This window comes from Anastrepha obliqua, chromosome 4 (genome assembly GCF_027943255.1).
Source record: "Anastrepha obliqua isolate idAnaObli1 chromosome 4, idAnaObli1_1.0, whole genome shotgun sequence".
NCBI lineage: Eukaryota > Metazoa > Arthropoda > Insecta > Diptera > Tephritidae > Anastrepha > Anastrepha obliqua.
In genome coordinates, this window is record NC_072895.1 from 61,854,672 (window position 1) to 62,126,430 (window position 271,759).

The 271,759-nt window shown below is 36.6% G+C and overlaps 10 protein-coding genes and 1 pseudogene across 25 annotated transcripts; 3 read left to right on the forward strand and 8 right to left on the reverse strand.

Moving 5' to 3' along the window:
- Positions 1-3,098: 3,098 nt before the first annotated feature.
- On the reverse strand, positions 3,099-3,622 carry LOC129243721 (phormicin-like). Its single transcript, XM_054880966.1, has one exon. It carries the CDS (start codon positions 3,514-3,516, stop codon positions 3,232-3,234), a length of 285 nt encoding a protein of 94 aa, XP_054736941.1. The 5' UTR covers positions 3,517-3,622; the 3' UTR covers positions 3,099-3,231.
- A 2,766-nt stretch (positions 3,623-6,388) lies between these two features.
- Positions 6,389-6,849, reverse strand: LOC129243720 (defensin-like; annotated as a pseudogene).
- Positions 6,850-9,076: 2,227 nt separating this feature from the next.
- LOC129246109 (sapecin-like) lies at positions 9,077-9,573 on the reverse strand. Its single transcript, XM_054884657.1, has one exon. The coding sequence runs from the start codon at positions 9,452-9,454 to the stop codon at positions 9,173-9,175; it is 282 nt and encodes a 93-aa protein (XP_054740632.1). The 5' UTR covers positions 9,455-9,573; the 3' UTR covers positions 9,077-9,172.
- Positions 9,574-14,455: 4,882 nt separating this feature from the next.
- LOC129244909 (sapecin-like) lies at positions 14,456-14,969 on the reverse strand. Its single transcript, XM_054882816.1, has one exon. The coding sequence runs from the start codon at positions 14,855-14,857 to the stop codon at positions 14,576-14,578; it is 282 nt and encodes a 93-aa protein (XP_054738791.1). The 5' UTR covers positions 14,858-14,969; the 3' UTR covers positions 14,456-14,575.
- Positions 14,970-22,066: 7,097 nt separating this feature from the next.
- LOC129243602 (sorbin and SH3 domain-containing protein 1) lies at positions 22,067-161,841 on the reverse strand. Of its 10 annotated transcripts, XM_054880734.1 has the most exons (20): positions 120,032-128,594; positions 108,380-108,829; positions 94,874-94,936; positions 73,476-73,952; positions 72,946-73,041; positions 72,205-72,344; positions 71,974-72,046; positions 68,017-68,049; positions 66,056-66,221; positions 63,113-63,233; positions 62,543-62,575; positions 61,375-61,434; positions 58,323-58,375; positions 58,076-58,254; positions 52,815-57,494; positions 26,099-26,438; positions 25,914-26,028; positions 23,271-23,477; positions 22,925-23,157; positions 22,067-22,840 (listed from the first exon to the last, which is right to left on the reverse strand). In XM_054880734.1, the coding sequence occupies exons 1-20, from the start codon at positions 127,287-127,289 to the stop codon at positions 22,669-22,671; spliced, it is 14,949 nt and encodes a 4,982-aa protein (XP_054736709.1). In that variant the 5' UTR covers positions 127,290-128,594; the 3' UTR covers positions 22,067-22,668. The 10 variants fall into 10 exon arrangements, with proteins under 10 accessions (XP_054736709.1, XP_054736710.1, XP_054736712.1 ...); XM_054880735.1 differs by lacking the exons at positions 52,815-57,494; positions 61,375-61,434; positions 73,476-73,952; positions 94,874-94,936 and adding exons at positions 52,115-52,165; positions 160,792-161,128 and having other exon boundaries at positions 120,032-127,271; XM_054880737.1 differs by lacking the exons at positions 52,815-57,494; positions 61,375-61,434; positions 108,380-108,829; positions 120,032-128,594 and adding exons at positions 52,115-52,165; positions 95,275-95,394.
- A 4,390-nt stretch (positions 161,842-166,231) lies between these two features.
- LOC129243603 (uncharacterized) lies at positions 166,232-168,764 on the forward strand. 2 transcript variants are annotated; one of them, XM_054880745.1, is made up of 3 exons: positions 166,232-166,711; positions 166,802-167,065; positions 168,105-168,764. In XM_054880745.1, the coding sequence occupies exons 1-3, from the start codon at positions 166,573-166,575 to the stop codon at positions 168,362-168,364; spliced, it is 663 nt and encodes a 220-aa protein (XP_054736720.1). In that variant the 5' UTR covers positions 166,232-166,572; the 3' UTR covers positions 168,365-168,764. The 2 variants fall into 2 exon arrangements, with proteins under 2 accessions (XP_054736720.1, XP_054736721.1); XM_054880746.1 differs by having other exon boundaries at positions 168,165-168,764.
- Positions 168,765-195,829: 27,065 nt separating this feature from the next.
- LOC129244911 (uncharacterized) lies at positions 195,830-209,379 on the reverse strand. The gene is made up of 6 exons (XM_054882818.1): positions 209,300-209,379; positions 204,972-205,548; positions 199,229-199,388; positions 197,112-197,211; positions 196,818-197,024; positions 195,830-196,758 (listed from the first exon to the last, which is right to left on the reverse strand). The coding sequence occupies exons 2-6, from the start codon at positions 205,077-205,079 to the stop codon at positions 195,927-195,929; spliced, it is 1,407 nt and encodes a 468-aa protein (XP_054738793.1). The 5' UTR covers positions 205,080-205,548; positions 209,300-209,379; the 3' UTR covers positions 195,830-195,926.
- An 8,319-nt stretch (positions 209,380-217,698) lies between these two features.
- Positions 217,699-233,173, reverse strand: LOC129245801 (uncharacterized transmembrane protein DDB_G0289901). 2 transcript variants are annotated; one of them, XM_054884194.1, is made up of 8 exons: positions 232,877-233,173; positions 224,371-224,579; positions 224,238-224,303; positions 224,016-224,165; positions 223,167-223,276; positions 222,995-223,106; positions 222,053-222,499; positions 217,699-218,058 (listed from the first exon to the last, which is right to left on the reverse strand). In XM_054884194.1, the coding sequence occupies exons 1-8, from the start codon at positions 232,892-232,894 to the stop codon at positions 217,779-217,781; spliced, it is 1,392 nt and encodes a 463-aa protein (XP_054740169.1). In that variant the 5' UTR covers positions 232,895-233,173; the 3' UTR covers positions 217,699-217,778. The 2 variants fall into 2 exon arrangements, with proteins under 2 accessions (XP_054740169.1, XP_054740168.1); XM_054884193.1 differs by having other exon boundaries at positions 217,934-218,084.
- Positions 233,174-247,257: 14,084 nt separating this feature from the next.
- On the forward strand, positions 247,258-248,876 carry LOC129245800 (ataxin-10). Its single transcript, XM_054884192.1, has 3 exons — positions 247,258-247,340; positions 247,437-248,533; positions 248,614-248,876. The coding sequence occupies exons 1-3, from the start codon at positions 247,324-247,326 to the stop codon at positions 248,778-248,780; spliced, it is 1,281 nt and encodes a 426-aa protein (XP_054740167.1). The 5' UTR covers positions 247,258-247,323; the 3' UTR covers positions 248,781-248,876.
- Positions 248,877-250,198: 1,322 nt separating this feature from the next.
- On the forward strand, positions 250,199-256,159 carry LOC129245061 (synaptobrevin). Of its 5 annotated transcripts, XR_008582396.1 has the most exons (5): positions 250,199-250,382; positions 250,591-250,674; positions 252,650-252,957; positions 255,194-255,396; positions 255,501-256,159. XR_008582396.1 is itself a non-coding variant. In XM_054883026.1 (4 exons), the coding sequence occupies exons 2-4, from the start codon at positions 250,631-250,633 to the stop codon at positions 255,572-255,574; spliced, it is 426 nt and encodes a 141-aa protein (XP_054739001.1). In that variant the 5' UTR covers positions 250,202-250,382; positions 250,591-250,630; the 3' UTR covers positions 255,575-256,159. The 5 variants fall into 5 exon arrangements, 4 of the variants coding, with proteins under 4 accessions (XP_054739001.1, XP_054739003.1, XP_054739002.1 ...); XM_054883026.1 differs by lacking the exon at positions 255,194-255,396 and having other exon boundaries at positions 250,202-250,382; XM_054883028.1 differs by lacking the exon at positions 255,194-255,396 and having other exon boundaries at positions 250,204-250,382; positions 252,692-252,957.
- Positions 256,160-256,264: 105 nt separating this feature from the next.
- Positions 256,265-262,445, reverse strand: LOC129245385 (uncharacterized). Its single transcript, XM_054883504.1, has 6 exons — positions 262,238-262,445; positions 261,670-262,107; positions 261,402-261,555; positions 259,554-259,679; positions 259,130-259,279; positions 256,265-256,549 (listed from the first exon to the last, which is right to left on the reverse strand). The coding sequence occupies exons 2-6, from the start codon at positions 261,990-261,992 to the stop codon at positions 256,385-256,387; spliced, it is 918 nt and encodes a 305-aa protein (XP_054739479.1). The 5' UTR covers positions 261,993-262,107; positions 262,238-262,445; the 3' UTR covers positions 256,265-256,384.
- Positions 262,446-271,759: the final 9,314 nt, after the last annotated feature.

The following is a 271,759-nucleotide window of genomic DNA, read 5'->3' on the forward strand; positions in this document are numbered from 1 at the left end:
CATTTACATATGTTCTGACTAAATAAATTTCTTAAGAGAAAAAATAGATATTATTGTAAATAAATAATAAATATTATTATAAATAAATAAAAATAAAGAAAAAACATAGTCATTTAGCTGATTTTTTCATGTAAAGGCCAAAAATGGTGATATTTGAAATGATTGTATGGGGAACCCCTCAGGGGAGTTCCAGGGGGTGTGCCTGCGTGTGCATGGGTGGATCGGCCGTCCAAAGTTAGTGGGGGTCGGTCATACATTTGGACTCGATTGGAGCACTCTAAATGGGCCAAAGTGGGATTTTTCGTTCGACCCAAATTGGAGGACACCAGAATTCGTTTTAAAGGTATGGTTTCTTCGGCAAAGTTTCTTATTTTGATCGCTAGAATACGATTTTCACAGAGCAATGAGCGATTTTTAAATCGACCCGCCCTAATATACATATATCGGCTATCTATCTTTTCAGCACAGTTTAATGGCACTACTTTTGGCCGTTCCTCCGACTTCATACCACAAACTATTTTAAAATCATTTTCTTCTTCCATCTAGGCATCATCAAAACCTCCTTCTAAGTCATCCGTATAAAAAGTTTTTAAATTTAGTATAGCATTATCGTCAATACTCGAGGTATTATCAGGAAAAACCGTTTGAGAGCCAAAGGTTAGAGTATTTTTCAGATATAGGGTTTTCGGTGGCGAAAGGAGTAAATACTAAATTAAAAAATAATTATTAATGAAACGAGTTTCCAAAAAATATGGTTCAATAATTCCATTGTTTGACAATGTGAATCAAACCGTCACTTTGGGGTTTATCAGTGGCTATTGATGTTATAACAGTGAGTGCTGTCCTTAGGTGCCATAATTCTATAATATACAAAGGATAGTGTTTATTGTGCGAAATCGTTCTAAATTTGTATTCGTTAGGCTTAAGCACTTGCACGATTTGAATTTTGAAGGAGGGAAGTCGAAGTTCCCCTTTCTCAATATTTCATGCACAATATTTTTCGGTAATCCCAGGGTAGCAACTCTCTTGCCGGACTTGTTACGACGAATTCAATATTCACATTTTTTCTCGATGACCGGCTAGGCTCCGGCCTCCGAACTTGTTGCCCGGAACCTTCGCACCTAATATTCACTTGGGGCATCACCTAAACGTCGAATATTGAAACAGGAACAAGATCTACAACAAGAAGTTGCTCACTAACCACTGACTTTGAAATACTTGTACACAAAGGCAAATACTTGTGCAAAGGCAACTTTTCCACTCGTCCATTACCACATAATGACTAAATAATCTGAACGAATAACGAAGCTACCGCGGTTCCCTTCCCCTCATATGCTCAGCAGTTAAGGATAAACTTTAAATTGGAAACATAATTTTGCCACCGGACACCCAGTGTATCATCGTCTAATGGACGAGCTTCGGTGCTTATAAGTATGAGGAGCTTTTCTTAAAATCCCGCTTATCTTGCGGGAGGAGGTTAGCAGAGACTGAGCAACCAAAAATGTGCTCAGCCTTTGTGAATAGTTTTAGTAATAAGAATATTAATCTTTTTTTTGTTTTTAAAGTTTTATGGCCGTTTTGCGGCCGCCGTAGCAGAATGGGTTGGTGCGTGACTACCATTCGGAATTCACAAAAAGAACGTAGGTTCGAATCTCGGTGAAACACCAAAATTAAGAAACTCTTTTTTCTAATAGCAGTCGCCCCTCGGCCGGCAATGGCAAACCTCCGAGTGTATTTCTCACATGAAAAAGCTCCTCATAAAAATATCTGCCGTTCGGAGTCGGCTAGAAGCTGTAAGTCCCTCCATTTGTGGAGTAACATCAAGACGCACATCCCAAATAGAAGGAGGAGCTCGGCCAAACACCCAAAAAGGGTGTACGCGCCAATTATATATACATATATATGTATTAAGTTTTATTTATTTTATTATTTGGTTTTGAAAATGTGCAATAATAAAAAAAGGGGAAAATTCTAGTTTTGTTCATTTTTATTAAAGATGGTTAAGATTCTAGAAAATTGTGTTACCACTTCACAGTTGATTAAATTTAATATTTTTAATGCTACTTATTATTCTTTGGTGTTTGGGTAAGGTCAAAATAATTACTTCTGGACTATCGCGAAATAGGGTGACAAACCCTGTTACTACTTCTTCGCTTAGAATTACGAATGTTATTCGAATTAATTCAAATGCTATACTTGTATAACGAGCAGCACACATTTCTATTTTCTTCTGCTTTACATACATTAGCCACTTAGGTCATAAATGTGTTTAAAAAATCTCAGTCATTTGAGGCATTAGAGAGTGGATTGGATCAAAGAAATGTCCCCACTATTTCCGATACCCGGTTAAATTTCACCTTCAGCAAGAAAGCACAAAGCGTCACTAAGGGGCCGGACTCTCTCTACCTCTTCAAAACAAAAATATCGATGTTGTGGTCACGCGCCAATTAATAAAAGTTTCTACCGTTGTTCGTCGCTTAAGTTAAATCGCATTATAATTAGTTGTGCCCTACGATTTGTTTCAGACTCCTCAAACATTAATAGGCAAATCCTCTTAATAGAAAAAGGTATGTCCTCGTATGTTGAAATTACTCCGCTTTGCAGTGTCCCTGACGGCCAGCTCGGTTCAATGCCTACTGCTTGGTAGCAAACGAACGAGCAAAATACCATCGTCGGCCATCTCTCATCACCTTTATAAAAATAAGAAATAGCTGCTCCTCGCGGTGTGAGAATAGCTCCAATTATGTGGTGCTCTTTGGTATGTTTGTAGTTTTCGCTGCTATCAATATTCAGCAGGATGGAAATTCGTCCTCCTTATTGTCTAAGAAGTCTGTGGATTATGGACTGCAAACAACGAAAGTTTTGATAGAATTTTCTGAATTATTATTCATATCATTGTCATTATATTTTTTATATCCCGACATGTAAAGTTTGTCACACTTTGGCTTTGAATAGGTTTTTCTCTAAAAATACCTTTTCCCCTTCTCAATTTCGCTGCAGCGCTTTAATACACCTACCTCGTTTTTTTTCTTATGCATTCGGTCATAGTATACATATGTATGTATGTGTATCCCACCCTCGGAATAAAAACTGCATGATTTATTTAAAACATTATTTTGTTTATTAAAATTATTTTTAGACAATAAATATTTAATCATAGAATATAACTAAGCGTACGAGTAATGCTACTTCTGAGGCATTTGCCTTCTTCTTCCTCTTAGCAGCACGATCTCAGTTGCGGCAGACACAGACACCACGCCCATTACAGTAACCGCCACGATTGCCGCGAAGTAGGCAATGAGCAGCACACGCGCTGTGATTAACACCAAAACCGCTCAGTAAATCGCAGGTGGCGCGCTTTGGACGAGTTACCTCCTCAACTAATGGATCCTCCTTCAGTAATACCAACTCAACTTGGTTTGGTTCGAAGGCAGCTAAATCAGCAGGCGCCGCTTGGGTGGCACGGAACAAGCAGAAAGCGCAAATAAGACCAGCGAAAAGCACGATTGTCTTCATATTGAATTTATTTATTGCGATAGTGGTTGCGATTTGGGAGTTGAGTTGCGATGTGTCGCGTTGTAATTACTGCTGCAAAGGCTGTTTTACTCTGATGCTCTATTCCATCGCTCATCTCTCTTTTATACTTTTGTCATGAATAGTACTGATAATGAGCTACTGATGTTTTCTTGGATTTCCCTGTAATGCTAACTCATAGGGGACTCACAGATGTGCTTGCTCAAAACCCATTTATGCAACTGATTTGTTGTGTGATTCAAGACGGTGTCAGCGGCGATTGATAAGGGCTAGCAAATTCTTATTTGGGAATCTCCGTTACCTGAATATATTTATAGCTGGCATATAAATATTATTTTTAATACGAGTGTACGTTATTACGGGACGATAACGCACTGTGACCTGCAATGTACTCTATTTATATATATAGTATGTAAATATGTATGTACTTATGTATATATGTATGCTCTGAAGTAGTTTTAAATGTTTTGAGTACTTTTTTGTCCCAGAAGCAAGTGCTTTTTTTTAAATCTATTTTATTAAGTTTTATTATTTCAAAATCCCGGTATACGAGTATGTATTGAGAAGTAAAAAATATCCATCTGATATAAATACATATGCATGTATGTATGTATGTTCTTTTCCCAATGATTGCACCGGTGTTGCTGAACGTTCGTTCAGATTCCTTGATGCTGCCGAGTTACAAAGGATTTTTTCTCACCCTTTTTGGAATCAATCAACAAATCCATATTCAGAACCATCTATTCCATTGAAAGTTGAACTAAAAGGAGTTCCTCTTTGAAATTTGATTGCCTTTCAATTTTATGCATTTTGTTTATTCAAATTTCTGTTCTCGAGTCAAGTGTTTTGCGCCAGCATCGAGCAAGTGAAGTGTATGTACTAAAAAAAACTCTCTACAATCGGTTGTGGATAAAAACCGTTGGTAGAAACTCAAAAAAGGCGATAGTTTGCTGGTTCTACTTAAGAAATAGTGGCGTATAATCATAGACCTGAATTAGAAAACACTTTAGTTACTAAATATTGGGTTGGAGAATAAGTTCATAGCGTTTTTATATTTTCTTTTATTTTACAGCGATTTGTGTGCTGTTTGGCAAAGGGTAATCATTCATTCGATAGAACTCTTTCTGCTTTACACTACAATGTTAATTGTATTATTGAGTTATTTAATTTTTGATTAGCTTTGAGGGTTAGAAAAGGAATACCCAGGAGGAAAAAATAAACATTTTTAACACCTGCTCTTCTTTGCATTTCATCGAGGTCAAAAAGCTAGTGAAGCTGCCCGGGACATTTGCGTCGTGTATGGAGTACAGCACGAAAATGGTTTGCAAATTCAAAAATGGTGACTTTGATGTCGATGACACGTCCCGCAGCGGAAGGCCATCTGAATTCGTTGAAAAAGCTTACAAATCACATTTGAAGGAGAACGGTCGCCAAACCAGCTGTGAATGATCTGCCGGAAAAAATGATCTGCGATCATAAAACGATTCTCAATCATCCTCATTCAATGGGATTTATCGAAAAATTGGGAGCCTGGTTGCACCACGAGCTCAACGAAAAAAACAAATAAAGTCGCCTTCAAATTGCTTCTCAGCATCTCGCCCGTGATCATAAACAGCGCTTTTTGTACCGAATCGGAGATACGAAATGGGGCTTATATATCATCACGAAGCAAAGAAAGGATGGGGTTGCTCCAGGAGATGCCGAGAGTCAAGCCGGATCGTCATCCAAAGAAGATCATGATATATGTGTGGTGGGACAGGGAAGGCATAGTGCACTGGAAATGCTCGAAAAGAATGCCAACGGCTACATTGCCCAGCTATACCGCGTGGATGAGGCTATTCGACTGAAAAGTCCTGATCGACATGGTCAAACCATACTCCTTTACGACAATGCCAGGCCCCATGTTACACAGGTCCTCAAAGCCGCGCTCCAAGAGCTCGAATGGGAGGTCCTTCAGCATCCGCCGTATTCTCCGGACCCTGCACCGACCGATTTCCATCTTTTCCACTCCCTGTCAAATCATATGAAGGGCGTTGCCTCCGATAATAAAGAGGTGCTTAAAAACTGTCGCAACAATTTCCATGCCACCAAAACACGCGATTTTGGGCGGAACAGCATCAACAAACTGTTCAAGAGGTGGGAAGAGGTTGTAAACAGCAACAGCGAAAATATATGTAATATATGAACTTATTTATATAATTATTGTTTTCTTGGTTTAAATAAAAATCTTCGGTAAAAACGCTACGAACTTATTCCCAAAACCAATTCATAAAGTTGGCTTTGTTTTTAAGTATATCATAGTCTGTTTAGTGTCATGCTCAATCAATAGTCTACTTTGCGCAAACTTAATGCTGGTATTTACGCAGCTCATTATTTTCTTGAAATTATTTCCTTCTTGCGTTTGGTGGCTAGTCAATATAAAGGTGGAGTCATTCGCAAACCGCTATTTTGATTTTGGCTAATTCGACAGAAGTGTCGTCAGTGCAGAAAATAAACAAACCTTTGTGTGCATAATTATTTGTTTGTGGGTACTTATATTTTGATTTGTAAATTAAACTAAATATTTGAAATGAAGATCCGCTTTTTAAAGTAAATATATTTCGAGTTTACCTGGAGAACACACTATTTTTGACTTTTTTGAATTTACCCTTTTGCTTTTAATTTTCAATAGATAACAACTATTATATTGTATATATACATATTATATATAATTGGCGCTTACACCCTTTTTGGGTATTTGGCCGAGCTATCGGTCTACCGTCACAGAAATCAGAGCTCGCTCTCATTTGGATAGCTTCAGTCACAGGCACTTAATTATATTTCCTTCCAATTTTTTGAAGCATTAATTTTCACATTATAGTTAAATAACTTACAATTTTATTATTACAACCTTTACAACCCAAAATGTTGAAATAAATTCGTTTGCTATGATTTTAAAATTGTATTTCTTTCTTTCCCTCCCGGTATCTGGGTTTCAATTGCGACAGACGCAGACGCCTTTACCATTGCAGTAACCGCCACTATTGCCCCGAAGTGCACAGTGAGCCGCACAAGCACTGTGACCAAAGCCGAAGCCGCTCAACAGATCGCAGGTGAAACGCTTCTGACGACGCAACCCCAAAGTAGATTCACTTATTAAAGTGTTAGGTTGGATAGTGGTTTCTTCTTCTTTATCGCAATCCCTCTCTGTTGATTCTGCATAGGTGCCAGCAAATAAATAAAACATCTAGATTAAGCCAAGAATAAGTACGGTAATCTTCATTTTGGAGCAAATAGTTATAAGAAGACTTGAAGTTCTAATTCACAGAATGATTACTTCCCGTTCACTCGCTATTGTAACTGTGTTCAGATTCCAAGTGCAAGTTCTCTTTATAGTCCACCTTGGGCTCAATTTTGTCGCTTCAGTGATAACAGTGATGATAGTAAATTTCCGGCATGATAATTCAATCTGGGTTTAAATTACTTTAAGGTACTAAAATGTCAAGTCGATGAGTTTCGAGACAGTTGTGTCTACTGATAGGTACAAAATCGTTAAATTGTTACTGCGTTAAAAATGTTCATTTTAAGCACAGTGAGAGGAGTAATAAATTTTCGATTTTATTTTCAAATATGTGCATTAGGGCGGGTCGATTTAAAAATCGCTCATGAAAATCGTATTCTAGGGATCAAAATAAGAAACTTTTCCGAAGGAACCATACCTCTAAAACGAACTGATGCCCCCCAATTTGGGTCGAACGAAAAATCCCACTATTTAGAGTGCTCCAATCGAGTCCAAATGTATGACCGACCCCCACTAACTTTGGACGGCCGATCCACCCATGACAGTGGCACACCCCCTGGAACTCCCCTGGGGGGTTCCCCATACAATCATTTCAAAATATCACCATTTTTGGCCTTTACATGAGAAAAGAAACTAAAAAGTTCGACCCAAATTGTGGGACATCAGAATTCGTTTTAGAGGTAGGTTCCTTCGGCAAAGTTTCTTATTTTGATCCCTAGAATATGATTTTCACGGAGCAATGGGTCATTTTTTTGCCTCCCCACAAAAGACACTAAAAGTTCGACCCTAATTGGGGGACATCAGAATTCGTTTTAGAGGTATGGTTCCTTCGGCAAAATTTCTTATTTTGATCCGTAGAATATGATTTTCACAGAGCAATGGGCGATTTTTTTGCCTCCCCACAAATTGACCCGGCCTAATGTACATATTTTGGTGCTTTAAAAATTGGCAAAAAGGTCAAATTACCGGAATATCTTTATCTAAGTTTGTAAATGGCTAAATGTCGGCACTTAAACAAAAAGTTTTTTAAAATTTTAATAAAAATTAATTTGTTTGTTTCTTATTTCCAGTTTTAGATGGGTATACAATTAATTTTCAATACCTTTCGTCGCCGTAGATGTAATAATCAAAATATAGGATGACCAGATACGAATGAGAGCATGATAGGTTAAAAAAATATACAGATATAGAATTTATTTTGGCTTTGCTGCTCTGAAGCTGCATTCATTCAAATGATCGTTTCGGCTTCGCTGGTAATGCTTTTGGCGGCCGGTCCAATTTTTGATGACTCGGTCGAACAGATGCGGAATTATTCTTGTTTTGGTTTGTTAGCACAGCTTTTGAATATTTTGAAATAAATAAATTGTTCTCAGAATTTCAATAGGGAATCAGACAAAAGCATAGTTGCGAAACGCTCACAAATTGGGCGATATATTGGGATCTAGGAACACTGGACAGAAGAATGCTAAACTGCAGCAATACGCAATATCTATCACTGAACTTCACTGGTTGCCAAGCAGCTGTCAACGAACTAAGGTGCTGCTATACCGGTGAGTCTTGGTGTAGCTATATTAGATACTTTGCTATTTATAATAAGTATTAATGATACGGAAAATAATGATCTTTTATCAAGAAATCAGTAAAAGTAAAAGAAATTACTGATAAGAACATTAATATTATATTCAGTAGATATACCATTTTTTTAATAACTCCAGCAATCCTCTGCTGACTACCAAATTTAAAGTCTAAAATATTTTAAGTATACCTGTAAAAATACAACTTACGCACCAAGTATGGCATAGCTTTTCCCATAATAAAATTTATTGTTGTAATCAGAAGTTAAACACATTAGGGATACATTTGCAAAAAGCGGTGTTCACTTTGGTAGCCACAATTGAAATTACTTGCATTTCAGGGGAGTGCTTAATACTTTTGGCCAAGGCTGTATATCGCAGAAAATTCCGGGGATGGTTGTATAGATAAGCACAATAAGGATATTTTAAAAGTAGAAAGTTATTTCTAAATTTTTAATTTTTTTGTATGACCTTCACATACTTGCTGTTACCAGTAGTAATTCGTACCCATAGAATTTCTTCCCAAATACAAAATTATAAACACCACCGCTTTTTTATAAAAATATTTTGTAGTTCATGTCACAACAAAAGTCACAGAACGCAAAAATTTAAAATGTGTACAAAACGTCTCAAAATTTCATCAGAACTTTCAAACAAATCACTACTTTTTTTTCTTAAAATTTCATAAGTAACTTGTGTAAATTTATTAGTAAATAATTGGAACTCGATCATATAAGTACAATGAAAAAGGGTATACATAATTGATTTATGTCACCCCCGATTCTCAGTTACGGCAGACGCACACAGCGCGATCGTTACAGTAACCCCCACGATTGCCACGAAGTACACAGTGGGCGGCACAAGCGCTATGATTGACGCCAGTTCCACTCAGTAGATCGCATGTGGCACGCTTTTGACGACTCAATTCTGCCACAGGTTCATCCTTCAGCACGGCCAACTGGTCCCCTTCTAGTTCCAGAGTAGTTGCATCAGCAGGTGCGGCCTTGGTGCCATGAAACAAGCAGAAAGCGCAGATAAGACCGGCGAAAAGTATGATTGTCTTCATATTGAAATGATTTATTGGGATAATGATTGGTAGTTAGAAGAAGATTTCACAGCGTTTATTCGCTTTTGCTGTTGCTACTACAATGGCTTTCGTAGTCTGATGTTTAATCCAACTACTCAAATAGGTTTTATAGTTTGCTGACTGCTGATAGTACAGCCATATGCATCTGGGATCTCCCATTGCCCAATCGAAGGGGACTCACAGGCTATTTATTGCAGGGAATTTTATAAGGTTTCGAATTCTCAGCACGATGTTCACTGTGGGTACTGATAATAGGGGAATTGGTTGTAAGTGGAAATATGAGCTCTGTGCGACGTAAAAAATCACGATACATACATACATATTTAAATACTTATTTAGCCATAATAAATATTATCATCGAATGCACATACATATAAATATGCAATGCGATACATGTGGATGACGTACTGTTGAAGGAGCGGAGGATAAGGGAGTTCTTCAGAATGCAATCCAGGTAGGACAATGCTTGAAGTATGAATGGAATTTGCTTTCATATCATTTGGCGCCAAGTGACGACAATTATGCTTCTTCCAAACGAAACATCAAATAACTAATACTGGCTGCTAAAAGTAAAACCAATTTGGTTATAAAATAAACATTGTCGTATATAATCAATACCTATTTAACCAACTAGTTTCGACGTGAATTACAAACATTACTTGAGGTCCAAGCTTCGTTAATATTTTTGTCAGAGATTTCCATGATTAATAATAAATATACGCTGGTCATGCTTGGAAGCACGTATATCTGGCACAAATATAACAAAATGCCCCAGCTAAGCAAACAGAGAGCGTACCGAAATAAGGTTGCGAAAAAAGTCTTAGATTTTAGCTTTCTGCAGTGCTCGTAACTTAAAAAAATTTACCGTTTTTTAAAGAGTTTTGTAGTTTTTAGCGTCAATGCTCATTTATGAGACTATTTGATAGCATTTTTTGAGCATTAGCCTAAAAAGATTTGGTTGCAGTGTCTTGCTGAGTGAACTTTATATGAATGGTTTAAAGCCAATCCGTAATTTCGAACATGGAGTTTGAAATTATTTTTCTTAAACAAATTTTTGATACTTTGCTATACAAATGGTTGTATTTTATTTTGTGAGTTTTTTCAAACATTTGTATATAGTAGGTAAATATGTATATATTTATATAATTATTACTTTTCAATTATAATTCATTTAGTGTAATGTATCAATATAAAGAATATATTTTAGTTCCATTGAAGAAGAAACATCAAAAAGTACCAAAAACTGCTCGAATGTGACCCCTAAAAAGATCCGATATTCACTGAAAATGAGTGACAAAACTCCTACATTCATTATATTCCGAGACTTTTCGAACCATTTTTTAACATCTTTTAGGGTGCCTGCATTGAACGATTATTAGGAAATCGATATTTAGGACTCCAAAAAGAGCTCATTTATGAAAATAAAAAGCTACGATATAAGAAAGTTTATAACTCATAAAATAGTACTTTACTTCCTTGTTGCGGTAATAGACTTATTCCTGCCTCTCGGCACGCAATGACAAACCTCCAAGTGTATTTCTGCCATGAGAAGGCTCTTCATAAAAATCATCTGCCCCTATTTGTGGAAAAACATAAATTTGCTCACCCTGAATAGAAGGAGAAGAAGCTGGACCAAATACACAACAAAAGGTCTAAGCGTCATTTTAATAATAAAATCATTCCTATTGTGTCGACTTTAACCTTTTTGAAAAGCAACTAAACAGTCCTCTATAAAAATTGAGGTGATTTTTATCCCCAAGGCTGGAAGAGGCGGTCATGACACAGTATAACCTCTTTTATCCTCAAAACTCTTGAACGATTGCTCGATGCATATCTTAGAGACAAATGCTACAATTTACCATCCCAACATGCCTATCTCATAGGAAAATCTACAGATACAGCTCTTCATGAGGTTGTAAGTACGATAGAGAGAAGCATAGAGCACAAACAATACTCAATTGTCGCCTTTCTCGGAATAGAGGGTGCCTTTAACAACGTTAACACAAGCTCCATTATTGAGTATCTTAACACGTTAGTGATGGGCATAGGCTTCAGGAATTTTATCCCCCTGCTTTGGTGATTAGTTGTCAACAAAATACTTACCAAGTTCGACCGAAAGGGAATTTTAGCTAGTGGCTCATGGAAGGAGCTTTTGGGATTACTCAGCACATGGGCCACAGATTATGCTTTAAGGGTAAACCCGAGCAAAACAGAATTGATGCTATTCACTAAGAAAATCAAGATACCAGACATTGACCTGCCAAAATTAAACGGAGTTAGTCTAACGCTAATCCAGCAAGCGAAATACTTAGGAGTTATCCTTGATCCCAAACTCAGCTGGAGACCCAATGTAGAATACAGGGTGAAGAAAACTTATATAGCAAAATGGGGTCTTCAACCAAAGTTCTCCAACTGGTTCTACACAGCTATTGTAAAACCGATAGTAACATAAGCGGCACTAGTCTGGTGGCCCGCGATGGAAAATAAATACAACCAAACCAAGCTAAGGAAGATACAAAGATCAGCATGTATCTTAACCACAGGAGCACTCAGCACCAGCCCTACCGAAGCGCTTAATATGTTAACACATCTGTTACCACTATACTTATGTATATATAAAAACAATCGTCACATGCAGCGCGGTGAGACTCAGAGATATAGGAAGCTGGACAACAAGATTATATGCTCACAGCAAGATCCTTCTACAGGGACCCTCACTGCTCAAAAACAAATCAGACTTCACAATCCCCGCCCTCAACTTTAAGAAAGACTTTACAGTATGTTTTCCACTGAGAGCCGAATGGGGGAAAGGGAAAGTGATTGGTAGATTTGATGTCGAAATCTACACTGACGGTTCTATTCGGAACCGCTCAACTTATCCAAATCAATTCGACTTCCTGACTATGCCAGCGTGTTCCAGGCAGAACTACTAGCAATCAGGGAAGCTCTAAAATCACAGAAACACTACAAAGAAATTGGTGTAAGAGTGAACCTTTCCTACAGTAAATTAATGAAATCGCAGACAAAGAGATAAAAATTCTGCTGTTATATCTGTATCTCACGTAATGGACCTGATCTAAAAAAAAGAACATCACACGAGAATAGTGTGATACAAATACTCAACCACTTCAACAACCAACAGAGTAAAATAATTTCTGTTTAGTAATGCATTCAAAAATTTTCCGGACTGTAGTCGATTTCGATAACGGTCTATAACCAGCTACATAATTTTTATCGCCACTTTTATAAATCTAAGTTATGTAAACTTTTTTCCTGTTATCAATAAATTTACCTGATGAAAAAGATATGTTAGAGATCAGAGTTAAATTTCAGTTAGTGAAGCACACGTTTTAAATGTATAGTCGAAAGGTCATCGGAATCCATTTGTTTAGAGGATTTAAATGCATTGATACCTCTAGGAACATCCTCTTCAGGCAATAAAAGCGACCGGAACGCAAGGGCGTAATAGCGAATAAAGACGCAAGCTGGAATACTATTTGAGTCCGCAAAAATATTAACAGATTCTTCAGAACAACGCGCAGATTGGTTATTATAAAAATTTGAAAAGAGAATGTTAGACGTTGAGTTTTTTGATTTAAGGCCGAGAAGATGTGAACGACGAAAAGCGTGCCGGACGCCCGAGCACTTCAACTACAGACGAAAAAATTGATGAAGTGAAGAAAATTGTATTGGCCAATCGTTGAATCACCGTTAGAGAAGTTGCTGAGGACCTAGACATATCGGTTGGCTCGTGCCATTCGATTTTTTCAATGATTTGAGCATAAGACGGGGCGCCGCATAATTCGTATCCAAACTGCTCAATTTCGACCAAAAGCAGCATTGCATGACGACCCAAATTTGCTCCAGAGGGTCATAACTGGTGACGAATTGTGGGTTTATAGTTATGACGTGGAAATCAAAGCTCAATCATCTTAATGGAAGCTTGCGCATGAACCAAGACCGGAAAAAGCGCGCCAAGTTTGGTCGAATGTAAAAGTTTTGCTTACCGTTTTCTTCGGTCGCAGGGGCGTTGTGCATCATGAGTTCTTGCCACAGAGTAAAACGATCAATAAGGGATATTACCGGCAAGTTATCCCGGATTTGTGGAAGGACAAAAATTGGCTCTTGCATCACGATAACGCCTCTGCTCACACATCGTTGCTTGTGCGCGACTTTTTGGCCAAACTCAACACACTAATAATGCCACAGCCACCGTATTCCCCAGGTCTGGCCCCCTGTGACTTTTTCTTGTTCCCGAAACTGAAGAGGCCCATGAAAGGACGACGCTACGCCACGATTGACCAGATAAAGACATCATCGAAGGAGGAACTGAACAAGATAAAAAAAAAGATTTTTTTGAAGCGCTTCGAAGATTGGAAAAAAACGTTAGCTCCTACTTTACAATTGACTGAAAATAATATTGCTTACATAAAGTTAATCATCCGATTTTGTTTTTGCATAAGCTTTTTACTGAAAAAAACTTGATATTGAGTTTTGGAAATCTTTATTTTCACATTCACGCGCTCCATTGCTTGTCTGTTTGAACTTATGCAGCTGTCTAGTTCACGCCAATTGCAAAAAGTATAAATCTTCCAAAGGATACTGGCTTGACTTACAATTTTATTTTTTGTAATGGTTAATTTTTTGAGTGCATTGGTTTTAAGAAACTTTCTGTTTTTTGGTAGTTAAAATATTCTGTGGGCCGGCGACTGCAGATTAGTTCCATCAATATACTCAACAAGAAATTTAAAAGTTTCATTGCCTCACTCTCATGCAATATTTTAAACATTCAGCATGAACCGAATTTACGCACAAATATGCGACAAACTATGTTAAGATGAATGCATCATTTCACTAAGCTCACACAGGAGTAATTCCAGCAATAATGCTTAATAATTGAGTTTTAAAATTGGTTTTCTCATTGTCACATAATAAAATTCCTAAATCCCCAAAAAGGATTTTTTGCCCCAAACCAATCTAATAAACAACTTTTTTTCTTGAAATCTCATTAGTATTTTGGGAAAATTTATTAGTAAATAATCGAAATTTTATCATACAAAGAAAAAAGGGTATACATTATTGATTTATGAAACCCAGTTCTCAGTTACGGCAGACGCACACAGCGCGATCGTTACAGTAGCCCCCACGATTGCCGCGAAGTACGCAATGGGCGGCACAAGCGCTATGATTAACACCAGTTCCACTCAGTAGATCGCATGTGGCACGCTTTTGACGACTCAATTCTGCCACAGGTTCATCCTTCAGCACGGCCAACTGGTCCCCTTCTAGTTCCAGAGTAGTTGTATCAGCAGGTGCGGCCTTGGTGCCATGAAACAAGCAGAAAGCGCAGATAAGACCGGCGAAAAGTATGATTGTCTTCATATTGAACTGATTTATTGGGATAATGATTGCTAGTTAGAAGAAGATTTTACAGCGTTTATTCGCTTTTGCTGTTGCTACTACAATGGCTTTCGTAGTCTGATGCTAAACCCAACTGCTCAAATGGGTTTTATAGTATGTTGACTGCTGATAGTACAGCCATATGCATCTGGGATCTCCCATTGCCCAATCGAAGGGGACTCACAGGCTATTTGTTGTATGGAATATTCCACGATGTTTGTAAAGATAGTTGTGGGTGCTGATAAGAGAGGAACAGGTTGTAGGTGGAAATATGAACTTTGTGCGACATAATTAATCACGACACATATGTAAATGTTATTGAACAATAATATAATATTACAATACTTATACAATCAAAGACACATACACATACATAAATATTCGTAAGAATACAATTGCGGAAGAATTGTGCCAGGCTTTTGTTTTGTGGTTCCCAAATGCATCACAAATGTGAGACACGCGTAACCAGGGGATGCACAGAAGATATAGTTCGGTTGAAGTGTGACAATTTTCGATACTACTCGATCGGCAGCAGGTGTTTCTTTTTTTTTTTTAATGAGTAAAAATGTGGTTTTTGTTTTGTGTGCAAATTTCATGGACGGCAGCAGCGTGTGGGTATTTATGGATGTGGAGTTAGCGCAAAATGAACATATTTCCGCACTATTGGAGACAGCTAATCCGTATCCTTTTATAGATCTATAGATAGAGCAGGCGTGACTTTTATGCTGAAAGAATTTGAGAAATATTTTCAATACGCTCAAAGTCGTGCTTAGCTAAAATTAGAGCAAGGCAAAATTTGGAATATAAATGAAATTTATATGCTTTTTAAAGCTTAAAGAAGTACTTTTATTATGCTGTAAAAATACAAATAAAACATTTATTTTCATAAAATATAATTAATAAATTTGAAAAAAAATATATTGTACAATAAAGAAAAAGTAATAAAAAAACTTAAATAAACTTCATCAATTTAATCTTTCAGTTTCATTTATTACTAGCTTTAACCCGCGGCCCCGCTGGCGTAAGAGTAGTTTTGAGGGATTTAGGATATGTATATGAAAGAATTACAAACAATAATTTCATAGAAAATAATTTTTTATTAATAACCATAATATTACAATACCCGGCATCCGTTGCTATGCCTCGTTGAATAAAATCAAAACAACCAATCAGAAAAATATCAAGCAAAATTATTTTTATTAATTTGCTATCTCAAACCGTTTTTGAACTTTGCACTTGGCTCATAGTTGAACAGCTTATGCGGATTATGAAGTCTAGAATGTGCTATAAATAGTGGGAAATAGGAAAAACTAAGATTTTTTAGATTAAATTTAAGCAAATATTCGATTACTAGTGACGAATGAGAGTGGCGGCGCGGCCTGGGGGCTGTGGGAAGGGAGTTCCATCACAAAAACATGCCTATAACCTTCATTGCGTGAAAATATGAATATATAAACATTTTTACGTCACCTTTATAGTATAGATTGCAGTAAATAAAATGTAAAAGAAAAATGTATCATAGAAAATGTGCGTTCGGTTTTCACAGATGTAATGCCTTCGTACTTCAAAGATCAAAGCCCTGAAGCAGGAGAGCTGCTGTCATGTTTTTTTGCATCTCTACAGGAATTTGTTATCAGTCCAATCACAAATATTCTCTGGAAGTTGTATGCACGTGGATTTATATTTCTTTCGAAGAAAAAATCCTCTAATTCAAAATTCCTGCAGAGAAGATTTTTCTCGAAAGTTTCGGGAGAACGGAACTCGAATGTCGAGACAGCTGAATTTTGCATTTTTTTCTGTTCCAAAATTTTGTTTAAGTTATTTCAAATAAAGTTGATAAAAAGTGAGGAAAAGGATATAAAATTATCAAACAACGCATAGTATAGGCTTCTGCATAGTACCTGAGGAAGAAACTGTCGAGCTGAAGCGTCAGACACAGACACAAAAAGCTTTAAGAAGGCATATTTGCGATAACGCAAGTCCACTTGGATTGTCGGAAACCTAGTGCGTACTAAAATTTATTTATAAAAGTTTCCATTAATTTTCCATCTTTACAGATTTGCTAAGTACTATAGACCACGAGACATGCCTTCAGCCCAATGAACTCTCAATAAAGTCCCATATCAGGTGGTTGAGATTTATTAAACACATTTATGCCCAAAGTGAGTAAATGTTTATAAAGCAGAAGAAAAGAGAAATAGGTGGGGTACGCTTTATAGCAAATGCATTAATTTTAAAATATTCGCAATCCTGTGGCCTCACCCAATACTTGCAGCCACTCAAAGATTGATAAGTTAGGTAAGGTTGAAATGATTGAAATGGTTGCCCAAAGGGAGGGCACAGGACTAGGAAGAAAGGATGGAGAAAAGGGTGGATGGATATATATTTATTGCTGACGACCGAACGATGACTGAGTTAATGTGGGGTTAGCCACTTCGTACTGCTGATGAAGGCCTGCTATATCAGCAGGCGTAGTAAAGAGATGAGAGTCAAGATATTTATATAATATCTTAAATCAGCTGTAAAAAAAATTACTCGAAGTAATGCCGAGTCTCGCAGCATGCAAACCTCGCGAACAGTGTCCTGTAAGGACACCCACGAAATTTGAGAGCTGAGATTTTGTTAACGCCTCCGATCCACTCGTGGCCAGAAAGATTTTGCCACCTTACAAGTTTGTGTACTTCGCAGGATGAGTTGACGCGGAGCCCACCTCTTCAGGAGGTATGCTGTCTGGCCAGCTCTTCAGTTCCTAGTACCCAGATGAGCCTTACATTGGAAATTTCGCATGCGATCGAAAGTGAAGTCAGGCATTCCTCAACCATTTTCGAGAGCACCTTCATCGCCCCAGATCCCTAATTGCCGCTTGTCTGTTGAGGTAGCTATTAACCTCCGTGACAGTTATTACCTAAGTAAGCATAATTAGCCGCAAAGTGGGAACCCAGTTTTTTTAGAATTTTAACAATTTATTTATTGTATTGTATATGGCATAAATGTTAACGGTTTAAATTGCGTTCAATATAATAATAAAATATGAAATGAATCAAACTGCAGGCCATTTAATTGCTTCGCTATTTTTTACATTCAAGGTGCAGAGAACGGTAAGTTAAATTCATTTGACATGTGTTAATTCGCCTTACTACGGACATTTTGGCAGCCAGTGGATTCGGGAATATGTGAGCTGATACAGGGCAGCTCGAATGAAATAAAATTAACAAGCCACAGTGTGCTTTTGCGAGTAATTTGAGGACAAATAACTAAATTTTGGAAATTTATATACATATATGTGTATGCACCTTCTTAAATAACTTTAGCACAGGTACTTATTGCCAAGCTTTGGTTTTTTATTTATTTCAATTCATTCGTTTAATTAAATTCGTTTAATTCACTTCAACAATTCATTTGTTTTTTATTTAATTTAGATAATTTGTTTAATTGCTATAGAGTTCATTCACCTACAAAAAATAAATCAAAGTTGCAAATATTGTGCATCTTTAAACATAAAAAAAAATATTGTCACAAAACTTTACACTTTTCAATCAGAAGTTTTAGGAAAATTTTGAGTTGCAGGTTTATTGCCACTGCATTTTCATATAGTAAAGTGCAAGTTTCAAGTGGTTGGCGTTTTCTCCATATAGCAAATTCTGGAAGTTTTATATATGGAAGAAAAGACTCAACACCGCCACCGGTGCCTCACTCCGCCGGGGTGAATAGGGGCACTGCGCAAGGCGGCTTTCTCTCATCATTTGCTGCAGGGTGATTACCTTCGCGGATGACGTGGCACTTACTGTTAGAGGACAGTATTTGGACATTCACTATGAACTGATAAAGGGTTACCTAAAATATCAAAATCCTCTCAAGAGGGAGGAGCATCGATGCCAAAGGAGTATTACAGGCAAAACTACCGTCGCACCAGCCGCAATCTGACTGAAGTGCTCGGGTAAGAAGTTAGACTTAAGCTACGGGCACTCTTGTATCCTTCGAAATTTTTAGCTCACCTTTATAGTGACTGAACAATGTACACCCTCGCTGAGTCTGAGCGAGTCAAGGGAAGAATGGACGGGTTGCAGTATTTGGAGACAGATGTTGGTAAACCTCTTTGCGGATGGCTCGATGTTGGGCGGAAAAGTCGATGGAGGAGAATTTTGCGAAGGGCTCTTCCTCGAACCCAAATTCAGGCAATCGAACTATTGCATTCCTTTCCAAGCAGCAATCAAAGCAGTTGATTGGATGCTTACTTGTAAACCTACTGTCAGGGAGGTAAATGTTTACTCCGACAGCCAAGCGGCAATTAGGACCCTGGGCTCGTATTCGAGCGTCCGAAAATGGACGGGGAGTTCAAGGTAGTTTCTCCGCGAAAGGATTGAGGTTCCCTTAAAAACCTGTGGTCTGTTTCTGAAAAAGTGGGCTTTCACTTCAACTCAACGAGCGCTGAGTAAACTAAAAATTCCATTTAAATAACGCATAGGAAATCTTTAAGGCAATTTCTTGTTTTAATATTTTTAAGTAATAGATTTCTTTTTCCTCTAACCTTTGTTTAAACTTTTATAGAAAATAATGATCAAAGAAACTCTGATTTAACAAAAAGTAAATGTGTTTTCCATCAGTTTGGCTAGAAATTTTGACAGCTACAAAATAATGGTAACTTTGAGCGATGTGGACTATACCTAAAATTAATTTTTCCGAGCCTACCATTTTAAATTTAGACAAAATAAGAAGATAATATTATTATAATCAAGCACTTTTAGTACCTTTAAAAAATTACATTTAAAACCATGGTAGTCGTACTGACTAACATTGGGTATAACGTATAAAAAATAAATACACTGAGTTAAAAGACTGGTCCCTTCCACGTTGATAAAGAGTAAGCTGTATGAGCTATGGTACAATAACAACAACATCTATGATCGACATGGACATAGTTAAGCGTGTAAAAATACTGCGGCTACGCTGACTTAGCCATTACCCATATGAACGAAGACGCTACAGCAAGGCGAACCTGTGAAACGGTACCCCCAAAACGATATTTCTAACTGGCACCGGCGAGCGCAGGACCGAAACAGCTGGCGGGCTATTTTTGATTCGGCCAAAACCGCCATACGGTTGTAGCGCCACCTAAGTTAGCAATTAAGTCAAAAGACGTTCAATTAAGACCAATTAGGAAAATGTAACGAAGTTTCTGGCTTGACATTTATAAAACGACAACCATTAATTGTGGGCTAAAAGTTCGAATTGTCTCGTGAGTCATGACACACTAAAATTTTGTGCTATATGTGGAGAAACCTCCCACGATTTTAATCACCTCATTTCTGCATGGAGTGTGCCACTTTGCTAGGTGCTTCGGGGTAGCATTAGAAAGTATGAAAACAAATTATGACGCCTGCTCACTTAAAAGCTCACTTTAGCACCGCTTCCACCTTCTCCAGTCAGCAGGTATTATATTTCAAAAGTAATCTGTACAAAAGAAATTGTTTTGGAAGGTAGAAAGAAGATTAAGTGCACATTAGGCGCATTTGCCAATAAAGAGGAAGCTATTAAAAAAGCTCCTGTGGAGGCCCATGCCAAGTTCCCACTGCAACTGGCAGTGAAACGAGTTCTGGTGTGATTTGTCAAGCGGTGTCTAATGGACGCCCTCTGTCCTGTAAAAATCTGATCAAAGAGAGGTGAATTTGGTGCCAGGGCCGCCGAGACAGAGATGATACTCTACTTTACACCATCTTTTTAAAGAGGTCAGAACTTTTGTGTTCAATCAAGGTCAATCCAGATATCTGGATTGGAATCGAAATAACGAAGATACCACAAAGTTAAGGTAGGCAAAGGTTCGAAAGTAGTCATCCAGTATTGGACAGTTTTGAAAGAACTGCCTGCAGCACACGCGCAGAATAGTTCCCGAACCACAAAAACATGCTAGTAAGCTTCGCCTTGTTTGAATTATTTCGATGTAAATAAAAGCCAAATTGATTTTAACCACAAAACGGTACGTATCTGTCGAAGAACAAGGCAGAACGAGTCTAACGAGTCTCCCTTATACAACTTAGTTTTTACTCGATGAACTTCGTTCGTCATAATAATAACAGAAAAAAAGAAGTTAGAGTAAGAGTAAGAGAATGATATTTGTTTCTTCAGTTGAGACAGGAGGCGGTGATAAAAGGTGGTACACCACCTTTGCCAATGCCCAGGTCTAACCAATATGTCACATCAATACTTTCATATGCGTTCCCACCACAGTCGATTCCATGTTACCGGCACGAGCCGAATTTATATCCGGCAAGATACTGACACATCAGTAGCATTCTTTAAACATTCATGGTGAATATTTAAGCTGTTACAGCAATAACAACATACTACCTTCGTACACGATGTACGGAATACGAAAGGTGGCGCCCATCGCTTTTCGCTCTCAGTGAAGTTGACGGAATTCCAATGTGTGTGATTTCACACTTGTGCAGTTTATTAGAGGAATTTATTCTTCTTCTTGCATTCTTGTACGCTTCTTTCACTTTTCGCTCACTCAACTGCAACATGTCTCTAATGGCAGAGATTTTCATAAGTACTCTCTCAAACACTTAGTATATTTAGATTAGGCTAAACTGCCGAACTTAGCCACCTAACCTAAACTATCTAACCCACTGGGCAGGTGGTCGAGTGATTTATGCATTTATGATTTATGACGAAAAAGTTGCAGTTTCCAGAAGATACTCTATCGCTACTTTTCCTCTCCGAGTTTGGATTAAAAATCTCATTTATTTTGTGTTTTTTTTTTTTGTTTTATGCATTTTATTATTTTTTAGTTTTTATTCTAATAACAACAAATACATTAATATGTATGCAAGTTACAACTAAATTGTGTCAACTACAAACCAGCAGGCAAAATTATTTCATTTATTTTTTACATTCATATGCAACGAGTTTAAGGATATTTCCGGATAATATGAACATTCATATTTATAATTAAATTTGTATTTAAGGCAACATTGATGGGATTCACGACGAAAGGCACATTTCAGCAGATTGTATGTATGTACTTACATACACAGATATGTATGTATGTGGCAAACGAAACTAAAAATTTGTATGTAGAGAAACTAAATGTGTATTTATGTGTGTAAGTATGTGTTACACATTAATATCGATCGAATATCTATATAATTTTCAATTTGAATTTAAATTGCCATTAGTCTTGAAATTTTAAAAAATTTTTATTTATTGCCATTTGTGTACAAATATCGCATCTTCTTTTGCTTGTGAAAATGTTAAATTAATAATTTAATTTTTTTTGGAAATAGCTTTGACTAGTTTTATTAGTAAATTATGTGAAGGCTCGCGCGCAGCCGCATTTGCTTTCGCTCATCCTTTGATGTTTTCTTGTTGTTGCTTTTGCTTGCGCACAAGCACTCCACTTGATGCTTCTTGCAAACAAAGATATTTTTTAAACTTTGGGGTTAATTATATATATGTAGGTAATATATATTGAGTTATATTTTCAACATGAATATAAATAAATATATATTTACTTTTTTTGTTTAATTCTTTAATTATTACACAAGTCTGTAAATAAAATATAACAACAAAAATTAAATTTAATTAATTGTAAGCGGCTTTTAATATTGCAGCTGCTGGTGATTTTTTGTTCTTTTTTTTGCTGTTTTTTGTAATTTTATTATTATTTTTTCTTTGATTGCTTTTCAATTTGTTCATTCAACTAAAGTGTTGTTGTTGTTTTTGTTGTGATTGTGTTGTGTGAGTGTATGCTTATAGAACGCATTGCCAACGCATATCGGCTTTCGGGCACTCTTTCAGAGCAGGCGCTCCACGTAGTTGCCGGGGAAGGTACCAAAGCAGCCGGTGCGTTGAGAAGTGCCCACAAACCAGCCATCGTCGCATATCTCCAGCACGTGCACGATATCCCCCTCGAGTAGTTCCATTTCATCGGAATTCTGTGGACGGTATTTGTAGAGTGCGCGATATCTGTAAAAGTTACGATTAATTTATTGGAGATACAAAATATAAAAATATTCTAAATTGCGATCTTGTTTTCTTCACTCAACTTACACTAAAGGCTCTGAATGCGTATCAACGTGCAGGGCATCAATTTTATTGTTGTGATGTTTAGTTTCCTTGAGTATGCCATTTGGTGGTTGATGACCATTTTTGGTTATTAAATTGAATTCGTTATTAATATTTGTGCGTAAAGTGTCGAGTGAGGGACGTAAATTCGTGACGCTCGCATGTTCGCTGATAACCGTGCGGGCAGCAATGTCTTCAGCACCGATATCGGTGAGAACCTGAAATGCGTATTAATTCTTATTGTGTGTCTGATTGTATGGAGTGGGTAGCAATAGAAACAAATTAAAATATGTAATGTACAATAATTTGTAACGTTTTTCTAGGAACTCACCTCCACATATGACACTGGGAAGATACCCTTTCTGTTGGCAATTTTACCCTCGAACCAATTCTCATCCACGCGTCGGGTCAGCGTGACCAACTCGCCTTTGTTAAGTGACAATTCGATGCCCGATTGCGCCTGGAAATTATATTTTGCACGTGCTTGGCCCTCTGAGGGTTTCTTTGGTTGCTGACGGGTGGTTTCCTTGCTTACAATCTGCAAAGGTAGGCAAATTAATTTGTGTTTATTAAAATTTCTTTAGTTTTTAATAAAACATTTTTATGCCTCTATAAATATTTCTCCTCAGGCCCGACGAGAGGGGGGGGGGGATCGGGTACTTTTTCCCCCGGGCCCGGAGTTCTCAGAGGGGCCCGGACTCGAGATTATACGTATTTATATGAATTAGACATTATTGGAAAGGGCCCGCATTTGCAATTTTCCCCCGGGGCCCGGAATTTTCCCCCGGGGTCCGGATATGCTCTCTACGGCCCTGTTTCTCCTTATTAATATTTGCAAGATTTCAAGTGAAATGATAAAAATCTTGAAATTTTGCAAGAAGTTGTAGGTTTATGTTTAAATTGCTAAAAGGGAAAGTCTCAAAATATTTATACAAGATGGCATAAAATTAATCATCCATTTTGTTTTTGAAAAACTTTTTTACTAAATAAAAAAAGGTTTTTGTGTGATGGAAATCTTTATTTTGACATTTGTTGACATTTGTAAACGTTACACCATCTTAAATAAATCTACCTCTGGATATGAATTTGAATTTGTAATAAATTTTGCATTAAAAATGGATTGAATGGTGCGAAAACCTTATAAATGTTGGGGAATTGTTTCGGTAACGATACGTTAAAGGAAACAAACGCTTACTAGTGGCATGAACGCTTCAGATCGTGAGAGATCGTGAGCCCAACGAGATAATGAACGTAATGCCAGGCCATCGACATCGAAAACTGATGAAAACATCAATAAAGTGAAAGAAAATTTGATCAATAACCGAAAATTAACCATCAGAGAGCTGACAGAGGACTTGAACTTTGCTTATAGATCCGTTCGGGACATTAAAGTTGGTCCTAAAGGACCTGAATTTCACGGAAAGAAGGGACAACGTTGGTATCGGCAAAAATGTGATTTCCAAGGCTGACTACGACCAGCATTCAGATCAAAAAACCACGTCGTTTTCAGTCAAAAAAGAAATGCGCGGATGCATTCCGAATGTTGACTGTGCCATACGGAGAAGCTACTTTGGACCAAAGCAACGTTTATCGGTGGTACAGTATGTTCTCAGAAGGCCGAGAAGATGTGAACGACGAAAAGCGTGCCGGACGCCCGAGCACTTCAACAACAGACGAAAAAATTAATGAAGTGAAGAAAATAGTATTGGCCAATTGTCGAAGCACCGTTAGAGAAGTTACTGAGGACCCAGACATATCGATTGGCTCGTGCCATTCAATTTTTTCCAATGATTTGGGCATGAGAAACTGCTCAATTTTGACCAAAAGCAGTCACGCATGAACATTGCTAATGAGCTATTGGACTCTGTCCGCGACGACCCAAATTTGCTCCAGAGGGTCTTAACTGGTGACGAATCGTAGGTTTATGGTTATGACGTGGAAATCAAAGCTCAATCATTTCAATGGAAGCTGCCGCACGAACCAAGACCGAATAAAGTGCGCCAAGTTTGGTCGAATGTAAAAGTTTTGCTTACCGTTTTCATCGATTGCAGGGGCGTTGTGCATCATGAGTTCTTGCCACAGAGTAAAACGGCAAATAAGGAATATTACCTGCAAGTTATGCGCAATTTGCGTGAAACAATACGCCAGAAACGCCTGGATTTGTGGAAGAACAAAAATTGGCTCTTGCATCACGATAACGACCCTGCTCACACATCGTTGCTTGTGCGCGACTTTCTGGCCAAAAACAATACACTAATGATACCACAGCCACCGTATTCCCCAGACTAGCCCCCTGTGAATTTTTCTTGTTCCCGAAAGGACGACGCCGTTCATGAATTTTGATTGGGAAAAGTCGTACTAGAAAAATCATCAATAAAATTTTAATCAACCCCGACAGTTGAAAATTGCTTCTTGATATAGTTTTGAATTTACGATGTTTCCGTAAGTGTTGCCTTCTTGACATCATTAAAATTTATATAGTATAGAAACTATTCTGGAAACTGTCCGAAATAATTAAATTAGAGAAGTTCCCCGTAGACTGCGGGCTCAACTAGTGGAGGGTAATATTTCATAAAAAAATAAAATTCTAAGAATATGTGACTAAAATCAAAAACTTAAATACTTAAATTTTTTTACTAATTACATGTAATTCGTTATGGACATTACCGCCCCTATTTCTGATACAAATTCTCATTCTTTTTCGTAAATTACTTTTCACGATGCTGTCTCATTTCGTCAGTCGCATCAAGTATCTTTTGTTTTAGGACATTAAAATATTAGGATTTGAGTTGCCTTCGCCTTTCGCAGTCCAATATTGTTAGAATGCATAAAAATTCAAATATACAGGATAAACAATCGCAGATTCTGAAGTATGAATGCATGAAGTTAAAATTTATTTTCTTATTATTATTCTTTATGATACCTGTTTACAGGCCATTCTGTTAATTAAATATAAATATTAAATATAACTCACCTCAACGTAACTCACGGGTAGTAGACCAATCATGGCATTGTGTTCGCCTTCGTACCAGTTACGATCAATCTGGCGGCGAATATAGATCACGTCGCCTTTTTTGAATGATAGCTCTCTGCGGGGAATATGAAACATACATTGCTGTGAACGGATTGTATATAATTACATATACGAGTATCTCTTACCTTGCATTTTGTCCTTGGAAGTTATAAAGCGCACGCGCTGCCGTTCGCGTCGTTATCGTATTCGGCGATTTGGGTGCCAAATCCGATTGGAAGTCATCATACCGATTTAATGGTATTGGCGATTTTTGTGAAGGTGTAAAATTGTCTGTGTGACGGCGCGCATTCATATCTTGTAACTCCTGTAAGTACTTGCGACGACGCTCCTCCTGATAAAGCTTTTGCATTTGTTCGGCTTGCCGTTGTGCTAATTCCTCGTCCGACATGGCCTGTTTGTATTCATGACGTATTGGTGTCTTGAAATGGATATTCACATCCGATTCAAGATAACGATTTGGAGATTCTGCGGATAAAGTTAATGGCGAAAAAAAGTTAGAATTTTTAATCCTCTATCATGAAAGTTGTGTATTTCAATGAGTTAAAAAGGATTAAGTTGTATGGGGGGGACCCCATTCGTCAATAACTGCAATCGTTTGACACTTTGAAACTTTTGCACTGTTTCATAATCGTCTCAAAACATGGTTTCATATGAGGTATCAGAGACAGTCGAGATAGTGGACTCCTTGTCAAGATGAATCTGTCGACCAATAAGGCATAGAAGGCGTAGAACGAGCGCGATGTCATTCACACCGATTACCTTGAAAGAGGTAAAACAATTACGGCCTCATATTATACAGAGGGTTGAATCAATTCGGCATCAATTTGAAGTAAAAAACGATCGCATTCGGCGACGAAAAAATCCTCCTCTATCAGGATAACACTCCGGCGCAAAAGTTCGCAGTTGTATTGGTGAAACTGCACGAATTAAATAAAGAATCTCTACGTTTAGCCTTCTGGGACTAATTTTAAATTTATATTTTCTATTTATTAGTTATTATTTTTGTAGCAATAATAAAATTTCGGAGCAGATTTGTGTCGAATTAAGAGGACATCGATAAACAAAGGTATATTTTGAGAAGCTCAGGAAATCGGGTCTCCTAAATAGGCTTAAAAAATAATGGGAAACCCTTGGACGGAGCGTATCGAGTACGATAATTTTTTAGTTACTCTAAGTTCTAATTTCTTACTAAAATTTACGCTACTATTTGCATTGCCAGACATGTGGCAGACTAGAGGAAAATAGGATTCGCCTTTGTCTGTATATGACTATTAGATAGCAATGATAGTAGCAAGTTTTGCACCGGTACATACATAAATTTAACAAAAAAACATAAATAAGTACTCCAGTCATTTATTTTCTATCTCATTTTTTTAAGTTTTTTACAGAAATATGGTTCATACGACAACAAAAACCTAATATATAAAGTTTTAACAAATTTTGATCAAAATTTCAAACTTTATAGTCAGAATTTTTTAAGAAATTCCAGTGGCGCCAGCAAGAGGAAGCGGGCAATCGCGATAATAGCACAGACACACCAAATTTAGCGAAGTCCTCAACTGGTCTTTCTGCCAGAAAAATGTGACACACAGATGGCGCTTCAAGCTATAAGAAGGCGTAGTTCCTAAATAATGACAGGTGGACATTCCCACTACTTAGGACTGGTAGTGGTAGCGGCAGGCTAATCACCTATCCTGTCAGAAAGCAAAATATGTAGATTAACGAAACCAACGCAAGACTGAGTCTTGTCGAGGCCCTATGGTCCCGAGTGGAGTGAACAAGGGGAACAAATTATTTCTATATTAGTTCAAGTTTACGACGCCTCAAAATTTGTGTTTTGATTTTTGTTAATTTTTTTTGTTTTGTGTTGTGTTTGCATTTTCTTCCCTATACGAATGCTTGACATTTTTTTTATGGACGCAATTTTTAGATGGAAAATGATTTAGTGATTTCAAATTTGCACTTCATTATAGGGCGACAAAACTGCATACATAGAATATTTCTAAAGAGTCTGATTAAACAATTTGAAATTTTGATGAAATGTTTTTGATTTTTTTAAAACTTTGTACAAAGTATGAAACTTTAAGTTACATGGTTTTTGTTGCAGTGTAAATTATATTCTTAAAAAAAAAAAATAAAAAAATTAAATAGAGAGTAAATACATAGTAAAAATTTAGAAATACATCGGACTGCTATTTTTGTGAACACAGGTGTATATAAATATGTGCATATGTATAAGCACATTTGAATGCAATTACTTATGTAAATGATTCATTCAAATGCCTGTGTAAATTGCATTTTTTATAAATATTTGCAACGTCAAATTCACATCAAATACTACATATAAATTTATGGGAGCAGCTCGAAAGTTAGAAAGCTCACACCTGAATACTTGCAAACACACCCTACAAGACATTTCTGATCATTTTAGACATTGAGGTATTTGTGATGACAACAATGAACGCCTTTGTGCAAAACTTATGCAACTGGAAAAGAAACAAATATTTTCTAAACATATCTGAAAAAAAAACTTTTATTCATTCTGTTCTTAATTCATTTCATTGAGAAAATGTTTTTAAGCATAAAAAGAACACTAATTTTAATTATATTTATACAAAAGATTATTTGGTAATAAGGAAACGGTAATATTTGAGGACAGTTTGGGGGAAAAGAAATGCATTATTTTCTCGGTAGATGGCTGTAGTGATCGATATATCGTAAAAAATCGATCAAACAATTTAAAGTTTAGGCTCGTTGTCAAGCAGGCATTTCACACTAAAAAAATACGTTTGTTGTTTGTTCCATTCAACTGTGAGTTACAGGGTGTTAACAATGGAAGCCAACAAAAAGAAAATTCGGTAAATTTTACAGTTTTTCTTTGATAAAGGCGAAATGCAGGCCAATCCACTGAAATTGTTAATGGTGTTTATGGTGCCGATACTGTAATAGCTATTTAAGTGCAATTTTGGTTTCGTTGATACCGTTTAGGCATTTTTAATGTTAAAGAAAATAGCATCGCCCAGGAGCTCAAGTTCGACCATAAAACAGTTTTAAACGATTTACCCAAAAATAATTTCTTTTCCCCCAAACTAATATTATTCCACCAAAATCTTTTCTAGTACGGGTGGGCCATATAGCGTTTGCTTTTTGAACCACCTATTTTTTTGAGAATGGTAACACAAATGAATGTCAAATGTGTTCAAGGTGTTAAAGGTTTGACATTTACGAAATGGGACGCTATACGCTTGAACAAAATTGGGAAATATTGAAAACCTATTTCCAAATTGGTGAGTCTTCTTCTTCTTCCACGGTTACAGTAAATGGCGAGCGTTACCGTGACATGCTCAACGAGTTTTTGTTTCCAAAAATTGAAGAGGATGACCTGGACGACCTTTGGTTTCAACAGGATGGTGCAACTTGTCACACTGCCAAAGTTACACTCGAACTTTTGGCTACCGTTTTTGAAAACCAAATAATCAGCCGAAATTCCGATATCAATTGGCCGCCTCGGAGCTGTGATTTAAGCCCGTTGCTATGCGAACCATCCAGAGACGATTGCCATTCATGAAATTGGAGCCCAAACAATCGAAAATGTGCTTAAAAATTGGGTTGATCGAATGGCCTACTGTAAAGCCAGTCGTGGCAGTCATTTGAACGATATTATTTTTCATTCATAAAAGAAAATGTTCAATCTTCAAAATAAAAAAAAAAGTTTGAAAACATATTGATTAGTTTTTTTTTTATAGCCGATTCAAAAATCAAATTTTACATGGCCCACCCTGTATTTTGGCGACCGCCGATCAGTCTTTTCGTCAGCTTACATTGCAAACTTTGACTTTTTAGGGCAATGTAGATATATTATATTTTATACGAGAAGAGGAAATCAGCAAGTTTCTTCCCGAGACTAGAATAAAAAAAAATTACTTTGCTAAGCACTTTTGTAATGAATGACAATGATAATACAAGCACTTATTTGATACCCAGCTGTCTTGCAGGGTATGCACATTCGCATGTACTTATGTGCTTTTGTCTACTCCAACATTTCTAAATAAGTACTCCAGAATAAGAAAAACACACACACATACATATGTCACACGTTTAATTAGATTTGTGTTTAATTGCACTAAAAACACAATTAAAAAATGTAACAACTGTCACGCGTTGAATACCAACCATCCAACGAACAATGCAGCTTGGAATGCCTGAATGAATGACGCTCTCTCCGCTACACGTACTAATATTTTTGATTCGTTTTTTTTTTGTTTTTCGCTTTGTGAAATTCGAAACCACATCCACTGGAGCAATTTGTTACGCTTAGAAGTAAAAACTATTTAAGCACACACATATATACATACATATGTATGTACATACAACCAAACATTAAGTGAAATAAGCAACTATAAAATTTCAAGTCTTTACAATGCGAACTGAGAAATTCGTCTGCCGTTCATTACTGGCATTCAAATCCATTGATTGTTCACTTGCAACTCGATCGTCAATAGCCGATTGGCCATCGCTTCAATGCTTTTCAATTGTCCATGGATACACTTTTGCCTTGGCATAAAGAACTTAACGATAGATGACAATCGAGTGTGAGAATCTGCTATGGCAGTTGTTTTCACAAATATTTGTTGTGGAGGCAAATATATTGAATAAAGTAATTGTCGAATAACAACAAATAATAATTGACAAATAACAATTAGTAGGTCGTCGCATCCAACGTTGTCGAGTTACGCCAACAATGGTGGACAATAATGAAGGTGGTTCGAGGGGACGAATAGGTTTAGACCTTCAATGGGTGGTTTGAGTAATGAATCGAAAGATTGAGCCATGATTACAAGTTAACGTTAGTGTGGTAAAATGAGAACGCATTGGGTGGCTGGAGGCGAGGCTATCCGCCTCGACTTGTATTACATCAGTGAGGTAAACAAACTGGTAAATAAATAAAAATTAAAAACAAAAAAAACGTGTTCATGCGTAAGTATGTCTATATGTATGTGTGTATGTGTACACATGTGGTATACAAATGAAATACAGCTTGTCTTTATCTAACATCCTAACACTATCAGCAGATAAGCTTGATTAAGAAATTTAATTACAGCCTATGGCATGGCGTTTTCCGCATGAGCACATAACAAAATTTTCAATTATTTTAATTGCGATATGAATACGAAAAGTGATTGACTATAAAACTCAATAATTGTCTGCACATACATACATATATGTGTATAAATATATGTATATAATATTAACATGTATTATACATACATACATACATACATATGTGCTTCGACATGAAGAAACTAAGGAAATATTTGTATATTAATTACCAGTGGGGGAAATCGTAAACAACGTAATTAAAGTGGATGCAGTTGAAAATTTCGATCAGCAAAATTTGTTCAAGTGAAAATTGTTCAAAGATAAGAAATAACGGTTTTTTCAATAAGTATATAACAGTTTTATTTATATTAGAAACAGCCCCAGTTACATTAAACAGGTAGCAGCACAGGGCTGCAATTTTCATATTTTTCCTATTGGTCACTAAATTTTAATTTTTTTCTTAAATTACTTTAAACCGACAACATTTGTTTATAGATTTTTACTATTCAGGTACCAAAAACAAAAGCAAAATAACTCTTGTTGTTCTTGCTCTGCTACAACTAGTTCAATATGCCATGAAACACCCCCATGTTTTTTTACATCTGATCATCAAAACTTTATTCAAATTATACATTTTTGTGAGTTCGCAGTCCTCACTTGAAGAGTGCTGGCTCCAATTTTCGAACGTAATAATCGTTCACTATTGAATGTTCCTCTGCCAGAGCCGCAACGCAAAAATATCTCAGCGGAGAATAATTATTCTAAAATATAAGTAAATTCAATAAAGAAGGATATTCAATAATTATCAATATTCGAATGATTTTCTTATTGCCATAATAACTTAATTGAACTGGTTGTGATGCCAATAAAGACTTTTTTAGAGGGAAGTACTTTAAATATGAGTCACTTTTCTTTTTCGAAATTATCTACGTACAAAGTTCTGTAGCCCGCCAATGCAAGTCTTAGTCTATTATATATCCGGTTATAAGGCTATTGTGAAAATCAAACACTTTACGCGTATTCAAGTCGGACCGAGGACTGTCACTTCGGCAGCGCTTCGCAAAAATTTATAGGGAATACTTTGTGCTGTTACAACAAGAACAACCACTGCTGGAGGGGAAACGCTACGGTTTATAATAATGTATTGGTTCTACGCGAGGCGAATTTATTCAAGAGGAAGGCACTGGAGCAGCTGGTTTAGCGACTTTGTGTCTTGATTATCAAAGTGCCCTGCTTTTTTGTTGTTGTTTTGTTTGCTTGTTAAACTTTGTTTACATACGAATGAAAATTTTAGCAAATGAAAATTACATAAGCAAAATAAATGTAAATGTTGTTTTTGTTCTAGTGCCACCACCTTTATAGTTTCTATATACATACATTTTCTCTTGTTTGAGAATATGAGAACGATTTATAGAGTATTCTTACTTTGTTATGCGCCCTGATCGAGTATTCTGAGCCCCTGAGTCATACCGATCAAAGCGAATTACAATGAATTCTTATCTATTTAGCGTTGATAATTTGTTTGTAATGACTCATTAGAATAAATGGTGTAAAGTCTGATATCATGTAACACTGGACGTTAGTGAGAAGCTAGTCTTTGCTTAATGTAGTTAAAATTTTTGCTTTTCTTTTGTACTCTCCAGCCACCGTAGTCAGTCAGCGACTAAAGTAGTTGCCACCCATCGCTTTCTACCCGTGAAGTTACAAATAGCAACTTTAGGACCTCTTACAGCACACTTAAGATGGTAACTAACGGAACTGATCACTGCTAAGATCATTACACGGATCATAACTGACCGATGAAATTTAAGGGGTTAGGTGGGTTTGAAAATTTCAAAATATCGAATTTTGTTTTTTTGTCTCATTAAATAGTACAGTATATTTAAAATACTCTCCTAAAATTTTAAGTCAATCCGAGTAAAATTCTAAGAGATAGACCCTTCAGAAGTTCCGCCCATTAGGCCACGTCAGTTGAGCGCTTCGCTCGTATACGTGTTTATCTCAAAACTCCATTTTTTAAGTCGGTGGACACGATATCTCGAAAAGTTATGAAGCGATTTAGTTCAAATTTTGTACAAATCTTTGAAATAACATTATCTAGTTATTGAACGAAGGATTGTTTTTTTGTTAATTACAACAATTTTTTTTTTAGCCAATGTATGTCGAAAATTTCACTAAAAAATGTGTTTTTTGGTTCAAAGCCTGTCATAAATTCAAATTTTGATTTTTTTTCCTTCGTACAACAACGAGATTTATCCATGTACATACAAACGAAATCCGTTTGGTTTTCTGATTTTAGATGAACCAATAATGAGCTATGCTGTCCACGGCAAGAGAATTTTTTTTTTGAGACGTCAAGGAAGATGAGGTACCAACGGCTGAGTTTTCGAAATTTTTAAATAAAAATTTCACAAAATACTGTTTATATATGTATCTTAGATACAGTGAATTGCTTAAATAAAATATATGATTTTATATACAATACTAAAAAAAAATAGTCAAAATCTTCTTTTTTTCAACCTCTGAAATCCACCTAACCCCTTAAATATTATTGCAATTTTTATTATGTCCTGCATTCCTGCATTCTACAGAATGAGTAGAAAGATATTAAAATATTTAGGTTAGATGCCCTAAGCTGTACACAGAGCAAATTTAATGTTTCTGTTTTTAGAGATCGTACACGATTTGCGTTTAGAAAAATATATACAGTGACGTATGAATGTAGAAATAATAATAAGAAAAAAAAAAACAAAAAAATAGATACCAGATACAGAAGATTGAGGAAATTTATCACGCCACAAAACGCTGAAGTAATACCTTAAAATCACAGATGGCGCCGATAAAAAAATAAGAAGTAAAGTAGTCTAAATTCAAGTGAAAAAGCACTTATTATACCCAATGCATATATTCAGTGGGGGGAAAAGGCTCAATTGGTGATATTGATGCTGAAAAGCACCTGATGAAATCTCCATACAAAAAAGGGAGGTATGAGCTTTCTTTTTGTCTCGAGCTATATACATATAGTATAAATGGTTCGAAAACCAACAGAAAAATATGTTGTAATAGTTTTAGTTTCAGAAGTAATAACTTGTAGTTGAGCGTATGGTTGACTACCTTTCAGAGGAGGCATAAAATTAGGAAAACCTTCATTTGTAGTAAAATATCAAAATGCACACCTCAAATTGTAGAAGCTGTGCCCAAATCACATATACTCAGTCTTCATAACTATTCCGTAAGCCACCTTCGAATTCTACAATTTCTGTTATACAAACATGAGAAGAATATGCAAGGAAAGGTGCGCTTGACATGCAGAAATTAAATACTCCAATCGACCATGTTTTCATTCTATCATGCATTTATGCAATGGGTATAAAAATTCACTTTGAACATAAAAAGGTTACAAAGAAAAATTGAGAGAAATTATTGGAAGAAGAAGATTGGCTCCAAAGTAGAGAAAAAAATTAATTTGAGTGACCCAAAAAACCGATTTTATAGCATAGAATGGCATGAAAATTGTTGCAGAAAGCAACAAGCGGGGATAACAGGTAAAAACCGAAAAAAGAAATAACTTTCATAGATAGATAGATTGAAAAAAACTTGAATAAAAAGACAAAATTATAGGTACATATATTAGATAGGCAGAAAAAACTTCCATGTATGAAACAAAAAAAAATTAATAATTTGACATAATAGAAAAAATACGCAAACTGCACTTTGAAGCGGCAAATTGTCTATGTGCTGCGTCGCAGCTGGACCAGCACTGCATCTAGCGTCTGTTTATGGTTTGGGTATTGCGCCAGCCGCTGTCGGACGTGCTTTGCCGGTTATTTGCTGCGCGTTTAATTTACACTTTCACTACTGCGCAAGTGGCCAACAACTTTTTCCACAACACTTTTCCCATAATTTTTTTTGTACTTTTTTAATTTAATTTTATTTTTTTGCTTTGGCTGTAATGCAACGCTTAGCTTAGCGGGTTAACTACCGAAGTATGTATGAAATTGCACTGAAATACCATGCAAAGCGTTGCACTGTCTCGTCTTGCTGGTGCGGCGGTGTGACGGTATGGCGGCTAATGACGTCTTATCTGACTCTATGAAAACACTACACCAAACTGAACTGAGTTGAACTTTAAGAGGGAATGTAAAATTAAATTTTTTCCACTTTTTCGCTTTTATTTAACCATTATCACAATGAACGCGAAGCTTTGGAATTGTTGTAGCGCATACAGGAGCGCGCATTACGCGCGTATCAATTGTTTGCTAATTAGCACAATCTCCAAACAACAACAACAACACACATACACAAATAAAAGCTTAGAACGTACACAGTTCAATTCCACAATCCCTACGTTATTTTCTGCGCTACTACAGGCTGCCACTGTTCCAACACTTACTCAAATTTAATTCTATTATTCACTGTACGTGCTTATACTAGATTTAATTCATGTATTTGTGGCTATTTATTTATCTTCATTACACGTTCGCGAAAGTCTATCTACTTGAAACCACTTGAAATTTAAAATCCGCTACAATTCAACCGCCGCTCATAAGCGTATATACTTCACTGGCGGGTGTGCATCGTTAAACTGTTTGTGGCGCCGCTTGATTGTGGCACTCAGTCGGCGCTGTTGCTCCAATGCAGCACATCTCCCCAGTTGCTATTGCTGTTAATATTGTTGTTGCTGCATATTACTAGTGCAGATTTTGCGCCGAGTCACAGTCGCTAACTACTCGTGTGTACTCACGTACTTTCATTCAGATTTGCAAAGGCCTCTTATCAGCTTTGCTGGTATACTCGCTTAGCACTGTGGACCAATTTAGTTGGTTGAGTGGACACAAAGTATGAAAAAAGTGAAAATGAGTTCACTGGAAAAAACCCGATATGGGCACTGATTAAATACATACATACATACTTATGTATGTAAGTCCCTATATATGTGCGGATTATAAGCCTTAATCTATAAATATAAAAGCGAGCTTATTAGACAGTCGCCTCAATTATGGCTGTGCATTATAAATAACAGCCTTTTAATGCTTAAAAAAGATGAGGTTAAAGCAGCGGCATATTCGGATGATGTGATAGTTATAAAATCCGTGTTATGCTTTGACGCGTTCAGCGGAAAGATAAAAGAAATGTGGAGTTGACGTATGTATGTACACTAGCAGAAAATATCCTAATTTCCATCTATTTGCCTTCTGTAAGTAGTATGTGTTTCTCTCGTCCAGTGCTAAATACTTGGAATGATACTGGCAGTTAATTAAACTGGAATACGTGTAAGGAGCTTATGGTGCTCTCTATTCTTAAAAGAAAATACTTAGCGTTAACCGGTCTTAAGGTTTCAAACGCTTTGTCGGCTTTGCTGAAGGATTGCACTTAAGACGAAGTAGGTATAGTATCTTTCTATAATGATAAACAGGCTGCAATTGCACGAATGCGTAGCATTCACCGGGGTTCGAAAGTGATTCGTCAGTTGTCAACGATAGGCTTATTTTCAAAAAAACTTCTCCCTGAATGCTTATTCTACACTGCTTTATAAATATTTTTGTGTAAAAACTTTAACTCTATGTTTCGTATAAAAGAGGATCACAATGATGATTTTGGAATCATTTAGCTTCATGAAAAAAATTAAATAAAATTAACTGCGTAGTAGGTGCGGGAATCTGTTCAACGGACCTTCATATTGAGTAGTATATGTTTTCGACTACCTGTCTACCTTTCAGTCGGAAGTCTTTTTTATCTGGTGGGCTTACATGTGTACCCTGTTTACGTACTAGTCCCGGAGTGACGTTGCAATATTATTGATAATTTTTCGGACAGTCAGACAGCAAAAAGTGTTCCTTGGTCTTACTTATTTGCATAAACAAAGTATATGTTTTCTACTTGTAATGGCATGTATTATTTTAGTGTAGGTTTGTTTAAAAAAGGTTATAGAAAAAAAAAATTGCCATGTAGAAATCACGAATGACATAAATTATATCTGAAGGGAGGCTGTACTAATAGGGACGCTTATTGAGTTTGATTTTTTTTTTTGAAACCATACTTGTCAATCTGAAATCACAGAGATCACATTTATCGATTATTCACTTCATTAGGAGGCAAGAAGCCCGAAAATTGCTTCAAGTATATATATATATGTGGTTTAACTGATAGATCTAATTTTTAAAATGTATATGTGAAAAAATTTTAGAATTTTTGCTTTGAAAAAATAAAAAAGTTTTGAAACCATCTCCGCAAAACTTTTACCATTTAAGTTAATTCTATGCATTGCATAGTTTACTTCCAAGTGAAATTTTCTGACAATTACATGGAAGATCACTTGAAAGTGAATTAAAGAACCTGCCCGTATGTTTAAAACTCAATGCTCACATGACCGCAATCAAATAACAACGTTTTAGTACCGGGTAAAACAAACAAAAAGACATTAAATTTAAAATAAGCTGCTTTAATGAAAAACTTAATATATATTTTGCTGAAGTCACCGCAAAATTAATTAATAGTATTCTAATATAGCTTTTAAATCAATTATGTTTTCCATTTTTGATATGTAACTATTTAATTTTTTGCCACTGTGGTACTATTTGACTTACTGACTTATAGAGCGCGCACGAAAGTTTTTCATTACTCTCATTTCGGTTGTAACGACTGCCTCTCAACTCAGCTGTTCCCATACTAGTTCATATGTATGTAAGTAATTTATAGTTAATTCACTCGTATTTGTAGTTAGTGCTCGTATCTCTAATAACAAAGATAGAGAAGTCTCTCCGGCACTCAGAGATTTATTCATATTTGGAAAAACTGAGTACGAATTTGTTTTGTTGATTTACCACAAATTTACCCAATTATAATTTTGTGTGTGTTAATTTTGTTATTGTCTTGGTCTTTATCTCACCTCTTTGTTTATATTTTTGTTGTTTGTTTGTTTCTCCCGGCGTGATAACTACTAAATATATTTCATTAGTTTCACTTTTAAATTGTAATACTGACTCTTTACTCTAAGTACTCGGTTAAGTACGTTTTTATTAAATGCTTATGAGCATAGTTTACCTCTATGTAGTCTGTGCGGTAATTAGGAGAATAAATAAAAGCATAGTGTGGGGTTATGAGAGAAATTTCCACTAATTGACGCTTTTATTTTACTGTAAATTGAGTCGAATTAGGGCACACGTACAATTAAAAGGTTAACTAAAAGGTGATTTTGTGAGAGCGCGAGAAAGAGATAAATCTTGTCAGTACGTACCGATTACTCGTTATTCATTTTATTTGGAAAATTAGCTAAATATTCGTAATACTTGACCACGTGGAGAAGGACTTAGTTTCACTTGGTATTGTAGCCGTTTAGTATGAGAAAGAAACGACCGGCTTATTTTACACACAATAACACTTTTTATTACAAAAGTCCAGAGATACTAGAACGGGGGCTACATAGATGATTCAGGAGAGTTGTTTGGAATAATGAATAGTAGTTAAGGACCGGCAGTCAGCATCACCCGATTACTACAAAAAGTAGTTCAAACGCGGCCGCCGTAGCCGAATGGGTTGGTGCGTGATTACCATTCGGAATTCACAGAGAGAGAACGTTGGTTCAAATCTCGGTGAAACAAAAATTAAACATTTTTCTAATAGCGGTCGCCCCTCGGCACGCAATGGCAAACCTCCGAGTGTATTTCTGCCATGAAAAAGCTCCTCATAAAAATATCTGTCGTTCGGAATCGGCTTGAAACTGAAGGTCCCTCCATTTGTGGAACAACATCAAGACGCACACCACAAATAGGAGGAGGAGCTCGGCCAAACACCCAAAAAGGGTGTACGCGCCAATTATATATATATATGTATATACATATAAAGTTCAAACGTTTTCCCTCGATTAGTTTTCCCTACAGGTTAGTTGATTATTTTATATTTCAGCAAGAAGCTACTGGAACAGAATTAGGTTGTCCGGTGACAGAATTAGGTTTTAAATTTAAGGTTTCCCCCTGACCGTTGACCGCATGAGCGGAGACTTCCAAAAACTAGTGAGTATGAAATATTGAGAAAGGATCTTAAAGGATCTCTTCAAAATTCAAATCATGGAAGCTCTTAATGTTGGAGACAATGTTGGAATGATGAAACCCATTTTCATTTAAATAGAAGTGTAAATAAGCAAAATTGCCGTTATTAGTCACCCGAAGGACCGAACCCACTGTTAACACATCAGCAACCACTTTACATACCCAAATCGACTGTTTGGTGTGTCTTGTCAAGCACTGAAGTAATTGGACCATATTTTTTGAAATTCGTGAAGGGCAAACAATTTCTGTGGACAGTATCTCGCATCAATACGTGCTGAACGATTATTTTCCACCAGTAATGAGAGAACATCTTTCTTTCGGTACACACACCTGGTTTCAGCAAGATGACACCGCGTTGCATACGGCCAGAGGGACCATGATTCTTTAACAAACTTGCAAGCCGTTTTGCTGACATATTCGGGCTACGCAGGTGGCACGGTCTTACCCCAATGGACTTTTTTCTGTGGAGCTAGCTCAAAAGTTAAGTCTATGAATAATCGCATCCCGACATCATTTCTCCAGCGATCGGCATAGAGTACGGAAGTCAGATTCCAAGAGTATATCCGACGTAAGGGTCAATATTTAGAGAAAATAATTTTTTAGAAAATAAAATCCGCTCTTGTCTTCTTTGTAATTGTTTTTGGAATAAATTTTGTCGTAAGTAATTCTTTTTTAATTAAGCTTTTGATTCCTAATTCTGACACCGGAATCCCTGTACATGTACATATATGTATCCGAGCAAGGCTTTGAGGGCAAATTAGGCGACTAAGTGAAATTAAAAGCAAAGTTTTCAATTTGTATAGCTACAGTTGAATTTCTCAAAACGCAACGAGATCCAGATAAAAGTTAGACAACCGCTTTAGCCAACCATGAATAGACAGGCTGCAAACGATATTCACAAAGAGGGACAATCACCTTCATGCACTATCGTTCCCCAAGTCAGTCGTGTTGCCCTCACACAATTGTGTTCTTTGTATTGTATCAGATAAGCCCTACTTATCCAGAATTGATGTAGGCATACTCAACATATGTACGGCATGTGAAGGCACGCCCCATGACACCCACTACCTTTTTACATGCACACATAAACTCACTCATCTAATACCCTATGCTTTGGTCGCATCCAGTCGAAATAGCTTGTTTCTTGGGCTCATCGTTAGATGAGATTGACTACGATAACTGATGGCGACTTTTATTTAATTTTTATAGTCTATTATAATTAAATATTATTTTATCTTATTTAATTTTACATTTTTTTATTGCATACACATAAAATATGTACATAGGTGCATACATCGCCTTCAATTGCCTCATGTTGATATTGATCCGCTTCAGTTATTCGTAATTATAATTTTATACATATATATGTACATATTTTACTTATAGATGTGTACATACATATGCACTTTGTACTTGAAAACGTCATTCCACACTTCAGTTCACATCTTTTTTCATTTACTAGTTCTTGCATTCTATGCATTGCGACTCGTGACATTTCTTAGTGCATTTTTTCTAAGAAAATAAAAATAAAAAAAACCTTGTGTTCCGTTTTTTGGCGGTTACAATTTAGCCTTGCATAAGTAAAGGAGTTTTCAGTTGGTACATGTAAATATATTTATATCAAGGCTTTGCAGTGTAAAATTACATCAAATTGCCTTTAATAGCTGTAATCATTATTTGATTTAGGTGCCAAATATTTAAGGAAGTATTCATATGACTTTTATAGAGTAAAATGCAATTATATGTAAATTTAAGTAAATTACCCTGTTTTTTTTAAAATGCTGCCATTACTGACTTTCAACCTATAAGTGGCTTTGTATAGCTGGTAAAGGTTGTTATGTAGGTAAATAGGTGTGCCATTTTCTTTGGTTTTAGTAACAAATTTGAAAGCTACTTCTTAAGTGAAGAAGACCATAAATGTATAAGTAGTGCTGAGGGAACATCATGCGTAGACCACTTTTGTAGAACAAAGTTATAGTGTAACACATCTCTTAAAATTTTTGTCATAGAAATCCTTACACGAGGATTACCTTTTATATAAGGTTGTCAAAAAAGTCTTGCGGTATTTTCGCAAGCTTGTCTTTGCAAGCGCGTAGTTCGAGTTGTATTCGTCGCACAGGTTCACGATAGAGCTTTTTGGAAAGCTCTTTTCACGTGCTAACACGTGTTTGATTAATTGTTGTTTGCTTTTAGTCGTTCGTGAGTTATAGCGTCGCAAACATGGAGCAAAATAAAGAGAAAATACGGCATATTTTACAGTACTACTACGATAAAGGCAAAAATGCATCTCATGCTGCCAATAAAATTTGTGCAGTTTATGGACCCGATACAGTTTCCATTTCCACCGCACAACGATGGTTTCAACTTTTTCGTTCTGGTGCAGAGGTGATCGAAGATGCGCCACGGTCCGGAAGGCCTGTCGTCAAAAATTGCGATAAAATCGCTGAATTGATCAAAAGAGACCGGCATAGTAGCAACCGTAGCATCGGCCAAGAGCTGGGCATGAGTCATCAAACCGTTATAAACCATTTAAAGGAGCTTGGATTCAAAAAGAAGTACGATGTATGGGTGCCACACGACTTGACGCAAGAAAACATTTTTGCCCGTATGGATGGATGCGAATCGCTTCTGAATCGCAACAAAATCGACCCGTTTTTGAAACGGATGGTGACTGGCGATGAAAAGTCGTGGGAGCTCGGATGGGAGGTTCTTTTGCATCCACCGTATAGTCCGGATCTCGCACCAAGTGATTACCACCTATTTCTGTCCATGGCGAACGAGCTTGGTAGTCGGAAGTTGTCCTCAAGAGAGTCCTGTGAAAATTGGCTCTCCGAGTTTTTTGACAATAGGGAAGCGAGTATCTATAAGAGGGGCATTATGAAGTTGGCATCTCGTTGGGAACTCGTCATCGAACAAAACGGTGCATATTTGACTTAAATCGCATTATTATAACTAATTTTATGAACAATTGAAAATTCAATAAAAATACCGCAAGACTTTTTTGACAACCTTATATTTTGCGCCTTTGGAAAACTACTTGTGATGTTATTCGATATTTTTATAGAAATTTTGGTATCTTTTAGCAACAATTGACATATGACGAGCTTACGAGCTTTATTTGTTCTTTTTTCAATGAGTTGAAAATTCATTTTGCCCAAAAAATGTATTTAACTCGTGACAAGTTTCGTGCGCTGATTTATTACGATTTTCGACGTGAGTTATCGATACGGGAGCACATTGATCTACTTACTTCGACTTTTGGTGTTGAAACACCCTACTGAGCCACTGTGAGACGCTTGTAAAACGAGTTCCTGCGTGGCCGTGGAGTCTTGCAGGATGAATTTTGTGAAGGCAGTCCAAAAACCATTGATGTGCCAGCAACAATCGAAGCTGCACGTCAATTGAAAACGCAACATCTTCATGTGACATCGTGAGATAGAGGCACCGTTGGGCATTATCGATACCAGCATACATTCAATATTGCATGAACATTTGGTCGTCAAGAAAACTTATTCTCGTTGGATTGGGCATAATTTGACAATTGCGCAATTAGCTGAAAGAAATGTTGAAGAAATTCAACCGCGTTGGTTAAAAGCACGAATCTTGGATCCGTCCATATGAGACGAACATTCTAAACAAAATAAGAGTGAAGAAGCTGTTGAAGACTTGTGGAAAGTTTGTAAAGACTCGGGGAAAGTTTGTAAAGACTTGGTGGTATCGACTTCTGAGTTGCAAAACGGTTTTGAAAATTTACCCAAGCGAATACAAAAGTGTTTCGATTACCAAGGAAAATATTTTGACAAAAAATAACGCCATTTTCATGGGCGCAAAATATAAAAGGCAACCTTCATATTACATTTCAAAAGTGTTATGGGCCGATTTATCATAGAAATATTTTTATTCAATATCACAGACCAAAAGAAAAGTGATCACAATTTCGAAAAATGAAGGAAGCAGGCACAAAATATTTATGCAAACAAAAATTTTTGAGGTCTCCGGAACCACCTCCATAAGAATCCTGCGAGCTTTTTATTTTTTTAATTTTTGGATAATATGTTAAAAGTTAACTTTTATTTTATATAATTTTATAATAATTATTAAAACATTACTTTATTGCCATCCCGGCAATCAAATCATCGCCATTTTTTTCCTCGCTTGTTGAATCGAAAAGACTTATTTTTGAAACCCACAAGTCAAAACAAATCGATTAGTACTAAGGATGTTTTGTTATTTAGTCAAGGCTTTTATTTTTGTGGACAAAAATGAAAGTCACATTTTAAGCGCTATTATTTTAGTGAAAAAATAAAAGCTAAGTTGTAACAGCAATTTTTTCAAATAAAATGAAACTTAGCTTGTAACGGCCATTTTTTAAATCACTTAAAATAAAAGTCGAAAAATAACTTTTTATTTAGATACAAAGAATTGAATAATGAAATGAAAATACAAGAAATGTCAAACAGTGCCACAGTTTGATATTTCAATGGTGTTGTCACAGGTGCATATTAAAATAAAATGACCTGAAAAGTAGGTATTTTTTTGTTCGAATAAATACAGGAGTCAAGGCAAATCCATCAAGTAAGACATTTTGTTAGTTAGTCAAGCATTTCTATTTTTGTCCATAAAAAAGTCACATTTTAATTTTTGTCCATAAAAAAGTCACATTTTAATTTTTGTCCATAAAAAAAGTCACATTTTAACCATTATAAATTTAATGAAAAAAAAAATAGAAGCAAACAGAGTATCAAGAGTGACAAAGTGGCAGTTTGATTTTTTAATAGTGTTGCCACAGGTGCATACCAAAATAAGGTGTCCAGCTTCACAGAGACTATGCTGAAAAATTGGGGTTTATGTTTCCGAATAGAGTGTTTCTTAAAATTTTAGCTTTTGGGCACTTATTGACCCACCCTCGTAGAGCACATTGATAGAACAGATGTAACCCCAATATCGTACTACTTAGCAGAGTTCTTACTTAGTTGCTTTTTTTTCTTCTTCTTGAGTTGAGTATTGGTGCGCTAAAGGGATTCAAAGGGATATTTTTGGAAATAACGTGTCGCGTATTAGATAGATGCCTCTGGGTACATCCATTGTATTATTCGCCATGTCTATTTGTTCGTTTACAGGTACCTACAGTTTGCAGGCACATGAGCAGTGGTAGTCTTCCTTGGATCGATCTTCCAGTCTTAGGATGAGACCTTGCAATGAGCGACCTGTGATCGACCAAACGGTACTGCTCTGGAATATAGCTTGCCTTATACTTATTATATACCCTAATTTAACCTTGAACTCAACTATAACAACAGAAGCATATCTATCCTTACTGATAGCCAGACAGTAATCAAGGCTTTCAACTCTTTCCATGTTACATCAAAACTGGTGTTGGAATGTCTTGATGGGCTGAATATCTTATCTAGCGGAACCAAGTAGGTAAAGGCTCCACGGCACATAGGAATTACTGGGAATGAAATGACAAATAGGCCTAGAACCATTTTGGGCATAAGAAAGAGTAACTTTATCTCTCTTCTTCAGGAATTTACCGGGCTTATCGCAATCATAATTAATGATAGATAGCTTTACCCTAACTAAGTAGGTAGCTTTAGCCTGGACTAAGTAGGCAATTGAGTAGTAAAGTCCTCTCTCGACGAACGAAACTACCACTCTACAGTCATGCTCGTCCTAACGTATGGCGCAGAAGCTTGGACGATGACAACATCCGATGAAGCGACGCTTGGAGTGTTTGAGAGAAAGATTCTGCGCAAGATTTTTGGAGCTTTGCACATTGGCAACGGCGAATATCGCAGGCGATGGAACGATGAGCTGTATGACCTTTACGACGACATAGACATAGCGCAGCGAATAAAGATCCAGCGGCTACGTTGGCTGGGTCATGTCGCTCCGGCTCTGAAAGTATTCGATGCGGTACGAGCTGGTGGTAGTACAGGAAGAGGAAGGCCTCCTCTGCATTGGAAAGATCAGGGGGAGAAGTACTTCACTTGGTGTGTCCAATTGGCACCGGTTAGCACGAGAAAGAAACGACTGGCGCGCTTTTTTAAACTCGGCCAAAATCGCGTAAGCGGTTATCGCGCCAATTAAGAAGAAGAAGCTTTATCCTAAATCGATTTAAAGATTGTTTGGAAAAATATATGAATAATTTTAGAATCGTAACAGGAATTCTAACAGAGAGTTGGGGATTGAGTTAACATCTTACTAACCTAGGAATATACGTCAATGGAACTAGTAGGTTTAGTAGAAAGAAGGATGACACCAGCAAACCTGTGCTGGCATCGTGTCCAGAACTGATGCGTAAGCGGCATAAACACCTGGATAACATGATACTTTGAACATAGAGGAGGAAATGAAGCTCAATAAAATAGGGTAAATACTACAATTTATTTTGGAAGTTGGATAATAATACGATTTTTTTTTTTGTCAAAATATTCTATGTTTTTAAACGAGGTTTTTTCAACACCGATGGTATGTGTCCAATGCGGCCCTAATATTGAACTATTAACTTGGTCTGTACAACGGTAGACCGTTATTGGAGCAAGGAAGATTGGCAAATTTTAGAAATAAAATAATACAGACACTTTAACAACTGACCTCTCAGGAATAAGTCACACGCCGTTCAGCTGCTTATTGCGTGGCCTCTGCCTTATATGTACAAGTATGTTGAGGGTTGTGGAAAGAAGGCACTTCAAGCTTTGCTATGAATGTTGGTGGATATCTATTAGAAGAACATTTTGGAATAAAGCACACATGTCGCATAGAAAGGAAGAAAAAGAGGAGCTACATAGAATCTATTTCATTTTGCCATGGCTTTCATTAACCTACACCGCGCGATGGATATTAGATAATACGTAAATATGTATATTCCGTTTATGAATGAATGCTTATTTAATCAAAACCTTGTGAACTAGTTTAGCTAATGCGGTCAAGAAAAGGTTCCACTTACTTCAACTGCATTGGCACACTTTCCCCATTCCACTTACTACAAAACCACTAGCAAAACTTAATATCCCCCTTAAAGTTTAAAACGGAAATTGGTACTAACTCGATTGACGCCGCCTGTTGAACACTAACGGTACCACGGCCTCAATAGCACGCTGGTTGGCTAGGAAATCTTGCTTGCGCTCCGGCAGCGGCGTGTAGGGCAAACCTTTGGCATTGGTACGTATACGCACATTCTGCTCACGATCATAGTAATATCCTTTACTAGGGGCAAAAGTGCGTGCTGCCTCGTAGTCATTGTTCACCGGCACGCCCACCGTTTCGCGACTCACCCATAATATTTTACCACAATTGGCAATATTGCAGGAGTCGCTCGCGCGCTGACGCGACCAGCGATGAGGTGCGAGCGTTGTGCTGCCGCTGATAGCCGTAGTGTTGCCGGTGGCGGCGATAGGTGCCTCAAGGCGTTGAAAAGCAGCTTCGTCAGTCAATACATGCGGCACCGCAGTGGGTGGCTCTAATGCACGTAAATCATGACAACTCTGATGCAGCCGACTCGGCGTTGTTGAGGTTGTAGTTGTAGTGGTGATGGTATTGGTAGCGCGACGATAGTGTTGTTGTTCTTGGTCATCATTCAAATGATATCTGCGGTTTGTTGCCGCCATTCTTGGCGGTAAGGCGAAACCATTTTGCGCTGGTTGATATGAAAATTTACCGATACGTGCGTACTGCGTTAGCGGTCGCGGCGCGTCGTTATGACACTGCATGTGGACCGGCGTTGGAACGGGACTCACTCATTCACAGTTCACTTTCATTTTCGAATACCACTTTTAGTTTGCTATTTTAATATCTATCACATAAAAATCGATTTATTTATTGGTCGATTAGTTACAGTTTGGTGTACGGAGAATGCGCGTGTTATTTGTAATCGAGTTGCGGAAAAGGCAGCGGTTCAACGCCGACTGACCAACTGGGCTGTTTTAGTGCGACTTGAGTGTCCAAAGCGTCAGCTGGGCTGCTAGGCTGTAACATAGTCTTCTGGTCTGCAACTACTTGCCTTACGGAAGGGCGCACGAAACTAAGTTGCTCTGTTTATTTGTGTTGTTGTTGTGGTTCTTGTTTACTTGTTTGTCTACTCTATGGTGCGCTAGCCAAGTGGCCATGGCAACGCTTTTGCCGTTTGCTCGTGTGCAACCCTCTATAATCACCACCACTGCCACTTTAATTACCATCGCCACCACAACGGCTTTGACGTTGGGAGGTTTTCTTCAACTAAACACTAACTTGGCTAACTAACAGACTGCGTGCTGCGCCGCATACTGGCCATGCTAAGGAGGTCACAAAGCGCTGCGCTGCGCTACCGCTATTGGTATAATATTGATTTTGAGTTTTGAACTGTGGCAGGCAGCAGCGCTTAAGCAGCGGACAGGTGTAACGGTGCGCAAAAAAAGTCGAGGAAAAATAAACGAAGCAAAGGAGACGATACTAGCAATTCGACTGCACCCAACAATTCACTAACCTTCTTGGCCGCATGGCTGCCCCAAAAGGCTGCCGGCATGTAAGGGGGTATGCATGCATATACCCGTATGCATGTATGTATGTGCTACTTCTAGTTAAGAAGTGCGCAAAAGACTGGCGGAAACGGCTTTTAGCGCTAAGAGTCTTCGATTTGTTGTTTTTCCACCTTCTAGAGCTTCGCATTTGCCTTCGCCTTCGTGTGTGCGAATTATCTTTTTACGGTCAAAAGGAAATATTTATTTGTTTGTTTCTTCTATTATTATTTTTGGTTTGTTTTTCTTTTGTTTCTAATAATCTTGATGACGAAACAGTATTTCTTAAAGGTTACGAGAATCCATTGGGTGTGTCAACGGCCTATTGAGATATTGTGTGCTGACTGGATGAAGCGTACACTCGTACTTCGAATGGTTCGACCAAGTAGAAGAAGAAAAGTAAACAAATTACTTGGATGAATTGATTTGTTGTTATTGTTTTTTCCGCACTATGGTGTAGAAGAAAAGTGGAAAAACAAATTAATAAGCGATAGTAATATAGTTTTAGTTTACGGCAGTGAAATAATTCTTGGCCTTATCATTTCTAGTAGGAGCACTTTACGACAAATGTGTGTGGTTCAAAAACTAATGTAACATGTAATTAATCGTAAAGGAATTCCTTTGCTCTCTTGAGGATTTATTTACGTAATATGAGCTGGCAGTCGTACATTGCACTTTAACTGTGACCTGATTGCCGTAAATGCTCCTGCTTATTATTAATAGTTAGTTATTAATAGTTAAGTTATTAATCATAGATGGAGTTGGGATCCGATACTCTCTTGTGACCACACTTTTGGCACTCTCAATGTACCAAGAGCATGTTGCAAGTACTCTTCTGTATTCTGGAATTCTGAATTCCGCCACTTAATTAAGTGGTACTGGATAGCAGCTAGCACTACCTATTGATAAATATCTATTCAAGAGAATTGTATTTAACTGTGGTGCATTTGTATATACATAGGTATATTAAAACAGTAGTCAGAGGCCTTGATGATAACACCACCAGGAACGAATTTTCCGTATATGTTCAGACGAATTCATTCAAGTTAGTGGCACTAGAGCAGCTGATTATGCGGTTTTGTATATTGATTGTCAAAGTAGTTTACTTTTTTGTTGCTGCTGTGTTTGGTTGTTTATTTTGTTTTGACAGTAAGAATCACTTTTACAAAAACAAAATACTTATACCTTTTGTAGCTGCTCTAGTGATATTACCTTTAATAGATCAGGTTTAGTAAATCCCATGCATACCGACTTTTGCTCACCAAGCAAATATGCCTCTCTCTTTAAAGCTCATGACTCTCTTATACTCCAAGTAAAAGTGAAAACTGATTGCGGTAAATAAAAACCACTTCGTACCCATCTTTAACTATTGGCATTTTACTTAAAACGGGAAGCGGCGGAAGAAGCACTTAAGCCCGCATTTCTACCTAAAGTCTCAGATTGTCCACTGGCTGTAAGAGATTGACCGCAATGAGGAAAACATTTTTTTTTTTAATTTTGGATTAAACTGGGTAATACCAGACTTTTTTGTTTGGTTATTGGCATATAAATTGAGAGTGAGCTCTTAAATTACGTTAACTTTTTTGGGGTGCTAACAGAAAATTTGTTTTGAGAAGACCCTTTTAGCCAAGCTGCAATCCAGGCACTGGATTAGCTACAACAACCTATAAACTGGTGGAACAAAGTAGTAATTGCCTTTCCACCTTAAGTAAAAACGATAAAGTTACCTTAATCTGGGTTCTGGGACATTGGAGCATTTAAGATAACGAAAAAACAGTTGAACTGGCAATAACAGGGTCTACCATGAATAAGAGCCTGGCAGAATCGGTATTCACACCATTAGGTGCAGTCAAAAATACACTTTCCCTAAAATAGATCCGAACCGCGGATTGCAGATAGAGAGACCAGACCATGCCGTCTGGTTAGTAGTAGAGTAGAATGGGGTAAGATAGGTATGGGGGCACAATAGGTAGGTGGGGTTTTCGTCGCACTGTTTTTGCAGAGGTCACTCGCCTTATGTGAATTAAATACGTGGTGGGGAACAACGTTCGCGACTGTCATTTCGGCCGTCACCATTGATTAGTTATCCTAGTTCTGGCGTCGTTTAGTTTTTTGTGAGCTTTTTTCCGACGTAGCATTTTTTTTATTCTACGGTGCAGTGCATTTAATGTATGTAAATATTTGTCAGGTGAGTTTTATTTTACGTAGGAAATAATGCTAAACACGAATAATGTGTTAGTTTTTTGATATTTTTGTTTTAAAAAAAAATATCGACACTAACATAAAACATGTGCTTGGGAGCACTATAGGTCAGCCGTCTGGGGGCATTATAGGTCGCTACTTTTAATTGAATAAAATAAATTTTAATTGTTTTTGCAGCAAAATGGTGCGTAATTATGTGCGAAAAACGCCGAAACGAAGTGAAGAGGACGTAAAAAACGCAATCGCGGCAGTCCGAGATGGCGCTAGTGTTCGATCAGCCTCTAAGCAATTTAAAATTCCGTTTGAAACATTACGTGCTCGCGTGATGAATTATAGAAAAATTCCTAACTTTTATAACATGTGCAGTGTTCATACTCTATAAATAAAAGTTAAAACGTTAATTTCCAAGCCATGTACATTGTTCTTTTCCCCTCACATATAGTGACCTATCGTGCCCCTCGATTTTGAAAATATCGAAAAAAGAACCTTTGTCTTATTGAATGCAGCTTCCAAAATATTTAGCCAAACATAAGTCAGTATAACCAAAATGTTAGCAGATAAATAACCTTTCAAAATCTTGCTTATTTTTCAAAATCAATGCAAAAACACCGTAGCAAGAGCTCTCCACAAAAAAAAAGACCTATCTTACCCCATTCTACTCTACGTTATGGCACACCTACAACCTCAAGCAATCATCAGCATTGATAAACATGAAACGACGGGACGCCTGGAGACTAACGACAGTCATAAATGACTTTTGGTCTGTCGAAAACAAGCAGCCAAGATGGGTATCCCTCACAACACATATTGTCACAGTTGCAAACAACCGGAGAAAAAGGAAACAATCTTCTATTTCCTCTGTGAATGCCCTGCCCTATAGACGGACAGAATGTTAACCCTGGGCAAACCGCTGTTCGTGAGTCTCGAGCAACTGTCTGGCTTAGATGTCAACAACCTAATAAGGTTTCTGAACCGCACAGACTGGATATAGTCATACTATAAATAACCGTTAAACAAGTTGGTAACGAGGTTGTGGCAACAAAATGGTGCGGAATTGCTATTTGGATTCTGGACGAATTACCACTTAAATCAACCAACCAACCAGACCCTTTTAAGTTTATCGTGAGAGTTTCTTATCGTAAGAAGAAATCATAAGAATTTTGACTGTTTTTTCTCATCGTAATTAAAGTTTTGCAACTCTTCTGGCTCCAGCTAGAGCTGGATAAGCTATTGGTGAATTATACTCGTATACTAAAACAGCCATCGGCCGGTTTCATTTTAAATCACATCTTATTTTGACTTTGAATTTATGGTATCTTATCGTCGCGGACATCGTAGCCGAATTTGTTGATACTTGACTATCATTCGGAAGTGCACAAGTTCGAAAACTCGGACACGAAACACCAATTGATAGAAAAGTTGTTTCTAATAGTGTTCGCTCCTTAACAGGCAATGTGAAACCTCCGAGTGTATTTGTGCTATGAAAAAGCTTCTCATAAAAAATCATTTGCCATTTGGAGGCGACATAAAACTCAGGTCCCTCTATTTATGAAAACGTTAAGAAGCGCACTATAAATAGGAGAAGGAGTTCGGTTAAACATACAAAAAGGGCGTAAGCGCCATTTGATTATCCTTTACACTTGGAAAATGTTTCGAGTTATAATATAGAAAGCTGTGTATTTGAGTAAGTTCGGGAAATTGGAAAGCTAATTGACAGCACAAATTTGATACATTTTATTCACTACAACTGCATTCAAATTGGCGGTAATCACAAATAAACGGTCAAATGTTTTTTTCCGAGAAGTAGCCCCTAACATGAACCTTAAATAGATGCTTAACAGTTTGTTTAAGTTAACAATACACCAGGAGCGACGAATGCAACGTCCAAAAGAGAAATTCATCCGTGAATATTACGTTGGCCCAATTCCCTTCTGGCTTTGGCTTACTCCGGGATTCGAGACCTTCTGCACGTTAACTTCCTCGAATTGTGTCTTTGGATACATTAACACTACTTTTCTATAAAACTGCTTCAGCTAAAGGCAACAATAAGTTCGGCTTTGTCACAAACAAATCAATAAACTTCTGGTTTTGCTTTGGAGAGGCACTTTTTTTGACCTCGTCCGGAGAGGTTGTCAATGTTTTTAACTTCGGTTCGAAGTTCTAGTATTTTGTAGTTGATAAACTATTCCGGATTCTCATGTAATCGGCCAGTTTATACTCTGTTGACAGTCTGACTGCTCACCCCTTACGTTGAGTTGAACATCCTCATACTATGTAGAACACTTATGAAACTCACCTGTGCGATATTCTCTGGGTTTAGGTGGAACTGGTGGATCGTTACCATCATCTGTGATAACGGGTTTACAATGTAGAACACGGACATGAAAAAGGACATTTAAAAGATGCATAATTAAATAGAGTTAATAACAAAGTACAAAGTGAAAGCGCGTAATCTATAGGAACCAAAGCAGAAGGCGAAGTTGGAGTAACCCAGCGAACCAGTTAAACATTAGTGACTTCTCAAATGTCAAAGCGTAATGGAACGACACTTTTCTATATATAATATAGATAATAAGCAGTTAGATATACTTACTACCGAGAGGGGTAAGTGGATAAAAATGGCATTAATTCTAAAAATAAAATTTTTATGTAAAACTTATTTTTATAAGCATGCAAGTTTCATGGGAAATATTGTGGGAAAACACATGGAGACAGTCGAAAATAATTCAAATGGGCATTTAAGCAGTCTGCGCGCTGTTAACTGAGATTTCAAACAACTCGTTTCTTATCCGAACTCTATTCTCCACATTCAGTTCAAATAAACGAGGGTATATTAAAAATTGTGAGTTGTGTAACATCTTTTACACTTACTTACATATGTATGTATATGCATAGCTTTAAATATAAATATAGTAATTAAGATTTTATAACCTCTATTGGGTGCCATTTTATAAAAATCAATGTGTGTAGATTGTAAAATTATCATTTTTAAAAACCTTGAAATGACACCGCCATTGCACTTTTGAGTATTTCACAACTGCCTCCACAGCGCGGATGCGAAGAGGCTCGTTTTCGTTCACTCGCTTCGGCTCCATCTGGCACATAGCGCGCCTTCGGCTGATGCTTCTTCGGATCGAATTGTTGATTCGCGAAGAAGTCGCCACGATGAGTTTTCCACAGCGTAGTTTTACGACCATGTAGAACCGTCTTATGTGGCCTGGGCGGCGAAGCGGAACTCGAACGTTGCGGTAATTTTCGAAGTATTTTTGCGATGCGTGTTGATGTTTTCTCTTTGCTATCAGTTTTTCCAATGCCATTTCCTTTATAGGCATTCTGTGTGGGACTGGGATATTTGTGTGCGATCCAGTCTGCAGAGAGATGTGGTGAAATTGCGGCCGCTTGTGTTAAATTGGGGCTTGAGCTTGATATAAAGATGCTCGTAGTGTTGCGTGTCTTATTTGGCGGCGATATGCTTCGCTCATATTGGCTCCGTATGCGCTCAACAACAAAATTGCGCTCGGGCATAATTTTTATTGGTTGCTGACCAGTTTTCTTGGTGTCCTGTAGTGCTGCTGTTTTACTTATTACATCGATGTGTGGCATTAGACGATCTTTTACACTGATCGGCGAAATAACACGACGACGTGTACGTCCACGTCCCGCACTCGCACCCACACGCATGCTCTGACTACGTTGTTCGAATTTGTGTGCCAGTGAGAAGACATCACCATATTCCTCAGCCGCTAACTCCGTTTTTAAGGCGTCTTTTGAACCTGTTTCGAATTGCTTCAATTCAGGATCGCTGCGCACCTTTCTCAGCGTACTAACCCCAAAAAAATGACACCGACTATCATCATGTGCACCGAAATTTTCGAAATGTTCTTTCATTTTTCGCACATCGCCAGTATGTACGCGACAGAGATAAGAAGAGGAGGCCTGCGAATCGGGTGATAGGCTGCGCGAACGATAGTGGGCATCTAACATTTCAATGCTGCTATTTGGCGTCAAATCGCCCAAATCGTACCAGGCATCTGATACTTCCATGCAATCACGTGGCGGACTTATAGGTGATGCGCTGCCGACGTCGGGTGGGCGCTCGGGTGGCGAATGCATGTGAAAATTTACGCGTGCGGTATGTCGTTCACCAAAAATATCTTTCAGATCGGTTAACGAGGTGCTGAGCTCTTTGTGCTGGTGTGTGAGCGTTGATTTTCGAGTGCGTGCTTTCATATTTTCCTCAATGGCTCGCATAACTTCGGCTTCATCAGGCGATGAGTCTTCGCGTGCATGATAAATTGTCTTTGGTGGCTCATCATATTGCTTTTCTTCGAAATATTGTATCTTCTGTGTTATTTGCTCTTTCGGTTCTTTGGCAGTGGGAGAATGTGCCACTTCTTTAGGCTCCTTAATCTTTATATTTCCATTACAATGCTCGTAGCGTACATGGCACGTGGGCTCGGGTTCAGTGTATGGTGTGTTGATTTTTCGGCTTTCAACTACTTTCGCGATAGCACCGCCTTCGTGCTCTAAATTGTGTTTAGCCTCAGGCTGTTTTGGTATTGGTGGCGGCTTGGGCAATAATACTTCAGCATTCTTTGCGGCAACTGCACCACGGGTTTCGCGTGCCAGATATACTGGCGAGCTACTGCGTGTAACTTTAGATTTATCTTCCACGGTAGTAAATTCTTTTCCTATTTTACATTTACTTTGACTCTTTGAAGGCGCCGTCTCCTTTGCCTGTTTTTTGCTTAGCGTCGGTTGCAAAAGATCCTCCTTTGACATCGTCGAATTGCATCTGACTTTGAGGGCACTCGGTGGCGCCCTTCGCTTGGAATCTGCATCTACAGTGATCACATAATCTTCAGTGGATACATGTGCATTGTTCGCATAGATTTCATTTAACTGCTGCGTAATCCTCAATATCTGATCTTTGGAGAGCGTGCTTACAAGATGACTGCTCAACTGACATTTGGCAAGCTCTTCTATTGCTGTTGATTCAACACTTTCTGGCTGGATTTTGCCTTCCAAGCTGGAAGCCAAATCTGCTACAGTGTTGCGACGCCAGTATGGGCGCACATATTCACGCGTACCATCACATTCTTGTCGCAATTGTTGTCCATAGTCTGCGAAAATATTTTTCTGTTCGAAAGCGTAACGTAAGTCCTCCACCGACTTGTCCTTAGAATGTAAGCCAAAGTCGGTCTCTTTACGCCACTTTACATCTTCCACATCCTTTGGACGAAAAACAAAATCCTTTGTCCGTTGATCCTGTTTTAACTTACCTACTAGATAATTCAATTCCTTTTCGGCGCGCTCATGGCAACGTATCCTACGCCATTCATCAAAGTCCAACGGCTCACCATCCTTGCGTATCGGCTTGAAAGAAGACAGTGAGGTTGCACGCTCCAATTGGCCCACACGCTCAAGCGTGCTATAGAATTTATTCAGATCCGTAAAGCGATCGGAGTTATTACGGTAACGACAGGTTGGACTATGGCGTTCACAGTCTTCAAGCGAGGTTGCACTATGCGCAAGTTCGCCACAAAGGTAGAGCCCCCGCCTGGAGCGATCGTCGGCGCTGCTCAAACTGCTAGCTCTTATTACCTTTCCAGTCTCAAACTTATCTCCCTTGACAATGCTGGCACGATAGGTGTCTATTCGACGTCTAGAAGGTGAGCGCACACTGCGAGAGGTCTGCTGTGGTATACGCACTTCACGCGTAGGAGAAAATTTCCTAGAGGAAGGTTGCATCCGTCCAGCATCCCTTGTCGTTTGAGCTGATGCGGATTTTTGCAACATAGGTGGTAAACTATGTGGCACTTGTGGTACACGTATCTCGCGTGTAGGCGAGAATTTCCTTAAACTTTCAGTAATAGCTGGCGACTCAGGGCGCGCGATATCGCGCACAGTTTTTGGAGACTTTGAGCGCTGTAGTGTGGGTTGCAGGCTGGGTGGCAGTTTGTGAACACGCACTTCACGTGTAGGTGAGAATTTTCTGGAGCGCTCACTACTAGAGGAGCAAACCCCATTTGTTCGCACCCTCGTTGGCTCCGTTTTGCTGTGAGCGACTTGCAAACTTCTCGGTTCTTGTGGCACGCGTATTTCACGTGTGGGGGAAAACTTTCTATTTTTCAAACTCGCTGTAGGAGATTCGGGGCGCGCTATGTCCCTTACAGTTCTCTCAGTCGGAACACCTTTAGATGTGCCGGCTCTAGATATGCCATGTTCATATTGCCATAGCAAATCATCTACATAGTTGCGATCAACTTCATCGTAATCGTCTAACCTTGCGTTGTACTCTTCTAACTGATAGTATCGTTTTGGACTGAGACTGCGTGATTTGTGCAGCGAGACTGATTGGTAACCAGTGCGTGGAATTGTATGCACTTCCCCACGTGATTGGTGAGTAGTCTGCGATGGTTGTGATTTTAAGGCAGTGCGCGTTTTCTGCGTTTTGTGACTTGTATTCCCTTTTGGAGATGTTTCAATGCGTTTGGTAGTGGGTTGAGCTGCCAATTTCGATTTAGCTGCCTCATTCTCCTGCTTAGACTTTGACTCTGTTACTTTTTTGCTGGCTACTATCTTAGTTTTACTGACATTTTTAGACGGTGTGGAGTCTACTGAGAAAGTTGAATCGGTACGTGTCAAACTAACAGTTGAGACAGTTTTCGGGCGCGGACTCTTTGAGCGTGCTAATGTCTTGCGCATCGCTTTGGCACAGTCGAATATTTTGGTCTGTGGAAAGCACGTAGAATGTCGGAAAGTGCTACTCACAGTAGAACTCTCGGCCTGCTTGGCTTCCTCCCTAAAACGGGGCAGAGATTTGCTACGCAGATGCGCTACACATGTGGCGTACGAGCGCACAGCCTGCTTCACTTCTTGAGGCGATTTGAGCGATGGATCGCGTAAAATATTAGTACTGGCTTCAAAATTTGTAAAACCTGAAGGCAGACTATTCTCCAAACGCTTCTTTTCTTCAGCAAATGTTCGCTCTTTTGAGATTGAGCGCCCAAACGCAACCGGACTACGACTTGATTGACGCAGCGCTGTAATACGGCTTTGCGAACGCGTTGGACTGATAGAGCGAAAACGTGTATGCTGTTGCATACGCCGAATCTTCACACTATCTGCGACACTTGAGTTCCCACGACAAACGGTGAGCGCTCTTTGTGGGGCTTCAACGGATGGGACCTTGGTGGCTGTCAGCAGTGAGGAAACGGCGCCAGCCGATTTAGAACGACAAATCGTGCCATTGGTGCGTCCATTCTTGCGAATCGTTATAGTTGCATACTTATTGACGCCCAACACAGGTTCAACAGGGCTTTGAAAGCATTGTTCGTGACGTTTCGATATAACGGGCACTGGTTTTGGCGGCCGCGCAGGTGTGCCAGCCTTCGCAGATACTTTCTGGCAAGATGATTTACGATTCGGCGGCTGTGGTGGGGAAGGAGCTGATCTGGCGCTCCGCTTGCCATCAATCGGAATGAATGATGGCGTGAACATTTTTGCTTGGTGGTGAACTTTGGTATACGTAAAATGAGGTGGCGTTTGTTGGGTCGTCGTGACTTGGTTTGTTTCGCGTTTAGCGTTAAAATTGTCGCTGGTGCCGTTAGCTGGCGCTGAGATCAGACGAATTCTGGTCAGTGTTGGCGAGATTTGAGTGTAATCGAAATATTCTTTTGTTTGAGATGAAAAAATGAAAGAATTCAATTGTATTAAATACAGTTCGGTAGACGATGTGTGACAACAATTTGTGGGCCTATCCAGGCGGTGCCGTGCCGTGCGGTGCGGTTCCGTGGTGAAGAACATTTTTTTTGTGCGCGAATCTTTCTATACGCTTATAAACGTTTGATGGTGTAGTTTCGAAATTATTTGAGTGTTTTTAGTTTGAAAAATATTTCAAGTAGAATTTAGATATCAGCGATAGTTAGGGAATACTACCCACACCAGAATAACCCAACATCTTACATATAAGGAATATTAAACTAACTACTTTTTGAAGTGTTGTCGATGTTTTTCAATTGTGTGTATATGTGTTTTCGTGTACCATATTTTGTGTGGGTTGTCTATGTGCTACTTAATTATTCATTTGTGTAACAGAGTTAAAATTTGTTGTATTTCTTGGAACCAGTGTTAGCATTAACAATAGAAAAGTGTTAATTTCTGCACAACTTCGTTTTTTACAGAATTTGCGCTCAGCATTTAATAAATTATGTGCGTTTTAAGTTTAAGTATTCCAACTTTTTTTCGAGCTCACCTTTAGGTCTTTCCGGTGCTGGCTTTCTGAAGCCGAATAACGGTGGTTCGCCGCCCGCTTGTACGCTCTTATAGGCTTGCTTTTGTTCGACTGGGCTAAGTGGGCTGGCTTGTGGTACTTCACGCTTGCGGAACACCAAGTTTGAATCACTCGTGTAACCAGACTCTTTGGCTAAGGCTCTGCAAAGGAAAAGAGAATAACTCGAAATTAGTTGAAGTTAGTAATTGGTGTAGGTTTAAAGGTTTACCTGGAAAGATTTCCTTCAGTGTAGTGGGGCGAGAGCTTTGCTTGATCCAAGTGCTATTAGTCAAAGTGTGTTAAAAAGTGAGAAAAATATTTGAGTTAACATTTTGTTGTAGAGAAAGCTTAAGTAAATATGAAAGAGGTTTTTTTGCAATTTGATAAACTGCAGTACAATAATTTAAATAAAAAAAATAAATAAAATACGAGAGAAAATTTTTAAAGTCGCGGAATTGAGTGGCATTAAGAGATTGTATGAGTATTAAGTAATAAAGAGTTCAGTAAGTCACATCAACTACAGAATTTTTTTAAATTACCATTTTTTAAATTTAAATAAACAAGATAAGTCTTCTGTTAATAAACAAAAATGGTTGTGGAAAGTTGAATAAATCCCAGAATTAGAGTAAACACACCAGAAATTGAGGAAAAACTCCAGACTCTGCTGGTATATTCTATTGATCTCGAATGTGAGGTTACAGGGTCCGGCACTCGAAGTGTAACCAACTTCAGACAGTAATGGATTTCAAACGTAATGCTGTGATTGCATTATATTTGGCTGGAAAATCACAACTAGCGATTGTTCGTGAGCTCGAGCATCTTAAAGTATGATCAATAAAGTTTTTGTTTATCGCACCATTACCCGTTATAATGAGTCAAAAGACTGCAAATGTTTAAAAGAAAGTGCGTGTGGCTTGGGTGTTTTTAAACAGCTTGAGAACTTCAAATGATAATACAAAACAGAAATACTGTTGTTTTTATTATTTACAATCTGGTAGATAAGTTCATGGCATTTATCTTTAGAATATGATATTTGGCATACATCCGACGTGGCTATGAGTTACATGGCCGCTTTGATCAGACAAAGTTTTGAAACCTTTTTCCAATAAATCTAAATGAGCCCAATCATTTGGCTTCACTTCTTGCATGAGCTGCATTTTATAGATTCTTATGTGAACATTTCCACATAGTCGAAGGACAAAAGCCAACAAGTTGATAGCGATGACGAACCGATATTTCGGCGTTTTCTTTAACACACCTCTTTAACAGATTTTTCGTGTTTGTTTTAAAGTAAAATTCCACGATTTGAAAGCATTGTTTCGTAAACGATTTTTGATAACTTGCCAGATCTTACTGCACAGAAATATCAACAAAGTTTGCCATTCTTAGCTATCAAGACTATTGGACTTTATTTGAAAAAAAGTATACACAATATAAATAACTTTTAATAGTGTGTCAGGTAGGCATTTTTTTAAAACAATTTTGTTGTATTATTTGGTTCTGTTTTCTCGATTTCGCAAACTAAAAAACCATCTCTCGTATCATAGAATAAAAATATTGATTAAAATTAAGAAATAAATTAAAATAAATAAAACAAAATATAAGAAAATACAAATAAATTAAACTTTAAAAATTAAAAAAAAAATAATAATAAAAGAAAACCATGTAGTGCTGTTGTAATAGTAGCTACTTTCAATGCACCAATTACCTACGGAGTAGTGAACAAAACAAAAAATTTCGCTTGAATCCTACATTGCATATGATTTGGCAGCACTGTATTATTTTAGTTTCGACAGTTCGCCAATAATACATTTTTCAAAGCAAAGCTAAGTAAATGAGTCAAAATATATCTAAATATCTAATACACAAAATGACAATGAACGATTAAATTGGTTAAGAATGAGCATAGCTCGATAAGACAATTAAGGGGACCCGTTGGTCCAGAAATTTCATAAAATCGATTTTTTGCTTTTCCGATATTTCAAAAGTATAGTATCTTAAGAATATACTGTGAAATTTTCATGCGGAAATGTCCAATATTATAGCTTTTACAGCCCATTAACTGGGTAGAGTGGGCTCCGCGCTCTCCTGTACGTCAAACTTTAAACTCATTTATCTCGAAACGACTTTTTTCGCCCTGGTGTTGTCAAAAAAAAAAAAACCTATTCAACCGAATCGTCTGAAATTTTATTATGCCATTCAAACATTATTATTTCGATTATTTCGTATTTTTTAATTAAAAAAACTGAAAAATCCCGATATTTAGAGAGATAAATTCAAAATCGCGCCATTTTGTGATTTTTTTTATTCTAGTACGCGACATAGCCTACAGTCATACTGATTAATAAGTTTTTTGGTTTTTGTGTTTCAGATAAATAGAAGAGCCAAAATGGACAACACCGACCAGGTCCATTTTTTTGTGAGAATCAACTGCAGCGCCATGTTTAAAATTATTGAAATTAAAAAAAAAATAATTTTTGTATGTAAAAGAAATTAAATAAAAGCCTAAAAAATTTGAATATTTTTAACTAATTTTTAGTTTTAGTTTTTAATTTTTTTAATGTAAAAAATATTACTGAAAATACACTAACTTTGCAAATTCTCTACTACCGGGTCTCCTTAAGGTCACTGGATGCTCTTTTTTTTACCAGGCTGGGGCAGTGCTCCAACCTTAATCGCATCAATCTTCTCCATTACAGCAACAGCTCTATCTGTTGGAGGTCTCATGATGGTATCAAAACGGCGATTTTGTGCTACTTGGGGAGTGTCAGACTGGTACTTAAACCATTTCACCTACGTATCTAAGCATAAGTCTGCTTACACTTGGAAGCACTGACCTAAGCATGTCGCTTGTGAGCTGAGAGGCTAAGAATACAGTTGCTCAAATATCGCTCAACTGTTGTTGCTTTCGCATACACATTTTTCGCTTGGCGCGCAACGGAACTTTCTAGTGAGCAGAGAAGTGATGAATCGAAAGCAGCTAATATTATTTCAAGAACGCAGCTATCAAATTTTCATAAAACCCTTTATGCTTCGCTGAGTGTGGATTAAAAAAAATCACTTTTGGATAACCACTATACGATACAACTTTTTACGTTAACCAAAAAAACAAAAAAAAAAGTTTAAGAAAGGTGCTACAAAAATTTTATGTTCCTTTGGTGCAGTGCCTTTGCTTTTATGTCATCAAACGTGTATGAGGGTGATCCTTATATACATACATACGTAATTAAGAAGTGCTCTGCATATTAATTTAAGTGCATTGAAGTGAGTCATAAACTAACGGTTACATCATCGGCGAATTCGATGAAAATACGAGGTATTACGCGATATTCCCTTAACACCTAACCACGACAGTGAAAGAGCGAAAGCAGTTGTATTGTTAAAAATGCATTTTCAATAGGAACAGCAGAGAGGAAAATATATATAAGAATTAATATACTTATTCTTTACTTTGGGGCCCTTTAAAATAATGTGTATTAAATACCCTACCTCGAATAATCTGTTTAGAAACATTGGAGTCTCGCTCTAGTCTTAGGCAATAATTAATTTACCTTTAGGCCTTTTAAAATACTTTATAGACAATCTCGAATACTCTATATTAAACGAATCTTGAGCATCAATACGGAGTTTACGAGTTTCTTTATTTAGTTTTTAAAAGAGGCTTGCCTATTTAATCTCTCTCTCTCTCTCTCTTGGCCGCCGTAGCCGAATGGGTTGATGCGTGACTACCATTCGGAAGACGTATGTTCGAAACTCCGAATGAAGAAGAATGGCAAAAACGGCAGGCAATGGTAAATGAATGAAATGAAAATGAAAAAGCTCCTCATAAAAAATATTTGCCGTTCGGAGTCGGCTTAAAACTATAATATCATAAATAGAAGGAGGAGCTCGGCCAAACACCCAAAACGAGTGTACGCCCCAATTATATATATAAATAAGTAGCAGACCCCAACCACTGGAACGTTAAGCAGGGAATGTACTTCTATAGCATAGATGTCGGAAAGCGTAAGACTGCAGAAAAATCCAATTTGATAAAAAAGGGCACTTAGCTGAGACTAGGACGTTGATTAGTTTGCCATCATTGTAAGCAAATTTGCACCTTTAAATTAATTAGGTCCTAATTTTTGGTGGCAACATACTTATAGATACAAAAATATTGGACATGCAGAAAAAATCCTCCTTTTGGAGCAGTAGGCACCCTAATGTACCTTATGCTACACACAAAGAAAGAAACTTTGACTATTCATATAAATATTTTCTTAAATATTAAATTTCCCCACACCAAGTACGATGTACATTTAGAATATTCCAAATATGGAAATATTTTCAATTGTTTTAGAGTCTTAATAAACTTTGTTTACTCATTTATCGCTGTACTGTATCATATCTATTATATGTATGTATGTATGTATGTATGTAAGTATAATTTAATCAAAAGGTGATGCATACCCCATTAAAGATGTCCATCACTTCGTCCCACCACTAGAAAACGTGGAATAAAATAGATTCAGTTATAAAAAATTATAACGAAAACAAATAAAAACAAAACAAATAAAATACAAACTACAAAATATTCTACTTATAGTTATGTTTGTAAGCTTGTGCCACGGTATGGTGATCATAAATGCAAAACCTTGACGATATTCAGCTGGAGACGTGATAAGAACTGAATTATGAGTACAGTAAACGTAATCGGAATCGATGGACAAGATGCACACAATTAAATATAGTTATAAATGTTATGTATGTATGTATTGTATATACATTTAACTCCTTTACGTGCGTTTAGGTGTTGATGCAATCGTGAGATCAATGTATGTATTTATTTATTACCTTTTACGGCAGGTGAAAGTGAAGACAAAATAATGCGAATATAAAACCGTATGTATGTAAATATATATATCACTTTTTTATAATGAGCTGTGTAATTGCAATCACACTCGATTATTCTGTGATAACCTTAATCGTTTTCGTTTTTGTTTCAAAGTCGTTCTTTTCAATCGGATTTAATTGTTTTACCTCTTTGCGTTCCTTCTCAGAGACGGACGAGCGTCCTGTTACGTAGTCTTCTATGCGACCAGGTTGGTTTTTGTACGTACTTGGTGCCGATTTGATCGGATTTGGCATAGTACCATATACTCTGAAAGTAGGAATGATGTTAGTTGTTTAATTTTTGCAACTATGGAATAAATTTGTATTATGTTAAATGCAAGTGAAAGTTTTATTTTTCGCTGTGCCTCTTCATAGTGGTGCAATTTATAATGAATGATTGTTGTGAAAGGCCATGTATATGAAATATTTGCTAATGTTCCTAAATTTCTATAATAAACCGTCTAGGGTGGACAGTATTGATGACTTGGAGACCAACACTCGCAGCACATTAGCTTGATATTTCGGTTGTTTTAAAAGAAATTCTACAAAATTTGAACAATCGCATGTTGAAATGCATGGGTATGCCACTTTGTTCTACTAAATTCTACTTTCTCACACAGGCGGAATTCAGATCGTTCCTCGAACTTTATTCTACCCACTTTTTTAATCGGTTTTTTTTCATCGAATTACTAATTGGTTGAAATTTATAAAAAAGAGTACTTCACGGCATTCCGTTGCCTATTATCTATCTTCTATTATCTATTATCTATTATCTATTATCTATTATCTATTATCTATTATCTATTATCTATTATCTATTATCTATTATCTATTATCTATTATCTATTATCTATTATCTATTATCTATTATCTATTATCTATTATCTATTATCTATTATCTATTATCTATTATCTATTATCTATTATCTATTATCTATTATCTATTATCTATTATCTATTATCTATTATCTATTATCTATTATCTATTATCTATTATCTATTATCTATTATCTATTATCTATTATCTATTATCTATTATCTATTATCTATTATCTATTATCTATTATCTATTATCTATTATCTATTATCTAGTATCTATTATCTATTACCTATTATCTATTATCTATTATCCATTACCTATTATCTGTTGTTTACAGAGTGGGCCATGTAGCGTTTGCTTTTTGAACCACCTATTTTTTGAGAATAGTAACACAAATGACATGTCAAATGTGTTCATAATTTACTTAAAGGTTTGCCATTTACGAAATGGGATGCTATACGCTGGAACAAAATTGGGAAATATTGAAAAGCTATTTCCAAAGTGGTGAGTCTTCTTCTTCTTCCGCGGTTACAGTAAATTGCGAGCGTTACCGTGACATGCTCAACGAGTTTTTGTTTCCAAAAATTGAAGAGGATGACATGGACGACATTTGGTTTTTGAAAACCGAATAATCAGCCGAAATTCCGATATCAATTGGCCTCCTCGGAGCTGTGATTTAAGCCCGTTGGACTATTTTTTGTGGGGAACCGTTAAGGACAAATGCTATGCGAACCATCCAGAGACGATTGATGCTTTAAAACACGAAATCGAAGTTGCCATTTATGAAATTGGAGCCCAAACAATCGAAAATGTGCTTAAAAATTGGGTTGATCGAATGGGCTACTGTAAAGCCAGTCATGGCAGTTATTTGAACGATATTATTTTTCATTCATAAATGGCAATGTTCAGTCTTCAAAAAAAAGTTTGAAAAAATATTAATTAGTTTTTGTTTTTATAGCCGATTCAAAAAGCAAATTTTACATGGCCCACCCTATATTATCTGTTTTCTTTTTTGTGATGCATTCTGTAAAAAAGTTCTTTTGGCCATTTTCCATTTCAAAACTTACATTTCCAAAGTTTAAACTAAACTTTGAATCATCCGTTTCCAGTCAATATAATACATAAACCAGAATTCGCAGAGAACTGGAATCGATTTCAAAAAAAAATAGTTTGAAAAAAGTTTCGATGATTGAAATATTCATTATTATTTCAGAAGGAGTCTACTTTGAAATCAATACAATCAATTTGAAGTAATCAATATGAGGGTCATTTGGGTCATTTGGAAAGTCCGCGCAACGTCAGAGCGATGACACTACTGGCACATGTCAAGGTTATGTTTAGTTAGTAGCATCTCTTTGAATAATACACACCAAGCTTCAGCCAGATCGGTATATTTCTTCATGTTTGGCATTCTTTAGAATCGAGGAAGTCGAGTGATTTTCAAAAAATGTACGAACCAGAATTTCGTGTATGGAATCACACGCCTCAGCAGTTGTGGTGGCAAAATTAACGGTTATATCTAGGGATCCAACTCGTTTCACATTCCTCCTATCATCCATACTTGGCTCTCTCGGATCCCTCGGACTACTATTTGTTCCCCAAGTTGAAGCAATGGCTGGTGTAAAAAAGATTTTATTCAAACGAGGATTGCAGAAGCGAATGGTTGTTTTCTCAGACTTGGCCAAATCCTATTATTCGAAAGGAATCAACAAACTAGAACAGCGTTGGACGAAGAGTATAAGCCAAAGGAGACTACAGTACAATCGTGATAGTCCGACATTTCTTAATCCGACACGTTCGGTAATCCGACAACCTCATAACGTCTATGGAAGCAATTGGCATTATTTTATTTTGATCAGTCGTAGCAGAGCGTGTAATTATTTTCTTTAAGTTTAGCAGTTACGTTTTTGTTCCCCCACTAAAAGAGATATTAATAAAAAGATTATTTTTGCATTATGCATTTTGATCATAATTTTCGAGTTAACATTGATTAAATGGAACCTTCGGTGGTCCGGAATATTTGATAATCCGACAACGAGTCGGTCCCGTATGTGTCGGACTATCACGATTGGACTGTATGTCGAAAAATAAAAAAGATTTGCCCCAAATAATTAAGTTGTTGTGTTTATTTTTGTTTGTTTTTTTTGCGGACTTTTTAAACGAGTAATTTCTGTCTTAATGACCAACGCCCGGCATTGACTATTCTATTAACATTCCTTGTATTACTCTAATTGTCAATTGCATTAAAAGTAAAGCCGTATGATACTCACTTATCGTCCTGATACGAATTCGTAGTGCGATTCGCAACGTTCGTGGCCGATGAGACCGACTGCAAACGTCGTCGATCTAATGTTCGATATTTTACTGTGGAGTAGTCGGAATCGTGATTGGGCTCGGGCTCTGATTGATATCCAGTCGATTTCAATTGTGGACGAGCTGTTGCAAAAGAGCAAATCATGATTTAATAAAATATGCAGTAGAAAAAGCGTTACTATCACCTGTTAGTTAGTAGCGAAGTTTTGTTTTTTTTAGTACATTTGCATTTTTTAGTAAAAATTTTAGAAATTATGTGCATTAGGCAACGTTAATAAAAGTCTGTAAAAACCAGTATCCGGTATCCCATATGTATCATTTGTGTCTTTTAGTGGGGTGAGTTCCGTTTACATAAAAGTGCATTTTTGGAAATGTTATTTGTTTTGTTAGAAAATGTTATTTGTATTGCAGAGGTGAATTTTATAAGTGGTTATCCGATGTTTTCCCTTGTATTTTTAATCCTCACGTTTTTATACCCGCGCACATTTGTAAAAAGGGTATTCTAATTTTGTTCACATAACGGTTTTATATGAAAACATAAAGGAATCGAGATAGATGTAGACATATAATACCAAAATGCTCATAATGATGAGAGCAGGCGATTTAGCCATATTTATTCGTTCGTTCGCCCGCGCGCACGATAAGTCGAGGAAAAATTAATATATTTCAATGAAACCTGCCACGCGTATTACTCTTTGCCCAAGGCACGTTGTTACTGAAAATGGGCAGAATTGGTAAATAATTACGCCTACCTGTCATATAACGGTAATATCCAAAAAATATATATCTGTTATAAATAAAGCAAAATTTCTGATATTTGCTACAAATGATGAGCCGAAGAAAATTAATAAGACGCAAGTAAAATTTTGAAAAGCGAACGGTGCCACGCCCAATTTTGGGTAAATGCGTTTATCGTGATTACGACTTAGTAAGACCGGCCCAAAACTGGGCCGTATCTGTATTGCAGAGATGAATATTATTGACAACGGATAGAATCCACGCCCATATTTTTTATGTTAATAACCTAAATTTCCGTTCGTCTGTCTGATGTTTCGAGCTATAGAGCTCGAGAACTAGTTGAGATATTTTTATGAAACTCCACAGGGACATTTCCTTTGATACAAGTTAAATTTTGTTCAAAATTGGCCGAAATCGGCCGATACTCACGCCCTATTTCTATAATATATAACGTTAAATTTCGAAAAAAATGTGGTATATTTATTATAAATGAAGCAAAACTCCTGAAATTTAGTAAAATTGATGAGCGCAGAAAAATAAACACGAGACAAAGTGTTTTGAAAAACGGGTGGTGCCCACGCACACTTTTAAGTAAGTGCATTTAAGTTCATAAAACTTGCCCAAGCGTGGTACACACATTGCTACCCGTTCCATTTATGTACATATTATATAATTGAGTTCGAATAAAACCACGCCCCTATTTTGTATGTTAATTCGAAATTTCCGTACGTCCGTTGCAAATTAAATTTTACTAAAATGTGCGCGGGTATAGAAAGTTCGGTCCATACCGAATCTAGCACCTCCTTACTTGCGGCTACTTACATACTCGTATATTTAATTCATGCACACAACCTTATGAGAATTTTCATATTTTTTGTTCAGGAGATCATTTGACTTAGTTAAGATAAGCTAATGTTAAACGTGAACGCTGCCACAGCCTTCAACTTGCCTTCCATGTGAGTGTCATTGTAATGTAAGTATATTTTATAAAGCATAACAAAAGATCTAAAATTCTACTAAAGCACTGTAAGCATTCCGAGGCACGCGCTTTATGTCTTATGCAAATCTATTGAGGCATATGCAAGTAAGTATAATCAAGGCATTTGCAATTTCTACAACTACTGCTATTTATCTATTTATCTTTCCCCATTTTTTGTTATAAAATAAACGTAAAAATCACCTCTTTGGCATTTGTAGCGAATCACGTAATCATCTGTGAACGTTGAAGAGGCATGGCGCATTGCAGATGCGTGATGCGATGCGATGCGATGCGGAGCAGAATTGCAGGACCGATAGTGGCGCGAGCGTTAAACGCGGAATGGTATAAACGAGTAAAAGCGTTTTGTAAAGCCATAAAGCGTATCGCATTAAGAACGAGTACAAAGTTGATAGAAAAAATTGCAAATACAAAAAATACACAAATAATCACATATTTATTAGAAATTCACGACTGAATTATAATTACGTATTTACACATATGCATGTACTAAATATTAAATGGGTCAAAAGAAATCTTCAAATCCTATTAAAAATTCGTATTTAGTGCTGCTGAAATCGCGTTTAGTGTTTTGAGTGATCTCAGCGATCGAGTGTGTTGATGTAATACGGCAGCAGATTATTTGTTGTTTTTTTTTTTTTGCTTTTGACTGAGCTATTTCTAGTTTATGTGCAAATTATTTTAAATATATTTTTCGCTATCTTCGATTTTAATTAGCGTTGCTCATCTATTGCTATTGAATAATTTAATTATTTGAGCGATTTCGCTGTTACCATTTGCTTTACGACACATTTCTACTATACCATATATGTAGGCATAATACATACATAGGTATCTATAAGAGGTTTTATTTCCTTAAGCGAGCGGAAATGCCACTAAAAATGGCATGCAAATATATTTGCTGGGAATTTTTCTTTTCATATAAATTAGCGTCGCTCGATTGAGCAGCAAAATTGTTTTGCTCAAAAGCTTAAAAGAATTAGCTAATTTATGGAAAGAAAAGAAATTTGAGGGTACGTTTTTTTCGAGATTCCCGTGTCAATATAATAACACTGTTAAAGCTGCAAGAAAACACATGGCTGAAGGGGGCCGGTTACACCCTATTTCGGGTATGGGGAATCGAACTGCATATCTAGGCTGGGAATTTAAGCTATCGTTTTTGTACTTTTACAGCTAAGATTGAATGATTGAACAAATTTGATAAATGTTGAAAATATTAGAACAAACGGACTTGTGAGCTGCCGTAAAGGACAATTGTTTTCAAAGAAACGATTAAAGAATTGAAACTCGCGAAAAAGTACACCAATATTAGATCGACAGAGTGGCTATAAGCCAGCCGTGGATGTCTTTTGAATAAAATTGTGTACCAGTTTAATGAAAAGGCTTACTTTTTGAAATGAAATATTTTTTTTTAAATGCTCATGCGCCTTTTATTTATAGCCGAATCATACTAAATTCCCAACGCTGGATGGACCACCCATACCTATTATTGGTATGTTTTACTTACTGGTATGTTCCAGAGCAATCGAAGCATTGTACACAGATCTTTATTTATTAGACCAATAAATTGTTGCACCATATACGAGTATTTAATTACTGTTTTCCTGATTTTAAAATTTTGTTTTCATAGACATTTTTGTATAATAATAATTTGATAAAACAAATCAATACCGCTAAATCTGTATAGCTGAAAATTATATGTACTAAGTGCGTAGATAACTTTGTGTGAACTTGGCTGATTTATTTATTGGTTGAAAATCACTGAAGACGCATTCGATTTTGAAAAAAATCCACTCCACATTTTCACATGCTCTCCAAGAACTGAATTGAATAGGAGTGAAAATTTACCCAGTTGGGGTTATATGTATGTACTTGATTTCGAATTACGAATAGCAAATTTATTGGGATTTCCTCCCACATATAACGCACACCCTCTTCAAATCTAAATTTGTCATTTTTTCAGAAAATACAAAAACAAAAAAAATGGTTTTGGGCATATTAAGTACTTTAGAAAAGTAAAGAATTTTTTTACTGGGAAGGAAAAGTTTAAAAAAAATCATACGAGTAAAAATAATGAAAATTGTTTTTAAAACTTGTTGCAAAACCAAATTTTTTGAATATTGAATCTTCTGATACAATTTTTAAGTATTTCTTAACGAATTATTTTTAGTTCTGACTCTTAATTTTGAGTTTGACTCTTTTGAAAAGGGTGTGTGATATTAATTATAGAATTTTTCACATCTATCTAAAAATCACGATTGACTGAAATATTTCTGAAAATTAAAGGATTTTTCATTACAGATGGTCGTGGATATCGAGACCAATCAAAATAAGTCAGCCACCCTTAGGGTTCATTCGAATCTTGTATTTTACATGTTATTTTGAAACGCATCAGTGATCTTTTGTGAAATTTGTATATTCCTAGCAGAGGCTTTACTCAATCCAGTGACGCAACTTTAAAATTTTGTAGTTACTTCAGATTGCGCAATACTGAAAATGATGGTTGAAAGAACTAAAGTGGCTGCTAATGTAGGGAAATCAATCGCATTCGATTAGTCGATTAAAAAATCGATAACACAATTAATTAGGCGATAGTAAAAATAATAAATCGATACAAGTGGATAATCAATTAAAATCGATTTGTGCTGTAAGGTTTAATATATTTAAAAAAGGGTTTTGTTAAAACAAAAATTCTCGAAAAACTTAATGGTTCAGTAGCCGTATATTACCACTTTCCGGTTCGGTAGCCGTCTATTATCACTAAAGCTCTCTTTTATGTATGACAAATGACTTCCATTCAAAAAAATCTGATGTGTGATTTATTGGGCTTGCCTGCGAGCTTATAATTGAAGTTTTCTAATGAATTTGAGCGCTTCCTTTCATGTGACCAACGGATACAGAGCCACATCACTTAGATGAGTGTCTCTTCGTCTTGCGAATGCAGCAAATTCACATACATATGATGTACTATGGTGTTTCTAGGCGCACTAAACTACGAATATTCGGCTCATGCGTAAAGGCAGTATTGTTGTACGGAAGCGACAGAGGCTACAATCCTTCATCAACAAATGTCTCCGCATTATCTGCAGAATATTCTGACCAAATATCCTCAGTAACGACGCACTGTGGAGATTAACGAACGAGGTACCCATCCTTAGGCAATTCAATCGCAGAAAGTGGTCACACACAGACAGGCCACACATTGAGAAAACCACCAGATAGCATCACGAGAATGGCACTGGACTGGAACCGGTCGCGATCGACCAAAAAACATTTGGAGAAGGTCGATGCTGCGTAAACTAGCAGATGCCGACATCTCATGGGACGGTGCAAAAACAACAGCACAGAACCGTGTACGATGAAAGAGTCTCGTCGAGGCCTTATGCTCCCGAGAGGAGTGAACAAGGGGAAAATACTATGGTGTTTCATCGCCTAACTCGCACAAACGGCAGACGCTTGATTCTACTTATCCTAGTTTCCTGAAATGATAACGAAGACTGCAATAACTGAAGGGACTTTCTGAATTCATCAAATGATACGAATTTTTTTGGAAAGTTTGTTTTCACAAGAGTCTGAAGCTAAAAGATGTTCTAGTAAAACCCAGACTCAAATTATGGTGTGCACTGTCCAACATATAATATGAAGTGGACTACTGGTTTATGCTACCCCCAAAGAGCAGCTGTTTTTTTGTGTAAAGCCCTTTCATGACAAAAATTCACTCGATGACTTGCCATGGCCTGCTAATGAGTGGCCAGAAATCATTTGATGTGGCACAGTGAGGGTCGAATAACGAACTATACAGTAGTCGTGCACGAACACACTCGACTATGGCGATCAACTAAGTGATACGCGCATGCAAATATTAATGGAAAAGTTGCACTGCGCTTCTATTTACTATTTTTGAGGTATAGCGATCCAGATTTAGTGATATTGAGTTCCTATTATTCAATCTATGTGTCTAATTGCTACCGCTATGGCAAGACCTATTAATGCTTTTTTACAGAAGTTGCACGCCACATATGTACGGCTGAATTGTTCATATTTGAATATATTACATACACTCATCTCTGTAACTTTGTATTAACTTCTTGAATAAAATAAAAATAAATAGTATTTTAAGCAATAATTGATTTGTATTACCACCGCTCTTCTGCTTGTGTATCGTCTGGTACAGCCGTTTATACCATTCATGCTGATGTGGTTCCTTCACCTCCTGTGACGTGTGACGAATATCACAACATCATTAACGCCATTAGCAACATCAAAGCGCGCGACCGTTTCATTTAAAAGTGAAGTGTTGAAATATGTTATTTTGGAATTTGATTAATAGTTGATTGAATGAAGTTTTATATGATTGTTTTGCGCTTTTACCGATCTCAATATTATGGGCATTCCATCGTTGGTAACCGGTCCGATGCCGTCGACTTGGCGTCGACCCAATTGTGCCATTTTTCTGGGACGATCGTGCTCCGTTTCCGGTTCACTCATGTACTCATGTTTAACTTTAAAAACTGCAAATCAGTATTATATAGTGAGGTTGTTTGTTTTTGTAATATTGTTACTAATTTTTTGTATTTTTTTGTTGTATAAGAAATGTAAGGTATCAAGAAATCACTAAGGAATCCTTAAGGCTACGACTACTATGCAACACTGATATTTTAAATAAATAAAACACATTAAATTACAATAAAAACAAATATACATGCAAACACAACATACACGCTCTTTCTTCTTCTTCTTCCATTTTCTGTTCTTGCAAGTAACAAATAAAATATTATTCAATTAAATTTCTTCGTACACTTCTTCTATTCTCTTAATTAATCTGAACTACTTGCGTGTATGTATAAGTAATTTCAAATCGTGGCATGCGAAAAAATAAACTATGTATTTGCTCCGATATAAGAGGGACAAATTAATTACGAAAAAGTGCTCGATATGCACCAAAACCCATATGATCCCGTAAAACCTTAAAAACCTTTGGTATGCCCACAGAGTTTATTCGCCACGAAAAAGTGCTCAAGTGTCATCGTGAGAGTAAACGTTAGTATTTAATACGAAGGCGGGCGAACAATAGTCGTTACCGAGTTCACCCGCCTTATTTGTTATACTTACTGACTTCGTTAGGCTTATAAAATGGTTGACCAGTATCGTGTCGGCGTCGCGCTGCTGGCGAGTATAATGCCGATGTGGAAGCAGATCTTTCGAATGCTGTAGAGGGTGTGAGAAAATGTGGTTAGAGATGGAAAATTTTGTTAAAACGCGCCTGATTGCATTCTCAAAGCAAATATGTTCAAATATGTATATGTATGAATGTATGTACGATACTCTTTTAGGCGAGACGATTACAATTTACAGCCCAGATGAGTTGAGTAAAAACAGTTAAATCGTTTTTTATACAAAAGTCGTTGATTCACACTTTCGCACATGCAACCGAATACATATAAAGTATATGACCAATGCGCTGTCATGTGTATGAATTGCTTTTCGTGAGTGGCGTGCTCGAAGACACGATTCACGGTTTATGATAACAAAAAAAAAAAACATCACGAAAAAAAAAAAAAACAATTGTTGACACAAACATAACATCGACAATGACATTTATATGTATGCAACTGATTTCGAAAATTGTTAACCACCCATACTTTTGATTTTATCCGCAACACTCTGACTTGGTCCTGTGCCCACGTGATTGAGCAATGACGACTCGGACGGTATGGAGTCACAGTAGTTGGTGCTGCCTGTCGAGCCGATTGTGGTCGTTGGTGTACTTAAATTCGTATAGCTGTAGGCAGAGCGTGGAGAGGGTGCTGCGTAGGAGCTGTCCGCATCGGTGGTCGTTCCACCGGTACTCTGGCACCAGGGAGGTGCCACTTGTGGTGCTCCTTCGTTGGTCTGTGGCAGGACGTAACGGCGTGGCAGTGTTGGCGATTCGAAACGCACTGGCCGAAATTCTTTGCGACCGCTGCTCGGTGATGGCTGAGGCGTCCAAACGGGTGGCTGTGCAGATTGTTGTGGTGCTGGCGGTGGGGGTGGTGTGGGCGTGCTGACCTTCGGATGTATGTCGTTCAGGTTGTTGAACGATGTGTTGTTGGGTGTTTGGGTACCGGGTGTCCAGGTGCCTAAATGTGCGCATAGCCAAAAGTAATTATGTATGAAGGGTGTGAAGAGAAATAGATTGATTGAAATTACAAAGAAGTTGTAATTTTACGAAATGTATGAATGATGATGATGGTATGAAGGAGTGCGACGAAATGGATAAAAACGATCAGGATGACGACAGAGAAGATGCAACAATCGGATTTTAAATGTGGATATTAAAGTTATAGTAACATGACAAATCTGTTTTAGAACCACAAATATTGAATATATCAACTACTCTCCATACGGATATGCGTTTAAGGCAAAGAGGAGGTGAGTCTTATGTGAAAATACTAGAGAGGCAAGAAAACTTTAATTAATAGACACAAGAAAAAAAAATTAATAGATTTCATATCGAACCAAGTCCCAGTGGAAGTAGTGTCATTAATGTTGTTTGACTATGGAAACGGACAATAAATTCAAAATTCAGGAAAAATAATGTTTAATAGATCCATCCCGCATTTTTATCCGCACAAGACTACCTAGCATCGAGAGGTATGGTTAGACGAGAGATATGCAGTGCTGAGTTTTGCCGTAAAAATTTGTACAGAAGGTAAATAGTAGAGCTCGGCCAAACACAGCCAACAAATGATATACACGGCAATTATAAATATGTACTTATATTCAATACTATTCATTACTCTCTCAGCTTCTGAAAATCTGCACAAGTTAAGTCGGAGTTGTGTTTTACAATACCTAAGCTCCCTCTCGACACTTTCTAAGGACAGTCTATTTCTTTCCTTCCGCCAAAAGTTAAACATTAAAAATAGAAGCTGGAAAAAGTAGTACAAAGCACATAATCAAAAAAAAGGTGGGGACTTTAATAAAGAGAAATCCGTGCACTCTCAAAGGTCTGGCAACCTTAACGATTGCGCATACTGGTGGTCTATCAGCTCTAATATTCACGTCGATAAGGTAAGATCCTATGTATTGATTTTGGGACTAGTTCTCTAAGTCTCACCTATGTAACTGCATTTTGCTTGCATAGAAATATTTCTTATAGTTAAAAAAGGATATCATTCAAGTTAGGCTTAGCACAAGCAGGCCGAACAAAAAGTGCTAAGGGGAGGCAGCTACAGTTTAATGCAGCTTCCGAAGGGCCGATGGTTCTCATGAGAGGCTTTTTGGTGGCAGAAATACTCTCGAAGGCTTGCAATTGACTGCCATTTGCTCTGCTGTTTTTATAATCCGATTAGTAGCCACTTAGCTACGGTGGCCTCAATAAAATGACTTTCAAATTAAATGCCGCACTAACCTAAGCTGATGCCTTTCCAACCAAGTCATTGCGAATCTAATTTTAACACAAAGTGCTAACGATATGTATATTTTTAGGAGAAAATATTCGTAAATGATAAAATTTTCAATGGTCTTATGACGTGGATGTGTAAATAACGCTTGTTGGCTGGAATTTTTTAAAATGATATAATATGCATGTGCGTATGTACCTATATATGTATGTATGTATATATACGCTAAAAATCTTTTCGAGGAGCTCCGTCAAAAAGAAACCACCCGCAGATGAGAAAAAATCTCATAAACTGAAATTCGCTAAGATTATTTATGCATAGACGTGGAATCAATTCGGCGAACCCATGAATGGATTCTTTAGTAAATAAGAAAAAAAGAAAAACTCAATGGGGTTTTAATGCCACAATATACTGATGTCTGTATGTACATAAATACAATAATTAAATTATATAAAAACTGAATTCGTATAAAACTCGCCAAAACCACTTTTTTGTTTTTTTTTGTTTTTTTCTTTAATCTTTGCATTCGCCGCGCTTTTGTTTGTAGGGTAAATGATTATTTGCGTGCAACACTGAACTATCTAACGGCACAACAACAATATGCATATATACATATATGCAACCAAAAACAGCCACTCTTGGCAAGTAGTCAAGAAATGGATGGCCAATAGTAATGGCCAACGACGAAGTATGAATCATCCACTTTGGCAAACATAGCTACAATCCGCTACAAAAGAACTGGCCGACAAAAAATAATCAAAAAATAGGCAGAACAACAAGCTGTAGTATAGACATTAAATACATACAGGTATTTATGTTTGTATGCACATATGAACACATACATATGTATGTAATCGTAAGCAGCATCATTTATATGCATAGTCTCAAAGCCATCAGTGAACACCGCCGAATAATTTCTAGCATTTTTTATTTCATTCTCCTTTTTTCCTTGCCTGTATTTCTACGCAACAGATACTAAAATCGCAAGTGTTCACGTTGATGTGTACATTTAGCACTGTACGAGTTTGTTTGGCTAGATGTCCATTTGGTGGCAGTAAATGTGTGTGTATGCATGTAATTAAGACGCCTTCATAAGTGATGTTTTTAAATTTATCAGCCACCTGTAAATGAACGAACGCTATGAAGGTGTATGCCAGAGGCATCATTGACTCCTTGGCTGGGTATATCTCGAGGGAATTGACAACACTTTACCCTCACAGCGAGGCTGACTCAACACCGACTATTGCTTTTGATGTCTGTGGACTATTTATAGCCAGCCATAATCTGTTTTTGATCAATCAAAGTGTATGACAAAGGTGATATTTGCCATTTAATTTTAGTAGTTGCTCTGCGAGATTGTCATTATCTTGACTTTTGGGTTATGTAAAATCCATGTGGTTGATAAACTTGAATAACTATGCAGAACACACAAAGTATTTTGATAATCAAATTTTATATTTAAAATGAATTTCTCAAAAATTATTTGGAGACTCGGAAAACAAAAAAGCGTGCGTCGTTTTTCTGCGCCTGATGAAAAAGATACTTGAAGAGATGACAAACTTGATAAACTTGTAGTCAATGAAATTTTTCTATTTTAACTTTAAAGTAAAATTATGTGTGTCTATGTCGGCCGTAGACATGTGCGACGGCCGTAATCGATGGGTTGGTGCGTGACTACCATTCGGTGGTTGAAACTTCGGGCATGAAACACTAATTGTTGGAAAAGGTTTTTTCTAATAGCGGCCGCTCCTTGGCAGGCAATGGCAAACCTATGAGAGTATTTCCAAAAAATACTCTTCATAAAAAAGCATAAAACTGTATTCCTTGCCGTTGTGGAAAAAATAATGTAAGCGCCAATTTTTACATTTTTTATGCCCCACGCGAAAACTCGGAGTATTTGAGATACATCTTTATTTTTGGGCTCCGAATATTTACGTTTTTATTTATCAAGTAACAATGCACTTGCAAAAAATGGCTTATGAATTTCAACTCTTAGCTTCATTTTAAGGTGAAGAATTTATAACGAAATTAATCGAATAGACCGAAGCATGAAAATACGCTCGTAGGATTAGGCGATTGAGAGTATCATAACAGTTGTGTTTTTTTACCTTGTTCACTACTCTCGGGAGCATTGGGCCGCGACAACACTCAGTCTTGCGTTGGTTTCGTTAATCTCTTTTTGATTTCTGTAGCCTGCCGCCGCATCATAACATATCTCGCAGTTATTTTAATCGTTTGTGGATTTCTGTCTATGTTTTCTTAAAATTCATAATTTAAGCGTAAATGTGTAAGTGATATCTAATTGTCTTGGTGTTTTCAATGCATGTAAGTTACAGTGTACGTCACCCGTTTTGACTTATTTCTTGCTTTTAAGTTGAATTTTAAGCTCCAGTGTATTTAGAGACTTAATCGAATTTCATGACAAATATTTCTGTGGTTCATTTTTGCCCGCTATAACCCTCTGTTATGAGTTTATTTGGCCCTTTATCGCAAAAGAGACAAAAAATACCCGTCTATTGAGGAGTTAGATGATGAAAATATTCTACAAAAAGGTTATCCGTAGTTTTTTAAATAGAACTGTTGAAGATATCATGTATCCAAAATGCAAGAATCACGTGTCTTCCTATGCCGACTGTCCAAGAAGTGGAATTTTGTTTGCCTTCGCTACTGGAATCCATTGCCAGAACCTTGTTATTTTGGAAAATATTAGATTTTATCGTCCAATGTAATTGAACTGAGATTAGGGAAAAAGATTTTTTTCTAAAAAAATTTTTCAAATTTTAATAAAATATATAGAAAAAGTTGTTTCTAATTGAACATACAAATATAGAGGAAAATGAAATTGAAAATTGCTGATGAGCTTGATAGGAAGGGGTCGACTGAATTGATCTCCTACCCAGTTATTGGCATCCCCTTGACTGTTGTTAAAGGAGAATTGCACAACTTATTTCTCTGGAAAGCACAGGACACATGGAGCTCCGTTTTTTCGTGTGCCACTTCAAAAGCCCTTTGGTCTCAGAATCATGTAATAGATGCAGGATGCAGATTAGGGCGGGTCGATTTAAAAATCGCCCATTGCTCTGTTAAAATCATATTCTAGGGATCAAAATAAGAAATTTTGCCGAACCCCAAATTGGGTCGAACGAAAAATGCCACTTTGACCCATTTAGAGTGCTCCAATCGAGTCCAAAAGTATGACCGACCCCCACTAACTTTGGACGGCCGATCCACCTCCTGGAACTCCCCTGGGGGGTTCCCCATACAATCATTTCAAAATATCACCACTTTTGGCCTTTACATGAGAAAAGAAACCAAAAAGTTCGACCGAAATTGGGGGACATCAGAATTCGTTTTAGAGGTATGGTTCCTTCGGCAAAGTTTCTTATTTTGATCCCTAGAATATGATTTTCACAGAGCAATAGACGATTTTTTTGCCTCCGCACAAATCGACCCGGACTAATGCAGATTGTGCTGTGGACTGCTCGCCCTCCAATTTCCAAACCCAGAGCTGTATTTACCAGTCATTGGACGCTCGGCACACATACAGGAAGTCCAGATTTGCCATTTAATCCCTATTGCAGTAGCTGTAGAGACCTTTAAGAGAAAGAGACTGTTTCGCATTTTCTCCATAAATGTCCGCGTTTATCAGCTAGACGATTAAGGTCACTGGGTGCTCCTTTCTTCAATAGCCTGAGGCAGTGCTCCAACCTGGATTCCATCAATCTTCTCTATTACATGAACAGCCCTGGTTGGATATCTGACCATTGGAGCTCTCAAACTGGTATCAAAACGACAAGTTAGTGTTACTTGGGGAGTGCCAGACTGGTACTTCAACCATTTCACCCAACTATCTACCTACCATTAGAATGCATCTTTGCATTAAAAAACTTCGCATAGTGATCATTCGTCGTTTGCCAATTGTAACACCTTTTTACCATTTTAGGAGAACACCAAGAAAAGAAGCTCTTTGAAGTTAACAGGTCGATGTAGTTACCCCTTTGGGATGTTTGGCATGTTTCAAAGCGTGGAATGCTTTCATCTCAGAAATATTCGGAGCTCAGAACTGTTTCGAAATACTTTTATATTAGACTAACAAAGCAACTACGGATTAATTGGTGCTACAATAATTTAGTACAAGCAAGGAACTTCTAAAATAGAGAAGCTCTTCACTTTAACGTTCCAAATTTTGATAACTACAGGTATGTACATTCAGCATGCTTATAACCATTTGGTTCAAATAGGAATGAAATCGGAACCAATTATTAAAGACAATTTAAAAATATTCGCCACCAGTGATAGTATAGGTCTATATGACGATTTAAGGAAGGCAAAGATGTGGCCAACATCAAATCGCTAATCGGCTCTCAGCGAATTTGAAAGAATCAGCTGATTCACTGGCAGAGCTTGTGATTTGTTTATAACAGAGTTCGGTAAAAACTGAGATTGAGACAGTGCCCATGTTACCGTCTGAGCAACGACTGATTGGAAGAGCGTGAGAATACATGTAACGGACGAAAGTAATTGTGCTGTCAAGTCTCCTAAGACGTACCTATACTTTGCGCTACAATAACCATAATGCAAGTTTCAAAAACAAAAGTAATTTTTAATACAATGAAGTTAACCTACACTTTAATTTAGTGCATGCAAAGTCAGCCTTGAAATCCAACGAAGAATCTCTCTTGCCAACAAGTGCTATTTTGGACTAAGTAGGCAATTGAGTAGTAAAAACCTCTCTCGACGAACAAAACTGAAAGCTTTTTAGGGTGTTAGCTTTCATCTTGCCCGTCCTAACGTATGGCGCAGAAGCTTGGCCGATGACGATATCCGATGAGGCATCACTTGGAGTGTTTGAGAGAAAGATTTTGCTGTAGATTTTTGGACGACGAATATCGCAGGCGTTGGAACGATGAGCAGAATGAGCATTATGACGACATAGACATAGTGCAGCGAATAAAGATCCAGCAGCTTCGTTGGCTAGGTCATGTCGTCTGGATGGATACAAACGCTCCGGCTGTGAAAGCATTCGATGCGGTACCAGCTGGTGGTAGCAGAGGAAAAGGAAGGTCTCCTCTGCGTTGGAATGATCAGATGGAGAATGCCTTGGCTGCACATGGTGTGACCAACTGGTGCCGGTTAGCACGAGAAAGAAATGCCTGGCGCGCTTTGTTAAACTCGGCCAAAATCGCGTAAGCGGTTATGACGCCAATTAAGAAGAAGAAGAAAGTCGTAAGTATGTCAGCTACTTTTTATGAAAAGTAGTAGAAAAACATCCAAAAACATATTTTTGCTGTCTTTCTCGCCACCTTTCTCTTCTCGCACAGGAAGGCGCTGATAGCCAGTTTAGGACTTTAGGTAAAATCTTTGAATTTCTATCTGTTACCTCGGATCAGCCATTTTGAATTTTGAAAAACGGTCATAGGATTTGTAACCAGTGAGCCCAAAAACCTCCGAGTTTTAATTTTCATAACTTTAACTTAAACTAATTTAATAACTTGCAATTCGATTGTAACTACTGGGCCTCAAAGGGTTAAACGCAATTTATGCCAAACTTAAATTTTTTCTTGTTTTCTTAAACTTGAATTCTCTTTTTCTAGAATGTCTGGTCTTTGAAAAAACTTTAGGTTTTTACCACACACTTTTCTAAAAATCATAAAGTGAAGGACGCTTTTGGACCCCAGAAGGACTTTTAAATAAGCAACAATTTATCGTCTCGGACATTAAAACGTATTTTCGTGGTAAGATGAGAAAACAGCCCTAAAAATGTACTCTCAACGAGATGCTTTTCCGCCAAATTTTGTTTAGGTTTTTGTTTTTGTTCATTGCTCTCAGCGGGCAATGATAAGCCTCCGAGTGTATTTCTGCCATGAAAAATCGCCTCATAAAAAAGTATTTGCTGTTTGGAGAAGGCATGAAACTGTAAGTAAACATCATTTGTGGTAAATATCACACATTAAATAGGAGGGAAGGTCGCGCAAATAACCTAAAAGGATGTAAGTGTTACTTCCTTCGGTGATAAGAGGAAATGCATTAACTAAATATTTTCAATAGAATTTCGTAACGCATCATGATGAGGTTTTTGTTTCAATTTCGTTTTATTTTATTTTTATAAAAATTTTATTTTTTATAAAATAAGTTTAAAGAGTCAAAATATTGAGAAATTGAGTTTTTCTCATACCTTTTTGTCTTTTCAATTTAATTTTTTTTACATATCACAAATCTCCACTAATGCCGTTTTATATGATACCTGTATATCACTTGATCGTGTGAAGTTTTTTTATAAGTGTCTTCAAAAGCTTTAAAGCGAATGTGTCACATAAATCCTCTCTATCAGGCCATTCATACATGCATAAGTAAACCACACACAATTTCAAAACACTGCTTTATTTAAACACAAAAAAAGAACATCAATCCTTTCGAGCAAATTACTATTTCGAGTCACTTTTATTGCCAACACCGTCTCTTGCAATCTCACATCACTTAATTAAGTTCCACCCGCTTTCAAACATACTTGGAAGCACACTTTTAACGCACCAATGTCCTTTTATTGTCCAAATACAGGATATTTTTTCTATACACAAAATAAAGAAGGAAACTTTTATCCGCTTGGGCTTTTTATATTCGCTTTTTTCAAATCAGAGAATACTCGGCGTTACGCGTTTGCTGGCTGACTCCGCGCGCGTTTGGAGTCGACTGAATGTTGCGTGACATCGCGTAAGTAAACACTCCACAAAGCTGCTTGGAAGCGAAGGCAGAAATGCTGTCACTATTATTGTTGTTGTCGCGCTGTTGTTGCTACTGCTGCTGTTGTGGCAGCTAAATGGTCACCACAGGCGGAATAAATGCACTGCAAAATCACTACCTTGTTGAAAAAGCGAACGGACGGACGGATGGATGGATTGATGGGCGGACGGACGGTCGTAGGTCAGGCTAGGTATTCGGTAGATCCCAATGAGACGCAGGCACACACCCAGCTCGAGTGGCGTTCAATGAGTGCAACAACAACGACAACAACAATAACACCACTAACAGCTACCACTAGTTTGCATGTAGTTACGGAACAAGGCGATCAATTACACAAAAGCGAAATGGCAATGCGACAACCGGTGACTTAGCGAGTGAGCGAATGAGTGCGTCAGGGGCGAACAATGCAAATCAAGCGGACTTTTTATTCTTACTTTTTGTTAATTTCAATCCATTTATTTTTGTTTGTTTGTTTTGTTTTTACCTTTTACAAACTTGATCACTCAAGCATCATTCAATCGTGCGCGTCCATGTCCGCGCTGTTTGTGTACGCATACAATTTGAACATTGACAACATTTTGTGACTCCCTGCCGCACCCTACAGTTAATTTTATTGAATTGTCTGTGAACAATTAAACCAATAGCAACAACAAATCTCATTACGGTCGATTTGTAGTCCATATTCGCATATTGTCTAATTATTGGTTCTTTGGAATGTTTGATTCGCTGCTATTCGGTGCGCCTCGCTCAGCCGTGGTTTTTCGAACGCTGCGCACTGCAAAATTAAAATATTCCACAAGGGGCGCACAGCCGCGGGCCATGAAGCAATCGAACGCGCTTCCGGTATATGCGGGCGCGTACACAGTACAGTAAGTGACGGTGGTGCACACAAGCTCACATATGAGCAAGTCGTTCACAATGAAAGCGACCGCTCCAAGGCGTTCCACCGCGCCGCTAGTCATGCCACTGCGCGCACTGGCAGAGGTAGAGCGCAGAGCAGCGGTTGCTAGTGGGTAAGAGGCCGCCGTCGGCAGTCGACGGTCGGTAGCTGCAGTCAGTCAATCAAATCAAATTAAATCAATCGGAAATACGATTTTGTTTAATTTTTTGCATTATTCGCCTTTTTTTACAATAAAATACAAAAAATAAAATTATAAATTAAGAACACTAAAATAAGAACAAATGAAAAGTTACAGAAAAAATGTATGCTCGTAAAAATTTCAGAGCGCGACTGCAAAACAAGGCGCGTACAAGGAGCGCCGTTACAACAGTGCATTGAAGTTAACGAGCACCAACCTGCCCTGAATACAACTCCAGCCGCCTCAATAGTGATCCGTTAAATTTTTATATTTACATGCACATACGAGTGAGTAGGCATTGTGTGACTGTTGACGCGTTCAATGCCCGCGAGCCTACCGCTTTCGCATTGAATCAGTGCTGTCAAATGATGCGCTTTGTTGGATAGCCTCGTAAAAATCGCTAAAAATGTTATTGATTTTCTGCAAACACAGCCGGACACTATTTAGCGTAAAGTAAATGAGATATAATGGGACGCAACGCGTAGACAAATTACAAAATAAAACAAAAATAAAATAAGAGAAAGAAAAAAAACAGTTAATAGGAATAGATAGAAAAAAATTCCAAAAAAAAAAACGTAAATTAGGATTAGCTGCTTTCATCCGCTTTAGCGCCACGCTAGTGCGTTAGCTGCCTGCCTGAGTGGCAGGTTGTTTATACGTTTTGTGGCATTTTTCGCAGATTTAATGTTGTTTATGCACACACATACATATGTTTTCTATGCTTTTGCGTTTAGGCCCTTAATAAGGTGCGGCAAATTGAATTGATTTTTTGTAGCATAGATTCAGTAGATAGAATTTTTCTAATGTAAATAGTGACCTAATTCGGGTAAGAATAAAATAGATGCTAAGTGGGTGTGATCAAGGTTCAGTAGTTGAGGTACGCATTTGGTGCATTTATTGTTTAAAAGCAGTAATAAATTAAATTAAATTTTAATTAAAATTTGCTGTGTATTATAAACTGAAATCTAACTGTTCTTTATTCTGCAGCCTGAGCCCGCTTAATTAATGCGATTCAAATCTGTTAGACCCAATCCTTTTAGCTGTTTGAGTTGAATTGGCCACCAAAATAATGCAATTGCACGCCGCTATATGTTTTCTAGCTGGGCCTTCTGAAGCCTCGGGCTTATGACAATTAATAATTCATAGTCGACTAAATACCTGGAAATGTACATAAACCAGGCCAGCACTCAAATAGAGCTCGCTTATGCAGCAGAGCCATTGAATATTGGAACACTCGGATTCGTCTAACCGCCGTATTATGGCTTAAAAAAAAACAAACCATGTATTATACCAATTCGATAAATCCTTATTTAAAAATTATATCAGACCTGCTCTGTCTTTCGACTAGTTTTCCTGGTGGTATTCTCAATTCTGAGTGAGAACGGAAATTTCGTATAATTTAACATAGATTCGATAAAAATGGGCAAGCTCAAAATTAGCGCTAAGATTTTTATATTTATTCGTACTTAACCAAGGCTCTCTAATTTGAATGGCGTTTACCGTTTTGTCAGGCGGGATCCAGTTTTCGAGATAAGGGTGTTTGAAAATTTCCTTCAGAGCCGATGAGAGTTCATTTAGAAACCAGCTTACATTTTGAAATCGAACACGATATAAATTTTAATGGATATATAAAATACGATGCAAAAAAAAAGAATAAAAAAAATTGCAATACATTTTTTTTTGTTTTCTTTTAACACATTTGCTTAAATTTTAATATTTTTGCACATAACTCGCTCAACTTTAAAGCTATACTGCTAAAATTTCGCACTCAACTAATTTTTATTACGGGGTCCGGCACTCGAAGTGTAACCAACTTCAGACTGCTCGCGACAGTAAACGCGAAAAAAGAAAATCAGTAATAGATTCCAAACGTAATAGTTTGATTGCACTATATTTGGCTGGAAAATCACAACCAGCGATTGTTCGTGAGCTCGAGCATCTTAAAGTAAATAAAGTTTTTGTTTATCGCACCATTACTCGTTACAACAATACTGGTAGCATCGCGAAACGTCATGGAGGTGGTCAACAAAAGACTGCAACGTCACGTGAAATGGTTCAAAAAGTGAAGAAGTGCCAACGAAATGGCGAAAGAATTGAAAATATCTGACCGAAGCATCGGCCACATACTGAAAAATTATCCAATAGGCGCATGATCTCACACCAAAGCAGCAACAAGTTAGACTTGAGAGCGCGAAGGAGTTGCTTCGCCTGGCCGAAAGCGGTAAATTTCCGAACATTGTGTTTTCTTACGAGAAATTTTTTCAAATTGAGCAATTCGTAAACTCCCAAAACGGTAGGCTTTATTTTACAGATCGTTCATACGAGAATTTGAGTCATCGATTGGCCACCAGGAGGCAGTACTCGCCACAGGTAATGGTTTGGGCTGCTTTAACCGCTGATGGGCGCTCTCCAATCGTTTTCATCGAGCCTGGCGTCAAGGTAAATTCGAAATATTATCGGGGAAGTATTTTGGAGGTCGCTTTGAAGCTGTGGGCAGACAAAAATTTAGGTGCCAGACCATGGACGTTTCAAGAGGACTCGGCATCGTCTCACAAAGCTCGAGTGAACGAAGAATGGCTAAAAAACAACACTCCGAACTTCATAACGTTCACACAATGGTTCTCAAATACACCAGACGCGAATCCGATGGATTATTATCTTTGTCCCATTTTGGAGAGTAAGGTCCGAACTAAAAGATTCACCAGTCTCGAGGCGCTGAAAAAAGCCATTGTCCGTGAGTGGGCCAAAATACCTGCAAGTCATATTCGGGCAGCTTGCGATTCGTTTCTGGACCGTCTCCAGGCCATAGTCAAGGTAAAGAGTGCTCATCTCGAGCAAAAGTAAATTGATTCTTAATTTTTTATTATTTTCACACATTTATTACTTTGAACTGAATGAAAGTAATTTTCCAAACTAAATTTATGACCCTTTTAATTGGTTGGACTTCGTGTTCCGGACCATGTATAACCGTAGTTATTTCTGAAATTTATCAATCTGATGACTTCCATTTTCAAGCCAATCGAACACAATGGAGGACGCCAGTTAAAGATCACCTATCAAAACTTTTGTCCAAAAAAAGTTGAAAAATCCCAGTACAGTGTAAACAGCTGGTTCCAGTAATACTTTCGTTTGGGGTTGGCCATTAGGCGCGGATTATTTGTACAAATTCGAAAAAAAGTAAAATATTTTGACATACATATTTTCACAGAAAACATTAGTTCCACAACTCCAATGCATTTTTATAAATTTCGATAAATATTGAAATTCAAATCTAACTGCGAATGAAGGAACGAACCCACAAATATGTATATGCTCGAATAATATTTGAAATATATTGCAGCAAGGATAGTTCATAGAAGGTAGAGCAACGACAACATTTACATGTACTTTGTTTTTGTTTAGGTGGTGGCATTTTTTTAATAAAATTGTAACTGGCATATAAATAATAATACTAACAAGCAATTTGAATTTTTTTTTGTTTTTTTTAACAAAATATTTTATATTTAATTTAAATATTTGTACGAAAGACATACAAGTAAAAATAAAATGTATGTTACTCGCTTTGCATGAGGTCTGCAACTGTTATGCGCTTTAGCCGTTTTTGTGTAGTATTCAGCTGAAGTAAGCTGGATGCAGCCACGTTGACATGGGTTTTTAGTCGCTCTTTGTGAGCTGTGGCAAATTGTTTCGTCACCTCAGTGACAGTTAGCATGCCGAGCTCGTCACGTTTCTTTTTACGTGGGCTTTCCAGCGCAGTTTTGCACCAAGTATTTGGCTTCATTGACATATGGGATTGTCGATTCATCATAAAGATTGGTTTGAATTCTGTATTTTTCAGAGAAAAAAACTATGTGATTTGCTTTTTTTTAGTTCAATCCTTCATATTTTGGCTCTTGAGGCAATCTGGTTGACAGCATCTTGGATATTCATCGTAAAATCTGTCATCGAAATATGACGAAAGCACCTCGCAGAATTGTGCCGGCAGCATCGAATTCCGCTTTCAGAGTAGCCTTAAGTGCCATAATCTGCAGTGGCTTAATTTCCCAAATTTCAATGAGAATTTAAGTAAACAAACAAGGCGGCAACAAAGAAGCAGGGTACTTTGACATTCAAATCGCCAAATCGCAAGATAAGAAACGAATAAACTGCTATACCAAATCAACTTGTAGGGACTCGCCTTGCATGTAAATATCAATCTTTTCGATGAGTACTCCGTATGCGCTGAAGCCTAATGTAGCTTATCCGAAAAAATGATTGAATAAAATTTCCGTGGAAAAGATTGATTAAAGTAATTCAATACAGACTAGAGCAGTAGAGGCTGAAATATCTTTTCAACATTATGAAGATTAATACAGAAAATGTTGGCGAGCAACACCAGGTTTAATTTGCCAACTACATACATTTAATTTCCACTACTAATAAGCAAAACTTTTCAAACCGAGAAAATATTGTCGGAATCGAAATGCAGAACAGGATTGTATGGTATAAAGGGTGGTTAAATTTCAAGGGCCGATGTTGAATGTGAACCACACCTAAACGTCAACGACACCGTTGAACTTCTTTCTTTGGAGTTATTTGAAAGAAAAGGTGTACGCCGATAAGCCAGCAGCAATTCAAAAGGTAAAAGATGAGATAATTCCGCACATTAACGGCATAGAATCTCAATTATGCCTCAGCGTCATCGAAAATTTGGACCATCGGATGGAGGTGTGCCGCCGAGGCCGCGGTGGCCTTTAGGCCGATATTTTGTTCCATACGTAATTGAGCCATACCAATAATTATCATAATAAAGAGAAATGACAATAATTTCCGAAAAAAATTCTATTTTATTAAAAATCAACACCTGCCCTTGAAACTTAACCACCCTTTATATGCCACCAGTAGTGACACTGCGGTCATTGCGGGGATCATCTATGTCCATAGTAGAATAATTCATAGACAAAGTAATATATCTAAGCAAAAACAAATGCAGTGCAAAAGGTAAGGTAAATTCTAACTCAATAAATATCACAAAGAAATCATTAAAGTCGCATTCACCTTTTTTAAACGACCTGATACGGAATGAAAATAAATTTCGCTCCACCTCTTCTATCTGCTAGGAGCGTTCAAAAGCGGTGTTTCTAAAAACATTTTGATTTTTTTAAATTAGGTCTATTATCTTTTTCCATCCTTTTTTTAATTTCGGAGAATCGAAAAGTCAGTTTTACATTCCTGAAATACAAGATTTAAATGTTATGAGCTACCAAAAATTTTAAAGTCCTTACTAAATTATTGCTGATGTGGTAGTGAAGTCGATTGTGAATACCGTTTTTGACGGTTTGACTAAGAAGAACAAAACGTCATTCAAAACTATTAAAATTACTGCGCGGGATTTGCGTTGTACAGCAGTAAGCAAAATAAAAAATAAAAAAAATAATTTCCTATTCTCATGTAATATTTAAATATACACCTGTTTAAAATAATAATACAGTGTCAAGTGATTTTTGCCAAAATCTTTCACTGAGGTGTTGAGCATTTCCTTCCATATAGAATACTTCCGACTAGGCGCTTTATTTGGCAGAAAATTCTCAATACCACAACCAAACCAATTGTTAAAAGAAACAACGCGATTATTTTGCGCGCAGGTGTAAATATACAGGGTTTCTGGAAAAGTCGTGTTAGATACTTAAGTACAGAGTGCGCCATCTTTTATGTCGGTATGAAAGCATTGAATAACTTTGAAAAAAAACAACTGATTTGTATAAGTGAGGTATTTTTATTTGGTTTGGCTATTTAAGTTTATTAAAACTATTTTTTGAATACAATATCAATCAAGTGGCCACCTTTATTACCAATCACAAACTGCGATCTTTTTTCTGCGTTTGTCATCACCTTGTCAGGCATTTCGGGTTTTATAGCGTCGATTTCGGCACGAATGTTTGCCTTAAGCTGGTCAATAGTCTGCGGCTTGTTGGCGTAAGCCTTAATTTTCAGATAACCCCACAAAAAGAAGTCCGGGGGGCTTAAGTCAGGTGATCTGGGGGGCCAGTCGATGTCGCCTCTTTTTGACACTAGACGTTCCCGGGAATTTTCGTTGCAGAAATTCAATTGTTGCATTCGCAGAGCGACTGTTGGGCCGTATTCCAAGCGACGTCAATGGTCTGTCGGCAATATTCTTTGTGTCAATTGCACTTTATACGGAAACAATTTTTGATCATCCTTTAAAAAGCGGCGCATTGTGGTTTCACTGACGCCAAAATGCTGAGCGCGACGACGATACGACACTGTTGGCACTTGGGCAACGCTCTTCCTCACTGCTTCAACAAGTTCATTGGAACGTATTGGTCGTTGATGAACGGCATGTGGACGATCTCCTACTGTCCTGTGCTTAAAAAAATTCGACACCAAACGACGAATAGTATTGTCAGACGGTGCCTGTTTGCAGCGATACTTTTTGCGATATGCGCGTTGAGTTAGAACAATAGAACGACAATTTTCGATGTATAGCGTCACTAGCTCAGCGCGTTGTTTCGGTGTAAAGCGCTCCATGGTTGAAATTATACTCAATTGAGGTATCAAAAATATACTCGTATATGTTGAAGTCGATGACAAAGTTATTCAGCGTTTACATACCGACATAAAAGATGGCGCACCCTGTATATTATTCTTTAGGTAATTTTTAATTATTTAGTTATATGACATTTTGCGCAACACTTAACCGGTTTTGAGATATGCGATTTTAAAGATTATTAAAAAATATATAGAGGTACATTTTTCTTTCTCTAGTGCTTCCAGTTATTTTTGAATGTTAGTTCAAAGGTAAAATTTGTTCCTATTTATAGTTAAAGAGATGCCATTTAATTTAAATCATAAATACAATTGGAACCAATCCCTGACAGTTAAATTGGCTGCTTGATAAAGTTTTGAATATACGATTTTTCACTAAGTCTTTCCTACTTCATATCATTAAAAAAATTGTTTTATATAGTAACTAGTCTGCCAATTATTTAAAAAATGACATACATATGTAATTGGCGCTTACACCCTGTTTGAGCGTTTGACCGAGCTCCTCCTCCTATCTGTGGTGTGCGTCTTGATGTTGTTTCACAAATGGAGGTACATACAATTTTAGGCCGAATCTGAACGGCAGATAATTTTTTATGTGGAGCTTTTTCAGGCAGAAATACACTCGGACGTTGCCATTGCCTGCCGAGGGCGCTATTAGAAAAAACTTTTTCTTCATTTTAGTGTTTCCAGCTACCATTCGGCTACGGCCCGGAAAAATTAGTAAGTCTTTTTTTATCCAAAAAGGTATAACACTTAAAATAAGGGAGTATTCTGTAGGCAGACTGCGGCTCAACTAGTAGAGGGTAAACTTTCAAAATAAGGAAACAAATTAAGAAATAGGTGACTGATAATAATTTAAAGTTTTTCATTCATTATAAATCGTTCTGGACATGGAAAATTAAATTTAATTCTATATCGATTTATTTGTTTTTTGTTTTCTTTGTATTTTTATATTTAGTTATGTTTCAGTTTTTTTCGATAATATTAGGTTCTTAATCCAGGGTTTTCAAACGGTTTAAAACCTGAACAAAAAGCTGCGATTAATCGAAAACTGATTTTTTGGAAACGGTCCCTTCTATCTGCTGGACTCTTATAAACCTCAAATATGCACACATGCGTGAACTTGAGTATTTAGTTCACTACAAATACATATGTTACAATTCCACCCACACATGCACACCTGGCAATGGCCCTGGACCAGAATTTGATAAAATACAACGTTGAAAACGTCGAAAGGGGGTTTCGAGTAATATTTTTATAAAATTTTGCACTTATGAATTTATACTTCGTAGCATTATAGCTGAAGAACTTAAGACACATTGGTGTGATATCATCTAATAAGTAATCATTTACATATGTATGTTAATAAATTAGTGACTATATAGTGATGTGCTATTGTTGTTCGCACATTTGGTAGATGAATATGCGGAGGACATCCCACTCCCTCCGTTCTCCATTCAAATGCTGCCAATAAAAATACGATTACCGACAACAGCATACATATACATACATATATATTCATAAGCTTAACGGTGGCAGCTGTAAATGTACCAGTAAGTCTTTATTATGTTTGTTGACGCCAATACAAAAAATAGAAAAAAAACATGATAAATGTAGTTCGATACCAAAAATATGCGCTGATGGATTGGATCAAAGATTTAGAAGGGACACAAAAAGAGGAGGAAAACTATAAGTTGCTGACAGTTTATTTCCAGTGGCTGTTAGTTAAAAAACCATTGAATAGGCAAAAAATAAATTGAATAAAAAAGTAGTGGAAAGAAAAACGGAACGTGTGCACTGAAAACAGAGGTGCTGTCTTGCCAACACCATTAAGAACGCAAACGCTGGACAACATGTGTATGTATGCTGGTACATATGTATGTGTATAATGGTGACAGAGTGACGCACAGTGGGTATTAATTGTGAAAATATAGCACAGGTGACGTAAACAATGAAAGAAGAGGAGTGAATGAAAGAACTTAAAGTTAAAACAAATATTGTCGCGCCAACCTTGGCAAGTTTAGCTTAACGAATAAATCTATAAGCAAATGTTCACTGCGTCTCGAGCGACGAGTGCTATTAGAAATAGTAGGTATTACTGGAGTAATATCTCTGAAAATTAAGTTTTCACAAAAAATCTGTCATATTTAATTTATCGATTATCAGATGCAGCAAAAAATTGATTTTCACAGTATCCGGTAAGTACAATAAATTTAATTTCTTCGGATACTTAAAGGTAAAATTCGGATACTCTGTTAAGAGTATTGCTCTACCTGTATGTATAAAATTTTCGAAAAATACGAGAAGAGGCCTCACACGTATTCAAACCTAGATGCTCTGTTGGTGGAAGCGGTATTTTTTTTTTCATCAGTATTTTTATTTTCAACATATTTTGCTTATGATTTCATGTTAGTGTCAGTACCCAGTTTGGAGCCCAAGAACATTACATGTGTTGTCCCGTTTTGAAAGGTATGGTAGGCAGCTAGGTAGGTCTGGTGGCTACCAAAAATTACACACTTAAACCTGCCGTAGGTCCATTGTGATTTTGGAAGGTATACACTACCTTAAATAATTATAGCACTGGGGCTTATTGAGAAGTTTTGACAATTTAATTTGAACAATTTTTGATGAAAACATAGTTCATTCTACTAAATACAAAGGCCATATAAATCTTAAAAAAACAAAAAAAAAATTACAAAATTTCTATCAAAATTACACTCTTTTTAATTATAATTGTGAGAAAGATTTCGCTCAAAAATCGTGTTGATAACATCAAAACACACACCATAAATTAGAGGGCAAGTTCGGATCTTTAACCATTCACTGCGTTTTGTGTCTTCTCATTCTGAATTTTTTTTTCTTTCGTGATTTTTTTTGTTTTTTTAATTTCTGCTTGTGGTGGAAAAATAAGAGATATGCAAATAATTTCAATTTATAATTTAATTTTTCACTTATAAATGAATTAAAATACATTTTTTTATAATCTAATTATAAATTCCAAATTTGTGTTCCCTTAGTTCACTGAAGAAGTGCATTTCTCGCATTTGCTGGAAAAGTTTCATATTCCAAGATACCAAAATGTCCAGAAAAACGGTTTCATTTACTAGAGCAAAAACATATTTTCATATAATGAGCTACCGTTAATAAATATCGCCATAGATTTTTTCAACAGCACAAAAAAGCTTGGTAGTAATTTCTGCACATTTATTAAAAAAAAATCGTTTGCAGCAAATGAGTGATATGTTCCAAATGAATGTAGTACTCATGTAGGAAAATTTATTTTACAAGTTTCTATAAGCCATGCAAAAAATTACAAAAAACAAAAATTGCAATAATCAAAAAATCCAAAATTGCTTATTCGCGAGCGGCAGATGAATTTTTATGAAGAGCTTTTTCCTCGCAGAAATACACTCGGAGATTCGCCATTACTTGCCGAGGTGCGAGAGCTATTGGAAAAAAACCTTTTCTATGATGCTCGAGTTTTCGAACCCGAGCTTTACCGAATGGTAGTCACGCACTTACTATCGCCACGGCGGCTGTCTTAGTCTGCTACATGTCCTTATTAATTGACGAAAACTAATTAGTAAAATTAAAGTATTTTATAAAAGTTTTCACAAAACCTCACTTTTCTCAATATTAAACTCACTTCTCTGTAAAATTAAAGTGTAATACAACTTTTGCAATTCTTCACCCCAACAAGTTTAAATTTATAACAAATAACTCAACTCAATCAACTGATTTTCAGAAACAACTAGATGACCATTAGAATGACCAAAAAACTCTGAATAAGGGTATTGTAATGATCGTAAAGAGAAATAAATTAAGAGAAATAAACGCGCACTCATAATGGTCACACTTTCTGACGTTACATGCAATTGAGTATATAACAAATTCAACCGACATGTTGCAATAACCATTATTGCTTCAGGGTCTGAAATGGCTATGGTAACAGCTCCTCCTAGGCCTGCCGATTTCTTCTAGTTAATAAGTTACCGTTTTGCTGCTTTCTTAGGTTCCACTTTGCACTAACTCCTACAATAATACGTTCTTGCTTATCCAACAACCTGCGAAGCATAGTCCAGAAGAACTGCATTGCAATAAAATTGTTAAATTGGGTTATCTTGGATACAAAGAGGACTGAAATATTAGAAACGATAGTAGCCTTGCAAACCAATATTGTTAACACAGTAAAGTTCTTATCAGTGCACCGCCTCTATTGCCATTCCAAAAAAAGTTTTCTATAATTTTCTTCCATTCTCTTTGAAAACTAACACACTGTAGTGTCAAACACTATACGCCCACGAAAAAAACAACAGCGCGTCATACAATAAATTTAGAATTTGTTTATATTTAATAAACACAGCGTACGGCAGCCGTAGAAGCTGCTGCCGCTACAAAGGATGCAGCGATCACCGATCACCGAGACTTCTTACTATATAACCAAATGTGGGAATTTCAAATAATACTTTGCGCACATTTCTGTAATAAAATATTTGTTAATAGTACATCATCTTCCATTTACATACCAAACTGATGGCAAACACAATATATAAATGACTACTTAAAATTTTATGGAAACTGTGATGGAAACCACAAAAACAGAACCACATTTGAAATCTCGAAGCGCACAAAACGCTTCCAAATGAAATGCATTGGAAAAACGCTAAAAATAAATGGCAATAAATTTAAACAAATAACAGTTCGACTGAAGTGGTCAATGAGCTCAAAAACAAAAATTAAAATTATAACAAAAGGGAGTACTTTACAGTACAGAAAAGGCGTTCCATAATAGTGCGGAGCAGGTGGAGGAAGGCCCAAATCAGCAGCGTGTGAATACGTTGACTGTCTAAAACTGCTGATACTTAGACAGAAGTATAGCAAAAAATAAATAAAAACAACAACAATAAGAACAACTAGCGTAAAATAACTAACATGACTCAACACTAGCTTGCCGTTTATCTGTGAAGTCAGAAGCAGCATTGACAGCATCGGCGACTTGAGTAGAGGAATGCGCGTGAAAGCGCGAAAGATCGTTACTTGGAGATATGCGACGGTTAATTGGTGACAAAAGGCGGCGGAACTGGGGCATACGAACTCATAAACCCAGTGCAAACTATAAATTTTTGTGGTTGAAACGATTCTATAGCAGATTTTGAGCCGACATTGCGCGTGATGAGATGCTGGAAAAGTGATGGCGGTGATGTTGAGAAATTGGATGAGTCGATAGTGAATCGCTTTGCGTGCTCACTTTACTGTGTTTTTTTTTTTTTTAATTTTGCTTTTCGTTACCTGAGCCAGTTGGCGCGGTCGCTTTGAATTTCGGTGTGAACATGCTGCTCGATGGTGTCTGCTCTGTAAATTTACGAGAAAGAAGAGGAGTGGGGGTTGAAGTGGATATATATACTATATTTTTGATTTTTCACTTGACAGTTATTTAGCTAGCGTGATATATGTGACACTTTAATTGGAGTGTAATTTTGGAGATTTTGATATTTTTTGTATCCATCTTCACTTGACACAAACGCGCGTTACATCACTAGCAGCACAGCACTAGAAATTAATTACTTTATTTTTTGCCACAAAATTTTTTTTTACACAAATGCATAGTTTCAATTATTTTTTTAAATTTTGTGACAGTAAAAAACACGATAAATTCTGTTTAGTTTTCTATTTCTATATATGCGACTAACCCTGTCCCATTTTGTTGACCCGCCTCTACAAAATTTTATATTTCACAAATAATTTCAAAAACGTAAAAACACAAATAGAGACCGAGAACGCGTTTTTTGTGGGTTGCGTACGCCTTTACGTCCGCCGCTCAACTTGTACCAAATTTTCAATTTATTTTGATTTTATTTTTGCTTTCGGAAAAGCTATTCGAATCGTGTAGACCGCGCAGATGGACGAATATTCTGAAGCACGAACAGGCGGACTACATATTGGCTGCTGGTTGTTCGGTCGGTCGGTCGGTCGTCTCAGTTGGCTGGTGGCAGAGAGCGTGCCTATACTGTATTCGTTTGTTGTTGTTTATTTTTAAGATAATTTCGAAAAAAAGCCGCCGAAATGTCGGACGTGGCATACAAAATTTTTTTTTTCTTTTGTTTTTATGAAAATCATGAGAGTAGAAAATAGTATATAAAATCGTTCGTAAACAATATGCGGCCTGTACTCTACAATGCGCATTGGACAGTTTTGCCAACAGACAGTCATTTGTACGGGCCGACAAGACTAATGTGTAGTATAGCGGTAGCAGATGAATTTCAGGGGTATTTTGGAAACGCTTTTTTGAAAGTTTTTAAGTTTTCTCTTTAAGAATTCGCACACTCATACGAGCGTTGCCCACTGTGCTGCCATCAGCTTAAACTCCTCAAAACAGCTGAAAGCTTTTTAATACCGTTTTCACAGCCGATAGCTCTCCGTTTGTTTTACCCGCCATTTTCAATTGATTTAAGGTAGGAATAAGTGGCCGATTACCTGATTGTTCCTTAAACATACTAGAGTAAATTTATGAAACAGTTACTGAGTAGGCGATCCCATCAAGCTATTCAATTTTAGAAGTCTTCAGTTGCATAGGTGTTTGCATGATCGAGTCGAAATATCGGAAATTTAAAGAGCATTTAACTTGTTTGGCTCCACTTTTGCAGTTTTTAAGAGCATTTAATGTTTTCGGTTTCGGAATCATTGTCATCGTAGACTTTGCATAATTTACAGCACGTCGCACCTAAAGACACCGAAATTAACTTTGAGAAGATGTATCATTTTGCCGAGCTCGGGTTAGCTGCTTGAAGGCCTTGCCATCAAAATCCTATAGTTCAGACGTAGGAAACCATTCATGCTGTAGTTGCTGGCATACAGGTCCCTCTAGATATTTCAACAATGAGCACCAGCGAACGGTTGCTGCCGATAAATGTACACGAAGATTCGAGAGAGAGAATTAAATAAATCTCGAGAGATGAGAAATAAATAAATCTCGCAGACATGCCGAATTGATTGGAATATGAATAAGATGAAGTTTTGTTCAAGTAACTTTTTATATCGGATGAAACCCATTTGGACTAAATGCAAATAGGAAAACTGTATAATATGGTAAGAAATTCTCCATGAGACGGCGTGTATGTTCAGTTCGAGCAGCAGTGTAGTGTGCAGTCTCATTAAAATGCATTTTGGGTCCTACTTTTCTTAAAGAAAATGCGACAGTTTTTGAGGTATAGACCACTGTAAATATTAAGATTTTTAAAACAATTTTTTTTTCAGAACTGCGCCGAAAGAGAATTCATTACAACTCTGTGCCATTTAATAGTAATGAAAGAGCCGTGAAAATTCCGGGGATAAAGTTATTTCAAGAAATTCTGCATTTCATTAGCCTCCCGGTCTCAGAAATGAATCATACGTGCGCTGTTCGACTAACATAAGAAAAAGTTGTAACCATTCATAAAATGTACATAAATTTTAGAAAATTGTAGTAATACTAATATGATATAGTGTAATCTTTTAGATATGCTTTTTCATGGTACATAACACACAAATCTTATTTTCGAATACTCATGCGAAAGTAGAAAAATATATGCCATAGTTTTAAAATATTATTCACATATCCATATACATATATTTAAATATAAAAGCTTTTCATACAGATATATGAATACATATATATATACAATACTTGTACCATACATATGTACATATTCAAGAAAACTTTCACTCAAAGCAAAAGCGTAAAGATTCTGAAAGCTCCGAGCTTATTCAATCTACTTGGATGCTTTTCTATTCCAAAGAATCAATATACCAAAAGTTAATTCAAAAACTATTTTTCACACTATATAAATACAAATCTACAAATATATACTCGTATATATTTTTTGTACGCTGCGCAGCTCATTAATATTTATGAGCATGCAAATACGAGTACCTTCGGCTTTCACTCAGATATTGAGTGTTAACAAGAAAATCATCAGGTGTGATTGCATGATTGTATATTTAGCGCTATACTGCGGTGGATTATGCGCATAGTGGGAGGAGAGAACAATTTTAGAGCAGCATACAACAAAAACACCAAACACTTAAGCCGACTACCCAATCGAAACTGCAGCGTCAATCTTTTGACGTGCTTAACTGACAGCTTGTGCGTTGAAGGAGAGGGCTGCCCAACTGACTCATTGTCAACGTAAATACATGCATACATTTATATATTTAAGTTACTTATTTATGTATATACTTATGTTACATAGAACAAATACGTGAAAGTACGATGCTGCAGCATCATAGTTATTAAGTAAATTAAAACGTTAGGGGCGTCAATTTTAATATTTAAGAATCATAGATTGCACAGTGTAACCAAAATCTAACTTTTTTTGTTATTGAGGAAAAATTGCAAGTGAATCTACGAATTTTATGTAGTAATGCGGCATACTCACTTTTTGATTTTCTCATTAATATAATTTTTTAAAGGACTTTAAAGTTTGAAAGGACTAATTTTTCAAAAAAATGGTTTAAATAGATAATTATACTAACTTTATGATATTAGTATGAATTGTAAATGAAGGAGGATATATAAGCTATTAAAATAAAAAAATATGCTTACTTTTCCCCAGGATACATATATATTTTTTATAGTACCCATTGCCTGTACTTTATTTCGTAGGAGGAAATTTTAACTATTTCTTTAACGTTTCTATGAAACATTGTAAAGAACGACATTGTTAAGTAAACAACATATTTTTAACAACTGGATATGCATCCGTATTCAAAAACAAAAAGGTAGCGTCGCGAATTACCAACTTTTAACCTCTTCCGCTGGAAAGACGTGCAATGCACGTCGACTTGTTATCTTGGCAATGACGTGCAATGTACGCCAACGAAGATGTCAGGTATGCGTGAAACCGAATAAACGCAGTGAAACTGTATGATAATGTAAGAAATGTTTTGTTGCACTGCACATTACTTGAAATATATCACACTGTACAAAATCATTATTGGGTATGGGAATATGTAAGTTTCCGCCCTCGGTATCGCCGCTGATACTACATATTTTTGTGCTCGCTCTAGTAATACCTATACTGGTGATTTGAAGGTGTATATGTGAGGCCTCGATCGTAGTAGTTGACATTCGTTTGAAGAGTAAAGATCCTTTTTATCTGCCGTCAAAAATGTCTACGTTCGTTCCGAAGAAACAGCATTTGCAGAAAGTCATGCTTCATTATTACCTTTTAAATAGGTATTTACGGTAATCAAGCTCCATCTAATAAAACTTGTAAAGAGTGGTTTCGACGCTTCCAAAGTGGCAATTTCGACGTGAGTGATAAAGATGGCGAAGGGGGACCGAAAAAATTCGAAGATACTCAGCTACAACAATTATAATTGTGTATTATTAATTAATATTATTAATTATTGGATGACGACGCATGTCGCACCTTTGATGATATGATAGAAGGTTGGATGTTAACAGATCAACCGTCGGTAAACGTTAGCACGCGATGGGAATGGTCCAGAAACCAGGAAACTGGGTGCCACATAAATTTAAGGAGAGATATCAAGAGACGTTTGGTGACGTGTAAGATGCTTCTTGAACCATCTCCATCGACAGCGAAAAAAAATATTTATGCTTAAAGGCTATGTTGTGCATCTGGTGGTATCAGAAGGGTGCCATCTATTATGAGCTCATTAAACCATCTGAAGCCATCACTGGCGATCGTCAATGCGTTTGAATCGAGCTCTCAAAGAAAAGCGGCCGGAATGGGACATGACAAACTGATTTTGCTGCATGACAACGCCAGGCCACACGTTGCTAAATTGGTCCAGAAATATGTGTAGGAAGTGGGAAATCTTGCCCCACCGGCCGTATTCCCTAGACATTGCACCTTCGGATTACCATCTGCTCCGATCAATGCAGTCAGCCCTTATTAGCGAGTGGATCACTTCTTACAAACTGGTTCAATGAATGAACCAAGCCAAAAGAACTCGAATTTTTCGTCAGAGGAATCCGTATGCTGCCTTAAAAATGGAGTAAAGTTGTAGCTTCCAATGGCACATACTTCACATAATATTATGTATTATTTAATTGTTTAAATAATTCGTAACTTTGGCTAAGAAAGGGCGGAAACTTATTCCCATACCCAATAATAAAATTCTTTAAAATATTATTAATTTTATTTATATTCATTTCAATATAGTGACTATATGCATTTGTGAAACACACTCTGCTAAAAGCTTTAATAGAAATTGTTCCAAACAAGAGTTAGCTTTAAATTGGTTTCCACGCCACAGTCACCGGCTTTTGGAAATTAATTTTCAGGGCAAAAGGTTAATTATTTTTCTTTGTAATTAATTATTTTATGTTTTTATTAAAGACTATTTTACAGCAAAGACCATCTAACTCAAATCTTCCAACTTCGAGGAATACTCAGAAAAATTCAATAAATTTCAAAAAATTCAATGTCGTATGCAGACAATGTTGACAATTTCCTTTCATATAACAGAAGAAAATTGCTTCTTGGTATAAAAAAAATTGAGAAACAACGCGATTTTTGAACAACTCCAAACTTTCACTTTATTATACTAAAAGTGAATGAGCTATACCTGTAGAGCGCATACTGAGAAGTTTTCTAAATACTCTCATTAAAAAGTGGAAAAGTGACAATTTTTAAAATTGTTAAGTTTTTGTAAATTTCCTAAAGTTTGGGACTTTAACTTTTAAGGTTTTTACTATACAATAAACTGTATTTTTTTGGAACATTTACGAAAAAAATTTACCATGAAAAAATTTACGATTTGTAAAAAGATGAAATCATTCAATTATGCAAGCACACGTGCATATTAAAAAATTTCAGCTTTGAATTAATTATATAATAAATTAATAACGGTGTTTCCTTAAACGCGTAAAATGGAAATCCTGACAACGTCGAAATATTTCGAAGCAATTTTTCGAAACTCAACCTCGTTGCCAATTGCAAAATTTAGCAATTTCACATAAAAACACGTAAAACGCAAGGAAAAAGAGACTAAGAGACAACTTAATAATTTTTTTTTTTTTTGCAAGAATAGTATTCACACGTTCGTGTATGAAAGATAGAAAATGTTTTTTCGAATAGCGGTCATCCCTCCGCAGGCAATGGCAAGCATCCGAGTGTATTTCTGCCATGAAAGAAAGCTCATAAAAATCATTTGGCTTTCAGAGGCGACATTAAACTTTAGTTCGCTCCATTTCTGGAAAACATCAAGACGCATACTACAAATTGGAAAATGAGCTCAGCCAAACTCCCAAAAAAGGTGTAAGTGCCAATTATATAGTATATAATGTACCCGTACATAAGTTATAAAAATAGCACTAAACCGGGCAATACGCTTTTCAACCAATTGGCTCCAAAGTTTTTGAGGCTCATAAAAAGTATCTTTCGTACTAGTTTTGACTTTTCCTAGTTCACACCTCAGAGCGTTTTCAGACTTAATATTTATAGAATGTAAGTCATCACATATATAATCCGGTATCAAGTGAAACATGGGTATTCTCGCACTTTTCTTTTGTCAATTATAGATTTCTTTCTTGCTCCAAGTGAGCGAAAGTATTGCTTATTTAACAGTCCCACCTAGCTAGCTGATTGCCGTGGGAAGATGTTGCAATAAGGAGAAACAAAAAAAAATATGGCACAATGAATAAAATAATTAGGATATGAAAGAAAATCAGTTGGCCTCAATTGTGAGCAAAGTTCGGCAAGCGTTTTATGCTTAACAAACTTCTAGACTTGCAAAATTAATAATTCACATTCGTTGGGCTGTGAGCCCTATAAAGAGAAAAAGTTGAAAATTTTGACCTTTTTAAGCTTTGCTCTTTCGCGCATGATATTCATTTCATGTTGCTAATCATCGAAAAAATTGCATGAAGTACAAATTGGAACTGACTGGTGCCAATCAGATGAGCGTCGACGTCAACGTCCCAGCCATTTAGATACGTTGCCGTCGCATTAGGTGCCTGCGTCAGCAGCTATTAAAAGTCTAATGAATGATTACTAAGGTGCCGCCAAACTTTCGGAATCTACTTTTTTCTTGTCCACACTACGATAATCATCAGTTTCTCGCTGTACTTTTTAAAATTAAATTGTTGCTGTTTGGGTTTAAAATAGTCCACCATAATGGAATTTATCTACTTAAATAGGTGTCAGCAGATAGTTACTGTAAAAAATTCTGCAGAAAGATTTTAATCTGTTTCCCAATGGATTCAAATAAAAATACTCAGATTTGCTCTCTGTAGGCCATTTCGACCTAAGCGGAATTGAAAATTAGAAAAATTGTCGACTACGTGAAAACTATTTATAACCCTAAAATTCTCCATGAGACAGAATTGCACTCAACTCTAGTCAGAGTGTGGTGCGCAGTTTTAGCCACGATCAAATTATTTAAACAAATTCCACATTTTTGGAAGAAGGCCCCCCGATTTTTTAGATCTGACTGCACATGAGAATTTATTGCAAACACATAAAATGCACTACCAAAATTGAATAATTTAATGGTGCATGAATAATTTTCCGTAGCGTGACTTAGAACACTAGCACTATGGCATCCTTGATTAGAGATTTTCGAGCCGAAAACAACACATTTTTTCGAAATTTGTGTGTAAGTTACTCAGGTGCAATTTATTTTTGTTTTCGTAGGAAGTTGCTTATTTAAAAGCGAAAAACTTTAGTGGATATGACAGCCATTAAAATCGTAGAAGAAAAAATTTAACTGAGCTTGTTTTTTCTAAAGCATAAATGAATCCCGTATAAAACACTCACTATGACAACAACATAACTTAATGACAAATGCCATGCATTAAGTCAGTATTATTATCAGGTAACTTACAAGAATGATAGAATGCAAGGTTGCTCAGATTTAGCGAAAATCGCAGCGTAACTGCAAAATCGCAACAACAATACCAAGTTAAGTTAGGTTAATGGAAACAATGCAAAAAAGCAAAAATGTATAATGGAAATAATTTAATTAAAGATCATTAATATTAATAGTATTTAGTAATGGTGGAGTGTTTTTTAAATTATGTGTTTTGCCATCGACGTAAAGTGTTTTGCCTTCAATATAAATGACGCCAGTCTTCGCTTGAACTGCTTATGGCCTCCGGCACAACTCGATCCACTTCTACTTATATTCCACATTCGTTGGGAAAGCAAAGAAAGTGCACTAAGTAGATTTACTTTTATTTTCATTGCCATAATTTAACACCGCCCACCTTATTTTTATAGGTTTTTTAGCAAAAATGGTGGAGATCACAAATTATTTAGCAAAATGTTCAGTTCAAATATGGGTATTTACACATATAAATGCATATAACAGGGTTGTTTGTAAAAAAACGAAAATAAAACTTTTAAGGCACCTTTCTGGTTTAGAGACGTGAAAATTAAAGGCGTTGAAAATTTAGGAAAAGCAATCGGTATCAATTAAAAATCATTTTTATTCATTAGATCAATTCTTTATTTACAAAAACAAAAAAATATATATTTTTTTATTATAAAAAAAAATTGCTTCCCCTGACGTAACACATGCCACTGACATAACTGATTGGGCTGCTCAGGTACGTCTGCAAAAAAAAATTCGGTCGATTATTCATCAGGAGATATGTCGCTTTGGTGGGTAGCAGATTTACAAAATAAAATTTGTTCTAGATATTTTATCTGTTTATTGGGAAAACAAAAAATAAGGATTTTTTCATGTTCTCGCTCTTAAAAAAAATAGAAAAATTTTATTAAATTATAATTCTGCTACCCACGAGAGCCACAAGTCTGCTGAATAACATATTAAAAATTCAAATCAATCGGTTCAGTGTGTTTTGTGAAAATACCAACGCCAACTCGGAAAAAATAGTTTCGAGAAAAAGAAGGTTACCGCCTTATACCTGGGCGTCGGTCGTACTCCAAATCGGTCTCGTTTTAAAGGACTATAACGTCTAAGCTACAACGAAATTTAATATAAAAATTTGCAAGTATATTTTTGAAAGTATAAACTATCGTAACGTGAAAAAAAATCGATTTTTTCGAAATTCTAGACCAGAAAGGTGCTTAATTTACGTCAAATTCGCTGAGAGCGGTGCTGTATTCTCCCAATATCTACTATTCAAATTTTGACTCGTATACAAAAAGTATGGAATAACAGTAATTCAACATTTGGCTGCAGAAGAATAATTCTATTATTAATATTTTTGAATTGAGTCATCATTAAATTAATAAACGAGTACCACACCAATTTGCCAACCATGCCTTGCGACAAAGCTCGAAAAGTTTTACAGCACTTTCCAGAATAAGGGATACTCGTTATTTAGTGCAATGCAGACAATTTGAAATTAATGTGAGAAAATTGAAAGAACTATCTCAAACTACATTTCGGGCCGTCATGCGAGAAAGTAAATATTTTTGACATCGTCATGTCTGACAGCACCTTTAGGTAAGGTCAGACGATTGTTTCCCTAACCCAGAGACACAGTTTATCGTAAGTGGTACACACTTGCTTATTGCATGCTACAATTTTTCTTTCACTCTACATCACTACCCACCGTCTGTTTCCTATCGATCATTTTCAGCGACGCATTCAACAAGCATCCCCGATTTCATATGCTTTGTCGCATCATGTCTGATATGTATGATCCTATGCATACATACATCTGTGTTCGCAATAATAGCAGCGCGATATAAGTTTCAATTGTGTTTTTTAATTTTTTGGTTTTTTATTTTTCCTTTTTAATAATAATATAGCTTATATTATGACAAAAATGTTATATTCAGGGTTTCTAACTTTGTTCAAAATTTGAAAAAAAAAAAATTAAAAAAATGCTGATTAAAAATTTCAGATTTTTTAGTCAGAGTTCTTATACAAGTTCCGGGTAAACAGTTGCATAGTTTTTTCTTATATCTTTCGCCCCTCAGCAGGCAATTGCAAACCTCCGAGTTTATATCTGCCATGAAATATATCCACATAAAAAACCATCTGCCAGTCGGAGGCAGCGTAAAACTGTAGGCCCCTCGATATTTATATACATATATATTCTTAAATTTTGACTAAAAAATTTGAAATTTTGCGAAAATTTTGTTGATAATTTAATTTTTTCAAAAGTCTTACAAAGTTTTAAGCTTTGAGTTGCATGAATTTTGTTGTAATATGAACTATATTTTAATACAAACAAATTTTAACTAAAAATAAATAAATAGTCAAATCTTCGCAATATGTCACGCTGCAATTTTACTTCACATATGTATGTATGTGTGTACATACTCCTATGCACAATCATACGTTGACTTTTGTACATTTAGATTGCCTCTATTTGACATTTGCTTGTTTAGACAGAAAATACCAACAGCTTCTCACTTCGCTTGCTGGCTAAAATTGGATTTAATGACACACATTAAGATAGCGATGTTTCGTTTAAAATTTTGTAAAAATATTTTGGTGGTTCAAAATACGCATAATAAAAAAATATATTACGTGTGAAGCATGTTCGGATTCATTAAACACGTGGAAGTTACATGTGCACATAAAGCTACCGCATAGCATAGCTTTGAACATAAAAAAATGCAGGATGCATTGAAAAGTTGGATGATTTCAGAGGTCCTCTAAGGTGATTATGGGAATATTTAATGTAAGTGAATTTATGTTTCAGTGCAGCGAAGGGCAGAAAAGCGCAATTAAGTTATACGAATCGTTGTGATTTTACATTTTACTACTCAATGCGATGAAAGCACTGAGGTTTCTTAATTAGTCATTGAAAATACCAAATGCTTGTTAAGACGAAGTTCGCTAGATATTAAAAAAAGCAAAACAAAAAACAAAACAAGCGTTTTCTAAGTTAATAATTTAGCGGTTTTTCTGGAATAGGTGTGACAGCGACAATTTTCAACGCTATTAACTTCCTTCCCATCTCTATAGCTGCGACCAAAGTAACTTGTCGTGCGTTCTAATTACGTAATGCCCTATAATGAGGCCTCCCATACAACAAAGTGGGATTGCCGAAATTTTTAGTTCCATCTTCATTGATCTTTCACCTGACCAGCCTAGTTATCCAACATGGCAGCCTCATATCCTATTCGCTAATTCATTGAAAGCCAGCTTAGCTGTCAGAGTATACCAAGAAATATGTAGAGATGGATTCACTACTGAAACAAAGAGTCGCCCCTCTTTTTACTGTTAATAAACCTGAAATACACTAACAGTAGTCAAAAGCCCGCAAACGGAGATTCAGGGAGAGTTATTTCATGTAAACTCCACTGCCAACTTTGTGGTTTAGCTTTGAACCATTGGTGAAGATAGGGTGTTATATATTCAGGTTCTTAAAGTTGTCCCATTCATTTCTCTCGGTGATTTTTGTAAGAAACTTTTAAGAAGGCAGCGTAGTCCAGCTAACCGAAGTTTGCAAGAAAAATAATAGGTCTATGGATAAGTTCGTGCGGTTTTACAACAGATGGCGTAACTTGATTATTATTCCATCGATCCACATTTCCAAACATTCATTGGAGAGCTACTGTCGTAAGGCACAAACGTCAGTATAAGTTTTTTATTTGAAGCGTAAACAACAATATTTTTACCACACTTGAAAATGTCGAATTTCGTGCCAAATAATGTGTTTTTGCGGGGAATTCTTCTTCATTATTTTAATATGAAGAAAAAAGCAGCCGAAAGTCATCGTATCTTGGTGGAAGTTTATGGTGAGCATGCTCTAGCTGAGCGAACGTGCCAGAAGTGGTTTGCACGCTTTAAAAGTGGTGATTTTGGCCGCGCCGCCAAAGTTCATGGATACCGAATTGGAGGAATTGCTCGATCAAGATCCGGCTCAAACGCAAGAAGAGGTTGCAAAAACTTTGGGAGTTGATCAATCAACCATTTCCAAACGTTTAAAAGCCATGGGAATGATCCGAAATTCAAATTTCGAAAAAAAACCGCACGAACTTATTCATAGACCTATTATGTAGAATTTTAAAGTAATCAAGCTTAAGGTTCCTCCTGATTCGAATTACATTCGACCTGGCTCCATTGCAGCTGTTCTAAAGTTTGCCTTATACTCGTATGTGGAGGGAATATTTTTAATTATTTCTTTTATATAAAAATTTAGCAGTTTTTTCGCGCATCTTTGTAGCCGGTAAACCAAGAGTCAACCAATTGAGTTCAAACTAACGGAATAAGTTTGTCTTCAAACCAGATTAAACAAAATCTTAGGTCTTTGCGATAGGTGGAATTTATCGTCAAATTTGGCTCAAACTCAAAGCACATAAGTATGTAATATTTCGATCCAAAATTTACTCGATAGGTGGCGTTTTGGTCGAAAAACCTCCAAAAATCGCATTTAGGGCTCGATTCGGCTGAGATTCGGAATATATACAAACTACATACAATATTTTATCGTAAAATTAACTATATCGTAGTAAATATTCGCCGCCACGACAGTCAAATGATATCTTTCCATAACGAAGTTATTTACTACATGGAGTTCTTTTTTTATTTACTTTTCCATTAATTTCACATCAGATTGAGCCACAGCGTAGCAAAGCCAGGTCGCGCTTGTACTTTAATATAAGAGAAAATGGCATTCAGTTTGGGCTGATATGTCGCTCTATAGTTATTAATTTATGCTGTGGTAAGAAAAGAGCTTCAATGAAGAAATTTTTGTAAATGATGATAGAGTCGTCTGTTCCGATTTATTTTGAAAGTTTAGGCAATACATTTTTTAAAAAAGTTGTATGAAATATATTGAAAGGAAAAGTAATTTCATATTTGATTTCATATATCTTCCTATACATTCTTTTGACCATAGAAATTAAAATTTCTTTTAAACAAGTCTTTCATATTCCAAAATCCAAATTAAAATTCCCAATACAAATTTTAGCAGAATAAGTTTTTGTCATCCTAAACTGCTACTATGTCCTTCTAAACAAGTCTCACGAATTCGAGGCTCCAAAATTTCATTAAGAGTATTAAAATAGAGAACCAGGGAGCTAGTTTCCACCTAAATTTCAATATTATAGAGGCGTCACTTATGGACAAGTTTTGACTATTTTTTTATTTCTTAATTTCAATTATTTTGTTTTTGTGAAAATATAGTTCGTTCATTAGAAAATATTAGAATAATCCAAGTTTCAAATTTAGTAAAAAATTTATAGAAATTTTAAAAATTTTCATCGCAATTTAACAATTTTTAATTGGAATTAAAAAAGGGGGAAAAACATAAACCAGATCCATATCTAAAAACTCATTGAAAAACATCATGCTAACAATTAACGAAATTTAATTTTTCACATTTTTCCAAAATTAGGGTTTGTAATTTTAAAGTAACTTGACGTTATACATTTTTATAAAGGAATGCATACAAACGATCCAGAATCATTAACAAACATCGAAAAAACTAAAGTAAATGTATTCACACTAAAATGTATTCACACTCGTCAACATATTAATTGTGCATTCAAAAATTTCATCAAGCGAATTGGGCCACAAATATCGATAAATTTCGGTAATAAATTTGGAAAAAATGTTACGAATTGTACGCTCCAAATTATTTGAAAAATTTGGAATTTAGGATGGTAGCTTCCAATTTTGTATTTCACAATAGTATTTCATTGAAGTACATCCATGTGGATGCGCATGCATTGACAACAACTTCATGTCAGCATCAATTAGCTCGAGCATGTTAAAACGCGTATGCAATAACGAGTACGTACATGTGTATGTAATATTGTATAATATCACATTTGCAATTCACATATTTATGTACTTAGCCTCAACAAGACAACAAACACATACACACACACACTGACCAAAAGACTCACCCACCATTTGCATAGAGGAAGCCTTTCGCCAACTTCAATTCGCTGTCGATTTCCTTGAGCAGATCACTCTCGGACCAACTGCGCCGATTCGGCTCCAGCAGGAAGCGTGTTTTCTTGCAGGTGCGCATATGCGGCGCTGGTGGCCGGCTGTTGCTGTAACTATTGCTCGCTTGGTGGGTGTGCGCGTGGCTGTAGGGGTGGTGGTGGTGATGATGATGGTGGTTATGTTGATTGTGATGGTGTGGGGAGTGTGAGTGTTGGTGATGATCAGCATTTCTTTTGGCTGTCGATGCTGCACACTGCTGACCATCGACACTTCTACCGTATCCACCTACGCCAACAACACCATCATCACCGGTGGTGCTTCTGTGCTGCAGTTTGGCGCGCGTCTCGTAACTACTGCGATTAGTTGACGTTGAAGTGGAAATACTCGTATGACTGCGCCGTGTGATTGCTAAAGTGAGTTTGGCATAAGAAAATGAATAGAAGAAAAAAATAAAGAGAGAAAAGGTAAAGTTCACAAGAAACTTGACCATTGGCAAGGCTAAATAACAACCATGACACGTACAGAAACGCATGTATGCAGGTATGTATGTGTGTATGCTTTTGGAATTTAGGTTTTTGCTTCTGCAGAATGTACGAAATTTCGTGCCAATATACGGTGGGAGGTTTGTAATTTTGAATTTTTGAATTTTGGTTTTTTTCCAGATTTCTTGAAAGTGTACGTCAGCTTAGAAGACTTACGTAAGTACATATTTTATGGAACAATAGGCATGCAACATGGAATGTTTAGCTTTGCGGGGCAAAAATTTTGATTTTCTTGTTATTCTATAGCCAAGTCCGTAAATAATTTCTGCATGTCTCCCAGGCACAAGAAATCGATTTGCAAGCTTGCGGTTTTTAAAATTTTATAACATTAAAATCTTTTCTTTGCCGCCACTTATACAAATATAGGTATGAATGTGTAATTGCATACAATTTTATGTTCATTTATTATATTTTTCTTCAGCTGTTCATAATTATTGAATTTGTGGTTCAATGATCTAACCGCCTGCCTGCCCATCAAACCAATTAGCGTGCCTCAAGTGCCACAAAAGCCGCTGATCTCTTGAACGACCAAATTGAAACTTCCTTTTCATGCGCGTTTTTATCTGTTTTTGTTTAGTTTTTTTCTTTATTTTTTACTTTTCGCGTTTCTTACGCGATCTTCAATTTAGGTCTCTCTTTCACGTAGTATTTGTTGAGACGATCGCGTGCTTGAGCGTCGGGTCGCGCTTTAGCCGTAATTGACTGCCACTGCAGCGCGCGTCTCCACAGATGTCACGATTTAATTTTTGTGTTTCATATTTTGCAGACGCTTCGGAGAATACACACAGATGTATGCCTTTGACTTTCGAGACTTTTCATTTTCTTTTTTCTCTTGTATGTTAAATTGCAGATCCGCTAATTGTTTGCTTCATTTCTTTACAATTTCCGTTTCTTATTGCCGTTTTTTGTTAGCGCACATGCATTGGTCACGTGCATATGATGGTGCGTACAATAGGAGGAGCCCCTTGTTGTTCGAGAATGTTTTTATCAATGAACGCCGTAATAATTGTGCCACCAGACAGGCTGTGGGTACTATTCCGGATAAATTCGAAGGAACATTCTTCTGCAATAAACCATATTTTAGTAAGACAACCCATCGACCGAAGTACTGATATTGCAACCCTTTGTGTTCCAGTTTGATTCCATGCAGCTCACAGGAATTAGAATCTTTCAGTCCACATTAGGTCAACCTTACAAAATCAATGCCTGTACAGGAAAAGCCGTCCTAGATACTTAAGGGCGTTATTACTTATGTAATTTCTGATTAATTTGGTTAAGTGACTTGATGCCCCAGATTTAACCGTTTTTTATTTTTTTATTATTTTATATCAAAAAAATCTTTCTTTTTGCGTATGTCGACTTTAGTTCAGGTGTTCAATTTTTTTCTAGTTTTAGTTAAAGAGTGTGTCAATTAATAAAAATCATCAATAAAATTTGAATTAATAAAAAAATTCTGATTTTTCACTAAATGTTTACTACTTCACATCAATAAAAAAAATTTGGCATGGAAACTATTCTGAATACTATTTTGAAAACCAATACGTCTTATTAGCTCTCCTAAAATGTGTAATATTCTAAGAATAATAGAATGGAATAGACCGAGTCCAACATAATGAAACATCGATTCCAAACACTAGCTGGCCGAGTGAAATTTTTTTTGCGTTGAGAGACTGTTTTTTAATCGTTTTTTTTTTGTTTCTTCTTCGATGTGCCTTCTGACTGTGTGACTTGGTTCGTGAACTGGATTTTGCTGTCCGCTTGTCCAATACGTCTTATTAATATAGCTCTCCTAAAATGTGTAATATTCTAAGAATAATAGAATGGAATAGACCCAGTCCAACATAATGAAACATCGATTCCAAACTAGCTGGTCGAGTGAAATTTTTTTTGCGTCGAGAGACTGTTTTTTAATCGTTTTTTTTTTTTTTCTTCGATGTGCCTTCTGACTGTGTGACTTGGTTCGTGAACTGGATTTTGCTGTCCGCTTGTGAACATGGCGACGTATACCAATGACTTCATCTAGGACGACTTTCCCAGTAACCCTCTTTCATACCTATAAATAATTTCGATGATATTTAAGAAAAAAGAGGTTGTCTGTAAAGTCGGTTTACTGACGATAGCTTAACGTGATAACGTCATAAGAAAATACTGATTGAATGGTTGCATTTTCAAAAGAAAATTTTAATTTTATTTGTTTGATAGATATTTTGTATGGATATAGAGAATGAGTTAACATTAACATAACATAATATACTTTAACATAACATAACATAACATAACATAACATAACATAACATAACATAACATAACATAACATAACATAACATAACATAACATAACATAACATAACATAACATAACATAACATAACATAACATAACATAACATAACATAACATAACAAAACATAACATAACATAACATAACATAACATAACATAACATAACATAACATAACATAACATAACATAACATAACATAACATAGCATAACATAACATAACATAACATAACATAACATAACATAACATAACATAACATAACATAACATAACATAACATAACATAACATAACATAACATAACATAACATAACATAACATAACATAACATAACATAACATAACATAACATAACATAACATAACATAACATAACATAACATAACATAACATAACATAACATAACATAACATTACATTACATTACATTACATTACATAACATAACAAATTACCCCGTATTAAAGCACTTATCAACAGCTTTCATTTGATACCCATATTGTACATACACAACCAAAGGTTACCCGGGTCCACGTTTTGACCTATATCTCGAGACCCTATCTACCAATAGGTATTCAAACTATACGGAAATCATATTCAATACCTACTTAACAATGTGTGTAAGTTTGGTTTAATTCGGTTCAAAGACACGGCGGGTCCACGTTTTGGCATATATTTCGAGACCCTAGTCATCAATAGTTATGAAAATTACCCCGTATTAAAGCACTTATCAACAGCTTTCATTTGATATCCATATTGTACAAACACATTCTAGGGTCCACGTTTTGGTCTCTATCTCGAGACCCTAGTCACGGAGCGGATGGAAATACTCTGAACTAAAGCATTCACCAACAGCTTCCATTTGATACCCATATTGTACATACACATCCGAAGGTTACCCGGGTCAACGTTTTGACCTATATCTCGAGACCCTATCTACCAATAGGTATTCAAACTATACGGAAATCATCTTCAATACCTACTTAACAATGTGTGTAAGTTTGGTTTAATTCGGTGCAAAGACACGGCGGGTCCACGTTTTGGCATATATTTCCAGACCCTAGTCATCAATAGGTATGAAAATTACCCCGTATTAAAGCACTTATCAACAGCTTTCATTTGATACCCATATTGTACATACACATCCGAAGGTTACCCGGGTCCACGTTTTGACCTATATCTCGAGCCCTATTTCCAAAATAAAATATAATCCATGTTACTCGTGATGTAGCTTTCGAATGGTGAAAGAATTTTTAAAATCGGTCCAGTAGTTTTTGAGCCTTTTCATTACAACCAAACAAACAAAGTTTTCCTCTTTATAATATTAGTATAGATATGGTAAATATTACCATACATTTTTTCCTTCAGATATAATAAAAAAATAATAATAATAACATTAAAACAACAGGTATTATTAACAAACTTGGTTTTATTTTAAATTCTTCAAGTAAATCAAATTAATAATAATCAATAAGAAGGCATATGCAAATACAAATACGTGAATTTATATATGTACATATGCGCATATACATACATATATACGCTCACTTAAGTAGGGGAGAGCAAGATGTCGAACGTTGCCGTTCGTTTGCTTTGTTTGCTTTGTCGTTCCTTCCGCGCTTTCGCTTGCAGTTCATTCAATGCAATGAGCAAGGTAACTACATATGAGCAAGGTAACACTAATATGAGCAAGGTAACACTAATGAGCAAGGTAACTACATATGAGCAAGGTAACTACATATGAGCAAGGTAACACTAATGAGCAAGGTAACACTAATATGAGCAAGGTAACGGCAATGAGCAAGGTAACACTAATATGAGCAAGGTAACTACATATGAACAGTAATGAGCAAGGTAACACTAATATGAGCAAGGTAACGGCAATGAGCAAGGTAACTACATATGAACAGTAATGAGCAAGGTAACTACATATGAACAGTAATGAGCAAGGTAACGACACATTTTTTCGTGCGTGCAGCCTGTTAAATCGAATTATAAGACGTTATCACGTCAAAACTTAGGATTTTTGTATAACTCCGATTTATTTGAATTTACTATGCGTATTTCATAATTTTGATAATAAATATTTGGTATTTTAGTTTGATGTAACCAAAAATATTTAGCAAATCGTACGATTTTCAGCTCGTGCCTGATAAGTGAGACGCGCAACCTTTCTGATTGAGCGCGCAAAATCGTCATTACGCCCCTATTGAAAAATGTCTCAGTGCTTTTTTCTGCTTGGCAAGAAAACTGTGGAAATATTTATTGTTTTGAAAAAAGTTTAAATTTTGAAAATAAAACTCCCTGCTTTCCAATTTACTCCAAAGTTTATCGTTTGATTTTTCTTCAGTCAATCTTGAAATTAAAAGATGAAATGGAACTAGATTGGACATATTTCCTATAGAGAATAAGAGTATACTGCCAAAATGGCTTTTCAATGGAAGCCACAAGGAAGCCAACACAGAGGACGCCCACGACAAACTTGGATGCTCACAACTCTAAACGAGAGCTCTTCCACGGCCACTTGGCATGAAGTTAGACATATAGCAGCTGACAGACATCGTTGGAGAGCCTTTGCTACCGCCCTATGCTCCGACTAGGAGCGATAATATGTGCAGAGAGCTGTTTTTTATAGCAGCTCTTTATTTCTTCTTAAAAATGTTATCTAGAAGTTTATATTTATTATCAAAGAATATATAAAAAATGCATGCATTAGTGATTTAACGGTACTATATGATATAAATATTTATTGTTTAAGTCTAGTCTTGAATAAACAAACTAAGAAATAAAAAGCACCTAAGTAAAATGGATTCGGAAGAGTATAGGAAATATTCGATTTAGTAAACTAGTGTCTTTGTGTTCTGTACTCTATACTTTGTACTCTCTTATTGCTTATATTTCTTGTAAATTCAGTAAAAAGAAATTATCACGGAAGTTAATTAATCACTCTAAGCATTTCTCCACTTTTGTGTAGAAAGAGAACAATGAAAAACTAATTAAACAACAAACACCTATGTACGAATAGTAAGAGGTTAGATTAATCCGATTCTGGGATTTCGAAATATTGTGTACCCATTCAGGATCATATCAGGATTCTCTTTTGTTAATCACATTAATTTCATTATTCTTAAGGCCTATTTCAACTTGGGCTTTCTGCGATTTTAAGCTAGAGATTTTAAGAATCTTTCTAGTAGAAAAGCCTGTTTACTCGTATCTTGACCGATTTGCTCTGCAATCTCTTCATTTCAACGAGCCACGTCCATCTTATGGCGCCCGTTGTAAGTTAATAAATTTAAGTTCACTTTTCTCAAGGCGTATAATACACTCACTGATGATTATGAATGTGATTGTCTGTGGTATCATTTATTGTTCAGATCTACTAGATCAGATAAGCTTCAAAAATCCGCAAAGGATTTTGCGTTTTCACTTTCCGTGTGCTAAAATTTTTAAATCAAATTATTTAAGTTATGCAACTATTACTAGATTTTTTAATGAAATTAATTGCATTTTTAAAGTCCCCATTTCAATTTCGCCCTTCCTAGATCTCTATTTTTAACTAGGCTGGAATCGCATTTGCTTTAAGTTATTTTGTACTTTTAAAAATAATTTTATTTTAAATAGAAACAAGCTTCTGTTGATGTTCCACACTTGCGGTTATATATCCTTATATACCCGTGTGGTTATAAATTTGCATGTAATTGACTAAGTGCGATCTCACATGTGCTCCGGAGGAGTTTATGGCTCGCACTTCTTGGGTCTCTAGCACATCTCCAGAGAAATTTGCCATCTCAGTAGTTTACGGAAATTTCTAAACAAATTCTAATTCAACGAAAACTTTGCAGTCCCATTCAGCTATCATTCATAGTGAATTTATCACCATTCTGCAAATTTTGAAATGTTTAAACTAGTCTTACTATATTACGTATCTCTATAAATGGAGACTAAATGAAGCTATTGTGGTATACGCTTACGACTGCGCTTACTTGCATAATTCAAAACTATACACCGTCAAGCTCGAATACAAAATGTATTCTGACTTTTCACTCTCTCTAAGACGCCCATACACCTGACTTCTGCAGAAGCTGTCTAGATAAAGTGAAGGAAGAGACGATTCTGCATTTTCTGTGTTTCGGTTATGCTCTATCCACACGACAATTTACAAGCTTAGATGTACAATCCTTTGATGAGTTGGAAGATCTCAGAGATCTTCCATGATTTTTGATTAGTTCACACTCCTCTTCTGGCAGCCAACTTTATCTACTATATTTGCCTGTAGATTTTTTTTGCAGACCTCTCGACTTTGATAGTTATTTCAATTAAAGAAGGATTTTCTAAGTGTTGCTAAACGCTGATTAGGTATGAATAAAAGAAAATCTTCAAAACTTACTCATCGACTTAAAAATGCAAAAATACATTTAAAAAGGAATCCGTTGAATATTATCGTTACTTTCAAAGTAACGAAAAAAATGGAAATAGAAGCACACAAGCAATTATTATGTTTGCCTTTACTACAATAGCTCATAGCGTTGCGTTGCTATTGCAAAATAATTCAAAACAAACATACTTATATACTTACTTATATAAGTAAATACATATAAGAGGGAATCGATTCTGGCGGTGCTTCACTTAGCTGTAAGAGGCCCTGTGAATGACTCAAATGTTTCAAGTATTTTTCAGCTTATGCATTAAATTTTTCATCCAAATGGACTTTTGAAACCTGGATTTGCATTATTTTTTTAAATAAAGTAGGCACGTGAGAAACGAACTCGAGCTGTGATATAAATTTTAGCCAGAATATTTCGCCGCCGTTTTTATGCAAGTAACTCGTTTTATAGCACAAAACAGACTAATATTAACTGGCAGCATTCATGAGCTAATACGCTAACAATTACGACATCAACTATTAGAGCGAGGCAGTTTATATTGGAAATTCCGATTTTCAAAAATTAAATAACGGATATTACCCAGATATTTAAACATCTATACATGGTGATAGTTTTGTGCTGTATGAGTATAGCATTGAAGGAGATAATACGCCCTGCTCCATTGGCGATTTAGAAACGGGGCTAGGACCACATATACTTAGATATTTAATAGATCATGGCTAAGAGAAGCATATCAGCTTTGAGTTCGCTGAGTATCGATGCATACATTTATTATCTTGACTGGAGAATACTTCGTATCTTAATTTTATTCAATACTGTTGGGCTTGTCGTAAAAGATTGACGGAACCTGCAATAGTGAATAGTTGAAAAGCAAACATCACAGATATGCAGACTAATGACGCTTAACTAAAAGAAAATGGAATACATTGCATCAAAAGCATTTAGCGCTATGACCTGAAATATCTATTGTGTTCCCTTTATGGATTCAGGGAATTTCTTTGAGCACAGCTTTCTCAATCAGTTTTAGTATTTGGCCTATTTAATTGAGTTTACTTTTTACTCTGGCGAAATAGGTTATAGGCACGATGCCAGCACATATTTGGTGATTCCATTCTTCTCGCTACATAACCTGCAAGTTCCATTGGAGTACGTATATTTCCGGGGTAGTAAGATGATAATTCAATCTACAATCTACAATGCGCTATTCGAATTGCTATGATGATTCTAAAATTATTATTATTTCATTCCATGCAATTTTAAATCGTTTTAGGTTAAATCGGTCTGTCATTTGTTTTCATTCAGGTAACCCGGTAGATTGTCCCAGTGTGATCGCTTTCATCTTTTCTCTACTTATTGATTAAGTAGTATGACTCTGAGCCTATAAATAAAGAGTGCGCCCCATAATGCACTGGCATGATGGCATAATAATGGATTAATTTCCCATTCGATGTTGATGCATTTTATATGATTATAAAATATTTGAAAAAATTGTTCACTTGAGCGATTTCAAGTGAAGTGGTAAAAGTATTTTGGTCATTGTCGTAAATTTTTCTGAAAAATTGGTTATTTGTAGGTTTGTGCATGATAAGAAGTAAACTGAAAAAATTAAAAACAAATTATAATTTCACTTTTGAGAATTTTCGTATAGAGTTTTTTAAAAAGAAATATCTTCAGTTATTTTTAATACTTTTATGAATTTTATTCTTTTTAATTTTCCAGGATGAAATATACTTAAAAAAAAATAAATATTTTTAACTTTAAAATATTTTCGAATAATTTCTGCCGATTTTTAATTTTCCAGTATGAAATGTACTTAAATAAATATATTTTTTTGTTCACAACTTTTGCGAGAAATTTCTTTTGCTATTTTTAAAGAACAACTCCCTCAAAATTTTTTCTTACTTCTTTCATTAACAGCTGAGACTACCATGAACACTAATTCCACAAAATTCCGCAGCAGAATTCGCATAATATTATGCACATTTTTTTGGCATTTTTGAAAAACACCCCCCTGAGAGTTGCTTCTCACTTTTTTCATTAACAGCTTTTCGAGTTACGCAGCGTAGCAGTGCAAAATACTCGTACCGTGCAGCTGCTTACGCTTCGTCCGATTTGCAAACGGAATTAAAATGCGTGTAGCTCTTCGCTATAGAAATGTTTTGCTCTTGTTTTTGATCCCTAAAATGTCAAAATCTATAAACAAAGATTGACAGTAAGAGTAATTCAAACACAATTTAACAGTTTAGAGAGCAAATATTTACAAAAAACCAAAGTTGATACTATCTATTGGATGTGGCAACGAAATGGTGCGCGAGCGCTAGTTGGATTCTGGAAGAATCAGCACTTTAACCAACCAACGAACCAATTTACTCTCTGTTCAATGTGCCTTGATTGAATGCATATTTACAAAGAAAAATACAGAAAAAAAACGAAAAAAATTATCTTAAATATTCGCATTTTCACGAAAATAATTTATTGCAAACAAATATCAATAAGTAAAAATATCATTTGCAATTCATGTTTGCCCGCCCATCTGTGAGGCAGTAAAACGAAAATGATAAAATCAAGACATTTCTCGCTTGGTAAACATGCAAAAGCTTAGCGGAGCAGCTAGCGAAAATAAAATTCAAATAAATATATAAATATATATTATATAATACATACGTACAATGGTAAACAAATCACTCAAAAGTCAAAAAACAAAAACAGCATTAATTGTTTTTTTTTTGTATTTGGTTGGTTAAAACAATAAATATTTTTTATTCAACAAAGAACTGCATTAATATTATTACATACATATTATTAAATTAAGAGCATACATATGTAGATTGGTTTTCTAAATAATATGTATTACAAGCAGGTTGGTTTTATAATTTTTATAGTCGTTTTTTATTTTATAAATATTTTTTCTTTCATTAGTATAATCGAATTTTTTACATTTACGATACATATACAAATTTTGTTTCAGAAAAAGGTTTCGTTAATATCGTTTTCGAGAATATCGTCTACATAGTATTAATTTAAAAAATAATAAAAAGTTTTTAGTAATTTTTCATTAAAATAATATTTTTTGATTGTATATGGTAGTAGTAGTAGTAGTAGTAGTATTAGCGGTAATAGGTCTAAAACGATACGGGGCGCATTCACGGGGTTCATGTCAATCAAACGCAAGTCTCGTGATGCAAGTTGCAAGTGGCGCTCAAGTTGCTACAGTTCGCTATATTCTTGTTGCTTGTGGCATTTGCGTGTATTTGTAGGTATGCGCATTTACAAATGAGTACATAGTAGTAGGTCTATGTAGTGTGGTCAAAGCTTCGCCAGAATCTTTCGAATTCATCGTAAATTCGGCTCCTGAACGGGGACGTGGCAAACATCTCGTCAAAGGAGGGCGATACTGGTAGCTTGCTAAAGTATGTTGCATGGGGTGGTGCTGTTGAAAAGGGCGCTGTTTCATCAGCGAATACTAAAGCGAGCAATTGAAGAGAATATATTAACGGTTTTAAGTTTAAAATAACTGATTTCACTGTTAGAAAAAATACTAAATGACATTTGTACCCAGATACTGGAGTTGAAGTTGAGAAGTATTTACAAAAAGCCACATATGTATGTAGTTACGTATGTTTGGATGAATTACATTGCCGATGAGGTACCGATGAGAAGAGTAGTTACAGAGTTTGGAGGTAGGAGGGTATCCGGATATTTGGAGAGTTACATAAAGCATATTTTACACCAATGTATGTATGTATGTTGACAGTTTTTGTTCGAATTTATGCGGATGAGAAATTTAAGTACTTTAATATATTATATTGTTATTATTTTTCTTCCTAATTAAACATACATATATTGCAGAATACATTTGAATTAGCCTCTTTAAATGAACAATTTTTTGGCATGTCTAGATGATTTGATTGAGAGAAATGAGGTTTATGCGGCTGCGAGTCGTGAGTGGGCTTGGTGCGAGATTTTTTTTTTTTATTTTCCTTTAGAAGAGAAACAAGTCATAAATATTTTTTTAATTCTCAAAACAAGAAAAGCTTATTAACGTTTTTTGAAAGTCTTTTGAAAATTTAGTTTTCTACTCTAATTTCTGCTCTAATTTTAATCTAATGAAAAGCACTCCAGATAGACAAGCCGACTACGATCGCAGTACCCAAAAAGCTACCAGCACCAATTATAGCAGGCAGGGTTGCGGTGGATTCGATAGATTCAGTATTACCCGTTTCAACGACATTGTCGCTTGGAGCAGTAGTTATTGGTGTAGCTGTAGTGTCAGTATCGGTAGCAGTAGTGATAGTGGTAGTCGAGGAATTGGAGTTGGATTTGGAGTTGGTAGTAGTAGTACTAGAAGCTGAAGCAAATAATTTACGAGAAACTGGTATGGTAGGAGCGTTCACACATTGCATGCACTCACCCTGTTCGCCGCCGCTAGTCGTACGGCTGTGCCCTTGTTGTTGTTGTTGCTGTTGTTGTTGCTGTTGCTGTTGCACACTAGCTGGCAACCTTTGACTAGGCTGGCCCATGATTTCCGGTTGTCTTGCTATCTTCACAGTTTTCACCACAGATGATTTCTTCAATGCACTACTCATCGAATTCGCATTCGCCTCTTGCCTACGCTCCTCCTCCTGATGCACCACCCTATGGCCACCGTCGATTTTCTCTTCATTGTGATTAGAAAAGCGCGCGAATTCGCGTAGATGACGCGGTAACTGCCGCAAATCTGTCTCGGACTTGCCCTCAATCACTTTTACTGGCGGCACTTCTGCATCACTTTCGCTCGCATGTCCTGGCGCAACTGGCTGCGACTCGGCTCCGCTCTCCCAATCGCTATCGGGCGGCATAGCCAACTTGTTGCGTCGTTCTTTCACACGCTTGAGAAACTCATCGCTGATGTCGGTCTTGGGATGTGGCGGTTCGTGCGGTTGGTGTCCCTGTTGTGTCTCGTTCACCTTAGAAATCTTGATTATCTTCTGCAAACGCCGCTCCTCGCGCTCAGCCACCTTACTCAGCCACTCTTCGGCCATCTGTTGACGGAACACTTCATCCTCAGTGAGTGTGGGCAACTTTGGCGCTGGCCGGTATATGTCACGCATAGGATGCTGTGGCATTTGCAGTGTAGCTGGCGGATTATTCAACTCTTCCATGAGTCGGCGTCGTTCATTCTGTAGGCGATCAAATTCCATGCGCAACTCTTCTTCTTTGCTACTGATATATTTGAGCTGTTGTTCCTGTATTTCGCGTGGCAAGGACGCACGTCGCTGTCGCTCTGGCGCATGCGGACTGTAGAGCGGCTCTTGCGTAGTTGATTGCACGGCAGGCGATACTGGTGCTGGTGAGACGCCACGTCGCGTTGTGGTGCTTATGTATGTAGGATTAGGATCGCGCTCGAGCACTGAGTAGCAACTAGCGTGGTGTGGACGTTGCTGTTGTGCCACAGGTTGCAACAACGGCGCATGCGAGCGGCGCACATTGTAAGCGTTGTAGTTGTCGAAGTACTGCGAGTTGGACGAGAGATCGTTGGTGGAAGCGGAAAGCCGTGGCGCGCGTATAGTACGTGGCCGTTGACGCTGATAGCAAATCTCCACCTCACGCGCGAAAGGACGCGTGATATTTTCGGATGAGCCAAAGTCGCTGGCATAGCGTGCCCAATCATCTGCAGCAGCAGATTGCGGGCGATCGTAGTTGTTAAGCGGTTGTTGTGCTTGCGGCTGTGTACGTTGTGTGTTCTCTGAGAGATTGAACATAGATTCAGCACGTCGGAAGCGAGATGCATCATCTACTGTGTCATATTGTGCTGGCGATGGTGGCACCTTAGGTGCAGCGCCATTCTCCATTACAATGGGTATGTGGTATGAACGTTGTTGTGTTTGTTCCCTGGGCATTGAGCTTCTATCGGAGGTAGCTTGCGCATAACCATTGGAGTGCACGCTATTATTGCCATTGCGCTGTTCAATATGTATGGGTATATCATATGTGCGTCCGGTAGCAGGCGGATTATTTGCGTCTTTGTTGCCACCATTTGCCCAGCCCTTCAATTGACGAGAGCGCGCAGAACGCTCAATTTCGCGTTCCAACTCTTGCATATGCTCGTGACGTTGCTTCTTCAGCTGATCGAAATGATCCTTGAAATTCCACTGTGTACGACTGAGATCGTAAAGTGATGCAGACTTTTCGCGCTGCTGGCGGTGCGCCTTACCCTCTTCGAGCTCCATATTTAATTGTTGCGACAGAGCATCAAAGTCCTTGAACAGTTTGTCATGTTGGAAATTGAAAGCGGAATGCTTATTGCTTTCGCCGAGCGGTGGTGCGGTGGCTGGCGTCTCACTAAAAGCACCAAATGCGCCCGCTGTTGCTTTGGCACGTTGCCTAAATTCTTCATAAGCGTTGCCGCTGCCGTCACCACCACTTGAGGATGGACCCACACTGCCACCATTCGCTTGGCTATTTTTAATATGATCTTCTCTTTTTGTGGCATCCGCTGCTCCGCCAAACGAATGATCGGCGAAGTGGGATGAGCTCGCAAAAGAAGTGTTGGTTGTGGATGTGGTGGCGCCAGGGTAGGCGAAATTTGTCATGTTTATTTCGTTTGCTTTTTCGTTTGTTTCTTCGGTGGTTGTTTTTGCATTCTCTGTTGTATTTAATTTTATTGCTGACATAATTTCACTATTTCCGCTTCTGCTTGACGTGCCATCGCCAGCAAAGGGATATTGTAAAGTTTCTTTGGATGGTTCCTTTACGGGGAAATGCAGCAAAGAGGGTGTGGATGCGCTATCCAAGGACTTATCGCCATCCGACTGCCGCTCGTGCTGGGAATTGCTGTAGTCATAGACGACTTGTCCATTCTCTATGCGTTTCTTAGCTTCATATGAGCGCGTCTCGATATTGGAGTACCGCTTAGGCAGCGTACTCTGCAGTTGGACGCAGTAGGTGTCACCAGGCGATGCTGTAGATGATTCTATATTAGAGAAGCGCTTACGATTGCTATCGAAAATATTGCTTGAACCCATGGATGGAAACATTTTCGCCAATTCACTCTCGACACTTTGCATTTTGCCTGAGGCTGATGGAAAGCTGCTATTTGCGTAATTATTACCACCGTGCGAATCGAACGCTCTAATATTGGTTGGTTCGGACGCGTTTGCGTTTGAATACTGGCGAGAATCGACGCTGGTGGCTGGCTGCTTTCTTTCAGCTGCTGGTGCGCCACCCTGTGCAGCAGCAGCGGCACTCGATTGCCTTGAGTTATTTTCAAGCGATGATGCCTGTTGTTGTGATGATGAGCCAGCGACGGAAACAACAGCAGCATCAGCATCAGCTGCCTCGCCATTGTTCTGTCTTAGCAATAGCAAGCGCTGTGGTTGTGACTGGTTCGTTTGATTCTGCTGATGTTGCTCTTCTCCATTTGCGAAAGTGGCTGTTGTTTGCTCATTAGCATTTCTATAATTTGTTGCGTCATAAACGCGCTGGCTGCTAGTTATACTCGACCCGATCGACGAGGTAGTCGATGTTGTTCTTACTTGACTTTGTGCTTTCGCCGCCGTTTCGGAGCTCTTCGATGGCACTGGCGGTGGTGGCACTGGTGGCGGTGGTGGCGTGAGGCTTTTACGTAATTTCTTCATGTACGCTGCCGTTTTCAATATCTGCTGCTCCTCTTGCTGCAGTTCAGTATTGATTTTTTTCACCTGTTCTTCGGTGAATTCATGATAGCCACGTCGTTCCAGAAATTTCCGATGCGCATCCAAAAGTTGATCGGTCTGCTTCTGGGCACCAACTGGTGGCTGCTGTGAGGAAGGAGATGTTAACTGCTGTTGTTGCGCGGGCGATAGACAAACCAGCACATTTGGATCGGCTGACGTTGGCATGCCTAGCCATGGCGCATCGATGTAGTGCGAGGGAGGTGCCGGCACTGGTGGAGGTGATGGTGAATGCCTTACTTTCGCAGTGGTGAGATCACGCTCTTTGTCTTCCGGACCGCCGAGCTGTTTAATGACCACTGTGTGGGTAGTAGTTGTGGAGGTGGCACTGCTCGGCGTTGTGCGCTGCAATGTCGATGATGGCGCACTTGTATGCGGTTGCTCGTCCGTGATCGACAATTGCAGTTCGCTTATGTGCGGCAACTGGGGCAGCGGGTATGGCATAGTGCCGTCTGTCTTTTGTTGCGCTACCAAATTCTGCTCTTGTGTTTGCGTTGGCGGTTTTCCTTGTAACTCACCTATATTCTGCGCTACTGTGGCCAGCTCTACAAGCACTTCTTCGCCAAACGGCATGGATGCCAATGTTTCGGTGCATAGTAGACGTAGTTTTTTAATGGATGCATCCTTTTTGTCACTCGACTGCTTCAAATCGCTATTAGTGGGAAGCTGAGATGCATTGTCTTCTCCATCTGTGTTCTTCCAGTAATTGTACTGACGTTGCTGCTGTTCATCTGAAATGGGGGAGGTTGCTGTCAGTGGTGGCGTCATCTCATTATCTGTATGTGGGCGTGAGCCAACATTGATGGCCGTGCATTGACTGTGTTGGGTACTGTCGGAGCAATGGGACTCGGCGGATTCCTGGCGAGCGAGCAAGGACAATGAGGTCAAAGCGGGATTAGTGGAGCAAAGTGAGTTTGTTGTTTGTGGGCTCTTTTGTTCTGTTGTGTGTGTTTGAACATAGGTGGATTCATGTATGGCGCGTGTGGGTATGGGTGGTGGAGCTGTCGACAGTGGTTGTTGCTGTATTTGAGAACCTGTAAAATCACTATGAAAATCACTAGCACTAGCACTGGTGGGTGGTGGTGGTATGGGCGGAGGCGAGGGCGAAGCTTTCTGTGCACTATTAATATGATCAAAATTTAATTCACTCGAACGCGTATCGACGGCATTCCCGCACGACGTTGTTATTGTATTCGGTTCTACCGTATGTGAGTTTAGAATATCGCGCACGCTATTCATTTCCAATTCAATATTTTTAAGCAGCACTGCTGGGTCAACGTTTAAACTATCACTAGTCGCAGTTGTGGCTGGCGGATATTTCACTTCGATGCTGCTATTCAGGCTGCTGCTGCTACCGCCAGTATCCGAGCTGCGCAAATATTCACACCTCTCCGTTATTGTCTCTGAGCTCATCTCGGTCTCCGTCTCCGACTCGCTAGTAGTGGTTGCCGCGCGGTTATATGCTATTGTTGTTGCGCCACCACCGGAGGAGAGTGTGTGCTCACCACTTGGCTCTGCTAACAATTGCAAGCTTTTCAAATTCTCAAATATTCTACTTTCGATGGGATTAATGATCGCGATGTTCGCTGTGTTAGTGTCAATATTTGTGCCAATAGTGGCTGCCGTTATTTGCTCAACACTTCTATTGTTAATTGCAATACTTTTTTGCGTTTCATTATTTTCTGACAGCTTTGTTGATGCCTGATTAACAGGTGTACTCTCGCGGCTATCACTTAGTATGTTTGTGATGGCTACTTGCTCCTCGCTGACCGGTTTTGTTATGATTTCTCGCACGTCCGTGTCGAGGTCGATCATTGAACGACAGCTGTCTTCCCGCTCATCATCGCCCTCTGCCTCCGCATCGAGCTCGACTAGATCGGATAGGCTGCTAGATGCCGAGCTACTCAAATATATTACTTCAGCTGCTTCCGATTCGGGTGTGTGCTCACTGGACAAACGTATACAACTTTCTTGTGCTGGTGTTGTAGCGTCGATTATCTTAGCCGCCACTACCATGGCTACTGGCTCCTCGCGTATCGGTGAGGGTTTTTTTGGCAACGCGCCAAGCTGCTTTTTTGCATGACGCCGGGAAAAGTCCAGATTGCTGCGCGGAAATATCTCGTTGGCTTTACGCACTTTTGCCACTGATGGGTCATGCAAATCGTCACCGGAGAGTGTTGTCATCAGCGGATTTTCAGAACAATCACTACGTGTGTCACTCATATCGCTATTCTCCTCAATAATACTGTCCAAATAGCGCGGACTTAGCAGCTGGGGCAGAAAATGTGTTTCTAGTGCGACACGTTTTTGTGCGCGACGCTGCTTTAAGTCCTGCTGTTCCTGACTTGGGGTGGCGGGCAGCTTACATGCAACCTCGTAGTTATCATCGGAATCGGGTGATAATGTGCGTATGCTCTGCGCATAGTCCAGTGCGCATGCGCCAGCTGCTGATTCCGTCTCCGACTCGGCTTCGCTAATTAATGGAGGGTTGTCATTGTACTCGCTGGAGCTTTCATCGCTGAGCTCTTGTATTTGTACGACATGTTTATTGAGTATCGATTGTTTGGACCTACCCAGTTGTGATGTGGGGCTATCAGCATCAGGCAGTTCGACTTGATAGTTGAGAGGCGATGTTGATTCGGTGTATTGTTGGATGTGGTGTATAATGACTTTACCTTCATCGTTTAGCTGATTACACATACCTGTCGTGCTGGTACTTTCTGCGATGGCTTCGGTTATAGTTGGTTTTTGATCAGGAATAGCTTGTTGTACGACGACACTGGCGGTCGCTTCCCGATTCCCCATCTCCCGCTCTATCTTATGCACGATGACTTTAGCACCTTCACTGGACTGTGATTTCTTAGCATCCACTTTGCTCGTTCGCTCATTCTGTACGATGAATTTCGGCTGTGCTTTCAATTGCTTTTCCGCCAACTCTTCCCCCTCTTCCTTTTCGATCTTATGTATGATCACTTTTGATTGCTGTGATTTGCGTGCTAAATCGGCACCGTCCGCTGGTTGTTGTGCAAGTTGTCTGCCATTCACAGCCGTCTGTATGTTTGTTGATTGCTTTTGTTGTTCATGTATCACATCTACGTTATACCCGTCCGGCACCTCAGTGACCCTTCTGTGCAACTTGTCGCCAGTGTTCGCCACTTGTTCGACCTTGTCAATGTCTCCATTTTTCTTGTGCTTGTCTTCCTCTTCACTTGCCTCTCGTGCTATTCGGTGCACAATCACTTTAGCCATTTGCGTTTTGGACATTGGTTGCAACGTGTCCAACTCTCTGGCACCGAGTATGCTGCGATCTGGTCTGGTCATGCCGCGCAAATCAGACGATGCTGCTACCGTTTCTGCCGTTGTTGCCATCTTTGTACCTTTGATGGATGTTTTTGACTCTTTATTACCCATCGCAGAGTCTATCACACCGCTCACTCCACCCGCACTTGTCACTGTTTCGCTGTGTGCCGCTTCCGTATTATCTAATTTCGAAAAATATACATCTGCATCTGCATCTTCCACTCGGTTGCACTCTTCGCGGTCAACTGCGGTTCTGATCGCTTGGTGGCTGGTAGTGGGTGCAGTAGCAGCATCGGAATCGTTCGAATTGAAATTGTCACACTGGACGAACGCAACAGTAGGAGCGGTTGAGTCTACTTTCCGCACATCTTGTGAGCTCGCGTGCAGTTGTGTAGAGTTTGCTTCGCCTTCTGTGACAAGCGGAGGTGAAAGGTTGGCAGTAGGTGTTGGGGATTTTAGTGGTTTCGGTGGTTGCGGCTGATTAGATTGCTCTCGTTGACTTCGACTCTGACTTTGATTGTCTTTTTTGCCGGTTTCCTGACGGCTTTGACTGGTTTGTTGATTTTCTTGTTGATTTTGGTTTTTACTTTTATCTTGTTGTTGGGTTTGGTTTTGTTGTTGGTTCTTCTGACGATTTTTATTCTTGTGTTTCTTGTTTTTCTGGCGATAATTTGGCATTATATCACAAATAAATATTTATTGCACTTGTTTCTTACTCAACGCGATCGATTGCCGATCACTATTGATTGACTAATTCTTTGGCCCGTGCTCAAAATGTGCGCCTTGTGTACAAATGTCTCAGTACTACTACCACTATGACAATTGGGTCAACCGCGCACGTTCTCGTTCTGGTTGCGTTGCGGTGATTTTTCAGCGTAATTTTGTGGTGACTAAGGTCGGGTGCCCAGGAAAAAAATAATTATTTTAATGAAATTTGCTGCGTATGAAAAAGTTTGCTCAATCAATTGAAATTCGTATTGCGTATTTCAAAATTTCCGCTAATTCGTTTGCAGTTGCTGCTATTTACGCTGCTGCTTCTTGTTCGTTTCGGTTGTCGAAAATCGTTGACGCATTCTGTTCGACTGTAGGTCTGTGAAAATACTGAGCGATAGCCTCTAAGCGTTCAACAAAGTACCACCGACCGGCGAGCGGTGAGCATACAACGGATAATCATGCTGCTGGCGGACGGACCGCCAGACATTATTGGGCACGCGCACTTCCCTAAATGTCGCACATATAGTACATATGTATGTTATGTATGCATACAATATTGTTGCCTTTTAGGCTTCGGGAAACCAAATTTTGGATATGCTTTTAGAAAACTGTTGCCGTTGGTTTTTTGTTTCTAGGTATTTGGCACTCATACACACGCACTCAGTCGATTTCATAACAGCAATAGCAACATCGGTCGTAGCTGACTTTTTCGAAATTCACATATGCACATATGTAAGTGCTTGCATACGCGTAATAAGAAAAATGTTTCACTCGATTTGTTTTCGAAAACCACAGAGAAAATTTTGAGTAGTTAAAGGGAAAAGTTCTGAAAAATTTCGCGCTTCGTTTGCTCTTGTGCGCGGACGGCGCGCGATCGTTAGCTCACCCGCTCGCTCGCACGTCACGGAGAGTCGCTGTATTGAACTGAATTGTACAATGCGGGCAATGTTTTGGTCGCGCTCTCGACATTAATAACATTTATTGCTATTTTTTTCTTTCGTTTTCTTTTTTGTTGACTTTTTGTTTGTAGCTACAACAGTTGTTGGTTACCTAGTTGGTTTGCTTGGTGCGCCAAATGAGCGGCAGATTTTGTGAGTACGCTGCCGCTGCGAGTGGTCTGGCCACGGAAATAGAAGTGCGAGTGAAATTTGAATGTTTTTTGAGCGCTAGTTTCCCACACATATTTTCAGTTCAGGACTGGGCGGAGGGAGGTGGGAAAAGCTAAATAGCAAAATTAATGATTCTAGTTTGTGTATGTGTTGTTTGTATGTGTTGTGTATTATAAAAATATACTAAACAGGCATTTTCGGTTTGGCAACAACGAATACAGGGTATGACTGAGAGCGCGCTGCGAAGCTAATAAAGAAGTGAAAGTATAATTATTGCGAGATTGTTTGGATAGAACATGTTTTTCAATAGCTATTAATTTTATAAATGACGGGTAAGAGATCAGATCGCAAAATGTATGATACAGTAGACTCTGTTTTTATGCGGTTTTGAAATAGTGCGGTTTTTTTTAAATTAAAAATTAATTAAACCTATCGGGAATTGTACATATAAACAAGATTCTAAACCAGCTAAGCAAAAACTCATCACACACTACATCAAAAATGCTAACCTTACAGGTATGGAACCGCCTGCATCACCATCCAGATCAGACGTGTACATTTCCTCAAGTGACGGAAGTGATTTTACGCCAAATCCTAAACGAATGCGCAACATGCTGGTATTGTCTGATTCTATTTCTGACGATGTAAATTTATTTTTCGATTCTGACGTTTCTTAAATAAAGATATAATTTTCAAAAACACAATTTTTTGTTATAATATGGGACTAGTACCCTTTTTTTATGCGATTTTATTACATTATTTTAGATTTATGCGGTTCTTAGCACTTTTGAAACGTATCTATAGTTTTACTATAGAACTGGTAGCTTTTTTTATGCTGGGTTTTTTTATGCTGTTTCTTGCGGAACGTATATACCGCATAAAAACAGAATCTACTGTATTTATTTTCTAATTTATGAAAATGAGACTACAGAAAATGTTTCAGCGAAAGCCAACTGAACTGTATTAAAACAAAACTGTAAATTATTACAATCACAATCGGTGTACAACTTAGATACCGGACATGCCTATAAAAGTAATAGTGGTATTCACATCGAGCTCATTATTGCCGTTATTCGTTATTCGGTAACTTTAGTCATGTACAACGTTGCCCGATTCATAGTTTTAACTGCAAACTACAGTTTTTAGACAAACTTGCGGTTTTTTTCCAAATTTCGTCATGGTACAGATTACAGTATTTCCGAAGTTTCAGATTATTAGATATTAAAATTATATAAATAAACATGTATACGAGTATAATGGCGCTTACACTGTATTTACTGGTTATGTAAGTATATAGTTCGTTACAACTAACTCCCTTGATTGTCCCCTTTAGATGGATATAAGCCTAAACAGACGTCGGTGTTAATCGAGATTACGGGTACAGTTAATTCTGATTAAAATTGTAGATCACAGACGGTTGTTACGAGGATTAGTGAATAGCTAATTAGCTAATTGGATAGTTTTGTCAGTAAAATATGGACCGCATCCAACAAATACGGCTATTAGCTGCACAGGTACTAGGAAATAATTATTTATTAAAAAAATTGTAAATTGCAATTTTTCAAACTGCTCCGAAATATAATGCTATTTCAATCGCGTTAGTGCGAACTAGTATTGCATCCAGTCTTTCTTGTTCTTCTTTGAAAAAAGTTTCATTATTTTTCATTCACAATAGATTGATACTAATTGCCATTTTTCGGCAATGTTGCCATCGAAAAATCCCCCAATCCACTTAAATTATGAAAATTAAGTCAAGTTGTCAATTCGCATTAGTTGCACTTAATTTCTAGGATAATTCCAAATTAAGTCGTTAAACTCGATTAACGCCACCTTCTGTCTGGGCTGTAAGATACTCTCTGAGAATTCCGAAAACCTCAAAACAGTAGTGGCTGCCAGCTTGAATTGCAACTCGGAGCTTTTGAGTTTGTAAACGAGCACAAGGTGTTTCAAATACCTATTTCATAAGCTTATGAAGAACTGCAGTTCACGTATCGTAGGCGAATTGAATTTTCGAGTATAATGTGAACGTGGCATTAGTACTAATAGTTAACAAACCGAGTGGCATAAGCAAAATTAAAAAAAAAATGGTTTTTCTTAATGATGCTAAGTAAGTCTCAGTAATCAATTAAGCTCGCTAATTGCTTTGCCTCTTTATAATCATCAATCACAATCTGTCTTCCTTTTCTGTTACCGATTGGAGAATATTACAAAAAATGGTATAGAAAGTATTTGTAAAAAAACCTTTCATGTGAACTGAATGCCGCCTACAGTTTAAAATTAGTTTATTTTTGTAGGAAGAGTTGAATATTTTTCGCTAGAATATATACTAATACAGCTGTTAAGTTTTTCTACCACAATTGGTGGTAAGTTTTTTCTTAGAAAAATGGGAGATTAGAATGAATTTTGGTAAGTATTGCAAGACTGAAGACTTAAAGTGGAACTCTGAGAGTAATTTTGAGTCATGACGTAGTTGTAAATGCGCTTTAATGGAGAATTGCGTGGAAGGTGTATAAATAGCGAAACTTTGTAAATCAAAAATGAAACGTTAAGTTTAACTGTAAGGAGAATAAAAAATAATTTGTTTACAAAAAATGTAAACAAAAATCAAACATTACGTCAACTTAACAACTGACGCTCCCGCGATATGCGCGAACTTTTGTATTCTCTCTGCCGTTGATTTTGGCAATACCGAGAAACACAAATATATAAATATTTACCCATCTATGTAAATAAAATTAATGTGGAAAATATTTTTCTCACCAATTCAAACTCGAACCTGCCAAGTTGGTTATCATTTATTAAACGAAAATGAAAAATTTTAGGGAATTTAATTCAGTTTAAAAAAAAAAAAATCAAATAGACTTCATATCGAGTTATATTTCAACTAGTAAATTAGTTTGAAGTAAATTCAGTGAAGATGATGATAGTAAAATGAAACGCTCCCGTTTTTTCTAATAGCAGTTGCCTCTCGGCAGACAATGGCAAATCTCCAAATATATTTCTCCCTTGAAAAAGGTCCGCATAAAAACCCAGCTGCCGCTCGGGGGCGGTATAAAACTGTAGGTCCCTCCATTTGAGTTTTTCTACAAAGTAAGCCATGTTGAGTACAATCAGGTCACACACACTTTCAAGTATGTCGAAATTTCTTTTGCGTGTTTTTTAGCTTCATGACAACCATCGATATCGATAACTATGGTTTGACAGCTGAGGATGGCAAACTGTATTGACATTCATATTCGGTAAGGTTTGGCAAGTCATCGTGAATCGTTTAACGCCAGAACAACGCTTCCAATTTGTGGAAATTTACTTCGAAAAAAAAAATGAAATCTGTTCGCGAAGTTCATAGAAGTTCACTGGCGGCTTCAACAGTTCTTATTTCTTTCGCAATTAGGAAGGAACTGCCGTTACAATGAATGCATCAATTTGATCTTGCGAATAATCTGAGATTTTTGTTACAAATTTCCATCAGGTTGATGTCTTGGATGTTGAGTTGCTTAGATCGATGGCGAATCGACATACTCGCGAACGATAATTAATTTCATATTAATTCAGTTATGTTTTTATAAAGACACAGTTTATGCAACACTTCACTTAGTTTGGAAACTAGTGGATAGTTAGGGCACTCCCTTTCAAAAAAATTGAGAAACTCGAAGCACTATTTGGAAGCATATCTTTTTGAAACACCACAAATAATTCCAAAAATTCAAGAAATAACAATAAATGTGATTTATTTCATCGAAATAAAAAAAATTTATGTTGCCCACGAACGTTTTCATTTTCGAGCGAGTATTAATTGCTTTTGTTCTTTTTCTTCATATTTTTTTTTAATGTAGAGCATATGGGGTAGCACTGAACCTAAAAACCGTCTTTGCAAAAGTTTTGATTTTTCAGAGCTTTAAGAGTTTTCAATTCGTTTTGAAATTGAAATGAATACTAAAGCCAGATGGTGGGACATTTTAATGAAAAAATTATCTAAAGTGAAAAATGAGACATTTTTACATTTAAAAATATAATCCAATTATCAATGCACAATTGATCAGAATTCAACTATGAATAACTGTCCTTCTTATATAATTAATCGTTCAACCGCTAGCGCGTTCTGTCCATCAATCAAAGTGCATATGTATCAGGCTACATATCAATAAAAAATGCATTCAAGAAGCTCCTTAAAGTCCGATGTTTTTAGAATTCCGTGGAAAACCCATACAAATGTTTAAATAAATGTCCAGATGGGTATTTATATCAGGCTAATGTTATAAATGGTGGTTATGAATGTGAAGAAATCTTTTAAAATTTATGGTTGGAGGATAATTGTGTTGAAAACAATTTTTTTTTTGTTTCTATAAAGCTTCTGTTTTTCATCTAGCTTTGTGTTTAGTTTTTGATCACTTTTTCAAAGAATTATAATTTTTAGATTCAAATACCCTATGATCAGAAAGTACCGGGAACTTTTAATTTAAACGAACCGCGCACATGAGAACCGATTCATATTTTTTTCTTATGTTCGTAGGGCTGTAAGACACACATCTGTCACTTTTTAGCGCCATCGGATCATTAGTGTCTGCCTGGCCGGCCGAAAATGTGGGCAAAAAATTATTGGATTTTGCATGATGATAGCGCTCCATCGCACCGAGCCCGAACTGTAAATAGTAAATACTATCGTGCAAGCACCGTATTCACCTAATATGGCCCCGTGCGACTTGTTTTGTTTCCGAAGTTAAAGTTACCAGTTCGTGGAAGGAGTTGAAGGCCATTCCTTCGTCGACCTAGGGATGCATGGAGGACTGGGTTAAACGTTGGCACATGTGTGTTGCTTCAGACGGGTCATATTTTGAAGGAGATAAAATAAATTTGACTGAAATTGAACTCTGTTTTGTTTTATTTAAACATTCCCGGTACTCTCAGATCATAAGGTACGTCTTCCGATTTCTTTTCAAATAATAGCGTAAGATTTTTGCAATAAAAAAATAAATATATCTATGTAAAGGGTCTTTCAAAAGACGCGCTTAGATGGCGCTACTATTTTGATTCAAAATACCGCGCTTAATAATTATATTTATGTGATTTAAGTGTCCACCATGACCACTTCTAAAGGTAAAATCGTCGAGATATTGATATTCAGCATCACTTCGCGCTACAGCAGCAATAATCTCAACAGAACGCCCTGTTTTTGGTCTGCCAGTCTATATGCCTTTTCTATCATCGACAGAGCCAGTTTCTTGATTTCACCAGCGGATGAATTGTCGATTTATTCGGATGATTATTCCCACCGAAGAAATTAGGAATTTTCCGATTTGTTCTTCTTAAAGATCGACTCTTTAGTTTCGGCCATAATAAGTTTCAATAATTTTAACGCGTTGCTCCATCGTTCAAATTTGGTGATTTAACTCCTAAAAAATGTCAAAGATGACATAAAAAGAGGAGCCGCTTAGTTATTATATACTACTTGAAAGACCTTTGATATATCAATTTTACTTCCACGACTGAAAAATGTGTTTTGAACTCTTTGGGAATTTGTGGAATTTTTTGGGTAATTGAGGGATTTTCCAGATTTTTGTGGAAAATCTGGCCGAAGATGTGTAGCATCATTATGCTCCCTAATAATTATCAACACTGCTCAAGTGAAAAGTGATCCAGAAAGTGTATTTTTTTGTTATATTAAACAACCTGTTATGCAAACAGAAACTTGGATTTGATCCACCCTGTACAAGAACATGTACAAATAAAAACTACTTTCGTGTATGTATCATTTTAAATAATTAATTAAATTTAAGCTTAAGCAAATAAATACTCTTAAAACTGGCTGATTAGTTTGAGTCATTTGTGCTTCAATGCTAGCGCTAGCCAACTTTATTGTTCGCCATTCTCACTTTTTTCTTCGCACTTGAGTGTAGAGATTAGTTTTTAAATTGATTAGCACAAAAATTCGCGAAAACTAGCGCTAGCCGTCAACTTTGTTTATATGTTGATTTTTTATGTATTTTTTTAATTTTAATTTTTATTTTTTTGTTGAATAATCTGAGCTAAGCTTCAATTTCTGCTCTACTTTTGTAGCACTAATTAATAAGAACGCGCTGGAAATAATTGGTTTTTATTCAAAGCATTCACAAAAAATGTATACATATGTACGTATGTACGTATGTACATATGTAAACATGCAAATGCATGCGTTTGAGCGACTATCAGCTTGTGATCTCCCACCCCCAAAAGCCACCGCAATTTGCTCTATGCACATACAGAAATAGTTTTTGTGCTTCTCTTCATCGCCTAACTTTGTTAGTTTGCATAGCCCTCGACAATTCACTGAATGTGACCGCTTTGTTTATTGTGATTTGCGTTTCGTGGCTTTGCTTCTGCTGCTTTATGTTTACTATTGGTGATGATGTCACCTGTAGCATTACCGGCTCGCGGCTGACTGTCCGACCAGCTGCTCCACAACGATCGCTCAGGCGATAAACAAGTTGGCATACAAAAGCACAGGCTTATAGAGATAGAGCTGTATGGATGTGTGTACGTGCGTATATGTGTGCGCTGTGTAGAATCGCTTGTGATTGTGCTCATTCAATAATTAACAAATATAAGCGGGTTTCGGCATATGTGCCCTAATGTGTATGTGCATACGTTTGTGTGCATTTGAAAAAACAAAAAAAAACACAAAATTGCACATTGTAAATTTTTTATACAGTAATAATTTACATGAGGCTATTTTTATACCTATCAGTTGTTTTTTGTTTTTATTTCTTATTCAATTTTGAACGAGTATTTATTGCGATTTTATGCCATTCAAAATCTTTTATTTATTGCAAATTATTTATTTACTCCATACACACACACACACACATATTTATTTTTACACTTTTAGGTTGGGATCTCCCGCCGATTCTGTGTTCGTTTGGCAATTTCTGCGCCCCTTTTTGCTAGTTGCCCTATTGCCGGCGCGACGGTCAAGCAAGTACTGTCAGTTGCCACCAACGGACACTTGACAGACTGTGACTGCGGCAAGTGAACGTCCACCAGCAGCGCTCACATGAATACATCAAACAAGTATGTAAATGCATTGCATTGGCTGTTGCATGCAGCATTTCGCGACTGCTACTCAATTTTGTGGTTAGAGGTTTTTCGCGAATTAGCGAATCTGCAAGCGGCAAGTGCCACAAATAGTATGCGGCAGCGTAGCTAAACACAACGTGAGTAGAGCGCGCTAGCTAGCGGAAGTCATCACAAGTCTTTTCTTTGCTAAGCGACAGCAGGTGAGACGCGCGCTTTGACACCTGAGCGCCAAAATGTTGCGATGGTTATTTTTACATTTTGCTTCCGGAGTTGATGTGTGTGAGATTGGTTTTGCAGGTTTTTTGTTTTTGTTTTTCGAAAAACTATGTATGCATGTACATTCAAAATATTAAAACGAAATTGTGTACAAAAATGTGTTAGAAAATTTTCAAATGAAATATAATCGCAGTATTTGGCGTAATACTGATATATCAACTAAATTTATTCTCTCTCTCTTACAAATTTTCTTCTCTTATACCTACTTCCTACCGCATTGGTGGTTCTAGATAGTCCAATCTAAGTGAAATTATTGATACTGGTGTGTTATTTGACGCTCGATGCTTATTTTAAAGTAATTTAAATTGCACCTTTTTAAAATCATATCCAGTACCGGCATACACTCGACATATTTGCTCACAATTTTTTTATCTACATACTCTAAAGTTGTTATATATCCCTTTTGCGCATTCGAGGCTAGAAGACGAGTAGGCTGACTTTATTTGGAGATCAAGTCATATTAGTATGCTTTGCGCTCTTTGCATTTCACTGATCCAATTCCATCCTATAAAGATCGGTGCTCACTCGTTAATCTAAAATCACTACGTAGTAGAAAGAAAGTAGATTATTCTCTTCCTCACATTCGTTTCCGAGTTGATAAATGGAGCGACTGACTCCTCATCAGAGAAAATTAATTTGAAAATTCCTCACCGAACTTTACGTAATTACAACATTTTCTGTTGGGGATGGCTAGAACTAATCCAGTTTCGAATACTCCGATTTCTAGAACTTTGAGAGATTTGAATTCACTTTCAAATCCTATTGGCCTTGATGTTTATTACACACAATCTTATTTCAAAACCTTACTAAATGAATTTTTAACAAGTTTCTAAGTAATCTCTAATATTCTTTCATTGTAATCTGTCAGAAATGTTAAATTTTCTGCATTAAAACGAAATAAGTAAAGTATAAGTTTAAATTATTTTTAATCGAATTCCTAAAGTAAAACATAATTGTATAGCATTAATCTGTTTTTATAGCTTGTAAAAAGTACTGTATTTCTATATTATTATTAAAAAAAAAAAACAACAAAAAAACATTTCCTAAAATTTGGTATAGCTACTAATGGAGTCTTATTTTCATTCTGGAAGTATTTCGTATCTGAAAGTAGGCGGCTATCTCAACCAGTCTATCGTCTTGAAAACCCAGAGCGCCGAAGACCAGTGAAGACCCAGACCAAGATTATACTTATTCAATAAACTTAAGCCAGCCAAATTTTGCCAGCTTTGTGGCTTGTAGCCCTAATGCCTTAAAAGGTAAGTTTAAGAATTAAAGTTTGAAGCGCCTAGAATGAAATGCTAAAAGTTGAAGTGCCAACATCTCTACAGGTAATGGAGGGAGTACACGTTTTGCATACGTATCGTCATGTAGATCAGTCGTTTTACGTTATTTCCACCGCAGCTCAAAGTGCAATTAAGTTAAAGGAGGTCTCTCAAGTAACATGGTAGCTCTTTTGGTCAGTTAACACGGTATTTCTTCGAAATTCGAACATAGCTCTCTATCCGCAAATCTATCTAGAGTATGAGGGACGTGCTAGGGCAATCTTTCCAAATTGGCAGGGTTAGATCGAGGGCAAAATCTACACCAAAGATTGCACCTCTGTCTTCAATGACGGCTCCAAGATGGAATCGGGAGTCGGAGCAGGGGTTTTCTTTAAATCCGCCAATTTATCTATCTCCCTTAAAATGCCGCATACTGCTAGTGTTTTTCAAGCAGAATTCTTTGCGATTTTGCAGGCAAGCAAAATGCTTAGGAAACGCGGGAGCGAGGGAGATATTAACATCGCACGCGATCAAGGCTCTGGCGACGCCATGGTGCAGAACGAAACTAGTAAACTCCTGCAAGGAAGAGATCAAATCTCTTGGGTGTGCAGGTAACATTTCTCTGATCTGGGTTTCAGGACATAGGAACATAGAGGGAAACGAAATTGCTCATGATCTTGCCAGGAAGGAGACCTCCTACCCGGTTATCGGCATCCCGCTGACAGTTATTAAAGGGGAAATGCACAACGTATTTCTCAGAAAAGCGAAAGGTGTCTGTGGATCGGGGAAAAGATACTCGGAGGCGCTAGGCAAGAATGTATTTGCTTAATTTTGTGTAAAGTGGCAATTGGTCGAACTCAAAAATTGTATTTAAATTAAAATGCAGCAAAAATTGTAAGCAATTCTTTGCTTTAATAGAGGAATGCGTAAATAACGGAAATACCCTAAACACAAATATAAGAAAAAATGTGGTTTTCAACGCGCGAGTTACCTATTTATTTTCGTTTCGCCAATCATCCTGGCTTCGCTCTAGTGAGCGTTTTCACACACACTGCCCGACACGATATTTGTATTGAGGTCAAAAAGTTTGCAAGTAATGTGTGTGGCATTTATCATTTATTTATTGATTGAATTCATGGGTGCAGGTAAACCTATGAATGCAATAAATAAATCAGTTATACGTGCAAAAGATTTTAGTTTAGCATATATACAAACATAATGTGTGTGTGTCCGCTTCATTATGAACGTCCAATACCAATATCGAGCGCTCGATTTCGCACACGGCGCACGAGACTCTGGACGGGGAATCCCCGTGTTGTTTATTTATCTATATTTCATTTGTCGTGTTGTGAGAGTAATTTTCTTCATACGGCAACTTGCAGACTCGCAAGTGCAAAGTTTCTTTTTATTGTAGTGTATACCTAATGTTAAGGTAACTCAACGTCAACTTTTTAACGACATCCTGATCCACATCTGATCCGGGGAAGTGGGTATTGCCACTAAATGATGCGCAGCGCCATCTCTTAATTCAAAACGTTCCCGATCAAGACCTATAGTGAACTGATGAAAATTACCCAAAAGACCAAAGTAAAAGACATTTTTCTAAATTTCATTATACTAGAAAATTGAGTAACGGCGAAACGCCATATCGCAGATGGTTACCTTACTCCATGCCTCAAGATAAAGTTTATTGCTTTCCATGTAGACTTTTTTCACATTTGCAGACACAGATAGTAAAAGAAGGATGTTGTGATTGGAAGGATCTGAGTCGGATACTGCAAAGACATGAATAAAGTCAAGGACACATGGAGTGCATGATGAAATGGACGGAACTCTTTAAAGGAATCAAACACGGTAAAACAATAGATAAGGATAACGAGAGATTAATTAGGGAATCCCAAAAGTATTGGTATAATTTGTTTGAAAGATTGATAGATATAATAAACTACTTGGCCTCACATAATTTGGCATTTAGAGCTCATCGAGAATCCTTGAAATTGAACAATAGTAAAAATTCTGGCAATTTTCTAGACTTAGTTAAGTTGTTATCTAAATATCATCCGACATTACGGGATCATATGCAACGTATTAATGAAAAACAACTTAATCAACTTTATCCGAGCCACGACATCCAAAACGAATTAATTACTTTAATGTCTAAATTATTTATTAACGAAATTATACACAGGGTTAAACAAGCAAAATACTATGCCATCTTGCTCGATTGTACCAGGGACGTAAGCCGTGTTGAACAAATGTCAATAATATTAAGATTTTGCAATTTGTCAACTGGAGCTGTAGAAGAACATTTCATTGGGTTTATTGACGTCGCAGAAACAACAGCAGAGTATTTAACAAAATCAATATTAAAAGAACTGGAAAGAAATGATCTAGATATCCAAAACTGTCGAGGACAGGGATATGATAATGGTGCTAATATGGTCGGAGTTAGAAAAGGTATCAGAACAAGAATACTCAATATAAATCCAAGATCATTCTTTACACCATGCGGATGTCACAGTTGTAATTTACTTTTGATAGATGCAGTTAACTCTTCAACGACAGCCAAAACATTTTTCGGCCTTATCAATAAAATCTATGTGCTGTTTTCAAAGTCAAGGATGCGTTGGGAGATAGTAAAAAGTAAATTAAAATTGACTTTACAAATTCTGTCTGAAACGAGGTGGGAGAGTAGAATCGGAGCAGTAAAAGCAATATTTTTACAATTTGATGATGTCATCGAATGTGTGAATGAACTGAAAAATCGGTTCAAGACAACTTGCAAGTTGCTATTGATACTTTACGTTCATTTTGTAGCTAGATTCAAGAATTCCGAAAAAAGGGATTTGAAAAAAGCGTAACAGAAGCTAGATTATTTGTGGACAAAAATAATGAAATTCAGTCTCAATTTACGGAAAAAAGAATAGCCAGGAAAAAACGAATGCTTAGTTACGAATATACTGATAAACCAGTTGAATCTCCTGAAATGCAGTTCAGAGTTATTTATTTTAACACAGTGGTATAATATGCTATAATAGTCGATACCGAATGTCGATTTACAGCGCTCAATGAATATTTTGAGCAAGTTGGTTTTATTTATGATATCAATTATTTGAAATCTATGCCAAAAGAGGATCTTCTCAAACATTTTACTGATTTAGGTACAAAACTTCGGAAAGGCGAAAACAGTATTAACAGTATAATAAAATACAGCCTTTCGAACTATATGAAGAACTTCAGCTTTTTAAAACTAATTCACTAGACTCTATCAATGACGCGAAACAACTCATCCAATACATTTTAGAAAATAATTTAGAAGAAATATATCCAAATGTTGATATTATAATTAGAATCAAGCTCACAGTTACGGTCAGCACAGCTTCCGCTGAGAGAAGCTTCTCAAAGTTGAAATTGCTAAAAACCTATTTGAGAAGCACAATGAGCCAAGACAGACTATCCGCGTTATCAGGTCTGTCAATCGAAGCTGAAATAGCTGATAAAAGCCGAAAAGTTCAACTATTTTAATTTTTGTGTGTAATTATTTTTTGTCATCATTTTATTAACAATAAAACTCGTTAAACTCATAAATTATTTTATAATTTGGCTCACTTAATTTTACGGTTTTTTTTCACTGCGAAGTAAAGAGGCCTCGCGAAGTTGATGTCGCCGACGTACACATTTGGTCTAGCGCCGCCACTGAGAAAAGGTATTCGCATTAGAGCTTTGGGCCCCAAGTAACTGTTTAGAATGCATGCATCTGTGTTTCAAGCGGAGGTGTATGCAGTTCAAGAAGCGATGAACTTTGTTGTGGAAAAACGATGGAGAGGCAGATCCATATATCCTCAAACCACATCAGGGGTAGTGAAGTCCTGTAAATCCAGGCTGAACTATGTCGGCAGACATAATAGCCTGATGCTAACATGGGTCCCGGGACACGTGGGTATCGCGGGTAACGAGACCTCTGACTCCTTAGCTATGATGGGCTCTGAGGCCAACTTCTTTGGCCCAGAGCCCGCTTTGCCACTCCCCTCTGCGGCCATCACGGCCACGGTTAGCAAATGGGTAACTACTACCCACAAGCGAGCTTGGCAGGCTGAGAGAGGCTGCAGATGGACAAAACTGATGTTACCTGTCATGTCCGATCGACTGTCGCAAACCCTTCTGTCATTAAGCAGAGGGGAGTGCAGACGGCTGGTTGGACTGATGACGGGCCACTTTCTGTGGGCAAAGCACATGGAAAGGTTGGGCATCTCAGACACTTCCTGTGTGTCTGCCCCGCCTTCGCTCGAATCAGGTTTGAGGTCTTTGGCACTGATGTGTTAAGAAGCGACCATCTTGGCTCCTTGGCACCACAAGATTTACTCAGATTTCTTCGGAGATCGGGTAGATTTAAAGAAAATTAAAAGGGAATCCAAGTGTAGTACAATGGACTCAATTAATGTCTGAGTGCTGCACTTTCTAGTTGTCCCGACAAAAAAAAAGTAAAAAAAAAAAAAACTGTTTAGCTATGTTGAACTGACAACCACTGTTACTGTTAAACGCTGCTTTGGGCAGAGCACGAATGCCCTCACTCGAGTGCAAACAAAAACCACTTTCTACAAATTCTGCATGCTAGAACACTGCTAACACCATTTGAGGGGCACGAAAAAGCTAGATTTTCGTTAGTCAGTTAATCAAATTGGTGCGGCTCATCGAAGCATGAACGGTTATGGCAGAGCTTGGGGTATGCGTGGTGATGTTGTTGCACACAGATGGTTTTTATGAGAAGCCAAATGTCAGCTAGCACGATAATGAAAAACAACTGACACGCTTGGTGCAATTCGACCAAAATCGCTTACGGGGTTAGGCCACTGTAACGGCGAAAAAATATGCATTTTTTCCAGTTTTTTCAGCTGCACAATGAAATGAATTAAAATTTTGAAAATAATTATTTATGGCGTATGCCCGAACTACTTCATTATTAACTCTTTCAAAGTTAAGTTAGTTGCATAGACAAAATGGAGGACTGACCCTTTTTGTACCCGCGCGTACTAGTGCCCATGGGTATTATAATTTTCTTCACATTACAGTTGTGCGCAACAGCATGAAGGATTCCAGATAGATATATGTAGATAAATATACAAAAACATCCAGGTCTGTCCATCCGCACAATAACGCTAGCAAAAATTAGCATATTTCTACGAAACTTGGGAGAAATATTACATTGAGGCACTTTGGCATTGAAAATGGGCGAAATCGGTAAATACCCATGCCCACCTACCATATAACGGTAATTTTGATTTTACTTTAGATTTGTTAAAAAATTTATTGAGATAGGATAAAACCACGCCCACCTTTTTATATGCTAACTAAATTTAAGTCTGTCTGTTTGATTTGCAAGCTTTAATTGTTCCAAATGCTTATGAGTTTATTTAATTCTGATTCCAAAAATTAACAGTCCATCCAAATAAAATGTTACTAAAATCTGTATCGATGTCGATAACTATAGTTTGATAGCTGATAAAAGTAAACTGTGTTGTCTCGCCCAGATCGAATTCGCTTTGTTTTTGTGGTACACGCGGTCGGCCCAGCTAGTCGGAAGTTGTGTTATGTCGAGTTATTAGTTCGGCCGAAATTAGTAAGTGTGTTACAGTTTCAAGAAAAACGCGTTTACATATAAAATTCAAGGTCGTGAAATATGCGTGAAATTTCACAATAATTTCACGACATAATTGTACTCTGTTCAGCCTCGCAACATGTTGCCAGCGTGATGCTAGCAACATATTTTCACCGCTGTTTAATTTAGACATTTTTCTCGACGTTGCAATTTTTAAGGTGTTGTTCTTTTTTAAACAATTAACAGAAACAAATTTCTTTGTTATAATTTCTACGGTGGCCTAAGTTTTTGAAGAACTTGAACTTTTCGCCTTTAATAATACTACTGCCTTTTTTTCAATTTTTTTTTTTAAGTTGAAATTCGGCTAGCGAAGCAACATATTTTAAGATCTCATTGTTTTAACTTATTTCATCAATTTCGCACCGCGGATATTTGATACTGAGTTTTTGCAATTTTTTGAGCGTGAAATAGCTTTCACTATTAAAACAGTGAGTAAGAAATCAGCAACCCTTTATTTACACTTTTTTGATTGAGCAAACTTTTTCGGTGCGCGCTGTTCCAATTTGAATAATGCATTTCTTTCATGGATTAGGAAAAGTTTTCAAGTTCACAGCCAGACACTAAGTGACCACCGACGTAACGCTGCATAAATCGAGTGTTACGTGGTTTTAATCACGATTTTATTTGAATGTCACGGAAATGTTAAAAGATTTCTTAATTCTTGAGCGGCTACTCCGACTAATGATTTTTTATATTGTAATAATCACTTCACAGTCAATACTTTATCACTTGCATCACTTATTTGCAATACATTGCATTACCGCTAAATACACTGCACGCACGCATACACTTGATTGAGTAAACTTTTTCTTTCCCAAAGAAGTCCTTAACAGCTGATGGCTGGAGATGATCGGCACGATCACTTCAACCGATTCAATTAACCGCGTGCTTCGTTCAAGTGTAAACAAAACTGACTATTCACTAGTTTGTTTGCTTGTTAACAGCTACTGTATTTTGTTTTGTTGTTGTCTGTTGCTATTTTTGGCAACAGCCGCGTGCGCAACTTCCCACGCACGCAACTTCCGAGATTTCCGTAAGTAAATGCAAGTAAATAAATAAATATTCTGTATGTTTGTACGTGATCAGCTCAACACTTTGCCAAGCAATATGAAACTTCAAATTGGTGCGAACAATACTTTAAGAGCACTTCTAACACACTCGAAGAAATAAAAAGAGGTAGAAGAAGACGAAGGCGGAAAACGGAAAAAACGATGTGGTAGCATGCGGCAAGAATAGGCTAAGAAAAAAAGCGAAAATCACTACCGCTACAAACGAAATGAATAATACGCCAGGAACGGAGTTCTGTTACTCACTGACTGACAAAACGAATGCCTTGTCGGCGTGCGCATTCACGTTACCCGGTGCCTGCCGGGAGCACCGACTTGAGTGATCAATTAACGAGCAGCGGCCGTAGTCATCGTCGTACAGCCACTCAACACCAGAAACACAAAGTAAAAAAAAAACCAAAAAAAAAGCACAGACCAAACCAACAATAATAGCTATAAAAACGCTAAACGTACGCGGTATACCACCGCAGTTAGGCACAAGATACCGCAAAGGTGTGGATGCAGTGGGCTGAAGGGTGTGGCGCACTGTAGCGATATTGCGGCCGATTTACAATTAAAGTACTCAAACAACATTTGTTCGTACAGCTCTTTGCTGGATGTGGTGGGCTGTGCGAGCCGAGTTCTCGCGGCTGGCAAAAGCACTGCTACGCGCAGTCAGGTGAGCCGCCGAACCGCCGAGCCGCACCGCTATGACAGTGACAACAATCGGCCGCTCCAAAATGACAATGAAATCACGGCGTCAATGACGGTGGCATTGTATTGTGATGTGCCAAAAATGAAGTACCCGAAGACCTGGCGTTCGAAAGGTAGAATGTTGATACAATAGGTACAATTCGTTGAAAACGTACAAAGAAGATATGGTAATATATATGTATATTTGTATATATTGTATATATGCATTTCACTTCATTTATATAGAAATATAATGTGGCATTCGCTGCTTATCGATACGAGTTTTTGTCATTTGCTTTTTGATAAGCGTAAAAATTGCACTTCCATTACAAACGTACAAAGTACTTTTATTATACATATATACATACATTTGTACATATGTATATACTCAAACAAAAGTTCAAGCATTGAAATTGGTATCAAACCATACGATCTAGCAATACATTTGTCGCAGTGTTCCAATAAAAAAGAAATTCGCTTTCGTCACGGTACAGTTTTACCTCGATGAATGCAACTAAAACTCTTATACATAAATGTCTGGAACCTGCATATTTGAAACATTAGAATTAGATCCCTTAAACATTTGGATACCCAATTTTAAGACATGTTTTTCATGAGTAGTCTGGCATCATAAACATTTTCAAAACGCAATTTGAAACAGTTACACAGGGTTACCGAGAAAATCGTCCTAGTCGTCCTTGCAGTCATTCTTATTTAGGTAATTTCTGATTAATTTGGTTGCATAACATGATGTCCAAAACTTAACCGTTTTCCAGATATTCGGTTTTAAAGATTATGTAAAAACCGTATTTTTTTCACACACGCCTACTTCTTTTTAATGTTATATATATAATTGGCGCGTACGCCCTTTTTAGGTGTTTGGCCGAGCTCCTCCTCCTATTTGTGGTGTGCGTCTTTATGTTGTTCCACAAATGGAGGGACCTACAATTTCAAGCCGACTCCGAACGGCAGATATTTTTATGAGGAGCTTTTTCATGGCAGAAATACACTCGGAGGTTTGCCATTGCCTGTCGAGGGTCGACCGCTAATAGAAAAATGTTTTTCTTAATTTTGGTGTTTCACCGAGATTCGAACCTAAGTTCTCTCTGAATTCTAAATGGTACTCACGCACAAACCCTTTCGACTACGGCGGCCTCCTAGCGATTAAAAATCTAGACAAATAAATAATCCGGCTTACGAAAGCTTTTCCGCTGATGCTGTAGGGGCTATTGTAAATACCAAAAATAACAAAAAAGCAGGTAAGAAATAATTTCCCATTCCCAATCTCGGAGACATTTCTTTTTTTTTGTGGTTAGCCTAAATCAAATGAGAAAGCTGATATAAAGTGTTTGATTAATGGATGGAGAAAGAATTTCGTAACATCAAATAGGCTTCTGCTTCAAAATTAACTGTGCTGCTATTTTGATACCACCCTACGTATTTATATTTGCAATAATACATAAAAAAACACATACAAAATTATTAACATACGTATGTATGTACACACTTACATATCGCCATTTATGTGGCGTGAAATTAAATTTAAGTTAAACTCAAATATAGTCATAGGTAAGTGTGTATGAATAAATAATGGAAAATTAGAGAGGCAAAGGAAAATATAAATGCATTGCGACATATTTTCAAATAATTATTACTTTTTATTTAAGAACTTTAAAAATATTTGTTATTTACCTTAACAGTTAACGGCTTTGAAAATATATAACATAATGTCGGGTACAAAAAGAAAAGTAAAGTAGTAATTAACTATTTACAACATATAGAATTTATTGAATTTTTGCGTAAAAGTTTTTACATTTTAAATATGATTGGCAATGTATAAGACAATTTCTTAAAGTTAATAAGAAAATAAAAACTAATTTGATTCAAATTAATTTAAATACCGTTAATGAAAAACAAAACATTTTAAAAGTATACTCTTTTAAGCATACATATATATGATATGTATTTCTTTTTAATCTGTGCCTTAAAAAAAAAATTATTATTCTTTAACATAATTTAATTTGGATTTTTTTCCAGTTTGCTGGAGTATTTGCAAAATATAAGGTTAATGTTTACAAGGGAATAAATAAACAGCTGTCTTTATGTATGTTTTGGCCAATTATAAGCTCTTAAAGGTACTGCACACATACTCACATATGTACATACATACATGCATAAATATATGTGCGCATGTACGTAATGTTACTCGACTAAGTTCATATAGCCATATACCACAAAAACTTCCACTCTTGTATACACAAATATTTACATTCATACACGTCACTCACATACATATGTACATGTGTGCATACTTAAGCATTTGAGTACAGATAAGTAATTGTTATCTAAAAGCACGAACAATGAGTTCAAATTTATGCGTTTCATTGATGGAAAACAGATGCAACAGCAAATGAGACGCATCTACATACACACATAAGTAGCATACGAACATATGAACCCAGCAGAGAAAATATCGAGTTAAATCTAGTTCTGAATTGGTGCTTTTTCGCGTTAATCCGAACCAGTCTTAGCATGCATTCGTTGTTAATTGCTTGGCCGAGGTTCCAATATAATTACTGGCGTGCGTTTCGTTGTTCTACGCCTTCAAAAAACAAGCGTTTTTTTCTAAGAAAAGTTTTTTTCATCGCAGAAATGTATTTCAAGATTTGCTTTTGTCTACTGAAGAGCAACCGCTATTAAAACAAAACACGTATTCTATCATATAATGATTCATGCTAAAGGAGTCATGTCGAGTATTCGTTATGTCGAGAAAAAATGCAATTTTTTTATTTGCGGTTTGTGCGATTTCTCCATATAAAGAATACTCTTTTCATATGGACCAAAACACCCAATACCTTGAGAAAAAAATGCGTCAGAAATAACCGGGGCTTTTGAACCACTGCAAGCTTGAGCTTTCTTGTACCAAACTCAGTTCGATATAAAATTGCATACTCGAAATTTTTCTAAAAATGCTGATTAAAAGGTTTAAAATTTTGACACAAATTTTTGAGTTTTTTTTTTAATTTGCACAAATGTTAAGAGTTGGAGAAGTGGCTATATTTTTATAGAAAAACTATTAAAATTGAATTGGAATAAATAAATGGTCAAAACTTGTCGATAAGCCCCTGTGCTATAGCTTTTAACGCAGTGCTTATAGTATATTTATTAGGACCACGGCTTAAACACCTTCTTTTTTCACGGGTGTATATTACGTCACTATATAATTTTTAAGAAAAGCGCCTATCAACATCATCGACTGTCTGCTTAATGCTGACTTGGATCCAACTGACAGATTTAAAACTGATGATTGTAGTATGAGAGACCAGGAACATCCTGAGTAACCGAAGATGGTTGAAGAGGTAAAATCGGCAGCATTACAGCATGGAGTGTCATGCTAACAGCAAGAAGAATTGGCAGATTATTATTGGTTGTATAGCAAACAATATCGAAACTATTGAATTTATTAGGAATGATTCAAATATGTACACTGAGAAAGGAAGTAGTTTTTGAAAGGGCTCACGAAAGGTATTAAAAAGTGTAAAGGTAGTGAAAAGTGGATACCCTCCAATTATACCGAGAGAAAAAAGTGCTGTGCACTACAAAAACTTGATCATTTGGTGTCATCGCCGTCTACATAACAAACAATTTCCCTGGCCACCCTTTTCTTATATTCGAGCGAATTGAAAATTGGCTCAGTTTATATACATATTGCTTCAAAAACTTGCCAAGTTTTTTGGCAAGGAAGCCAAAAATTGTCTGAGAGATTAGAATAAAATAGAGTAATTGGAGGTTTGCATTTCGAGCTCAAAGTCTTTTGTGCCCAACATTAATAGATGAACAAAAGTAGCTGGATATGGCAAATATTTTGAATAGATTAATTGTATACTGTTTTGTAAAATAAATGCTAAATATTAAAAAAAACAGATGTTTTAACTTGAGCCTGAATATACTCGTACAGACATATGGTAATTTTGTATGTTATTCTCCTTGTTCGAATTCTCTAGTCTGGTTCTTGTTCTGAACCCGTCTAGTGACCTACTGGGAATATGTCGAATCCCATAGCTTGTACTTGTATACCCGTCTATCTACTCAAACGAGACGCCCTGTATTTTTTACAAGCTCGCAAACTAAAATAAAAGTAATAAATATAGAACTCAAAAAAATTATACATTTGTAAGAAAATAAAAAATAAGCACTTTTTCAAGTGTTGTATTTTTTATTTCCTAGGCATTGAAATATGTGATGCATTACACCGTGCGACAGTAAAAGTTGTTCTGGAAAAATTTGATATGCACGTGAAGCTACAGGTTTAATATGGTAATGCGGCATACTCAGTTTTTCATTTCCTCATCAATACAATTTTTAAAGGACTCGCAAATTTTAAAGCACTTAATTTTAAAAACAAAAAAAAAAACATGGTTTAAATATAGTATCTACCTACGCTCGCTCTATGATAATAATATGAATATCGGACGAAAGAGAATATGTTCAGCTGCTTAAAAAATTTCAACTTCGTTATTATTGCTGTATTTTAAAAACGTACAAAATAGTCGAACTTTCGTCCAATGAAATAAAGTATACGCAATGGATATTATAAAATATCTATATTTGTCCTGGCGAAAATGAGATTTTTTTGTTAATATATTCTGCATGTATTCTTATTCGTTTGATATCCATATTAATATCATGGCGTAAGTATAAGTATTCAAAGCATTTTTGTCAAAATTTAGTATTTTAACATTAAAGCCGTTTAAAAAATTTAATTGATGAAAGAGTGAGGTAATGAGTATGCATTATTACAAATGAAATTCTACTATTTCAGGTGCACATGCAATTGTCCTTGGATAACCAAACAAATTGATTTTTGTCGCACAGTGTTATATGTATGTATATGGCATACGATTATTTTCTTAACGTAACTTAATTGGACATCCTTCACGGGAAGTGCACTGCATATTTACCAAATGTTTATGGTCGTGTAGTCACAATACTCGTATGTTATATTCATATTTTATATTCTATTTTAGAATTACAAGTACAAAATTACACTTACGTGGTTACACTACGTTTCTATTGATTGCCGCTATCGGATATTGAATATACGAGGAGACTAACAAAAGTTCGGTAAATTGATGATATTTTACATGCTTTTGAAAAATCTGGGAAATGATATTCGCGGTGTAATAATCTTATGATTATTATTATTATTTATAGGGTATATATATAATATAGCCCTAATTTAATTACACATTGGCTAAACCTTATGAAAAAAAAGTAAAATCGGTAAAACCGAGGCGAGAAAACGTTAAATTAGTGATAAAAGATCGGCCGAAATTCTACTATCAACGCAGCAAGAAATTCCCTATGTGATTCTTTATGGCTTTTGACATCAATTTATAACAGGTCCGCGGAATAGGTTCAATGAATTCCAAATTGCATGTGAAACTAACGCAGCATCTCTTAACCCTTTGCCTTAAAAGAACGTGTGGAAGAGTGATCCTACTTCCGTGCCTAAAATGAGAACCACGTATCAAACACGTGATGACTTTTACTGGCCAAAAGTTAAAAGCTCGTATCAGACCCGTGATGTCTTGGTCCGGCCAAAAGTGAGAAGCTCGTACGAAGATTGTTTTTACTTTCATAGAAAGTGACACACACAATCGTCACTCGGCTAATAAGTCAAGGGGTTAGGATCATTTGTAAGTGGTATCAAAAATTACAGAACGAAATGTTTTTCATTTGTCGATTTGTCGCTATCTAAATATAGGTTCAAATTATCACTGTATGAATTTTTTAAATAGTAACGAGTTATACGTATACTTCTTAAAAACACTGTTAGTTCTATGTTTTCTGTAAGAAACCTTGAATTTCTGGATTTCCTAAATGAAAAAAAAAAAAAATATATATTAGTACGGTGCATCAGCAACTATGCCCCGGCAGCCGACAGACTGCCGGCTGAGCTGTTCAAACATGGCGGCGAAGAGCTGGTAAGGTGGTCGGATGAAAACATGCCTGCCGATTGAAATTTAAGAGTGCTCTACCCAATCCATAAAAAGGGTGATTGTCTGAATATAGCGTTCAAGGATCTATCGAGCGTATTGTCTGAAAAGCTGAAACAAACCACAACCAACTGCTGGATCTTATCAATGGGACTTTAGACCTGGAAATATACAATGGGCCAGATATTCACAATGCGTCAAGTGTTCTCAGAAGTTTGCACGACGAAAATATCCGACGAGGCGTCCCTTGAAGTGTTTGACAGAGAGATTCTGCGGAAGATGTTTGGGTCTTTGCACGTACGCGACGGCGGGTATTGTAGGCGATGGAACAATGAGCTGTATGAGCTTTACGACGACATAGTGCAGCGAATAAAGATCCAGCGGCTTCATTGTCCGGGCCATGTCGTCCGAATGGATACAAAAGCTCCTGCTCTGATATCAGATAAGCCAAGGAAGAGAAACACCTCCTCTGCGGTGAAAAGATCAGCTGGAGAAGGACTTGGCTTCCAATTGGCACCGGTTAGCAAAAGCAAGGAAACGACTGAGACGCTTTGTTAGACTCGGTCAAAATCGCTTAAGTAGTTATCGCGCCAATCAAAAAGAAGAATACGGCACATTCAACCTCCATTTGAACTTGACAACTTAAATTTTTTTGCTCAAATCCCAACTAAATTGATTATAATTCCATCATAATTTCATTTTGCTGTTCTCTCCTCGCTTTCCATTTTATTGCGGGTAATAGGAAAAACGAAAGAACCATTATGTATATATGTATGTATGTATATCTACTTATCTTGAGAAATCATTATTTTGTGTTTTGTTTTCTTTATCCTCTCCACAATTTCCGTTGACGTTAACATATAAATACATAAATACATAAATGTATATGTACGTAAAACAACCCCACTATTTGTAGTTCAAATGTAGGGCAAACACTGACAGTCATCGACTAATTTTCAATAATTCATAAATTTCCAAAAATTTTCTATGCGCATTAATTTTCTTAAAAATGTTTGTTAACTTGCTAGGATGCACGCCACACATGACAGCAACTATGCGGTGTTGACTAAATGTGTTTATTTATTTATATTCGGTTTTTTTGCTTTTGCCGGTAGTATCTAAGCGTGTATGCCTTGGAGTGGACATTTTATTGTTAGTAATAAGCGGAAAGCGATTTTATTTTGCTTTCCTCTTATCAGTAAGCTGGGGCCATTGAAAATTTCTGGCTGGCTACAGGCCAAATGTGATTTGGTGAATTTGGCAACTACTAAAAATAATAAAAAAAAAACAAAAAAGAGAATAATAAAGACTAAATATTAGGGTGGCCCTTAAAAATCAAATTAACGATTTTTTTCAGTATCATCCTCTCAAGCGGTAATACCACGACCAAATATGTGATATACATATTCATTTTGAGGGGCCCTAATTCAGACACCTCAGTCTTCATATATGAAGAGAATACCCAAAATCGATACTACTATAGTAGAGGATACCACGCATAAATTTTGGACCCTATCTGTTTAATACTTATATTTTGTAATTAATAGGTATTTTATTTATTTAATATTATTATTTTTTATTTGCTTTTCATTTCATCTAATTTGATGTTTTGGATCTCCATATAGTTGTCTGAGCCTTGCTCCTGTGCGTTACGCCTTAACCGCCTTCGATCGAAATCAAAATTTATGTGCTATGCTTTCAAAGTAAAAATTTTCTTCCTGCGTAAGGACCATCCTAATGCACATACATACGAGTATCACATAACCGTATTGCAATGTATTTGATTTGAATTTAAGAATATGGCATCTTATTTCCAATTTTGCGACCCTTTAAATTTTTGGTAATGTTTTTGGTTCACTAAAAATGAATATATATGAAAACTTTCTTACGAAAATCATCAATTAGATGGTTTTACTTTTTTTCTTGCTTGATCAAGTTTTGAATTAACGATTTTTCGCTAAGAGTTTCCTAATTAATATTATTAAAATATAATTATTTATATGGAAACTATTTTAAAATACTTAAATTAAAGAAGTAGCCCGTTTGCATATTGGGAGCTCGAGCTCAACTATTGGAAAGTAACTAATTGGAAAGGACAAATTTAAAAAATACGTGACGAAAACAAAAAGCCTAACAACTTAAACTTTTTAGTGCTTTAGAATTCGTTCTTGACATGACCGCGCCTTTTCTCTATACAATTCTCATTACTTTCCTTAAATTTGTTCAATTGTTTAAATTACTCAACAAAAGAAATTTGTGTTTAAAATAATATATAGCATGTCAGAACTCCATAATTTAAATTTTTCAAAAAAAAATATTGGATGTGCAACTAAGTTCTCGCTGTTTTTTTGATGATGTCAACTTTATTCTGAAAAAATGGTTACAAGTGAATCATTGAAAGTATTGCCCATCGCTGGCTACCTCTGCGTATTGCGGCCGCTTTTCGCGCAGTACTCGGCTCAATCGCATCAATTGAAGTCGATACAGATCCCCAGTGATGGTTTCGCTTGGTTTTAACAGTTCATAATAAATAACACCAACTTGGTTCCACCAAATACATAGCATAACCTTCGCAGCGTGAATATTCGGCCGAGGCGACAACGTAGAAGCATGCCCGGGCAGTCCCCATGACTTTCTTTTCTTTGGATTGCTGTAATGAATCCATTTTTCATCACCCGTCACGATGCGGCAAAAAAAATCCTTCCTTTTTTGCCGCTGGAGCAGTTGTTCACAGGCGAAAAACATCCCTTGGTTTTAACTCATAAGGAACCCAAGTCCCCTGTTTCTGAATCATTCGCAAAGCATGCAATCGCTTGGAAATGGATTGGCGGGTAACTTCTAATACTGAATCAAGCTTTTCTTGCGTTTGACATGGATTCTCATTGAGCGATGCCTGCAATTTAGCGTCTTCGAAAATTGTTGGCCTTCCTTCTCGCGGACGGTCGTCAAGATTAAAATCACCGTCTTTGAAACTACGGAACCAATCTCGGCATGTTGTTTCACTTAAAGCAGCATCTTCATAAACTTTTTGTAGCTCTCGATGCGCTTCAGCCGCCGTTTTTTTTTCGAATGAAAGAGGAAAATCAACACTTCCCGCAAATGACGATTACTCGGCACAAAATCAGACATTTTCACAAAACCAAAAGTATATGATACCAAAACAAAATCAATAATGTGTCGAAACAGTTTATTTACCGAATGTCTAAGCTTGGTTTATGACGTTTAGGTTATGTTAGAATCGACTAGCACACACTGTTGGCGGCATCTATTGACAAACAGCGAGAACTTAGTTGCACACCAATAATTTTTTCAGTTGTTTTAGGAAATTATAAATGGAAAAAATGAAAATGTAACTTAATATCTCATTAGTTGTATTTTTGACAGTTCTGACAGTTTCTGTATAAGGCCTGGTAATGTGACACTGGCTAAAATATTTGGTTTGAAATGTGTCAACTTCAAAAGCGTTAACAAAATTTTCGATTTTTACCCGCTCTCAAAGCATTGTGGATCGTGTGCATAAATGAGATAAAATGAACAGTTTCTTTTAAAACCGTTATCTTGGTATTGAATATAAATTCAAATCTATGTCAGATAGGGCTAGTATGTTTTAAGTAGAATGTGTCAGTAGATCCAGCGTTCGATCAATGTAAAGATAGAACATAAAAATTTAAATAAGTTTTTCTTCTGGCACATATAAATTGGCGAACCCGTGTGCACCTCAGTTATTGTTATTATGCTCATGTCAGTAAAGTTTTTCCACACAGAAATCATAAGTAGCCTCAAAATTCCGTATTACTTGGACAGCGCTAGGCCCAGTGCTTCCATTTGACCGTCGTACATATGTTTTAATTTGGAAATAAACTAAATTACGCATTTAAAAACACAAACGCTGTCCTACATTTGCGCAGCTAGCTTTTACGATTTTATGTATAAATTCGCATGTCTTTTTTCTACAACACAACAATTTGCATTCGCATACACATATAAATGCCGCAAATTTGTTTTTAAGTGAAAAATTAGCATACATTTGAAAATCTGAAATAGTTCGCATGCCCACAGAAGTCTTTGCTGCCGTGAGTCGCTTGTCTAACTCTTGAAATGTGTATTAATTTATGGCTACTCACAAGTAGAAACAATTCTGCTACTGTGCGATTGTTGTCTCACTGCACCACTAATCATAAACGAAGGATGCTATCAAACTTTTTGCAAATACATATATAATATGTGTATGAATGTACAGTGACGTGCGATAAAATGTAACCGCATACACAATACTTTTTTTGCTTAATTTTTGTACTTTCATTGTATTTTAAATTCCAATAACTAACTATACTTTATCGGCAGCTATTTAAGAAATAATTTCCGCTTTGAATAGATTTGTTTTGAAAGAGTCCCAATTAAAAAACTTTTTTGTTTGCCTTACTTATCTGAAAATGGTATTTCAAACGTAAAATGAGTTCATCCTCTTATTAATACGTGTATATCTGGGAAATATATGAGCGCACTAGTATATTTAAGAATGGAAAGCAATTATGTCTTAAAACGGAAAGATTATTGCAGTGCAGTATGCAGGGGAATAATAAAAAAAATTGTTGAAATAGTTGACTGTTCAAGGAAACTGGTTCAAGATGTCAACAAGTATTAGAAGCGACCTGAAAATAGAGGACTGAAATAATTCCTGATTAACGAGGGCGAATTAAGGGGCAAACGAACAACTCTCAGCATTCAAAATGTAGAATTATTTTGGTAACCGGAATTTTCTAAACGCCACTCGAGTTTACATTTAAAGATGTCGATTTACCTGGCGAAGCTTTCGATAAGATTTAGGCATAAAGGCACGCTGTCTTGGCAATTTTGTTCAACGAATGTCATCTTCTAAGACTTAAGTTACTTCTGGTTTCCAAATAAGCTACACATATTTTCTGAAAATGCGTTAAATTGGACGATATAGGGACCGATAATGCCGTTAAAATATTGTTGTCAAAAATTAAGTTCGTCTGCAATAAGTTGATTATTTCGTTGATTATTGGTTAATGATTATTTCGTCAGTATTCAAGAATACTACCATCAAGAATACCACCCAAAATTCACCACGTGGTAGTTGAATTGACACATTCTGATGTGCCTCAATACTCTCCCGTAAAACAGCGATATTTTCAATCGCGTGTTTTTATGACTTGTGCTAAGTAAATAGACTAAATTTTTATACCCACACACTCAAAGTCATTCAACAATCGCATTTAATTCATGCCATTCAACAGAATAAAGGAATCCAGACAGATACAGACATACACCCATGATCAAAATAATAAATACACGACATTTTGGCTACTTCCTACTACTTTGTTTTTTAGGTTTTTAATTTTCATTAGTTTATTATAAAAATATAATTCATTCTACCCTAAATATCATAAAAGTTGGCGCAAAATTAATCATTTGGTTTTTGAATAATTTTTTTTAACAAAAAATGATTTCGAGTAATCGAATCGATCTTTGTGCGCTCCACTGCTTGTCTGTTTGTGTACTGCAGTGTCAAATATGATTGACGTACAACGAAATTTACAAAAATCATGCAGCTTATATCTTTTGTAAAATATTTAAAAAAATTCGACAAATTTTCATCGAAATTTCAAACTTTTTAATCAGACTTAAAAAAATGAGAACGCAGTTTTATAGCCCAATAAATTTTATTATAATAAAATGCAAGTTTAAAGTAACCCAAAATTTTCGTTGATTTTTGATAAATTTTTCCGCCGAAAAGCCCTTTTTTCCATATATCGAGTGCGCGACATTTTTTATATGGTAAATTGTAGATGTTTTTTTAAGATCTGCCAAAAGAAGCAAAATTGAGCTGCCAATATGAAACATTGCTATAAAGGAAACGGTGTCTTGAAAGGCCCTGCACTTTATGAGGCACTATAATATTTTCCCTGGACTGCCACTTCTATTGGGGTTCCAACAATCTAACCACTCAAAATACACATTGCGGCGGACACTGAAATGGCTCCAATGTCGGGGTTTTAAGTTGGTATTCTCAGTGGCCTGACTTAAATCTTGTCGGGAACTTGTGAAGAGAAGTGAAAGCAGTTCTAAGTTATGAAAATTCAATCAATGATAACTCTCTTTAGCTTTATTTGATTTCACATATAAAAAAACTCAGCTTTATTTTCCAAAAAATTATGTTGTTTTGCATAAAAATGAAAATGTGACATCCATAAAACTTAAAAGTTCTATAAAACCTGTTGCTTTCAAGACTTGGCTTAGCGACGGCTCTATTTATAAGCACATCAGTGTATGTACATATATATTTACCTTTGTAGGTATGTGCCCGAATGCTTATAAATAGTCACATCTATGCACATACATACATACATACCTAACTATTATCTCATTTGTATATTGAAATTTCCATTTAATAAATGAAATTAAATTCTTAATTAATGTTTGATGCTAGCATAGCAGAATGGAATTGGAATAAGTCGGAATAAATGTGATGAAATTCCAAAACTAGTTGGGACTGAAATAAAGGAAATTCTAATGTTATTATTTACATTCTATATTTGCTGTTTTTTTTAATTCGTTTACGTCATTTTAAGCTACCACTTTTGCCTTATTTAATATTGAATATTTTTTGTTTATGAAATTGAGAATTATTTGTTTGTCCACCACTTACATATTACACATTGTTGCTAGTTTCTACAGTTGTTGTTGCTTTGATTACGCTCCAATATTCATGCACGCTCGTTCAATCACTTTGGTATGCATATTAAGCAGCGAGCGTACAGATCATGCGAGTATTGTAGCGGTCCGGGCTGTTGGCCTATACGGGTGTATAGCAGACCAAGCAGTGAACCGATCACCCAGCGCCAAGGTAATCACCATTAAAATTAGCTCACGCAAACTTACACATACAGCTATTCAATTACGTTCATGTGTCATATGCAGATTACATGCCTTTGGTAGTATTGTTATTGTTGCTGTTGCTTTTTTTTGTGTTATTGTACTCAATAAAAATTCGGAATAATTGCAATCAGTCAAGCGCTTCAAACTATTTCCAGTTCGCTGTCTATCACCCACACATATGTATGTATGCATGTGTGTATCTAGTATACCGGTATGTACCTAAGCAACTGCATATTCGGTTGGGCGCATGGCTAGGCGAACTGGGCGTGGTGACAATTTGAGAGCCAAATTATTTTTAAATACATACCAACATACTTTTATGCATATATGTATAAAAAAGCATTAAATTTTGAAGGTGTGCCAATTTCTTCGAGTTGAGAAAATACGTTTTCGAAAACATTAAAAAGCAGTATAAATATGTTACTTCGTGCCAAATATTGATAGCACAAGTTCCATATAATTCATGCGTTGCAATATAAATATAAAGTAATGACTTTCTTCTTTAAAGTTTATACGACGCCCACAGACCGGAACACGAAAGAAAATTTGCACGGTTTTGGAAAAATTCCATGGGTCGTTGAACTTTTTGATATTTAGAAGGCAGGAGGAGAACCCTTTGATAAAAAATTAACCATACATAAATTTAAAATCCATCGTCGATTTATAATGGATAATTGGGTAATGGATTTGAAAATCATCGTCAAAACGACGAAGGATGAGGGTAGTGTACCAGAATTAAGGATGGTGCAGCAGGGGAGAGATGCAGTTCCTTTTCTCCAATAAACCTTTTAATACATATTAGATGTACAAGTTTGCTTTCCTCGGAATAGCCGTATGAATAATGTATTGTAGATTGCCTTGGTGGATTTGAGTTTCTATATAAATATTCTCGCTGGAAAAGGTTAGCTTTTGTGCCAAATGCTCGTCATTTTCGGGAAGTTTTGATTTTGCAGTTGAGGCTCATCGAATGTCTCAGACAAAAGCCGAAAATGTTTCCACATCGCATTGTAACTAACGACGAAAATTCGGTTTACTAGGATAATTAAAAATCATAAGGAAGCATAAAATCATGCAGAACGCCTTGTATCTGGTGGAACCAACTCGATGTATATATGTAAATCTAATAATATATATATATTGGCATTTGCATCCTCTTGATATTTTTCCACAAATGGAGGCAGATGTTTTTTTTATATGGAACTTTTTCGGGGCAGAAATACCCTCGGAGGTTTGCCATGGCTTGCCGATGGGCGAACGCTATCAGATAATACTTTTTCTATTATTCTGTCATTTCGAACCCGATAACTATCGAATGGTAGTTAGCATGAACTATATTACTAAACTATTAAAGTCGAGTGAAACAACACAAAGGCTCGGTATACAACGCAATGAAGGAAAGACACCTTCAGTATTAAGAGAGACCAAACAAACTTATTCTCCAACATAATAACCTTCGGTCTCATGTCGCAAAAAGGTAAAAGGCAGACATGGAACACTGAGATGGGAAACTTTACCTCACTCACAGTACTCCTACTACGTTGTTCCCTCCGCTTATTATTTGTTTCGATCGATCACGCTTGCTCTGGCTGATCAGCATCTTAATTCTTCTAAAGAAGTTGAAAAATGGAATTATGGATCACCCTCAAAAGGCAAGGAGTTAATCCGAAGCGGAATTCGTGCACCCTTCGAAATGGTGTCCGAGAAAAAACAGAATCATTACGAGCCGAATCAGAGGCATAAGACGGATGACCCATTTATTCGATATTTTGAGCACTCAGAAATTCTCTTGTGTGAGGCGATAGTGGTTTGTTCTTAATATAATATTTGTCAGCCTAGAAACGAACTCGGATATTTACTCTTGCCTGTTCAAGTTTTATACTTCTTTTACCATTAGGAAATTACTTAATCGTTTAGTGATTAATAAATCTTAATGTAATAAATGACTGCGAGTTACTGCGTCAGATTAAGTAGTAGTGGGGTTGTGGTGGCCGATAAAATGTTGCCTAATTGCTGTTTATTGCATGTTTAATTTTTACTTTGCTGCCGCTTAAAAAGCTTCAGCTTTACTCAAAAACGTGGTATAATATTTCGGTCCGTTTCAGCAGCGTTTCGCACATTAAAATTTCGCATATCACATTTTAACTGTAAACTTAGGAATTTTATGCATTACTTGATTAACTTCATCAGTAACTGGCCAATACGAATGAGATATTTTTCATCACCACTCGCTTTAAAAATGATACTATTTTGGTCCGTTTCAGTAGCGTTTCGCATCTATTCCTTCTATTACAACTTTCACTGTCATTTGAATAGCTTTATCTACAAGTATTATTATTCTATTGAATCTTTCATTACTTTCATTTTCTTTTTAACTTAATTTACTCTCAAGTACAATAAGATAAGCTGAATTAAGAGAAAATAGTTACTTTTTGGTAGGATTTGAATATCAGAGGAATATTTTTTATTTTATTTAAACATAAAAACAAAAAGTTGAATGATTCCATGTTAAGTGACTTCAGTATTTTAGATATTGTCTTTCATTTTTCTAAAAATTGGTTTATTTCTAGACTCAAGAATATTTGAAAAAAAAAAATATTTTTTTTATTCAAAACATGTACCGAACCCATGAAAAAAGGCGGGTATCTGTTACTAATATAAGTAGAGACGCTTTGATCGATTTCGCGAGAGCTGTAATTTGGACTGATGGCCGAAACTCAACAGTGGTCGTTCAAAATGCCTGCTAAAACTCAATAAGCGAATACAAGAACATTGTTAGGTGTAATAACTGGTCATTGTCTAATAGGTAACCATGCAAGAAGTCCCATACTATGATTATTGTAGAAGCTGCTACAATGCAGAAGAATAGGAAACTATCAAACACCTCCTTTGTGAGTAAGGATTATGTAGAAGAAGACTTGAAGGATTAGCTAGAAGCAGACTTCACACGCTTGGAAACTAACGAAGTTAAGCTCTTTTATAAAAGCCACAGGATGGTTTGAAAGGGATCTCATAGTGTAAGGAAAAAGTTCTCGTGGTGTCACAATGGCCGGTACGACAGGTCTAAGTGTGTAATTTTGGCAGCCTCCAAACCTACCTAGCTACCTTGGACTTATTTTTCACTCATTTCCACGTTATTTTACTTATTTACTCGCAAATCAATGGAACTATGAAACTTTCTGAGATTACTGAGTATAGTCTCAGCTATTAATGAAGAAAGTAGAAAAAAAATCTCATTTCTCAAAAAAGAGAAACAAAACTTTTTCACCAAAAAATTTGTAACAAAAAAATCCTATTGTTTTACAAAAAGGTTCTTTTTACATTAAGTAAATCCCAAAATTATTATTTTTTTTTTAGTTTTTTTACAAGTAAACCAATTTTCAAAAAAATGTCCGCAATGTCCAAAGTTCGTGTATCACTTGACATGGATTCGTTCATATATGACACAAGTCATCTCTAAAACATGTTATTTTACCTGAGACTTTCTGTCATTTGTTAACGAACTTTTTAAAGAACCCACTATTTGCATATTTATTATGTAAAATGTTCAAATTTTTGTTAGAACGCTTCTATCACACTGTCCGTATACTGCACAAAGTAAATATTTTTTAAATGTACTTCCAGCCCTCAGCACTCATACACTATTTACTATCTCCGGGCACGTTGCGCTTTTTATGGGTGTTAATCCACTTGATTAGCGTTTACTATATTATCTATTTGTTAATGCCAATGCGTATGTTGTTGTTATTGTTGACTCGTCTTTGGTTGCACCATCACTTGGTATTTGAATTGCGTGAAAAAAGATGACGAAAGGCAATTGAACGCGACCTGAGTACGAGTAGGCTTGCGCTGATGGGCGGTATAAATTTCACTTTTTTTATTTTCCTTTTGTTTTGCTTCAACAAAGTACATACGCATGTATGTATGTAAGTATTTATGTACCTGTTGCGCTTATCAGCGCTGGACTTGACACTTTGTAGCCGATTGAAAAAAGCTACACAAGCCAACTTGAGCATTCAAACTGAAATGCTAATCAATTCGCATGCAAACACATATAGAAAGAGACACACTTTCACACAAACACTCACGCGCCCATTCACAAACGAAAATAAAAACATTTGTATTGCTAGCTCTTTTGAGGTTTTTCTCACTTTTCTAATAATTATAGATTTTTTTAATTTTTCCAATAACTATACTTATTAACACATACGTACATATTTTGTTAAATAACTACGGAAAAGGTACATAAAATTACATACAAGCGGAAATAAAATAAAACAGAAAACAAAATCATTCACTCACGACTAGAATTTTTGCAGTGGAAATACGGTTAAATAATAGTATTTAGCTGTCGGTCACCGTTGTTTTTTTTTATTGCTTTTGTTCATTTGTTTTGCATTTGCAATTTTCACGTTTCAAATCGTACGTCTATGTTGACTTGCGATCATCGGCGACAGCGACGCACAGCACAGCCCTCTCGTAATTAACGCGACTTGACTTGGCGAAACTTATAATATAACTGAAAAAGCATTCGCTGCGGTCGCTGAAGTTCAGAGGGGCTCAAAACAGCCAAACAGAGTCAACCATCCAACCAAAGAGCCAACCAAACAGCCACTCAGTCGGCCAACCGGGCGGATAGTGACGTTCGCTTAGTCACATTAACGTAAAATCCCTCACATTCACACACTCCACTACCACCAAAACCAACAACAGTATTGTACTTAGCATTGTTATAGCTGACGTTGCTGCCGTTGTCAGTAAAGCAAATGAGACGAGACGTTGGAATGGTATCATATCAGCATTCACGAAGTTAGGCACGCTGGGCTAACGCGAATCTAGAACCACCACCATCGAGCCGCACCGAATTTCCAACTTGTTGATTGATCCGAAGTGCGGATTTCAACTTAGAACAAGCAGTGGGCGGAAATGGCGTTTTAAGTGAACAAAAACTAAGGGCATATTTCAATTGCATATGTCGCATATTCAATTAAAACAACTATACTGAGTAAAAGTTAAGCTTTGTTTGATTAAAACGCTTGAAGGAATTTGTTTGCTTTGCAAAATCCCCTGAGTGTGAGGTTCGATTCCATGTGAAGCGATCCAAGTATTTTGGGCATTGTTGTAAATTGTTCTGAAAATTGTTTTATTTGCAAGCGTGAGTGTGATACAAAAAGTTACTATGGCATCTTCATCGAAATATACCATATTTATCACATTGATAAATGTAATTAATATTTTTTTCACTGTTCAAATTTTATTATTTTATAAAACAGTTCAATTCAAACCCAGTTTTATAAAATAATAAAAGAATACAAATATATTCGTACCAGTGCAAGGAAACCAGTATACAGTTTTTTAAATTTCGAAATACCATAATTTATTTTCAAATATTAGTAATGTGGCAGCCCTGCTACTAATATGAAAATATAAACAAATTACGAAGCTTGAAAACTCCCTGTATCCGTAAAAACTTTTGAAGTGAGACTAACTTCTTTTTGTATGATGGGCTTTTGTATAATAAGAAGTTAACTGAAAAAATGGGAAAAGAAATTTATAATTTTGAGATTTATTTATTGTTGAAAATTTTGGCAAAGAGTTTTTTAAAACGGACTATATTTAAAAAATTATTTTTAATTTTTTGCGATAAACTATAATTTATAAAAAGTTTTGTGTTGTAATTTTTTAAAATAAAATATATAAAAAAAAAATTTTTTTTTAGATATTTTTATTATTTTGTTCAAAATTTTTGTGAAGTTTTCATTAATTTTTTCTCAAAATGATTGTAGTGTGAAATTTTTGGAGTGTAATATATTTGTTCGGTTCTTTTTTACATATAAAAAAATTATTTTTAATTTTTTACATTAAACTATAATTTATAAAAAGTTTTGTTTTGTAATTTTTTAAAATAAAATATATAACATTAAAAAAACAGCTTTTGTTTGGAACTTTTTATTACTTTGTTCAACATTTTTGTGAAGAGTTTATTAATTTTTTTTTTTAAACTGTTGTAGTGTGAAATTTTTGTAGTGCCATATATTTGTTCGGTTCTTTTTAACATTTAAAAAAAATCTTTTAAATTTTTTACTATGAAATATACTTTAAAAACTTTTTGGTTTTGTAATTTTTTAAAATAAAATATATGTATATAATAAAAAAAAACTTTTGACCGGTTAATCAAAATAAAATCAATAAAAATAAAATATATGTAATAATAATATTTGGATTTTTGTTATTATATATATTTTATTTTTTTGGTTGTTTTCTTGATTTGTGAAATCTTCATAATTTTTTTTCAAAATTTTTGTAAAAAAATTTGTTTGTTGTCATTTTCGAAAATCATTCCGCCCCTCAGTTTTTTTTCTTTTTCTTTCATTAATAACTGAGACTATGCTCAGTAGTCCCTGAATGTTTCATTGTGGTATTCTCATAACTTTTCCAGTTATATTCAAATATGTACAGTGAACCAGTCCAAAAATATTGTCACCCAAAAACTGAACACGACTCCGGAAAAAACTATTGGGTACGTAAGTACAGTGTACGCTCAGATGCTTAAGTTAGTTCTTGAGCTAATGCAGGCCTCCGAATTCTTAAGTTTTTTTGACGGTTTTCAAAATTAATTTTTTCTGAAGAAAAATACCCCTATATTATTAATTTTTCTTCAACTATTGATCATTTCAATAAAATTCTTGGATGAAGTATTCCGGAAATAATATTTTTCATATATGCATTTCATTTCTTGCATATGTTCAAAGAAAATTGTTCATATAAGTACGGAAAACTTAAAACCTTTCTTTTACTTTTATAAAGAAACTTCCGGGCTTTGTTTATTTTGGTGTTTTCACTCTTTGCTTCTTCCAAAACTAAATAAAGGCATTGAACGTGCTTGGCTTCACCTAAGACGATATGCCTCCTAGTAAAGACTTTGCCGAGTTTATCCAACATCACTTTTACTGCATTACCGAAGACTTATGAGTATAACAATACTAGACGCTGTGAGAATATAATTAAAAATGAGTAAAGTTCGGGGGCTTAACCTGCAGCCTATGTTATTATTATCGAAGTATACATATTTGTATATTTCTATGTCTCTTTGAATAGATTACAAAAATCAGATCGCTTTAGACCTTATAATTGTTTTATTTACTTGGGCGAGAAGTGATGTATTCAGCGTTCTTTACCCGATATAATTCTGAGGAATTGATGCATTACAAGTCAATAGCAAAGGCAATCTAAACCAAGAAGAAGGTTAAATACAATAATATGCCAATGGTGATCGTGGAAGAATGTTTGCTAAAGTTCGAGCAAGACTCCTTAGACAGAACTAATGAAATATTAGTTAAAACTCTGCAGCTGAGAAAAGTGGCAATTTCACTATGTATTTAACTATATTTAAAAATAGTTTCTATAAAACCCTCTCGTACTTTGCTAAAATTTTACTCCACTGTGCCAAGTATGTATGGTACATACATACAACAACAACAACAACAGAAAACTCGCATTCTATCGAAGCGAAAATGCTTTTTTACTGATTCACTAACCGGCTGTTGGGTTGTAAGTACGTCTGTCTGTCTGGTTGGATGGATGAATGCCGTGTTCCCTCGGAGGCTGGCGAATTTAGGGTTTCGAATGAGCAGCGACCACAACAAACAGTCTCAACTGAGTGAATGAATGCAAATGCGCTCTCAGTTTTTGTTTTGCTTGCAATTGGGGTGTGGGATAAAAGTGGATAGGGACAGTGTCGATATTTTGTATTTATTTTTCTCCAGTAGTAGATTATAAAACATTTCAAATCCGCTACAGTTGATGCGAATAAATTTAAGAAAATACAAAATAAGAATATATAATGAGAGTAATTGAAAACTTTGTGCTGATTACTTAAAATTTTAACTCTAAAATTCATAGGAGCATAGCTATATTTATATACAAAAGTTAAAATCGGCTCTAAATAAGTTAAACAACATAAAATTTATAATTAAAAGATTTCATTTAAAAACACACTTAACTTCAAAATCTTAATCATAGGCGAGTTAATTGCGTTCTAAAGTGATATTACGAGCAAGTTTGAAGTTACTAAAAAATCGTGCATTTATTTTTATGGAGAAAATGCATGACACTGACAAGGAAAAATATTATAAAAAAACAACCCGATTTTTCAGTAAATTAAAACGTGCATAAAATTTAATAAGCAATAAAGCAGCATACTAAAAATTTTTCTAGAAATTATAATTAAAAACCATGCATTTAAAATGAATAATAGTGGAATTTTGGAAATGGAATGAATAATAGTGGATTTATATAACTTTTGTTACACTATGAGTTATACTTTTGTAAAAAACAAAAATAATGTACATTTCAAAAAAAGAGGAAAAATAGTCAGAACTGGTCAAATGTTTGATGTTTAGACGCGGGGTATATTTTTCTTGTCATATGTCATATGCGTCATTTTCTCATGCCGTCTGGTAATTCGTAATGCTGTCCTTTAATCAGGTGACATTTTTTGGTTCAAGATAAAAGACTACTAATCTCAACACTAAAAACTCGATTACTTTACTCCAACTTGATCTTTAAGGTGATCACTTTCTCAGCAGAGTTTTCAAATTCACATTCACGCTAATTGCAAAATTAAGCTTAAGGCGTAGATAATGGTGAAAGGGAATTTTATTTTTAAAATGTGATTTTAAAGAAATGTTTACCAAAATTGATTTGCATTTGCCGGCAAAAAGTAATCAGGTAAAACAAGATTATTTTTAAGATGAACTGTGTAACCTTTTCTCTACGTTTTGCACTTTATTTCTTGCCTAACTGTACATCAAATTTCAGCTTAGGATACATTAAGCTTCAATACTCTAATGACATATCGGTATATTTATGAATGTGTATGTGTGCCCATATTTCCTATAATATTTTTGCATTACCTTGAATCAAGCATTTAGCCAGTCGTGTTTTTCATGTACTAATTAAATAACCTTTCGTCATTTATTATCGCTTATTTGGAAAATAATTTATCTGTATTTATTAGTGTTTTGTAAACCGTTATTAAAAATTTTGCACTGATTGAAATAAGCAACAAACTTTAAACAAAGCTGTTTTAGTCTAACCTCAAACTACGATAGCCACTTTAGCTGAAGACGAAACCCGATTTTTCGACACTTTCTTTGAAAGCATTGAACTAAAAGCATCTGGAACACACGCTTCCATATCACACAGGAAATTATCAACATAAACGGACGATTTCCACTGCGAATAGTATTTCAACATGTACAAGAAGAGGTACCATAAGAAACACTTCACACATTTGCATGCTGTTCAAAACTACCAGGTGTACAAAGGAAAATATAAACATTTTAAACGTTTCACGGTACGGAAAGAGCGATGGTTCATTCACGATCAAAATTGTAAGTAGCCGAGAAAGAACACTTTTTAGGTATTTATAATATTATTTTTAATTAATTATTTTCCGAATTATTTACTGTTAACATATCCAGTTTTAAACAAAAAATTAACAGAGGAAAATAGTTACCCTCATAGACCAACAACTACAACTGATTTCCAAGAAGCATTTTTAGATGCTTTCTATGAAAGTAATGAATTAAAGAAACCAATTATACGAGATTTGTTCACTCAACAAAACCTCACTACAAGCAAGGAAACCCCCGAAGATATTATGCCGATCACCACAGACGAACGCCTTTTGGAGGGCACACTTGTAGAAGGGTCATTTCCAAAGTGTGTGCGGGAAAGTGTAAATGGTAAGCTGTCGTAAATATAAAAAATAAACTTTTTTCAAGGGTTTTTCAATAAGGGCGGGTAGATGTTGAAATGGAATGGAATGGCGTTTGCATGCGTTTGTGTGGCACGTAGCGGCGTCCTGCTGGAACCACATGTCGTCTAGGTCCATATGGTTCAATATGGGCCATAAGAAATTGGTTATCATCGTTGTGTAGCGTTCGCTGTTGACGGTGACCACCTCACCAACGTCGTTTTCAAAAAAGTACGGACCAATGACGCCGCCGGCCCAAAATCCACACCAAACGGTAACTTTTTGAGGATGCATTATCATCTGGTGCACCTCGTGTGGATTGGTGTTGTCCCATATACGGCAATTTTGTTTGTTAACACAGCCATTCATCCAAAAATGCGCCTCGTCACTAAAGATAATTTTTCGCCCAAAACTGGAGTTCTCTTCCAAACTATTCGAAGCCCAGTCAGCGAACAAACGGCGTTGTCTGTGGTCATCAACTTTGAGCTCCTGGGTCAGTTGGATCTTGTACGGGTGTAGGCCCAAGTCCCGACGCAAAATTCGCCAAGTTGAAGTCTGCGAAAGGCCAAGTTCTTGTGCACGGCGAGGAATAGACTGCCTCGGGTTCTGCTGTACACTTTCACGGACCGCGGCAATGTTCTCGGCTGATCTTGGGTTCCTTGAACCTACGGGAGTTGCCTGGTTGTTTACTGACCAGGTCGTCTCAAATTTGGCCACCAAACGTTGAAGAGTCGACTTTGAAGGGCCACCACGTCAAGCGAAAAATGGGCGCAATGCGCGCAACGTTTGCGTTAATGAACACTCATTTTGATAATAAAGTTTTATCATTTGAACGTGCTGTTCAATCGTGTAACTTGCCATGATGATTTGGCGTAAACAACGAAATAATAAACAAAAGATTTGACAGATGTCACCAAAACAAAATGGCTGCCACAGGGTGCCAAAATCGACCCGCGCCAATTGGAAAACCCTTTATAATTTAATTTTTTTCTTTTGTAACACTATTTATACACATCTTCTGTCAATAGCCAATATATATTTACAACAAACAACATTTGACAATTCTTCAACACCGATTATCAATTCAGCGTTGCCAAAATCCACAATCGAGTTTCCTACTTGGATTCCAAAACAAAGTTCTCGAATTGCGAATAACATCAACAGTGCTGCTATGGAACATCCACTGAAAAATTTCGATAACCATTCAGCTGATCCTTATATAATTATAGATTTAAACGGGTTAGCGATATCCAGTAAGGAGCTCGGGAAAATCATGCCGATTTCATAGCGAAGGGAAATTATAAACATTTAAAGGAGACGATTTGTTGATTGTAAGAGCTACAAACACAGGTTTGGTGTGGAATCAGTTGTGTAAAATTTTCTATCGAATTGTCTCATAGGAAAGCCGTCTAGGAAAGGTACTGATTTTGTGATGAACGTTCAATTTTGTGATTTGAAGAAGAAAATTTTACGAGAATTGACTAGATTTGAAGTTTATTGTTTATGAAGTTTATTAAAAAATAGTTTATTAAATGCCAGCTGATCTCGTTCAGATTGATTATTTAAGGTAGATACTTCTTACTTTTAAATTATAAGAAAATATATTTATGCAAGTAAATTCGTTTGTGAATCTTTTCCGTTGTTAAAAATAAACAAAATGTGCTAGCTTACAAACAAAAACATTAAAATTTTTCAAATTGAATTTTTCTTGAATTTTCAAAAATTTGTGGGATAATGTATGTATAAGCACAAAATTTGGTTGTTTTTAATTCTTTGTGATCTGAAAGGCGGAATTGTCATTAAGAGCCCCATGTATGGGCCCAACTTAATGGTAGTATGTTACAGCATAACGGAATCGAGATAGATATAAACATTTACATATAACTACATACATACCGAAATGTTCAGAATGATGAGAGGAGTCTATTTAGCCATGCCTGTTCGTCCGTCCGTGCGCACTATAACTCGAACAAAAATTAATATACATATACATATATTTCTATGAAACTTGTCCAAAGTAGTTTAGTTCTGAAAATGGGCGAAATTGGTAAATAGCCACGCCCAATTCCGTAAAGCGGTAATTTGAAAAAAGAAAAAAAACCAAATTTCCTTCTTTTAAATGATGCATACAGATGTTTATTTAGAATCAAAAACAAAAAAAAAAAAAAAAAAATTAACACGACGCAAGTAAAATTAAAAAAAAGGGCTGTGCGACCTAATAAAATTATCCCAAATTTGCACACGTATTGCTTCCCACCACATTTAGATCGAGCATAAATATTATTGGAATCGGATTAAAGTAGCACCCACTTTTTATGTGTTAAGACAAAATTTCATCTCTCGGTGCGATGTTGCATGACAGAACTCTCATTCTAACACATGAGCTGAACAGTCTCGGGCCTAACACATAGATGGCACCAGTTTTATTGCATTCACCGTTTTTTCAGTTAGTACTATCCTTAAAAAGACATCTCTTAAAATTGCATGTTCATGAGTTTTGTGCTAAGAGTGGCGCTACTTTTGGTATTCTTGTTAAAACAATCGATCAAAAAGAATTTCGTGTGTTAATTTTACACTGCCTCTTCATGGGGGAAAAATACCGTTTAAACGAAGCAATTGCTTTAAGAGTGTTATGGGGACCCCGCTTCATCAGAAACAATAATAAAACGATGGTTTGCTGACTTCAAAAGTGGTCGTAGAGACACCGATGATGCACAATTCAATGGACGTCCAAATGAGGCGGTAATATCAGAAAACAGCAAAAAAAATCCACCATCAAATACAAAAGTGGTGTTGAAATGTTAGAGCCGAGCTGGAATAATTGGATTATTCTTGATGGAAATTATGTTGAGAAATAAAGCCAATTTTGAACAAAAAAAAAGTGTTTTCTTTGTTAGGTTCGAGACTTTTCAGCCCATGTGTTAAAATTGTTTGATTTCAAAAATTGACAGCTAGCCCCAATTAAGTTTTACTAAAGCGACCGCCGTAGCCGAATGGGTTGGTGCGTGACTACCATTTGGAACTCACAGAGAGAACGTAGGGCCGAATCTCGGTGAAACACTAAAATTAAGAAAAACATTTTTCTAATAGCGGTCGCCCCTTGGTAGGCAATGACAAATCTCCGAGTGTATTTCTGCCATGACCAAGCTCCTCATAAAAATATCTGCCGTTCCGAGTCGGCTTGAAACTGTAGGTCCCTCCAATTTGTGGAACAACATCAAGACGTACACCACAAATAGGAGAAGGAGTTCAGCCAAACACCCAGAAAGGGTGTACGCGCCAATTATATATATGTATAAAGTGTGTGCTACTTGTTCTTATTCCCTTTGATCTATTGCAACTAGTGTAACTTTAATGGTGACACCTATAAGTAATCAATAAAGCTAAAATAATCCGGTTATTAAAATAATTCTTAAGTAATACCATGTCGTCCGAATGGACACAAACGCTTCGGCTCTGAAAGTATTCGATGCGGTACCAGCTGGTGGTAGCAGAGGAAGAAGAAGACCTAGTCTGCGTTGGAAAGATCAGGTGAAGAAGGACTTGGCTTCACTTGGTGTGCCCAACTGGCACCGGTTAGCGTGCGAAAGAAACGAGTGTAGCGCTTTGTTAAACTCGGCCAAAATCACGTAAGCGGTTATCGCACCAATTAAAAAGAAGAAGCAGAATGTCATGGAATTTTATAAATTGACTCATTTAAGCCATTTGCAGATCTACGATACCTTATATAGAAAACATAATTATCTCATTGAAAGACAAGATAACATAACAGTTCTGTATCCCGTTTGTGTAATTATTCTCTAAAAAGTTCTTGATTAAATTGCCAATTTGACGTCAAAACTACGTAAGTCTCAATTTTTGTGTTTTATTTACAAATTATTGAGTCTAATTGATCGACAAGTTGTTTTGCTTTTGCGTTCCCACGACAGTCGGTGCTACGTAACCGGAACGACCCGAATTTGTATCCGGCCAAGGACTGCCATTCAGCAGCATTCCCCGTATATGTTTGGGGAATGTTTATGCTGTTACCACAATAACAACAACACGTTTTTTTTTGGTAATATATTAATTGAGAAATTGGATAGAATCTATGTAATGTCATTATAATGAACAATTTTGTTAATTTATTACAGAAACGAGCCACTGACGATTTAATTACATATTAGTAGCTCATAATATCTTAATAGAAGAAAATACTTGAATCTTTCTCCAGCCTTTAAGATTCTCAGGGCGCAGAATTCTACATCGAAATTGTTCGACGGCATATAGTCATATCAGTACAGTCGGGGGAATTCATCCATTAAATATCTCTGACTCCTTTCTAATCGATCAATTTATATTATGAAGAAGAGATCTTACTAGGCTTAAATAAATGCTTTTTAGAATCACAGGATTTATGAATTGCATACAAGGCGAACCTGTTCAATATAAAGTCACTCGAGCAAAAACAACATTTACGTGTATTTTGTTTTTGCTATTTGGTGGTGGGTATATCAAATTTTCAACGATAATATAAACCAACAGATAAAGTAATAACAACAAGGTATTTCACCATTGCTATTCAAACCACCAGATCGCACTAACAAATCAAACAAAAAAACCAAATTAGTTGCAATAGTAACCACACCAAGTATGAATTCACCATGAGTTGAGTGCAAAACATATATCGAAAATAATAATCCATATCTCTAATATTTATCAGAAACACTAGTATTATAAAAAAATGTCGTGATGCATTCTAACATTAATAACCGGTAAAGCAATATTCCTGAACTGGGGACATTGAAAAGCATGGACCGAAGTTCGGGTTTAACAGAAAAGCAGTTTCCACAGTGAACGAAGTGAAGAGTACAAGGTTCGGAAATCTAAATTGTGAATATGTATATAAGTATGTTCGGCAGAGAGTAAAACACATTTATATGTGTGTATTAGGGATGCCAATATTAGCGGATAACTAGCGGATAATTTTGATCCCGGGGTTTCGGCATACTTTTAAAGTAGTCCCGGGGCTCATGTTGAGGATTAAAAAAGAATTCAGTGACTGATAGCACTTAAAACTTTCTAAATTTTAAAATAAACTGATTTTAAAAATCACATATTTATTAATACAGACAAATCTTAAAAAAATACTTTTTTTAAATTGCTTAAATAATTAAAAAAAAACCGTGTTATTCGGGAATGCGTTCATAACAAATAAGAAAGTAAACAGAGAGCGATGAGAAACCAGAGCACATCGTCTGCGAATGCGCAGCTCTCGCAAGACGAAGAATATGCACGTAAGGACAGGACAGCACAATTTTTCCATGCTTTTGTTACGCAATCGGTTTCGTGAGGAGCCAACCCTGGTTCTTAATTTGGCAATGTTTTTACATAATAAGGCAAAGATGGTAAGATGGCAAGAGTACCCCAGGTACACTACAAGTAGCACTTACGAGCCGTGTTGATAATAACGCAAAAATGGGAAATTTTGTGTTTGAGTAAATGTTAGCTAAAGAACAATGCCATCAAGTCACGATTTGGAGTTGATTCATGACTACCGTGTGCGGGGAGTGCGTAGATCGCCGATCATGAAACAGCAAATCGATACAAAAAGTTGTTTCTAATTTCCCCTCGGCAGCCAATGGCAAAAATAGCTCGGTATAAAAAGCTCCTCATAAAAAACCATTTGCCGTTCGGAGTCGACTTAAGCCTGTAGGTTCCTCCATTTGTAGAATAACATCAAAACCCACAACACAAATAGGAGGAGAAGCTCGACCAAATACCTAACAGAAGCGTACACGCCAATTATTTATTTTTATACCAATGGTTAAAATAATAAATACGATGTTTTGACTCCTCTTACTTTGTTTTCTTAATTTTCATAATTTTTTTATAAATTTACTATATAAATTGATGTTTAAGACTTTGTGCAAGATTTATAAAAATGAGTTAAAAAAATTGTCGTAATTTGTTACACGGAGAAAATGGCAAGACCATCAGAAAAAAAAAATATCAAAAATCAATGAAAATTTTTAGTCAATTCAAACTCGTACTTTATTTAACTAAAATTTGATGGGCTATACAACTGCGTATACGATTTTCGTTTTAGAAATATTAATTAAAAAGTTCGAAATTTTGATGAAAACTTTTGGATTTTCATAAATCCTGTTTTCTGTTATATGATGTATATTGTTGCTGAGTGAAGCATATTTTTATAAAAAGGGTCGATGACCTCTGCAGCTAGTACCCATAGTTTATTTGTAAATAGTTATAATTAAACAAAAATTAAAAGTAAAACAAACAACAGAAAAGTTTTCAAAACTAAAGTATCGTGCATTTATTATTAGTATTCTCAGCTTGATATGTAAAACAATTTAAACAACAAAACTTACTCAATTCGATTGATTGAGATGAATTATTTGCAAATTTTCAATTCAAATAAATGTACCCCAAATTAAACTGCTTCATAGGAAATTAAAAATATTTTATTGTGAATAAATTTTGTAATAAACCAATTTTGATTTCTTTCAATTCGACATTTCCAATTTTTCAGGCTCCCGGTATTTATAAACGCTAGTACCGGAATCCTCGGGACTTAAACAATACCGACATCCCTAGCACGTACATAGGTGCATACCACAGCGTCAATTTGCAATGGGGAGCAATTAGTCGCCTGCTTTGAGGATGTACATACATATGTACATATATACTTATGGACTTTGTTGTTTGCTTGTCAGCCGTTGATGGCATGCCATTTAAACTGTTGCAGTTCACCAGATGTACGAATTATCAAATGTATTGTAGGTGCATATATTGTGTCAAAAAAGTAATGGGAATTGGTCAATGAAATCAGAAGTATTTATTATTCATTCAAATCTATTTTATAACTCTTTACGAAATAATTCAATTCTACCAACGAATTTCCTATAATTAAACCACACTAAATAATTACGGCGGCCGCTGTAGCCGAATGGGTTTGTGCGTGAGTACCATTCGGAATTCAGAGAGAGAACGTTGGTGCGAATCTCGGTGAAACACCAAAATTAAGAAAACCATTTTTCTAATAGGGGTCGCCCCTTGGCAGGCAATGGCAAACCTCCGAGAGTATTTCTGCCATGAAAAAGCTCCTCATAAAAAATATTTGCCGTTCGGAGTCGGCTTGAAATTGTAGGTCCCTCCATTTGTGGAACAACATCAAGACGCACACCACAAATAGGAGGAGGAGCTCGGCCAAACACTCAAAAAGGGTGAACGTGTGTATATATATAAATAATTAAAAAAAAAATCGGAAATCGATTTAAGTTCTCATTGTGAATTGTTTTTTATTTCTTCTATCATTTGAAAACGCGTGCCTCGAAGTGGTCATTTGAGGTTTCGAAAGAGGAAAAAGTCAGCCGAAGACTTTAATAGTCCTACGGTGATTATTTGATGATTTTTGTTGAATTCTTACTCAGTAATTTCACTAGCAATACAATGGCCCTAGGGTTCTAAGTGAGATCTTTGTACAGGTTAGCCAGCACTACCTACAACGTATACATAAATTTGTTTAGCCTTATCAGAGGGTACACGTTTTTTTTCCTTGTTCTATCCTCTCGTGAGCATAGGGCCTCGACAAGACTCTTCCATCGTACACGGTTCTGTGCTGTTGTTTTTGCACCGTCCCATGAGATATCGGTATCTGCTAGTTCGCGCAGCATCGACCTTCTCCAAGTGTTTTTTAGTCGACCGCAACCTCTGCTCCCTTGCGGGTTCCAGTAAAGTACCATCCTCGTGATGCTATCTGGTGGTTTTCTCAGTGTTTAACCTATCCATCGCCACTTTCTGCGTTTAATTTGCCTAAGAATGGGTTCCTCGTTCGTTAATCTCCAGAGGGTGCATTATCGTGGTACAAAATACATTTCAACTTATTTTAGTCTGCTTTATTTAGTATAGAATTTTTTTGCATAAAAGAAGTACGAATTTGTTAAAGAATCCATGAAATCGTCGAACAAATTATAGACAGTTTGCGCGTAGCAAAAACAAGAAGGGTGCACAAGAAATGAATTTACATTAAAATTATATATATTGAGCTAAAAAAAATAATTTCTCATTTAATCTTTCTCAACTGAGTATTCATACCTTTGTCTTCCATAAATCTGACCTTTTCCGACTGACCTTCGACGGAGAGCAAGTTGGATCCGTTTTGTTGGAATCTTTAAATGACCATTTCCGGGTACTTTTTGGCAGAATGCGCATACATTAACATATATGTATATACATACATGCATATAAGCTTAGAACACATACAAAAATACAAGAGTAGCACTCATGACAAATAGAGAACCACAATTGACCTAACAATAGATTAATTCTCAAATGCTTAGTTTTGTTCGTAATCATGAGGCATTTAATTAAAAAAAATGCAATTTAATAGAAGCCATTCGTGAAAGTGCTTGCAAGTGCGTTGAACGAGTGTGTGCAAGTTCACATGTCGAGAGCATTAAAAAATGTATTTAATAAAGAGTGACTGAAAAGTGAAGCAAAAATATAAATAGAATTGCAGCGTACATACGGTAGTTGAGAACTTGCATATACAGGGTGGGCCATATAGCGTTTGCTTCTTGAACCACCTATTTTTTTGAGAATGGTAACACAAATGACATGTCAAATGTGTTCATAATTTACCTAAAGGTTTGACATTTACGAAATGGGGCGCTATAGGCTTGAACAAAATTGGGAAATATTGAAAACCTATTTCCAAAGTGGTGAGTCATCTTCTATTTCCGCGGTTACAGTAAATGGCAATCGTTGCCGTGACATATTCAACGAGTTTTTGTTTCCAAAAATTGAAGAGGATGACATGAACGACATTTGGTTTCAACAGGACGGTGCAACTTGTCACACTGCTAAAGGTACACTCGAACTTTTGGCTACCGTTTTTGAATTCCGATATCAATTGGCTGCCTCGGAGCTGTGATTTAAGCCCGTTGCACTATTTTTTGTGGGGAGCCGTTAAGGACAAATGCTATGCGAACCATCCAGAGACGATTGATTCTTTAAAAGACGAAATCGAAGTTGCCATTCATTAAATTGCCCAAACAATCGAAAATGTGCTTAAAAATTGGGTTAATCGAATGGCCTTCTGTAAAGCCAGTCGTGGCAGTCATTTGAACGATATTATTTGCAATCTTCAAAATAAAAAAAAAGTTTGAAAAAATATTGATTAGTTTTTTTTTATAGCCGATTCAAAAAGCAAATTTTAAATGGCCCACCCTATTATATATGGATATAACTTCCCGAAATCATAATTTTTCTTTTTGCTAAGATATGGAGGACCACAACTTAAATCAAGAAATGAAGATACATACAGTTATCGTCGTTATATGTACAAATCAGACCGATTTAAAAATCTTTAATTTTTTTAACTGCGCCCGTTCATGTGGTTCGCCATGAATTGGAAGCATCAGGCCTCGATGCGGAATCTGTTGGGAAACGCAAAAAACCCAAGGAACAATCTGACACTGTCCGATTTGCAAGGAGACAGTAGTGAGGATGGAAAGTGTACGAGGTGACAATCCATAGATCTTTCAGCCAGACTCTGGTCCTTCACACAAAGCGACGCAAGATTGGACGGCTAAAAATTTCCATGACCAAATAACCCCGAACTTAAGGCGCCCTTACTCTCCAGACCTTAATATTTTGGAGTACAACGTATGGGGCGTAGCTGAGCGTGAAGCTACATAATAAGCATCCATTTCTTCTCTTATTACCGTTATGATCAATATTAATAAGAAGAATTTGATTCCGGCATGCAATCGTTTCCGGACGCAAATCGAGGAGGCCGCTGTAGCCGAATGGGTTCGAATTCAGAGAGAACGTAGGCTCGAATCTCGGTGAAAGACCAAAAACAAGAAAACGTTTTTCTAATAGCGGTCACACCTCGGCAAGCAATGGCAAACCTCCGAAGGTATTTCTGCCATGAAAAAGTTTCTCATAAGAAATATGTGCCGTTCGTAGTCGGCTTGAAACTGTAGGTCCCTCCATCTGTAGAACATTAAGACACACGCCACAAATAGGAGGAGGAGCTCGGCCAAACACATAACAGAAGTGTACAGGCCAATTATAGAAGGTGAGAGAGTTTATTTAAAACATCTAGGAATATGTGAATCGTAGGACCTTTGCAGTGAATTTTATACTGTAAGCTGTTGAATGCCTTCTTGAATGAGTAAACAGATAAGCCTACAGTTCTGTTCTACTTTCGTCGACGTGGAAAGCCTTAAGCCGCTCGATATTTGAAAATTTATCACAAGGAATATTTTCTCAAAGAAGCAGGCTCGAGAGGGAAACATCTGCAATACAACATCTCCAATACAACCACAGCTTATTTGACGATAATTGAACATGAGACGGCACTCCCAGTAGCTCTTTAGTCTACGTAGAAAAGAATTATTCACAGATATGGAACTGCTCTAGGTCAGAAAACAGGTGAAATGGATGAGTGTCGCCCGGAGCGCCTTATGCAGAAGCTGTAGAACCGAAGAAAAGCCTTACAACTTGAGGCAAATGGCAATGTACTTCTATCTTTAGATGGGTCTTTTTTAAGGGTCGAAGTGATAAAGCTAAGTTAAGAATGCTGGATATACTTAGATTCGTCAACTCCACCCACTGGTTCCAATATAGGAGGACGTGGTCTGTAAAATATCTTGTATTTTTCTATGATTAGTACACGATTGCGATTTGAAGTAATCAACAAATAATCTTAATTATTTACCAATAAAAGAAAACATCAGTAGGTTAGGTTAGGTTGGTATGGTTGCCCAGAGGAATGGGCACACTTGGACGAAGAAAGATTCGTGCTTTGTGATACCATTATGAACGGGGTGAGGTGAGAGAGAAAGACCGATGGGATGCAGGGAGAGGGCGGGAGAGGTGGTGCTGGGATGGTTAGGAGCGTGCGGATCGATGACTATGTTTGCGTCGACTGCTTTATGCTGCTGCTGAAATTCATCACATTTTTAATGTCAGCGCCAGCTATATCAGCAGGCGTGGCAAAGAAGTAGGAGCCAAGATGCCTAGATCTTAGCCCCGCCAGAGCAGGACAGCTAAGGAGAAGGTGCTGAGATGATTCCCCCTCATCCTCCATACATCCAGCGCAAAAAGGACTCGAGATGATTCCAAGTCTCACAGCATGCACTCTTCGCGGATTGTGTCCTGTGAAAGAACCCACGAGATTAGAGAGCTGATATTTTGTCAGCCTCAGAAGCTCGCCCGAGCGCCTCCGGTCCACACGTGGCCAGAAGGATTTCGCGGCCTTACACGTTTGTGTACTTGCCCAGCGCTCGGTGAGTTGGTGGGATGCCCATCTTTCCAGGAGCAGACCGCAGGTAGTCAGGGGGATCCCGATTCTCTCCCTTCGCGGGGAAATTACCTCACATGTCCCTTGTCTGGCCAGCTCATCCGCCTCACAGTTTCCAGCAATGTCGCTGTGACCAGGAACCCAGCTGAGGCTGATGTCAAAGAATTCGGACGCAGTCGAAAGCGTGGTCAAGCATTCCTTGACCAATTCCGAATGCACCGTCATAGACCCGAGGGCCCTTATTGCCGCTTGGCTGTCGAAGTAAATATTTACTTTCTTGACCGTTAGTACGCATTTGAGCAGCCAATCAGCTGCCTCCTTGATTGCGGCTACCTCTGCCTGGAAAACACTGCAGTGGTTCGGTAACCTGAATTTGAGTCTAATGGGAAGCTCCTCGCAAAAGACTCCTCCGCTAACCTTTCCTTCCAACTTCGATCCATCCGTGAACAAGTTCACCAGGCCCTGCCCCCAAGTGTAGCCCTCCGTCCACTCTTCCCATGACGGAATATAAGTGGAGAAGGTTCCGGTTGGACTAAACGAGGGTATACACTGATCCGTTGACAGAGGGATGAACTTGAAGTTTCTGAGGATGCTTGAGTGCCCATAAGTGAGGTTGAGCTTATAGCTCCAGCCCCTCAGTTTGATTGCGGTACGCGTAGCGGCAATTCTGCCTGCGATGTCTACGGGTACCACATTTAATTTTGCGTTGAGCGCCAGAGTAGGAGTCGTTCGAAGCGCCCCACTGATTCCAATGAGTGCCGACCTCTGAACTCTCTCCAGCTTCTTCAGCAATGTCGTCTTCTCTAGTGAGTTCCACGAGACTATGACTCCATATGACAAGATAGGTTTTACAATAGTATTATATAGCCAGAAAACAACTCTAGGCGAAAGACCCCATCTTTTACCAATTGCGCCCTTGCATCCATACAAGGCGATTGTTGCCTTCCTCACTCTTTCCTCAATATTGGGCTTCCATGTAAGCTTACTATTAAGGATAATACCTAGGTACTTTACCTTGTCAGAAAGCATCAGAGGAGCGCCCCCTAGTGAGGGAAGTTGAGCTCTGGGTATTCTGGGTATCTTAACGTAGTTGTTAGATGGGCAACGGATTGCGGCCTACCGGTGAATCCTCTTAAGACGGAGCTCGTCCTATTTACGAGGAAACATAAAATAGCCAGAAAACATCAGTAATAATTAAATGTAATTAAAAATTATGGAGAATTTAATTGATTAATTTATTATTATTTTATTGTTTATTTTAATTGAAAATAATTAATTTCAAATAACGACTGTATTGTGAAAAAAAGTACCCTCAGCTACCCCAATTTTTATGTTACATTTTTTACTTGAAAATATTACCGGTTTCTAGTTTTTTTTTCAATTTTGGGTTATATTTGAGTTTTTACCTTGTAGGATTGAGAAAACATTTCCGGACACAATCTACGATACAAGATGTTGTTAAACTAAATAGTGGTTTCGAGTAGTTTGCTGCTCTGAGAGCTTCGGTTTGGTCCACCTAGCTAATTTTCTTGAAAAAACGTCACCTTTTCCGATATCTGTTAAAAAGTGATCCATGGATTTTTAATTTTTCAATACTACAACTTCGTTTTCTAGCAAACTAAAGAATTCAAATCATTTGTTTCTCTGATTGTTGCATAATGTTAGCAACTTAGCTTTACATAAACGTATAAAACAGTTTATATTTTTTTTTAAATACAGTTAACTAAGCCTGCCTAGGACCACCTGCACTTTCAAGAAATCTCATACACGCATACACACATTTCGCTACATTTTTTAAATATAATATTTAATTTAATGTTTAAAGTAAGTAAATCATTTTCGGCTTACCGCTGTTGCTGCGCACTACTCCCGTATTTGTCGCTTTTGTTTTCTTCGTTGTCATCTTTTCATTTACATGACCACAATTGCTGCAACGCTCAGCTGGATGAGAATTGCTAGGAAAATCCATTTAAATATTATGTTATGTACTATATACCATATGGCGCAAATTTAATCACTCTATGGGAAGATTTATAATTTTTTGCAAATGGCACAAAGAAAGTAAGCCCTATCATAAGTGGAAATTAATATGCATTTTTTTATTATCTTTATAGAAGAATTCAGCTCGACCAGTACTAAGTTGTTGGGTAGATGTGAACTACTCTTTAAATACAATACTTTTAATTGAAGAATAAATGGGATCATTGGGCAAAGTAACATATTAGAAAAAATAATATGTTCTTCATTTTTACTAGTTATTCAACTTTGAACTCTTTAAAGTATCGCATTTTGGGCAAAATAATTTCTACAATATTGCTGAGGATCAGTAAAAAAGTATCAATAAGGCAAAGGCGCAACAAAGGGGCGTTATGCTAATTCTATAATAATAACAGGTGGCGCAAAAGTAACCTTGCGATGTTTTTTGGCTGTAATTTAAAAAAAAAATGAAAAATTTTGATTCTTCTTGTGGATTATTTTTATTTGGTCTTTTAATTTTTTTTTACATCAAGTCGAGAATATGATGTCATGTAAATGGCCGCCGCCACAGTTGATTGCCATTTGAGCCTTTTTATGGCATTTTCCATCACTTTGGCCAAAACTTCCGGCGATAGGTCCTCACATTCTTGACAGATATTGTCTTTAAGAGCTGCAAGAGTCTGAAGCTTGTTGACATAAACCCGCGCCTTCAAAAAGCCCCACAAAAAGAAGTCCGGAGCGGTCAAATCAGGCGATCTTGCTGGCCAGTGCAAATCGCCAAAACGGGAGATTAGGCGCCCGGGAAATGCGTCCTTCAGCATATCGGTTGTGGCACGTGCAGTGTGTGCCGTTGCACTGTCCTGTGGGAACCACATGTTTTCCAATCCCAATTCATCAAGTTGCGGCAAAAAGAACTCGTTGATCATTGCTCTGTAGCGCTCACCATTTACAGTAACCGTTTGGCCCACGACGTCTTCGAAAAAAAAAGGTCCGATGACTCCTCCAGCGAAAACAGCACACCATACAGTGATTTTGAGCGGGTGTAATGGCTCTTCGTGGATTACACGCGGATTTTCAGTGCCCCAGAAGCGTAAATTTTGCTTATTTACGTACCCGCTAAGATGGAAATGGGCCTCATCACTCATGATTATTTTTGATGAAAAATCATCTTCCTCTTGGTGGTGATTAAGGACGGCTTGAGCGTATGTTAGACGCGATTGGCAGTCAGCAGCTAACAGCTGATGCACTGTCTGGACCTTGTACGGAAACATCTTCAAATCTTGTACCAAAATTCGCTGTAAAGACCGTCGAGTGATACCTATTTGCGTGGCACGTCGTCTGGTCGATGTCTACGGCGCTTCCATGATATCCTCGGCTACAGCAGCAATATTCTCTGCAGAACGGCTACTCCGGGGTCTGCCACGCCTGGCAGCATCTCGTGTTGTGCCAGTCTCTTCGAGGCGAGCGGCTAAACGTCGCAGTGTTTCACCAGTAGGCGTTTGACGGCGAGAAAATCTGCGACGAAATTCACGTTGTGCCAAAGTCACCGACCGATTACACTGGATCACAAATTTCAGCTTTTTTTCTGCACCAGAGACGCCGTTATGAAATTCCTATGTAAAATCACCGTCTGATTCCGAAAATCAAGGTTATTTTTTATTCTATGGTAACGTTTTTGAGATATTTACGAATTACCGTTATTTCAAAAAAAAAAAAAATTCGGCTCACTTAATCATATATATCTCGAAAACGAATTGAGCGATTCCAAAACCGTTGAAAGCTTTTAAAAGGTAATAAAATTTGCTATAAACTGTGTGTAAAACACTTTTTGCTAGGCCCTGCAGATTTAAAGATAACGAGCTATCATAACGGATTTTTTTAATTTTTTTTGTAAAAATATAAAAAAATTTGTACTTTGAGAGAAAGGATCTCGAAAACTTTTTACTTTTTCGTATATTTTTTGTTTTCACTCTAAGCTCCGTTTTATTACAAAAAAAATAAACTTTGATTAAACAAAATCGATGAACTAATACAAAAGTTACAAGCATTCAAGTAAATATATCCATTTAATACTTAACACGTTCCCTGTCCCAATACAAAAATGCAAAATTGACCGTCAAGTCCAACAAGGTTTTTTCTGTAGTCATAGGATAGCTTTAGTAATAATAATAACTAAAAAAAAAACGGATGTAGGGTATTTCTACCTGAAACACATATGGTCCATTTTTGCTTCTGCATGTTCATGAAACACATGTGGTTCAGGGAATTTTTTCTATGCTGACACACATATGGCTCAGGAACGTATCAGTGCTTATCAGGCGCACGTTTCCTGAACCATATGTGGCTCAGCGGACAGGGAACGTGTTAAGTACCCTACTGGTAATATGTGTTAGTATTCGCAGATCAGTTAGTTTCAGGTAGATTTTGGAAGGGTTATTAGATACAAAAAATTGTTAGTGTCGTTATCTCAAGCACAGACACATTTCAAGCAAGATCATATGTTTAAGGCAGGTAGTGTTTTCTATGTATAACTAGGGAACCTTTTTGTATAGGTAGGTGATCTATGTAAGTATAAATAATAGTACATGTGCCTCGTTCCTTCATAATTTCTGCAAGGATCGCCGGATACTGTTCATTTTTTAATTGCAGTTTATAATCCGTCATTTGCTTAAAAATATAATATGAATAAAAGGGCGCGAGAATTTGAGTGTAAAAATGATCCAGATATGTTCTGTTTCATCTGCGGGGAGTTTATCGTTAAAAGGATGCGACGTGTGTTTTCAAATCCTTTGAAATTTGCATACCATAAGTGTTATGGAATTGAGCCTAGAAACAATGAAAAACCATGGACACCGAATACTGTGTGCACCACATGTCGAGTCGAATTGATATTTTCGGAAACCGGAACCAAAAGGTACATCATAAAAATTAGGAGTTTGCTCTCTTTTAATGCATATCTGACAAGTTTCTTAAACTATCTATTTAGACGACATATGAAATTTATTACACCAATGAAGTGGAGGGAACCAACTTGCCATTCAACGGACTGCTATATTTGTACTACAAAAGTATTTGGGGTTGGAAAGTCAAGAAAAGTAACCTATGCGAGCGTATCTACAGTGTCATTACCAGAACTAAATTCAACGGAAGCTAGATTGCCAGCATCAAATTTAACTTTAGTTCCGGCTCCAGTTTCATTGTCAACAGCAGTATCTGATTACGCGGCATCATGTTGTACTGAATTGCAAACGGAAAACGAAAGAAACCCTTTGTCACAAGCACAACTCAATGATTGGATAAGGGATTTGGAATTGTCAAAAGAAAAGGCCGAACTACACGCCTCTCGTATGCAACAATTTAAATTTGTTTCATCCGATGTTAAGGTAACATATTATAGGACTCGTCACGAACAATTCTCCCAGTACTATACGAAGAAGGACAGTATTTGTTATTGCAAAAACATTGCTGGTCTATTTAAACAGTTTGGTGAACCATATGATTCAAAAGAGTGGCGATTGTTCATAGACGCCAATAAATTAAGTTTAAAGGCCGTATTATTGCATATTGGCAACCAAAAGCCATCTATCCCGATCGCGCATGCAGTAAATACGAAGGAAACATATGAGACAATGCAAAAATTGCTTAAATTAATTAAATACGAAGAACATGATTGGAAAATATGTGCCGATCTAAAAGTCGTTGGAATGCTATGTGGTCTACAATCTGGATACACAAAATACTGTTGCTTTCTATGCAAATGGGATAGCCGGGCACGTCAAGACCACTACATCATAAAGGATTGGCCAGAACGAATCGAGTTTCAAGTTGGGGTGGATAACATAAAATACTCACCACTTATAAAGAAGGAAAAAATAATTCTACCTCCGCTCCACATCAAGCTCGGCCTTATCAAAAACTTTGTCAAGGCTTTGGACAAAGAAGGCGAAGCTTTTCATTATTTGAAAACAATCTTTCCACAGATTTCAGAAGCAAAAATAAAGGAAGGGATTTTTGTGGGGCCGCAAATAAGGAAAATAATGGCCAATACCCATTTCAAAGAATTATTGTCACCAGTGGAGGCAGCGGCGTGGGACTCTTTTGAAAAGGTCGTTACTTCTTTTTTAGGCAAACACAAAAGTCCTAACTTCGAGCTGATAGTAAACGATTTAATCAAAAACTATGCGGAAATGGGTAAATAAAAAACACATATAAGACCATTTTCTCAGTTAACTTTAAAACTAAACAAAAAGTTTGAAAGCAAATTTTTAAATTTACATGAGAACATATAGCCCTTAATCTGAATTTATTGCCCTGCTCCGAACAAACAAGAACCACCAAAATTTGTTCTGAATTGGAAGATTAATCCAGCCTAAGAAAATTATATGCTAATGTGTCACTTATGTATTTATCTAATTCCCTTTTTAATTTTCTTTCAGGAGTAAATATGTCTTTAAAAATTCATTTTCTGCACTCCCATTTAAATTTTTTCCCGCAAAATCTTGGCGACGAAAGTGATGAGCATGGCGAAAGGTTTCACCAGCAAATGCAAATGATTGAAAGTAGGTATCAAGGATTCTGGGATGTCGCTATGATGGGTGATTACTGTTGGTTTCTCATAAGAGAAACCGATCCTTCTATAAATAAGCGTCAAAACAAGACACATAACTTTTTCAATTATAAAATAAGATCATAGAGTTAAGACAGAATCATATGTACATATGGTATTATTTGTAGGGTACTTAAGTATTAAATGGATATATTTACTTGAATGCTTGTAACTTTTGTATTAGTTCATCGATTTTGTTTAATCAAAGTTTATTTTTTTTGTAATAAAACGGAGCTTAGAGTGAAAACAAAAAATATACGAAAAAGTAAAAAGTTTTCGAGATCCTTTCTCTCAAAGTACAAATTTTTTTATATTTTTACAAAAAAAATTAAAAAAATCCGTTATGATAGCTCGTTATCTTTAAATCTGCAGGGCCTAGCAAAAAGTGTTTTACACACAGTTTATAGCAAATTTTATTACCTTTTAAAAGCTTTCAACGGTTTTGGAATCGCTCAATTCGTTTTCGAGATATATATGATTAAGTGAGCCGAATTTTTTTTTTTTTTGAAATAACGGTAATTCGTAAATATCTCAAAAACGTTACCATAGAATAAAAAATAACCTTGATTTTCGGAATCAGACGGTGATTTTACATAGGAATTTCATAACGGCGTCTCTGGTGCATTTTGGCTGTAAACCAGTGTTATTGGTCAAATAAATAATCAGCAATATTCCGCGTTCTGGAGCAGTGTAGCGTAACATTGTTAATTAACGTGTATTTCGCATGTGTTTACTACACAAATGTCAAAACAGAACTGACATTAGGGGAGGATTACTTTAGCGCCACCTGTTGTCATACTTTTATAAGGATAACTTAGAAGAAGAAGGAAGTTCGGGTAGAATTAAATGTTTGGCATTAAAAGTTAAAAACAGTTTTTAAAGCTATTGCTTTGTTCCGAAAAGGTACGTAGAGAATGAAGGAAATATATAAAATAATATTTCCTTAATTCAGGCGATTTCTTAATAAATTTCTTTAAACTATCTTAAATCACTTTATGACTGTTCCAAGACGCATTTTTGAAGTAAATAATTGTTGTACGCATTAGTACATAAAACAACCGAAAAATTTTCTACACTTAACATTTTCTTCTGAGGTCTGAATCAACTGAATGAAAAAATAGATTTAATTTAGCAACTAACGTCAAGAGAAAAGAATTTTAAGACAATTACTTTAGATAATCAGAGCATAATTAAATTATTGGCAAACAGAATTTTTGTTTGTTGATACATTTTTAATTTTACGTTTAAAAGCAATGCTCTTTTATGTAGCGGAGCCGGTGGAACACTGAATTTAATTAATTTATTGGTATCTGTTTGATGCTTGCTTAACCCTCCGATGTTCATATGGGTCTGGCCAGACCCATTCGATCTTTAAATGTATGTAGATCTTTTATTTTTAATATCTGAGGCTTCTTAGTCCATGACTTCCTAAAATGTAATGTGCTAAACACAATGAAGTAGCAAAATTAAGATTTTTGCTATATTTGTTGTAAAAATAATAATTTTAAACTAATTTCGTTAATTAAGCTCACATGGGTCTGTGCAGACCCATATAAGCTTCTCATGTAAATTGGTTAACTGTTAGGTGTAAACAACTAAACTGTTAGCGGAGGCAGCGGCAGAGATAATTTTTTAGTTGACATTTGAAAATTAAAGTGAACACGTGTTTTTTAATTAGTGGGAAGTGTTTTTTTAAATAAAATGGAACAAGTAAATATGGATGAAGTTGATGTGATGACGCGTTTGCTTCGTAAGCTAAGTGCAGCAAATGTGAGTCCGGAAGAACATCAGCGACTTCAGGCACAAATTGAAGAAATTATGGGACAGGAGTCCGATCCATTTGAAATAAGTGGCGACGTAGAAGATGATGAATATTTTCCAAATGAAGATGACTTCGGTGAAGCATCAGATATAGAACAGGAAATTGAGTTAGAAGCTGTTCTGGATGAAAACCATGATGATATTGAGGATTTGTATAGAGAAACCTTCGCCCTTCAGGCTTCAACCACAATGGAATCATGCAGCACATCTATTACCCAGGGCCTTATATACAGGTCAAAAGATGGTAAGATGTGGAATTCAAGTCCTCCACCACCTGGAAGGCCTCGTTGTCACAATGTTACACATTTTACTCGTAAAGGGCCACTACGAGGAGCGTCACCGAGTCATAAAGCTCTTTTCAAGCTATTGCTGTCTCCTGAAATCGTAAGTATCATTGTGCGGGAAACCAACAGAAAAGCTGTTGAAGCGTTTCGTCTATGGAATGAAAAGCATCCCAGTAATAAACAGCGTTCTTGGGTAATGACTAACGAAGACGAAATGTATGCTTCTTTTGGGATCCTACTTATTGCTGGTGTATTCCACTCGAATTCTCAGCCAGCGAAAGAATTGTGGGCCAGTTACAATATGCCAATTTATAAGGCCACTATGTCATTGAATCGGTTCAAGAGCTTAACTACTTTCATCCGTTTCGATAACAGTGGTACTCGTGCTGAGAGGTTGAAGCAAAGCAAATCTGCTGTCCTGGACGATGTATGGCTCATGCTGATGGCCAATTTAGAGAAAGCATACACTCCGGATTGTCATGTAACCGTCGATGAACAGTTATTTCCATATCGTGGGCGCACTCGATTCTCCCAATATATTCCGAGTAAGCCGGCAAAATATGGCATGAAAGTGTGGTGGATTTGTGACTCTGTTTCAAACTACCCTTTGAAAGGTATAATTTATACCGCAGGTGGCCAGCGAGAAACGAATCAAGGTGAACGGGTTGTCATGAAATTGATGGAAAATTATATGGACAGCGGTAGGACTGTTTATGCTGACAATTTTTTTTCAACATACAACTTGGCAGAAATGTTGATGGATCGTATAGTGGCTTTCGTCGATACCGTAAGAAAAAATAAGACCTTCATTCCGCATGAATTGCTTAACCCGAAGCGTGATGTTAAAAGCACTTTATTTTGTTATCACAATAATAATATCGCTCTGTGCTCGTATATGGCAAAGCCGAAAAAGCCAGTAATTATGTTATCCACTGCCCATTACCGTCAAAGCACCGATCCATTGAAAGGATTCAAGCCAGATCAAATTTTGGACTACAATAAATTTAAAGCGGGGGTAGATACAATGGATCAAATGTTGACTGGCTATTCGTGCAAACGCTCGAAAAACCGTTGGCCACTGGCAATGGTTTATAATATGCTTGATATTGCCGGTTTGGCCTCATTCATCATCTATGACGAGCTGAATCCGGCAAAGCAGAGTGATAAGAGGCGCTCATTTATCATTGAATTGGCACGGCAGCTAGTTATCCCACATATGACGAAACGGGCGACTAACCCATTAGTATGGAGGTTTGCTCATGTAAGACAAGCAATGAATCTTTTCAATATCAAGGAGAGTATGAATTATATACACACCTACATATATCTCCGCGTATAAAGATATGTGTATGCACGTATTCATATTTACTAATTTAAAATAAATTATTTCGCTACTTTTAGGTACCGGAATCTTGTCCATCGACATCAGATGCAGCACAGCAACAATCATATGCTCAAGTTGCTTCAACACGGTCATCGTGCTACCATTGTGCTGCTTCTTCTTCGAAAAAGCGTCGTAAAACTCTTTATAACTGCAGCAAATGTAATCGTCCCATATGTCTTAATGTACATTCCATGCAACTATATAGTTGTAAACCCAATTGCTCTTCGTAATTAATACTAATCCGTTCAAATAAATAAATAAAATTATTTTTAAAACCTTATTTCTTACATTATTTATATGGGTCTGTGCAGACCCTTATGATGCACTTACCGCATCATAAGGCACCGAACATCGGAGGGTTAAAAAAGGGATGCAATGACCATTTCGCCGTATGGAGTATTCTTTAAGATGGGGTATTATCTCATCCGTTGGTTATTTCTATTTATTATGAAATCTTAAAAACCAAAATTTCTAGTTACTTCTATATAATATTAAACACACGATGTCGTTTGCATGATACTATGAAATTAAAACAAAAGTGGTTTATAGAATTTAGTTAAACTTTTGGATCTTGCTAGACACTTATATGAGCACCCTTATGGTGAAAACTTGATTTTTTCCTTCTTTACAATCCCTTGAACACTCTCTGCTCTACCAACAGTTTTGTGCAACACTACATTATTGTATATTTTTCATAAGTCTCGGTGGTTCCTAAAGAATGTGAATTCACTAATATAATATTTTCCAACGTTACCAACTCAGCGCCAAAATGAGTGAACTGCGCGCGGGCGTTGCGCGTATCAGCTGCACCAGTTGTTTATCGTCAAGCTGCGTTTTCTCTTTCTGCAAGCATTTGACACAGAATATTACAATTTTCTGCAACTTACACATATCACACTGAGCAAATAAATAATTCACCTTCACATTTTCCATTTTAGTCGATTTGGCGGCGCGAAATTTCAACATTATTATTATTATCACTTTTTTTATTAAAATTTTCTTACTACACACGTTGCGTTTTTGAAAACAACTGATCCCATGCACTGTGCCCGCTCTAAGCTAATTTTTTGTGGGCGTAAACTAATTTTGAGCACAATGCGAGTAGAAGTCAGCTATGCAAATTCTTACAATATTCATTTATCTTACTTATTTACGCACAATTTAGCTGAATTTGATAAGATTTCAAATTAATCGGTCATTGGAAACGAAAAAACTATCGTACATGATAAAGCTATTCGTTATTGACGATCGAAGTGGTTAATGGATGATTTTTGGGCGCCAAATATGTTGAATATATATGTCATGGGTGTTTTTTTATACTTAAGGGGTCCCGGTGGTCTAGAGCTCGAAAATTTAGTGTATTTCAGGAATTTCTTTTACAATAAAAAAATGAAAAACAATATTTAAATTTTTTCGGTTTTTTATTTAACTTCTTTTACATACAAAAAGAAAAAAAAATTTTTTTTTTACATTTTAATAATTTTAAAAATAGCGCTGAAGTTGACCCTCCCGAAAAATTGGACCTGGTCGGTGTTATCCATTTTGGCTCTTCTATTTATCTGAAACACAAAAACCAAAAAAAATATTAATCAAATATTATTTTATTAAAACTGTAGCTATGTCCCGTACTAGAAAAAAAAAATTGGAAAAACGGCGAATTTGAATTGAATTTGACACTCTAAAAATCGTTTTTTTTAGTGTTTTAATAAAAAAATACGAAATAATTGAAATAATAATATGATTCTAGAACGGGCGAAAGCCATTGATGTTGTGCACAACATATTAAAATTTGAGACGATTCGGTTGAATGGTTTTTTTTTTTTTGTTGACACTTTACCTGAAATTTGAAATTTGAAAAGGTCGAGCCAAGGAGCACCAGGAGATTTGGTGGCTCCTAAAACACTCAGGCTAAAAAGCCCATTGTATTTAAAGCTCTGGAAAGGGTGGTAGATAATCAAGGAGGAAAGGAGAAAAGTATCAGAGAAAGAGATAGGAAAGACTAAAGACAGAGATAGAGATAGATAGTCCTGTGAGAATTTTTCAGATTCTTTGGCAAATCTGTAAATATCCTCCAGTTTCAGAGAACGAATATTACTAATTCGCGCGACATCGGAACCCAAAGCACATAGCCTTGCTCTAGCAAAGGCAGGACACTCACAGAGAAAGTGCTCAGTGCTATCCGCCTCCTCCAAGCATGACAGGCACATTGGGTTTTCAATGATTCCAATGGCGGTCATATGCTGACCCCATGGGTTGTGTCCTATAATGATACCGACCATCAACCGAACGTCCTTCCTTCTATGTTTTAGTAGAAAGTTTGTCACAAATCACTTTGCAGTTCTGCAACGTTCTAGACCGGACCATCACTCTTTATGTAGATTGCCTACATAATCGCTGATCCAATTCATGATTCCTGCGAAACTGATACCGATTATTGGCTATGGCCCTTGTGGGTGAACCGCTGATCCACGGTTGGCCAATTCGTCGGCGATTTCGTTTCCTTCAACACCGGAGGGTCCCGGAACCCTTTTATAAGTACAAGCCTGTTTTGTCTTGCGACAGAACTAAGCCTCTTCTTACATTCTTGAACAATCTTTGAGGTTTACTTCGCGTTCTCCAGGGCCTGTGCAGACTGACTGTCACTGAAAACTCCAATCTGTTTCCCGCTTCATCTCCTCTCGATTATCCATTCGGCTACTTTCAGGATGGCACTTTACCTAGTTAATGGGCTGTAGAAGCTATAATATTGGGAATTTTCGCATGAAAATTTCACAGTATGCTCTTAAGATACTATACTTTCAAAATATAGAAAAAAAATCGATTTTTTGAAATTTCTAGACCACCGGACCTTAAGTATTTTCGATAGGAATATTTGTTCCAAAATTTATAATCTTTCTTTTCACATCATATAAACAAAATCATTCATTCATTCACCCGAATTCGATACCTTAGAGAAAAGTATAAGAAGTTTGTATAGCCCGTTTAATTTATACAGGGTGTCCGGTGGCAGAACAAGATTTTAGATTTCAAGTTTCTCCCTAACCGCATAGCTAATGAGCGGGAGGTGACCGCGTTGGCTTTGTTATTCGTGCGGATTATTTAGACAAGATGTCACAGTGGACAGGTGAACGACGTGCATTCGCAATCGAAGCACATTTCAAGGCCAATGATTCATGTGCAACTGCTCGTTGTAGACTTTCTTCACGTTACAAAGTAATGCCCTAAGTGAAAATTTGAATCGATCTAACGATTAAAAATTACCTAAAAATTTTTGCGAGACAATGTTGGAGTAATAAAGCCCATTTGTATTTAAATGAAAGTGTAAATAAGCAAAGTTGGCGTACTGGACACCTAAAGGAAAGAACCATCTATTAACAGATCAACATCTACTTCACAGACCCAAAGTTATAGTTTGGTATGCAGATTCCAAGGATGCAACCGACATAATGGTCAACATTTAGAAGAATTTAGCTTGAATTTAGCTTTTAATTCATAACTTTGTCACCAGACACCCTGTATAAAACTTATTATATGAAATACATGACTCGACGCTGGGGCGAGATACTCAGAAAGGTCAAGCCTTTTCAAACGTCTGTTTTTTTCTATAGGCTTCCAAGGAAACTGCAATAGTTGGAATAAGCGACTTGTAGTATCGCTTGAACCATAAAACAAAAATACCTCATACTTTATCACTAAATTACGTACATATATGGTCGAGGGGGTTGGTGCATGACTACCATTCGTAATTCACAGAGAGAACGTAGGTTCAAATCTCGATGAAACACCAAAATGAAGAAAAAGTGTTTTCTAGAAATGGTCGCCCCTCAGCAGGCAATGGCAAACCTCCGAGTGTATCTTTGCCATGAAAAAGCTCCTCATAAAAAATATCTGCCGTTCAGAGTCGGCTAGAAAATGTAGGTCCCTCCATTTGTGGAACAACGTCAAGACGCACGCCACAAATAGGAGGAGGAGCTCGGCCAAACACCCAAAAAGGGTGTACGCGCCAATTATATATACGGGTGAACGATATGAAGTGGTACCAACTTCACATTGCTTGTATCTGTAAAACATCTCATGACATCAACGTCAAAATTGTTCTAATGACAGTTCAATATATTGTTTACAAGCTATCAAAAAGAATTGCGCTGTCAGTTTTATTGAATTTTTTTTCTGTGATGGAATTCAAACGTAATAGTGTGATTGCCTTATATTTGGCTGGAAAATCACAACCAGCCATTGTTCGCACTATAAAACGTTACAATGATACTGGTAGCATTGCAAAACACTATGGAGGTGGACCAAAAAAACCGCAACAACACCAGAAATGGTTCGGAAAGTGAAGGCTTGAAGGAACGAAATCCACGTCGAAGTGGAAGAAAAATGGCCAAAGAACTGAAAATATCTCAAGACAGCATTCGACGCCTATTGAAAAATGAGCTCAAGATCAAGGCTTACAAGTTCCAAAAAGCACACGATCTTTCACCCCGGCAAAAAAAGTTCGAGAATTTGAGCCTACATATGGCCACTCGAGCCTACATATGGCCACTCAATTTCCCATCGCAAGTAATGGTTTAGGCCGCAGTGACCGCTGATGGACGCTCCCCAATCGTTTTTATCGAGCCTGGTGTCAAAGTGAATGCGACTTATTATCGGGAAAATGTTTTAGAAGCTGATTTAGGCCATGGACCTTCCAACAGGACTCGGCACCGTCTCATAAAGTTCGTGTAAACCAAGAATGGTTATAAAATCATGTTCCACACTTCATTTCGTCCACACAATGGCTTTCGAATTCACCATATATAAGTTGTTTGTTCTTTCTTTATCAAGCAGTTCTCATACGCAGTACAAACACACAAAGTTGACACTACAGTCTACAGAGCGATAGATGCCGAAGATAAAACCTTAATGTCGTGTCTTTCGCTACCTAAGCTCGTTTCGCCAAACAAAAAACAGTTGGCTCCAGTAGGACTCAAATTTGGGGCGGGTTCCAGCTTCTTATCCTTATTAATATACCTATACTAAATACGTGTAAGTGCTTACATAAAATTAAGTATTATATAACTCGAAGCTCTCACAGAGCACAATACATCTTTCAGGACGCAGTGCTAAATTCCCTCATAATTATAAAAACATCTGACGTATTTTTTATACGTTTAGTTTTTTTTTATTGAACGATCAAATTTTATCAATGTGAATGAAAGAATTTGTTTTAAATACTGACGGTAGGCTTATCAAATCCAATCCAATATCCAATAAAAATCGACAGAAGCTTTTTAATCGTAATTTTTTTTATTTGGTAATATTTTTGTACGTAATCTGCGTATCAGCATTTATTCAATCCTCGTTTGGTCAAAAACGGAATACAAAAATTTAATGTAGATTAAAAAAAAAAAATTAATTTGCCCCAATAAAGCTATATTTTACTTTTCGCAAATAGATATAAATTTGCAAGAAATATTAGAAATTAGCGCAAATCGCAAAAATAAGTAAAAGCTCTTTACTCTGTACAAGCTGGAGAAAAAATTACAGAGCGCTCTTCGCACTATATTGAGATTTAGAAAATGCCTCGATCAGCTACATATATTGATAGCCTTCAGCATCCCGCAGACGTTTATGCAGGACCACACACCCTGCCACATAAGCATGCAAGCAAGCATCAATTACTTAAATTCAACTAATTTGGAGGTATTGGCTTGGCCTGGCAATCCTTCGGAACTTAAAAACTATATCCATTTTAAAGGAGGTATTACAGGGATTGAAGAGAATTATATCAACTAGTATCAATAGTATGCCCCATCGAATCAAGACAGTTTTAAAAGTAAGGGGCATGCAAATAAAGTATTATAATAGGTTCACATATAACTAGATTATTCTCTCTTTTTTCGGGCTAACTCCCAATTCATAACCCAGATTACCCACACAAAATTTCTCCTCCGAAGTCCGGCATTAAAAAATATTCTTAGATTATAAATATACTTTTTTCCGTACAACCCTGCGCTTTCCGTGTTATCGACAGTTATTATAACGCATGTAAGAAGAAATGGCAATGTAAAAATTAAATAAAATGGACGCCAGCAAAGAAAAGAAGTTTGTAAACATAATTCTAATAAGATGTTTGTTAGATATTATTAATTAAACATTCATATTTGAGAAAAAAACGTGCGTCCATAGACACTTTCGCCTGTTATTGCTTATTATAAAATGCAATATCGAATTTGGCATGCGTATTGCTGCTATATTAAAGACAACCCTCGTATTTGTTTTCATTTTAGTTCTTAGTTACTATAAGTTTAAGATTGTACATCTATTTTGTAAGGTTTGTAAGTATAAACGGAAATAAATAACAATGTAGATTCGCCTAGATCTAATTAAATTATGAAAAAAATGTTAAGCTGTGCCACTTAATGACGGTGCATTCACGTCTATATTAAGCTTCTGCCCAATAACTAAACTCATTTTATGAAAAATACTTTCTCTTTATTGATGCATAACTTCTTTTGACGTCTTCCTGCCTGCTACTTAGATGCGAGTAACATCTGGTGGGCATACTTGCAATATACCTACGTCTGTTCTTCGTCTGCTTGATTGGCGCAATAACCGCTTAAGTGGTTTTGGCCGAGTTCAACAAAGCGCGCCAGTCGTTTCTTTCTCGTGCTAACCGGCGCCAATTGGAAACACCAAGTGAAAGCAAGTAATTCTTCTCCTGATCTTTCCAACGCAGAGTAGGCTTTCCTCTTCCTCTGCTACCACCAACCGGAACCGCCGCGAGTGCTTTCAGAGCCAGCGCGTTTGGTTCCATTCGGACGAAATTACCGAGTCAACATAGCCGCTGGATCTTTAGTCGCCTCCGATACTCGCCGTCACCAACACGCAAAGGTCCGAAAATCTTCCGCAGAATCTTTCTCCCAAAAACTCCTCATTGGATGTTGTCTGCGCCATACGTTAGGACGGGCATGATGAGAGCCTTATAAAAAGAACGATGGTGCCTGATGTAGAAGTCCACGCAAGTGGGGAAAGTCACTGATTGCCATTCACTTGGGAGTGGCCAGGACTATTCCTCTACATATGGTCCAAGCAGCTCACAACTTCCGGGATTAGCCCAAGTATCCTCTCGGTAGCTTCGGAATACCCGTTCGAGAGCGAGCTAATGTGAGAAGGCGAAGCAATCGAGGATAACTGGTTGTGAGCTGAGTTTGGGATCCACCACAGATGAGAACCTACGCGCATATTAATATATATATGTTAAAATTTGTGGTAAATAAATTCATAATAGAATGGTTACATTTTATTATATAAAAAAAATATTTATTTTTGTAAAATGAGTCAACTTATTGAAGTATATTATATTTAGAAATATTTATCTCATACTTACAAATAAATTAATAAATTATCTTAATTAAAAATTTTGAACAATGCAATTTAGTCTATCTCCCATTTTTAATCACAAGTTCCTCAATTTCCCCCTTAATTCTGCGTCGCCTCGCATATACCTCTTTCTGTAAAAACATTCCCACAAGTTTCATCCACTCGATCCCATATCAACGATCCAAAGCGACGCGCGGTATAGTCCACAATTAGTTGGGCTTTACAATTGATACATTGATTGCGATAGTGGAAAAGTAGACCCACACTTTGTGGCACAATCGCCTCGGTATAGCCAGGTGCATCACGCCACACAAAGTGATTACCCATTTCGATAATGGAGTGTGTGTTCACGATGCACTTACTTCGTTGATGTGCGGGTGAAATTTCCAATGTACGTCGCACCTTCATTTGTGTATATAGAAAGCGATTGCGTGTATGAGCTGGCAGGCTAAAACTGTCATTACTATCGAGCTTAAAGAAGAAGACATTGCGAAAGACATAGGCTGAGGTCCGTCCCTCATCACACTGGCGCAGAAAAGCTAATAAAGAATTGTGTTTGAGCGGAATGAGTATCTCATCCAAATCGACTATGGCGGCATATCGATAGTTATCTACAACCATAGCTCGGTATACGCAGTCGTTAATTTGTGCCATATTGCCTATATAGTGTACCTCAGGCAATAACTCAGGTGGTACATTCCACTGCAGTATATCGACGATGCCTTCACGTTGGTAGTATTTTAATAGACGCATCACATCCTCACTAGCGGAGAGGTGATAGAAGTAAAAGTGACGAGCGCCCAGAATGCGATAAACTTCAATATATTCTGCGACGCGCAAGACATCCGAGTAGTTTTGTTGCAGTGTGCCGACGCAAACCGAGAGTACGGGCTTGGAGAGTGCAAACAATTGGTCTATATCGCGGGGATAGCTGAAAAAAAATGGAATTTACTAATTTGGTAATAAGAATTGGTGATAAGCAAGAGCTACCTGATTGGCACAAATGTTGGACTCAGTTTACTAAGTCTATTCGATGGATATGAAATGGCTATTGCTTGTGGCAGGCGCATCACAGTGTTGTTGCGATTCACATATAGAGGACACATGATCGAATAAGGAGCGAATTTGCAGTCATGATGTTCTTTCAGTGGATGAACTTGACCGATGTGCACAAATTCATCGACAAAGTCCTCGAATCTATGGCGTAAATAAATATTTATGTAAAAAATGTGACGCGTTAATTAACAGCTGTAAATGTCTCAAATACTCAGCTAAAATACGTACCTGATGGTGCAAGTAATGACATCCTCGAACTGCCGAGGTAATATAGCGATTATACGCAATGAACCTATGGGAACTCTGGTTTCATGATCAACAATTGTATCTGAAAGTGGCGATTGTAAGAAATTATGATAATAAATTAATAATGATACTAATTTGTAAATTTATATGTATAATTAAAATAAATATATGCTATTGGCCAAAAGGAAAGGTATTGCACTTGCCCCAACTCTAACTAAATCTCTTCCGCCAACAAAGCATTTGTTTTGTTTTGTAGTTTTGTAGACTTGCGATTTCAATAAACGGACAGTTTCTTTTTAATATTTTTTTATTATCTAAACACTTTTTTGTAGCTGCCGCCGTAGCCGAATGGGCTGGTGCGTGACTACCATTCGGAATTCAGAGAGGTAAAGTAGGTTCGAGTCTCGGTAAAACACCAAAATTAAGAAAAACATTTTTCTAATAGCGGTCGCCCCTCGGCAGGCAATGGCAAACCTCCGAGTGTATGTCTGCCATGAAAAAGCTCCTCATAAAAATATCTGCCGTTCGCAGTCGGCTTGAAACTGTAGGACCCTCCATTTGTGGAGACGCACGCCAGAAATAGGAGGAAGAGCTCGGCCTAACACAAAAAGAAAAGGGTGTACGCGCCAATTATACATATATATATATATATATATACTTTTTTTTATTATTTATTATCTCGAAAATTCTGTTCGGAAGAGAATTATATAGGCTGGAGGATGGTTCCATATGTAGAAGTCCACGCAAATGGTGAAAGTTATTGATCGCCATTCACTTGGAAGTGGCCAGGATTAACCCAAGTATCCTCTGAACAGCTTCCGAGCACGCGTTCGGGAGCGAGCCAACGTGAGAAGCCGAAGGATCCCAAGAGAGCTGGTTGTATGCTGGGTTTTAGACCCGACACGTAAAAATCGCCTTTTCTAGTTAACCAGCCCCACCCGTTTTCCATAATACTCAAATCCAGTGATTATGGTGACCACATCAGTAGTTTGACATTCTGTTCACTGATCCAAGTTTTAACCAATAGGAGCAATATTCTGCTAGTAAGCCCATTGAAGAGGTCCACATAAGTTACGAAATTTCGCAAAACTTCTCTGCAACTTAGTTTTATAAATATTTGCTGTTATTTTGGTGGTTTGAATTTCGAAATTACATAATGCGTTATCACATCCCACCTTCTCGACTGTGATAATGAACTAAAAATCGTTCTTGTTTTCTTAAATGAAGGAAATAATATTGTAATTAATTCCTTCGAAAGTGAACTTTTTTCGCTCGACAATACTACTGGAAGGCAGTCTTATACATCATCTGTTCTTTGCAAAAATGTACCCTTAATCCTTTGCATTGTTGTTTTAATTTAGGTTTTTTCGGACACATTTTCGCTATAAAGTTTTTGCTTTATTTATTATTCGCCTAGCAGAAGATAAACTCGCACTGGTGCCACTTTATGAACTGATTTTCGCACAGTAGACAGTTGAGCTATTGTGACCATTATTTGGTTTCTTTTCATATTTTTTTCATACCATTTTTTGTTCTTCGAATGATTCCAGGCGTACGAGAGTTTCATTTACATATTTCGCTTCAAGGCATATCTTGATCAACTTAAGCCTTATCTTCTAGAACCGATAATTTACACTTTTAACTTGAATTTTACATTTAAAAGATTATCTTTTTTTACTTGAAGAATAATGCCTTAGAATGCTTTCTTGTTCGAACATGTGCAACAACGATTGTTCTAACTACTATTGCCTCAATTCAGTTATTATTAATATTGCTTTCCTTTAACTCCTATTGGAGCATGGGCCACCTCAATTCAAATGATGCGAAAAGTACTTGCATTTTTTCCATCGAATTTGGAAAAAGCACATATGTACATATATACTCGTATTATCTTAGCGTAGATACAGATTAAGATGGAGCAGATTGTGTTGTTTGTGATTTGACCCATGAAACCTCTCTGGTTTACTAGTCAACTTGTTTCGTTCAGTTTAAAATATTTATGAGAACTCATTTGAGGTTAAGTTAATCTTACGGTATAGTTACTTTTCCTGCGATGTTCTTTGAATCACTTTATTTACATATAAACTTACTGTACTTACCAATCACATCTAATCTATTATCGAAATATGCCGAGTATATTAAGTGATTCGATTTGCTGCCAATTTGACGCCAAGAGTTGTTGTATTCCCATGACAGCGTTGGCTTAACATATAAATAGGATTTTTGTAATGAGCCGAGATCTTCGCGTAACTTAGAATTCTGTGGAAAACAATAGCATAATTTAGAAGTGAGTTAACGGTTTGAATAGTATCATATATTGGGTATTTAAAAAATGTCGGTTATAAAATGCCTGCATGCAACCTGAAGCTCAAATAACTTTTAAAATACAGCGCATATTGTAACATATGATTTTCATAGATTAAAATTATGAATAAAAACAAGGGAATTCACCTTAGAGCAGTTAACAATTAAGTGTGATCATCGATAAATTTATTTCTTAACTGTAAACTACCTATTAATTAATGAAAAGTGGTTTGCATTTGAATTTGAGTAGGTGCTTTTTTTTGTTGATTAGTTTTGAGTTTATTTTCGATGTTAATATTTTGTTTTTTACAGCAAAAAATGCGTGCCGTTTTCAGATATAATGCAGTGATTAGAGCAAGAGGCGCGAAATTGTTTGCTAGTTTTCTATGAACTATTTAAACTTCGCTCTGGCCGTTCAGTGTCTGAAAACATCAATGAAAATATTTAAAAAATGTGAGGAAGTTATGAGTTATGACATTTCTGGGGAACTAAACAATCATCACCAATCATTTTTGAACTATTTGAAGAAAACTGGATATAAAACGAAGTTTCATGAATACATTCCATATGAATTAACGAACAAAAATTTACCAAGTCACCGTATGCGAAACCCTTTGGGAATCGAGCCATAGTCAAGTCTGCTTGTGCGTGTCTACCATTCGATAGGGCTCGTTGCAACACATTTTGGGTATGAAGCATTAAATAATGGAAAAAGTTTTAATGTGGTCCATAAATGCAGATATTTATTTAGAAAGCCTTAAACCGACTCCGAACGGCTAATGGTTTTTTGAGAGAAGCTTCATCATAGGAATAACACATCAGGAGGCTTCGCATTGCCATCCGAAGGGAGCCCGCTATTAGGAAACACCTCTGCTATCATTACGTGTGTCATGTACATAATGGGTTTAAGTCTGCGCCCCGCCGAGTGGTCACTATGCTCCACGCTGATGGAATGATAGTTCTGCACGACTAGGGGGAAAAAGTAAAAAAAGGGAACGGTCTTAAATTCTGCATTACGACATTATTTTGGGTAAAAATTCTGGAAAAATGTGAAACAAATTCTACACAGCCTAAATTCTTTTAGGTTATAATTCTATAATCTCATATAATCTTCTGGAAAGACAAAATAATCGAAAATTAATATTCGGGGCGTTACAATTCTGTATGTAAATTTATTTTGAACCATAATTCTGTATTTTTTAAAGTACTGTTGTGTTTCGTTTTATTGCTTACTTTGAGTAGGAGGAATTTTTCCTGCGGAATTTCCCCACTGTTTCGCTTGCAAAAGAAATTGTGTGTTATCTAAAGCAGTCCTGCCGCGTGTTGGGTATTCAGGAGTATTAAAACTCTTTGGAATTTCTTCTGCAATCTCCAGCCGAAATTTCGAAGATGAATATTTCTTAGAATTTCGAATTTGCTTTTACAGTTAATTAAGCAGGCGCAAATTGCACGTCATTGCCAGTCGAAAGCTGATAACATGTCGACGTGCATTGAACGTCTTTCCAACGCAAGAGGTAAATTTACGAAATGAAAACCACATACGATTCAATATCTGTTATTATTAATTGAACAAATTTTTATGACCAAACCCTATGAAACCCAAATTTATTTTATCTCCTTCAAAATGTGCCAACGGTTAACCCAGTCCTCCATACACCCCTGGTAGGCCGACGAAAGGATAGCCTTCAACTCCTTCCACGAAGCGGTAACTTCAACTTAGGAAACAAAAGAATTCGCACGGGCCATATTAGGTGAATACGGTGCTTGCACGATAGTATTTAGTTGGTGTTTGGTCGGTCAGATAATTCTGCACAATTCGGGCTCGGTGCGATAGCGCGCTATCATCATGCAAAATCCAATAATTGTTTGCCCACATTTCGGGCCGGCCAGGCAGACACTAATGATCCGATGCCGCTAAAATGACAGATGTGTGTCTTACAGTCCTACCAAAAATATATGGACCGGTTCCTCCGTGCGCGGTTCGTTTAAATAAAACATTCCCGGTACTTTTTGATCAGAGGGTATGTGTATGTATATTTATATTTATATATATGTATTTATTAGGCCGGGTCGAAGCAAAAAAATCGCCCATTGCTCTGTAAAAATCATATTCTAGGGATCAAAATACGAAACTTTGGCGAAGGAACCATACCTCTAAAACGAATTCTGATGTCCCCCAATTTGGGTCGAACTTTTTAGTTTCTTTTCTATAACTCACTTAAATTAATTTTTTCATTTACATATGTTCTGGCTAAATAAATTTCTTAAGAGAAAAAAAAGATATTATTATAAATAAATAATAAATATTATTATAAATAAATAAAAATAAAGAAAAAACATAGCCATTTAGCTGATTTTTTCATGTAAAGGCCAAAAATGATGATATTTTGAAATGATTGTATGGGGAACCCCCCAGGGGAGTTCCAGGGGGTGTGCCACTGGCATGGGTGGCTCGGCCGTCCAAAGTTAGTGGGGGTCGGTCACACATTTGGACTCGATTGGAGCACTCTAAATGGGTCAAAGTGGGATTTTTCGTTCGACCCAAACTGGGGGACATCAGAATTCGTTTTAGAGGTATGGTTCCTTCGGCAAAGTTTCTTATTATAATCCCTAGAATACGATTTTCACAGAGCAATGAACGATTTTTAAATCGACCCGCCCTAGTATTTATATTAACAATTTTTTGTAGTATTTATTAGTTTTATATTAAAAAAACTAAAAACTTTCAATATTTTTTTCTGGCCTCTCACCTGCACTACTCTGCAAATGAAAACAATAAAATCATTTCGAACTGTTAATATTTTTGTTGACAGGATTTCGACTTTTTAACCACGAAAGCAAATATAATGTGCCAGAGCTGCCAAATTTTTTCCAACTGGTATACTCTGACCAGGCGAGTATGTGTCATTTTCTCACTTCCACAAAATATGAGAGTGAACGTTGTTTAGCTGATTTTTGTTTATCTGTTCAAGTAACTGTACGAAAAATTTAATTGTTACAACAAAAAATGGAAGTATATCATTCTATTCCATTATATTCAACATATTGAATATACAGGGTCCGGTACTCGAAGTGTAACCAACTTTAGAACGCTTGCGCTGCTAATGCACGATACTGTTACTGTTACAGAGTACACTGTCTGAGATGCCTACTTTTCTATGTGCCTTGCCCACAGAAAGTGGACCGTCATCAGTCCAACAAACTGTCTGCAGTTCCTTATGCTTAGTGGAACTGAGAGAGTCAGTCGGACATGGCAAGTAACATCAGTTTTGTCCATCTGCAGCCTCTCTCAACTTGCCAAGCTCGCTTGTAGGTTTATATTGTCTACACATAATGTAATATAATGGGATGAAATTTAGAGAAAAGAAAACACAATAAGATAACTAATATGCCAATTGAAACAAAATTCAAATCAGGTAGGGTGGGGAAGGGAGTACTTTTACCCAATAAGGTTTTTTTGACAGAACGCACGTGGCTATTGTCAAACTAAATACATAATTTTTTTCAAACAATGGATTTACTGCGTCGTCGTTTCGATGAGCAATCTATCTCTCATCTCGAACCAATGGATTAACCACCAAAATTGTGTGATATCGCACTTTTGAACTTTCATTTGTGGAGGCATGTAAATTCTAAATGTTTTGTGGATAAACCTTCAATTGAGGCATTGGAAGCCAACATTACTAAAATAATATAGACCGAAGTCCTCCAGCGAGTCATTCAAAATTGGTGTTTACGGGCAGCCGAAATACGGCGCAGTTGCGGCCAACATTTGAAAGGGACTATCTTTAAAAAATAAATGTTATGAATGGTTCGGTTCTACACAAAAATAATAAAGATTGTCCAATCGATTTGAATTTTCATTCGTTTTATTTCAATTTGAAATCCGATACATCTAAAGTGAAACTTTAAACTTTTAACGATAACTTTTAAGATTTAAAAATATTGAGTAATAAACACACTTTCACTAAACTTAAATTAATTATTAATAAAAGTAAAACCTGTAGAACAAAAAAAGTATAAGACCAGTGTTGTTACGTTGTATTTACGATAAAATTCACGGGGTTAAGTTATAATTTGTATCTTTGATTTTAACTTTTTAAGTCATCGAGGCATCGATTTGACTAATTTTTTTATAACATTTTGATCAATTTTTGACCATTCGACATTAGTCGCACTTCTAAGGCGCTTAGCGCTAACCATCTGTCTACCATTTTTCAAAACCGATTGAAAAAGTATTACCCGTATATTTTCAATTGGGTTAGGGTCAGGGTCAGGGCTGCAGACAGGCCTTCTAAAATTGGTATTTTTTCGCGGCCAAAAACTCTTTTTTTGTTGCTTTGGAAGCATGTCATGCTGGAAAATCCACTCCTTATCAAGATTATCAGTGCTTTGTCTAAAAGTTATATACGAGTATACTTCACAAAGGCCAACAAAACAATTTTTTGTGTGTTTCTAATTTCACTTCCTTTGTTTACTTTGAAAGTAACAATAATTCTCAACGGACTCTTTGTTTAAATGTATTTTTGCATTTTTCGAAATTTTTATTTTATTATACGAGGTGTGTTCAAAAAATGGCACTGCCACCATTTGAAGTGTTTTTGAGCACTTAATTCCATTTTTTACACAAAATTTGATGCAACTTCTTTCATCCATATTATTGGATAGCAGAAAATCGCCGCCTCTCACTAACAAACTAAACATTCTATATCGCTAAAACCGTGAACATTTTTTGGAGACGAGTGTACCCTCATACAAAAAATAATAATAATCGAAAGCCGAATGTGCGTAGCCCGCGAAAATTAAAAATTCATTTTATTTTTTTAACACACCTCGTATACTTTACTCTGTTCATTTTTGTGGACATGAAACACATAGACGTTTCGCCTTTAGCGCTAATAACTGCCCAATACATTTGGGAACCATTTTGTCCATCCAGATTACATTTTTTTCATCGGAAAAAATACTCTTTCTCATTCATCTTCCTAAAATTGATATTTTTCTGCAAATTTCAATGTGCCCGGTTTGTGTCGTGGGGTTTAGGTACTCGTTTCACATATTCTACACTATAATCTGCTTACAAAATTTGTTGCACATGACGGATAAGAGTGTATTATTTTCAGCAGGACTATTTGATTTATTTATAGCTAAACGTTTGATTTCCCGAACATCCCCAGCACTAAGTTATAGTTTTCGATCACTTCTCTTGGTGCATCCGTACTTTCCTTTGAAATGATTTTTTTTAATTTTGAGACAATATTTCGCATTGTAAAATCTCTCTCTCGCTCTCTCTCTTTCTCTCTCTCTCTCTCTCTCGCTCCATGCTAAAATTTGTCTCTGCTCCAATTTAGACAAGTTTTTCCACATAAATCATTTTAACATAAAAAATCGCATTTATCTTACTACAATAAATACACTGCTAATATTGTGTCCGGTCGAGATGAGAATTTGAGTCGATTAGTATTATAAAATATCGCTTTCAGGTAGCATGCATTTGATTAGTAGATAACCGAGTTTGTGTGTCTGGGTTATGCTTACTAGTGTTGTGCGCACTGATAAGTAGGCGAGTATGATAATAACCATTGCCACTGTGCCCGACAATAAAAAGTACACATATTGGGCCTGATTGCCATTGCTTGACAACATTTTCTGCTTTTAAAATTTGTTTAACGCGTAAACATAAATGAGCGCAATTTCAATTCCTTCTAACGCACACAAAATTTTTTACTTTTCTTTTTTTTTTGCAGATAACCTTTATCTATTACACAAACAATTATATCACACTTTATTTCGCACACCCGGGGTTTCTATAAGGTTTTTTTTTTAAAGGTTTTTGATTTTTATTGCACGAACGCCTATGCATATGCTTCGTATCGTGCGCGTTGCAGCTGTTTAACTGGTCGGTGTCGCGCTTGTTTTGCCGTCTTTTGCTGGCGACTTGAGACTCTTGAGCTGCTTGAGGCGCTTACCAAAGCAAAGCTGACATTTTTCTCACGGACATTACTATTTAATTATAGGTGCTTTTCCATGATTTGCGACGACTTGTGTTTGTTATTGTTATTTTTAGGTTTGTTGCTGTTCATTTGTTTTATTATTTTTGCTGCTGCTTCAGGCGCTATGTACATATGCATGTATGTGTGATCGATATTTTGTTTTCTTATTTGTATTTCTTTACAATTTCCGATTAAATTAAAATATTGATTATTATTGCGCTGACATTATTGTATGGAGGAACACAGTTGCTTGTACTACCTTCTTATATGCATACGCGTACACTAGGGTTGTTCGTAACTTTTTGCTTTTGAGTTAAAATTTTAACATATTCACAATTATTCCTTCACATGATCAAATTTCGATCTCAATTAGAAAACGTGTAACCCCTTCGTCCCCACTTGGATCTCAGCAATTTACATCATTATTATTGGAATTTTATAACTCAGTATAATGGCAATAAACTACTAAATATTAATCTTATAAGAGTATTTTCTGTCGAAGTGAAAAAAATCTATCAAATTTCGAAAAAAAACCCAGTGGTAATGGGGTAAATTTGTCAACTAGTTTTTTCTAAGGGGTCCAGGTGGTCCAGAGCTCGAAAATTTTTTTTATTTCCATAAATTTTTTTTATAATAAAAAGAATGAAAAACGATATTTTAATTTTTTAAGCTTTTTATTTAACTTCTTTTACATACAAAAATTTTGTTTTCCTTTTAATAATATTCAAAATGGCGCTGAAGTTCACCCTCCCATAAAATTGTACCTGGACGGTGTGGTTCTTTTTGGCTCTTCTATTTATCTGTATCACAAAAACCAAAAAAATTATTAATCACTATGACTGTAGCTATGTCCCGTACTAGAAAAAAAAAATTGGAAAAATGGCGTGGTTTTGAATTTGACACTCTACAAATCCGTGCTTTCAGTTTTTTAATCAAAAAATAGGAAATAATTGAAATAATAATATGATTCTACAACGGGCGATAGCTATTGATGTTGTGAACAACATATTAAAATTTAAGACGATTCGGTTGAATATTTTTTTTTTTGTGTTGACAACACCAGGCCGAAAAAATAGTTTTCAGATAACTGAGTTTATAGTTTTGATCATTTAAATGCGACCATTGATGCTGTGTGTGGCGAATCTGACTCTAACTGCTAAAACGGCGGTAGAATCGAAACGGCTATACTTTTGAAATATCAAAATATCAGTTTGTAATGTTATTTTTGTTGGCTATGCTAGGTTTTTTCTTTCATACAAAAGAATTGAGCATATACATACATACTTTGCATGGAAGAAATGGCGTGATACCTCAGACAGAATAAATTATCAAAATTCACCGTTATTTTGTAGCCACTCAAAACATGCAGTTTGAATACTACATAAAATTCAATGAGCTATAAAACGTCATGCCCAGAAATTTTTAGAAATTCTGGTCAAAAGTTGACATTGAAATTTAGTGAAATTTTGAAAAATATTCCGAAATTTGTTACAAACTTTGGAACTTTACATAATATGGTATTGTTGTAGAATAACACCTTTTTTATGAAAAAAATAGTTGTATGTTTATAATTTTGAAACAGGGTGTATTTGGTAAGAAATCATAGGTATACGAATTGTTAGTGGTTAGGGCAAGTATTAAAATATTTAGATTTTGATTTTCAATAGCCCTCATAAAATATTCCCCGATTGACTTTAAGTTTTCGAAGAATTTTTCATAGAAAGAAAATGGAAATAATGAGCTTAATTGCAGCAAAACTTTCAAGATAATTGCGCAACATTTTTTTTAATTGCGATAAAATTGTATACTTATTTGCATAGCAGGTACTCTCACGCCTAAGTTTTTTTTGCTGATCAAATGTTAGTTTTTTCATAAGGAAAAAAATTCTTTCCATGTGCAACGTACTATTTATAAAGTCGTTTATAAGTATACAAGTATTTATGGTGAGGTTTTATTAAAAAATTAACTAACTCATAGATTTAATTAAAATATGTTTTGTAAAATAAAAAACTTTTTATTTTTTGACTTAACTGTGATTTTTCAAAAAAAAATCTATTTTTTTTTTGCATTTTCTTAAATTAGATGTATTCAAAAATATGTAAAAAAATGTTAACTTAAAATCTTAAAAATTGACAAAGTTATATCCAATACAATAAGTGCAGGTAGTGAGTTACAGCGGCCATTGAAAACTTTAAGCGCGATTTACTCAAAACGACTTTTGAACCGATTTTAATTTTTTGTTTTTAATTTTTGTACATGTATTGGCTACAGTCGTACATAGCCGTTTTTAAAAATTCCAAAAATTAATATTTTTTCAAGCCTTTCGAAAACAAAAAAAAGGGTAAAAACACAAACTCATTTTTCAAACCTGCACCATTTTCTACAAAAAAAAAATATATATAAAAAAACCGCCACTTACGACTATAGCCATTGATGTATAGATTAAACATTTTTTTGGGTGCATCAGTTTTTTATGACGTCATTACATTAATATTAATAACAGTTGTAATTTTTAATATTTTTTAATAAAAATGTGTGTCAGTATAGTTGAATATATGTTAAATAAATTATAATTTGTCCGATCGTCAAATAATCATCCCTACTTATGAAAAAATTCATGAAAATCACTTAATTCTTACGCATTCACAGTGGTGTTCCCCCTTAAGTGCACATAAGCGATAATTACGTTATTACACTTCTTAAAGCGATGTGTGCAATTAGACTTTTATATGCCGTACCAAAAGTAATAATTTATAAATTTAAAAATGTACTATACAGAAAAGAACACCCCTAATGCACACGTCATCTTATCGCTATTAGCTGTGCAGCCAACTCTATACGAAAATGACAACCTTTGGCAATGAACGGGATTCCGTTTGCTTAAAGCTCTTCTAAATGCTAATGAAGAAAAAGCTGAACTGATTAGCAAAGCAAATGGTACTCATAGGTCTTTTGGGACTGGAAGTGGTTTATAGTAGGGATGTAAAACACAGTTTGTAGTCCCAAATCGAATAAGTTTCGGCACTTAAAGTGAGCAAGAGGCTACACTTCTTTAGTTAATCAAGTTTTGCAAACGATCTTTACGCCAAATTATGTGCAAAAAGAACTGCGTCGAACGATATGGGGACTTGGTTCACTTGGAAATGTAGTTTTTTATGACTATGATATTGCGACCGGCGTACTATATTAACTGACTGTCACATAATAAGGTAGTTAATTTGTTGGCTCGCATTTTTCCATTAAGTATAGTAGGCACAGCCTGCTAGGTGGCACGTTTGTTACGACCGAATTTTGAGTAAAAAAAGCCATTGGCTGCGTATTAATTTTTAAAATTTTTAAACGGCGGAGTATCCTTAACATCTGCACAGGGGAAATCCTGTTGCTATCGCCTGTTTCGAGGTTAACTACAGTTAGCAGTACCAGCACAGATGGCGCCGGATGCAGACGCCTAATCAGCTTCATCTTTAATCATAACCGATTATTAAAACCGACGGCCTTTCGCTTCTAAACGGAACGATGGAATATATTATTATTTTCAAACATTACTTCGTTTGTATTTAAACACAAAATTCTTACGTCCATATTTGAAAACTCACTAAAGAACTATTCGTCCCACTTTTGTATAACAAACACAAATAATTTAATGTAACAAAAATTTCTGCAAAAGGTTCGGTTTGGGAAAAAAATCCAAAAATTATTTTGTTTCCAAAATTATCAAAAATAAACACTTTTAGAAAGCCACTTGTTGATTGATCTATACAAATATCCGAAACGTTAGCACGTTTATTCACACACATACATACATATGTGTTTATATATTGGATTATGATTTAGTTGCAATGTGGCACTTGCAACCTATACCAATTCCTATACCAATTCACTCGCCAGAAAATTTAACCGAAAATCGCAGATGTTCGAAACTTTCACTTCCACGCTACTTCCACCGAAGTACAATTGCGAGCGCTTTCGACTTGTAAATGTGGCACATGTTTAATTTTATTTCGAATTCTGATCAGATGTGGTATAGTATTTTTAGAAGCGCAAAATGTGTTGGAGAAATAACAAAAAAAAAAGAAACACAAACGCCAAAAAAAAAAAACAAATAAATTAAAATAGCAATAATAAAAGCCAAGAGCAACGTACCGCTGTGTGTTTTTATTTCTATATTTTTTAATAGCGCATGGATTATTTGTTTTGTAAATACTTTTACTACATGCATACGTATCCCACTCAAGCATTCCTCTCGCTTATTAGCCTGCGTTAACTTTTATTTTCATTTGCTGTATTTTCGTAAAGCACATTCACATTTCCATCCCGCAGTTGTGGACAAATCGGACGGCGATGCTTTGCTTGGATGCCGCGCGAGAGCATCTCGACTTTGCGAGGCATTTCAGCGGCACAACTGCATATACCAGACGCCCACTTTATGTAGCCATGCAAACATACATACACGTGTTGAAACAGAACTGCGCATACATGAACGTGTTGAAAAAGATACTTACTCCTGCGTGAGATATCATTCAGTTCGCGCATTATTTAAAAGACAACTTTTCACAATATTATTTTGTACTATTAATTTCTCTTTATCTGTTACTGTTTGTCACTGTCCAAGGAAGAAGTTTTAAAAATTACACTGGCACACTTACTTACACGAATGCTGCAGTATAACAAATATAATAGGCAAAATATACTGATAAAGCATACGGTTGTACGCTGTTGATGTCGGCGGAACATCGCACCACACCGCTCTGATTACAAATGGTACTAGCACCAACTATTCAATATCGCGGAAATATACTTATCTAATTTTTATCAGCGCCGTAGCCGAATGGGTTGGTGCGTGACTACCATTCGGAATTCACAGAGAGAACGTAGGTTCGAATCTCGGTGAAACACCAAAATGAAGAAAAACATTTTTCTAATTCCAGTCGCACCTCGGCAGGTAGTGGCAAACCTCCGAGTGCATTTCTGCGATGAAAAAGCTCCTCATGAAAATAGCTGCCGTTCGGAGACGGCTTGAAACTGTTATGGAACAACATCAAGACGCACACCACAAATAGGAGGAGGAGCTAGGCTAAACACCCAAAACGGGGGTTACGCGCCAATTATATATACATATATATATAATTTTTATCAGGTCCTCAATAACGACAGATAACAGATAACGAACTAGATGACTATGTATCTCCACCTGCATGCCCGCTTATACAAGGTGGTACAAATTTAATCAGCCTATCGAAAGATTTGTAATTTTTGCAAATGCCGTCGTTCGTCAATCATATTTGAAACCTGTGAAATAGACAGCTGCACTATGGCAACAGGCAAGCAATGGAGCACGTAAAGATCGCAATAAAGATTTCCATCGCACACCATAAATTTTTTATTAAGCAAAAAAGTATTCAAAACCAAATTTAGATTATTGGATTGATTAGTTTTGCGCCACCTTGTATGTACTTTTATATATTTATATTAGAAAAGAAGAAAAACTTGCAAATCAGCCATCGAGTGCTGCTTGAATCTTTTTAAGTAGGGAAGAAAAGCCGTCTGGTCTTATCATATTAAATTATTACATCACATCCACCTACTTCAGTAGCTCGTAATACAGCCCTAAGAGTATTCGATTGGAGGATTCGAGTGGTTAAAACCAAGCGAAAAGGTAACACAGAAAAGCGATTTACTTAGCTTGGTTACCTCTAATCAGCGCCAATTGAAAGCATGTCGCACCTTTTTGAACTAAGTCAAAATCGATCAGGCGATTATGGAGTTAATCAAAAACAATAATATGTATGCATATTACATATCACACGAGTATATGTTGGTTGGTTGGTTAAAGTGGTGATTCTTCCAGAATCCTACTAGCGCTTCCGCATCATTTTGTTGCCAAATCCTCGTTACCAAATTATTTAACGGTTATTTACAGCATGACTATATCCAGTCTGTGCAGTTTAAGAACCTTATTAGGTTGTTGACGTCTAAGCCAGACAGACAGTTGTTCGAGACTCTCGAATAGCGGTTCGCCTAGGGTTAACATTCTGTCCTTCCATAGGGCAGGGCATTCACAGAGAAGATGGAAGAGTTTTCCCTTTTTCTACGGTTGTTTACAACTGTGACAGTATGTGTTTTGAGGGATATCCATTTTGGCTGCTTTTTTCTCCGATAGGCCAAAGCCAGTTATGACTGCCGTTAGTACATATGTTCAATAGATCAAAATTATAATATATACATTTTTTTTATACTTGGAAAATGGACTACGATATTTGTTCAATTAATTACGAATGGTAAGTTATGTAGTCCAATATTTCTTCTAATGGAATGACCGATAAATTTCCTCGCGTGAAACTTTTTTAATAACAAGTCCATAAACAAGCCATTAAACTCATGAATAGAACTCATAATTTAAAAAAAATTGATATTTATTGAAAATTGATCAATCAAAATTCCTAAACAGGTGCGAGTACAATGAATAGCTGGCACATTCCTTAATATGAACTTTTTTCAAAACAATTTTTTAAAAGTAAAGCTAGCCTTACTCTACTGTCAAAGCAACATACTTGTAGGTGGTACTAACTCATCGAATTATGACCGCTGAGAAAATTTATAAATTAGGACTTCTACTATCGATACCACAGAAGCTAGTAAAGGGAAAATAGTAAATAGAAAGAAAATAATAATAAAATATTATTTCGAAAATTTGCCATACAATTTTCTGAAAAAGAGTTTATATTTTTACTATTTAGTTAGTATTTTTCTGTCCACTTTAGATATCAGAACTGCATCGATGTATGTATATGCTCGTTGAGGCAACGTAATTTGCACTTGTTGTTCTCAATTGGACGTCACTGTTCCAAATATTGACTACATTTACGAGTTACTTATCCGTTTTGACAAGCTGTTATGTACTTCCATTGTTTTTCAAAGCATCCCGCCTGAAAGTATACAAAATATAATAAAAAATATTATTATTTATATTTAGAAGCACTGGCTTAAGTATTGCTTGTGAGCTAAGTAGCTAAAAACAAAGTCGCTTGAATATCACCGAACTATTGTTGTTTTCACATACAAATTTTGCGCTTAGTGAGCAGCGGGATTTTCTGCGCCCGGAGATGTGGTGAATCGAAAACAGCTTTACTTAGAATGTTAGGGATGCTTAGAAAATTCAAAATACAAGCTCAAAAGTGATATTATCGCCTTCAGAGTGGTCATCATCAACTGCAAGGCACTTATGCCAGCATTTGATCCAGCTCTCAAAATATTTCTGGAAGTCTATTTTCGATATAGCAACCAGAGCCGTCTTCGATTTTTCTATTACTTTCTTTCGGCTGTTAAGACGCATTCCCCGGTCTTGGCAATGGTTTTTTGACTCTATCAAGCAGAAACAAATCGCAGGGAGGCATATCAGGTTAACTTGGTGGCTACTGGATGGTATTCGTTACGTTATTGGTCACAACTTCACGAATAATGATGGTACTATGGGACAGTGTTTTATCATGGTGCAAAATCCACGAGTTGTTTTCCCACAAACCCTTTCTGATTTGGCGAATTCCTTCACGTAAACGTCTCATAACACCCAAGTAAAAGTCCTTAATAACTGTCTGACCTTCTGGCAAAAATTCGTGGTATACAATACCGTTGTAATCCATAAAAACCATTAGCACCGCTTTCTTTTTTGATGGAAAATTAATGATTTTTTTTTTGTCTGAAAAAAAACGGTTGTTTTTGGTCCTGATGTCTGGATTGCGTGTCGTACTCATAAACTCACGCCTCGTCTCCAGTAATGATGAGTTGAATGAATGTTGGGTCGGATTCAGCCTTAGAAATCAAATCTTTGGCGATATCAACGCGGTCCCTTTTTTGAAACTCAGGCCCTTTGGAACCAATAACCATCTTTGCAGCAGCGCGGCGCAAGCCCAAACCATTAACTACATACAATTTGTTCGTCATTCGAACTTTTTCTGAAGCTGTTGTTGTAAATTCAAATCCATTTTTAAAACTTAAAAAAATCTAAAGCACTTTCAGAGGTAGATTTCCTCAAGGCGGCGTAACTTTTACAAATGTCAAGCAATGGCGATACAATTTTGGTAGGAATGTTAATCACAGATGTGGCAACCTAACAAAATAGAACTCAAATGAGTTGACTTAGAGCGTCACCTGGGGGTTATTCCGTGAACTTTTTGATCACGGCGGCATTTCCGACACCTTCGATTGAAAGACACCCCCACACCATCACAGAGCCACCTTCATGATTCAAAGAAGCCTTTATATTTTTCGAATCAAATTCAGTATTGGGCTTTCCACAGACGTTTAAATTATATTTGCTTTCAGCTTTATATTTGCTTAAGATCTTGAAATAAAATAAAAATTACTGATTTAGTTATATTTTACCGTGGAGATTTTAATGCCCTAAGTGGCAAATTTCATACGGACCCTTTTGTTTATCAGGCTTCTTTCGGGCAATTCGCCTATGGAGCTATGTTTTTTCAACACATTTCAAACTGTTTCTTCAAAACAAAAAAAACGTTATTATTATTATTTGATTTTTATAACTTCGTTTAAAGACTTGCGTTCTTCGCGATCATTAACTTTCCTCTTTTGGTCTAGGCGGTTTTTTATTTGCAATTGCTCAGTCGTTTTTGTATCTTTTACTTATAATTATGTATTGTGTTATGGGACTGTAGAATGAGTCCTGTTCATTCAGTTGCCAATTTGTCATAAAAAAAGTTTTCCCGTCTTCATGCAATTTAACAATCCCCCAGCATTCCTTTTTGGTAGTCGGTTTGCCTGACGGAGCCATTGTGCAAGAATGCACTTGAAAACTTGTAGCAAACTAAAAACTGTAGCATGTTTTATGAAATCTGATCCGCGCGCTTGAAATACACGGAATCCTGTTAAAAATGTTAGATGTACAATAATATTACTCCTTATGTACGTATATGGTCTCCATTTTGTATCTAAACATCCTTAAAGCTAATGTTAGGCAAAGAGCTCAGTTTGGTACATTGCACAATTTTGCTTTCTGTAAGGACAACGACCCGGAGCACACTTCGATGGTGGCGTGACGAAGATGTGGCTGGTCTGCACTTGCTCTAAACTACTCTAAACACCTGCTCGTCTGATCTCAATATAATCAAGCGTGTTTGGAAGAAATTTTTCAAAAAAAAACAAAAAATTAAGTTTTTCGGACCACAAACAAACTGAAGCAAATTCGAGAACCGAATGGTATAATATTTCAACAGACATATGAAAATATATGTAGATTCCTTTAACGCCTAGCATAGGGCGTCCATATGTAAAAACTCGGTATAACATATGTTAAGACATTTAAACGTCATACTAAAGTTCAAAGAATTAGCCACTAAATACTATCAGGGTATTTTATATAAAATTTTAAGGTGATACAATTTTCTACGATTCTTCAAAGAAACAGCTGATTGGTTATTCACTTGCGTAACTCTTGTCAAGAAAGTAAATACTTACTCCGACAGTCAAGAGGGCTCAATGACGGTGCAATCGCAATTGGTCAGGAAATGCTTGGTTTCACTTTCGATTGTACCCGAATTATTTGACACAAGGTTCATCTTGGTACCTGGTCGTAGCGACACTGCAGGTAACTGCGAGATGGATGAGTTTGCCATACAAGGCACCTGTGGGGTTGTTCCTTCGCTGTATGGAAGATATGGTGGAGCCATCCGAGTACCTTCTCCTTAACTGCCCTGCTCTCGCGGAACTAAAAATCTGATGAATTTCATCAGCAGCATAAAGCAGTTAACACAACCGTAACTCAAATAAATACTCAACTCCTTCCTTCTACCCACCTCTTCCTCTTTCTTCTTCCGTCCTACCACTTTCCTCCATCTTACTTACTTCCGAAGAAATCCGTCCAAGTGTGCTCACCCTTTGGGCAACCATTTCAACCTAACCTTCTTTTGGACATAAATTCGATTTTGTTTATTTTTATTTCCTAGCATAAAAATGTTGATTATAAAAGTAATATAATTTATTGTATTTATGTGAATAAATGTCAAATTAATTAAATTACAATTCCGAAATTCTGTTTTAAAATTGAACAGTGGTATGCGCGATTAAGCATTTGAGCCACTGTATACGAATTAGGAACAATAACAAATAAGAGATATACCTAGGAATCAGAGATTATGAGTAGATATTTGTGCTGGAATTCGGCACGCACAAATTTTAATAGTAATAAGAAATACTTGATAAATTTGATTTATGCAGGCAGATAATAAACATTTCAAGATTGTGTAGCAAAAAACGTACTCCAATCGGTTGAGTCGTTTAAGATTTGTTGCATTGGGAAAATAAATTTTATGGTTTTTTTAGCATTTTGGCTTATGTCAGGCCTCTTTTGTAAGTTTATGCAATCTGTGCAAAAAAACTTCGAGAAGAGATTAGCTTCAATATACAAAAAACAAAACGCTGAGCAAATCGGACATTTGGCCACATATAAATTTTTGGATTTTATTTTGTAAGACTTAGAGATGAAAGTAATAAATGGAGCTCAGGTTGTCAAACTTTGTATTCCTATAGGGTCCGCCATATAACTTTACGGAATTAGAAATGCTATAAAAAAGAAACTACTCAATATTTTTCCAAACTGTTTTTTTTTATTTTGAAGTACAATCCTTCCGGTTAATGATGGAACACAACTTCATTCATATGGCTCTTGGCTTGGACTTTGTACGGCGCCATACCAAGGTCTTTACGCAAAACTCGTCTCAATGATGTCTCCGAAATGTCCAATTGTTGAGAACGACGGTGAACTGATGTTCCTGGTGATTCACGAACACTCTCGGCCACAGCAGCAATATTTTCGGGTGTACGCACGTATTTGGTCGGTCACGCGTTGGTTTGTCAATAAGCAACCCAGTTTATCTTACTTTTTTCGCAAAGTAACGCACATACGCTTCATTCGGTGCTTTTCTTCTTCCCATTGCCGTACTTAATTTTCGTACACATTCTGCAACATTACCATGATTTTCAAAGTAATGTCGCAATATTTCCCAGCGTTTTTAGAGCGTATTCACAACCATTTTCGTTCAGCGGAAGAATAAAACTAATTTTCTGTCAAATCAGATGACAGCTAAGTGTTACCATTCTTCAAATAATACCTAGTTCAAATCCGTAACGATAGATGGCGGGCCCTATACTAAAACAAATTATTTTTAATACAAACTTCAAATATAACTTAAGTTTTAACTTCAAATTTTGATGAAAAATACACCGGTACCATCCTTTTAAGGTAGGATTTTCGCTTGGGTTTAAGTCTTAAAAACTATTTAAACTCATTTTATTTTTTAAAAGCCCAACCTATGCGGCCGCCGTAGCCGAACGAAGCCGAAAAAGCTCCTCATAAAAATATCTGCTGTTCGGAGTCGGCTTAAAACTGTAGGCCCCTCTATTTGTGGAACAACATCAAGGCGCACGCCACAAATAGGAGGAGGAGCTCGGCCAAACATCCAAAAACGGTGTACATGCCAATCTTCTTCTATACTATAAAGGTGAATGTCTATACGTTGTCCGCGCATCCCTACGAAACGACAACACTCTCATTCGTCACTAATAATCGAATATTTGCTTAGATTTAATCTAAAAAATCATAGTTTTTCCTATTTCCCACTATTTATAGCACACTCTGGACTTCATAATCCGCATAAGCTGTTCAACTATGACCCAAATGCAAAATTCAAAAAATAATTTTGCTTGATATTTTTCCGATTGGTTGTTTTAATTTTATTCAACGAGGCATAGCAACGGACGCCATGTATTGTACTATTATGGTAGTTAATATAATAAAAAATTATTTTCTGTGAAATTATTGTTTGTAATTCTTGTATACATATCCTAAATCCCTCAAAACTACTCCTACGCGTGCGGGGCCGCGGGTTAAAGCTAGTTACATATATATATATATAACCTGTACCCATATTGGTCACTTCTATAGAAAATCTCACCATACGCCCAGATGCATATAGGCCATCGTTTATCGACACTATTTTTTTTTTTTCTACTTGGAAAAAAAATGTTTACATTAGGCTTAGAAACTCCTTTCCAATTGACAAACTTCTTCACTTTTTTAGTACAATTTTTTTTTTGCTTTTGTTGAAAATTTATTTAAAATTGTTTAGCACCCAGCTGTCTATAAATTTCCACATATTTCGGAAAACTTACACATATTAAATGTTTTATTTGCGAAAATTGGTTCCTTTTACATACAGACATATGTACATCGCACTTTTCAGTGTACATAAATTAGATTTTGTGATGTTATAAAATAATAAAAAAAAATTATGAAAATTGCTGACTTTCTCAACACTTAATACATTTGATGATCTGTTCATTGCTTGTCCTTGACGTTTGCTTGCATTTGCATTGAATTCGAGCCGCCGCTAATGCCATTGCCATTATCGCCACCACCACCATTACCATTATTCATGTCTCTGTTTTGTCCTGCACTCGTTGACGATGAAATATTGCTGATGCCATCGGCATTGCCACCACTGATACCTTTATCTGCTGCATTGTTTGTCGTCTTGTCATCTCCTACGGCATTCGAGTCCCGGTCGAAGAGGTAGCTGCCGCCTAATGGGCGTGCTGGTCTGCCACTGTAGGAATTGCTGTAAGAGGTGAGAGGAGTAGAAGCCTTCTTTGAATTATTTTACCCATTCACAGGAAGATTTAGGTTGACTATAAAATGAATAAAAGTACTTAGTGTGCGGATAGAAATTGTTGCAAAAACATACACACACACATATATATTTCTTGTGTTTAATTTGTTAAAGAACGTAGCCATATTGCAGTAGAGTATATATTTATAGTCTCATGCTAACATCTGTATTTCTTCAACATGAAGAACGCAAAGAGGTAAGAGCTGCAAATTCAGTCCGTTCTTTTAACAAAATTTGGTTAGAAAGTTTTACTATTCAAAATACTATTTGAAACTAATTATAACTAGTTTAGAATCAGTTAGTTACAGATGGCATTAAAACGATCCAGTTAATATAACCCCAATTTTAATTGATCTGGATCAACGTAAGCTGAGGCACTGATCCTCAAATGTTCAAATAAGGAACACTTTATTCGGCAGCAAACGTTTTACTTCTCAATGCAGTTTACTTTGAGCTCTATATTCTTCATTCAAGGTTTCTCTAAGGGTTTTTGATACCCTTCTATTTGATAGGATGTCGAGAGGCCTTCAAAATAAGCATTTAATTCATCGATGATCTCTTCATTTGAACTAAATATCCTTTAAGCCATATCCTCATATTCGGGAGCAGATAATAATCGCAGAGAGCGCAGTTTGGAAAATTTGCTAGATGACATACTAAGTCATAAGCTAGGTAGGTAGGTAAGTAGGTGGGCTGGCTGCCGCAATGACACACATAGCCTAATTCATACAATTTCGACAAGCCCCTGTTATGGCTTGTGCCTTAATTCGTTGTTCTGCTAGTTCGTTTTTTCTTGGACAAATACGGTAGTTTTGCTCCTAAAACCTGTTGACTGACAAATCCACCCTCAAACTCTTCTGCTTCATTCACTACGAGAAATCCATTGTCTCGACATTTCTCAGTTACTGGTACGAGTATATTGTGATGAAACAACATTTCGACCAAGGTTTCAAAATGGTACAAAAACTTATTTGATTGTCCAAACTTCTCTAAAATTATCAAACCATTGCCATTGGTATCGTATTTAAATATTTGAACAAAACTGTAATCACTAATAAATGTGATAAGCCGTAGGTCGAATGTAATATCGTGTGTTTACTTGACCATTTCTGGTGGGACGACCTTTGTTGAGTGACCACAACATTGGTCGTCACTTGTGCACTTATCGTCACTTATGTTGTCGTTGTTGTTGTAGGAGCAAAAACATTCCCCAAATATGTGCGTGGAATGGTGTTTGAGAGACAAGCCCTTGGCCGGTAGTAGACATGTATCTGTCTGTATTTTGTGTCTGCTTCAAATGGACTAAATCACAAAAGACTATTTCACAGATCAGTCCAAGGTGCATTAAACGGATAGTAACAGTAACTGATTCGTTGTTTTTTTTCTATTTATTTGGTCTCTAAGTTGTCAAATTTTATTTCCAATGATTCTAAACTGTCAAATTAGTTCATAAATTTATATATTATAGAAAGCAAAAGCAAAAAACATTGTTCTTGTTGTTTTTGATTTGCTTCTCCTACCTGCACAATTGTGAAATGTGCCTTGTACCAGTCAAAGAGACTGTCTTCAGCCTTTATCAACTTGGCTGAACTCATGGGCAAAAGTGCCATATATCCCTGTCATAAATAATAATGTCGAGTTTAAAGTCATCATTCAAAATGCAATAAGAGTCCGAAACTACTCCTGTGTTCACAATAATAGCAGTGTGACACATTGCAAAGTTTTGATTATGTATTTATTTACATTTTTGAATTTGTTTTATGAAAATAGTAGTATGGTATATGGTATAGTAATATAAACTATCTATGTACAATTAGAACCACATGACTCAAGATTTAAAACTGTGAAGATAATTTAAAAAAATTCAAAAAATTTAAAAAAAATTCTGAATAATCTTTATTTTATGGCTCTTAGAATTTTGATGTAATGAGGTGCAAGATTGAAGTGGCAATTTGACTATTACTTTTTGCATTTTCTTCATACCTATAAGAAAAATTGCAGCATTCGTTATATAATCGTAGAAGATAATGCATAGTAGCGCCAAACAAAATTATCAAAAATCAACTTGAATCTTCTATCACTTTTAACTGGCGCATCAATACATCACAATTAAATGGGTTACCAGTGCATGCCTAAAATTTTTATAAGATTGCTAACCAAAAAGTTTGCAATTTTGATGAGCATTTTTGAAATTTGAGTGATATGGTTTTTTTAATTATATTTTTGTAAAAAAAATTAATAGTCAAAACTTTAAAATATGTTGCGCTGATATGATTGTAAGCACAAGTGCCCATTCTTGGGCCGACATTGAGCAAAACAACTATTTGACAGATCAATCAGAAAATTAGGGGTCGTACTATTGGAAGAAACCAGCACACAGTCTCGTTCAATGCAATCATCAAACTTCTGGGCATAGCTACTGCCTTCAAAGTCATTGAACAAGTAATCACACGTTTCTGCAAACATTCTATCTTTGACAATTACGAGATGAGTTCAAAAAGTATCGAGAATTTTGAATTTTCGCAGGTTACGTATATTCGAATTTCGATTTTTTTGTGGCGATATGTTGGTACTCATGTCTCTCACTCTTGCCGACGAGTTCGGCCATTTTCAATGTTCAGTTAATTGTTGATAGCTGGTTCGCTTGCACGTGTTCGGCTCGCCTCGATTTTCACCTATTCAAAAAGATGGATCAAAGAACCTGTGTCAAATTTTGTGTGAAAAACGAAATTAAGTGCGCGGATGCATTCCGAATATTGACTGTGCCATATGGAGAAGCCACTTTGGACCAAAGCACCGTTTATCGGTGGTACAAAATTTTCTCAGAAGGCCGAGAAGATGTGAATGACGAAAGCGTGCCGGACGCCCGAGCACTTCAACAACAGACGAAAAATTGATGAAGTGAAGAAAATGGTATTGGCCAATCGTCGAATCACCGTTAGAGAAGTTGCTGAGGACCCAGACATATCGATTGGCTCGTGCCATTCGATGTTATTCAATGATTTGGGCATTCGACGGGTCGCTGCAAAGTCGTACCAAAACTACTCAATTTCGACCAAAAGCAGCATCGCATGAACATTGCTAATGAGATGTGACACTCTGTCCGCGACGACCCAAATTTGCTCCAGAGGGTCATAACTGGTGCCGAATCGTGGGTTTGTGGTTATAACGTGGAAACCAAAGCTCAATCATTTCAATGGAAGCTGCCGCACGAACCAAGACCGAAAAAAGCGCGCCGAGTTCGGTCGAATGTAAAAGTTTTGCTTACCGTTTTCATAGATTGCAGCGGCGTTGTGCATCAGAAGTTCTTACCACAGGGTAAAACAGTCAATAAGGAATATTAAGTGCTAGTTATGCGCAATTTGCCGAAGCAATCCGCCAGAAACGCCCGGATTTGTGGAAGAACAAAAATTGGCACTTGTATCACGATGCCGCCCCTGGAGCTGAACAAGAAAAAAAATTATTTTTTGAAGTGCTTCGAAGATAAGAGAAAACGTTGGCACAAGTGCATAATATCTCATGCGGATTACTTTGAAGGGGACAAAATAGATACTAATAAATAAATATATAATTTTTGAAAAAAAACCAAAATTCGCGATACTTTTTGAACACACCTCGTATATAAAACGTAGCCTTTAAAGAATCTATACCTACACTTTTGAACCAATATTACTGAGCATTGTGATACAATAACTTACAGGACCATACTGTTTCTTAACCCTTAACCTCTTTCAAACAAATAGCCTCACCACCTGTTATTAAGTCCACATTCCTGCTATTGACCCTAATCAATAAAATTCTTAGGTTTCTAAAAAGCTTTAATGATTGCAAAGCCTTTTATAGAAATATCATAATTACGAATGTTAGTTATGAATTTTAGGTATACTTATTATTACAAATATAACAACCAACACTTTGTAGAACTCTAACCATTACAACTTACCTCTGCTGATCCCTGTCTCGCTCCCGTTCACGACCTCTCTCCCCATCCCTACTGTTTCCCCGCATGTTTGACTCTTTATCACGTTCGTCTACATAATTCCAGCCCTGGGTACTGCTGGAATTATTGCTATTATTGGTACTTGTGTTGCGCGTCGCAGCGCCAGCGCCGCTTCCGCTTCTGCTATCACCACTACTTTCCATGCCATATCTATAACCATAATCATATCCATGCTGGCTAGTTATGGGACGTGAGGTAACTTGCGTTGTACCACTGTAGCCACCGCCGCTGCTACCGCCGGCAGCATAGGGGCAGTCGGTGACTTGTACGCCACAGGGCGACGAAAAGCGACGCTGATCGTAGACAGATTTGGACGGATAGCGGCTGCGATCGCTATTTTCGCCTGCGAAATAATAGCCACGCCCGGAATTGTCGAAACCCGACTGCCCTCTAGAGACCATTGGTAGGGAAATGAGGGCATGAGGCATGTGGACGCAAGAGCGTAAGGGATACATTTTGTATGTACAATTGTGTGAGTGCGCGCGTTTAGTAGCGGTGGATTTACACATACATAGTTTAGTTTAGAAGGAAAACAAGTGCAACAGGTGGACAACCAGCGGACAGGCAGAGAGAGTTTTTGGTGTTGATTTTAACGATTTGTTGGTGTTATTGTTTTTGTTTTTAATCATTTTTGTTTTGTATATTTTACAAATTTGTGTTGTTGTTGTTTTGCAGTATTTTACAGTGACGGTAGAGAGACAATATGCAATGAAAACAAGAAGAGAGATATTGCACATTTAAAATATAAGGAAATAAAGAAGGTAAGAATATTCCTATATATATTACATATACAGCTATGTACACAGAAGAGTTAAACACAAATTCTACGATATACTTTTACCATTTAAATTTTAAAAATATTGTAAATGCTCAGCGTTACATTACCTGTAGGTTTCATCCCAAGGTCGATAATTGCGATAATCATAGCGCGATGAAGAGGAACGATCGGGGTAGTCACGATCGTAGCTGCCGCCACGTGGACGCTCATAATAACGATCTGTGAAGAGGTGATTCAGTTTAATAACTTTCTTTATCTTACTTTTCAGACCAAACGTACCACGATAATAATCACCGATACGCTCCTGATCATAACCGCCTCGGCGATCGTAGCGATCGTATCCGCGTCCATCATAGCGATCATAGGTTTTCGACCCTAAACGATCGTCTCTGCGTAAAGAAAAAGAGAAAATTAGCAGGGAGTTAACGTGATCACATTGAAATAACACTGTGCTGTGTTCAAAAACGCTGAAAATGATAAATGTTGAAGAGGATAGTGATATTGATTTTTCTAGATTCACTCAAATGAGAAGGATGCTCGCTTTGGAGACGAAAGGTAGACTTCATCGTATGGTCGCATCATATGATATCATTGTAAATTTGATATTAATTTATTTGATATAGATGTAAAATATCCGAAAATGTATTCTTTTGCAAGAATCGCACTTAATACAAGAAGAGAAGATAGAATAATGAGTATCCCCACTCTTGTACTGTAATTATCGTTCATTTAATACAGGTATTAGTATGTACGTGTATATAAGTATGTACACATATATGCTGAACTATACGTTTATAATATTTTATAAGCTATATGCGAAACTCCATTGTAGACGATCACGCAATTGAACAGTCATAACTCACTATGGGTGACGTCATGCAAGCTTCAATTAAATTTTGCTGACCGTAGGATATTTAAAAAATTTTTTTATGATCGACGTTTTATTTGATGTTTAATGAGCTAGCATGCTGATCGTGAAAACTCTTTAGTTGCTACTACCTTTAAAGCTTTGAATTAAAAAGTTTCGAATACATATCTAATTCTATACTTTACAATTGCGACTTAATTAGTCAAAACCTACAGAACTCATTATAAATACAGTATAGTAAATTTTTATATTTTACAAACCTGTCGCGATAATATGAAGATCCCGCCGAGTAGGAAGAGGAATATCGGTCATAGTCGGGCCGATAGCGATCATCGGAGCGATAACGATCATCGGAGCGATAACGATCTTCTGAACGATAACGATCATCGTAGCGTTCATATGGGTAGTACCTAAAAATTATTTTTGTTTTTTATCATAATTTTTACCACATTTTTTGCTATCCAAATCACATTGTCCCATACCAATTGTCTGCTGAGCGACTAGAATAGCCGCCACTGCCATAGTAACGACTGCGATCATCACCGTTGCTAAAATTTAAAATAATGCCCGTATTGAATTATCTCAATATACTAATTTTCCCCATCTCCAGCTTACCGTTCTTCATAGCACCGAACACATCTCGATTGGCGACTTTTGCGGTATATTGAACCCAATGCGCTTTCTGATGGTGGCGCAGCTGCCTCTCCACGATTCGAATCGTACAATTGTACGATGGATGATTGACTATTTGAGGGGGCCTGTTGCTGCGCTGCTGTGGATAGAGTGATCCACTCTTGCTGAAGCAATAACACCAACCATATTGCCTAAATAAATGAGAAATTTCGATGGGTTATATTAAAGTATAGAAAATAATGATAGAATACAAGATTACGCCCATCAGAGGGGCGTGACGTCACACTGGTGCAGTTGCGTGAAAGAAATTTTGTTTTTTTGAACAACAAGAATCCAAGAAGAAGAAGAAACTATACAAGTTGGCCAAGTGACGTCACATACTCAGCGATTATGACAAATACACTGAGAGCGGAGAGATGGGCATCACCTCTATATTTTGTGCTGATATTCTGGACTTAAATATTTATACGGTCTGAATGGGAGCTTTCATACCATATGTTCATTTGCCTTTCCTGCGCCTACAACACTGATATATTCAGATATCAAGCACAGAATAATGTTGAGTAATCAAAATTCTCCATTTTGAAATAGTAAGTACGGCAAAAGACACTTTCAATAATCCCAACCACTAGTCGGGGACGATAGAATCGCTGGCCACTCATCTTTGACATTTGTCAAATGGACAGAAATACAATTTTAACCAAGGACACTTGCATCATAAAATCATGCGTTAAAATTATTCAAACTTATTATACTAAATGGTCGATCTTTAAGAACAACATATCGTCAAATATAGTAATATAATTTCCCCCCTTAGTAATGAAGCTCATTTCACACTGGATGGATTTGTCAACAAACAAAGTTGCCGTATCTGAGGAGTAGAGAACCACCGAGTAATGCGCCACTAAAATATACTGCTTAGTGTGGTTCTTAGGCTGGTGGTGTCTCGAATCTCCGGGCATGAAACACCAAATGAAAGAAAAAGTTTGGTCTAATGACGGTCGCCTCTCAGCAGGCAATGGCAAATCTCCGAGCGTATTTCTGCCATGAAAAAACTCTTCACAAAAAACCATTTGCCGTTCGGAGTTGGGTTGAAACTGTAGGTACCTCCATTTATGGGACAGCATCAAGACCAACATCACAAATAGGACACAAACACCCAATAAAGGGCGTAAGCGTGAATTAAATTGTTGCTTAATACGAAACGTTAAATATCAAGTTGTATTAAAAATAGAACAAATATTTAAACTTGGTGCTTCCAACTTCCATAACCCGCTTTTTTAAATCTCGTTATGGCCAACTGCGAAAAAATACACTCCGCGACAAAGTGGTTGCACATCAACATTTTGAATATTTTTTATTTCTGATTATTTTGACACTTATTCGCAGTTGGTGTTACCCGTTTTCTCTTTTAAAAAATAATGTCGTGTATTCGTTATGTGGAGAAAATTTTAAGGAAAAAAATTATAAAAGCCAACGTGATTTTTCAGCACCTCCAAACTTGCATTTTATTCTACTAAAATTTATGGACTATAAAACTGCATACCAAATATTTTTCTAGAATTTCTGATGACAAATGTGGTGTTGGGATAGAAAGTTTTTTTTATTTATACATGAAATATATTTATACAGAAATAATGAATATTCGAAAACAAAAGAGAAAATTAGTCAAAATTGATCAAAATGTTAATGGAATGATGATGATTAGGACCGATGCAAAATTTTAATTGAATGTAAGTCAGTGAATTTTAATTACTTTGAATTTGCGCGAAAAGTCGCACCAGTTCTGGGGAAAAATTTTTGATTTTTCACATATGTATTTGAGGTATTGCATCATACGTAAAACTTTATTCAGATAGGAGCAAAAAACTTGCCCTTCATTCCGTTTGGGCGCATAGGTTTAAGAAGCATCGACCTTTTGCCCTAGGTTTAATTAAAGTTGAAGGCCTATTCACACTTTTAGTTATGCCATGAATTAAGTTATGCCTAAAGTAAAACACATTTTTATTCGCTTATGGGGAGTATCCGCTTATGGGAGTTGAAGAACAAAATTGAAAGAAAAAGTTATAAAAACGATGTAAATGATTTATTATTATTTATAGGGGATATATACAATATAACCCTAACTAAATTATCACACTGGCTACTAGGGCCTTCGTAAATGAAATTTTTCACAATCAATAAATTTTCTGACATAAAATTTTCGTACGGAAATTGGGATATTTTTGTACGGATTTTATTTTTGCAAAACGAACTTGGTTAAATAGAGGCAGCGTTCACTTTAGTTATTTTAATTATCTTTTTTCAATGACTGATCTTCATTCCTCGTGGATGAGAGTCCCGCTTTTTCTTAACCTTTTTATCCAGAAATATATTCTATTTGTCCGTTACCGAGAGCTCCGCATACACGAGAGGTGCTAAAAATATAAAAATAAGCAAAAATGCAAATTAAAATATGGTTCTTGGGCTTTTGTCCGATTATGGAAGGTGCCCGCAAGCATTACTATATTGAGTTGTCGGCATCATTCGAAAAATCTTAACCTTACCGCCATCCATCGTTTAAGTTTTTCACATAGATATTATTTTCTATGCATGTAATGATTTATTCTCTCTGGAGCGGGTTAGAATGATTTAAGTCTTTCATGTTTCAATACATACAACATTGAATGAATTTTATAAAATTTCTAATTCTTTAGCTCATCAGTTTTTGTCTTTTAAAAAAACCTTCAAATTGTTACTGAATGAATTAAATATGTACGAGGGTCGCCTAAAAAATCCATGCAAAAATAGAAACTAATTAATTGTTTCGGGTAAACCTTTTCTATTTTTCTACATAGCCTTCTTTTAGGCTTATACACTTCGTCCAATGCTGTGCTAGTTTGTTGATCCCATCCGAATAATAGGATTTGTCCAAATCTGAAAAATAGCCATTCGTTTCTGCAATCACCTACTCGTTTGAATAAAATACTTTTCCCGCCAGCCATTTCTCCAATTGGAGAACAAATAGTAGTCCGAGGGAACCGCGGAAGCCAAGTTTGATGAATATGGGGGAATGTGAAACGAGTTGGAACTCTGTTTCTATTAATTTTGCGACCACAACTGCTAAAGCGTGAGCTGGTACATTGTCGTGATGGAAAAGGAAAAACATTCGACTTCCTCGATTCAAAGTGGTGGAGCAAAGCAGGACTAGCCTTACCACCTTGAGCGAAAACCATAAAGTTACCTTAATCTGGGTCCCGGGACATTGAAGCATCGAAGGTAATGAAAAAGCGGATGAACTGGCAAGAAGAGGATCTGCCATAAATAACGCTCTTGCAGAATTGGTATTCACACCACTAGGTGCAGTCCAGAGTGCAATTTCCCTAAAATACCTCCGAATCGCAGATTGTAGATGGAGAGACCAGACGAAATGCAAAATTAGCAGAACGTTATGGCCCACCTACAAGCTTAGCAATCGTCAACATTGATAAACATGAAACGACGGGACGCCTGGAGACTAACGGCAGTCATAACTGGCTTTTGGTCTATCGGAGAAAAAAGCAGCCAAAATGGGCATCCCTCACAACACATACTGTCACAGTTGTAAACAACCGGAGAAAAAGGAAGCAATCTTCCATTTCCCCTGCGAATACCCTGCCCTATGGAAGGACAGAATGCTAACCCTGGGTAAACCGCTGTCCGAGTGTCTGGAACAGCTGTCTGGCTTAGATGTCAACAACCTGATAAGGTTCCAGAACCGCACAGACTGGATATAGTCATGCTGTAAATAACTGGTAAACAAGTTGGTAACGAGGATGTGGCAACAAAATGGTACGCAAGCGCTAGTTGGATTCTGGAAGAATCACCATTTACACCAACCAACCTCGATTCAAACGATTGCCAAACGCAAAAAAATATTTCGATCTGACTAAAACTTGGAGTGTGTTCTTCAAGATATGCTACTAACTAAGCATAATCTCGACTTTACACGGATTATTCAAACGACTCTCTTATATAAGTATCAACTAATCTCGTTAAGTTTGCCTGTAGGGAATCATATATTTCTAGATTTGCTAATAATAAATAAATAAATAAGCGATTATTTTGAATTAACGTAAGATCCACCCGAATCAGAACTAAATAGCTGAAGTGGGGAGTTAATCTCGACGAATATCATTTAAACCAAGAAGAAGGCTGTAGATGAATTCCTTCGAACTATGCCAGCATTTTTGAGTAAGACTACAATTTTTTCTTCATGCATTAAGATGTAAAATACATTGAAATTTGATTTTTAAATTTTCCAGACTTTTGCATGTGCCATTGTATTGCCATACACTTATTCAACAACCGTTTTCACCGCTTTCAATCAGTTTTTGCATATTAAAATTGTTTAGGCAAAACGGTAATTTATGGAAAATCAATTAAAGCGTACACACATCCACATATGCAGCAGAACACCAAAAATAGTTGCTGAGAAATGGGGGCAATAATCTCGTTATCGATTAATCTTCATGCCGCTGAACTGTGTGCGCCGTCGATCGCAAACGCATTAGCTCAATTTGATTTTACAATTCAGCAGCTATTTGGGACAAACGCGACAGCGATTATTAGAATGTACGATTATTACAATAAAACATAATATGAATATCTATATTTATAGTAAAGAGTAACCAAAACACCTAACAGAAGTGTACGCGCCAATTATTTATTTTATTTTTGGTAGATAGACAGATAGGTATTCGTGTATATACATATATGTAGGTATAGCCAAGCAACTGCAAGCCAGAAATCGGCAGTAATCGGAATTATGTTATTTCATGGGTAGATGAAAAGCATTTCGCTTTAAACCTCACTTACTCGTACACACACTCGCTAACACATCGCAGAATGTCAATCATAATTTTCCCCAGGCGTCCATACACACTCGCATGCCTGACTTGATTGTGTAACAACAATAAAAGTCTGCTGCATAGTCATGTGTACATATGGCATAGTATGTGAATGTGAATTTATTATGTGGAGTGAGTCCGTTTAACACTTTACTGGTGACACCTCTGTCACCAACACGTCCCTAATGATCGGTCATAAAATAGAATATGGTAGCGCCATTACCGCGCACCGGATCTAATTAAAGCAGTATAATAAATAAATTTTCGTTCATACTCCGCAATAATTATTTAGTAAAAAATTGAGCGCAATTTTTGGGATATTTATCTATATTTTATTTTAGTATATTTTGTGCTCTTTTTGTTTTTTGTATAAAGTTATGATGAATTACATTGACATCATTTTATGCCTTCGGCAGCCCTGATGGGCAATACTTTAGCGTCATTAGTTAAAATGCAAAAACAACAAACACAAGCATATACATAGTAGAGCTCTTTAGCAACAGCACTAATATCAGCTTCAACTACCACAACAACGTTACTTACAGCCTAGTTGAGAAGTCAATTGGCCACATGTCGAAACGTGCGCGCTCGCGCTCTCCACGCATTGCTAGTCAAGCATCAGGAACCACTTCCGCTTATGCTGTGGTTTAGAAAAAATTATTCATATATACATACATATATATATCAGGCACACAAGATCGCCAATATACATATGTTTGTTAGTATATACGAATCATAATGTGCCAGGCTGTAAATAGGTATGTTCGTATGTGTGTGGTCATGGTTATTTTGCAGGGACATAGACACATAGCACTTTTATATTTATTATTTTTTTTATTATTATTTTTTTTATATAATTTTAATCGCCGTCCACTAGTGTGAGTAATTGTCCATTGCATAAAAAAATCGATTCTAATACTGAAAGTAAAAGTTTATCTCAAATACCCATGGTAAAGTATGCGCTGCGATCGACACTCGCGGTTCATGTAGCAAATTCCCATGTTAAATCATGGAAGATGCGACTAACATTGTAGATGTCTTTAAACAAATACTAAGAGAAGAATTTTGAGGATGGTTCCATATGTAGAGCTCCCCACGCAAGTTGGTAAAGTCACTGATTACCATTCACTTGGGAGTGGCCAGGACTATTCCTCTACATATGGTCCAAGCAGCTCACAATTTCCGGGTATAACCCAAGTATTCTCTGGGCATCTTCCGAACACCCGTTCGAGAGTAGCTCACACATGTGAGAAGACGAAGTAACCCAGGGCAATTGGCCAGCTGATTGATGTCCTCTTTAGAATAAAGGCTGGCATTACTGGCACTCAGGATATGCGTTGGACGGGGCAAGGCAAGAAAAACATTGGACCTTGAGACGTTTACTACAGGTGTTGGATTTCTTGTGGGAGATAGACTTCGTCCCCAAATACTGTCGTTCACTTCGGTGGACGAGCGTCGTTCAAGACCGGGGTGTTTCCTGTAAAAACAAAGACTAATGACTGATATCCAGAGCGTACTTAAGAAGGAGCATATGTCACAGAGAATGTGAAGATCCCGATATGCCAATCGTTGACAACGGAACTGTCGTTCCGCTACCCGATCATGACGAGGTGAGAATAGCTATTCAAACATGGCGGCGAGGAGCATGCATCAGCTTCTATGTAAAATATGGCCGGATGAAAGCACACCTGCCGATTGGAATTTAAGTGTGCTCTGCCCAATCCATAAGAAGGATGATTCTGCAAATTTGTGCCAATTATCGCGGGATTAGTTTTCTAAATATCGTCTATAAGTTTCTAGCGAACGTATTGTGTGAAAGATTGAAGCCCACCATCAGCCAACTGCTTGGGCCTTATCAGTGTAGCCTTAGACCTGGAAAATCTACAATCGTTCAGATATTCGCAATGCGCCAAGTCTTGGAAAAGACCCATGAAAAGGTAATTGACACCCGCCATCTTTTTGTCGATATCAAAGCTGCATTCGACAGCACGAGAAGGAGTCGGGTAACCTTTGCGGTCTACACTGCTAAGGTCATGCCCGAATAGTTCGCGAATTACTAATCCATTCTACTACTAAAGTAATGTGACAGCTAAAATACACACATTGTTCTGTATCCACAACAAACTGGGTATTGGGAAGCGGCAATCAGTTTATAGCAGACTGCTGAGCCATTCCATGCCAAGTGATTAAACATTGTCGTCGATTTTTCTGAAAATTAGATTAGTTGGTGGTTTGAGTACATGATTCAATGAATCATGGTTTGAGTATATATAGGAGTAAATGGAACAAACTTTGAAAAATATTTAATAATTTTGTGAAATATTCAATGTTGAAGTTTTTGGTACATAGTGTTTACAGTGAAATATCTTCGGTTCTTTTTAAGATTTTTATAATTTTTTTTTAATTTTTTACAAAAAATATGTTTGAAAAATATTAAATTTATTGTTAAAAATTTTTTTGTAATTTTTTTGTTTGTAATTTGGAAAAACAAGCCCCATCAGATTTTTTTTTTATTCTTTTTATTTTTACGTCCGTTTGCAAATCGATCGAAGCATCGCTACGACATTAGCAAGCAGATACACAGTATTTTTTGTTGGCATGGCACCTGTTTGAATATAATTAGAAAAGTATGGGAATTCCACTATGAAACTTTCGGACAAGAATAAAAAAAAATGTGTTTTTTTAAAATTAATAAAAAAAAACTTTTTCTAAAAAATTTTGAGCACAACACTAATTTTTTTACCAAACCCTTTTTTTTAAACGTATATTTTAAATTAAAATATAAAAAAGATTTAAATGTAACAAAACCGAAGATATTTAACTTTAATATACTCCCCACCATAATTTTCAACATTATGTAAATCTCATGCTGAATTTGTTCAGCATATGTATATTTGAAGACCTACATTTGGGTATAGCTATGATTTCTGTCTTGAATACAACCTAGAATACAAGTAGTCAGGAAACGCTATCAACAATACCTGCAAGTCTGAAGTTCTATATGACGTCATGGAGTGAACACTAAAAGGTCTGTGTGATAAAGCAAATTTTATAACCAAGCCGATATTTCAGCTAGCTTGATCACTACCGAGGCTTTCATTTCGTTTGTAACCTGGTGAAAAGTAGTCGCCCCGAAAACTTACAAAGGCAAAAAGCTTTAATCCTGCTGCATTCCTTCAACGAAATTCGGTTAGAAAATGTGACTCTAGGTAGAACTAATTAGTACTAAATTCGTTCTAATTAGTTTAAATGATCTGTTGTGTAGGCAAACTTTCTACCGAAGCTTGATTGCACTTGCTCGTATTTGTACGTTTAAGCGGCCTCCGTAGCCGAATGGGTGATTGCTATTGGCTAGCGTACAGGTTCAAAAACCCGGGCATGAAACACCAAATTATAGAAAAGATTTGTTTAATAGCGATTGCCTCTCGGTAGGCAATAGCAAACCTCGGTATGCTTTTTTGCCTTGAAAAAGATTCTCATAATCAAAAATGTTCTGTCGTTCAGAGGCGGCATAAAACGTTTAAGGAAAAACATCCAAACAAAGAGCGTGGTGCATCATAGGCCCTTTAAAAATTATTAGTCTTTCCAATTTAATATTTACAAAAAAATTATTTACATACCAACTTGAGTTGTTTCATCTTTATTCGTTGTGAGCAACCAACACTTGTACTGCAATCTGATTTTAAAAATGTAATTCACCACACACAAAGACTTTTGTACAAGTTTTAGAATTTTTTATCTTCACTTTAACACCACATCTGTCCCACACTTTGCGAATTCACGTGAATTGTCTGTATGTATCTACATATGTTTAGAATAAAAATTTTTATGCTGGCTGACCACTACTTATTTTAAAGCCACAGGCGGTCGATATCTCTGCCTGCCTGATGAGTTAATTTAGTCTGCGTACCGTTGACTTTCTAGTTTTGTAAACACAATGCGAATGCGCGCATCCCGACTCTTGGGCTGGTATTTATTTAATATTTCACTCTTTGCTACCCATTAGTTAGCCGCTTAATAATATTGTAATAATTTTTGGTAGCTTTTGGCTTAAATCATTGACATAGCATTGGTAATGGTGAAGCGAAGAGAAACCATGCGCAGCTGCCTGAGCGGATTAGAGATCGCATCGGTGGCGAAGGGAGGATGTATTTACGCTCGTTGGCGAGAGCATGCTTTTGTTAGCTCAGAATCAGAAAATTGGCAATGCCGTGGCTATGCGTGGAAAAGTAGTTACTTAGTTAAAATTCATTAAAATCATACAGAATGTGCAGAGTAGAAATAGAGAGATAATAAAAATTAAACACAAACAAAACAAAAAAGCTAAACGGAAAATGTAATGAGAATAGTTGAAATTTCTGCTAAAAAAGCAGTGGCATGTGTGTGTTTTTTACACACATATTTATGTATGTATGGGGATAATTGTAGGCTTATGTATAAGTGTATGGTTTTATAAGCATATGCAAATCTCCATCTAAATTACGTTGAAAGTTTGGCTGGAATTTTATTTATTTCAATGTCAACGACTTCATAATAAGCTATTGGGTGGATAAATTCAAGTTTTCATGAAAATCGGACTCAATGGATATTCTGCGAATATGTTGAGTACCAGAATTTACTAAATACACGTAAGTAATATAAATGTATTTCTTTGAAATATTAAAGAGAAGGTCGCAAAATGGAATAGGGTTAAGGAAAATATTTAGTGAAAAGGAAAATATATATAAATATATATACGAGTACTACTAGCTGTACCCAGCGAGCGTTGCTACGCCAACAACTAAAATAAATTTAAGAAAAATAATTTTAAAGAAAAATCAGTGCACAAATATTCAATTCATTCTAAACCATTTTATTGATTTTGTTTATTTCGAAAAAAATTGTTGAACGCGGCAGAAGTTGCTACTCTGCAGCGCCACCTGGTGGCAAGTGACAGCAATGAGCATATTCTACAAACCTTCTCCGTGAAAAAATACATATATCATATACCAATTTTTATAATAATCGGTCCAGTAGTTTTTGAGTTCATCGAGGACATACAGACAAACATTCATTTTTATATATAAAGATATTTACTCTTTTTCGTATAAATATATATTTTATATATACAAAAGTATACGTATATACATATTTTTTTTTAATTTTTAAATGCAGCGATCGTTGGAGCAACGTTACTCGATCAAATTTTTGCGTAAAGCTAAACAAAACGAGTAACGAAACCATTGGGCTACTCAAGGAGGCTTACGGGGACCAATCTCTGTCCAGTGCCCAGGTAAAACGGTGGCACAAGTCGTTCAAGGAAGGCCGGGAGGACGTCGAAGACGAACAGCTATCTGGAAGGCCTTCGATGACGCAAACAGACAAAGATGTGAACCAGGTTCGAGAATTTTTGAACATTGACCGGCATTTTACAAAGAAGTGCTCCTTCGGCTGAAAAACCGCGTCGCCCGGGTTCGGCCCGACCTCGTTAACAATTGGACCCTTCATCACGACAATGCGCCGGCGCACACCGCCTTCCTCTGCACCTTTGAATTGGCCAAGATGGGGGTTCCCGTGCTTCCCCACCCTCCCTACAGCCCAGACCTGTCCCCTTCGGACTTCTTCTTGTTCCCGCGCCTGAAAAGAAAGCTGAAGGGGAGGCATTTCGACTCCATCGAGGCGATCCAAAAAACTGTGAACGCGATTCCGGCGGATGAGTTTAAAAAATGTTTCCTGCAGTGGAGGGACCGCTACCAGCGGTGTATTGACGCTCAAGGGTCCTATTTTGAAGAATATTAGTTGTATAAGCGAGAAATTATAAATAACAAAAATTAAAAGAAATCTACGGAATTTTTCAGCAACTTCAGACATGTTTTAAAAAGCCATACAACTTTTAATTCTTCTTGATTGGCGCGATAACCGCTTAAGCGATTTTGGCCAAGTTTAACAAAGCGCCCAGTTGTTTCTTTCTCGTGCCAACCGGTGCTAGTTGGAAGCTAATTTTTTCTCCACTTGATCTTCCCAACGCAGAGAAGGCCTTTCTCTTCCTCTGATAGCACCAACTGATACTGCTTCAAATACTTTCAAAGCCGAAGCGTTTGTATCCATTTGGATAACAGGTCCAGTGGAGCCGCTGCATTTTTATACGCTGCCTTACGTCTATATCGCCGTAAAGCTCATACAGCTCCTTGTTCCATCGCCTGCAATACTCGCCGTGCAAAGGCTTATAAACTTTCCGCAAAATCTTTCTCTTAAACACTCCAAAGGATACCTCATCGGATGTTTTCAACTTCCAAGCTCCTGCACCATGCGATTGAACGGGCATGATAAGTCGAGTGTTAATGCTGGTTCCTAAATAAGCGAAGTATCTTACTACTTGAAAATCAAAACTATCAACAGGGATGTGGGTGCCGAAGTACTTTGTCTAGTGCTTGGTCACCACCAGATCCATTCGCTTTGCTTCTTTATCTAACTTAGGAAACGCAGAACTAACAGCGCGGTTGTTAATGTCGGTAATGTCATGACATAGGCAACTCTTAAAGATGGTGTGTGTCGATTATCCTTTAGTGGGTCTTTTCCAAAACTTGGCGTATTGTGAATATCTGCTCAATTATGTATTTTCGAGGCGTAAAGCCACACCGAAAAAAGTCCAATCAGTTGGTTGATGGTGGGCTTCAGTCTTTCGGACAATACACTCGATAGAACCTTGTACGCGATATTTAAAAAAATAATTCCGTGGCAGTCGGAACAAATTGCAGAATCACCCTTTTTATGGATTGGGCAAAGTACATTTAAATTCCAATCGAGGGGCATGCGTTCATCCGGCCATATTTTGCATGGGAGCTGTTGTTATAAAGCTATAAAACTGGATACCAAAATTTGTTCATGAAACTCTAACTTAAAACCGTGGAATTGGGATGGAAAATTTGCAGAATTATTCAAAATTTTTCATAAAATTTGAAATTCGTATTTATATGTTTTTTGTTAGGCAATGAGTTGTACTTCTACACGAGAAATAATGAATATTGAAAAACAAAAAGTCAAAATTGGCACTGTCTTTCGGTATAGAGCGGCATTGAACAATTGCTAACTAGCTACACTCGATATAGGGCAGATGGATATTTTATAGCAATTCCTTCAACAGAAAATGTGTACTTCGACTCCAGTATTAAAAAAAATTACAAAACTAAAACTTTAGAAGAAATTTTAAGCAAGGCCGAACAGAACATTTGTGGTAGACCGAAGTTCTATCTTCATCGAGATATAGGGTAGAATAGAATGCTCATAGTTCTTGTAAACAAATGGTACGGAGAGCTGGAATCGTCCGATTCATTCCTATGGTTCTTTAGTTTGCTGGTCAGCCATTGTGAGTGCATATCTCTAAGTATGATGATGAGCTGAGTGCAATTATTGGCATGCATTGATATCCCTATAAATTTGTTCTATGGCCAAAAAAATTAAACACTTATTCTTTAATTTTTTTTCTTATTTGATATTGAATTGTACCACCAGCACTTTGCAAATTAACAAACATTTAATTGTGATAATGGAATTTCCACTGCACCTATCCAGTATACGAATATTCCCAACGACACTGACTGAGTTGATTTTGCACTATCATAATTAACACCTTTCTGTTCTTTAAAAATTTAGTACACCCGTTTAAACAAAAGCCACAGAAGATGTGATATAATGGTATTCGTATGTATGTATGTACATATGCATTTGTACGCAATATTTGCCTATCAGAATGTGTAGTTATAATTGTGTTTTCATTTATAAAACTTTTCGATAAAAATTCTTCATTCCATTGCAATAGAAATTCTTGGTAGTATGGGAATTTATGTACATAAATATTATTTCTAGCAAATTAAATCTTTCAAATATTGGTGGGTGTTGAACTCCTAACAATTTTCTAATTTTCTGGCCGTGACCATGAATCCGGCTTCGACACGACACGGCGCATCGCAGCTCATTGTAAAGCGTATGCCTGTTTATTTCGCGCTCGAATTATAAGGAATTTATGACATAATGAACTTTACGGTACACTGCCGAAAATTGCTTAACTTGCGCGTAAGTACAAACATACTATGCATACATATGTATATGGGATTTATAATTGTTATGTGCGTATGTATGTATTTGTGCAATTTGTTGAAATTCGCAGAGAATAATTAATTTGTCTACTAGACATACAGATATACACAGTCTCTTACTTAGTTGGCTGACTCAAAATTAATAAAGACTATTATTGCCACGCGTGGGTGTAAGGTGCATATGTGATACATACATATATACAAGTAACATGTATGTGCGCGTGTAAATGTTTACGATACCATCTTATGATCAGCAGACCTTAAAGAAGGTCGCTAGATACGCAATTTCAGGTCAAAAATTAATTTTCTTTCAATTTTTGGTGACATTTGTAAAAAATTACAGTAACTGCATGTAAATCAAGTTCAATTTGTTGCTCAACAAAGCGCATCACAAAATATTAAATGCAAGAAGCAGAAACTTTTGCTGATGGCCAGCGTTATTTTGCGACACATGACATTCGTTGTTGTGCTTCGATTCCTGCTTCGAACAGAGAGTAAAGCTGATTTCGATCGGCACTGATCAAGATAAGGCCTCGTAGAGTGGATGCGAGAATCAGCGCTGAACTTCGCACGTCTTTTTATTTGTGCAATTTAAAGAAATTGATTCGTTAGATGAAGAGTTCTTTACTGAATATTTTTAATGAAGATAAATTTCGGAGAGCATCCAATAATTTCACTTCCAACTGATTTCCAAAAGCTTTACTAAAATTCGCAAGAGATAACATATATGTATACAATATATATAAATTTTTCTTCATTAAAAAATATTCAGTACAGAATGTAAAATATTCTATATATATTGATTTATTTTTCTTTCAAAGCGCAGGGCGAGAAAAGAACACATATCACATATCAGAACATTGGTGCCCCTTATTCTGCTTAACATAATAACCTGATTGAAAAGTGCTTGTATAATAAATGCCGTTTCAGCGCGAGTCAGCGACGAAAAACAGTTCAAAATTGAATTTCTTGCATTGATGAGCATTACCTTCAGCTCCGATCAGCTTCCACCTTGCGATGTATGTTCGATATGCACTTAGTTTGAAAGCTCGCATTCTCTGGTTTTAAGCTCGGCTCTGCTTTCAGCGTCCGCTTCGCGAGTGATCTAAGACGTGTAAAACGAAGTTTGTCATCCTTCAGCAGAAGCAATCTGAGACCATTCCAAGAAATTTAGACAGTTCGCTCTCTGATTTCCGAATGGTAGTCACGCACGAACCCATTCGGCCACGGCGGCCGAATTATTTAATTTTTACTTAAATTTATTTATACATATACGAATATATATACATTAGGGTGGCAGTTATTTTACAAGATTATTTTTTTATTTGTGCTACCCCCCAGATTGGTTCCTTTATATATAAAAATGGTGGAAAAAAAGTTTAAAGTAAATCTGGTAAGTGGTAAGTGTGCCCCCGGGCCTTCAAAGTTTCAAAAAACCCGAAAATTCGTAGTATAAGTACTAGTAGTAAGTAAAGTAGCCGAGCATTTAGTTTATCACATTACAATGATAATTCAAATTATTACGCTTAAAAAAAATATATTCAATGCAGAATCTATCAAGTCGTTCGACCCTTGCGCGTATTTCAGAGGAAATTCCGCAATGCTCAAAACATTTGTCTGTACCAGCAAAACAAAAAAGAGGACGACAAATAATAATAACTCCTAAGCTTGCTGCTGCTTTGGATAAGTGCAAGATCAGTGACAGGAATACAGTTCATATTCTTATAGCTACACTTGAAGCCCTTGGTCAAGATGTGGAGAGTTTTGCGATCAACAGGTGGTCTATTAACAATTCTCGTGAGAGACTCCGCGAAAAGAAAGCTACCGAAATCAAAAATATCTTTAAGGATAAGAAATTGCCTGCCGCTACGATACATTGGGATAGTCAATTACTGCCATCACTAACAGGTAAAGAGACAGTAGACCGACTTTCTGTTATTCTTTCAAATTGCGGTGCTGATCAACTTCTTGGTGTACCTGCATTGCAATCAGGGAGTGGAAAAGAACAGGCAACAGCTGTTTGCGAAAACCTTGCGGAATGGGGCCTTCAGGATTACGTAGAAGCATTGGTTTTTGACACTACTGCCTCTAATACAGGCGCTTTTAATGGTGCGTGAGTTTTGATTGAAAGCTGTTTTCGGGGAGAAGATGGGTAAAGCTACCGGCCCAACCGTACCAATCTTAAAAAAGTTCTAAACTGCTTGGCCTAAAATAAATGTAAATAATTTTAAAACCGGAATCGTGAATAAGAAGATCAGAAAACATTTGGATCCGGTCGATGTTTCCCGAGTTCTTGATTTTATACGAAGCACGTTGCAATAACAACAACCGACAGAGGATTATCGAGAATTTTTGCAATTGGCTGCTATTTTTCTTGGCGAAATACCATCTCGTGGAGTATCCTTCCGTGCTCCAGGAGCTATCCATCACGCAAGGTGGATTGCTAAGGCTATTTATTGCTTTAAGATATTCATGTTTCGCGATGAATTTAAATTATTACCGCGTGAGGAAATGCTATTTGTGATATTTGCATTTTCCTTATCAGTATATATATCGAAGCGTGGTTTTGTGCACCTTCTGCAGCCAAAGCAGCATTTTTGGATTTCAGTGTTCTTTCCAAAATTTATAAATACCGGACAGTTGACGAAGATATCTCTCGTGTGGCTTTACAAAAAATCAAAATTCATTTGTGGTATTTATCACCTGAATCCATCGCCTTGGCCTTCTTTGACCCAAATGTGACGGCAGAATCAAAAATTAAAATGGTAAAGGCGTTGAATCGTGAAACTGATGCTGAATGTGAAAAAAGTATTAAAAGGATAACCGTGGAAACAAGCCAAGTTCCTGAATTATTAAACCAAGGGCTTGAACAATTTGTCTCCAACAAAACAAAACGATTCGTTATAAGATTTAACATAAATGACGAATTCCTATGCACACAATTCCGGTGGCACAAACAAGAAGATTTCTTTAATTTTAATTCATTTTTATTTTATTTTCTTCAATGAGTTATTTCTTTTTTTAGTTTTTTTTATATGTTGTTATTAAACTAAATTGCAATGAAGTAAGCGTCATATGGAACTATAAATGCTAAATACTGTATGGATTATAATTTCCTTCTTCAATTTATATATGTATAATTTAATATACTTTACCAATTAAATTCTTTTACTACTTATTTACGCTGTATATATACTCATGTAAAATAAAAAACACATTTTTACTGAAATTAAAATTTTTTTGTCATTTTGGGGTAAATTTTGCATATTGAAAGGCTCGGGGGCACACCTTTTCCCTATTCGATTGGCACCAAATTTCACAGAGGTCATTTTTATATAGAATGGAACCAAACGCGAAAAAATATTGTATATAAAAAAACAGGTCAAATAACTGCCACGCTAATATACATATATATCGGGTGTTTTTTAGCTGCATGAGAACTATCGATATCACAGCTGAGAATGGCAAACTGTGTTAACATTTATGCTCAGAAGTTTTGGCAAATCTTGATGAATCGTTTAACGTTAGAACAAAGCTTCCAAATTGTTGAAATTTACTTTGAAACTTGTTGGATTTTGTCTGTCGACTACGTGGAAAATTTTACGTAAGGTTCTGGGATATACATATTACAAGGCGAAGTCCAAAATAAACAAGACTGGCGTCATAAAAATGTTTTTGATGGCGCCATCTTTTGGCCATGAAAGAAAAAACGTTTTACGCCCGTAGAGGCCATCCAAAAGGCTTGTACCAACATTCTGGTCAATGACCTGAAACAGTCTTTCGAAAAGCTTTGAGATCGCGCAAAATAGTGTATCGAGGCCAGAGGGGACTATTTTGAATAAATAAACTCGCGGCTTGATGCACAAGAATTGAAGCCATCTTTTTTTGTTGATTGGGCTCATTTAGATTTGTTGGAGAAAGTAGTCAAAAATTGGACTGATTGAATGGACTATGCAACTCGTAGCCGCGGCGGACATAGGCATACCGGATATCATTTAAAAAAATACCATGAAATTATCTACCACATTGTAATAAACAAAATTCATTCCAACAATATGTCTTATTATCATTTTAAGCTCTTAAGCTCTTAAACAACGCCCTATATTTGGCACGTACATCCCTTGTTGGTTGTTTGACCCAGCACCTCTTCCGCTTTGTGGTGCACCTCTTAATGTTTTTCTAAAAATGTATGAACCTACAGTTTTCTACCGCCTCCGAACTGCGGATGGTTTTTCATGAGAAGCTTTTTCATGACAGAAATACACTCGGAACTTTGCTATTGTCTACCGAGGGTCTACAGCTATTGGAAAAAATCATTTCTATTGTTTAGTATTTTATGCCCATGGGTTTCGAACTCACGCTCTACCGAATGGTAGTTACAAGCAACTGGGCTACGGCAGCTGCCACATAATTACGTCTATGTCTTAAATGACTTAACCATCTTCGCTGATCCGAATAAGTGTCGGTGCACTGAACTGTATCGCCGCTACTGGGTTCCCTGACTTGTGACTAATGCGAGGGATTGTATGTATGTATGTATGTACATATATGTACACATGTTTTCTTTAGAACAAAATAACATAGCCATTATTTAATTATTTTAACAATATTATACAAAATTAAAAAAAAAACACGACTACATCTTAATGTTCAAGTTTGATTGTAAGTAGTGAAGAAAAATAATGCTGATTTTCGAGGCACTGAATTATATTAACTAATTTACGAGACGCATCTTGAAAGGATAATTGGCATAAACAATTTATAATACATGACTCAATATACCATGCAAAATATAAGGCATTTTTGACTATCATATACAGTACACACAAAAAAAAAAACTAAATCTCTTTGCAAAGTTTATAGAGCGCAATTTAGAAAAAGGCGCCGAAATGTACTTTGCTCTTCGAATTGTAGAAAATTGTACGTAAGAATCTTGGCTTACTTGACTATAAAATACTATACAGCTTGTGCAAGAATTGAAGCCAAATTACCATGGTTTGCGTCGCGTTTTTTGCTGATTGAGCTCATTTAGATTTATTACTCAGATTTATTGGAAAAAGTAGTAAAAAATTGGACTTATCGAATGGACCCTGAAACTTGTAGCCGCGGTAGCCAAACAAAAGTGCCATGCAATTATCTACCAGATTATGATAAAAAAAATTATTCCAACAATATTTTTTGTCTTCTATTATCATTTTAAGTTCTCAAGCCTTTTTTAGCTATTTTTGTCAGGTCAGAAAGCTATAATTCCGATTCTAGCAAATCTGCCACAGCCAAGGTTCTCACTTTTCGCTTAAAAAGCTGTGAATTTAGTAATTTGGAGTGGATTAATTTAATTTCAGTTCATTGAAAAGACAACGTGTCGTATGCGTAACTTTTCATTTTAGGTGATTTGGTTTTTAAACTCAAACTAATTTTGATGATTATAAAAATGATAGTTATTATAAAAATATTCATAAAAACACATAGCAATAGCAAATTTTTTGTAAATTTATTCCATGTTCCCTTAGGCAAAAATCAAGCTTCTAACGAAGAAAATAATAATAATAAATAAGAAAGTTGTGAATGATTAAATAAAAAAACTCAGCCCGCAAATATTTATCAATATTCGAGTATGCGTAGAGTTTTATAACGGCATCATATACCAAATTTTATGGTGTTGCTTTGATCAAATGTTTACAACACTGAAGGCGTTTTATAGTAGTATTAGAAATACTGGAGCATGCATTCATTTTTTGGAAGAGGTCCTAAAATCTGCATTACAGTATTCTTTTGGGTACAAACTCTGGAAAAAAATGTGAAACAAATGTCTGATGGATTAAACCATTCAGAATCAATGTGACGTATGCGTTACGATAGCCATTTGTGTTTCTTTTGCCACTTTGAAAGAGCAATTTGTGCTTCTCACGAATTCGAAGTCGCTTAGAAAAAAGGGCGGGCGAGTTTATGAAAACTGTCTAATTCAATAGTCAACTGTTTTGAGTAAAAAGAAGAGGAATTGAAATTAACTATAAACTACAACCAATAATTTTAACGTTTTGTTTCGGACAGGAATTGCAAAAATGCAAATCCAATCCTCTATCCAAAGTCGGTCGATATTCACGAAAAAGTAAAATGATATTAATTAAAAATACAAATAAAAGTAAAAGTTTGTTTTTTACTGTGGTAGATATAAGTCACCAAAAGCTTAAAAAATTCCGGGAATCCTTTTTTTTATAATATGTTCACATATAAGTAGATTATCTACTTTTTCGTGCTTAACTCCCAGTCTCTCTCAAATTTTTCTCCCGAAATCTGAGATTATAAAATAATTTTAGATTATTACCATACTTTTTTACATAAAACTCTGAGTTATCGATAATTATTTTTACGAATGTAAAGAGAAACGTCAAAGGAAAAACTTTTGGTGTTTCACTGAGATTCGAACCAACGTTCTCTCTGTGAACTCCGAATGGTAGTCACGTACTAACCATTCGGCTACGGCGGTCGCTGTTTATTACCAGCCCATAATTGCTTTTAAATTAGCTACTCCTTCTCCTTGTCTTCTCTGCATATCGTTAATAATTAAACAAACCAAGAACTTCAAAATATTCCACCAAGGCAATTTCGATGAAGAAAAACCTTTCAAAGCAGTATTGACAGCTATCAATTTTACAGGTAATCTGCCATATATGAACGGGTAGATTAATTTCGTGGATTTATTGCTAATTACTGCAAATGTGAACGTACTTTTGACAAACTAACTGACAAACACCTTCTTGCAGCCCCTTTCTATGCCACCAAAAACCCATTGCCTCTCAACTAATCTGCCGCGATTCTACTTTCGCCGGCCAATTTTCGCTTCGTTCACTTCCACCACAAGCTCTTCGACACCTCCCAACTCATAAGGACTTCTTTCAAAAATGAAGTCCAGTCGTGGTTTTAGTGTAGCCAGTTGAAATGAAAAGTACACCGAAGCGGCAATCTGATCATAACTTAGATGGGCGCCTGAGTAAAGGGTGCCAGTTCGACAACTCTGCTTGAATCTGCAGCATATTATCTTCTTCTTCCAGTTCTTTGTGATCGTTTGTGATCGTCGACATGCTCACGAATTTATATACAGGGTGGCTGATGAAAGCCGCTACCAAAAAAAAATTGAATAACATTTTTTCTTTTTAAGTTATCTGTTCCATTTTTGTTTTAATTTGCAGATTGATCTTTAAAATTTATTAAACTGGATAACTGGGACACGCAAACAAGAATTTTGATAGTCCGCCGCTTTCACGCACTGGAGTCCGTAGTTTTGGTACAGAGAGAGTACAGGCGGATGTTGGCGGCGATGGTGAATAATTTTGCTGAGCAAGGAACAGTCGCAAGAAGGCCTTATCATCGAAACCCATCAGTTCGGACGTAGGAAACGATCGCTGCTGTAGCTGCAGCTATACACAGCAATCCAAGGGTTTCAACAAGAAGCTTATCTGCTCAACTTGGTGTCAGCCGACAGTCTTTGCAAACAATAATGCACAAAGATTTAGACTTATTTCCCTACAAAATTCAAATGGTTAACAAACTGAATGCAGCAGACTTGCCGATTCGCTTGGAATTTTGCCAGAAGATCCTGCAAATGGTGGAAGAAGACCAAAACATGTTAAACTGCCTTTTCATGTCTGATGAGGCCCATTTCGATTTAAACGGCAATGTGAACAAACAAAATTGTCGAATATGGAGTACTTCTAACCCACAGATACTCCACGAGACAGAATTGCATCCTCTTCGCGTGACAGTGTGGTGTGCGGTTTCTTCACGCTGTATTGTCGGGCCTTATTTTTTTGAAGAAAATGGTCACACCGTTACGGTTACTGGAGACCGTTATTTGAAAATGCTGAAAGAATTTTTCTATCCAGAACTACGCCGAAAGAGAATTCCTTTCAACTCTGTGTGGTTTCAACAAGATGGGGCAACGTCTCACATAGCCCAGACTGTTATGACAGAGTTGCGACGAAAATTTCCCAATAAACTGATTTCAAGAAACTCCGAATTTCGTTGGCCCCCCAGGTCGCCTGACCTTACTGCACCTGACTTTTTCTTGTGGGGTTTATGTAAACAAGAAGTTTATAAAACAAAGCCAACAAATTTGGATGAACTAAAACAATCCATTCGGGCAACAATTGCGGCTATTCCTGTCGCAACTCTCAAAGCAGCAATGAACAACTTTTTACTAAGATGCCGCACTTGTGTCAACGAGCATGGGGGCATTTAAATTCAATTATTTTTAAAACTAGTTAAGCTACATTTAATAAAATTTAATGACCTTCAACTTTAAATAAAAAATAAATTAATTCCATACACTAAAAAAAAAGTTATTTGAGTTTCTTAATGTAGCAAAATTCATCAGCCACACTGTATTTATAACAGTTTTTGGGCATCTTTTGGAACCTGCCAGAACTCCAACTAAAAATATCTGTACCTCATCTTTCTCCATATTAATGAAGGAAGTTATGGATAATTTCAATTTGCAGTTTACTAAACCAGTTGCAATGTTACTAAACTAGAAGTTGTCTCGCATTTACTTGGCGCTTTTGGTGTAAAATAATTTACAAGACCTTTAGAATGTCGTTTTTATTTAGTTTACGGAACGTAATCGGAGAAAAGAGCATTTGAATTTATAAATTTAATCTTGGCAATTAAATTTTCTGTAGTCTAAACATGTTATACTCGTTTATGTTAAGTAATAGTAAAAAAGAGTGGCATTACCAAGCATCTTTTAATTCATATTCCGTTCTTCACAAACAATGTATACATTTTTATTGACAATATATTTAAGTTAATATTAATATTTACCGAGTTTTTGTAGGAAATATTGTTTAAATATTATATATTATCTTCTGTAAAGAGAAAGTGAAGCTTGATCCCTCAGTGCATTTAATGATTGAAAAATATAAAGTGATTCATGGAAAAAAAGGCACATTTTTATGATTTTTTGTTTTATGACACAGTTAAAATTTATTCGTCAAATCTTTTACTACATAAAACTATAGCATTTGAAGTATATTTTGTGAAATTTTCATCCAAAAATATTTAAAAATACGGCAATGGCAGAAATTATTCGGACGCATCTCAAAAAAAGTAGTTTTGCGGTACCCCTCATAACTCGGTGTTAAATCATCCTAAATCAAAAAACCAAAGTTATTTCGTTAGATAATCGTTTTCTCCGGGTAACGCCGAGAGGGTTTTTTGAAATTAAAAATTTTTCGATTTTTGGGAACACGTTAAAGTCAAAAACACGATTTTCGCGTAAAAAATCGGTGAATTAGTTACCGTAAAAACAAAAGTATCAACAAATTCTAAAAAACCCTTCGGCGTTACCTTGTAAAACATCTACAGAAAAAGTGTTCAAAATTTCAAAAGGATCGGTGCAGTAGTTTCAAAGTTATGAGGGGCACCGACTTTGAAAACGTAAGTTGTGGGAAAAACGCTTTAACGCTAACGCTAAACGCGGTTGAGTCAGGTAGGTAGTAACACTTACATGGCGGTATCTTTATAAGTTTTGCTCCGATTCATCTAAAATTTTCACAGAATATTCTTGAAAGGTTCTTCATTTAAAAAATCAAATAAAAAAAAAATGCAAAAAAAAATTTAAAAACGTTACCCCGCCCCCCTAAGAACTTTTGAACAGAAATCGTTTTGCTCCTTCAGATCATTAATACTGGGGTCAATACTCATCAATTGGTACCCCCTTGACTCTGTCTGATGAAGTTTTCCATGTGCTCCAAATGTCGCTACACCCCTGACTGAGAAGATTTATTAAAAACCCTGTATTTCGTGTTTGAATTTAAGCATTTTACGTAAATTTTAAGCGTTAAGTCCCCAATGGGAAAAATTACTCTCAAAGCACACTGTGGCTTTTAAATTTTATTTCACTCAGATCGCCCTGTATCAACTCACATGTTCGCTAATCCGTCAGCTGTCAAAATTTATGTAGTGAAAAAGTAAACAAATAACAAAGTAGTAAAATGGACTGCAGTGACCAGTGAGTATTTGGTTAATTTAATATTTTAATATTACATTAATATAAATTTATTCAAAGCGTACTCACCCATTACTAACATCTATGCCATTTTTCCAGCAATGAGCCGCCGGAAAGTCTCAAGCACATTCAGGCTTTCATGCAATTGCCGCCACTGGACGATAGTAACGCATTTAAATATCTTGAACATTTGAAAGCGCTGCGTAATCTTTGTGCTGCTGATCCGACACATCAGAATGTTATCGCCGAGCATGACCAATTCAATGGCCAACTGCATAAATTGCTATTTGATAGCACGAGTTTACCCCAAAATATTCAACTAATGGCGCTGCAATTACTTGCTAATGCTATTGTACAAAATTCCAGTTCGCAGCGCAAAATTTGGTATCATTACGGCGAAGCAATTGTTGAATGCTGTCACAAACCACCGCTGGGTCGTCATACTGATATACTCCTTATGATAGTGTACAATGTCTTGAAAAGTGCTGCCGTGTTGAATATGGAACAACAGTCACTGAGTGTAGCAGTTCGCGTTTGGCAATCCATTGTGCAGGAGCGAAGTGAAGTCAGCTATGAATTCCTGCATTTTCTTTTTGAACATTTTATCGTATATGGTGGGCACAATACAGTGCGTTATTATGCACATTTAACGCCTACGGAACGAATTTCATTCCTAGAGTACTTGGTGAATTACCTACGTCAAGATAGTCCGAACGGGCGTGTACATCCATTTATTTTAAAATATATTACTAAAGAGTTCAACATGAAGTCTGATCGAATCCTGGTTTGCCAGCCTAATAATGCACAAGCGCCCACAACTGATCCGCTGCCTGCGCGAGAAGCTTATGCTATTTTGCGTGTTATTGCCAGCGCGTCCGGAAGCGAATTATATGGAGATAAATATGCTGATGAACACTCGCTTTTTTTGAATGTCAGCAGCCTGTTGCGATGTCTCGCACAAGTGGGCAAGCAATCGCAAAATATTTTCACACCAATGAGCAAATTAGAAGAAGTAGCACTCACTTCAAACATTTCCAGAGATTTCGAGGCGGAGGTCTCATTTGAGTTGAAAACCCTATTAGTACGGTGCATTGCGAATTTACTCTATAAAAATTCGACCAATCAAGGTTATTGCATAGACACTCAACTGTTGCCAACTCTGTTGGAATGTACCAATATGGATGCACGAAATCCACGTTAGTATTATAGAACTAGAATATAATACTTTTGAAAAGTTTGTATGTATGCTACCAACAATTTTTTTTTTTATTTACAGTTCTTAAAGAGTGGAGTATCTTGGCCATACGCAATGCTTGTTTTGGCTGTCCGGAGATACAGGCAATGATTGCCAATATGACCAACCAAGGAACTGCGCAAAATGATATTATTGACGAGTTGAATTTGGATATGGGCGCCTTGCGCATAAAGCCCAGTCGGGGATGAGCAATTATGACGAAAAAGCCAACACACATCAGCTAAAGACCTATGTTGCTATTACGATTTAAATAAATGCATGTCAAAGACAAAATCCTTTGGTTACATTTCTGTTTTTGAATTTATTCCGGCAAATATTTTTAACATACATACATACAGTGAGTAATATTCGCAATGTTTCTCATGTTAATTCTTTTTTTAATTAAAAAAAATATATATAATTCATACTACTACACATTCTAAAGTTTTGAACTTAATGCAACATAAAAAAAAGCATTAAATTTTCAACGAAATTTTGATATTTTCCTGATTTATAATTAATTTAATTTTTTTCTAACAAAGTGCAAGTTGACGTTGCTAAAAACCCACGTGTTTTTTTTAATATTTTATTTTGTTTTTCCAAAAATGTTCACATTTGATTATTTGTAAAATTGTACGTTTATTGAGTAAATGTAAAATTCGAAGCTGGTAAAAAGTCATTGGTTAAGATACAATAATTGCTTTTAAGTTTAGTAACATTTCATGTGGAAAACGGGCACTTAAATTTAATTTTATACCTATATTTTATTTTTATTAAATTTTTGTTACACCAATAACAACTGCGAAATGAATGTAATATACCTATTTACTTTTTACTTTTTTTATTACTGTATAACTAAAGCGTATAAAAACTTGCAAACCACTAATAATAGTATAAAGATTGAATGGAAAATTATTTGATGTCATACAAACCGTAATCCAATTGAAACACATTAGAATCAGCTTATTTCAATTGATTTTTGGCGGGACGGGAACTGTACCTTGTTAATTTTATATGGCATCTAACCCCATTCTTACAACTTTTACGAAATGTGTCTTAACATCAGGTTTAAATATGATTCGTTTTCTCTTTGATATCTTAGCATTTTACTTTCGAAACGGCATCAAGCAAAACAGATCGCTATATTGATTGTCAAATTATGAAATGACAGCTGATGTTAAGACAGTGATGACAAGATATTTGGGGTCTCCACTTGACATTTCTGTTTTAACATAACTGTTTTAGCCCAATCTGTAAAAGGTGTAGTTATGGGGTAACGAAGCATACGCGTATTAAAGCGTTTTCTCAGTGTGTTTGCTAAACTACGAATTCATGCATTGTTCTCAAAGAATTCAACTACGTGTAGCACCTTGTGAAGCGCAGAGTCGTATTCAATGCTGCCACATATTAGATGTCTCAATTTATAGTTGCCTTTATAACTTCTGATTTTCTGAAACATAACTTTTACGTATTCCTTTACAAAAATTTATAAGTAGAACACATTTGTTTACAAAGTATTTCTCCCCTAAATAAATCGACTTAGGCGATACGATTTGTTACATGCTATAAAATTACTGCACAACAGCAACCCTTGTTTCATTCATTTCGTCAAATATTCATCATTGAACGAAGTGGTGAAAAGAATACAACGACGACGAACTATTAATTCATTTTTCACGATCTTTTTGCATTTTGCTTTGATTCCCAGCTAAAACAAATTTGTAAAGTTTTTCCTTAACGCTATACCGCACAATTTACGCTTAAAGGCAATACAGTAATTAGTGTTGTGATTATTTATTATATATTCAAAGGTGAAGTAAATTCTGGTATTTTAAAAGTTTACTAAGAACAACGCAACAAGTCGCTGAGATACAAAAAAAAAAAAACAAGCATTTCATTAAGCTGATTCATCCGGCGCTGTTTGATGTATACTTGCTGGTTGTGCTGTGATATTATAAGAACATTCTTATTTACAATATATTGAACTTAATTGATTGTTTTCTATTATCTTTGTTCCAGCGAGTGACGCACAAAATTCATAACAGCAAAATTGGAAAATATGGAGACCCCAAATGATATAGCCGCACCATCTGGATCAACCGAGTAAGAAGAGGCAAACTTTAGTCTGTCCAAATTTTTTTCTTTTCATTTTGTATTATATATTAATGTTTTATTAGTTCGTTTGTCTTTTTGTTTTTTTTTTTGCTAAGCATTACACGTCTTGCATGTTATCAGTTGGTCATAACGTAGGGCGAGGAACGGCAATTAGCGCATATTCGCCATCTTGGTTAATACGTTGTGCCTACGCTTATGTCTACGTTCCATAAACTTTGGTTATCTACTACATATATATATACTGGTTTATAACAGCAGACAATCTTAGTAGCACGGATGTGTGCACATAGAAGAAATTCAAAAGTATTTGATTAAATTGCCATTAGAGACATGAAAATGCAAAAATAGAATAATACCAGTTGTGGCCATTAATGCATTCGCGCTGACTCCTTTGCCACCACGGGTATGACCTTAATGGCCTTAAAAAGTTTGGTGACATTCGTGTTACCATTGATATGGCTATCTTCGTGAGGGCGTGTGGGGTGTATTTGACAATTGGTTCTTGCAGGCAGTAGTTATGTACTTAAAATAGAATCATATCGTGTTCTTGTTAGGCCATTAATTGTGTACGTCGTTGTATAAAATGTATTCCTACATAGAATATATTTACATACAGTGTTGGCGAACTAATTAAGAACAGATTAACCTAATTGCGGTTACAAAACGTTATTTATTGCATTTAATTTGAAGGGTAATCAAGAATGGTTCTAAAAAATATTCGTTTTATTAGATGGCTGAATATTTGAATATTTTTTTGAGCAACCTCAAGGTACTCACCTCACCTCGGTTTGGTTAAGATCCGGATTATTTGAGAACTTCGCTTCCATTTCGTGTTTATTCCGACTAGTATGGTTTGGATCACTGTCTTAGTTAATTGTAACACAACTTGATTCAGTAACAAAAAAAAAAAAATAATAATAACTAGTAGAAATGATGTGCATTTTATAATTAAGGGAGAACACCACTGTGACCCCCTGTTTTTTATGCCGTTTTTCAAGAATTTTTTTTGTGGGAAAAAAAGAGATATTTCAAATTTTTTTGTTTTGTTTTGTTTGTTGTTTATTAAAGATACATAACAAACTTTTTCAAAATTTTCAACCCCGATGGTGGCGCTGGGGAAGCTCCCGCGTCAGGTGCTGTGGCTTCTGCAGTGATCCGCGGCACGCAGCAGAACTGTCTTCAAAGTCGATCTGAAAAAAAATACCGAGTGTTTTCGTTAATAATATGATATTTTGAAGAGAAGTACATAGGGATTTGAAAAAATATGGATTTTTAAAAAATTGGAACGCTTTTCAAATTTAAGGTCGATTTTCGAGCAAAATTTCTCTTCGAAAAAAGGCTATAATTTTTTTTTTTTTTAGATATCGAAAAAACCCTATGTACTTCTTTAGATAATCTAGTTTTATCGATGCAGTCCAAATTTGAAGTCGATCGGATAAGAATTGCTCGAGTTCTACTGCGTGCCGCACTCAAAAAAGTGGTTTTGAGAAAAACGTGTTCAAAGTTTTAAGTTATGCGATAAATTGCGCTGCACCGCTCCACAAAATATTTAATATCTCCGAAAATAATTATTTTTTCGACCTGGGACAAACGGCATTCTATTCTTAAATGTATTCTAGATTTTTCTAGATGGTTTTCAAAAAATCGATTTTTTGAAGTTGTCACAGTGGTGTTCTCCCTTAAATGAGAGTAAATGTGTCCATGTTGCTAGTTGAAAGAACTAACAAATTTGATTAAATTTTTTAAAGTTTTAATTAACAAATGCCATTAGTTTGCCACCACAGTATTTACATACCTATTAAATGTAGTGGAAAGTAAGCAGTTTGTATTGTATCGATCAATGTACAGGGTGTTTTAGGTGGGTTGGACGTTGCTTAGCACGCTACTCGCCACAAAATTTCTGAATGCGAAATTAAATGGACACCCTGTTTTTTTAGTAATCTAACCATATAATATTGTATAGTTTTCCTGTTTTACCCCCGCCTCCAAACTCTGCAACTCCCAGCAATAATAATCAAGCGCAGAAGCGGTTGCAACAAACCCAAGCCAAGGTCGATGAAGTGGTCGGTATTATGCGAGTGAATGTAGAGAAGGTGCTGGAGCGCGATCAGAAACTGTCGGAATTGGGTGAGAGAGCCGATGCGTTGGAGGCTGGCGCCTCGCAATTCGAGCAACAAGCTGGCAAATTGAAGCGCAAACAATGGTGGGCCAACATGAAAATGATGATTATTATGGGCGTGATCGGAGTGGTTCTCTTAATTATCATAATCGGTGAGTAAAATTTTGCTTAGCTGTTCTATCAATACATTGTTATTGGTTTCGGTTGGTTTTCTCAATACACTAAGTAATTTTAATTGAAAAATAGAAATATGGCTTATGACATTTGGACTGTGGTGCGATTTGCTTAAGTGGTTAAACAGCGTTGATTTTTCATACACTTTTGATAAATTAATTAATTACCTACGCCGTTTGTGTGTTTCTTAACAGCAATGTGAATAACTTAAATAATAAATTGGCTTAAGTATTATCTTTATAAAATTTTCACAATTTGAAAACATTTCTCTACCCTTTAACATTAACATTTTTATTTATTTTACTTTTTAATGAGTTTAATTTATATAACCTTTAATAATAATGAGTTTAATTTATATAATCTCAATAATCTTTTTTTGTAATCGCTTCCAAATTTTTACCCCGTTTTCTTTATATTAATTCTTTTCGATTTGCTTTCTGTTTCAAACTAATGAAATATGTGTTCAAACTAAAATAGAAAGCACAAGTTTTAAGGGAATTATAAATTGTTTAATAGGCAGATAGTTTCATAACATTAACCGTTTGTTGCGCAAGCATCGCGATCGCGCTGTTGAGATTTCATATCGAAAAATCCCAGTACATATCGAGCATTGCGGCCGTTGTGTTACCGATTGTTAAGGCGTCGCGCGCATTATATCTTGTAAGTCTTCAGGCTTAGATTAAAAAAATATTAATTTTTAAATATTTTATTAAATTAAATCAAGCGTGTGATTGATGCGAATTTTAGGACTAAATTTTGATTTTCACATTCGGTTCGGTTTTGCCTTTTTACAATCCTCTTTGTTTTTCTAAAGGCAAAAATCGATAAAGAAGGTTTTGCTTACATTAACAATGATTTATGCTAACTCAAGAAAACTTAAACAAAAGTTAATCGTTGTGTTGTTTTTGTTGAATTCAAGTGCATATCACATTTCACGAAGGCAATAAATGAAATGCATTTGTAACAAGATACATCCGTTAAGTGTTCAATACTGTTCACGAAATAACTAATAAACAAAATTGAACGCAATAAAATAAGTGCTACATTTTCTTGAATGGTTTTAAAGGGTTGTCCAATAAGAGGGGTTATTTTGATATTCAAAGAAAAATGCAATTTTTTTTTAATATAAATGATCGGATGTTTATGTCATTATAAAGAAGAAGGTATGCCATTAATAGTGGAAAATAACATCAGGCAAATGACCACCACGACCACGCTTACAGGACAATATCCTTTTCATGAAAATTTCCATAACCGAATTGCAAAGTGGCTGCCCTACCGCCTCGATAGCTTCATGAATTTCATCTTTGAGGTCTTGAATCGACCCTGGGCTGTTGGCGTAGACCTTCTCTTTCACGTGGTCCCAAAGAAAAAAGTCACAAGGTGTTCAATCACAAGATCTTGGTGGGCAATTGTGATCCCCTCTTCGAGAGATATCACGGTCCGGAAACTTTTCCCGTAAAAGATCAATGGTTTCGTTGCATGTGTGGCACGTAGCGCCGTCTTGTTGAAAATAAACGTTGTCCAGATCAATACCATCCAATTCCGACCATAAAAAATCGTTAATCATCTCTCGATAGCGCAATCCATTCACCTGTAACTCCTCTTATTGGAAAACCCTTTACTTATCTCCTTTTTAGAGGGTAGGTAGAAGTCATTGGTGCATTCATGTTTGGTTTATTTGTGTTATGTTGCTAAACAATGCTTGACAAAAAGTTGCTATGCCTTGTAAAATTGATTAATATAATCTCTGAATTTCTATTTCCTATTGACTGAATAGGTCTTAAAATGTCACACTCTAGGTTGTGCCAAATGAAATTTGCATGTTTGCTAAAGAAAAATTTGTAACAGCATAAACTATTCACAAAATTCATAAATATTTCGTTCTTGTAAAGCTGAACTGACTCACGGGTACGAAATTTTTACAATAAATCATTTCATTCTGTTTCATATCATCATATTTATATTAGTGGGGAAATTTAGCAAACAATAAATAACTTTAAATTTCTTGATCCAAATTTTTTGTTCAAAAAATTAACAACTAGCGTCTCTTACTGGTAATTTTGCTTTTCGAGGCTCAGCTAGTCATAGTAATCACGATATTTAGATTTTCGATTGGTGTCGGTTATATCATGGTACATTAGTACTACTTGAAATCTCCTTTTTGCATACAGAACTTGACTAAATTTCTTTTTGCTACTTTTCTATTTACAGTTATGCTATTTAATTAATTGCCACCAGTTTTCAAAGTCTTATAATCAGCATTTTAAGTAATATGCATAAATATACATATGTTCGTTATAAGTGTGCGTATGTGTGTGTACTGCTGTCAGTTTCTATAATTTTTAATTAAAAAAAGTAGAGAAAGGTTCAGGTTTACCCAGCACAATACGTCCGTAAGCCATTTTCTTCAATGTGTAAGTAGAATGACGCCCACTATTCGGGTAAAAGTAAATAAATTAACGTCTGCATAGTTAAAACATTTTATTTTATATTACAATTCTTTTCTTACTATTTGCAGTTTCCTTCCTGCCATCCAGTGGCAGCAGCTCCAATACAAACAACGAAATCCAAAACACTTCTTCAAAACCTTAAATAAGCTCAGGTGACCGCAGTGGCCTTACGGTTCATAATTGTTTTGGTTGAACGTCGCTGAATTCGTAATTTTCAAGCACAAAATGCCAGCACACTTTCAATATGCATTGAACCGTTTTTGAGATGTCTTAAATCAGTATACACTTAACTATATATACAACTAATTTACAAAATGTATGCCTTACATATTTAACTGATAATTGAATGAAATTGGAATTGGAATTGTAAAAAATGTATTTGTTTGATTTTTGCATTTTTAGTTTTTTTTTTTTTTTTTTTTTAAATGGTAAATGGTCTTTGGTAGATGAAAAGCAGAAAATGTATAGCTTTGACATTTGTGCATGTTAAATGTTGAAAAAGTTTGTAAATCTATATAGCTACTATATATACACATAAATACATATATATACAAATATTTTAGTGCTGATTTCTACGTTTTTGAAGTATTTACATTCTATATACACACATAAAAACCGTGTATGAGAAAATTAAACTATTTACATACATACATATACAATGCAAAATAAAAGTTGTAAACTATACACATCCAAAATAAATTAAGCAACCTTCTTTAAAACAATAAAACTATGTTTATTTCTCCAAAAGTGACAAACAAATATTTGAAATGGTAATACATTATTTTTTATTCTGTATTTTGACAAGATAAATATTTAGAAAATAGATTTTGCTTAACTTTGTGCAATTTTAAACATAATATTTTTCTACAACAATGACAACATGAAGCGATAATTGATAACTGAAAGATGCAGCTCTGAACTTAGTATACAATTTGTTTTTCTGGCGATTGCTTTATTCTAATTTCTTAGCATCATCAAGTGCCTCAAAGAATAACACGACCACCGAGTAGAGCGTCATGTAATTTATATAAAACAACGAGCCATACATACGAGGGCCAAGTCTGTCCAACCAAATGAATTCCGCACTGCTTATAGCTTTTCCGCATATCAGTATATACTACGAATATAAATTAAACCGAGTTATTAAAATAAGAGTGCAACAGTTTGCTTCTTGCTAAAATATCTCTCTATGATATAAATCATATTATTTTTAGTAATTATTCTCAAAAAATTTTGTTTGACTATAAGTTTTAAGCTCAAAGCAGAGGTGCCATACCTTAACGCCATAACCTTAACCGTAGTATTAACCATAACGGTATTTACGTCACCAATTATTGGTGCCATATCCATAAGCAGCTAATATTTACATACACTATCACTTATTTGTGCATTTCGAAGAGCAGAAACTACAGAAAAGACAACAACATGTGTAATGCAGCAAATCACAATGCAACTGCTTATGGTTGCGGCGAAAAACGGAATTATGTTGGTTCGATCAGCAAATTTATGGCGCTATAGCAATGGCAACTCTACTTTGCGCTTTATTCTCGGATTGTTGTTGTTGCAACATTACTGAACCCTGTCTAAATGCTGCTTGTTAGTTGTTGCTATCGAGGTCATCTAACGGTACCTAGAAACGAAGTGTTGCCGAACAATTAACTTTAAGTTCAGAGTATAAAGGGTGTTTTTTTTAGAGGTTAGGTTTTCAAGATGAAATAAAACGTATATAATTTAATGTTATGGCCAAGAATTTAGCTTTATTATAAAGATAAGGGTTTGCCATTATGTTTTAAAAATGATTTCGGGCAAGTGGCCGCCGCGGCTGGCTCGAATAAATTCGAGCCGAGAGGCCCAATTTTCGACCACTTTTTGCAGCAATTGGGGCCGTATGTCAGCAATAACGCGCCGAATATTCTCTTCCAAGACGTCAATCGTCTCGGGCTTATCTGCGTAGACAAGCGACTTCACATAGCCCCACAAGAAATAGTCCAGCGGTGTTATATCGCACGATCTTGGAGGCCACGCCACAGGTCCACGGCGCGAGATAATGCGCTCACCAAAAGTTTCCTTCAATAAATCGATTGTTGCGTTGGCTGTATGGCATGTAGCGCCGTCTTGTTGGAACCAAAGGTCGTCCACATCAACATCGTCCAATTCAGGCACGAAAAAGTCATTAATCATGGCTCTATAGCGCTCTCCATAGACTGTAACATTATGGCCGGCTTCATTTTTAAAGAAATATGGACCAATGATTCCCTCTGCCCATAGAGCACACCAAACAGTGACTTTTTGAGGATGTAACGGCGTCTCAGCAATGGCTTGTGGATTATGTTCATTATATTCATTATGAAATGGCAAACCAAACTGAGCATAAATCAAGTGACAGCTGTCAAAAAGACCATCTACGAAAAAAGTAGTGCCAACTTGAAAACCTAACCTCTAAAAAAAACACCCTTTATTACATATCATACGAGTATAAATGTATTAGATGAAGTTGTTTGAGGGCTAGGTGAAGAAGGTCGTCGTGCAGTCTTTCAATCAGATTCTTTTCTTAATATTCAAGAGTTTAATCTGCAATGTCTAGAACGCACTTGTGATAGGCTCCATCTGCTAAGTTCTTCTTTCCGCTGCGGAAAAGGTGGTTGGATAGTTCCATACTCAGAGCGACAACTGACATGACGAAGAGTTCTGTGTCCCTACTGTGTACGAGTACATTTTAACGATATCGAAAAAAGAGAAAATGAACAGATCCGACTTTCAGAAAAGGTAAAAGACAGAAAAACATGAGTACGAAGAGCTAAGATGTGGGCAGTAGCACAAGGATTTCAATATTAGTAAAGACAGATCAAATTTTGTAACAGAGCTTCAGCGTGCAATGTAGTGAATACTTTGTCCACACTGTACGTTCCTACAATAGTTGATCCCTTATTACTGGAACGACCGGGATTTATATTCGGTCAAAGACTATTACTTCAGCTTTTTGTTATTCCTCCATTTTTTTCTTAAACTCTAAACTCACAGCAGAAGGAAATATTTGGATACTGGAGTACATATTGTACTCAGACGGTATTCGATGTGAACTCACTATGGCGAAAGCTGAGTTAATGGCAATTCTAGCAGTAGAATGATTTGCAACATTTCAATTCACGTTGTATAAGAAAATTGTTTAAAGGTTGGATTGGGTATGAAACTCTCTTAGATTGGTCAAGGAAATTTCCGTGAAAATCAGTGGGTTCATAATTGATTGTCATATAACTCTGGACTTCCGATGTAATTGCTTTGGCGGCAGCCACCTCTGTGTAACTACATAAGTACCTCTTAATTTTACTAAACAGCTGCCAAAATTTTTCCTAATTCGTAAAATATCAAAGGAACAACACGCTAGCCTCAAATACGAAAGGACTAAGTCGTCGTTCCCATGACACTCGGTTCTACGTAACCCGAACGACCCGAATTTATATCCGGCCAAGGACTGTCACTTCAGCAGCATTCCCCGTATACCTATGTATGGGTAATGTTTATATTGCTGCAACAACAACAACAAGAAATAAGTCGAAAATCATGATCTCGATATATTAGTACCTATATTTAAAAAAAATGTCATTACCGAGTCAGTGCGTTTATTCTGAAGTCGACTTATCGTCATTTCGTGCTTTTGGCTAGAGTATTATGTTTTTATAAATTGTGGAGTACTTACAATTGACATAAAAAAGGACATTGTCAGTGACAAAACCATAACGAAATACGGGCTCCCCAGTGACGTTCCAACTGTGATACCCATTGAGGTGAGTATAAAACATCTACAGGTCCAGCCGAATATAAATTCTGGCTTGAATATATTAAAGTCCTGTGCGATTAGTGAGAAACAAAAAGTAATCGAAAAATTATATTTAATTTAATAAATTATTTAATTTACAAATGCGCATATAATTCCGTGAATGAATCCTCAATAACCAAAGGTCTAAAACGAAGTTTAAGTTCTCCAAGATGGCAAAATATATCAATATAAAAGTCATAAAACTAGCCGTTTTGATTTTACGTGTTCGTCAAGTCTTAAACTTCATTCATACCTCTGGCCTAATTGAGCAATAGTTAATGCAGTGATAGGATTACAAACTTACTTGCCTGTTAAAAGCGATCACCATACTAATTATTATCACAATTACTGTAAACGTGGCCGAACACACGAAATGCATAAATTCGGAAAAGCCAATCGGCATTGCAATAGCGACGGTGGCAAGCTGAAGCTATGAAGAAATGATAAAATTACATCTTCTTACACGCAACCAGAGTTGTGGGAAATGCATTAACTTTTTTTTAATTTTTGAAATTTATTGACAATAAAATTTCTAAATTCTAAATCTTCAACAGTGACTGTGGGTTCCATCACGACTATACCCCACAGACCTTGCCCCCAAAGCATGAATCTAAAGTGGACGATGGGAAGTGGATTGATGGACGAAGTTTTTTGCAGGTCGAGGAAAGCGAGTGGCCTCGCCGAAACCAGGTATCACATTCTATACAGGGATACAGTTAAACAACAATTGATGACCGCGACACAGAATTCTTTTCGAGCTGACAGCGATTTTACCGTGCAGTAGCTACACTTTGAGGCTGCACTAAGCAAAACTCCATCACTGACTTGGCTCAGCAAAGTCAACTTTGAAAGTATAGACATGACGCAGGTGGTACTGATACAGCAAACGCATCCCAGTGAATTTCCACAAGAGTTTATATATTTGAAAGGTGGTAGCAAACGGTGCCAAAGACGAGTTCTACATTCCTGGGTTGCGCGTTCTATATTGAACTATGCAAAGAACCTGCCCAATCTGTCAAAATAAAGTTGCAACTCCGCCGAAAACCCAGATGAACCCTCTGCCTAGAACAAGACTCGCTTGTTATGAGGACCTTTAGCTATATGGCCATTGATTACCTTGGACCGACATTCATAGCCGTGAACCAAAGGTGAGAAAAGCACTAGGGCGTTATTTTTATATGCCGCGCAGTGTAGATAGAAATAATTCACAGCCTCGATATAAGCCCGTCATGGTGTACCAAGGAAGATCTATACCGATAGTGGAATCAATTTCAAAGCAGTAGAGAAAACCCCACGCGCTCACTTCCGACAGTCGGTTCTACGTTACCGGTACGACCCGGATTTACTATATATTCGGCCAAGGACTGTCACTCTAGCAGCACTCCCGTACATATATGGGGAATGTTTCGCTGCTACAACAACAACAACTCCAAGCTACCTAGCGGTATATACTAATTTGGTACCCTTCGCTGAAAGTTAAACTCATCAACGGGTCTCATACGGGCGGTGAGTGGGAGTGGCTCATCAGATCGCTTAAGTCCGCTCTATTTCTTTGTTTCCAAAGATGCGGCGGCTAACGAAGCGATCACATCTACTCACTTGCTTTTAATGAGCGGCTACAAGTAGTGGAGATGTGTATCAGCGCAAATATTCGCTGATACATATATTCTGGCAAAGAAGGGTGAAAAGTACAAACTGATACTAATAAAATGAACGGAAAAGGTTCAGACATCATAACGGTAGAATATGGCAGGTAAAAAAGCAATTGGGTATAATGCAGCGGCTTGCCCCAAACTAGTCACTCTGATTGTCGGCAATTGTCTAAGCTAATCGAGCTTACCTATAAGTAGGATAACGTTGCCGCCATTGCTATAGGGGCACATACCACACTAGCTCTCACAGGGTATTTTGTTATTTTTTGTACCTGTTTTTGGTTTTTATTTGCTATATTATGTATTTGGTACCTAATTTGTTTCTATGTTTTTTTTTCACCCAACGGGCGTCTTTTCTCAACGTTCCTCTCTTATCTACAACGCGTTTTGTTGCCCAATTTGCAAAGTGGTGCATTCTGTACACTGCCCACAGTACGTTTTCTTATATGGACGAGTATACTTGTATGTAAGCTTTGAATTGTCAACACTTTTATACCTACCATTATTATTGTATACACGTAATATAGCACTTCATACCGGGCTCGAACAATTGCATCATAGAAGAATAGCAAGCACATCAGCATTACGTAGCTCATCATAAACGGAATCAGCGACAGGTAGTAGTGCGCAGCCACAAAATCGACAATTTGATGTCTGAGAAAAGGAAGAATACAGGATTGAAAACTCTCCCTAAACTGGTACAAATGTATGCATATGTGTGTCTGTATGCATGTAAATAAATTTCGTTTATAACGCACCCAAACCTACATTTCATATATTAGTGTCCATTGTACGAAAGCGACAAGTAAGTAGCCAAGTGCATACGCATGCACCTCAACTACAAAAGCACTGTGTGCCTTCCTCGAGACGCGTACCCCTACTGGCGTATTATCCTCTATTTCGTGAACTTGCAGCCTCAACGGGAGGTTTGAATCTTCTGATGTGGTTGTAAATCGCTGTAGTAAAGCTCTTTCTGGAGTTTCAGGCGCTACTTCAAGAATAGTTAACCTTCTGCGTTGCGATGCTGCTATGGCTTCTGCAGTTGCATCTGCAGCGGTCGGTTTAGGACCAATTAGTTTAACCAAAGGCATGGCACTTCAAAATTCCTCAATCGGTGTTATGTACGTACGTATGCATACAAATGAAATTCTGAAGCAAACTCTTTCATTTTGTTGGCATTCGTTGTCAATGCTGATTTCATTATAACTGAAATTTTTATAGAAATGAGTTTTTGTTTTATTCCAGACATGACCACATTTCTTGGCATATTTATAAAACATACCTATACGAGTATAAATAAGTGTGTACATAGCTAAAGCAACTTCAGAATACTCACATATGTAGGTATGTATGCATCACCCGTTTTTCGATGCTGAATTTTTGAATTAAGTTTTCACTTGCAAGTTAAGGTTTTTAAACTTACTTCAAAGGGTAAGCATAATTGATCTCGGTTGAAAAATTTAGTGACCGTGATGGTTAGGATAGGATATGGTGGCTGGCACTCTACGAGAGCATTTAGATTTTAAAAAGTTTGAAAATTTGATGAAAATTTGTTGAATGTGTTTTTAAATTTGCACAAAGTTTGAAACTTGTATTTATATATATAGTTATTAAAGTAGAATTAACTATATTTTTATATCGATGTAATAGGTTTTGGGGCAGGTACGTAGTGGTTAAAATTATTAACTTCGTAGATACCTAATAATTTACCTGAGAAAAAAATTTACCTACAAAAAAATGTATAAGAGAGAAAACCTATGGGTCTCCTCCATGCAACTCATTTAGTAGTACTACAGAGTGAACGATATGAAATGTTACCTATTCAAAACACCATAACTTTTTTGTGTGAAATTAGTTTTTATGGATTTCAAAGACAAAATTGCTCAAAAATGATTACAAATTTAAAATATATTCACTTTAGCTCGATATGACCACCTTCTGCCGTGACTATAGCCTTCAAACGGTCAAAAAATGAGTTACATGCTGCACGAATGTGATCTTGAGGTATTTTGGCCCATTCTCGTACAATCGCTTTTGTCAGCGAATCCATACTGGCATATTTTTTAGTTCTCACCTTGCTCTCCAAAATGCACCAGATGGAATAGTCCATCGGATTTGCGTCTGGCGAATTCGAAAGCCATTGTATGGACGAAATGAAGTGTGGAACATGATTTTTTAACCATTCTTGGTTCGCACGAGCTTTATGAGAAGGTGTCGTGTCCTGTTGGAACGTCCATTGTCTACGACCGAAATGTTTGCGTGTCCACGACTCTAAAGCAGCTTCTAAAACATTTCCCCGATAATAAGTCGCATTCACTTTGACACCAGGCTCGATAAAAACGATTGGAGAGCGTCCATCAGCGGTCACTGCGGCCTAAACCATTATGGGAAATTGCTTCGAGTGGCCATACATAGGCTCAAGTTCTCGTATGAGCGTTCGGTCAAGTAAACACGATCGTTTTGAGTGTTTATGAACTGCTCAATTGGGAAATTTTTTTCATCAGAAAACACAATGTTAGGAAATTCGCCACGTTCGTGCAAGCGCAACAACTCCTTTGCTCTTTCGCACCGAACTTTTTTTTGCTGGGGTGAAAGGTCGTGTGCGTTTTGGAACTTGTAAACCTTGTCCTTGAGCTCATTTTTCAATATGCGTCGAATGCTGTCTTGCGATATTTTCAGTTCTTTGGCCATTTTTCTTCCACTTCGACATGGATTTCGTTCAAGTCGAGCCTTCACTTTCCGAACCATTTCTGGCGTTGTTGCGGTTTTTTGGTCCACCTCCATAGCGTTTTGCAATGCTACCAGTATCATTGTAACGCTTTATAGTGCGATACACAAACATTTTATTATGGTTGTGATTTTCCAGCCAAATATACGGCAATCACACTATTACGTTTGAATTCCATCACAGAAAAAAAAATTCAACAAAACTGAGACGCAAATGCTTTTGATGACTTATAAACAATATATTGAACTGTCATTAGAACAATTTTGACGTTGATGTCATGAGCCGTTTTACAGATACAAGCAGTGTGAAGTTGGTAACACTTCATATCGTTCACCCTGTGTATTCATGTATGTATGTATGTGCATATGCAAGTGGTAGTGCTTATTATTAAGATGGGAATCCCAATTTCACATCAACATCAGACAATCGCGTATTTTATGAAGATGGAACACGCAATTCTGTAGAAGAACGAATAGAATGTACAGATGCCACAGACAGTCTGTTCGATGTTGGGCAATATATAGGGTGATCAATTAAGAGGAGTTTTTTTCATTTGCGTTTTTTTTACAGATCGCGCGCGAGTTGTGGCAAACTGTCATCGTGGATTTGTTGAACAGCGTTTGGCATTTCATCATGGAAAGACTCACACCGCAACAACGTCTACAAATTGTTCAACTGTATTATGAAAATCAGCGTTCTGTGACAAAGCCACTTGCCATACAGCTCGTGAAACAATGACTTTATTGAGAAGTCATTTCGGAGAGCAGCTGATTTCACGTTTAGGACCTGTGAGTTGGCCACCAAGATCTTGTGATATCACACCTTTGGACTTTTTTCTTTGGGGATTCGTGAAGTCCAAGGTCTATGCTGATAAACCAGCTACGATTGAAGCTCTGGAAGCCAACATTACGCGTGTTATTCACGACATACCAGTCGAAATGCTCGAACGAGTGATTGAAAATTGGACCTTCAGAATGGACCACCTTAAGCGTAGTTGCGGCCAACATTTGAATGAAGTCATATTCAAAAAGTAAATGTCAAAGAATGTCCTTTCAAACTATAAATAAAGGTTTTGAACATAATTTACATTTTTGTTTTTTTTTTAACTATTGAAAAAAGCACCTCATGATTGATCACCCTATACAAAATTACATTTTACTCGACATGAAAATCACTTTCTTTATTGCTATCGTCTACCTTCTGCGCGCAAAAAACATTGCTAATGCTGTTGTATTGGAAGGATCAATGCCCTCAACTGCACGACTGCCTGTGGCTCAGAGACAAAACATAGTGGGTTTGAATCGTCGTTGTGATCTATTTCCGGAAACATAATTACAATGCCTATTGCATACTCCTTGGCCATCAAGAAGGTTACTGTAACAAAGACCGTTTTTGCTTCTGTCGAAATTAACGCTTTAAGATTTTTGTTTAAGAATAATAGAATTAAACCGGCAGATAGAAACGTAAAGTGTACCTATTTATATACACATAACATACACACATATTCTGTCAAAAAAATGTCGGGAACTGTTCATTTAAAAAGCGCGGTCATGTATCTAATTTTTTTTGCTGGAACGTTGGTACAACTGTCTTGTTGTTGTTGGAGCAGCATAAACATTCGCCATATTTACATACAGGGAATGCTGCTGGAGTGACAGTCCTTGGCCGGATATAAATCCGGGTCGTTTTGGTAACCGATTGTCGTGGAAACGTCCTCTACAACTATCCTCTATAGTGCCGCAGAGTTTGAGCGTGGTCTATCAATCATCTTGTTTTTGACATTTAATTATATTAGTCAACCGTGGGTGTGCTCTGCGACTTTCACTATGATAAAAATATCGAACAAAGAATTTGTCTTAAATTTTGTGTTCTGAACGGGATTTCGTGTGCTAAATCGTTGAAAATGTTGCAGCAAACCTATGGCGAGTGTGCTTTATCAAAAACACGGGTCTACGAGTGGTATAAGGCTTTTGCAGAGGGTCGAGAAGTCGTGGAAGATTTTCACCGATCAGGTTGCCCATCAAAGTCTTCAACGGATGAAAATGTCGACAAAGTCAAGGAAATGGTGAAGGAAAACCTTCACTTTAGTTTGAGGAAGGTAGCTCGTGACCTTAGCGTGTCTCACGAATCAATTCGCAACATTTTACACCATCAATTGAACCTGAGACGCGTGGCTGCTCGGCTCATTTCAAGAGAGTCGAATTTCTTTAAAAAATTCATCGGAATGCAGATGCTTGAACAAGTGAATACGGACCCAACGCTTATCCAGTGCATCATAACAGGTGATGAGACGTGGGTATATGAGTAAGACATGCAAACCAGTCAACAGGCGGCTGAATGGCGCTATCCACATCAGCTGATACCCAAAAAACCACGTCAAAGTCGGTCAAAAGTGAAAGTCGTGCTACTCATTTTCTTTGATTATCATGGTGTTGTGCACTCGGAATTCGTTCCAAATGGTTCTGCGGTAAATAAAGAATATTATTTGGCAGTTATGCAACGTTTGAGAGATAACACAGCCCTGCGAAATCTCGCTTTTTTACAGTTTCTAAAACCGCTATGGGTATTTCCTGAAGGTTTTTTTATGTTGAAAACGAATATGACTTCGCATTTTACAGGGGCGTTAGAGAGTTAGAAAGGTTGAATTTGCATATCTAAAAGTCTTCAATTCAAAATAGTATAACTTTGTTTATAATAATCGCAAAAATATTTTTAAAAATGGATTTTAAAGCTGAAGAGTAGTACTTTGCGATGCCGTTGTGGAAAATTAGAAGAAAACTTTACCTTGCTCAAAAACAAATTTTTTAAATGTCCAAAATGTGCATTTTTTGACTATTTAACCTCTAATTGCCAAAAATCCTGGAGCATTTTCAAGGTCATATTCGTTTTCAGCGCAAAAAAACCTTCAAGAAACACCCATAGCCGTTTTAGAAACTGTACCTCGCAGGACTGTGTAATGTGCGTAGGCCTTATGGAAAGAAAACTCATCTTGCACCATGATAACTCACCGTCTCACAAGGCTCATATTGTAAAAACTTTTTTGACCAAAAATCCGACAAATATCATTGAACAAGCACCGTATTCACCAGATTTAGCCCCCTGTGAGCTTTTCATTTTCCCAAAACTTACATTGCCACTCCGCGGATGCCGCTTTGAGTCGATAGAGGCCATTAAGGAGAATTCACTGAAGGAGCTGAAGAAGATCCCTTGCATCCAAACGCATTTAAAACGTGCTTTGATGACTGGACTAATCGTTGGCATATGCACATATATTGCTTCGAATGGAGTCTATTTTGAAGGCGACAAAATAAATGTTGATGATTAAATAATTATTTTGCGTTTTATTGAACAATTCCCGGTACTTTTTTGACAGAATGTATATTCATGAATATCGAAAGAAACAATGGAATTATGGTAACTTATAACTTCATTTCCTGAAGACTTTTTCCCAATGTAACTCAACAATTTTAGTTGATTAATAGCAACTTGAGATGCATTTGATATGGAATAGCTTTGTCAAATCTCCAACGGCTGTTCTCAACAAGCGGATTATAGTGTGCCCAATTTACAAGGTGAATGAAGGGACCGACAGTTTTTAGCCGACTCCGAACGGCAGATATTTTTTAGGAGGAGCTTTTTGATGACAGAAATACACTCGGAGGTTTTGCCATTGCCTGCCGAGGGATGACCGCTATGAGATTCGAATCTACGTACTCAGAATTCCGAATGATAGTCACGCACCAACGCATTCGGCTACGGCGGCGACACAAAACACTGCATTTGGAGGTATTTCTGTAATTCGTACTTTTACAATTTCACATGCGGCATTTCATTTTATTCCATTATTTTATTTTTCAACGAGGCAGAGGAAAACCTAATCTCCGTTGAGGAGATCAAGTAAGGCACAACCTGGCAGCATTCGGTGTCATCAACTGGCGCCAGCAAGCAGCGAACCGAGCTATGTAGATGGCGCAATGTTTTAGATTCGACCGAAACCGACATACGGTATAGAGAACGTTCTCTGTACGGTAGTTAGTTAAGGGATTGCATGGGTTTCGTCGGGTAAAAAAAGGCCTATTTTCAATATTTTTTTTTCTATGTAAAAAATTATTTGTTTAATTCAAACTTTTTTCTGTTTTATAGATACATGTTTAAAGAATAATTTCTGAAATTTTCAAAAAAACAAAAAATTTAAACTCCTTCATTGTGACGTCATATCCGGTGACCCCTCGAAAAAAAGGTGCGTCCGCGTTGTCAGCATAACTCCTGACAGGCTCATCAAAAATGAAAAAACAAAAATTTGTGCTTTAGTTAAGACCATAAACTCGAGCTTGAACGAAGGAAAGAAAAAAAGTAAAAATTGGAATTTTGGCAGACATTTTTGCAAAAAAATGAAAATTTTGGTTAAATTTGTTTGACATTTTGTTTTTTTTTCAATTACAACTATTTAAAAAAAAACAAAATGTCAAACAAATTTAACCAAAATTTTCATTTTTTTGCAAAAATGTCTGCCAAAATTCCAATTTTTACTTTTTTTCTTTCCTTCGTTCAAGCTCGAGTTTATGGTCTTAACTAAAGCACAAATTTTTGTTTTTTCATTTTTGATGAGCCTGTCAGGAGTTATGCTGACAACGCGGACGCACCTTTTTTTCGAGGGGTCACCGGATATGACGTCACAATGAAGGAGTTTAAATTTTTTGTTTTTTTGAAAATTTCAGAAATTATTCTTTAAACATGTATCTATAAAACAGAAAAAAGTTTGAATTAAACAAATAATTTTTTACATAGAAAAAAAAATATTGAAAATAGGCCTTTTTTTACCCGACGAAACCCATGCAATCCCTTAACTAACTACCGTACAGAGAACGTTCTCTATACCGTATGTCGGTTTCGGTCGAATCTAAAACATTGCGCCATCTACATAGCTCGGTTCGCTGCTTGCTGGCGCCAGTTGATGACACCGAATGCTGCCAGGTTGTGCCTTACTTGATCTCCTCAACGGAGATTAGGTTTTCCTCTGCCTCGTTGAAAAATAAAATAATGGAATAAAATGAAATGCCGCATGTGAAATTGTAAAAGTACGAATTACAGAAATACCTCCAAATGCAGTGTTTTGTGTCGCCGCCGTAGCCGAATGCGTTGGTGCGTGACTATCATTCGGAATTCTGAGTACGTAGATTCGAATCTCATAGCGGTCATCCCTCGGCAGGCAATGGCAAAACCTCCGAGTGTATTTCTGTCATCAAAAAGCTCCTCCTAAAAAATATCTGCCGTTCGGAGTCGGCTAAAAACTGTCGGTCCCTTCATTCACCTTGTAAATTGGGCACACTATAATCCGCTTGTTGAGAACAGCCGTTGGAGATTTGACAAAGCTATTCCATATCAAATGCATCTCAAGTTGCTATTAATCAACTAAAATTGTTGAGTTACATTGGGAAAAAGTCTTCAGGAAATGAAGTTATAAGTTACCATAATTCCATTGTTTCTTTCGATATTCATGAATATACATTCTGTCAAAAAAGTACCGGGAATTGTTCAATAAAACGCAAAATAATTATTTAATCATCAACATTTATTTTGTCGCCTTCAAAATAGACTCCATTCGAAGCAATATATGTGCATATGCCAACGATTAGTCCAGTCATCAAAGCACGTTTTAAATGCGTTTGGATGCAAGGGATCTTCTTCAGCTCCTTCAGTGAATTCTCCTTAATGGCCTCTATCGACTCAAAGCGGCATCCGCGGAGTGGCAATGTAAGTTTTGGGAAAATGAAAAGCTCACAGGGGGCTAAATCTGGTGAATACGGTGCTTGTTCAATGATATTTGTCGGATTTTTGGTCAAAAAAGTTTTTACAATATGAGCCTTGTGAGACGGTGAGTTATCATGGTGCAAGATGAGTTTTCTTTCCATAAGGCCTACGCACATTACACAGTCCTGCGAGGTACAGTTTCTAAAACGGCTATGGGTGTTTCTTGAAGGTTTTTTTGCGCTGAAAACGAATATGACCTTGAAAATGCTCCAGGATTTTTGGCAATTAGAGGTTAAATAGTCAAAAAATGCACATTTTGGACATTTAAAAAATTTGTTTTTGAGCAAGGTAAAGTTTTCTTCTAATTTTCCACAACGGCATCGCAAAGTACTACTCTTCAGCTTTAAAATCCATTTTTAAAAATATTTTTGCGATTAATATAAACAAAGTTATACTATTTTGAATTGAAGACTTTTAGATATGCAAATTCAACCTTTCTAACTCTCTAACGCCCCTGTAAAATGCGAAGTCATATTCGTTTTCAACATAAAAAAACCTTCAGGAAATACCCATAGCGGTTTTAGAAACTGTAAAAAAGCGAGATTTCGCAGGGCTGTGTTATCTCTCAAACGTTGCATAACTGCCAAATAATATTCTTTATTTACCGCAGAACCATTTGGAACGAATTCCGAGTGCACAACACCATGATAATCAAAGAAAATGAGTAGCACGACTTTCACTTTTGACCGACTTTGACGTGGTTTTTTGGGTATCAGCTGATGTGGATAGCGCCATTCAGCCGCCTGTTGACTGGTTTGCATGTCTTACTCATATACCCACGTCTCATCACCTGTTATGATGCACTGGATAAGCGTTGGGTCCGTATTCACTTGTTCAAGCATCTGCATTCCGATGAATTTTTTAAAGAAATTCGACTCTCTTGAAATGAGCCGAGCAGCCACGCGTCTCAGGTTCAATTGATGGTGTAAAATGTTGCGAATTGATTCGTGAGACACGCTAAGGTCACGAGCTACCTTCCTCAAACTAAAGTGAAGGTTTTCCTTCACCATTTCCTTGACTTTGTCGACATTTTCATCCGTTGAAGACTTTGATGGGCAACCTGATCGGTGAAAATCTTCCACGACTTCTCGACCCTCTGCAAAAGCCTTATACCACTCGTAGACCCGTGTTTTTGATAAAGCACACTCGCCATAGGTTTGCTGCAACATTTTCAACGATTTAGCACACGAAATCCCGTTCAGAACACAAAATTTAAGACAAATTCTTTGTTCGATATTTTTATCATAGTGAAAGTCGCAGAGCACACCCACGGTTGACTAATATAATTAAATGTCAAAAACAAGATGATTGATAGACCACGCTCAAACTCTGCGGCACTATAGAGGATAGTTGTAGAGGACGTTTCCACGACAATCGGTTACCAAAACGACCCGGATTTATATCCGGCCAAGGACTGTCACTCCAGCAGCATTCCCTGTATGTAAATATGGCGAATGTTTATGCTGCTCCAACAACAACAAGACAGTTGTACCAACGTTCCAGCAAAAAAAATTAGATACATGACCGCGCTTTTTAAATGAACAGTTCCCGACATTTTTTTGACAGAATATGTGTGTATGTTATGTGTATATAAATAGGTACACTTTACGTTTCTATCTGCCGGTTTAATTCTATTATTCTTAAACAAAAATCTTAAAGCGTTAATTTCGACAGAAGCAAAAACGGTCTTTGTTACAGTAACCTTCTTGATGGCCAAGGAGTATGCAATAGGCATTGTAATTATGTTTCCGGAAATAGATCACAACGACGATTCAAACCCACTATGTTTTGTCTCTGAGCCACAGGCAGTCGTGCAGTTGAGGGCATTGATCCTTCCAATACAACAGCATTAGCAATGTTTTTTGCGCGCAGAAGGTAGACGATAGCAATAAAGAAAGTGATTTTCATGTCGAGTAAAATGTAATTTTGTATAGGGTGATCAATCATGAGGTGCTTTTTTCAATAGTTAAAAAAAAAACAAAAATGTAAATTATGTTCAAAACCTTTATTTATAGTTTGAAAGGACATTCTTTGACATTTACTTTTTGAATATGACTTCATTCAAATGTTGGCCGCAACTACGCTTAAGGTGGTCCATTCTGAAGGTCCAATTTTCAATCACTCGTTCGAGCATTTCGACTGGTATGTCGTGAATAACACGCGTAATGTTGGCTTCCAGAGCTTCAATCGTAGCTGGTTTATCAGCATAGACCTTGGACTTCACGAATCCCCAAAGAAAAAAGTCCAAAGGTGTGATATCACAAGATCTTGGTGGCCAACTCACAGGTCCTAAACGTGAAATCAGCTGCTCTCCGAAAT

What these genes read in the sequence shown, in the direction of transcription:
- LOC129245800 (XM_054884192.1), top strand. An exon ending in TATGGATGCACGAAATCCAC is followed by an intron (nt 248,534 to 248,613) that starts GTTAGTATTATA and finishes TTTTATTTACAG; the next exon opens with TTCTTAAAGAGTGGAGTATC.
- LOC129245801 (XM_054884194.1), bottom strand. An exon ending in AGTCGCTCAGCAGACAATTG is followed by an intron (nt 224,166 to 224,237) that starts GTATGGGACAAT and finishes AATAATTTTTAG; the next exon opens with GTACTACCCATATGAACGCT. An exon ending in CGAGACAGGGATCAGCAGAG is followed by an intron (nt 218,059 to 222,052) that starts GTAAGTTGTAAT and finishes CACCTCTTACAG; the next exon opens with CAATTCCTACAGTGGCAGAC.
- LOC129245061 (XM_054883026.1), top strand. Translation starts at nt 250,631, where the DNA reads ATGGAGACCCCAAATGATATAGCCGCACCATCTGGATCAACCGA. An exon ending in GCACCATCTGGATCAACCGA is followed by an intron (nt 250,675 to 252,649) that starts GTAAGAAGAGGC and finishes AATATTGTATAG; the next exon opens with TTTTCCTGTTTTACCCCCGC. An exon ending in TCTCTTAATTATCATAATCG is followed by an intron (nt 252,958 to 255,500) that starts GTGAGTAAAATT and finishes TACTATTTGCAG; the next exon opens with TTTCCTTCCTGCCATCCAGT.
- LOC129243603 (XM_054880745.1), top strand. Translation starts at nt 166,573, where the DNA reads ATGTACAAGAAGAGGTACCATAAGAAACACTTCACACATTTGCATGCT. An exon ending in GTTCATTCACGATCAAAATT is followed by an intron (nt 166,712 to 166,801) that starts GTAAGTAGCCGA and finishes TAACATATCCAG; the next exon opens with TTTTAAACAAAAAATTAACA. An exon ending in TGTGCGGGAAAGTGTAAATG is followed by an intron (nt 167,066 to 168,104) that starts GTAAGCTGTCGT and finishes TTCTGTCAATAG; the next exon opens with CCAATATATATTTACAACAA.
- LOC129244909 (XM_054882816.1), bottom strand. Translation starts at nt 14,857, where the DNA reads ATGAAGACAATCATACTTTTCGCCGGTCTTATCTGCGCTTTCTGCTTG.
- LOC129246109 (XM_054884657.1), bottom strand. Translation starts at nt 9,454, where the DNA reads ATGAAGACAATCATACTTTTCGCCGGTCTTATCTGCGCTTTCTGCTTG.
- LOC129245385 (XM_054883504.1), bottom strand. Translation starts at nt 261,992, where the DNA reads ATGCCTTTGGTTAAACTAATTGGTCCTAAACCGACCGCTGCAGATGCA. An exon ending in TGGACACTAATATATGAAAT is followed by an intron (nt 261,556 to 261,669) that starts GTAGGTTTGGGT and finishes TCCTTTTCTCAG; the next exon opens with ACATCAAATTGTCGATTTTG. An exon ending in TGATCGCTTTTAACAGGCAA is followed by an intron (nt 259,280 to 259,553) that starts GTAAGTTTGTAA and finishes CTAATCGCACAG; the next exon opens with GACTTTAATATATTCAAGCC.
- LOC129243721 (XM_054880966.1), bottom strand. Translation starts at nt 3,516, where the DNA reads ATGAAGACAATCGTGCTTTTCGCTGGTCTTATTTGCGCTTTCTGCTTG.
- LOC129244911 (XM_054882818.1), bottom strand. Translation starts at nt 205,079, where the DNA reads ATGTTGTCAAGCAATGGCAATCAGGCCCAATATGTGTACTTTTTATTG. An exon ending in GTCATTACTTGCACCATCAG is followed by an intron (nt 197,025 to 197,111) that starts GTACGTATTTTA and finishes TTTACGCCATAG; the next exon opens with ATTCGAGGACTTTGTCGATG. An exon ending in CCAACATTTGTGCCAATCAG is followed by an intron (nt 196,759 to 196,817) that starts GTAGCTCTTGCT and finishes ATTTTTTTTCAG; the next exon opens with CTATCCCCGCGATATAGACC.
- LOC129243602 (XM_054880734.1), bottom strand. Translation starts at nt 127,289, where the DNA reads ATGCCAAATTATCGCCAGAAAAACAAGAAACACAAGAATAAAAATCGT. An exon ending in TGATGGACATCTTTAATGGG is followed by an intron (nt 61,435 to 62,542) that starts GTATGCATCACC and finishes TGTCGTGGTTAG; the next exon opens with GTGTTAAGGGAATATCGCGT. An exon ending in TCCCAGTGTCATATGTGGAG is followed by an intron (nt 23,158 to 23,270) that starts GTGAGTTCCTAG and finishes TACGCATTTCAG; the next exon opens with GTTCTCACCGATATCGGTGC.